The sequence below is a fragment of the Conger conger genome, chromosome 7 (genome assembly GCF_963514075.1).
Source record: "Conger conger chromosome 7, fConCon1.1, whole genome shotgun sequence".
NCBI classification, from domain to species: Eukaryota; Metazoa; Chordata; class Actinopteri; order Anguilliformes; family Congridae; genus Conger; species Conger conger.
In genome coordinates, this window is record NC_083766.1 from 44,240,987 (window position 1) to 44,529,344 (window position 288,358).

Consider the following 288,358-nt stretch of genomic DNA (forward strand, 5'->3'; position numbering starts at 1 on the left):
CGCTCCCTTGGCCCTGTGATCACTGCACATGGGCTATCCTACCACTGCTACGCGGACGATACCCAACTCTTCGTCTCGTTCCCGCCGTCTGATACGCAGGTTTCAGCCCGTATCTCTGCTTGCCTGAGGGACATCCAGAGCTGGATGGACAACCACCATCTAAAGCTCAACCCAGGTAAAACTGAAATGATATTCATCCCTGCTAATACCTCTCCCCATCTGGATCTCTCCATTTCCCTCGGGGATACCACACTCACGCCGTCACCCAGTGCAAGGAACCTCGGCGTGGTGATGGACAGCAGACTGTCCCTTTCCGAGAACATTGCGGCGGTGACCCGGTCTTGCAGGTTCTTCCTATACAACATACGGAGAATCCGCCCCTTTCTCACCCCCTACTCGACCCAGCTCCTGGTCCAAGCGATGGTTCTGTCCCGCCTGGACTACTGCAATTCCCTCTTGGCTGGCCTCCCAGCGTCCGCCATTAGACCCCTCCAACTCATCCAGAATGCAGCAGCTCGTCTGGTCTTCAACCTTCCCAAATACTCACACGTCACCCCCCTGCTTACTTCCCTCCACTGGCTGCCTGTCATGGCTCGCATCAAATTCAAAACATTGGTGCTAGCCTTCCAAGCAGTTAAAGGGTCTTCCCCAGCTTATCTGCAAAAAATCATCAGACCCTACACCCCTCCCAGACCGCTTCGTTCAGCCTCCACAGGCCGCTTGGCACCTCCCCCTCTCAGAACCTCCACCTCACGCTCACGACTACTGTCTGTTCTGGCTCCACGGTGGTGGAACGAACTCCCCGTTGAGGTCAGAACTATAGAATCTCTCCCCACCTTCAAGCGCAAGCTGAAGACACACCTCTTCAAGCAGCACCTCTCCCCATCCCTCCCTACCTCCCTGTGAACCTTAATTGTTGTCTCTGTGACTTGCTTTGTGTATCGGTATTTTTAGTCGGCCAGGTAAGCAGTGTTTGGATAGTTAACTTTGGTCACTTTTGCTCTGTTTGTTTGTTTGTTTGTTCAAAAAAAAAAAAAAATGACCCTTGTCCTTCTCTTTGTTGTACAGGTAGCAGTTCAAATTGTACTTCCCTCTAGGGTCTTTCAGCGAACTTATCCCTGGTTATGGGTATGCACTTTGTTGTACGTCGCTCTGGATAAGAGCGTCTGCCAAATGAGTACCAGACATTTGTCATCTTTCTTGGACATGTTGTTAGACCAACATGTTAAACCATCCAATTTCTTTGTTTGAAAAATGTAGTTTGCTGTTATGATTTTTTTTTTTTATTGGACTGGCTAATACAATAGATGAAGAACACATGGATATTGAGGTTACATTTATGCATCCATATTACCCAGTAAGATCATATTTTTGGCCCAAGAAAGATGACCTGGAAAAATGTTCTATGCATCAGTTCTTGGAAACAATATTGACAGAATTTCATCTGAATCCGACCCAGTGAACATGGCAAATTCTGATGGTATCAATTAGCCTGATATGCCTTTAAAATAAAGTTCCTGGGATGCTTATCTAACCAGTTTCTACCTATTCCTACCTAAAATGGTAAATGGTTGGCATTTATATTGCGCCTTTACCCAAAGTGCTGTACAATTGATGATTCTCATTCACCCATTCATACACACACTCACACACCAATGGTGATTGGCTGCCATGCAAGGCACCAACCAGCTCGTCAGGAACATTTGGGGGTTAGGTGTCTTGCTCAGGGACACTTCGACACAGCCTGGGTGGGGGATCGAACCGGCAACCCTCCGACTGCCAGACGACTGTTCTTACTGCCTGAGCCATGTCACCCCACACCTGTATTATTACGGTTATAAGGAGGCATATGGTATCATCCTGTTACAAATGGTTAATTTGACTCACCACTGACCTGTAGGGATGGAGATAATTAAGATTTTATTCATTATTTATATGCCATTATTGATTCTGCTTATTGAATCTTTTTTGTATTTTATGGAAAAAAGACACATTTTAGAACAGAATTGCCATAGCTTTTATTTCCCAAAAACGAAAATACATTTTTCTGCAGCAGCAATTGTAAGGACGGGGATGGGCGGAGAGCCAGGAGCGAACTAAGGGTAATACCTAGTAAGTATTAATCTTCTATTAATACCACCAAATCCTGGGAGATAAGGGAACAGGGAAAACACAGAAACGGAAGGGGACTTCTCCCGGAACAGGGGGAGGAACAGAAAAGAACTCGGAGACACTTCTCCGACCAAATAATAAGTAACGCCCAAAACAGCTATCAGAAATAAAAGCGACCCTTTAAAAACAGGGCGAATAACCCAACCAAAAATAGGTGCTGAAAAGCGAGCACCGAAAACCCCAGCCCGGGGAACAGAAATAAAATACAACCAAATCGGGACAATCCTTTCCCTTCCAGGGTCAAAACACAGCCTATTGATGTGATCCCCCCCTTCTGTTCTAATGTGTTTACTGCAGGTATCCCTATTCCTGTTCGTGTGACCAATAGGCCTAGATTGTCTGACCCCTACCGTCGTGATAGTCAGGCTTGCCGTGGTATGCGAGTGCTCTGTCCAGTTGCACATATCTTAAATTCTCTCTCAGTGTCAATTCGGCTGTTACTCAACAGGTAAACCTTCGCATGGCTCTAATAAATGCAAGGTCAATAGCAAATAATTTTTTTTTATTAAATTACTTTTTTTATCTCCCGGGGATTGGATTTTATGTTCATTACGGAAACCTGGCTCCATGCTGAGGAATATGCACCTTTCTCTGAACTCCTTCCCCCTGACTGTTCATTCCTCAGCTCCCCTCGCACCACTGGTAACGGTGGAGGCATAGCCTCAGTGTTTAGATCTAATCTCATGTGCCAACTGTGTCATTCCACACCTAGTTACTCTAGTTTTGAGTTGCAGCTCTTTGAAATGAACCTGTCCTCCCCGGTGCTCTGCGCTGTTGCTTATCATCCGCCAAAATGTAACACGGACTTCATTAATGATTTTACTGGATTCTTTTGCTCCTTTTAGGCTTAGATGCACCAAAGCACTTTCAGAGCCATGGCTTAATGATTCCACTCGTTCTCTCAGACGCGCTTGCAGGCGTGCTGAGAGAAAGTGGAAAAAGGATAAACTCCATGTCTCTCTAGAAATCCTGCGTAGTTGCCTATCAGACTACCAGAGAGCTGTTAAAACTGCCAAAACAGAGTATATATCTACCTTAGTCTCCAAAAACACCCACAAGCCTCGGGTTCTTTTTAGTGTTTTTTAATTCCCTTATTAACCCCCGTGATGTATCCCCCATCATATCTTCACCCACACTCTGTGAAAATTTTCTTAAATTTTTCATTGAGAAGGTCTCTACTCTTAGGCTAGCCCACACGAGTGTTAACACATCGAGTGTTACCATTGACCCAGCTCCATCTCTGTGCTCTGCCATTTTTGACCAGTTTGGGCCTATATCCCTTCGCTCTCAGATATTATTAAGCATCTGTGGCCTACATATTGCCCCTCAGACAGCATCCCCTCTCGTCTTCTCAAAGAAGTTTTTGATTCAGTTGGTGCTAGCGTATTATTGCTAATCAATACCTGTCTCAGTTCAGGATGTGTCCCAGCTGCATTCAAACATGCTGTAGTGCAACCACTGCTCAAAAAGAAAAATCTTGACCCCTCGGTTCTCTCTAACTTTAGGCCTATCTCCAAGTTACCTTTTTTGTCTAAAGTATTGGAGAAAGCAGTTTTTATTCAGTTACAATCATTTTTAGATAAAAATGGCATCTGTGAAAAGTTTCAGTCTGGTTTTAAACCTCGGCACAGTACTGAAACTGCCCTTTTACGAGTTTTTAATGATCTAATAATAACTACAGACTCTGGTGAGCCTGCTATCCTGGTGCTCTTCGACTTGACAGCGGCATTTGACACCGTGAATCATGAGATTCTTTTATCTCGCCTTGAACACTGTGTGGGTATTAAGGGGGCTGCCTTGGAGTGGTTTTGGTCATACCTATTGGACAGGAGTTTCTCTGTCTATATGGGAGATTACTCCTCAGATACAGCCCCATTCACTTGTGGAGTCCCTCAGGGCTCTATTCTAGGTCCTATTTTATTTTCTTTATATATGCTGCCCCTGGGGTCAATTTTCAGGAAGCATAACCTTTCTTTCCATTGCTATGCTGATGATATACAGATTTACTTACCTGTAAAATCTCAATGCAAGAAGTCACTGCAGCTTTTACTTGCATGTCTTAAAGACTTAAAAAACTGGATGGATGGGGATCCAATATGGCGGCAAGCTGAGCACATGTGTTAACTTTTGCTCCCAACACACTCGGCGAACTAATATAATTTCATTGATGTAAATTTCGATAAGTTCGGTTATAAGGTGCATTGAATACTTTTGGGATCAGAAAATGTCGGACAAAAATCAATACTGGTGGTCGTGCGAGGAAGAAAGAAAATCAAACTTCCTCGGCTAACTCGGATTAACTACTGACAAGCTAGTTGAGAAGCACACCGAAGCCGAGGGAGCCGCAAAAATCATGGAAGCTATCAACGGCATGCGGGAGGATTTCAATCAGAAAATTACGGGGGTATTAACTGCTATCCAAGACGTTAAGAAAGATATTAACGAATTCTCGTGCAGACTATCAGGAGCCGAGCAACGCATTGCAGAAGACAGTGTTAACACCCTAAAAACCTTAACGTCCTCTCTCAAGAAGCAAGTGGAGACACTAACCTTGAAATTAGAGGATCAAGAGAACCGGAGTCGTCGCAGTAATCTACGACTTGTTAACATCCCGGAGGGTGCTGAAGGACGCGACGCTGTGGCATTCCTAGAGAAGTGGCTCCCAGAGGCATTGGGCCCTGACAACTTTCCCAAGTCGATCATTGTTGAAAGGGCACACCGCTTGCAGGGCCGAGTGAACGGCAACTTTCCCCGAGTTCTCATTGCACGATTCCTGAACTCAAGCGACAAGGACAGGGTGACTAGAGCAGCTAGAGCTAAAGGGAAGGTGCTGTTCGATGAACAAGAGGTGAAGTTCTTTCAAGACGTTGCCAGAGAGACACACCTAAAGAGGAAGCGCTACGACGGGGTGAAGCAGCAGCTACGGCTCTGAACATTCCATATGGGTCCATTTATCCAGCCAAGCTCAGGGTTACGCATGATGGTCGCTCCCAGACCTTTGACTGCCCAGACGACGTCATAGCCTACATTCATACTGTCCAGGCCGGGGGAGACTAGCCTGGCATTATAACCTACCAAGTGGCGAGGACTGAACTATTTCAGATTGTTTTTTCGGCACCCTTCCTTTTCACATCCTGGATATAACAAGGTAACGTCAAACTGTTTGAGCGGTCATAAAGCCAAAATTATAGGAAGGGTAGCCTAGTTTACTGAATATTATGTTTCATGTTTTATTAGCCGATGTGTGTGGGAGCACGTATAGGTGAATAATATGTGTGTGAGCGCACTGCTCCTCGTATTAGTAGGATCAGTGTTGCGCTATGTTGCATCTTTAGATATGGGGGGGTGGGGGAGTGTTGTTGCGTTCTGGGAGACAACGTGGGGTATTTGCGGGGTAGGGAGGGACCGCTGTCACGTTCGGAGAGGCAGCGGGAGGTTATCTCATCACATATTTTTTTTAGACCAACATATCTTATTTGTACTTGTGCACTTTTTCCGTGTGGTTACATGTCCTGCCGTCATCACACAGAGGTCAAATAGAGTGTTGCAATGCATATAATAGAAATGACTGATGAATGTTAATTCAAGTTTGAAAATAACATCGTTGAATGTCAGAGGTCTGGGGAAATTGACTACAATTAAGCAGGTCATGAAAAGGATAAAACATCTAAAGTCTACAGTAGTATTTTTACAAGAAAGCCACCTGTTATCGGAAGATATTATAAAGATCCGCAGACGATGGCCAGGTCAAGTTTTCTCAGCTTCATTCTCTTCTAATGTCAGGGGAGTCATAACTTTGATTCACAAATCTATTCCTTTTCAACTTTCTAAAGTAATAACTGACTCCGCAGGAAGATACTTGATTGTACAAGGTTTACTGTTAAATTAAAGTATTTCAATGGTAAACCTGTTTGGACCCAATAATGATTCTCCTGCGTTTTTTGAAAACCTTTTTTTAATACTGGCCTCATTACCTGGAAAACTTATTATTGCTGGTGATTTTAATTGTACAGTTTCCCCTCATCTCGACCGTTCGACTGGTGTTGACGCTTCACACACACACACACAGTAGGAAGAAGTTACATTGTCTAATAAAAGAACTGAATCTATGTGACCCCTGGCGAAGGTTGCATCCCGGTGTGTACTCATGTTGCTCATCGGTAAACAAATCTTATTCACATATTGATTACTTTCTGGTCTCAAATGACCTTCTTCATAGAGTGAGCGATTGTACTTATGACGCTATTGTGATTTCAGACCACGCCCCGATCTCCCTTATTTATAATGATTCTAAACTTCAGAAAGGGCCTCGAAAATGGCGGCTGCATCCAAGATGGCTGCATGATCCTGCTTTTTTAGAATTTGTAGGGACACAGATAGACTTTTTCTTTGAGACAAATAAAGATGAGACATCTGCTATTATAAGATGGGAGACATTTAAAGCTTATATCCGGGGAAAAATAATTAGCTATAAAAGTTCGAAAACTAATAAGAATAACTTAGAAATGGAGGAATTGTGTAAAAAATCCACGAATAAGAGAGGGAGGTATATGCAGATCAATCAAGGGATCTCACTCAAGAGCTACTGACCCTGAGAGCTAAATATAATGTTCTCTCTGCCAATAAAGCAGAAAATAGTTTCATAAGGTTGAAACATTTTATGATCAAGGGGAAAAATCTGGAAAATTGCTGGCCTGGCAGATAGAGAAACTAGAGGCAGAAAGAGCAATTAGTTATACAACTGCCCGATGGAAATATGTCTGTTGATCCCTTAGAAATCATCAATACTTTTGCATCTTTCTATCAGTCTCTATACAAATCGGAGGCTTCTGACTCTATAGAGGACCAATCTATCTTCCTGAGTGAACTTCAAATTCCGCTGATATCAGAGGTAGACAAAACTCACTTAGATAGCATACTCAAAGAGAAAGAAATAGTGGAAGCCATTACGTGCATAAATGGTGGCAAATCTGCAGGCCCTGATGGACTTCCCATTGACATTTATAAATTATTTAAAGATAAATTAGTCACTCCTTTAATCAATATGTACAATGAATCTTTTCAGAATGGCTGTTTACCCCCCTCTCTGAAAAGGGCACTAATTACGTTAACCCCCTACAAAATGTGGATCGTTTAGACCTATATCCCTTTTAAATACAGATGCAAAAATAATAGCCAAACTACTGGCATTAAGATTAGAAAGATGTCTCCCATCTATAATAGGAGCTGATCAGAATGGCTTTATAAAAAATCGTCAGGCATATTATAATATCAGAAGATTGTTAAATATAATTCATGCATGTGATGGGGCCCAGGAAACTTGTATTCTGTCACTCGATGCTGAAAAAGCGTTTGATAGAGTAGAATGGTCTTACTTGTTTGAAGTTCTTTAACATTTTGGATTTGGGAGCAACTTTTGTCAGTGGATTAAGATCCTTTACTCTGAACCAGTAGCAGAGGTGATAACCAATAATATTGTCTCTGAACCATTTCATTTGTTTCGCGGAACTCGTCAGGGATGCCCTTTGTCTCCTATGTTATTTGTTTTGGCCTTAGAACCCTTGGCAATTGCTATTAGAAGTCATTCTGCTATTAAGGGGATTAGAACCGGAGACTATGAGCACCGTGTAGCTATGTATGCTGATGACACTCTCCTTTTCCTTTCAAGTCTTAATGTCTCAATCCCAGCTATTACTCACTTGATTAGCAGGTTTGGTAAATTCTCAGGCTATCGGGTGAACGAAACTTCCATACTTTTTCTCAATGAGCAGGAAAGGCTTCATCCAATAGTCAGTCACCCCTTCATTAATGCTTCTAATGGGTTTAAATACCTTGGTATTATTATCACACCTCAATTAGATAGACTAATTTCTGCCAACTATGACCCATGTGTGTCTAGAGTAAGAGAGTCGTTAAATAGATGGACCTCGCTCCACCTTTCATTGATTGGACAAATAAATGTCATTAAAATGAATGTCCTTCCCAAATTTTTATATCTTTTTCAATCCATTCCGATGGCTCCCCCCCAATGTTTTTTTCTACAATGTAGACACTTTTCACGAACTTCATTTGGAGCAATCGAAGACTAAAGCTTCGCCTTACTTTGCTATACCTCCCATATGATAGAGGTGGCCTGAGAATGCCCAACCTGATGTGGTACTATTGGTCGACCCAGCTGAGGGCTGCTCTCTCGTGGTTCTCTTCAGAGTCTACAGTGCCCTGGGTTAAAATGGAATCATTAACTATGAAGGGGCTGGACTTGGTTACATACCAAGTACACTGACTCTTGTAAAAACCTAAAGAAAAATACTCTCAACCCTTTTGTCAGAAACACTTTGATGGTTTGGCATGAGGCACAGCACGTCCTAGGCAAAGTTCCACCGCTGTCCCGTTTTTCCCCTATTTGGGGCAATGCTAGCTTCAGCCCGGGGAAAAATGATGCAGGATTTAGGCAGTGGGCACAGAAGGGTGTCAGTCGGATTATGGATCTGTATAGTAGGGAGACACTTAGGACATTTAATGAGCTCAAGGAGAAATACAATGTGCCACAGACACATTTCTTTAAATTTCTTCAGCTGCGCAGCTTTATCAGCTCAAAACAGAATTATTCCCTGGACTGCCCCCCTTTAACAACTTTGGAACAATTTGCACTCCATCATCAACAGGGTCGGGGCCAGATCTCTTTACTTTATGGAAAATTCTTATCCCCTTCCAATGAATCTTCGGACTCCAAAAGGATAGCATGGAGCGAGGATTTGAATGATGTGATACTGGATCGTGAATGGTACCAGATATGCAAAGAGGCACAATGTTTTACAGTAAATACAAAACTTAAAATGGTTCAATGCAATTGGATAATGAGAACTTACCTGACCCCGGCAAAGCTTAATAAATTCAACTCATAAGGGCACATTATTTCACTGTCTTTGGGAATGTGAGGCGTTGCAAGTATTTTGGAAGGGAGTCCTTAGGTTGCTATCCTCCATCACCTTTAAAAATATCCCTCTCTGCCCTAAATTGTGTTTCTTGGGCCCCGACGGTTTGTCCCTAATGAAATTAAAATGCTTGATTTATGTTTAATTTATGCAAAACGACTCATTGCTCTTCATTGGAAAAGTGTGTCTTGCCCTTCCATTAACCTGTGGCTGAGAGAGCTTTAGTATGGCCTTGCATTAGAAAAAATAACATACTCTATCAAACGCAAGCTTAAGATATTTTTATAAAATTTGGGGGCTTTTCCTACAGTTCCTTGAAAGTGAGGACATACAAGATGCTCTGGATTCAGATCCCTCTGGTTAATAATGGTATTCAATGTCTAGTGTGGTTGTGGGTGTGGACCCAGCTTGAACATATGTAAAGCATTTCTCAAGATTGTTTTTCTATTCTGTATTATATTGACCTGTGACACTGTGTGTTGTAACCACATATTTCCATTCTTTGTTTTTGTAGTTGAGTATCCATATACTATCCTTTTTTTTTTTTTTTTTTTGTTAAAAATATTATAGTTATTATAATTATTATTATTTTTTTTAATCATTGTAAGATTGTAAACTGTGATGAGATGTTGGGGGGGGGGGGTAAAAACGAAAAGGTTCAATAAATAAATGTTTATTAAAAAAAAAACTGGATGGATGCTAACTTCCTGCATTTAAATGAAAATAAGACAGAGGTTATTATGTTTGGACATCCAGCTCAATTGGGGGACATTGTTGGTGCTTTGGGCCCCCTGGCCCCCAAAAATGTTCCTGCTGCGAAGCCTTGGTTTCACCTTTGACAGTGCCTTTAAACTTGAGAAGCAAATTAGTGCTGTTGTCAAAGCTGCCTTTTTTCAGTTCAGACAAATAGCCAAGGTGAAGGCCTATCTTTCTCAAAAGGATTTGGAAAGAGTGGTCCATGCTTTTATAACATCTCGGCTGGACTACTGCAATTCTCTATACATAGGCTTAGACCAGTCCTCTCTCTGCCGTCTGCAGCTAGTGCAGAACACTGCTGCCCGCCTTCTGACTGGCAAAAAGAAACGGGAGCATATTACACCAGCACTGTCATCCCTACATTGGCTTCCTGTCCGTTACAGGATAAATTTAAAAATTTTATTATTTGTTTTTAAGGCAATGAATGGTCTAGCACCTACATACTTGTCTGAACTCCTCAATATGTATACCCCAGCTAGATCACTTAGATCATGCAATCAGCAACTTTTGGATGTCCCTATGTCGAGGAGAGCTAGGAGGGGTGACCGGGCCTTTGAGGTAGCTGGCCCCAAGTTGTGGAACAGCCTACCGCCACATATTAAATCTGCCCAAAACATAGATGTTTTTAAATCCTTGTTAAAAACCCACCTTTTTAGTGAGGCCTTTATGTCAGACATAAATGGGAAATCAAGATAATGTACATGCATTTCATTTTATTTCATTTTATTTCATTTTATTTCATTTTATTTCATTTTATTTCATTTTATTTCATTTTATCTTTAATTTTATTGCCTGGTTTTGTACAGCACTTTGGTCAACCATGGTTGTTTTAAATCTGCTTTATAAATAAAGTTTATTATTATTATTATTATAACCTAGCAAAAAACTAGGCACGAAAATAAAGAACCATGAGCTGCAGCTCAGGAAAAAACTCTAATCAAAATACAATTACCGGGGACAATGTCCCTCACCCAATGGCTCACACGAGCATGAAAATAAAATAGAAACCAAGAACCTTTAGGAAGGCGTCTGCTTGTGCACACTGCACTAATGAGCTGAGCGCCTTCCTTACCTTTTTCTTTAAATAGAAAACCACACCAGCACGATACCTGACTAATTTGGTTACCGAGTCTACCGCATGCTTTACCAGCTTTGAGCCAGAGCAAACAGTGGACACCAAAGCGTCGACCGACTGGCGTCCAGGCCCAGCCTACATGCAGCTGAGAGGAAGTGGAGGAAATCAAAAGACCCATCGGACCTGACTTCCTACCAATCTCTCCTGGCGGAATTCTCCTCCGATATCACCACTGCCAAAATAAATTACTTCCAAACAAAAATCCAGAATTCCACTTCTAACCCCTGTCAACTGTTTTCCATTTTCTCCTCTCTCCTCAGCACACCTCCCCTACCATCTCAGTCCTCGCTCACTGCTGATGACTTTGCGGTATTTGGCATTCTTTTATCGCCTTTTACCAGTATGTGCTCTTGAGACAAGGATGTTTTCACTTTCACTCGCACTCGCAGATGTCATTCTCTTCCAATTCTAAGTCGAATCTTGTTAGCTGACATTAATGTTGAGCTAGCTAGCTCAAGTCTTTCTCTAGACTTCGATTGGTCTTTGAATTTCAAAATGCTCGTAACAATAATGAATAACATTCAATAATAAAAAATCCAAGCTCAACTACTTACAACACAGGCAACGCCTCAACCATTAAAATTAAAACAACTGCTATAGGCAGAGAGTTATAGAGGCAATCTTTCTTTCTGTATTGGATTATGTCATCTATAGACTCGCCTCTTTGACTACTTTAAGTGTGTTAGATGCTATCTTTCATTCGGCACTGAGATTTATAACAGGTGGTGTATATAGAACTCATCACTGCATTTTATATGAAAAAATGGGCTGGCCTTCTCTTTATGTGAGAAGGGAGCAGCACTGGCTCATGTTCGTCTATAAAGCCATTTGCCACAGGCTCCCATCATATCTTCACAAACATATTAATTGGAGAGTTTATCAAATTAAGAGTAATTTTATCAAACTTGTTCACAGGTCTTGTTGCTCCAAGTGCCTGCAGTTCATACTGAATTATGGAAAATGACCTTTAGATACAGTGCTCTATATACTTGGTATCAACTGCAACAGTCCCTCAAACTCAATACTTTGGTACCTATTGCTCATTTTAGGAATATGATAACATATTTAGATTTAATTGAGTGTTTAATTAATGCTGCAATGCTATTTCTATCTTTTAACTAATATCTTAATTATTGGTGGTTTTAATTTCGTGTTTTGGAAATATTGTGTGTCTTATTGTGTTTTTATGTAAACTCTGCACTCTTGAAAAAGAGGGCACTGACCCTCAATGTGTCCCTGAGTATGAAATAAAATGAAAATGGAAAAAAAGGTCCCAGGTCGAAGGCAGGGTTGTGGTTCCTGGATGGATATCCCGGGTTGACCCTTTCACACCAACAGCAAATACTGGATATTCCTGGATCGTTGCTTCTGTGCTCCATAATGTGGAGGTGACAAACCTCCCTCCACAGAGCTCTAAAGTCATATAACACGTCTCATCATGGATTATCCCGTGTATCCCATAGTTGTTCTTAAACTTGTGAAACAATTACAACACATTGGGTCTTCCTAAACTCCATCAGATTGGATGGAAACTGCCATATTTAGATCTCTCCACAGATTTTATATGGGGTTTAAGTCTGGGCTTTGGCTGGGTCCTTCAAGGACAGTCGGAGACTTGTCCCGAAGCCACTCCACTCCAGCGTTGTGCATGATTTCTTTGCGTGACTGCTCCGCCACCTCAGCAAGTATTTTCTGCTACTATATATAATATAACACCTTGCATTAAACCTCATATTTTCCCCTTTAAATTCACCAGAAATTAACATATCCCAGTTGTCCTTTTTAAAATGTTATTCTGGGGGACCAGCCTATTCCCCTGGACCCTCCTACACGCCAGCTGTTCTCCAGCTATATTCCACTTCCCTAATATTCCATCTATGGATGCAGTTGATTTGCATAGGCAGATCACTATATGCACAATACAGAACCGTAGAACGAACACGGCACTCGCCAGACTGTCAACTTCACGCACCACAAAGCTCTCCATAGAAAATGAATAGAAGGCGTATTTAAAAAAAATGTTTTATTAAGTAACATTGAATACAGAGCATATTCAAGCGACATTCATCAATCATTTTCTATTACATTGAATAACACAAGTAAGAAAAATAGAGTGCCAGGGGACAGAATATACATATAAAGCCAGAATATATCAATGATTTATATCAATGATCATACAAATATATCAAAGGAGGTGCACAAATATACAGTTTTGAAAGCGTTCTTGTTATTGGAGGAGAATATCGTTTTCATGTATTGTCTGATTTCAATTTTTAAAAATGTAAATAAGGGATTTGTGGATATGAAATTTAGCTAAGATAATGATTCGGTTAATAACGTAATATTATTTTATTTCCTTTACTTTTATTGAAACCAAACGAAACATTTTAAAGGCATAGTGTGGAATGAGTCAATATTGTCAATAATAAGGTGGTCTGTTGAGTACCCATAGACATATGAGCACCGAGGTGACGCACTGGTTCCTGAAAAAGGTAGACTGACATGAGCTGCCAGATTGTGAAACGATAGCGTATGCTCCTTTACAAGCCATAAATCAGTCCTATTTCAACTTCAACTATTCCTAGATGAGTATTGGTGAAACATTACGACATCCACAATCCTAAAGCGCTGTTATCACGGAGATGTCCACCACTCCGTATTTCGTGGATGAATTAGGAACACTCTCTATCAAAAGTGCGAAGTCACAGTCATCGTTTAGCCGCATGTTTCACTCCACCATGGACCGACACTGCGATATATAAAAGAAAGACTAAATATAAAATGTAGCTAGCCTAAAATGTACGCGATCACTGTCCATTTTAAAAGCGGAAGTGAGTGGCAAGCCATTCGTTCGCAATGCTTTAAGGGATTCGTAGTTCATTTTTTCCATTCAGGACCGTTAAGTACCTTTGCCATTTTCGCTTTTCTAACGTTTTTTTTCATGATTCATTTCATGATTCATTTGCTAGTTTGATGGTTCGGTTCTTGGCGAACGCTTTAGCGAGCAACTTTGTGAAATATCTAGGCAAAAATGAATGGGAAAATGTCTTCCGGAACCACTGGGCGATGACTACACTCAATGTAGTCACTCGGCACTCAATGCGACGAAAACGACACCGGAAATTATTGAATTTTGGCGGATGTTTCGTTATCAGCAGTTTTCCCGCGGTTTGGGAGAAGGGTACATCAATCACAACAAACAGTTCGTTGGGTGTTTTTACTGGGATTGCCGGAGTACGAAACATTGCTGGAGACTGAAAATTAAGTGGATTACTCTTTCCCGACTTTATAGTTTATCTAACTACTGTGGATCTGGAGTTGGACAGGTTCCTGAAGCGTATTAAACAAACAAACAAAAACAAAAAAAACTATCGACATGCCACCTAAAACACGGAGCACTGTGACACCACTCAACAAGGAAATAAACCAGAGCAATGTTGTCGTGTCCTCAGTCAAGGAGAAGATTTCAGATTTATCCATTGATAGGTAAGTTTACGCTGGCTGGTTTTATTTTATTTCCCAATTTCACATTGCTCTCAATGGTAGTAACCTAGTTTTGAGTGTTTGCTAACTTATTACTGTTATTGTGGCTGTGGGACCCAAGTTCGTTATTTGCCGTCTTCCACGAATCATAGCTGTATAATATGTCGTTTGATACACGGCGGCATAAAGAAACGAATTGACCTAACGTTTTGGCCTATCGGTAGTTGACCGTTGGTTGGTTACAGCACTCTAACTTCGCTTAATGTGGTTACACTAAATAAGCGTAATCTCAGTTGTTATTTAAGTTGTTTAATTCCATTAAAAAGGGTCATTAACAGAATAAAAAGGGGATCTAACTTTGTTGGGAAGATCTTGTGTTTGACCCGTTTCTTTCTTTTTGTTCCCGTCCGAAATCGGGCGGCCCACTTGATCTGTTTCTGATGGAACCATAAAGCATAAATTATCACCTAATATTACATTACCAACTTAATTTCCTGTAATTGTCACAGGTTTTTAACTTTTTGGAATAATTGGTTTATAGACCTCAATTACCTAAACTTATACCATTCGTTCTAAGGAAACTAAGCATAATTGATGTTTTTTGACTTCAGTAAAGACCTGTGGAAAACATGGTGAGTGATTATAATAGATTAGTTTGTGCCAAAGTTCTTGCTTTGAAACCACTTTAAATGTATTTAATAGATAATGGAATGTGTTTCTGGAATTTGGAATAATTGAGTCAAATTTGCAACACCCCAGTGATTGTAAGGAGGGTGAATACAAAATTGTCCAGTTGTAGTGTGCACCAGGCATTAGAGTCCCTGTTAAAACTGTTATTGTCAGTGCATGCATGTGTGTATATTTTGGTGGGTGATGATGATTATGATGCTGATGATGATGGTGTGAGAGCTGATGAGCGAGCAAGTTTTGCAACTGTTTTTGGATCTAGTCTCACCCATGAATTTCTAATGGCTGGTCATATTTGACTGAAAACCATAGCTGATAAACTCTTGCATCTTTTGCCATTGAACAACATGTAATTTCTTTTTAAATAACATACAGAACATGAGGAGCATTAGTAAACAGTGCATGTTAACCTATAACACTGAACTGAAATTATTTTCTGGAAAAAAAGAGCTAAACTGCAGCACAACAAGCCGAGCTAAGAGACATGCTTACTTCTACACATTTGTGCAGTTGATTCAATTTGCAGTTGAACATTTCAAAATGTATTCATGTTTTTATAGTGCGATATGACTGCTATCCTTGGATCACTTGGGTTGTTGCCTCTGACACCACCTGCTGAAGACCCAGACTAGGCCATCTTTAAGTAAAGTGCTCAAATCATCCACACGGATTTCAGTTTTACTCGGAGTAAGAAAGTGAGAAAATAGTAACAGTAAGTGTCAGAATGAGTTTGCAGTTGCACAATTTTACACGTCTTGCGGAAAAAAATATTTCTTGGTCCCAGTGCATCTGTGGCGTCAATGTAGTATACAACGTAAGGCTCAAGTATGGCTCAGATGTGACTGGTAAGTATCGAACAGATTTTAGTTCAGCAGCTACTTTCTCACGACACGTTTTGTTCATGTTATGCACTGCAGTTTGGGAAAGTTATTTTTGCAATGGTACAGCGTATCTTTTGTCGAGGGTTTAAACAAGATGTCTCACGGTGTAGGCTAATAGGCTATGCAATGGCACCAGTTAATTCTTTCCATCTTCTTGAATCTTTTGCATACTATGTGGCATTTGTAAATGTTTGTGTTAGCAACAACTGCTTTGTGGAAGCAATTTGGCACCGCTCTTTTATTTATTTATTTATTTTGAGCCATTCACTCTTCATATTCAGAAAGTGATTAAACAAATTGGTGATGTTACCTTTGTTCGCTGAAATAGTTTTTCTGCTGCGTTTACATTTGGCTTCTTTTTGTTCGGTGTCGTCTTCACTGAATCCTTATTGTGTCCAAACGATGGACACAGCATTCTTTTTTGGCGACAGTTCATGAATGTACGCATTGGTGAGAGGTTCTAAATGTCGGTTTTGATACATTTTCTGTTAATTTCCCAACCCTACTTTGAACGTCTGCTATTTCCACTGCAAAGATGGCACATAAGTAAAATCAGAGACGTTATAAGACGTTACAACTGGTTAAGATTTAAGACTGCTTTTGAAACAGGATATCCATATTTACATTGAGAATTGTAGTAGCTGCTGATGTTGCCTTTTGTTTGCCTTGCATAATGCTTGAACGCTGATCACAGTAATGGAATGTAAAACTGGTCAAAGTTTTGCAGAGTTACACAGTAGCCTAATATTGCTACCGGTGTGCATAACGTTAAGTGGCTGGAGCTGTCAACTCAGCAGTGGAAATAGGGCTTTGTAACTTTATTGTAACTGGTGTTATAACAATTCCAACAGTCCAGTCCAATTCCAACAATTATCATGGCTGCATTTATGTGTGGGTTTTAGGTTCATTTCAGTAAAATCACACAATCAACACAAATTTAATTCAGCTCATTCAATGACAAGTCTGAGAATAGTTGCATTGACATTGTTGTTGACAAATGTATATATACATATGCATAACAATAGCAAGCTAGATAACCTAGCATCACAGCTCCTGGATGTTTTCTTTTAAGATGTTCGTGCATGGCCATTGTGGTGATATGATCTGCCCATATTATTGGGTTTTTGCTTAAAGAATTCCCACACTTTGGATGCTCAGGCTCAAGTCTCTCCCTCACTCTCAGCTGGGTTTGTCGGCACACAAGATCCATGTTTATTCATTGAGATGTGAATTCAAACTACCGGCAAACTGAACGCCGCTTTCCACTATGCTGTATCCGCATGACAATAAACACAGCACTTGGACGGATTGAAATGCTGCACGCAATATTACTTTACACTAGCTTTCCATTTCGATAGCTACTGTTAGCTAGCTAGCTAACTGTAATGTTATTAGTTTCAATTAGCAAGCTAGCTAAAGTTACTAGCCTCACATTGGATAACAAACCTGAGGGGAATACTATTAGCGAGCTAGGTTACGAACAAGTTTATATACATCTAGCTAGGGATGAGGAAGGCATATGCGCAAGGACTACAGGAGAATGGTGAGATTAATAAACATGATCGGTGTCTCGTTCGATAGGGCGGCATGTTGTGCAACTGCTCATTTAGGTTACTAGAGTTAAAAGTGAAACTATAGCTGGTCAGACAGGCAAGTGTCACGCCAAGCAACCAGCTCCTGTCCCTAAAGAGATCACCCCCCTTCACATGTTTTGCCCTAGCGTCTAACAAAGAAAACCATTTTTAGCTTGCATACAAACGGAAGCATTTTGGATAATGCAAACATTTATATGGACAAAATAGCCTTCAGGATGATAAAGGGATACAGGAGAGCCTGTAGACTAGCCTCATTAGCTTTAGAAGCATCTTCTGCATGCTCAGAATGAACTTTTGGTGTGTTTGTGTGATGTGTTTTGATAAATTATGTATAGGTGATTAGTCTATAATCCAATCCCATCGGCGGGATTATCACTAGGTAAAGGGTTAAAGCAAACTGGATCCACATAACCACAATTTGGAGTGCCACAGCAAAGGATCTGAATACTTATGTAAATTAGAGATTTTTTTATTTGTAATAAATAGGCAATTCCAGAGTAATATAAACTTGCTTCCCAATTAAACTTCTTTCACTTTACCCTTATGGTGTATATTTTGGAGTGCAGACTTAATTTGGCTATTAAGTTAATGAGACGGCATGTTATTACAATTACAATATTTTTTTTTTTTACAGTTTGTTAGTTACAGTTAAGGACACTTCATAAAATATGAAGACATTAATGTTTATTGCAAAGGTGTGTCCCATTGTTTGAAAATATGGCGACACTTTATACCATTTAATTTCGGCATTTTGAACAAGTTTAACCTCTTCCCGTCGGGGGCAAAATAGGCCTATTTTGCCTATTTTCACTAGTGTCAAATAATTATCTATATCTCAAAAACTGCACAGGATACAAATATGGTTCAGGATTTTTATTAAAGCTCAGACCTGCACCCTTCTGACGAAATGGCCAGAATCCACTTAAATCAATGTCCTGTTTAATTACAGCAAGCTATGTCCAGGAAATGTACATTAAAAAAAAACGAAGACCTTTATTCAAGTTCTAGAATTTTTCCCTGATGACCTACAAAAGCTATGGTGGATTTTTTGCTGAATATGCAGACTCCCTCTTCTAGCAATATCTCAAGCCATTCAAGTTTTACAATGGTTTTCTTCAGGTGAGCCCATTTGGTCACCAAATCGTGCCAAACTGGCCAATTGTGCCAAAAATGCCAGTGTTCCAGAAAAGTGTCAATATGATTTATTTTGAAAGTGTTTACAATACAATAAGATATTTTGTTGTAAACGAAGTGCATTTTTAGAGATGGAACCCAACAAAAACATATTACAACCGGAAAAGACAGTAAATACAATCCAATCTTTACTATGCGCATAGGGTCCAAGTTACATGCAAAAACAAGGACAAAGGTTTTTCTCCTTTGTCTGGATATATGTATGTGCAGAGCGCAACAAATGTACGCCCCTTTGAATATTGGTCATTGGGAATATTAATATTCAAAGACAATCCACCACTCTTCTCCTTACTACTGATTGTTTATTCATATCTCCCCCCTTCAAGGTACTGTCTATGCAGATACATGTTCTCGAAAAACATTCCAGCATGATGTATACGCAGGGGCCTGTGCAATTAACTGCGCGTCTGAGAAATCTATCTTATCTTGTTTTAATTCCCTATTTCCAGGAAGATAATCCCCATGGTAGCTTCCGTCATGAGGTCTTATGTTTTTGGTTCTGCAGGCTCTCAGGCACCAAGACAAGATAATCCAGAACACACTGTTAATGGCCGTGGCCTTGGAGGCCCATGGTACAGACAGGGAGAGACACTCACACAGTTACAGAAAATAATATTCATTAGCACAAAGCAAGTTATGGTACTTTAACAATTATGTATGATCTGGATCACTCGGCATAAGCAACTAATAATAAAATAATCACATGAATATATAATTTCAACAACACTTACCCCTCTGGGTATCATTTTGCCCATCTGTATTGGGGTCACAGATGTGCAGCACCCAGGAGATTGCCTCAGACCTGCTTCTACAGCAGACTGTGTGGGAAAGGCAAGCTGTTACACCTCACATGGCTCCAATAGTCCCGAGTCTCAGGGCACCTCACAAGGCCCATGCTAATCAGCACCACAAAGTAGCGGTACAGCTCAACTGGTTCCAGAGGGATCCAAGGAGTTTTCATTCCCTGGTCTATTCTCTGTTGAGCCTTCTTATTGGTGTTACTGCAAATTATGTGCAATGAGAAGGTCAACTGGAATAGCTTCAAGGGTGAGTATTCCTGGGTAAAGTCCAGCTGAGCCCCAGGCTGGAGAGAACAGGTGAACTAATGGCTGCTGATCCTGTCATCCATCTGCCTCCCCCCTTGCACAGGTGGGCTTGTGTCACCTCTGGGTGGAGGGGATGAGCTGGATGACAAGCTGGAGGGGCTCCTAGCCTCTGCCTGGTATGGCCTGGGACAGCCCCTTCCTCACTGTGCTGCCACCTGAGCACCAGATCACTGTGGGAGAGGCCCCTTACCAGCACCCTGTCTGAATGGCCTCTTCAGAGTAGGACCTTCAGCACTGGGCTGGCATGGAGGAATTCCCTCACTCATGGATGGCAGAGGAGAGGGCGACAGAGCACGAAGGAGAGCCTACAAGCATGGAATCGCTGAGGAAAGAAAAGGGAGAAAGACAATTTATTCACAAATCACTTACTTACCATTTACTCAGGAGAGCAAACAATATTATACTGCACCAACCCTTACCATGGGTGCCAACAAATGCAACAATCAACAACAATAAAGAATCTCTCCCCAAGTTATGCATTAATTACCCATTTGGGTATCTGCAAATCAAATTACTCAGCTGGAACAATGGGCAAATGCTACTGAACAAACTAAACAGAATCTACTAAACGAACACTTTCGCAAACAACTTCATATTTTGTAAAAAAAATATGTTGGGCATATGCTAGCTTTATCACAATAAGTGTCATACATTTCCATGTAACTTTGCTATACTCATAGCTAGGGATGTGTATCCTTAGGATTTTATTGATACCGATACCAATACTGATACTCCTTATCGGTGCCGGTATTTATCGATACTCTTATCGATACCACAGCGTGTAATTTAGTGTATAAAATAAAGACGTTACCAGATGGTAAAAGATTAAATCGTTTTTTATTACCACAAGGGGGGTAACACCAGCAACATCATTAAACGACTTGCAGCACCTGCCTTTTAAGCCCTTAGCAAGTCAACATGTGCAGTGCGAGGTATGTCAAAAAAACGAGCAGGCAGCTCCATACAGCCTTGAAGGTAACTCAATGTGATAATGCTTCAACAGAACAGAAGCTTAACTTAAAATTACAAATGCTTCTCAGAATAGATGAAATTTTAAAAAAAACCTAGGGAGATGACCAAAGCCCTTGCCTACATGTTCAACCCAACAGACACATACATGTCAACAGAACAGTGTAGGGGAGGCGCTTCTCCTGACGCATTTAGCCCTAACAGTTTTTGTTAAGGAAAAGCAACATATTTACTTTCTCTGGCAGCAGCCGAGATCGCTCTGGACAGAGTGACGTCACGCTATACACTCGGATAAAATCGCGCTGCAAAAAGGGTAATTTAATTACTTATTATTTTTAATCCAGCTTTACTGGCAGTCTAAAACCTTTTTGGGAAAGGTTTCTTGTAAATTATGCCAACTTAATCTAGTATTTCACTTCCTTTATTGATTCATACACTCACCGTGACTTGATGAAGAAGCACTGTCGGAGTCTGCCTGCACGGAGGAGGGCACGGTGTTGTTAGCGTCTGCCGGGTTGCTAACTTTAGATGCGTTGTTTAGGCAGTCAAACACGCCGCACTCCTTCAGCTTTATGCTATGGGTAGACTGCAAGTGTTTCATGATGTTGCTGGTTCTACCCCCCTTTGGCGCAACTACTTTCTTGCGTATATTGCATTGAGCCGAGGATTCATTGAGTTTGATGAAGTGAGCCCATACCTTGGAGCGCTCAGCTCTTACGGCCGACATATTGACTACTAGAGTAAACAACGGGGCGCTGCGTCATTACCTGTCGACGGCGGCAGTGTCAATTCCGTAGACTCTTAAAAAAAAATACCGAAAACGGTATCGTTTGTCCAGAATCTTTAGCGGTACTCCGGTACCGACCAATTAGGAACCGGTACCAAAAAATACCGGCTCTCGGTACACATCCCTGCTCATAGCAAGGGTACTTGGGCGTGCTAACTTTGTTTTACAAACACGGTTTGCAGCCTCATGACCGTTTTATAATGAAACAAAACAATTCACCCTGTTTATGTAGCAGTTTGTGTCATACAGTTGCAATAAGCACTTTTATTATTTGCTGAATTTAAAGTGCCAGACAAGATGGCGACGAGCCAATTGCAAAACAGCAATGGGCTTGCTAACTTTCCACTGTAAAAGGGAGATATCTAAGTCGCATAAGTCAACAACAAGCATTTACGAATCGCTGGTAAATATAACATTAGCTGGTTGTGAATCTCAAATTGTTGTTTTCTTGTAAGCTAGCGAGCAAACTAGCTTCAGTGATCTCCCACTGTGAACTGCTCGCAAGCTACCTAGACTAACGTTACTAATATCCACAAACACTTCAGGATATAGTGAACACGGTTTGCAGCATCATGACAGTTTTGTAATGAAACAAAAAAATTAACCGTATGTTTATGTAGCTATAGCACTTTTTTTGATTCACTGAATTTAAAGGGCTAACGTAAACAACATGGCGATGATGCAATTGCAACTCCATCGGACGTAGTTACCACACAGTCTGAGCAGCTCATTCAAAATTAAATGCATTTATAAAATAAGTAATGCAAAATAACAAGCATTGGCATCCTGTTCATTAGAAGAGTCCCCTTCAAGGAAATCCCTCGTCCAAAGACACAAACACCTCAAAAACCTAGACAGTTAGCACCCTGACACCCTTACTTTGTAAAAAAAGACTAAAACTAAGCTGAAACTGTTTATTATTCATAATCCAACTAATCAGAGTGGCTACAGAAGATAAAGGCATAAAGGTGAAGAAGCTACAATGACTGCGCCATGCGTGTCAAAGCGTGTGGAATGCGCAATAACACAGAATGCACCTCGCATCTCTACAGAAGTGTAGTATGGTAGTATAGGTGTGGTATGTCTTGTTTGGAAGAAGAACATCTTGGTTATTGGTCTAAAAAGATCTAAAAAACAATAAAAAATAATAATTATAAACAGCCACAAAGGTGTAACGATTTTCAAATAGACGTTTTGTGAAAAACAATCAATGGGAACGGTCTGCTTGCTGATTGCTTACAGGCTCACAGCAGGGTGCAGCAAGGTGCAATAAAGGAGTTTACAACGTCATTAACACAATTGTAACGTCTGCACTGAAATAAGCCGTTGTTCTTCAGGATATTTCTATTCGGAAAACTAATGTTTCCCTTTTACACTGAAGTCAGACAAATCACGTGAAAATCTAACCTCCAACACTCAATGTCATTGTCCGCCCCAATGACAAATAGAATACAAAAGAACAATGCATTATTTTAGTCCAAATATATGAATACTGTAGGCTACACCAGAAACGGATCTCACGGAAATGTTTCATAACAAATATGAAATTGTGCACTACGGAACAAAATTACTTTTGTCCAAAAATGGAGCTTCATATTCATTGTTTTATTTCAAAGCCAATTTGCTGGATTACTGAGCCGAAAGAACAGATATTGTGCCTCTGTCCAAATACTTACAGACAAGGGATGACACGATAGTCGATCCGATCATGAATCAACGATTGATTAGATCTATCGTCGATTGATATCTAGTTGGCGATTGCCATGGAAATTTTGTTTTCTTGACAGAAAAACAGCACTTTGAATTTTAAGGTTAATTCAGTGCATCAATAGTATTGGTCTTCTACAAAAAGGCTGCATTACTTTTATTGTTACTATAGCCTATTACCATTCAAAAGTTATTTAAGACCTCACATCTTTGGAATACAGCGCAATGGCACAACAGATTCGAACAAGGCTAAAGTTCTGAACTAACGTTAGGCACTGACCATAGCCTCCTGTGCCAACAAGCTATTAAAGTTGGCGATTGCCATGGCAATTTTGTTTTCTTCACAGAAAAACAGCACTTTGAATTTTAAGGTTAATTCAGTGCATCAATAGTATTGGTCTTCTACAAAAAGGCTGCATTACTTTTATTGTTACTATAGCCTATTACCATTCAAAAGTTATTTAAGACCTCACATCTTTGGAATACAGCGCAATGGCACAACAGATTCGAACAAGGCTAAAGTTCTGAACTAACGTTAGGCACTGACCATAGCCTCCTGTGCCAACAAGCTATTAAAGTTGGCGATTGCCATGGCAATTTTGTTTTCTTCACAGAAAAACAGCACTTTGAATTTTAAGGTTAATTCAGTGCATCAATAGTATTGGTCTTCTACAAAAAGGCTGCATTACTTTTATTGTTACTATAGCCTATTACCATTCATAAGTTATTTAAGACCTCACATCTTTGGAATACAGCGCAATGGCACAACAGATTCGAACAACGCTAAAGTTCTGAACTACCGTTAGGCACTGACCATAGCCTCCTGTGCCAACAAGCTATTAACCCTCTGGGGTCGGCATCGTCGCTGGCGACAAGGACAAGTTCAAATCAACTTTCCTTTCTATTTGGATGATTAACTTTGTGAGATTTTACCATACATATGCAACGAACATATTGACAGAAACCTTAGAATCTTGACTTCCTGATGAACCTATTGACACATAATATGAATTGTTTTAATACGTTTGAAAATAGATGAATAAGACCACTGCGATTTCTTGATCTCTACTCATTAATATGCAAGTTTCGTTCGTGCGAATTCCAGCCCATTTCATTCACATTGAAATGAGGTGATAATTACACTCCGGTTGGGGAGGGGCGATGCCATGTGCGAAAACGCCTACTGTAAAACACGATAAAATGACATTCAGAAGCATAGGCTATTTACTTCATTTGAGGTGAACATTTTTCATCACGGAACACGTTTCATTACGGAAAATGGCACGAATGACTGGACTTCAGGTTTGCATGCCTTGTGGGAGAGCGGAGATGAAGAAGATGCGAACAACTCATCTGGTACCGACACTGAGGGGGACACCGACGAAGAGCGGTGCCATTTCGAACTGCGAAAGGATCCAGCTGAGGACACTGCTGAGGATGAACTGCATGAGTAAGTGCATTTCTTGCGTGTGTATTTCAAATTCAATTTTCAGAAATGCGCATTTGTGCAAAATTCCAACACTTATCATCGCATCTCAAAATAATATGTACGCGATGTGTAGTAGAGTAGCAGAATAGCTGAATAAATTAACTTGGCTAAACAGTCAAACTCCAAGAGCACGTGTGTGTGTTTCTTACGATCATATTGGTAAATACGTGTGCTGTATTGCAACTTCTCTGTGTTCGTTTGAATATTCAGTAACGCGCATTTGTAAGTTTCCACTCAAAATAATACCACTGCATTTTTGTCTTAGACGTAGGGAACTCGGTAAGGAGGCCTCTTTGTTTGTAGGCTTCATGATGTAACTGTTACGTTTACTAACAATTTTGTTTTTATTTTATTTTCAGAGATGAAGATGCAGAAGAAACACAAAGTAGTAGTATTACACCACCAGCTGAGGAAGAACTGCATGAGTAAGAGCATTTCTTGCGTGTGTATTTCAAATATGCTGTATTGCAACTTCTCTCTGTGTTTGTCTGAATATTCAGTAATGCGGGTTTGTAAAATCCAACACTCTTACCATTGCATCTCAAAACAGTACATACGTGATGCTAATTCAATTTAGCTAATGTGGTTTCAGCATCATTTATCATGTATTATTAGCATTAGTTTTTCTTAGTAAAAATAGTTTTTTTATTTATGTTTACAGAGATGCTGATCAGGAAACACAGCCGAGTTCACCGCCAGTGAAAAAGCCACGCAGGCGTTGCAGCGGGCCTCCACCAAGCTCACAAGCTCCACCAGTGCTGTCATGGGAAACAGAGAATGTTGCATCCGGCTCCACTGGTGATGCGTTTCCATCCTAGGCGGCCACCTGGAGTGCAACTGCGTCCGGCACACACGCACACTCCACCGGGCTCAAATTATTTTTCTCTACGGATGCTGTCAAGATACTCTGCAAGAACACAAACAAGCATGCTGCCAAGGCAAAAGCAAAAGGGAGCAAGTACAAGTGGACTGACATTGGAGGAGAGGAATTCTACAAGTACATTGGACTACTATTTTACATGGGCATGATAGAGCTGAAACAAATCAGAGATTACTGGCGGCAGGAAAACATTTATTCTATCGCATTCGCGGCAACCATAATGTCAAGGGACAGATACAGGTCCATTTCCTGGAATGTGCACATGAGTGATCCAGACAAGGACCAAGAAAATTACAGGAAGCGGGGAACACCACAGCAGGGCAAGCTCTTCCGGGTCAGACCTCTCATGGAGACAATTTAGCAAGCCTGCCAAGCTTTCTATCATCCTCGCAGGAACCTTTCAGTGGATGACAATTTAGCAAGCCTGCCAAGCTTTCTATCATCCTCGCAGGAACCTTTCAGTGGATGAAAGCATGGTAGCAACTAAAGCAAACGCATATGAAAGGAAAGCCAACAAAGTGGGGTTTCAAGTTGTTTGTGCATTGCGACTCAAGCAATGGATATACTGTGGATTTTGCAGTGTACACAGGAAAGAACATCTTTCAGACAGGACAAGGACTTTCATATAACACTGTAATGTCACTTGTGAATCGTGAATACTTGGGTTCTGGGTATAATGTGTACATGGACAATTTCTATACAAGCCCAAAGCTATTCAGGGACATTTACATTTACATTTTAGTCATTTGGCAGACGCTTTTAATCCAAAGCGACTTACAAGTGCATAGGTTCTACCACAAGTCAAAGCATCACATCCAGAACAAGAAAAATACACCTGGACTGCTGTTCTAAACATATAGTCGTCATCATAAGTGCAATTTTTTTTTTTTTTTTTTTTTGGGGGGGCGGGTTAGACAGGGATAGGGGTATCAGAAGGGGGGGGCGGGGTAAATCAGGAGGGGGGACTAAGGTAGAGTTTGAAGAGGTGTGTTTTGAGTCTGCGTCGAAATAGGGGGAGGGATTCTGCTGTCCTGACAGTGGTAGGCAAGTCATTCCACCACTGCGGAACCAGAACGGAAAACAGGCGTGAACGTGCAGCTCGACCGCCAGGTGCCCGTAGAGAGGGAACCGTAAGGCGACCAGAGCTGGCAGACCGGAGTGGTCTAGCTGGGGAGTAGGGAGTGATCAGGGATTGTATGTAATGTGGGGCAGTCCCCTTAGCAGCCTGAAATGCCAACACTAGGGCCTTGAATCGGATGCGTGCGGCAATAGGAAGCCAGTGGAGGCCAATGAGAAGCGGGGTGACATGAGCCGACCTGGGCTGACTGGTGATCAAGCGGGCTGCAGCATTCTGGACCAGCTGGAGGGGCTTGATGGCGCACGCTGGGAGACCGGCTAGGAGGGAGTTGCAGTAATCCAGGCGGGAAATGACGAGCGCCTGGACTAGGAGCTGGGTGGCTTTCTCCGTCAGGAGATGACGGATGCGGCGTATATTAAACAGAAAGAACCTGCAGGTTCTGGCAGTGGAGGATACTTGTGGAGCCAGGGAGAGGCAGTTATCAAGAGTCACCCCAAGATTCTTTGCCGTACGGGAGGAGGAAACTACAAAGTCCTCCACAGTCAGTGAGAGGTCGATTGACGGAGAGGACTTAACAGGGATGTAGAGAAGCTCAGTTTTAGCAAGGTTGAGCTTCAGGTGATGGGAAGTCATCCATGCAGAGATATCAGCCAAGCAGGCAGAGATCTGTGTGGTGATTTGGGTGTCAGGGGGGAAGGAAATTAAGAGTTTGGTGTCATCAGCGTAGGAGTGATAAGAGAAGCCGTGGGAAGAGATAACAGAGCCAAGAGACATGGTGTATAGCGAGAAGAGGAGAGGCCCAAGAACCGAGCCCTGCGGGACTCCAGTTCGTAGGGGTTGAGGGTCGGAGAGTGCGCCCCTCCAAGTCACCTGGTAAGAGCGACCAGAGAGGTAGGAGGACTTGCACAAACAAAACTTTGGTGCTTGTGGGACATATAGGGACAACTGTCCACGCACTGCCTGTAATGCTCTGACTAAGAAGTCAAGAAGAGGAGCTTTGAGGTGGATAAGGGAGGGTCCTCTGGTGTTTGTGAAGTGGATGGACACACGAGAGGTATCTCTCTGTTCCACAATCCATTCAGCCTTCACTGGGGACACAATTGAACGGAGGGTGAAGCAAGACGGTTTCTGGATTACCAAGAACTTTCCATATCCCTCGCCTATCATTGATTACAATGCACGCATGGGGGATGTCCGATCAACTGATACAGTATTACACAGCACAGCACAAAACCATGAGATGGTATCGGAAATGGTTTTTTCATTTTTTGGACAGTGCTGCAACAAATGCATACATTCTGCGCAGAGAACTGTCATCACTGGGACAACAGGAAGCAATGACACACAAGGCTTTTGTGGAGGAGCTCACTGCAGTCATGCAAAACTTTGATGTCTTTGTGAATGGCATTTTCATTGCACTATTTTGCACTTCTGGTTAGATGCCAAACTGTATTTCATTGTGATAGGACTTGGGCAGTGACAATAAAGTTGACTCTAATCTAATCTAATGTAGTTTGTGTGGTGATTTCAATTCAATTTCCTGAATCAAAAAATGTGTTTGTTTCTGTCTTCTAAATGGCTCACTGAGTATTGCTTTGTCTTAGAGGTAGGGAGGGGTCAGGCCATGTGTGAAAAGCCTACTTATCTGGCAGGACCACATACCTCATAAATATTCATTGAAGAAAGGCCATTAGCCCTCCCATTGTCAACTGCTGCTGAAAAATAGTAGTGACAACACTGAGGTTTTGTAATTTATTTTATATATTTAATTGGATTTCCTACAATATTTTGTCATCTTTTGATACCCAAGACCTAGATGAACACATTTCAGTGATCCAAAAATTCCATTACAATTGTTTACTGTGTGTTTTTACTCAAGTTCTATGTGTTTACTACTGTTTACTACTGTTTACAATTTGTCTGATTCTGGAGCAATTTTCAACCAACATATGACGCTAACCTACTTACTGTTGCCATATTATTGTTGCCGAGTTTGTGCTGAAAACAATGAAATGAAACACTGTGGAATCACTGTATATAAAGTTATATATATAAAATGACACAATTGTCAGAGCATGGCACAGTCACCAGTTTTACTCATTTTGCCATCAGACCCCAGAGGGTTAAGCTTGTGTTTATTAGGCAACAACAATAATGATAAATGCATTTTAGCCTATTTGCAAAGACCTCTTTGTTGTAGAACAATATGGAAAATTATACAATTAGTCTATATACCTTTCACGTTCGTTCATCATGACACACCTGTCAAAGGTTATAACTGGTCAGGTTTATTTTGAAAACAATGAGCCTGAAATATTTATTTTTTTATCATATTAACAAGTTACTCTGGAAATAAACTGACTTCATTATAAAAGGGAAACTTTGTAGTTTTCTGAATAGAAATAGCCTGAAGAACAAAAGCCTATTTGTTCTTGTGCAGACGTGGCCTACACAATTGCAGTACACCGTTACAGGAAACTAACTGTGTCTACAAGACAAGGTGTGCAAAAAATAAAAGGGCTGAATACTTTCTGAAGCCACTGTCTGGGACCAAGATTGACTTTTATCCGTGTGATGGCAAGAGCAAAGTGTGGAGAGTAACTGCCCAAGAACCAACGCACTCCCCTCCCATCTGTAAAAGTTGGGGATGGTGGGGGTGTTATCGTTTGGGCATGTATAGTTGCGAGAGGGTTGGCTCACTTGCCTTCATTCATAATTAACTGCTGTTAGTAGTACAGGGCGTAGTAGCCTGTAGCCTAGTAGTTAAGGTCATTCCTGGGACACGCAAGGTCAGTGGTTCTAAGCCACAATAAGATCTGCACAGCCGTTGGGTCCTTGAGCAAGGCCCTTAACCCTGCATTGCTCCAGGGGAGGATTGTCTCCTGCTTAGTCTAATCAACTCCACGTCGCTCTGGATAAGAGTGCCAAATGCCAATAATGTAGGAGCAGAATGAATCCTGAAATGTACAGACGCGTCTTATCTGCTCAGGTTTAATTAAATGCCTTCAAACTCATTGCGCTGTGCACAGTAAGGCAATGATCCCAACCATACACCAGTGACCTAATGATGTTCCAAACAGTTGATTTTGGTAAGCCTTTCCAGTTTATCACATTTGATTGCTATTGTTGCAGATGAGATTGGTCTGGGAGGTGCTTGTTAAATGGACAAACTGCAACAATGGTGGCACTTCTAAACTCCTATTCTGCATGACTTAAGGCTGGTTTATGCTCCGCCGCTCGTCTGAAATCGAATTTTCATGAATGTTCTAACGTCGCCAGACATTGAATATGGTCGTTATTTAATTTAAAATATATTTAATTTATGAAGTATAAACCGAATGTCACTGTGACCAGTGATGGTCACCCAACGGGGTATTAACCAGCCTTTAGACTGCCAGGACACTGAGTTTCAGGTTTGAGGCAGCATAAGTTGATGAAGAACGAATTCCACAATGACGTTAGGAAGTATTTGATCCACACAGAGTCATTGTGTGGAGTAGCTTGCCAGGTTAAATAGGCTCTGGTCCTTATCTTTGTTGTACAGGTAGCAGTTGAAATTGTACTTCCCTCTAGGGTCTTTCAGCGCACTTATCCCTGGTTATGGGTATGCACTTTGTTGTACGTTGCTCTGGATAAGAGCGTCTGCCAAATGCCATTAATGTAATGTCATGTCATGTTGTGGAAGCAGGGTTTCCAAGATCAGGTTTGTTGTGATACAAGATACTATCTTGTTTTTAGGTAAAGTAAGCATGAAAATGGTGAACATTGTTAGGCCTTATGGCCTGTTTTTTAATCATTATGTTTTGTTAAAATATTTTGTTAATTTGTACTTTGAGCAGCTTTTTCTTGTATGGTTTCTCATTCACTGCCTTTATATATACCCTTTCATGTGCAGGCACAAAGATAAGGATGTCGAGTTTCTGACGCTCTCTGAGAAGTTGAAGATTAATGATCATGTGTGTGACCATGCCTGGAGTATATGGGACTCTGTGCGAGCCTCCAAGGACATCATCCTGGTGAGCAACCACTTTCTGAATCCTATGAAACAAAATTGGCTTAACCAGTGGTGTAGTGGTTTCTGGGCAGGTGAGTATACTGTGACTTTACTTTTACTTTTTTTTTTTTTTACTTCCCAGGGATCTGGTTTAAAAACGACAAATATCAATATCAATCAAAATATACTAATCAAACTATGAAAATTACATTTAAGTATATCTTGTAGATATATGATTTCATAAGTGCACAACAGCTAATTATTTAGTCCCAAAAATCAGAAATTATATCAGTTTTGTCAGTTACACATCGACTTAAATACATCTCCAGAGCTTTCCAAACATCTTTAACTGGGAGCTTCTTGTCTTTGCACTTGTCTTGATTTGATAACTGTGGCCAATGGATGTGGTTGACATATTTGCTAGTACTTATTTTTATGGTTCAAAGATGACGTTGCTTATGTCAGACAGGTAATGTAGCCCTCGATGCAGTGCAAATATTATTCACAAGGCTGAAGCCTCATTCACATTGAGCTGTAGGCTGCTTCACAGGGACATCTGCATGAAAAACAATAGTGGTTTTAAATTGGATGGTTCACTGTTTGGGTTCTCTGAGATCTCATCCCACCGATTGCAGTATCTGTGCATTCACTAAATCTCCTGCTGTCTCCTCACCTGTGCCTCTCCATAGTGAATGCTTGGACAATACGGCCATTTAGTCTTTAGTTTCTGTCAAGTGGAGGCCTTTCACTTCAAGATGGTTAGATATGATATCTGTGGGTTAGATTTCCATAGCAATGTTATGGTTTAATTTACAGTAAGTCCAATGGTACATGAAGTAAAGGGCTTCACACTCACTTGTTTTTGCCTGTAAATGTTTTATTTTATAAACCTTTAGCGATATGCCTCAGTCCCCCAGTCCCTGCCCCAAACAAGTAGTTTATTGAATCAGAATTGAGGCAAGCTCTATGCCCTTTGTTTTACATTGCTCCGTCTCATTTATGTGAAAATGTATGTCTAAAATTAAGTGAAACTGACAGTGCTTAAAAATGCAGTGCGTAAATGCAGTATATGGTTGATTCCTGCTTTTATTTTTTTATTTTTTTTAGTGACAGATATCATATCGTTAATTATTTTCTTGCAATATATGGCTTATCGCAGCATCACCTGCATCATGGTACAACTGTATCATGGGCAAAGTTTTGATAGTATCGTAGTACTTACAAGTTACTACCGGCAAACTGAACGTAGCTTTCCATTATGCTGTATCTAGACAAACGTTGCACACAATATTACTAAATAGACAAGTTCAAAAATCAAAAAGGCTATAATTGCATGTAAGCACTGTTCATAATTTTATTCAATCTTACATTTTTCCAACTTTTGGTTGATTTGGTTAATGTGTTGTGTTCTATCAAATGTTGGCTGGAGCTTCGCCCTTCGACCAGTAGCGTATCATTTAAAAAATAAATAAAAAATAGACCACATTTAGATTCATTTTTTTGTCATGCTGCGGAGAACTTGCCACTCTCAAATACATTGAAATGCCTGACGAGAAGTTATCATATGACGATAATGTTTGTGGAAGTGAAAGTAAAAGCACTCTTTCTCCAGGTGACGATTCCTATTTCCATACTGGATGATGGGAATGCTACAAGAATATTGTCATTCAAATAGGTTACCTTTTGTTTTTACGTTTTGTGTACTAAAATACGAACGTTAAATTAGATTTATTGATTATATATGAATATACCCACTATATTTACCATTATAACTATTGTACTTATAACCAGTTTCCACATGGTACTCTGCTGATGGCTTTTATTTATAGTGCTTGGTTAACCCTCATGCGACCAACTGGGGTTAAATCTGACCCCAGACTCAGTGAGCACTTTATTAGGTATTTATTAGACTTCTTTTTTTACTTCTGTTGTAGCCTATCCACTTAGTTATGATGCGTTGTGTTCAGAGATGCTCTTCTGCATACCACTGTTGTAATGTGTGGTTATTTGCGTTACTGTCACCTTCCTGTCAGCTTTGACCAGTCTGGTCATTCTCCTCTGACATCTCATTAACCAGGCATTTCTGTCTCCAGAATTGCTGCTCACTGGATTGAAATTTTTTTTTTATTATAATTTTTTTTTAATAAAAAAAAAATATATATTTTTTTTGCACCATTCTATGCAAGACTAGTGTCACAACATACAGTGAACATAAATGTGGTCATGAAGAGTAATACAATGTACATGATACATTTCACAATACAGTATTTTTTAGGTTCATATCTAATGTTTACCATCCAAACTATGTCAGGGGTTACCATAAAGGTTGACAAAATGTTTAAACTGGTCAATTTTGGTGTATTAATAGGCTTCTAATAAGGTTTCAGTGTCAGAGAGGGAAGATAATGTAAAGAAATGATGAAGACAAGGCATATTTTTTTAAACTGTCGGCTTTGGTAATGGAAATGCACATTTAATGACGTTCTCACAGTGACATATACAACAAATGAGCCTAACGTTGCCGTGATAATGATAAAGTGATTAATACAAAATATTTAGCAATCCTGTTTAATCCCTTCAGCCGCATGCCAGAGTGTCTTTATTTCCATTCACTGTTAAAAACGATTGAAAGCAATAAAACTAACGGTTCTTTTTGTATACACTATTTTAAGATACCATTGTTTGCAACAGGTTCCTTATTTCATAACTTGCGATGACAAGACATTGCACGTTATAAAATAAGAAAAAAAAAAAACAAACGTCCTGATAATGTGTGGAATTTGTGCGCACACACTTCCTGATATGTGTGCATGCAGTACTTGTATTGTGTTCTGAGGGTAGTTTTAAAAGGTATAACTTTTTTCCCCCCGCACATGTGTTTGAAATATACATGTTACCTTGTCTAAGTCGGGAGAAAAAAGGTATTTCTCACAATATTGGTGTTTTCCTTGGGGTCACAGTTTTCACACTTTAGAAGTGTTGATTTCTTGGTAATCAAATTAAAATGCGAAGGTTTCTTACTTGATTGATTTGTTTTAACCTCCTGCAACACTATGGTCTTCTCTGCTTGCATTTACACACTTAGCTTGCCCACATTTACTGAAAACAAATCGATTAATGTATTGAATTAGTCGTTACCCTTCTGGAGCAAAAACAAAAACTGCACTCCACAGTTTTTCCCTCCAGAATCACTGCAGAAAACAAAAAAAAAGTTCCTGATGAAGCAAATAATTAGCTTGCAAAACATCTGATTGCTTGCTGGCAAAAGAAAATTAGCTCTCAAAAGGTCAAAAACGAAAGGTGGACGATGGAAACCACATGTTTAATATAGAATGGCACACAGAAATGCTCAAACACAAATATTATGTTGTGCTTAACATTTCAGGATTCATTGACTTTCTACTCTTTCCCCCTTGGCCCCCTTAATTGCTGCGTGCCCTTTATTTAATTTATTTTTATTTGGGGTCCATGTGGCAAAGTGAAGCAAAAAAGGTATAAGTGCCTTCTTCAATATCTTCCATATTTATTTTGACTTGCAATCTTCTTTGTTGATGTAGGACACAAACCTCAAGGTCTGGGGTGCCTGTCTGTTCATTGCTGCGACAGATCTGGAGATCATGACCTTCACGTTCACAGAGGTACAGAAGGCTGTGGATCTAAAGTGAGTGATTAAACGGATGTGATAATGTCAAGGGGTAGTACTTTGTTTCTCAGAGCATCCTTCAATCAATGTTGGGAAGGGTGTCAGCTGAGCAAGTAAATCTAATCGACCAAGACAACAAACTTGCAGTTTTGAAGAACCTATTTACATATCCCTGATTGTCTGAATCCATGTTAAAAATAATTCAACAAATTTAACAAGCACCTTTTAAATTGGTGCAACTGAAGTATAAATGAGATAATTCATCTTGGTTTATGATCAATTCTGCTGTTGAGTTATAATTATTGGGGAGGCATTCGTCACATTACTTTCTTTTCTTCACTTACTTGTTTGATCTTAAAGGCATACTATGCAGGATTTTCACTTTAAAAATGGTGGTGGTGCAACAGACTAAGATGCAGCAGACTTGCGGTTGCAGTTTGTTGCAGTTGCACACCGAGGAGGGTTAGATTCCTGGTCCTGCCAAAAGCTGAGGCATAATTGGCTCGCTGCTCCAGGGGAGGGACTTGGCAGGGTTAGTGGGATCGCTGCATACAGCACCTCGGGCGCTTCTGAGTAACGGCCTAATTGAGATGAGACGGATTGGAGAAGGCGTGTTGCTCTCAAGGTCACAAGATCCTACTGGGCCGCTGAGGGACCGGGTCATAAGGCGGTGTATCTCCAGCTAGCCCTAATTGGATTAGATAGGGTATAATTGGCTACCAAATTGTGAGGGAAGAAGAAAAAAATGAATAAAAATTCACTATATGGGAATGAACATGTGCATCAACCATCGAGATTTATTTTTTATTTTATTTTATTTTTTTAAACCTCACATTGGATATCCGGCAATTTTAATTCAGGTCAATATAGCAAAATTTGTCTGAATTGTTAGGCGCAAGCTGGCGAGATACCTGCACTGCCTATTTAGTTTTAGTCAATGTATGTTACAAAAATTATGTATACTCATTGAAGCATATAGTCATGGACACCCATCATGTTTGTAACATATTTTTTATGAGGCTTGTAATCGATCACAATGTTAAAATAACGGTAATACCACACGGTCGCAGCCATATCATTTAATCTGGTCAAACCAAAGATGTTGGCATGACTATAATTACTCGCATGTTTGGATCTCCCTAGACCAACCCCTAAATATGATGGGAAATTAATGTGTAAATCCAAAAGACTCCCAGACTTTCAGAAGACTAGATGTCTGTTAAAAATGCAACAATTAATTCATGCATTTGAGTATGCATGCTTATGTTACAGAATTGTCCCGGCAGACTAATGGTTAGAAAAGACTGAAATCCTCTGGTGTTAGCAGTAGCTAGCGTCACCACTAGTTAATATTAACTAAAATTAACTAACACAAGCTATAAATACAAACACAAGTACAATACAACACAGTGTCAGTTAAATAACTAGCCAAATGGCCTGTGTGGAGAGGTGGGGTTGAGAATCGGGCATTGACATTTTTGTATACAAACAGGGGTGAGAAATCCTACATCGTATGCTTTTAATATGCAAAGTGTCTTGATGTAATGCTATTCTTAATATGACCATGTTCCATCTTTTGAAATCATTGTTATATCTGCACTAATCTGCACTCTCTGCCCGCAGTGTGAAGGATTTCTTTAACCTTCTGAAGAAGCTGGATGTGAACATGGACACGATCAGCACCAAGGTGAATGGTGCCATGGCCCGTTTGGAGAAGAAGTATGAAGTGTCCCATGCTCTCTTCCAACGCTTCCAAAAGTGAGAGAAACCTTGGATCACACAGCTGGGTGGGAGGGGGCTGGTTGTCAGCTACAGTCTCATGTGTCTTATTTTTAATATTTCTTTATTTCAATTGTTTATTGAAATTGTTTAAAGAAACCTATCTATTCCAATTGCTGATGTTATCTGAGGAAACACCGCACTTAGAATGCAATGTATCTTTCTGAAATGATAGCTCTTTCGAGTCCTGTGATGCAATACAACAGATCCCTGAGAATCTTACCTGTTATCTGTAAACATGACATTCATTTCTACATTTCTACATTTCTATGCAGATCATACTCAAGTCTTTTTGAAACTGTCACTTTTGGAAGCCTGCCTCAAAGATGTAAAAACATGGACGGCCCAAAATTTTCTTCTCCTAAATTCAAACAAATTCAAACAAAGTATTGTTCGATGGCCAAAAGTCTATCAGGAACAAACCTACTGATTTACATCTTGATGGTGTCTCTGTGATTTTGGCTACAGTCATCAAAAACCTTGGGGTCACAATTTTGATCCTTCACTATCTTGAACACACAAAGACTGCTTTCTTTCATTTGAGGAATATAGCTGAAGTCAGGAATTATTGTATGTGCGTTGTTGGTGTTCATGGTGACAATCGCAATTTCTCTTCCACCCTGGAAATTACACCATACTTTCCCCATAGGCTATTACAAGATTTAAAAGACAACTTTACAAGATTATATTTTTACATTAATGTGACCAAAAGGAGTATATAGCTGTAAATTATATTTGAAAATGTATTTTTGACTTTGGCAGGCAAATACATTTTTATTTGTTATTTTATCAATAAGCACATGTGTCATTCATACAATTCATCAGCCTGTATCAAAACACTGTCCCACAGATGAAAATAGACACTCTTCAGCCTCAAATTTAAATAACGAATAACTTATTTAATTTCTTTTTTCTTCCAGATTTTTTTTATTATTTTTTTCTCCCAATTTGGTAGCCAATTGTACCCCGTCTGATTCAATTAGAGCTAGTATTAGATACACCGCCCATACCCTGTCCCTTGGCGGCCCGAAGGAGAACGACACTCCTTCTTCAAGCCGTCTCGTCTCATGCCCGTTGCTGTGATTCCGAGGCGCCCGAGCGCCCGAGGTGCTTTATTGTGCGGCGGATCTACTAACCCTGCCAAGTCCCTCCCTCTGGAGCAGCAAGCCAATTATGCTGCTCCACGTGAGCCGGAGTTGGCTTTTGGCAGGACCCAGAATCGAACCCCGGTGCCCGGTGTGCAACTGCAGCAAACTGCAACCGCAAGTCTGCTGCGTCTTAGCCTGTTGCGCCACCGCGGCTAACTTATTTAATTTCTAATAACTCTGTGTACACTGTGGAGATTAGCCTCAGAATTGTCAGTTAATTTCTAATTAGTTCTAATGGCTAACAGAGCTAGATAACATTATACCCAGCTATATCGCGAAGTGACATTCTCTCTCTCCTTGCACTCACCGACACTTGATAGATCCTCCCTCATGCTGGCCCTGTGAGTACATGAACTCACCACGTTCTATGTTCTTGCAGTTGCCCATGAAATATGAAGCAAATTGGGTGATGGGAACAACACAAAATGTAGCCACTCTTGGCTAGCTAGTCTCAAAGTAGCCATATTTAAAGGGGTATTTGATTTGCCACAGTCTATGCAAAGATGCTTTTAACAGAAAGGCATTGCTGCACTGGCTGTGACATGTAACCTTGGGCAACGGCAGATTTTTAGCTAGACTACACCTTGCAATAATTGAATTCTAACTCATGCATAAAGCTTACCAATATTGATGCAAGAGGACAGATTTTTTCAACATTGGACCTCTTGTTGACGCATTGATTTATTTTAGCGGAACCACTGCATACGGGTAGCGAAAGCTAGACTCACCATTTTACACCATATGCACTCAAGGACACTTGCTGTGTGGCTGTGCAGCAACTGCAAGTCGTCCAAATGAATGGAAGCAGATGCGGATGCGGTAAGTTGCTGATGCAGCACGCACAGATAGATCCATTTGAACTTTGAAAATGTACCTTTCCTGTCTTATTCTTGTGGAGGGGCTGGTTGAATTAGAAAATATTAAAAAGAAACCGTAGACACAGAGTAGACACAAAGTGAGTGCATCTGCCCTCTATTCGCCTTATGTTCTTTGTTGAACGTTTGCAAACATAAGCGAACGGTTTGAAAACACGTACATGAACGGCATGAGAATTTTGGAATTGGAAACATTTTGGAATTTTTATTAAAACCGTTCAACTTCCACTATTTAAAGAGAAACCCTTGCCGCAAACATTGTCTGCTGTTTGCTGAATTTGAACACACCTCTGGTCAAATTAGCGAACCTTATCTATTGCCGATGGTCTCATTAGAATGACCCAGACACAATTAAAGGTAATTTAACCTGCGCCTTGTTACAAGAACAGAATGCAGCCGTTCGAACCAAATGATGAAGTATAGCCTACATCTTCACTCAAGTGTAATCCCACAGTCACTCACTAACGGTTAAACATATTTTCTTCCCACAGCATCATTTTTTCTAACACCATGGCATTTTGCAACTCGGTAATCAAGTAGAGGTTACATTTTTTGGTATTTCAGCGGCGATCTAGCTAGCAAACTAGCTTGGATGCCAAGTGGAAGACAATAACTGCTAAGACATTTCATCGTTGATTATCCACTCGGATTAGTAATGACTTTTTCAGCCAAAGGAGTCATATAACCAGTTAGTTAGGATATTTGTATGTATAAGAATTCATGGTGCCACAACATTTATTTGTTGATTTTGTCCTTGTAGCTCAGAGTTATATTATAGCATTAAAAGTAAGTGTACCAGTGACAGTGATCCGAACAAACATCTTGTATATATTCCATTTTTTCTGATAACCCTAGCCCTAACCCTTGCCTACTTATATTGCAAATCCACCTTGCTCTTGTTTCTGTTGACAACCTTAAATTTTCGTATCTCTTCTGTGTAATAATATTTGGCCAACAAATTAGCAACTTTTCTCTTTACCGATTCGCTCGATTTGAGCAACCATAAACTGAGCAGAAATTAACCGTAATGAATCTGTTATCGCTGTATTTATAGGCTTTGTTGTTCAGCTGAGATTTAAAAAACAATATTTTCGGCAGAAAAATACATTGAGTTCTATGGGCATCTTGTCCTCCAACATGGCAGATGAGTCAAGGTCACATGGTTTGTGACGTGTATTAAGAACAATCCATACAACAATTAAACAGTTCCTCAAGTATCGGGTTGCTTGCTAATTAACTAGGCTCGTTAAAATTGGTGAATAGATTCTGCAGTAGAAATAACGTTATTTGTTTGGAATGTTAGTGTAGCATTTATGCTAACATTTTTGCTGGTATTTCAAAATACAATGCATTCATGTATTGATATTATGCATTTAAAATGATGTTTGGGTGTTATGTCAATACAAGTAAATGTTGTGTTTTAAAATAATGCATTTTACAAGCAAGATTATAGAAGCTGGTTAGGGGAGAGGAAGTTTTTGTAACTCAATCAATACATCCCATTTTTAAAACAGTTAACCAGTTAACTGATACTGCTTATGACCGGGTCTTATCTTTTTTCTTTTTTTTTCTGGATAACTAAGGAATTTAATTGCATTTTCAATCTTTATTTTGGGCCATCTCAATAGTTAAATGTCAACATTGTAAGATAATAGTAAGTCAGCCTAATTCTGTAAATATGCTGCTGTTAAGACGGTTACAGACCGTTACAGATGGGGTTGTGCACTCACAATTCTGTGGTCATGCAATATTTGCCTGATGTAATGTAACACCAGGTCTATTTTACCATAGGCGACTGGTCTCATGATTTTACTTTCATGCAGTGCAGGCCTCTGTACAATTTTATGTATGTAACGTTAAGCTTGCATTTTATCTGCCAATGCATTTTATATGGCGCCATTTTTCGCTGAAAGCAGGGAATTTTCACTTTATGATAATGTATTGTGGTATTGACGCCTTTCACTGCCACTTTTTTTGTTGCACATTAAATGACATTTTTCTCTTCAAACTCAAACACTTATTGTATAAACTATTTTTCAAGATTGAACTTCAATTTAAATTACTGAACTAATTTTGTTGCATAACCATTGTTTTTGAAACGGGTACAGGGATTGAGCTGGCCACTCCTTTACCTCAATCCTTTTTGTCTGGAACCAAGATGTTGCTCGCTTACTTGTGTGTTTGGGGTCGTTGTTTTGTTGAAACCCATTTCAGGGGCATTTCCTCTTCGGCATATGGCAACATAATCTCTTCAAGTATTTTGATGTATTCAAACAGATCCATGATCCCTGGTATACGAACCCAACACCGTAGTATGAAAAACATCCCCATACCATGATTTTTGCGCCACCATGCTTCACTTTCTTCACCGTGTACTGTGGCTTGAACTCAGTACCTGGGGGTCATCTGATGTACTGTCGATGACTACTAGACCCGAAAAGAACAGTTTTACTCTCATCGGTCCGCAGAATGTTACGCCATTTCTCTTCGGGCCAATCGATGTGTTTAGCCGATTCTGCAAAATACAATTTTTTCAACAATGGTGCTTTATGGTGACTTCTTGCTGATAGCTTAGCTTCGATCAAACGTCTTCTGACCGTAACAGCACTTACAGGTAATTATAGATCATCTTTGATATTTCTGGAGCTGATGAATGGCTGAATCTTTGCCATTCTAACTATTCTTCGATCCAATTTAACAGTAGTTGTTAGTTTTCTTCCGTGTGTTTGGGTTTTTGTTGCCATTTTAAAGCATTTAAGATCATTTTAGCAGAGCATCCGATCCTTGCTGCACTTCTTTGTTTTCCCCTCTCCAGTCAACTTTTTAATCAAATTACGTTGTTCCTCAAACAATGTTTGGAACGGCGCAGTTTACTTAGCAATTCAGAAGGAAATATATTTTATAACAATGTGTGAAACATTTGCTTCCCTTCTTCCTTAATAAAGGACAATTAATGACACCTGTTTTTTCGCAAAATGAATGAATTCTGCAATTCAACTCTGCCCTGCTATTGTTTTGAACATGCCCCTTTCAATGAATGAGTCAATTACTCAGAACAAGTGGTGTGCATGTCATGAAAGTTGGGTCTGTTGTTTTTCTATTACACTACTACATCTGCAAATAAAGTATTTGCCATGCAGAATTATCACTACTACTAATAACGGTGGTGTATTGCTATTTCTTTTTATAACACAACTGTATTTTTCACTTCTCGCTCTGCGGCACATAGATTGATTGATTATCAATTTAGCTTGTTCTAAAACTATCGTGTAGGCTTATATAATGTAACGAAATGAACTAATTAACCATAATTATGTATTCACTACTCTCCAAATGTTAAGGAATCCTGCATTTTGCGAACAAAGTTTGTGGGATGTATGGGTGGAGGAGGTCCTTAAGATGGGGGGCGGCGAGCCCATTTAAGGCCTTAAATGTGAGGAATACTACTTTGAAATCAATGTGATATTTCATAGGTAGCCGATGGAGAGATGCTAATACTGGGGTGATGTGCTCCAAGCATTTTGTTCTCATTCGAATATGAGTAGCTGCATTTTGAATGAGCTGCTGGGGCATTAATGAGGCATTTGCACATCCTGATGAGGGAATTACAATACTCCCATCTGGATGTGCCGTGGAGTAACTTTTCTGCATCCTGAACTGATTTGAGTTATTCCTCAAGTGAAAGAAAACTATTCTAGAAGTGCTATTTATGTGTGTTTCAAATGACACCAAGGTTTTTGATGACAACTCAAAGCCACAGACACCCTGGAGGTGTAATGAAATGTCATGCATTTTGTTTCTGATGGACTTTGGGCCAACAACCAATATTTCTGAGTTATTTCTGAGAAACGTCTGGGCCATCGATTCTTTTATGTCTTTGAGGCAGGCTTCCATGTTTGATAGTTTCACAATGGAGTCAATTTTGGCTGATATGTACAGCTCGGTATCACCTACATAACAGTGGAAGTTAATGCTATGGTTGCGGATGTGTTATGTTGCCAAAAGGTAACGTTTAAGGAGAAGAGCCTAGGTCCGGGCACGGATCCTTGTGGTATTCCTCATTGGTAGTATAAACAAATTGATGTTCTGATAGGACTTGAACCAGCAGAGGGCCTGTTCACTCAGGCCAACAAGATTTTTGAGTTGGTCTATGAGAATAAGATGATCGGTAGTATCAAAGGCTGCACTTGGGTCTAGAAGGGTCTAGAAGTAAGGAGATACAGCCATTGTCAGAGGAGAGGAGTAGATTGTTTAGAGCAGATGCCTTTTGGACAGCAAGATTCCTTTTGAGTGAGAGAGACCTAATGGTTGTTGCCCGATGGACAAAAATAAATAAAATAATCGTTTTTAAAGAAAATTTCAAGGCAAAAGTGTCATAATTTGACAACATATCTTTTCTCCACAATCGAATATTAGCAGCACACAGATGAAAAAATACGTTTTTGGGCACCAATCACGTCTAGAAGCAAGTTGAATATGACCAATTGATGTCTGTATCCAATGGACTCGCAGTTGCTGGTTTAACTCACCATCAGCATATAAATATAAAAGACCATAGACCTGCTTGTTGAGTGCACGATCTAGCATTCGAATGTTTGGCTGGAGAGATATTAAATGTATTTTAAAGAAATGACTTCGATACACAGCTCCTGGGTGACGTTACCGTTACGTGCAGATCTAGCATCAGATTTCCAAACCCTAATTCAAGCTCAAAATTGTAACCTAAAATATAAAGCGAAGATTATCCTGATCATCATTTGTGAAATGAGTTATCGCACAGAACAATGTTATCAATATTTCTAGTCTACTGTATCTGTAGATAGTTTTAGTGGAGTTTGTGCACTGTACTTGAAACATAGTCCTATATTACAAATACAACACTCTGCTGCCTCTACTGTTGGAATATTGCAAGTATTTCAAACAGCGATGGATTAGTGCTCACAGTTGGCACCTGGTGGTGGTTGTGCAAACAAGTAGTAACTGTGGAAAAACTAAAAGATGTATGCAAATTTGTTGCCAGGCAGATCTCACAGGGGGCACGTGCCAAATGAAACACAAAATCACCGTATTGCCCCAGGGGAGGATTGTCTCCTGCTTAGTCTAATCAACTGTACGTTGCTAATGGATTAATGGATTAATGCCATGGAAATGGAATGGAATGGAATGTAATGTCTTCAATCTGTCACATTATGTTTGTGTAAACTTTAGCTAAACAAACATTGTTACAATTGTAATGTATCTGCAGGACATTTATAACAGGTGTGGTACAAATTGGAACAACGAAAAGTAAATGCATGAATTGTTAATATCTGCATTATTTTCCAAAAACACTTGGTTCAAATGAGCATATTCTGCATTGATGTTTATCCTGCAACCAATTAGGAATGCAGTTTATTTGTAGTTTTGGACTTCTGTATAGGTTTGTTTTGTCCGCATGGTGTTAAAGGGCACTGTTGTCCCTCTACTGTTGGAACCTGCGAGTATTTCAGACTGCTGTGGCTTTGTGCTCACATAGGTTGTGTGAATATAAATATACTTTTTCCCCTACAGTAGCTACTTGTTGTTCACACAACCTATATGTGAGCACAAAGCCACTGGCCAGCAGATTTCCTGAGGGCGAGCACCAATACACAAACCCACTGTATGCTTCTTCATCTAGGATTTTCTTCTTTTGATTTTCATTCCGATTGTCTTGCATTCTCTCTCCTCTTTCAGGATGTGTGGGAAAATTTACGCTGATGCTTCTGACTCCAGGTAAGTTTGTGAAAAAAATACACACTTAAATTGTGTTCCTTTTATTTTATGAAAAATATATGTAAAGGACCACAGAATCAGGAGGGAGGACTAAGGTATAAGGTAATTATATTCTGTGGTCCTTTACATATATTTTTCATACAGAATAACAAAATAATAATAATCCTAGGTTGTCAGCATTATGTCTTCCTTGTTTTTGTCTCCGCCCTTGTGGAAAAGTGTCTATAAGAGTCTCGTACAAGATGTCTGATTAAAATCATAATGCCAGTAAGCTCTCACTTTCAAATTTCTTTGCAAATAAATATCAAAGTTAAACTCAAGTATATTGTTCTTTTACTGTGGATCTGTTTTATCAGACAATGCTCACCTGTGATGTGTAGAAAATTTCCCAAACAATATGTTGCTCTCCAAGCACAGGATTCAGCAATTGAATGACAGAAGCTTTGATGCAAAATGCTTCTGTCACACATACAATCAATCAATACAATGCATGGTTTGATGAAGAAGATAAAGGCTGCAGGTGGGGATGGATAATTGTGGCCGTTAGTTTGAGAAATTATAGGTTTAGTCTATAACTTCACTGAGAATGCCTGTCATATTTTCAGTTTTTCACTGAAACCAAGATGTTGAATACACTCTAAATAGTCTACACACCGGAGATGCATAAAACAATTTTGTGAAAAGTGTGTTCCTGCTCGCACTCTTTTATGGAATTGTTAAATCAGAGGAGAGACGGTGTGTATAATAGCACAAGCACATGCATTACAAGAGTTTGCCGATCGTTATGTTGGCTACCTTGATATATAGTTGGAAATTTTGTATTTGATGACACATTAAGGTAATTAGGCGACATGGTATTATTTCAAGTTGTCTAGCAAAATATTCTGTCAATATTGTGGAGAAACTGATCTACAATCGTTTCATAAATGCAGTACGGGAAAATGAGAATTAAACTTGGGCAGTTAAAATAGACTAATGCTAGTTTACCAGTGCTTTATTGCAGTCGAGCATTAGGCCATCAAACCAAGTTTGCCTGATTTTTATTAATTTTTTGCTCAGTATCCTATTTATGCTTACATCCGTACATAGACTTCATGCACACAGCTCCAAGAAGCCACTCAAATCTGTCATTTACATTACTTAATATAATCCTTATGACTGTCAGATGGAAGCCTAGGCGAGGAACATAACGTAACCCTTGTTTAGGAAGCTAGACTATATGCCGGAGGATGCAACTTTGGATATGTTAGTCACAACAAATGACCTATGCAATAAGATCTGAATCCAAATGGACTAATTTGGACATATACATGGTTTTCCCTGCCCTTACACAACTTTGGTGCTATTTTGCACAGCGCCTGAGCCGAATGAATGGGAAATATATTTTTTTTTAAATAAATACAAATAAAAATCTACCTCATAAACATCCGTTGTAGTGTCTGACAGTCTGTCAATGCACAATCTCCTCAGCGGCTTGCAACGGTGTATCTGTTTCCTCTATCAGGCACACCCAGCCCTGGCAATTTTGTATCCTTGAAGCGGCAACTCTTTATCGCACCCTAGGCTAAAGTGTTAAGTTTGTAAATGAAAACCCGTGGAGCCAGAGTGCCATTATTCTAAAATCAACTAGCCTACTAGTTAATGTAACGTAATAATGACTATCTGGATACCTTTCTAGCTTTCTTCTCTGCGAGCAATCTGCATTTGGACAGTTTTGCTTGGTGACTACTGGGATCCATAAAAAAAGGCGACATCAACGGTTTCTTTTCATAGCACATCCACATACAGTGAGTCTTTAGCTAAGGGATGTATGAATGGATAGTTAACATTTTTCAGACCCATGTTTGCTGAGTTTCTCATCACAAATTATGTCATCAATTGGGGACATGTCAGCCTCAAAGCACTCCTATATTGCACTCCTCACTTGCCATTTGTTTAATTAGCCAAAAACTAGCCAAATAACATTGATTTAAATAACAATCCATAAACCAAATCAAATGAACTTGTCATGTTTATTTTCTTGCATAGATTCATATTCTGTAATGGAAAAAAAAAAAAGGTTCGTTTTAATTGCCTAAACCAATGGAAAAGATACGCTGCTTGGCTGAATGCACTGACGGCAGTACAATTTCTCAGGGTTGCCAATGACAGGTGCACCACCAGTTTACCATTTCCCTCGTTTCACTCTCAGCTGATACATTTTCAGCAAGTTACGCTCCCTTTCTGCCAATGTCCTCTCAATCTCAACTTCAGTTGAAAAATTTATGTCATCTCTGTCACTCAAAATTCTTTAACCACCAGCCAGAAAGTAACAGTACTGAGGTCCAACCTAAATCAGCCCACGCTTAAATCTGCTTATGCAGATGTCAGCACTGTTTACAATTTATCCATTTAGTTAACCCAAAGCTGGTCTGGAGGTTTTACACCAACAGAAACAGGACGGTCAAATGCTCAAAAGAAGACTGACATCTTGCCAATAGGTTCTGTTAATATTATTAGCTACATACAATTGATTTAAAATAAATCTTATTGTCAATCGAATTCACAAATATGGTAATGACATTCATGGACAATAAGCTGGCAATGCTCAAGTTGGCAGTGGCTTCATTGAAGATGTTGAAATTATGATATTGCAACAGTTGGCTTGCTAGCCAATTTCGACAAAAAAGAAAATTGTTCACAGTTATGTTGATTTAGAACTGTGATTAAGCTGCTTTTGATGGCCAAACCAATTTGGGAAAGTAACGCAGCCCTCCCAGCCAATCAGAATTGATAGAGTATTTAACCAAGCAGTTGTATAAAATGGAATAGCAATGGCTGGTTTAACTCACACTCAGCATATAAATAAACACAGCCAACACATAGCAATTGAACAATATTATGTATTATATAGACCTGCTCATTAAGTGCACAATCTTGAATTCTAGGAGAGTTATGAAATGTATATATTTTTTTTAATTACTTTTGGTGTCTCATTGGCCTTCACACACAGTTCCAGGCTGAAGTTGTCCTTCCGTGCAAATCAGATTTCCCAACCCTCATTTTAGCCTACAATAAAATGCTAAGCTGATCCTGAACATCATTATTTGTAAAATGAGTTGCCTCAAATTATCAAATATTTTAGTTAAATGTATTTTTAGATGGTAGGCTAGTTTTAGAGTTCATGGTCTGTTCGTTCTTCAAACCTTAACACTGTGCTGCCCCCTATGGCAGATATTGCTCACCTGGTGGTGGTTGTGCAAGCAACAAGTAGTTGTTGTGGAAAAACAAAACTGAAAAATATGCACTGCCGCCACCTGGCAGAAGCACCAAATGAATTACGAAACCACTGTATTTGCTTTAATAATTTGATTACAGTGAATTCTCTACGTAATTCTAAATTATTGTTATTATTATTAATTTTTTTGGTAAAATGGTTCAGCAGTCATCATGCAAAACATTGACAAGGCTCTGCTCACTTCCAGTTTAAACCACTTCAAATTACGGAGACAGATAATCTAGTTGGTTAAGCGGATACAGATACAGATAATGCTCTCTCACCCATAGTTAAGGCTTTACAAACCAAACAATCGAAAGTACAATTGTTTGGAACTGGTGTCATCTCATATGATGGCTTCTCATTTCTTTAGGCCTCGTTTCCTTCACTGGTAATTTTATGTGTTGTGTAATGGGTCAGATTTACCTGAATAGTTGGTGATGACAGATGGGAATATTTGTTTTTACCGTATGTCCATACTCTTCTTCAGTAGGAAGGACAGTCCAGATGGGAAGCGGATCATTTGCACCTGCTGGACACTCTTTCTCCTAGCTAAAGGTATGTCAGTCTGTCTTCTGTAATCCCCTCCCACCAGTCATCCCTCTTGATGCACCTTGTGGGTTTAACAAAGCCAATGATCATTTGTAAATGAGATTGATTGTAATTCAGAAATATTTAGATTCTTATATAGGGAACAATGTCTATCAAAATTTGAAATGTTCAACTTTTCTTTCAGTCCTTTATTAAGGTGATGTAATGTATACACATGCAGCTTGTACTATACTGCAACCACTAAATGCTGTTTATCATTCTGCACTGATAGTTATTACTCTGGGGACAATTATGGTACTCATGGTACTTATGGTTAAAAAAAACTCCTGGTTAAAAAAAAGTTGCATGGGACTCATGTTCTGTAAGAAGAGATGACCAATTTATTAATCCCTCATTCAGATTTCGCCCTTATCACACACTTTCCCAAAACTCGGAACTTTTGCCAAGTCCAATTTGTGATGGGTAACAATTATTTGAAATTGTATGCCCCACAAACCCTGAACACATTAACTTTGACCTCATCCTTTGTTACAATGGAGTATAATAGTTTTAAAAGTACAATAGGTAATTTCTGACTCTGAACGGTCAAGAGAGGAATTGCAGCAACAAACTCCCTCAAACCACACCACTTTCTTTCCACAATCTATGAACATAATGCGGAATATAAAGCGTTATTATACAGTTCAGTGTTCTCGTGCACTGCTTTGGAAAGCTGACAGTGACAAATGCAACAGAGCCTGCTGTCTTTTCGTCGTGTTCTAGTAAGAAAATGTTTGCTGAACATGTGACTTCTTGCTACACAACTCTATTTATATTTTTTGTCTTTTTGAAGTTTTCTCTTTAGCTAACCAACTATTTTGTGAGCAAGCAAGTTATTTGGCTACGTAACTAGCTGGCTATATAACTAAGGTATGATAGTCTACCACAAACGATGCAACTGTAACTTACAGTTTGAGAGAAATAAAGGTTTAGCTAAACACGGATGATTGAACACATAAAGTTGCCCAAATTGCACTCCTGACCAGCAATCGCTGCAACTCTGCATACTATTGCTTGTCTAGTTAGAAAAACAATACCAGTTCGCTATCAATAACAGCAAGCAAATTAACTATTACTAGTTAGTTTCCTGAATTTACAAATCCACCTGAGCTTAAATTATTTTTTTTGTTTTGATACAGAGTGACGGCCCGATAAATGTACACTTTGAAACCGACTACAAACACAGGTAGAAAGTGAGTCAACATGTCAGTGAGCCTTTTTCCATGATAGGAAGGGTTTTACATTGCTCTTGTAACAATGTTTTAACACAAAAGTCTTACCTATTGTACCATTAAACTGACTGGCCACCGGGCTGCTTTTGAATGCACTGATTGGCTGAGGCAGAACGAAGTGCGTGGGTGATCAGAGCATGGTAGTCTTGTGCAGTTGGCTACCATGGCAGCAGTCTTACTCATTAGAGCCTCTTGAACATGAGACAAGAATCATTTCAGCTTTTATTTCCTGGTATTTAAACAAAGTCAATGAAACACTTGATCGCGTATCCCTTGCTTGTAGCATAGTGGTTAAGGTACGTGACTGGGACCTGCAAGGAACCTGGAATGTCAAACTGTACAAGCAAGCTCTCGCATGGCCCTGATGCCCTGAGGAGAGTGAAGACAGTACGTTGTCCTCCGAGTGACGTGCCTGTCACCAACCTCTTTTCACAACATTGTCGCAAACCTCACACATGAAGGGGACATAGGAAAGTCCTGAGTTTAGTTGAGTTGGAGGTGTTACACAAACAATCTTGGTGGAATTCCAGCCCCCCCCCCCAGGTAAGTGAATCTGCCAAGTCTGAATAGGGCCCTACGTTCACAGAAAGTATGCAAGTGATTAAACCTTGTCAGAGTTGTTCCAAAATCTATAAATGCACCACTGCCAGTTCAACACTGTACAGTTGTCTCCAGGTTTACCTCAATCTCCTTCCAACCCTCAAGACAACTGTCTGTCCTGCCCATGTCTCTGTTGTGTTCAGGAAGGGTGCTGCAGGTGGAGGATGACCTCGTGATCTCCTTCCAGCTGCTCATGTGTGTGCTGGAGTTCTGCATTCGACACAGCCCTTCCTCCATGCTCCTGCAGCCCTACAGTAAGCACCACCCCAATCCTATTGCCTCCATCCCCAACACACACTGCTACAACCAGGGATTGAACACTGAAACTGGGAAAAAAAGGAATGCATTTTTGCAGGAACAAAATGGAAACAAAATCAATATTAGGCCCATTCCATGTCAACTCCATGCAGGATTCCTTTAATTTATAAAATTTTTGCTTTATACACCGCTTGGTTTTTGTGCAAGAGCTTTCATTTGATATTTGATATCTTCAGAGTACTTCATAGAGAGGACTTCAAATCTGCTTTCAGAAACAGGAATCTCTTTTTATTTTTAAGATATTGGGCCTTAACCCTCTCGGGTCTGCAACATGAAATCAACTTTCCTTTCTATTTGGATGATTCATTTTGTGAGATTTTGCCATACAGATGCCATGAACATATTGGCAGAAACCTTAGAATCTTGACTTCGCAATGCCCCTGTTGACACATAATATTAATAGTTTTAACATGTTTTAAATTGGATGAATACGACCACTGCGATTTCTTAATCTTTACTCATTAATATGTTTTGGGCAAACTGAATTCCAGCCCATTTCATTCAAATTGGAACAAGGCGATAATTATTCTCTGGCAGGGCAGCGCCAATACCATGCATGGGAATGCCAAATGTGAAGCATGATACAATGACATACAGAAATATAGGCTATTCACTTTTGAGGTAAACATTTTTCATCACGGAACACGTTTCATGAGTAACTGCATTTCTTCCGTGTTTACTACAACTTTCTCCAGCTTCCTTTCAATATTCTGCAATATGCAATATGTTTGTGAATGGCATCTTCATTGTATGTAGTTTGTGTGGTGATTTAAAAAAAATGTATTTGTTTCTGTCTTCTAAATCGCTCACTGAGTTTTGCTTTGTGGAAAGGCTTTGTCTTAGAGATAGGGAGGACTCCAGGTGTGAAGGCCAGGCCAGGTGTGAAAAGCCTACTTACCTGGCAGGACCGCATACCACAAATATTCATTGAAGAAAGGCCATTAGCCCTCCCATTGTCAACTGGTGCTGAAAAGTAGGAGTGACAACAATAGGCTTTTGTAATTTATTTTATATTTCTAATTGAAATACCCAAGACCTTTTGTTACAATAGATTAGTTTGTGTTTATACAGCATTTGTGCACATATTCAAAACTACTATTTACAATTTGTGTGATTCTAAAGCAATTTACAACCAACATATGATTCTGACTTACTTACTGCTTGCATAATATTGTGGCTGAGTTTGTGCTATAAGATATGAAACACTTTGGAATGACTGTATATAATATTGATTAAAATGACACAAATGTCAGAGCATGGCACAGTCACCTCATTTTGCCCTCAAACCCCAGAGGGTTAAAAGTGATATTTTTTGATGTGGAAGTTGGTCTGCTTGTTCGTGGCTGGAAGAGGGCTGATATTTTGGGCTGGTTTTTATCTTTCCTGACAATGCGAGAGACAGTAGCTCCTTTCAGAAATGTAATTTGCCGCTAGGCTACTGATAAATGTTGAGAAACCAATGTTCAAAAGTCATGAATAGCATGAGAACTATTATCTTTCTAATTAGTGAAATGTGACGCAGGTTATGCTGCATCTCACTTATCAACGCCGACATCAAGATCTTTAGCAAGATATTGAGTGACCGAATGGAATCAGTTATCCCCCACCTTATCCACCCAGACCAAACAGGATTCATTAAAGACAGGAACTCATCCTGCAATATGTGCCGCCTACTCAGTTTAATAATCCACCTACAACAAAATCAAATTGACTCCAGAATGTTATCTCTTGACGCATTAACGAAGACCTTTTCCGCTGGATAGCATTACCATTAGCCCAAATAGGCAGAATCAATACAGTAAAAATGACAATTCTTCCAAAAACGAACTATCTATTCAACATGATCCCCACCCAACCGCCCTCAAACTGGTTTAAAACTTTGCACTCACTCATCACAAAATTTGACTGGAAAAACAAGAAACCAAGAATAAAACTACCTACCCTACAGAAACCAAAATCAACAGGTGGTTTAGATGCTCCAAAATTTCCACCGCTATTACCTTGCAACTCACCTAGAACAAACAGAATGTAAAGAGTTATTAATCAGTGACCTACCCTGTCTTAGCAAATCCATTTCAATACTGCCACTTCAAAAACCCGGCCATTGTCAGCATGGTGGAAATCAAATAATATGATTAATTTCACACTCATTCCATGCACACTAACTCCAATATGGCACAGCCATATTTCTTAATAATCTTCCAATAAAGGCATAAAATGGAGGGATAAAGGCATCACCCACTGTCATCATCTTTTTTTCAACACAGTACTTTCCTTTGAACAGCTGATACTTCAATATAAGCAAAGACCGATAGCTGCAATATATCAAGCTGATAATTACCCTGTGTCCATCTCCTCTAATAGCCAGTATCAGTAAAATAGCAACTCTCTAAAATCTACAAAGTCCTATCTACATCAGAATCCACAATATCATTACCAATAGAAAAATTGAAAAAATACCTACATTTCAACCCTGAAAGCAACTTGTGGACTCAAATCTGCCAATCCACATTCAGCATGTCAAAAAACATAAATCTACAACTTATCCAATTCAAGGTATTACATCGTACACATATCACAGGTCACAAAATTCATGCAGTGGTTTTCTACTAATTCACAGCTCTGTACACAACGTCAACTTCACACCAGACAACTATATCTATGCCCTATGGTCCTGCCTCCAGCCCAGAGTTTCTGGGTTGATATAACCACTAAATTATCACAACTTACGACTTACAATATACCACTTACCCCATCCACATGCCTGTTCCGCCCTCCAAACATTCCAGCCAACAAAGTGCAAACAACTGTTAGCATTCTTCACTGACCCAGCTAACTGTATTACAGTGTATACTCTAAATAAATGTATAGCTAATCTGCAAAAGCCAGAAACTGTAGTAGGCTATATTTCCAAATGTTCAAGTTTTCTGGTATTGTTGAGCCCCCAAAGTCTAGAAAATATATATTTATTTATCTTTTACAATCAAGATAGTATCATGTGGGCATCAGATGCTTATCTTGCTCTCACCAGATGCTTATCTTGTTCCCACAAGATGCTAAAAAATGACTTGTATTTGTTCATTATAGTGATCTATCTTTATAAGATCTACATTGTTTTTCTGAGCTATTCTTCTCCTAGTTAAATTGTCTGAGCGTTGCTATTTCATGCAACGTTAAATTGTTACCATGGTAATGCATGCGCAATGTGGATGCATGCATGTTTGTGTGTCTGTGCAATACCAATAATATACCCTGAATGATTGCATATGCATGTAAAACTTTGTATGTAAGATGTGTTGGACTGAGATCTTAAATGGAGAAACCCCACCCAGCCAAGTTAGTATTTAGATTTTCTTAACTGATCCGACTTCGCTAACTAACGCTATCAATCGGTTGCTTTGGAATCTTAACAAACAACAGCTAACTACTCTAGCTATATAAATAGTCAAACCAATGTCATTCTAAAATAAATTCTCTGCTACAATGCTTTATGAAGACTATGAATAAGTCATGTTGGCTAACATGAGCAGTGAGCTATGTGTTGGTTCAATTCAGCTTGTTTACACGGTCTAATAAAATTTGTCTGCGGCCAGTTAGCCCTCAATAAATGTGTAATTTAAAAATAAATAAATAAATAAATAACGTACCCACTTTGTAAGTCATGACTGCTAAACAAAATACACTAATATTTAAATATGAAAAATAATTCCCATACTTCCCATTCTGTGCTACACCTGGGCTCTCAGTATTGAAAATGGTTCTTGGCTCACTGTTCCAGTTTTTCTTCTATACTACGGTGGAATGAACAAACATTTTTCTCTCCAATTATTACAAACTACTGACATGTTATTGTCTTAAAGTTGTTTTATTTGCTTTCAGCGTATTTATCTGTAAGCAATTCATTGCAGTCTTCCTGTTTAACACAAGGCACAGTCATACTTTGTCACCAATAACAAGTGAACCTCCCTTCCCCACAGAAAAGGCTACAAACATGGGTCAGCCCATGACTCGGACATCACGGCGCAATCACAGCAAAGCCAAACCCTGCTCCCCTGAAGTGAACCTGCATCTTCTGCAAACCCTCTGCGAGGAGAATGAGTGCAGTATGGATGAGGTGAGACTGAACGCTCTTAAGATAGGAATGGGGAACAGCTGACCTCTCTGTGCAAGCTCCGAAGTCCAAATCCGAGTGCCGGGTGTAGGAGTTGAAAAAGGAGGGAGCCATTGTTGTCGCTCAAGTGAATAAAAGTGAATAAAAAATTATTTATGCCGATTGTCACCCTAGATCAGAGGTGTTCAATCTTATCCTAAAAGGGCCGGCATGGGTGCAGGTTTTTGTTTTAACCCAGCAGTAACACACCTGATTATACGAATGAACTTATCGTGGTCTTTAATCAAGACCTTGATGAGTAGAATCAGATGTCTTAGTCCTGTGCTAACACAACAACCTGCACACACACCGGCCCTTTCTGGATAAGATTGGACACCCCTGCCCAAGATGATATTGGGATGTTATATACCGTGCAATGTAAGTATTCTCCTCTTTATAACAACATATGAAACTAACCTAAAAATAAACATTTGTTTCTGGGTCAATTTGACTCAAAATGATGGAGCAGGTCACATGTGTTTGTTCAGTTTATTGTTTATCCATCAACTCTAAACCGAGCACTGGTTGTGTCCATACTGTTGTTGATAGCCGACTAACTGCCGAGCTGTGTCAAACGTAAAATTTCCCAAGATGATTTTGATGGAAAACTGTTTTCACTATTTGGCTACACATCACCAGTGTCCAGTTATCCAAACTGAAAAGCCCTAAAAATAAATGATATTGCCATTAGTATTGTTTGACTTGGAGAACAATGCTTGTCCTAGCTTTTATCCTGTGAAAGTTTATTGCTCCCGCCGTTGCAGTATTGACTGAACCTTAACTTGACATCATGCCGGGGTTGACGTCGCGTAAGTGTCCTGTACCTGGGAAGTGTAGTTCAAAGCCTTGCTGTTCAAATACTTTTGGAGGGGACTGTGTGCCTTATGTGTTTATTTTTATTTGCATTACAAAATTGTGCACATTTTAGCAACGCAACGCAAATTAGACTGGAGTCGAAATAGCTGCATTGTGTAGATTGTTGCCACATCTTGAAGCGCATGTTTTCTTATTGTTGATTATTCTGAAAGCTAACCCAGTATTTATTTGCATTACGAAATTGTGCACATTGCAACAATAGGGTGGTGTATCTTTTGTACTCATGTAGGCTAGGGTACTGAGTGATTCAATTAATGGATAAAATGATTAAATTGAAATCATGATTTAATACGTAAAGACTGTGTTACTTGCCAATTGATTAGTCCTGTTTGCACACTTTTTTTTCCAAGAGAAATTCATTAACACAATTTGAGATCAATGATTAGTTTAAAGAAAAGTTTTCGCCCCCACCAATTTTGAGCTCAGGAGGCACCACGGAGGACTGATGCAATGACTTACAATGTAATTTGTTCTGTAGACTAATCATTTTCCCACTGTTTTGGCGCGTTTGCATTATGATGATTATTATTATTAAATGCGCCCAATATTTACCCTACATCCTTTGTGGACGTGTGTTGCTGTCATTAGCCTATAGGCCTATGTTGTTACTGGTTGGTCAGCCTATGATTTCTTGAAGAACATTAATCATGGGTCATGAACATTGCATTTTTACTTTACTGTAAGGGTAAATGGGGAGTTAGTTGCCTCTGTCAGTAGCTGCAATTTGTTTGTGTTATGAGCCAGAGCAATTGCCGATTCGCAATGCTCATAAACTAGACGTCCTGACAAAATGAACTTTGCATTGTAACATTCCCCCTAATGCATTGAAAACAAGCACATTGTCATTAACATAACCAAGATAACAAAGCTGCCGAACCTATTGTGCTTTTCACACCTCTTCCCCTCCCTACCTCACCACTTTGATTAGCTTGTGTATTCCATAGGGTGTACTAGCACTTATGTATAGTTGTTGTAGTATTCAGGGTGTTCTAGCTGCCAACCGTGGTATGCTAGTTGATAAGTTGACTCTTTAAGGGTTCCAGTTGTATCTATTGCCTCTTTTCGACCGGGAGTTCCTGGGAATTTAACTCCCAGGAACAAGTACGCAATGAACAAAAGGTTCCTTCAGCCTGCATTTCCACCGGGGGCTAAAGACTAAAGGGATAAAGGGAGTTTACGCAAATTAGTCTGAAGAAAAAAAGAACAACGTAAGCGTTGCAAAACGCCGGTCTTTTAGCTATCGTTAAATAGCTATCGCTACATAATCGCTTGCTAGCGGGCAGACCGGCGTAAGCATTATGTGCTCGTACAGTAAATTGATGTGTGGCAACACAGAACGCCGTTAGCTTAGCTCGCTAGCTAATCAATATTTTTGCTGGGTACTTGGTATGTCCAGCCTTATAAGTCCAAAGTCCCTGGTTACTTTTTCATAGTTTCAATGGATTTTGACAATAGACATGTCAGACTTCAATCATGTTAACGCTCTCGAGCGTGCGTCAAAGTTTAGGTAGCAAATAACAGTGCTGTATCCTTCTGACGTAATTTACATGTAGCTACAGAACTGTCCGATCACGCCGAATCACTGATAGAAACAAGATGAATTAATGACGATTCAGAAAATGTCTAACTTTTAAAGATTTAAATAAATCCTATGGTGGGAAAATTCATTTTCCCCATTGAAATTAATTGAAATGCCATTAATCCGTTCAGGCCCAAAAAAACCACCCCAATTTTTTTGTTACGTGTTTTTAAATAAAGAAAAATAGCACTGTATTGTATGAAAACAAAATAAAACATAATGAAAGAGAATGTAATAAATAAACTGGTTTTATAAAGTGTAATTACTGTACGTACCTTAATTGCTCCATTTTTTTTTCCCACTTCAGTTTCGTTTAACTTAATCTTCGCCACTCTTTCCGCACTTTAATTGAAATGCTATTAATCCGTTCCAGCCCCCGAAAAAACACCCCATTTTTTTTGTTACGTGTTTTTAAATAAGAAAAATAGCACTGTATTGTATAAAAACATAATAAAACAGAATGTAAAGAAATAAACTGGTTTTCCTTAATTGCTCCAATTTTTTTTTTTTTTCACTTCACTTTCGCTAAACTTAATCTTCTTCACTGTTTTTTTTTGGCTTTTTCGCCACGCTTTCCCCACTTTCATCTGCAGGGTGTTTCAATAAAAACCTGTCCAAGGAGGTTTGTTTCTTCCTCCCTTTCAGAATGTTTCGGAAATGAGTTAGGCAGGTGTCATTAAATGGCGCCGACGCATGACCAGTTGCAACCTTTTCCGGGTGTTTCCTTTCAATAAACTATGACAGTCTCTCCCACATTCACTTTCGCTCGCTCGTACCTCAAATTTTGGCTCGCAACACAAAGCAAAAAAAACGAGAGACGGCTCGTAACTCGGAAAACTTGTAAGTTGGTGCACTTGTAAGTCAAGGTACCACTGTATTTTGATAGTCGAATAATGAAATATGTGTCTATTCGGATTATGAATTGCTCAAGTACTCAATTACTCTTATATAGCCATCAGCTTTATATTTTGCATGAGGTTGTTTTTTAGGCATGCGCTAACTAACAATTAAGACAATAAAAATGAATACAACATTCAAAAATACGTCTTTTACTAAACTTTCCTGCTGTTACAAAAAATTATTCCAATATCCCTTATTGTGAACTGGTTATTATGGGCTTGGTTAAATACTCGTTTCTGATTGGCTGGAGGTCTTTAATTCCCAGTAAATGCACAGTAACGATGTACGGCTATGTTGAATGAACACTTTTGAAGATTCCATTCGCAACTGATTGTAACGGCATCAATTTGCAATAGCTTACCTGTCAATGAAATAATATTGGCATCTAAAAAGAAAGGATTTTCTGAAACATTTTGTCATTTTAGCAAGTATGGATACGATAATTATTATGACCGATAACCTGCTGGACAGTCCAGTAAAAAGTGGCCTGTCTCTCAAAAAGTGCCTCGACTGGATAATGTTTTCCCTTCCACCAAAACAAGAACAAAAATGTAAACAGCTGCTTGCTCGTATCCCTTGTTTAAGATGCCATTTTCAATTCGTTTTTTTCCATATAGCTATAGAAATGGTTTCAACAAATGAATATGACTTGGTCTAGTCATAGTTTCCACATATGTAGGCTATGTTAAAGACGACAGTGTAGCTAATTAACATTGATGTTAACATTAGGTAAATTAACATGAATTAAGATGGACCACTGCATGATTAGCATTAGCTAAACTAGTTAGTGACAGGGTTACATTGTAGCAGTGTACAAGTGGATGTGTATAGTTACATAGCTATGTTTCTTTCAGGCTAATGGACGACATTTTAAAACCGCATTATTTTAAGGATATATACAAACTCTGTTGATAGATATTCCCGGACTTCAGGCAATAAACCACTTCAGGGTGTTTAACATCAGACCTCATTATAAATCAAGAGTCGTGACAACTAATATATTCGCAGCTAAAAAAGGGCAACGGTTTTTTCCCCAACTGCAAATTTTAGTGCCCCTTGTCAAAAAGCATTTTACTGTTAATATCTAAGTGAAGAGAAGCGAACTGGTACAAAGTTAAAAATGGCCCTGTGAAAACGTTTGGGAACCCTGTTAATTCGTACTTTGTACTCCTCCTCTGGCATCTTTATCTATTGTAAACGCTTCCTGTAGCCAGCAAAGTCAAGGGTCATTCAAGTCTCGCTTTACAATTTTTTTCTTCAGCCTCCTTGCATGTACAGCATGTTTGAGATCAATACAGATTTTCACAGAAACGTTTGTCCGGAATCGTTAAATGCAAACATTCACTCTGGCTGTAAAAATATTCTCAGTTATTGATTAAAACGTCAATATTACAACTCTGTATGCAGTTTAACCACTGTTCAACATGCATACACTTCCTGGTTCTCTTGGGAAATCGCGCAGCTGTACCACTACATAGAAATAGGGGTGTTTTGCGGGATACCGGTGGACTAGACCACACAGATAGGGGTATTTTAATAATAAATGATCTGGCCTCATCTGTTGACTCCACCGCTGGCTGTCCTGTCACAGATGCCAAAACCACAGACTGTTTACCCTTCTTCCATCTGGGAGGCCCTACAGGAGCCTCCGTTCCTGCACCAACAGGCTTAGGAACTTCTTTTAACTTTTTTGCCATCTACCTATCCATCCACTATGACCTTGTGGGTCCCAGTCATGTACCTTAACCACTACCCTACCGGCCGCCCCATACAGATTCAGATTCAGTCTTGCAACACTTTCTACTATTACCAATGGCAGTTTTTTCTTCAAATGAGTAGGGAGCTACAGTCGTGTGTGCGTGCGTGCGTGCGTGCGTGCGTGCGTGCGCCTGAATCTTGGTTGGCGTTTTGTGTCAGAGTAGCCTATTGACATAGTAATTTTATTGACAATAGTATTATTTTATCTTCTATGGTTAAATCCAGCAGGATAAGCCACTCATCAACTATAGAATATATGTATCTAATTTAATGTGTCTCCTTGCTCTGCTGTAAAAGCTCAATGTAGACATGAACTTCTTCTCAGGTGAAGGATGTCTGCATGACCAGCTTCTCTGCCTTCTTGGAGTCGATGGGCCTGTCGGGCACTGAGGAGCTACCTGAGGTATGTGAATTTCTGTCTTAAAGTCATTCACACAAGAGCACACAAGATCACTCTGTACTCTATTCTTCACTCGATACTAGACTTATTTTTTGGAGTTATTGGTCTTCTGCTGCTGTACTTGTTGCTCCTCTGCATACCACTGTTTTAATATGTGGTTATTTGCATTACTGTTAGCTTTGTCCAGTCTGGCCTTTTTCCACTGACCTCTCATTAACAAGGCTTTTTTGCCCGCAGAACAGCTGGTTGCTGAATGTTTTTAGTTTTTTGTCCCATTCTCTGCAAACTCTAGAGACAGTTATGCGTGAAAATCCCAGGAGATCAGCAGTTTCTGAAACCACCGTGCCTGGCACCAACAATCATTCCATGGTCAAAGTCACTTGGATCACATTTCATCCCCATTCTGATATTTGGTCTGAAAACAGCTGATCCCCTTGACCACGTCTGCATGCTTTTGTGCATTTAATTTCTGCCACATGATTGGCCGATTATATCTTTGCATTGACAAGCTGGTGTACAGGTCTACCTAATAAAGTGCACAGTGTGTGTATATATGTATGTATGAATGTACTGTATACAGTGGGAGCAATAATTATTTGATCCCTTGCTGATTCTGTAGGTTTGCCCACTTACAAAGAATGGAACTGTGTAGAATTTTAATCATAGGTACATTCCTTGAGAGACGGAATATCACAGAATAATCCACAAGAACAATACAATAATACATTTATTATCGTATTTTTGCATGAAATAAGTATTTGATCCCGTACCAATCAGCAATAATTCTGGCTCCCACAGACCAGTTCGTTTTCCATTAAGAAGCACTACTAATCTCAACTCATTACCCAAAACTCGTTACATCGTTAGGTAGCTGTATTAAAAGACACCTGTCCACACAATCAATCAGATTCCAACGTTTCGACCATGGGCAAGACAAAGGAGCTGTCTAAGGACATCAGGGACAAAATTGCACAAGGCTGGGATGGGCTACAAGAAAATAAGCAAGCAGGTTGGTGAGAATTTAACAACTGTTGGAGCAATTATTAGAAAATGGAAGAAACACAAAGTCACCGCCAATCTCCCTCGGTCTGGGGCTCCACGCAAGATCTTCGTGGGATATCAATGATCATGAGAAAGGTCAGGGATCAGCCCGTTACTACACAGGAGGAGCTTGTTAATGACCTGAAGGCAGTTGGGACCACAGTCACAAAGAGAACCATCAGTAACACACTACACCATGAAGGATTAAAATCCTGCTGTGCGCACAAGGTTCCTCTGCTGACGAAGGCACATGTACAGGCCCGTCTGAAGTTTGCCAAAGAACACCTGGATGATCCCGAGGAGGCTTCGGAGAGGGTGATGTGGTCAGATGAGACCGAAATAGAGCTATTTGGCATCAACTCGACTCGCCGTGTTTGGAGGAAGTGAAATGCTGAGTACAACCCCAAGAACACCATCCCCACTGTGAAGCATGGAGGTGGAAACCTTATGCTTTGGGGGTGTTTCTCAGCTAAGGGGACAGGACGACTTCACCGTATTGAGACCCGGAAATTTTGGGCGACAACCTCCTTCCCTCAGTGAGAGTACTGAAAATGGGTCGTGGATGGGTCTTCCAACATGACAATGACCCAAAACATACGGCCAAGGCAACAAAGGAGTGGCTCAAAAAGAAGCATATTAAGGTCCTGGAGTGGCCTAGCCAGTCTCCAGACCTAAATCCCATCGAAAATCTGTGGGGGGAGCTGAAGCTTCGAGTTGCCAAGCGACAGCCTCAGAACCTTAAGGATTTGGAGAGGATCTGCAAAGAGGAGTGGACCAAAGTCTCCTCCCAGGATCGCCTTCAAAACAAAATGAAGGAAAAATAACAAACGGTGTCCTGTTGGAAGGATGCAATCCAGCTGTAGAAACTCTAACTTTACAGCAAGCAGAGGGGCAAATCAAAGTAACAGAGTTGAGTACAAGTGAGACACTGGGGCAACCAGATCAAAAAGGGCTGGGCAGGAATCAGTCATAAGGGATGCAAGGGTCAAAATCCAATCGGCAAACAGATTCAAAACGGGCTATGCGAAGACAAACGAGGTAATGGTCATACACGGTATCCAAATGGCAAACAAATAAGAGGGCTAAGTGAGAGTCATAAGTCAAACACCAAGAAGGTCATACACAAGTCGAAGCAATCACTAATCCACAGTCTCATGCACAAAGGTTCGCAGAGCTAGTCTACCCCGATCGGTAGAAATGGCGGCCTTTTTCAAAGGAACAAACCATAAAATGTCAATCTGTGGTAAACCGGAAGATGGTCGTGCATCCAGCCAAGATGCATAACTACAAGCACAAAAGCATACGACAGAGGTCGTAACATTGTATATGCAATAGACATGCTTATTTATCTAAACAGGCAAGTGCGCTTTCAGTGCAAAACATTGGACCTCCCATTGAAGTGAATGAGGAATATCCAACATTTGAAGGCAAAATAAAACTTCCACAATGGTATTTTGAAACTTGCTTCACAATTGTTACATTTCGTGTGGCATGTGGGATACAGAGTACGAAAATGTTTTATTTCATAAAATATGCAAGTTTTAATAAATTGTGAAAACATCTGGACCAAAAATTGTTTCACATACTGTTACACGTAATAGAACTTTACAAATTGACAGGCTTGGTGCAATGACAACCGAGCAATAGGCATAGGAGGGACAAACCGCACCAGTGCTGTATGTGAATGATTAACTTTGGGTTATTTTAATCAAATTAAAAATAACCCAAATTACGACAAGCAGCCCAAAGCCATTTTCCCTGCACAATACTATAAAAAGTATCCAATTTTGTCTGATATCAGCCCAACACTGGTGTTGTGCTTTATGTACTTTTACTATGGCACTATCCAAAGAGTCATGGTTCATGAAGGTCAGGAGGTAATCTTGCTCAGCTACAGAATACTGCTAGAAAAATGTAAGTTCTTTTGCTTTTAACAACAGGTGATATTTGAAAACAAATAAATAAGTACTATTTTTCGCTTAAATGGGTACCTCTGAACAAATTTGGTGTTATTAGAGATTATGTTACAGGTCCAATATTAAGTTGGTGTTGAGGTTCCCCCACATCACGTTAGCCAAATCCACTCCTATTCTTTTGAACAATAGAATTATTTCCGGACAAGATCTCTTCAATTACTCACAAATCATTTGAATGTGAATGGGAATGTGAATACTGAAGGGTGATTTTGTTGTGAATTGTTTTTCTGTTTCGATTGAATTTTTCACCTTTGTTTTGGATTTATTCTCGAAAAAACATCCAAAACCATTTGGTATAGTAGGTCATATGTTTGATAGTATGTTTTGCAGAGTACATGCTGTCTTGGTGTGTATGCAATATTGGAAAATACATTTTATACCAAGGTGTATATATTTTTTTCTTTCTAATGATGAACTTCTTGAATGAGCTTTGGGACTGGAAATTTTAATCATGTCTTTCAGACCTTTGAGCTTTCCAATCAATACGAAGAACTTTACCTCAAAAGCAAGGACTTTGATGCCAGGCTCTTTTTGGATCATGACAAAACTCTTCAAATGAGCGAAATAGACTTGTGAGTACTGTTGTAGTGTACTGCTCTGTACTGTGACACATTACGTAATACATCACATTTGCTATTTAGACGTAGTCAGTCAATACTTAAAATCTGAATGTATATGTGCACCCACTCATACAGATGCATACATACTGCCATTTTCTCACTCACACCTCCCTACCCCTCTGTTCAAAAGCAGGGTTCCTGTACTACTGTTTAAGTACAAAGGGGTGTCCCTGAGAATATTCAATTAATTGTATTATGAAGAAAACTGTACCTATTGAAATGAAAGAATTCTGTTAATCTTCGCGAAAATCTGCTGGGATTGTGCCTGGGTCTAAAGGGTAAAGGTATTTTGAATATAGTATTTTCGCCGAGTCTGGAAAAAAAAAAAAAAAAAGCTTTGCGTGTTACTCAATGGCATTGTCTGGTTCATGGTTCATAGTCGCTGGACGGCAGTTTGTATTTGGTTCCTTTGAGTGTGACCGCATTCTTCCCCTTTCCTCAGGATGCAGCTCGAGAGAACCCCCAAGAAAAACCCGACGGAGGAAGAGCTTGTCATCCCCCCCCAAACCCCTGTCAGGTGAGCTCAGCCCTTTCTCACCCAGGTCATGCAACCAGTCCAGGTGTTTTTCCAGTGGCAATTTCGTAACAGTGTCAGGTAGCCAGTTCCTACAGTACATTACTCTGTGTCCAGGGCTCCTTTGTTCCCCCACACATTTCCTTTGTGGGGGACTGCACTTGTCAGTTCAAGTCGTGAGGAAATAATGTTTTTAATTTTTTTATTTCACTTCTGCGTGTGTACCAAAATGATGCAACTGATACCGCAACAAATAGTTCTCTTCTGGGGGCGACATTAGCAGGAGGTAAGAGCAGTCTGGGTTGCCAGTTTGATCCCACCCTGGGTGTGTTGGAAGTGTCCCTGAGCGAGATACCTAGCCCTCAACTGATCCTGATCAGCTAGTTGGTGCCTTACATGGCAGCCAATCGTTGAGTGAGTTGAGTGAGTTGAGTGAGTTGAGTGAGTTGAGTGAGTTGAGTGAGTTGAGTGAGTTGAGTGAGTTGAGTGAGTTCAGTGAGTTCAGTGAGTTCAGTGAGTTCAGTGAGTTCAGTGAGTTCAGTGAGTTCAGTGAGGGCATTTATATGTCTGCATGACAAAAATAATTTCCTAATGCGTTAATAAATTATGAATCAATCAATCAGTTTTTAAACTGAGCAACATCTTGTTTCATTGCCTATTACTGTATATCATAAATTAAAGGTACAATAGGTCATTTCAGACTAACGGTCAAGAGAGGAATTGCAGCAACAAACACCCTCAAACCACAACACTGTTCTTCACCCCCCCCCCCCCTCCCGTGAACATGCTGACGTTGAAATCCCCCCCTGCTCATGCACTGTTTTGGAAAGCTTCATAGTGTTTATTTGTGTATATTTATTGTGCTACTCAACATTATTTATATGTATATATTTTTGTCTTTTTGAAGTTTTGACTTTACCTAACCAACTATTTTATGAGCTATTTATTCACCCTCTGCCTTAAACACAGGCAGAGGGTGAGTCACTGTGCCTTTTTCAATGATAAGGTGAGATTTATGATGGTCTTGTAACAATGTCTTAATGCAAAAATCTTTCCTATTGTATCTGTACGATGTGGAATTGGCTGATTTAATAGCTCTGTTATTAGGTTCTATCTGTAAGCAAAATAAATGTCCTGCTTTAAATGTCCTGCATCTTTCTGTTTTTCTGTTTATTTGTTTACTAAAAGGTATTTTGCTTCTCAACAGAGTGGCCATGAATTCCATTCAGCAGCTCAAGGTTGTCCTTGCCTCTGCCAGTGATGAGCCATCAGACGTCTTGTCTGCGTATTTCAAGGTAGGTCACTCAGTATTTCAAGGTAGGTCCAGTGTTCTGCAATGCCAGTGAATGCGAGATGTTCGGGCAATTTTCCTAGTAATATTTATATTACATTATAGTCATCTAGCAGACACTCTTATCCAGAGCAACGTACAATAAGGTGCAAATCAGAACCAGGGACAAGTGCCCTGAAAACCTTATAGGGAAGTACGGTTCCAAGTAAATTTTGATAACTTGAACCATTGTAGAATAATCAGATAACTTTCAAGTAGCAATACCACAGTTGGCAGATAAAATACCCTGAATACTAAAATAATTAAACACAAGTGCAATTATTATCTAGAGCAAACGCATAATTTGCTATTTAGCTGACACTTTTATTCAAAGCGACTCAGTTAATTTGACTTATCAGGGGCCAGTCCCCCCTAGTTCAAGGGTCTTGCTGAAGGGTCTTCCTCAAGGGCCCAACTACTGTGGATCTTATAATAGATCTTATCTTATCATGGGTCTTGATCCAGTGACCTTCTGGGTCCCAGTCATGTGCCTTAGCCACTTGGCTACAGGCTGCCCCATTAATCATCTCCTGTGGTTTGAGTGTGAACATGCAATGGTCTTGGATAAAGCATGCAAAAGGCTGAACTGAACTCACCCAGAATTGCTTATAGTTCACCTTTAATGAAAAGCCCCAGAAGTTTCCTTTTGGGCCATTCCCTGTCAAATTAGATAAGGTTGTGCAGCACCGTCTGTGATTTTGTTCGAACCATATACCAAACTAGATCATGATTGGGTCCCAAACATTTGGCCTGTGAAATATTTCTGTTCGATTCCTTTTTCATATTTTTTCAGCCGTTGATGGCATTTCATTTCAATAACCTCAAAAATGCCTTCTCTGGGGAATCCATGTTTGGACATTTATACCGTGACAAGTACTGTTCCTAGCCAAACATTGTTGGATGGAAGACAAACATGTCTGTATGCCAAAATCATTAAGAATGCCTGTACTGCATGCCTTTTTTTTTTTGTTATATATAAATAAGGCCTTGGATTTAGATTCAGAAAAAGTGCAACATTTCTAAACGATAGTGATATTGAGGGTATTGGGGTATCAGGAGGTAAGTCAGCCATCTGGCAGTTGGTGGATTGCCGGTTCGATCACAGCCTGGGTGACCAAGACACCTAACTGACGAGCTGGTTGGTGCCTTGCCTGGCTGTGTGAATGAGAAGCATCAATTGTACAGTGCATTGGAAGGCGCTATATAAATGCCAACCATTTACTACAAACCCACATTTGACATGGAATGACTCTTTTAGTATGCTTAAAGAGATTAAGTCGCTCCTCATAACTTTTAACTTTTATACATGGAATCAATCTGGTTGCCCTTCCCTGAATTTTTTCAGTGCTGAACAGCTTGGCATTTTACCAAAATCAACTCTGCATAGAAATTTTTCTTGCTATTAAACCATACTTAGATTGTTAAATGCGTACTATGCTCTAATCCTGTGTTTAGAATTGAATAGTTATAACTATGTTTGCTGCTGGTACTTCAAATTGCGTTCAGGAAAGAAAGAGTCGTTACTTGAAATTTGAGGGTGCAAGACGAGTGGAACAAATGGAAACTATCTGAAAGGAAGTGCTTCATCCTCTGTGACAAAACACTCTTTTAGATATGATAATGTCTATTGACAGGTTTCCTGGTTAGGCCAAAGACAAATGGTTATCGGCACCTAGACCTCAAATCAAGGCATTTCAAAGGAAATTTAAATAGAGTGGGGAAAACAGGGTGACTGTGGAGACATGCATTTGAAGGTGTGGGAATAGGAGCAGAACTTGAGTGTAACACATTTTAAATCAGTTATATCTTGAAAACACCGAAATCTAACAATTTCCCCCTCTGATGATATGATCACATATACATCTATGATCAACCATCATTTAAAGAAAGTACAGAAATAGAAATTAAATATACATCGGTGTGACACAATACGTGATGTATGCTGACCATGAAATTGAATATAATAATAATAAGGTTGACTGAGCACACATGCTCTTTTGCAGCAAAGCCCTGTGAAATGGTCTAAACCTATATGTCTTTAGATTGTGGGAGGAGAGTGCCCGGAGAGAACCCACGCAGACAAACTCCGCACAAAACCTTGTTGTTGTGAGGTGACAGTGTTACCCACTGCGCAACCATGTTGCCCGAAATATAATAACAATAATAATTTGCATGTCTTTGGACTGTGGGTGGAAACCGGAGTACCCACGTGGGCACAAGGAGAACATGCGAACTCCATACTATAAAAATAATGTATAAGGAAATAATAAAATTAAAATAAAACTTGAATCGGTATAGGTGTATGAATACGTCTTGTTTATATTGGTTTGTGTCTGTGATTGTCTCTGTCTCTGGTCCCATTCATGGCAAGAATTTGTTGTTATTTTCAGGGCTCCAAGACTGCAGCAATGTATGTTCCTTTCTTGGAGGCCTTATTGTCTTGCCATAGGGTAGAGACAACTGCTTTATGACATCATAGTGTGGGGGATGTCTGGTCGTCTCGTCTCTGGTCAGAATGGTTATGACTTTGTTACATCACTCAATAAGTTTGCAAAAGCTAGCATGAACCCATCTATTTTTGCCTTGCCGTTTAACTGCTGCGTCAGTTGTGAACAGAACCTGAAATGGCCCATCCCACTTCGCCTCTTATGTAGACGCGTTGTGGTTTGTACACCATTGCCCTGGAATGGAATCAATCTGTTCTGGCAACCCCCATTTCGGAATGATATTTCTTGTCAAGACCTTTGCTGTGTGTAAAGCTGTCCCCCTCTTTGTCAGATAAGTTTCCTCGTTCGACGGAAGCTTATCAACATTGACCAGCACATCGTTGTACTCTTTACACCTAGGCAAGGAATTAGTCAACTTGCAGGTGACAAAACGGCCCCGGGGGTGCTGGTGTCCGTTTAACGGGAACTTTCACATGCCTGTCACTATTGTTATGCTGACGAAGGGCACACCTCTGGATCTTAGATTTTGGGTTCCACCAAACTTGTGCAAATCGATCTGGTATGCTAAGTTTGGTGGCAGATCGTAGCTCTGGTAGCAACGCTTGCATGAACGTTGTTTTGAGGGGGCCATTTACACCGGAGGGGAAGTTGTCACGTTTTATCTCTTTGATTCCTGAATGTCTTAGAAAGGTTTCAGAAAACTGTTCAGCAAAAACAGCAACCACTGTCGCCATCAACTGTGCGCCATCATAAGGATGCAGACAATAAATGATTTTTGAACTAATCAAACAAATTCTAGTCCATGTATCTATGCCGGCAACATGTGGATGTTTTAAATCCTGCGACCACATGTCAATATCTTGGGGCTTGGTTGGTTTATGGGTGAACTGAATTTCACCCTCTACCTGTCTTTGTGTTACTGCCCTTAACTGAGGTGCTATGTCATTGTCTGATTCACTATCACTGCTTGTCCGTTCATCGTTACGAGCTAAAACAACAGGCTTCCTTTCCTGATAAGAAGGTGGGGCAGAAGGTTGAACTCATCTTGCCAACGCTTCACTGTCAGGGGCCAATAATTTTTTCAAATACATTTTTCATTTGTTTTTTTAATGCTATTATTTCTGCATCTTTCTTAGCCCTCTTTGCTTTGACACTCAATTTGTCAGCTAGATTTTTTACTTTTTCTCTTTCAATGTCAAGGAGTCTGTCTCAGCCTTTCCGCCGTTGCATATGACTGACATTTAGCACAGCAAGGGGGAAGGTTACGTTTATCTGGCACACGTTGAAATTTACCATATGCCTTCTTTATATCATTCAAGCTCCAAACCCTATCTTTGTCAATTTGAAAGTATTTATTTTCAATGGTACCTTTCAACGTCTTACAACTTCAAACACGACTGAATAAATCCCTTTGTATCCTTAACGAAATCGCTCTCTACTTCAGGCACGGATTTTCTGCCCTTCTTAGTCGTGGGAAACTGACTCCTACCACGTTTTGCAAACATGATCTCAGTCACAAGGCTGAAGTTCACCAACAACTAAAATTTCTCAAACTATAGAAAGGTGTTTTCTTGTCACTCGCCGGAAGGACACGCAACTGCCATCTTATTTATTTAAACAGACTACCGTTTCTTAAGTTAGGCTGCACAGTTTTTTTCTTTTTTGGCACAACTTAATATTAGCACTCAAAATATCTTACGGTTCTCAACTTTTCTTCAACTGTTCTTAAACTTTTTTTTGGACTCTGAAACTAAACAACACAACTGCCAGTAATACTACTGTGAGTCCACCAAGAAAAAAATGCATAAACTTTTAAATATCGGTACACCAACACAAGATCGTGCAAAGCACTATACTTTAAACATTAACAACTACAGTACTACAATAAACGCTTAAACAGACAACGGATACGTTTCATACATCAAGGCCAAGCAAGCGCGCACCAACGTTAAATCACAAACACCCGATGTGATCAAAAGTCCTCTGAAAGCCCTTGATCCATCAATGGAGTATTTATTTAACTTATTTCTTTAAATTAAAGAAACTTGCTTTGTTTACCTATCATGGGATATTAGTATACGTCGCGGTCGAGCAAGCACGCACCAACGTTAATTTGAGAATGCCACCAGAAGGCTTCCCCCAATTTACTTTAAATCAAAGGAATGTTTGTTTTCATACATTTTGGCTTCACTGTGTAGAAATGACAGCAGTGTTTATACCCAGCACCATAGTGTTTCGGACACAGCAATGTTTTGGAAATGAAAGTAGCCATGTTTGTATTTTCTTGCATGCAATGTCTGCTTGAAGTCTGCATTTCTGGAGATAACCAGTTTCTGGGTGTCTTCTCTGATGATGCTTTGCCAGGCTTTTATTGCAGCCATCTTTTTCGTTTTTTGGTTTGGGGGACAGTCCCCTTAAGTTTTCTATTTGGCATGTGAAAGGCATGCTCATTTGGGCTCAGATCGGGTGATTGACTTGGCCACCATTTTTCTAGCTTTAAAAACAACTTCTTTGTTGGTTGAGCAATATATTTGGAATCATTGTCTTGCTGTAGAATGAACTGCTTGCCAATGAGTTTTTAGGCATTCACTTTGAGGCATTTGCTACCCTTAGATAGGGTATATCTAAGAGTATAGTGGTTTTCTCTGCTCTGCAGCTGTCTGAGAGACAAGATCATGTCTGTTGTTGATCTTCCTGCTCTGAACCCGGCCTGTGACTCTGGGTAAAGCTTCTCTGCGAGGACCTGGAGTCTATTCGGTGCAACCCGAGCAAAGATTTGGCCGGTGACGCTGAATAGAGATGCCGTGGTAGTTGTTACAATCGCTCGTGTCTCCCTTGTTCTTGTACAGAGTGAGATTAGCATCTCATGTCTGGTGGGACAGCACCTTCCCCCCAGCACAGGCAGGGGAGCTTGTGGAGTTTGAGAAGAGGAGCAGGCTTCCCACGCTTTAGGACTTTGGCTGTGATCCCATCGCTGCCTGGTGCTTTTCCGCAGTTTAGGCTGTTGATTGCTTTACTTAGCTCCTCAGTTGTTGGTTCCATGTCAAGCTCTTCCATTACGGGTTGACACTACATTGCTGAGTGCTGCGTCAGAGACAGTATTATCACTGGCATAGAGCTCAGAGTAGTGTTCTACCCAGAGTCTAGTTGTTTGGAGTGGTCAGCAATGTTTTCTCCAAAGGCTGATTTAAGTGGAGCAGTTGGATTTGATAGGCTGTTTGATAGGCTGTTTGACACACGGAATTTTCCTGTTCGAATAATTTATCTTTATTCCCTACTATTGGATCTATCGGCAAGTATTTCTCTCTTGGCGGCAGAATTCTTGCTGAAAACGTCAAATAGTGCAATAGAACACAAAGCCATTAAGAAGACAGTCTAAAAGCCTGCGGTCAGAAGGGGTTGCGGTATGATGGAATGCTCCAGGGTCTTTTGATATTGTTTTTAATATTATTATTATTTATTTATTTTTAATCCCAGGTTTGAGTTCTGCATTGTGTCTGCTGAATCAAAGCTTTGCTGACCCTGTCCCCTGTACTCATCTCTCAGAACTGCACAGTGGACCCGACTCAGGAGATCATCCAGAGGGTGAGGCATCTCGGGGAGCACTTCGGCCAGCGGTTTGCACAGGCCATGGGCCAGCGCTGCATGGAGATTGGCTCTCAGGTACATAGCATGCTGACTTTCCGCCAATTACTGGGGTTTCCCTATAAAACAGTGGGCCGAGTGATAACATTACATTGCAGCCATTTGGCATTACATTACATTACATTATTGGCATTTGGCAGACGCTCTTATCCAGAGCGACGTACAACAAAGTGCATACCCATAACCAGGGATAAGTTCGCTGAAAGACCCTAGAGGTAAGTACAATTTCAACTGCTACCTGTACAACAAAGATAAGGACAAGGGCCATTTTTTTTTTTTTTTGAACAAACAAACAAACAGAGCAAAAGTCACCAAAGTTAACTATCCAAACACTGCTTACCTAGCCAACTAAAATACCGATACACAAGTCACAGAGACAACAATTAAGGTTCACAGGGAGGTAGGGAGGGATGGGGAGAGGTGCTGTTTGAAGAGGTGTGTCTTCAGCTTGCGCTTGAAGGTGGGGAGAGATTCTATAGTTCTGACCTCAACGGGGAGTTCGTTCCACCACCGTGGAGCCAGAACAGACAGTAGTCGTGAGCGTGAGGTGGAGGTTCTGAGAGGGGGAGGTGCCAAGCGGCCTGTGGAGGCTGAACGAAGAGGTCTGGCAGGGGTGTAGGGTCTGATGATTTTTTGCAGATAAGCTGGGGAAGACCCTTTAACTGCTTGGAAGGCTAGCACCAATGTTTTGAATTAGATGCGAGCCATGACAGGCAGCCAGTGGAGGGAAGTAAGCAGGGGGGTGACATGTGAGTATTTGGGAAGGTTGAAGACCAGACGAGCTGCTGCATTCTGGATGAGTTGGAGGGGTCTGATGGCGGACGCTGGGAGGCCAGCCAAGAGGGAATTGCAGTAGTCCAGGCGGGACAGAACCATCGCTTGGACCAGGAGCTGGGTCGAGTAGGGGGTGAGAAAGGGGCGGATTCTCCGTATATTGTATAGGAAGAACCTGCATGACCGGGTCACTGCCGCAATGTTCTCGGAGAGGGACAGTCTGCTGTCTATCACCACGCCGAGGTTCCTTGCACTGGGTGATGGCGTAAGTGTAATATCCCCGAGGGAAATGGAGAGATCCAGATGGGAAGAGGTATTAGCAGTGATGAATATCATTTCAGTCTTGCCTGGGTTGAGCTTTAGATAGTGGTTGTGCATCCAGCTCTGGATGTCACTCAGGCAAGCAGAGATACGGGCTGAAACCTGCGTATCAGACGGCGGGAACGAGACGAAGAGTTGGGTATCGTCCGCATAGCAGTGGTAGGATAGCCCATGTGCAGTGATCACAGGGCCAAGGGAGCGAGTGTAGAGAGAAAAAAGAAGCGGGCCAAGGACTGAGCCCTGGGGAACTCCTGTGGCGAGGGGCCGAGGTGTCGATACCGAACCAGCCCAGGCAACCTGGAAGGAGCGACCAGAGAGGTAGGACTCAATCCAGTCCAGGGCTGTGCCACAGATGCCCGTTGCTGACAGGGCAGACAGGAGGATGGAGTGATCCACAGTGTCGAAGGCAGCGGAGAGATCTAGAAGAATGAGGACAGAGGAGAGGGAGGCTGCTCGTGCGGCATGGAGTGACTCACTGACAGAGAGGAGCGCCGTCTCTGTCGAGTGGCCCGATCTGAAGCCAGACTGATGGGGGTCTAGCAGGTTGTTGTTAGAAAAGAAGGAAGAAAGTTGAGTAGAAGCGGCTCGTTCTATAGTTTTAGAAAGGAAAGGAAGAAGAGATACCGGGCGGTAGTTCTGGATGATGGAGGGATCCAGGGTAGGCTTTTTTAGCAGCGGAGTGATGTGGGCCCTCTTGGAGGATGCCGGAAAACAGCCGGAAGACAGGGAGGAGTTGACAAGGGAGGTGACAAATGGGAGAATGTCAGGTGTGATAGTTTGGAGAAGAGAAGAGGGGATAGGGTCAAGGGCACAGGTTGTAGGGCGGTGGCAGAGCAGGAGTTGAGAAACATCAGAGTCCGTAAGGGGGGAGAAAGTGGAAAAGGAAGGGATGGGCCTAGAGGGGGGGAAGGGCACAGTGAGGGGGGGCGGCGGTTGTAATGGATCTGCGGATGACTGCGACCTTCTCATCGAAGAAATCAGCAAAGTCATCAGCAGCGAAGGAGGACTGAGGAGGAGGAGGCGGTGCGTTGAGGAGAGAGGAGAAAATGGAGAAAAGTTTCCGGGGGTTAGAAGCAGAGTTCTGAATTTGCGTTTGATAGTATTTTGCTTTGGCGGCAGTGACATCGGAAGAGAATGCCGCCAGGAGAGACTGGTAAGTCATGAGGTCGGAAGCGTCTCTGGATTTCCCCCACTTCCTCTCCGCTGCGCGGAGGCTGGCCCTGGAGGTACGGAGGGTGTCAGATATCCAAGGACTGGGGGGGATGTGCGAGGTGGCTTTGAGACAGGGGGACAGAGAGAGTCAAAGGCGGAGGAGAGAGATGAAAGGAGGGTGGCAGATGCAGAGTCAGCGGGGAGTTTGGAGAAGGATTCGAGAGGGGGGAGTGAGGCGGTGACGGTGCTGGCAAAGGAAGAGGGTGAGAGGGAGCGGAGGTTACGGCGGGCTGAGGAAGTGTGGGTGGGAGGAGGGGGAGGAGGATGGGGAGGAAGAGGGAGGGAGAATGAGATGAAGTGGTGATCAGATGTATGCAGAGGGGTAACCGTGAAATCGGAGCATGAGCAGTTCCTTACAAAGACAAGGTCTAGGACATTGCCCGCCTTGTGGGTTGGAGGAGAGTGTTGCAGGGAGAGGCCGAAGGAGTGGATTAGCGGTAGGAAGGCAGCAGACTGGGAGGCTTCTAGGTGGATGTTGAAGTCTCCAAGGAGAATCAGTGGGGTGCCATCCTCAGGGAAGGAGCTGAGAAGGGTGTCTAGCTCATCAAGGAAGTTTCCCAGGGGCCCTGGAGGACGGTAGATAACTGCAATGAAAAGCTTAGTAGGGTAGGATACTGCAACAGAATGGAATTCAAAAGTGGATATGGACAGGTCAGAGAGGGGGAGAACAGAAAATTTCCACGAGGGGGAAATTAAAAGACCAGTACCACCGCCACGGCCGGAAGGCCGGGGAGTGTGCGAGAAGGAGGAGGAGGATGAGAGGGCAGCGGGAGTGGCGGTGTTGTCAGGTGTGATCCAGGTCTCAGTTAGGGCAAGGAATTGTAGGGACTGGAGGGAGGCATACGCAGGGATGAAGTCAGCCTTCCGAGTGGCAGACTGGCAGTTCCACAGTCCCCCTGTGACAGCAAAGTCCTCACAGGGGGTCAGCGGGGGATAGCTGAGGTTTGAGGGGTTCCGACGCCGTGGAGGCCCACGTCGCAGGGGGGGTCTTCGAGGGAGAGAGCAGACTGGGATGGGGTGAAACATAACATCACAAACGGGGACGGAGCGACGCTAGCGTCGCTCTGACATGCCTATTTAAATGGCCTACAATTGCTCACAAGCAGACGTTCTTATCCAGAGCTTCATACAACAAAGCTCATTGTCATAACCAAGGGCATGTGTGCTGAAATACCCTAGAGGGAAGTACAGTTCCAATTGCTAGGAATGTCCACAAAGACAAGAACTTGGGCCATGTAGATTAACATAACATATAGTACAGTATGTACTGTGATGTTTGTTCTTGCCACAAAGTCTGCTGGTTTTTGATTTTACATTAAAAACCGCAACACGTCCAGACCAAGTAAACTAACTTTCATTTATCAATGAAGTTGGGGCGAAATGGCTCAGGCAGTAAGAGCTGTCGTCTGGCAGTCTGAGGGTTGCCGGTTCGATCCCCCACCCGGGCTGTGTCGAAGTGTCCCTGAGCAAGACACCTAACCCCAAAATGCTCCTGACGAGCTTGTCGGGGGCCTTGCATGGCAGCCAATCGCCGTCGGTGTGTGAGTGTGTGTATGAATGGGTGAATGGAGAAGCATCAATTGTACAGCGCTTTGGATAAAGGCGCTGTATAAATGTCTGCCATTTACCATTTACCAAGTATTGATCACGGAACCGTGTAATATAATGACAATACAATTTGATGTGTCTCCTGTTTATAGCTGAATCATGCTCTTTTGGCAGTGGACTAGCGTAGTGGTTAAGGTAAATGACTGGGCCACGCAAGGTCGGTGGTTCTAATCCCTTTGTAGCCACAATAAGATCCGCACAGCCGTTGGGCCCTTGAGCAAGGCCCTTAACCCTGCATTGCTCCAGGGGAGGATCGTCTCCTGCTTAGTCTAATCAACTGTACGTCGCTCTGGATAAGAGCGTCTGCTAAATGCCAATAATGTAATGTAATGGACTACGGTGTACAGAGATTTTGTAGCTAATATTAACGTATTTGACACATTGGTTTAAGTGCTGCCTTAGGTCGGTCATAACCACAGATGTAGAACTGCAGGAAATAAAACAAACAATATATAGAAGTTAAATCAAATCTGTGACTTTACTGCAGAGGTGTAAGCTATGATCAGTATTCCTTGCGTAGATCACTCAGCGAAACAGTTCTGGGGGGAAAAAATGAAGCAGGAATACAAAGAATTGTCGACTACAATAACTGGAGTAACAGACTGACTAATAAATTAATCTAAATGATCTTCACGGTTCTGGACGTGCGTTCCTACAACCTGGTGGAAAAGGGGCTAAAATGTAATAGTGATCCAGGAACAGTGTGGATCAATTTATTTTCCTTGTTGGGACTGAAAGATGCCAGAACTCTTTCCCCATCAATCTCTGTAGCTTGCATTTATATATTTTTAAGAATGGAGGCATTTAAATTGCTCTGCTTGGTTTTCAGCGGTTTACTCTTGGGACCCGGCTGTACTTCAGAGTCATGGAATCCATGCTGAAATCGGTAATCAGTCTTTCAACTCCTTGTTTTGGCTCACACCTTCACTTTCACTCCGGTTTTTGGAAACTTTTATTTAATTAATTTTTTATTTTATTTTCTCGTCTTCCTGCTCTAGGAGGAAAAGAGGCTGTCTGTGCAGAATTTTAGGTAAGTTCTGATAGGCTGCAATCTTTAATTTCTCATTCTGATTTTCTTCTATCCTTCATTCAACAGTTTTCACAAGGCTAATACTTGAGACTGATCAACTGATATCCTACTGGCCTTTGGTTTAATTTCAGTAAACTTCTCAATGACTCTGCCTTCCATACTTCACTGCTTGCCTGCGCCCTGGAAGTTGTTACAGCAACCTATGGTGGTAAGTTCATTATTAGTTTTGATTGTCACAGCTGTAATCGCTAGAAGGGAAAGTTTGAAGACAAATTAAAATTTGCTTGAAAAAGCTAAGCATAAAAGCATGAAACATTTTTTTTCCTTGGGGTGATCCCATGGGTTTTAATAGTTGCCAAATATTTTGCTATGAAGCAGTTGGCCTACCAGAACGCGATCAGTCACATGCACTGTTGTAACGCATGCATTCAATAACATTCACATTCATGGAGCATGAAGTCCATCACGCGGGCAAGGATGGGCTTATGACAGCTGTGTTCCGGAGTACAGTGCTCACATTTGCCACCTGGTGGTGGTTGCCCCAAAAAAAACAAAAAACCCGTAACCACTCTGCATTATGGGTAATCTTGCTACAAATTATTGTTCTGCCTGTTACTGCCCAAATATTCTCTGCTGCCCCTTCCTGTCAGAATATCCCAGGTATTTTTCCCCAGGCAGTAGCATTCTCGCCGCAGAGGCAGACCATCAATGAAACGGGAAACCATTGTACTTTGACTCATGAAACAAACTTTCTCATGTTCAACAGTTCATCATTGATATGGTTTGAAAAATGGATATTATACTTCATCGTTCTTTGTGTTGGCTAGTCGCAGTATAACGTAATACTTTTGTTGTATTATTATAAACTATTCCTGTTTAGGATACGGTTGTTAATTATTTCACAGTTTGAAATGTTGTTTATTTTTTCCTCCTCCAAGGGTAGATGTCTTTGTCCACTGGTCAGCCGCTCAGTGTGAAATGGCACCGTTTTGATTTTGTGCTGGTTCTTGAAACGGTTCTTGGGTACCTTCACACCAAAAACGTGCATTTGCAATAAATTTGTCACTGACACTGACACTGTACTAAAAGATAGACATCCCGTCCCGCATGCATAGGCTACTCAGCTACAGTATGGCATCTACCTCATTCATACAGTTTGAATGACAGTTTCTAAGTTGTCCTGTTTGACAAAATTGGGGTGCATCCCGTTTGCTTTCATTATCCTTGATATGCGTCTAAAACTTGATTCGCACATTTGATTGGTTGGACATGATTGGAAAGGCACACACCTGTGTATATAAGGTCCCACAATTCACACTGCATGTCAGGACAAAACACAAGCCATGAAGTCCAAGGAGCTCTCTATCGACCTCCATAATAAAACTGTGGCGAGGCATGGACCATTTCTGAAGCTTTCAGTGTTCCCCGAAGTTTCACAATAATTGTGAAATGGAAGGAGTTTGGCATCACCAGGACTCTTCCTAGTGTTGGCCGTCCGGCTTTTGTCCTCACTCCTTTATGAAAATGGGGCAGCCTGTAGCGTAGTGGTTAAGGTAAATGACTGGGACACACAAGGTCGGTGGTTCTACTCCCAGTGTTGCCACAATAAGATCCGCACAGCCGTTGGGCCCTTGAGCAAGGCCCTTAACCCTGCATTGCTCCATTGCTGCATTGTTACAAAGAGCCCACACCTGAGACCCCCCTCAGAGCAAGCGCAGGGTGACAGTGGCAAGGAAAAACTCCCTGAGTAACAGGAAGAAACCTTGAGCAGAAGCAAACTCATCTGAGTACATCTGATTTTGGCCCGCAATGGGCAAACAGTGAGTTTAACAGTAGTGTTATATGTAATATATAAATACATGAAATGAATTAAATCATAAATTATGCAAATAATAATTATGCAGATGACAAATTTAGATTATCCGGGAAGGTCCATTCTTGGAACAAGGAGGGCAGAAGTGGGCAGTTCCAGCCCGGAGCAGGGGTAGGAGGGCAGAAACAAAACAATGATTAGTGGAAGGTAAGTGGTAAAATGGAAAAAGTGAAGCAGGACAGCCGAAAAGGGGGGAAAGAGGTGCCTGTGTGCAGTAACGAAGAACCCCGGCAGAATAACACTATGGCAGTTTAACGATGGGACAAGAGGCAGGGGACCGGCACGGACATGAGGGCGATCCTAAGGCTAGATGCACTCAACACAGAGGGTCCATGCATGATATGCATAGCATAGCATGATAGCATAGCCTGGTTCCAGGATTACCTTTCAAATAAAACTCAAGCTATTATGGTTGGGGATGTGAAGTGAAAAAATCCATACATGGACCAATTTTATTTACAGTCTCTATAAATGATATTTCTAGCAAGATAGCAAATTGTAAGGCTCATTTTTATGCTGATGACACTGCTTTACTCCTCAGCACCAATGGGTACCCCCAGGCCCTTACTTACTAACAGTCAGCTTTTAATGTTATACAGCATGCTCTTGCTGGTCTTAAACTTGTTTTGAATACTGAAAAAACTAAGTACATGATCTTTTCTACATGGAATACAACTATGCCAAATACTGCCGTATCTTCATTGACTGGTGCTCAAATTGAGCAAGTGCAGTACTACAAATACTTAGATATCTGGCTGGATTATGATTTCTCTTTTAAATCTCATGTGGCAAAATTAATTAATTTCTTTACAGAAACAGATCCTGTTTTTCATTTGACAACAGGAAGTGGATTGTGCAGGTGACAATCTTACCTGTATTTGACTGCGGAGATGTCGTGTATAGGCATGCCTCTAACAGTACTTTAAGGCTCTTGGACGCAATTTATCATAGCGCATTGTGCTTCATTACAGGAGATGGTTTCCGAACACATCACTGCTTTATATAGTTCAGTAGGATGGTATTATCTTCATTATAGAAGGAAGCAAAATGGCATTCTATTTATTTATAAAGCCTTGCTTGGCGAACTTCCTCTCTATCTGACCAGGCTGCTGTGCATCAAAGTCAGTCATCAGAACAATTCTGGGCAATACCGCTTTTAGCCCATTTTCACCTTATATGTGGAATAAATGTCAGGATATACTGAAGTTAGATTGCCTTACCCCGATCGAGTCCTTCTAGAAATTAGTGATGGATTTGATACTAAAAGAGGCTGAATGTTCCTGCCTTTAGTGATAAATTAGGACAATCAGATCACGATTCCCTGTCTTATGCCCTTTTTATTTTTATTTATTTAATTATTTAATCCATATATTTCACGTGGTGTATGTGAATTCCGTGGATCTAAATGGTAAAGTTTGTTTTTGGAAAACTCACTGTAAATGCTTTATTGTAATCAGAGCTCCTCTGAAAATGAGACCTTGGTCTCAGTGGGAGAGGATAGATAGAGGATCGTGAGCCCATTTAAATGTCTTAAATGTGTGGAGTAGTACTTTGAAATCAATGCGGATGGAGAGATGATAATACTGGGGTAATGTGCTCAAAGCATTTTGTTCTCGTTAGAATACGAACAGCTGCATTTTGAACGAGCTGTAGGGGCTTTAAGGAGGCATTTGCACATCCTGACGAGGGCATTACAATAATCCAATCTGGATGGAACAAAAATTTTCGGCATCATGTAAATGGTAAATGGTTGGCATGTATAGAGTGCCTTTATTCAAATGCTTCTCATTCACCCATTCATACACACACACACACACACCCACCAACGGCGATTGGCTGCCTTGCAAGGCACCTACTGGCTCGTCAGGAGCATTTGTGGACTACAATATTTTTATTCTGTAACAACTATCTGAATATAGTTTAGCAGCATGTATTCACTTCAGAGCCTATTTGCAAAAAGCACAGTCTTGGTCAGAGGTGAGTGCTGCACATTCAGTGTTTCCTGCTTGATGCCCTGAATTGGAAACGGTACTTTAGATTTGGTTGAAAAAGGCATTGCATGGAGTGCAACCTCTTTTGGTTTGAACTGTACTGAATGGTGTGAAATTTCTGCGTGTAAATGAGATTTCCTTTTTTGTTTCCAGGAACCGGAGGGTTTGGGGTCAGGGTCACAATTGAAACTGACCTCTCGTTCCCCTGGGTCCTGGACGTATTCCAGCTGGTTGCCTATGACTTCTATAAGGTGATTGAGAGCTTCATCAAGGCAGAGTCAAGTCTGAGTCGAGACATGATCAAACACTTGGAGCACTGTGAACACTTGGTTTTGGAGAGCATCGCTTGGAGGGGGGTGAGTATCAAGGGGGGCATGATCTGGACCACAGTTGGATGTGTCTTGAGCGGGGGTGCAGTCATGCATACATTTTGTGAGAACCTGTCATTCAACCTTACAGTGCTTGCCATTGTCCTACTACTACGGCTACCTAGTGCTCACAGTTTACAGACAAACTGGATTTAGCACTGTCTCAAGCCTAGTCTTGAAACCCTGTTTCTGCCTCTGTTACATGTCTTGAAAAGCTATTCCATGCTGTGACTACTCTGTGAAGAAATACTTCATAATGTATGTGAAAGTTTACCTTTAGCTCATTTCCATTTATACCCTCTTGTTCCTCTGACTGAACTCAATCTGAAAAATCTCTTGTAGTTCACTTTGAGGCCTGTAAATTTCTTGACTAAGCTTGAGAGATTATGTATCTTATGTTGTCTTTCGTCATTCATAACATTTATCTGTATCAATTTAGTTGCCCTTCTTGAAAGGTTCTACTGAGCCTCTATATATTTCAGGTAGTACAGTCCCCAGAAAGCCACTTGTTCTGTGTTCTGATAAAGGAATTGTGTATAACAGGGTGTGCTTTCAGGGGTTAGTTGCCTATTTTCAGAATATGAAATGCATGTACAATTGGATTCAGAAAAGATTAATAACTTAATCAGTCAGAATTGACAGTGTGTGGTATGGAGGTGGCATCTATTGATTCTTTTTCAGACTTGGTGGTCCAAGATGCAACCAATCTCTACAATTCTTAAACCATGACCTGTGGGTTCTTTATATCTGTGCGGATAACGTTCACTTGCATCCTCTCCCTGACAAGTTTGCAACCATTCCTTGTTTTATATTTCTTCTGTTACAGTCCTAAGTGGTACATTTAACTGTTTTTTTGGGTTCTTTAACTTTTCCCATGGTGATGGATGACGAAAGGATTTTGAGTGATTTGTTTTTTTTGCGAGTTTATTTATTTATTTATTTTTTGCATATCAATTTACTATCAGGCGGCACGGATTGTGCAGTGGGTAGCACTGCCACCTCACAGCAAGGAGGTCCTGGGTTCGAATCCCCGTCGGCCGGGGCCTCTCTGTGTGGAGTTTGCATGTTCTCCCCGTGTTTCCGTGGGTTTCCTCCGGGTACTCCGGTTTCCTCCCACAGTCCAAAGACATGCAGGTTAGGCTGATTGGAGAGTCTAAATTGCCCTTCGGTATGAGTGTGTGAGTGAATGGTGTGTGTGCCCTGCGATGGACTGGCGACCTGTCCAGGGTGTATTCCTGCCTTTCGCCCAATGTATGCTGGGATAGCCTCCAGCCCCCCTGCGACCCTGTTCAGGATAAGCGGGTTAGGGATAATGAATGAATGAATGAATTTACTATCAGTTTGACCATAGTACATTATCTATATTTAATATATGAATATAGATAATGATCATTTTGATCAAGGGTGCCAATAATTCAGGGATGATATTCTTTTTTTTTTTTGGTTACTTTTCAGCTCTCTACTTGCTGAATCCACAAAACGTCCCTTGAATTGGAAAATGTTATTGCCAAAGAATTCCATGCACACAGTGATTTATAAGAAAAGTTTGTTGTGTGTGAAAGGGTGTTGGGTTCCAGACTGATGTAATGAACCTTCTCCCTCTTCATCCTAGGACTCCCCACTGTTTGAGCTCCTGTGTAAAGCCCAGGAGGAAGGGCCAGGGGAGCAAGCAGAGCCCCCTGCAAACCTAAACCAGCCCCTGCAGCATAGCCACACTGCCGCTGACCTGTGAGTATTGCTCCACTGGACAGCTCATGTGAACATTCAGCTATACTGTTAATGCTAGCTTCCCCAAAAAGCACTACCACTGAGTACATTGCACTCTAATGCAAATACCCAACAATTCTGCTGACAAGTCTCAGAAAATCAAATGTCCTGCACTCTGGTGTGCTGTCAGGCAAGCTCAGGTGTGCTGTGTGAAAGTGCCCCACTCAAATTTCCTAAAATGCTGTGGGGGGAACCACTGAATCCCGTTCTCAAAAGCCAAAATACATTGAATTAAAATAGAATATCGCTGAATTCAATTCCCAACAAAATGTTCAGGCCAAAAGAACATTATTTATGTGTCACATCATTCTGTGTCACTTGTTTGTGGTGTGTTGTGAGATTCTGAACTTGGAAAGTGTGCTGCAGAAGTGGAAAGGTTAGGAAACCGTAGCATTTAAAAAATATATTTTTATTTATTTAACATTACTAACAAAATATGATCAATTTGATCACATGATCATGGTTAAAGTACCGCCTCTGCCTTACTTTAGCTTACTTGCTGCTAATGACAGTGACCATTTTCATTCATATTTTGGTAAAATATATATTATATATAACCCGTCCTTTGCTCAACTTTGATTCGCTTGCTTTGCTCTGCTGGATTATGTGCCTGAAAGGCATTTCTGGTTTTGTGGTGAAGAGAGAAGGAGTTTTTTTATTAGAGGATTTTCTCCAAAGGTGAAAACCATTGTTGCTATTAGGGGACACAGGGAATTTCCCATTTTTGTCTTCCATTAAGCAGTCAGCTATCCAGTTAGCTAATTCGGCCATAATTATTGCGGGCAGAGGTTTTTTATTTTTATTTTTATTATTATTATTTTTTCATCCTCTCTGAAGCACTTCCTACCTCGATAGTTTGCATTACATTAAATTACATTAATGGCATTTGGCAGACGCTGTTATCCAGAGCCCTGCCCATACAGTTGATTAGCAGGGTTAAGGGCCTTGCTCTAGGGCCCAACTGCTGTGCAAATCTTAATGTAGCTACACCGGGGATCGAACCACCGATTTTGCATGTCCCAGTTATGTACCTTAACCACTACGCTGTAGGCCACCCATGTTAAGTGTTCAGTCTATTAACTCTTGTCTATTATAGTGGCAGGTAAGTGAATGAAATGGGTAAAGAAATGCCTACTGCCCAGATGGAAGCTGTCAAGGCTACCTATCAGAGATGTTCACAAGTCATTAAATGCAAGTCTCAAGACTTTTTATTTTATTTTATTTTTTACATTACATTATTGGCATTTGGCAGACGCTCTTATCCAGAGCGACGTACAACAAAGTGCATACCCATAACCAGGGATAAGTTCGCTGAAAGACCCTAGAGGGAAGTACAATTTCAACTGCTACCTGTACAACAAAGATAAGGACGAGGGCCCTTTTTTTTTTTTTTTTTTTTGAGAACAAAGAAACAAACAAACAGAGCAAAAGTGACCAAAGTTAACTGTCCAAACACTGCTTACCTAGCCAACTAAAAATTCCGATACACAAAGCAAGTCAGAGACAACAATTAAGGTTCACAGGGAGGTAGGGAGGGATGGGGAGAGGTGCTGCTTGAAGAGGTGTGTCTTCAGCTTGCGCTTGAAGGTGGGGAGAGATTCTACAGTTCTGACCTCAATGGGGAGTTCGTTCCACCACCGTGGAGCCAGAACAGACAGTAGTCGTGAGCGTGATATGGAGGTTCGGAGAGGGGGAGGTGCCAAGCGGCCTGTGGAGGTCTGGCAGGGGTGTAGGGTCTGATGACTTTTTGTAGATAAGCTGGGGAAGACCCTTTAACTGCTTGGAAGGCTAGCACCAATGTTTTGAATTTGATGCGAGCCCTGACAGGCAGCCAGTGGAGGGAAGTAAGCAGGGGGGTGACGTGTGAGTATTTGGGAAGGTTGAAGACCAGACGAGCTGCTGCATTCTGGATGGGTTGGCGGGGTCTGATGGCAGACGCTGGGAGGCCAGCCAAGAGGGAATTGCAGTAGTCCAGGCGGGACAGAACCATCGCTTGGACCAGGAGCTGGGTCGAGTAGGGGGTGAGAAAGGGGCGGATTCTCCGTATGTTGTATAGGAAGAACCTGCATGACCGGGTCACCGCCACAATGTTCTCGGAGAGGGACAGTCTGCTGTCCATCACCACGCCGAGGTTCCTTGCACTGGGTGACGGTGTGAGTGTGGTATCCCCAAGGGAAATGGAGAGATCCAGATGGGGAGAGGTTTTAGCAGGGATGAATATCATTTCAGTCTTGCCTGGGTTGAGCTTTAGATGGTGGTTGTCCATCCAGCTCTGGATGTCCCTCAGGCAAGCAGAGATACGGGCTGAAACCTGCGTATCAGACGGCGGGAACGAGACGAAGAGTTGGGTATCGTCCACGTAGCAGTGGTAGGATAGCCCATGTGCAGTGATCACAGGGCCAAGGGAGCGAGTGTAAAGAGAAAAAAGAAACGGGCCTAGGACTGAGCCCTGGGGAACTCCTGTGGCGAGGGGCCGAGGTGTCGATACCGAACCAGCCCAGGCAACCTGGAAGGAGCGACCAGAGAGGTAGGACTCAATCCAGTCCTGGGCTGTGCCACAGATGCCCGTTGCTGACAGGGCAGACAGGAGGATGGAGTGATCCACAGTGTCGAAGGCAGCAGAGAGATCTAGAAGAATGAGGACAGAGGAGAGGGAGGCTGCTCGTGCGGCATGGAGTGACTCACTGACGGAGAGGAGCGCAGTCTCTGTCGAGTGGCCCGATCTGAAGCCAGACTGATGGGGGTCTAGCAGGTTGTTGTTAGAAAAGAAAGAAGAAAGTTGAGTAGAAGCGGCTCGTTCTATAGTTTTAGAAAGGAAAGGAAGAAGAGATACCGGGCGGTAGTTCTGGATGATGGAGGGATCCAGAGTAGGCTTTTTTAGCAGCGGAGTGATGTGGGCCCTCTTGGAGGATGCCGGAAAACAGCCGGAAGACAGGGAGGAGTTGACAAGGGAGGTGACAAATGGGAGAATGTCAGGTGTGATAGTTTGGAGAAGAGAAGAGGGAATAGGGTCAAGGGCACAAGTTGTAGGGCGGTGGCAGAGCAGAGAAACATCAGAGTCTGTAAGGGGGGAGAAAGTGGAAAAGGAAGGGATGGGCCTAGAGGGGGGGAAGGGCACAGTGAGGGGGGCGGTGGTTGTAAAGGATCTACGGATGACTGTGACCTTCTCATCGAAGAAATCAGCAAAGTCATCAGCAGCAAAGGAGAACTGAGGAGGAGGAGGCGGTGCATTGAGGTGAGAGGAGAAAATGGAGAAAAGTTTCCAGGGGTTAGAACCGGAGTTCTGAATTTGTGTTTGAAAGTATTTCGCTGTGGCGGCAGTGACAGCGGAAGAGAATGCCGCCAGGAGAGACTGGTAAGTCGTGAGGTCTGAAGTGTCTCTGGATTTCCCCCACTTCCTCTCCGCTGCGCGGAGGCTGGCCCTGGAGGTACGGAGGGTGTCAGATATCCAAGGACTGGGAGGGGATGTGCGAGGTGGCTTTGAGACAGGCGGACAGAGAGAGTCAAAGGCGGAGGAGAGAGATGAAAGGAGGGTGGCAGATGCATAGTTAGTGGGGAGTTTGAAGAAGGATTCAAGAGGGGGGAGTGAGGCGATGACGGTGCTGGCGAAGGAAGAGGGTGAGAGGGAGCGGAGGTTTCGGCGGGCTGCGGAAGTGTGGGTGGGAGGAGGGGGAGGAGGATGGGGAGGAAGAGGGAGGGAGAATGAGATGAAGTGGTGATCAGATGTATGCAGAGGGGTAACCGTGAAATCGGAGCATGAGCAGTTCCTCACAAAGACAAGGTCTAGGACATTGCCCGCCTTGTGGGTTGGAGGAGAGTGTTGCAGGGAGAGGCCGAAGGAGTGGATTAGCGGTAGGAAGGCAGCAGCCTGGGAGGCTTCAAGGTGGATGTTGAAGTCTCCAAGGAGAATCAGTGGGGTGCCATCCTCAGGGAAGGAGCTGAGAAGGGTGTCTAGCTCATCAAGGAAGTTTCCCAGGGGCCCTGGAGGGCGGTAGATAACTGCAATGAAAAGGTTAGTAGGGTAGGATACTGCAACAGAATGGAATTCAAAAGTGGATATGGACAGGTCAGAGAGGGGGAAAACAGAGAATTTCCACGAGGGGGAAATTAAAAGACCAGTACCACCGCCACGGTCGGAAGGCCGAGGAGTGTGCGAGAAGGAGAAGGAGGATGAGAGGGCAGCGGGAGTGGCGGTGTTGTCAGGTGTGATCCAGGCAAGGAATTGTAGGGACTGGAGGGAGGCATACACAGGGATGAAGTCAGCCTTCCGAGTGGCAGACTGGCAGTTCCATAGTCCCCCTGTGACAGCAAAGTCCTCAAGGGGTCAGCGGGGGGTAGCTGAGGTTGGAGGGGTTCCGACGCCGTGGAGGCCCACGTCACGTCTTCGAGGGAGAGAGCAGACTGGGATGGGGTGAAACATAACATCACAAACTGGGACGGAGCGTCGCTCTGACACGCCTATTTAAATGGCCTACAATTGCTCACAAGCGATATGAAATCAAAGCTAATCTACTGATTAATTCCATAGCTATTTAAGACAAATGTTCAATCACTCTATAGGTATGCAACCAGTAGAAGTGATTAACAGGTAACAGACAAACAAACTGGCTCAAGCCCTAACCCTTGCTGTTCAAATGAGCAATTTAAAAATCAACGTTACCGCGTCTAGAGGAAAGTCCGCAGCGATACTAAACACCCGGTCAGAATGATGCACTTACTGACTTGCAGACTTGCAGACTGACTTACTTAAGACTTGCAGCCTAATCAACAGTATGGCTATAGAAATGCTAATTGAAGATGTAGAAACCAGAAGTGAAGAAGACATATTTTGTATCTGACATCAAGTGTGTGACAACTTAAGAAGCAGTATTATCAGGGGCACATAAAAAGATTATTATTTCATTTATTTATTTGTATATCAATGAACTACCACACCACCACACCACACCACACAGTCAACATTTTGGCAAAGCCTTTCTCAAGCTGGCTGGAGAAAGGCTTTGCCAAAACCTCAGGGGCCTCATTTATAAACGTTGCGTATGCACAAAAGAATGCGTACGGCACTTTCTAAGCAAACTTTGGCATTTATAAAAAACAAACTTGACGGGAAAATCTGTGGTCCTGCACGGAAACTCTGACCCATGCGTACGCACATTAACTGGAGAAATGAGAAACTGCGACTGATGGCAATGAGATGAAACGCGAGAAATGGTGTGAAATTGATACCACTGTGTAAAATAAATCGAAATGAATAAACAAACAGCTGTTTGATTGATGCTCCCTGGAGTGCCCAAAAAATATGATTTAGGATGATAGATATAAACGGAGATGTTGTTGTAAAATAATCCCTCAAATATGTAGACGAATTGTTAAACAATACTTCATGTTATTAAATGTATTCTCATAAATAATATGGTGAACAGTTTGACTAATTACGCTGCACTGATGCCGTTTACAATGCATCAGTCGGGCAGATACTAGTGCATAGTTTCATATATTGTTATCATATATTATGTTTTATAATGTGTTTATTGTTATGGATTTTTGTTCGTTTTATCTCTTAATTTTGTAACTGTGTTTTCAATGGTGCTAGACAAATAACTTGTAGTATTATTATTATTATTATTATCATCATCATCGTCATCACATTTGTTGTGCAGAACTGTTTGTCATTTACAATCAATCAGGATAATTCCCACACCTGTAGCTTTTCAGAGGCAATCAAATGGCTGAAATCCCTTTTCTTGGCCTTCTTTTCAGTGTTTGCCATTGTCGTCTTTGTGAAATGCATATTCATTAGGGGTGTTTCACTGCCTATTTATAGGCAACTGTGGGCGGGACATGAAGCTGGCAAAGGTGCGCCACATTTAGAGTTGATTATGATTTATAAAGGAAAACTGGCATGGGATGTGCGTGTGCACTGTTTTATCGGAATAATTTTGTGCGTAACAACCTTTTGACGTGAATCCTACGCACAGTTTTATAAATGAGGCCCCAGGTCTGGTGTGGTAGCTCATTGATTTTTCAATAAATAAGATAAAATAAAATGGAACCATTTGACATAATGTCAGCCTGACCATGGATGGGCCTATAATATAAGATGAGGGTCAATTACAAAAATAGGGGCTGGTTTGACACAGATTCTGGATTGAATTTAGCTTTGTATGGATAATCTCCAATTAAATTTAGTCAAGGACTAGGCTTAATCTGCATCTGCGACTTAATAATTTAACTATTTCTAAACAAAGTTAAAGTGAATCACGTTGCAGACTTGATGTATTAATATACTGTTACTTCTTTATTTTTAAATGAAAGATAACTGTTCATTTTAGTCTACACACTTTGCTCTTGTCATCACTCTGATTCACTCCAAGAAATGATTAAAAGACCAAAGGATCTGAAGGATCTTTAAAGATTCTGCTTGGAGGATGGTCAAATATCCCCTCAATATGTTCACCAATGTTATAAAATACATTAATCAATATTTGGAGAGTAAAGTCAGTGTCATACATGCAAATTGAACAAAAGTGAACAGAAAATAACACAAAAAAAGAAAAGAAAAAATACAACAACAATGTAACAATGATATCATTAAAAATAATAGCTTTATCATATTCTAACAATATTTAGAGTTTTAGTGCAATTCATTCATTCTGACTAAAGGATTTCCTTTTCCTTTTTTCCTACTCCTTTTTTATTTCTTTCTTCCCTTTGACTTTTTTTGTCCCTAATGTGGCCTAACACCATGCTATATAAAATTCTGTGCAAATGGGAACAGCTTTTTGATTAACCCCTCCCATGGAATGTGATATGAATCTATATATAAAATAACTATTGATTCCTTTATGCGAGCCTTCCAGTTGAAACTATTGTTTAGAAATGCTACATAGATGGGGTATAGAATATTCTCCAGTATGTAGATTAGGCCAAGATGAAACCAAAGTGATTCAATATATTTTTTGGTACTGTCCCATAGTGAGCCTTTTGAGACTCAAATTCTAATGTGGCTAAGAAAGTGCAATATCAAGGCTGAATTGGACGTACAGACTGTTCTGCTTGGGGATTTAAAAAATATTAATCAAACGGTTGTAAATGCTATTATACTTCTGGGCAAAGTATTTATTTTCAAGTCTACCTCAGATCAGGATCTACAGCAAGAAGACACGAGGTACTTGTACTGCATCAGCAAGGTCTGTCCCAGGCTGAAATTTCAAGGCAGACAGTGGTTTCCAGATGTGCTGTCCAAGCTCTGTTGAAGAAGCACAAAGAAACGGGCAACGTTGAGGACCGTAGACATAGTGGTTGGCCAAGGAAACTTAGTGCAGCAGACACATCAAGCTTACTTCCCTTCGCAATCAGAAGATGTCCAGCAGTGCCATCAGCTCAGGATTGGCAGAAAACAGGGACCCAGGTACACCCATCTACTGTGCAGAGAAGTCTGGTCAGGAGTGGTCTTCATGGAAGAATTGTGGCCAAAAAGCCATACCTCCGATGTGGAAACAAGGCCAAGCGGCTCAACTATGCACTAAAAACACAGGAACTGGGGTGCAGAAAAATGGCAGCAGGTTCTCTGAACTGATAAGTCAAAATGTGAAATATTTGGCTGTAGCAGAAAGCAGTTTGTTTGCCGAAGGGCTGGAGAGCGGTACATTATTATATTATTATTATGGTACAAGGTACAAGAGTGAGTGTCTGCAGGCAACAGTGAAGCATGGTGGAGGTTCCTTGCAAGTTTGGGGCTGCATTTCGGCAAATGGAGTTGGGGATTTGGTCAGAATTAATGTATGCCTCAATGCTGAGAAATACAGGCAGATACTTATCCATCATGCAGTACTATCAGGGATGCATCTGAAGGACAAGGAGTCCTGGAAGTGATGGTATGGCCCCCACAGAGCCCTGATCTCAACATCAAGTCTGTCTGGGATTACATGAAGAGACAGAAGCCTTTGAGGCTGCCTAAATCCACAGAAGAACTGTGGCTAGTTCTAGAACAACCTACCTGCTGAGTTCCTTCAAAAACTGTGTGCAAGTATACCTAGAAGAATTGATGCTGTTTTGAAGGCAAAGGGTGTTCACACCAAATTGATTTGATTTAGATTTTTCTTCTGTTCATTCACTTCTTCTGTTCATGCATTTTGTTAATTGATTTCCATTTCTATTTTTGAAAGCATTCCTCTTTTACAGTATTTTCACACCTGCCTAAAACTTTTGCACAGTACTGTAGGTGTATTTCCTATTACTCTACTTGAATTGAACCATATAATCTGTTGAGCTATTTGGTCACCTTTTTCTGGTGGGTGATATTGCAACTGTAACCAGCTTTGTATGGATTCACTGAGAAATTTAGACAAATTGAAATGCATTTGTTGATGCTGGACATCCTATTGCAAACCTTGGGAAGACTGACTGACATAGTATAGCTTGCTCCATGACGTCTGAGAAGGTGTCCTCTGGCATAGGCCTAACATCATTATTGATTCAAGTTATTGGGGGCTACACACCAACCTAATGGGAGCAAACACAGCGGCCTGTAGCGTAGTGGTTAAGGTACATGACTGGGACACGCAAGGTCGGTGGTTTGATCCCAGGTATCTGCCAAATGCCATCAATGTAATGTAAACACACCTCAAAGGCTGTTGTAAAAGGTTACACACGATTGGGAGAAAACATTCAAAGCAGAAACCGTAGCAAAACATAGCAAAACATTCAGATGCCCCAGGCTCCAGATCAAAATTTCATTAGGCTAACTGAAAATGCAGCTGCTTGTGTGAACTACGGTGACAATGAAAATGTAAGGAGCTTTTCAAACCAACCTGAAGAAGTTTGTTTTACCATTACTATTCCTTACACTCGTGTTTCTTTAGCTTGCATAGCTTTTCAAGATCAACCATTTGAAATGCAAGCCAACATCGCTACAACTTGGCAGTCAACAAAATAAAATAATGTGCGCTTCCTTGATGCTGACACAAACATTATACTGAGTCTGAGAAACATGTAATTTGTCCAACACAACAGTTTAGCCAAGTTACCTTAACTAGGCAATAGTGAACAGCGGTGGGATCAACTCCACTGCTGGTAAACTCTTTCATCTCTGTTGAAACTAGATGTGGTTGCTCCTTCATCTTTTATTTTGGTGCTGGACTTTTTCCTAGTGGCAGTCATTTTGTTTGAATGAACGTTAGCGCGCTATGCTGCAAGAAATATATTGTTGGGTGTTGCTATGTTTGCAACTGAAAGGTGCGTAAAACAACGTTGAGTGTGTTTTAACTAAGGAATATTTTTAATATAAATGATTGAAAAATAATCATTGGTTGGGGGACATTGTTCGCTTCGTCATTTTTACGATGGCATTTGGCGGACTCTTATTGTTAACGAGTCCTTATTGACGAGTCGAGTCTCAATGAGTCCGCAATGAAAAAGTGATGCTACATGCTATTAATGCAAAAGAAAAAAATTAAAACGCACACTTCTGCAAGGTGCAGCCATCGGAATCTTAAAGGTTGCACACTCTTAATTCCAATTTAAGTAGTTTTTTAATGGCCAGCATTTTGGCAGCCAGGCTGCCTTCATCATGGCTTTGACAGAACAGTCAATGGGCACACGCATTCAGGGGCTTCAGAAAGTATTCAGACCCCTTCACTTTGTGCACACTTTATTGTGCTGTAGAATTTATTTTAAATGGATAAGATTGCCATTTTTGCCCATCAATCTACACTCAATAACCCGAAGTGAAATGTTTTTCAAAATTTCTGCACATTTGTTACAAATGAAAAAAATGTAAATCTCTGATTTATATAATATTCAGATCTTTCATTTAGTAGAACCCCTTTGGCTTGAAGTCTTTTTGGGTAAGTCTCTACAAGCTTTGTGCACCTGGATTTGGGCAGTTCTTTCCATTCTTCCTGGCAGATCCTCTCAAGCTCCTTCAGGTTGGATGGGAAGAGTCTATAAACAAACATCTTCAGGTCTCTCCACAAATATTTTATGGCATTTAATTCTGGGCTTTGGCTGGTCCACTCAAGGACAGTCAGAGACTGGTCCCCAAGCCACTCCAGCATTGTCTTGGCTGTATATTTTGGGTCATTGTTGTGCTGAAAGGTGAACCATCACCCCAGTCTGAGGTTGTGTGTACTCATCTGGAGCAGGTTTTCTTCTCCTCTCTGTATTTGGCTGCATTTATCCTGTCCTCAATTCTCACCATTCCCTGCCATGGCTTTGTTTCATTAAAACCAGATAATCTTTTTCCTCATGCTCCAGATGAGTCCTTTAAATGCCATTTGGCCAACTCCAAGCAGGCTGTCATGTCTTTTACTCAAGAGTGGCTTCCATCTATCCATTCCACCATAAAGGCCTGATTGATGGAGTGCCCCTGAGATGATTGTCCTTCTGGCAGGTTCTCCCATCTCTGCTGTGGGCTTCCAAAGCTCTGTTAAAGCGACCGTTGGCTTCTTGGTCACCTCCCCTCCTGCCCAGTTACTCAGTTTGGCCAGTGGCCACCTCTTGGACGAGGTGGTTTCAAACTTTCATTTCACAATTACTTGAATACTTTCTGAAGCCACTGTATCTGAACATAAATTGAACTCGCCTGCGAGCAGTGGTGTTTTTATCTCATGCTTGTGACCGTGATTCCGAGGCGCCTGAGGTGCTTCTTGTGCGCCGATCTGCAACTGCAAGTCCGCTGCATCTTAGCCTGTTGTGCCACCGCGGCTCCTGCTTGACCATATTTAAAAGCACATTTTTTAGACCAGACCAGACCAATGGCATGTTTATTCCATATTTAATAGAAATCAGACATTGCTTTTGATTTTTTTATTCAACATAATATTGTAAATAATAAAACAAATGAAAATGACTTGGACAAAAGTGAATGGGACCTTTAACCTAATATTTTGTTGCACAACCTTTAGAAGCAATCACTGCAATCAAACTTGTTTTGTAGCTCTTTTGGAGCCGTTTGGTATTCCGGTGTCATACAAACTCACTCTATTTTCGAGAGAGCTTGTTTGTAATTGACGTTAACATTAATGTTTACAGTAGAACCTGAGTTACTCTAGTTGAATGCAAGATTTATTTTATTATGCAATATTACAATAGCATTCCTTCGGATGCAAGGTTTTCCTATAGCATAATGTAGATGTAGTCCCAAAATCATAGCTCCCAATATCTAGCCTCATTTGATTTTTTTGAATGATTAAGTAAATGCTTAACAGTCACCTTTCATATCATAATTAAAACGTAAGAGTTTATTACAATACTGCAACGTGATTCAAATTTCCACACTTTGTAAGTTCGTTTACAAATAAAGTTAGAATTATCATCATTGAGTCGCAGATGCAGATTAAGCCTAGTCCTCGACTAAATTTAATTGGAGATTATCCATACAAAACTGCATTTAATCCAGGATTAAGATTAATCTGTGTTCATGTAACCGGCCCCTATTTTGTTATTGACCATCATCTTGTAATATAGCCCATGGTAATGCTTACATTGTCACATTAGTCACACAGAGTTCTTAAAAATAGAATGGTTATTTATTTTATCTTATTCATTGATATATCAATTACCTACCACACACGACCTGAGGTTTTGGCAAGCCTTTCTCCGGCCATCTTGAGAATGGCTTTGCCAAAACGTTGGCTCAGGCGTGGTAGTTTACATTACATTATTGCCATTTGGCAGACACTCTTATCATTGATATATGAATAAATAAATGAAATCACCACTATCTTTTTGTGTGCCCCTGATAATACTGCTTCTTTAGTTTTCACACACTTGACGTCATCTGTAAAATACGTCTTCTACACTTCTAGTTTCTATATCTTTTAAATTACATTAATGGCATTTGGCAGACGCTCTTATCCAGAGCAACGTACAGTTGCAGGTCACAGTCATGTACCTTAACCACCATGCTACAGGCTGCCTATATCTTTAATTAGCATTGGAATTGTGATCAATTTCTATCGCCATACTGTTGTTTAGGCTGTACCCTTCTGGAGACTGGAGACTGGAGACTTGACTTGGACTCTAGCTCAGAGACTTGAGACTTGACTCGTACTTGCATTTGATGGCTTGTGAACATCTCTGAGGTATGGTGTTATTTTCTTTGAAAGCTTCATTTTTTTCCACCTGTGAACATAGAGCTGATGTGACTTGCCAAAAAGTTCCAGTTGAGTCATCTGTCCAAAGGACATTCTCCCGGAAGGACTGGAGACTTGACTTGGACTCTAGCTCAGAGACTTGAGACTTGACTCGTACTTGCATTTGATGGCTTGTGAACATCTCTGAGGTATGGTGTTATTTTCTTTGAAAGCTTCATTTTTTTCCACCTGTGAACATAGAGCTGATGTGACTTGCCAAAAAGTTCCAGTTGAGTCATCTGTCCAAAGGACATTCTCCTGGAAGGATTGTGGCTTAGCAATATGCATTTTAGCAAATTCCAGTCTGGCTTTTTAATGTTTTTCTTTCCAAAGTGGAGTCCTCCTGGGTCTTCTTCCATGGAACTTTTGCCTAAAAAGCAATGGATGGTGCGATCAGAAACTGATGTACCTTCACCTTGGAGTTCAGCTTATATGTCTTTGGAAGTTATCCTTTGTTATTTTTCTATCATTCACACTATCCTTCTGTTCGTGGCCAATGCCCTGGGAGGTTGGCTACAGTTCCTTAAACTTAAACTTCTTAATATTTGCAACTGTTTTCACAGGAGCATCAATCTTGCAGTCTTTACCTTTACCATGCTTGTCTATTATTTTCTTTCTGATCTCCTCAGACAACTCTCTCTTTTGCTTTCTCCTGTCCGTGTTCAGTGTTGTGCACACAATTATACAAAACAGAACAGTGACTTTTTTCCCGTTTAAATGAATGTGACTGATTACCAGATTGGAAATGTGATACTAAGTAAATAAACAAATTAGTTTGAAATAAATCATTATAATTCTATTCTTTATTAAGGGGTACCAACAAATCTGTCCAGGCCATTTTAGAATATCTTTGTCGAATAAGCAGTACTTCATCTCTTTTCACAGCTTCTTTGACATACCAAAGGTATGCGCGTATACATGACACATTAGCTTTTAATTTAATCACTTTTCCGGAGGAATAAAGCATTATTTCAATGAACTGTTAGGGTACCAACAGTTCTGGATTAATGTTAACTCTTCCATTTTACAATTGCCTAACTTCACCTTTCTATGCTATACAGCACTAACGTTATCTCAAATAACAAATTCTTTAGAATTAATGAATTGATCTGGGATATCTATATCTTACAGTTAACGTTAGGCAAGTGACCAATAACTGTTTTCTTACAAAGCTCGTTATTGTCTGCTATCTGAATTCTGGATCTACCTTTCTTTTAGGAGGCATGTAGCTGTCCACTGTAAGCCTGTGTAAAATTGTGAAATTGACGTTTTGTTGCCAATGGTTGGCTACATTCTTATTAATATCAATGTTAATCGCTGATATTGATGTTGATCATGTTGCTCGAAGTCCGCTAACTCTTCAAGAATGTGTCAGAGTAGCCAATTGTTAAGTTAGCTAGCCATTAGGCTATGAAATGAATCCTGGTATAGGATAGTACTAGCTAACCTTCGGGATTGTGTCACCTATAATATTGGTTGACTTTATTCTTCTAACGTTGCAACTATTTCACTGTTGAGGGTAGTTTGGTAATCGGGTAAACGCTGATAGAACTTAATGTGTTGACTAGCTAGCTAGTATGTAAAATAGCCTCGAGGAAATACAACAAAATCCCCGCTGATTGTGACTGCGTTACATCGCGTTTGCAGTGAAAATGACGAGCTGTCAGCGCAGAGCGGCAGTAGGCAGTTTCCTCTCTCGCAAGAGTACATAATTAACGTTGCATTCATACATGAAACTAGCATTTGGCAGTGGACAATATTATTAGGCTACTGATGTTATAATTACCGATACCTGTTTAACCATTGTAGCCTATAATAAAACGTGAAACTGATCATGAACATTATTTTTTTATAAGATGACCATTATCGCACAGAGCAAAGTTATTCATATTTCGGGCCCAAGCACCGTAGGGTGCGAAGGACCCTATTGTTATTCGAAGGATTATTATTATTATTATTATTATTATTATTTAGGGCCCAAGCACCGTAGGGTGCGAAGGACCCTATTGTTATTGGAAGGATTATTATTATTAGGGCCCAAGCACCGTAGGGTGCGAAGGACCCTATTGTTATTGGAAGGATTATTATTAGGGCCCAAGCACCATAGGGTGCGAAGGACCCTATTGTTATTGGAAGGATTATTATTATTATTGTTATTAGGGCCCATCACCGTAGGGTGTGAAGGACCCTATTGTTATTGGAAGGATTATTATTATTATTATTATTATTATTATTATTACGGCCCAAGCACCGTAAGGTGCGAAGGACCCTATTGTTATTGGAAGGATTATTATTAGGGCCCAAGCACCGTAGGGTGCGAAGGACCCTATTGTTATTGGAAGGATTATTATTATTATTGTTATTAGGGCCCATCACCGTAGGGTGTGAAGGACCCTATTGTTATTGGAAGGATTATTATTATTATTAGTATTATTATTAGGGCCCAAGCACCGTAGGGTGTGAAGGACCCTATTGTTACTGGAAGGATTATTATTATTATTATTATTATTATTATTATTATTAGGGCCCAAGCACCGTAGGGTGCAAAGGACCCTATTGTTATTGGAAGGATTATTATTATTATTATTATTAGGGCCCAAGCACCGTAGGGTGCGAAGGACCCTATTGTTATTGGAAGGATTATTATTATTATTATTATTATTACGGCCCAAGCACCGTAGGGTGCGAAGGACCCTATTGTTATTGGAAGGATTATTATTAGGGCCCAAGCACCGTAGGGTGCGAAGGGACCCTATTGTTATTGGAAGGATTATTATTATTATTATTATTATTATTAGGGCCCAAGCACCGTAAGGTGCGAAGGACCCTATTGTTATTGGAAGGATTATTATTATTAGGGCCCAAGCACCGTAGGGTGCGAAGGAGCCTATTGTTATTGGAAGGATTATTATTATTATTATTATTATTATTATTAGGGCCCAAGCACCGTAGGGTGCGAAGGACCCTATTGTTATTGGAAGGATTATTATTATTATTATTATTATTATTAGGGCCCAGGCACCGTAGGGTGCGAAGGACCCTATTGTTATTGTAAAGATTATTATTATTATTATTATTAGGGCCCAAGCACCGTAGGGTGCGAAGGACCCTATTGTTATTGGAAGGATTATTATTATTATTATTATTAATTATTATTATTATTATTATTATTATTATTATTCTTTCTCTTCCGTCAAATGGGCATTTTTGAGGGCCTTGCCTTGGCTAAAAAGTCTTGAAATTTTGCAGACACATCAGAAGTGGTGGCCGTCAGGATCTATCAGATGCTCAGACCTGGCTGTGGCCGAGGGACTCCACAGCGCCCCCTATTGCGCTGCCCCCCCCCCCCCCCCCCCCATTGCATTGTTGTCTATTGTGGGCAGGCACTTTGAGCTACATGAACCTAATTTGGTATGCATGTGTGGCTCCTCAATTGAAAAACATTTTTCATTCGCATTGATGCAAATATGCGAACAGGAAGTCAGCCATTTTGAATTTTGTGCGTTTTCACATTTACTAAGTACTCCTCCTAGGCGGTTCATCGCAATCACACTAAATGCGGTAAGAATGGTGTCAAGATAGTCATGATTCTAAATTGCCAGGATATTTTTGATATCTCAAATGGTATGGTTATGGCGAGGCGTACAATTTTTATGTCACGCCGCGCCAAAAGGAAGTGGCCATAATTTTGTGGTTTACATCATCTGATCTGGCTGATATTTTACAAATATGTTCATTGTGTGAGTATACTCACATCCATGTCCCAAGAAGAAGTCAATGTTATAGCGCCACCATCTGGCAACAGGAAGTGAGGTTTTTATCATATTTGTATGCGTTCCTACTAGGGTATTCATCACATTCACACCAAATGTAGTCAGCATGATCTTAGGATAGTCCTGACCCTAAAAGCCAAAGGGATTTTTGATATCTCAAACAGTTTGGCAATAGCGAGGCGTACAATACACACGTTACGAGCGAAAACAGGAAGTGGGCTTAATTCCGTTCTACATCGTCTGATTGGGCTGATATTTTACAGATATATTCACTGTTGGAGTGCAATCACATCCATATCCACATACATCTGGGCGTGGCTACGCAGCGCCCCCTATGGTTCTTTTCTAATACTGTGGACATATACTTTCACGTAAATTCACCGAATATGGTATGCATATAGGTCTCCTCAAGACACACACATTTCTCATTTGCATCCCTTAACTTTTCCAAACAGGAAGTGAGCTATTCTGGATTTTGTGTGTTTTTAAGTGTTTTTACACGTACCAAACTCTGAAATACTCCTCCTAGGGGGTTCATCACATTCACACCAAATGTGGTGAGAATGGTCTCAGGATAATCCTGATGCTAAATTGAAAGGATATTTCTGATATGTCAAACGGTACGGCTATGGCGAGGCGTACAATTTGAGGTCTCGCCGCGGCAACAGGAAGTGGTCGTAATTTCATTCTAGATGGTCTGATCTGGTTGATATTAGAGATATGTTCTTTGTGGGAGTGTAATCACATCCATATCCCAAAAATGACTCAATGTTATAGCGCCACCATCTGGCAACAGGAAGTGGCCTTAATTTTACTCGACATCTTCCGATGTGGCCGAAAATTTAGAAATATGTATATTGTTGGAGTGTAATTAAATCCATATTCCAAAAACGACTCAATGTTATAACGCCACCATCTGGAAACTAGAACATTGAATTGACCTTAATTTCACTCAACATCTTCCGATGTGGCTGAAAATTTTGAAATAGGTTTATTATTGGAGTGTAATCAAATTCAAAAACCATACACGGCTCAATATTATAGCGCCACCATCTGGCAACAGGAAGTGAGTGTTATATCATTGATGCATTCCAATAGCAACACCAACATCTTCATTGATCAAAGGGGAATTCCTGTGCACACTATACGTTGCCAAGGAAGGTGATTATTTCCAAAGTGTGTACATATTGTTAAACATGTCATTGGCACAACTATGCCACCAAGGCGGTTGCGCCCATGGTGCTTGGGCCCGTTCATTGCTGCTTGCAGCTATATTTATTATTATTATTCTTTTTCTTCAGGCAAATGGGCTTTTTTGAGGGCCTTGCCATGCGTAAAAAGTCTTGACATTTTGCACACACATCAGAAGTGGTTGCTGTCAGGATCTCTCAGATGCTCAGACCTGGGCGTGGCCGAGGGACTCCACAGCGCCCCCTATTGCATTGTCTTCTATTGTGGGCAGGCACTTTGAGCTACCTGCACCTAATTTGGTGGCCATATAGGGCTCCTCGGTCCAAACACATTTCTCATTCGGATCTAATCAAATATCCAAACAGGAAGTCAGCCATTTTGGATTTTGTGAGTTTGACACGTTACGCCCAAAAACAGGAAGTGGGCTTAATTCCGTTCTACATCATCTGATCGGGATGATATTTTACAAATATATTCACTTTTGGAGTGCAATCACATCCATATCCACATTCATCTGGGCGTGGCTACACAGCGCCCCCTATGGCTCTTTTCTAATATTGTGGACATATACTTTCACGTAAATGCACCACATCTGGTAGGCATATGGGTCTCCTCAAGACACACATATTTCTCATTTGCATCCCTTAACTTTTCCCAACAGGAAGTGAGCTATTTTGGATTTTGTGTGTTTTTAAGTGTTTTTTCACGTACCAAAGTTTGAAATACTCTTCCTAGGGGGTTCATCACATTCACACAAAATGTGGTCAGCATGATATTATATCCCTGACACACAACTATGAACTGATTTTAAATAACTTGGAATGGTATGGCTATGGTCAGCCTTAAAATTAACTTGTAATGCTGCCAAAACAGGAAAATTATGTATTAAATCATTTCAAAAAGGTATTAAATTCTACATTGCCTGATTTTGAGGCTACAACTTTTCACATATGTTCATTGTTGGAGTGTCATCACATCCATTAAGCAAATATAGTTCACTATTTTCGCTGGACACTCATTATATCCAGTCTTAAAACTTCAACGCAAGTCGCAACTGACTCCCATTTCTAATACGCGACTGCCATCTACTGGCAAAGGTTAGTATTCTTTCTAATTTTCTTGGATAAAGTGATTTCTCAATGACAAGTTTTGTTTCTTTTTGCGAGCCAGTAACCATAACGATGTATGAGTAACAGCGGCAGCCTACGTGACAAAATGTACTGACAACACCCAGCCCATAGCAACGTTTTTTTCATCTACCTTAATTATATGGATTGAATAACTAAAATAAAAGACAGGCTTTTACTGGCAGGAAAGTATCATATATTTAAAAGATTAACACATATAATGCAGATCTTGCATTGACGTTCAATGTTATTTGGTTTAAAAAAAAACGTAGTGTAGCATTTTAAGGACTCAACACAAAACAGCTGTTCGGAAAGTTGGGTTGAAAACCAAGAAGCCTTATTAAGGAATTCGAGCCGTTTCTATTTGACTTCATTCGATTGAAGTGAATGCCGTAACCCAATTAAATGTAATTCGCGTCGGAATACACACAATCGCCTACACTGTCAACGTGAAATAAAAATATATAGAGGTTTAAATCGATCCTATATTGGGACATTTGTTATGATGGCTGGTGCAACGGGCATTTTCGGTACCGTTGACCATAATCGAATGCTAGCAATTATATCATTACACTGACCAAGTCCTGTTAAAAAGCACATTTTTGGTTCCTTTGTGGAAACAGTGAAGTTGTCTACATAATCTATTCTACTCACAGACTAACTGCGTCGCTGTAACTTCCCCCCATTTCTGATACGGGGATTCCATTTATTGGCAGAAATTGGTACTTTTATTTTTTTCTTCCTTCAAGTGATTTTTCAACGATAGGCTTTTGTTTTTTTCTAGCGAGCCAGTAGGCATAACGATGTATGATTTACAGCTGCAGCCTACGTGACAAAATGTATTGACAACACCCAGCCCGACGTTTCTTTGCATCTATTTTCATTATATGAATTGAATATCTAAAATAAATATTAAAGACATTTAAAGACTTAAAGACAGGCTTTAACTGGCAGGAAAGTATCATATATTTAAAAGATTAACACATATAATGCAGATCTTGCATTGACGTTAAATGGTATTTTGTTAAAAAAAAACGTATTGTAGCATTTTCAGGACTCAATACAAAACTGCTGTTCGGAAAGTTAGCTTGAAAACCAAGAAGCCTTATTTAGGAATTTGCGCCGTTTCTATTTGACTTAATTCGATTGAAGTGAATGCCGTAACCCAATTAAATGGAATTCGTGTCGGAATACACTTAATAGCCTACATTGTCAACGTGAAATAAAAATATATAGAGGTTTAAATCGATCCTATATTGGGACTTTTGTTATCATGGCTGGTGCAACGGGCATTTTCGGTACCATTGACCATAATCGAATGCTAGCATTTATATCATTAAACTGACCAAGTCCTGTTAAAAAGCACATTTTAGACTCCTTTGTGGAAACAGTGAATTTGTCTACACAATATATTCTACTCACAGACTAACTGCGTCGCTGTAACTTCCCCCCATTTCTGAAACGGGGATTCCATTTATTGGCAAAAAGTGGTACTTTTATATTTTTCTTCCTTCTAGTGATTTTTCAACGATAGGTTTTCGTTTTTTATATCGAGCCAGTAGGCATAACGATGTATGATTTACAGCTGCAGCCTACGTGACAAAATGTATTGACAACACCCAGCCCGACGTTTCTTTGCATCTATTTTCATTATTTGAATTGAATATCTAAAATAAATATTAAAGACATTTAATGACTGTCTTTAACTGGGAGGAGAGTGTCATATATTTAAAAAAGTAACACATGAAGTCAAAAAGAAACGGTAGCGTTTGAGGTGGCTCTGCTCGAACGCTGTGTTAACAAGAGACCGTTATGTTCAACAAAGGTATCGCATGCACGTCGTTGCGTAGCCTGTCCACTGTCTGTGTGAGTCAAAAAACAGGTCAGCTACGTTGGTTTACATGAATAGAAAACTTTCAGTTAAATCGCCAGCTATGTTTGTTTATTTTGCTTGTCATTAAACACGAATTAAGAGAACATACAATTTCGCTAGGAATTTTTGACTTAATATGAAAATACCGGATTGAGGGCAGAGACTTGGCATCTCCTTTAGATTTGGCTGAACAAATGCGTTTCAGGCAGCATAATTACCGGTGAAATGAAAAAGAATGATGCTGGCTAACTAGACGTTTAATGCAATATTATCCGACACTTGGGCGAGAAATTATTTAACCAAGATGAAAGGAAACATACAACATTTGGCCAATAGATGGAGCCCGTGTATAAGAGGGCAGTATACCTTAATGGTTTCGGCAGTGGATTAAGACATGCAAGGTCGGCGGTTCTATCCCCAGTGCGGTCACAATGAAGTTGAATAGTTTGTTTAAGCCAATGGTTTTATTTTGAGTGCATATTTATAACCGAATGACTTTTCAAGCATGAAATGTGCCTCTCGCTGTAAAATCTATGGAAATTAATTCATCTCTGCTCTCCATACAGGACTGTAGCACGTTATCACAATGTGTTTGTTGTTTTTGTTTCATTCTACATTGTCTGATGTGGCAGAAACTTCACACATGTTCATTTTTGGAGTGTAATCTCATCCATATACCAATAAAGGCTCAATGGCATAGCGCCACCATCTGGCAACAGGAAGTGGCCTTAATTTCACTTGACATCTTCCGATGTGGCTGAAAATGTAGAAATATTTTTATTATTGGAGTGTAATTAAATCCATATACCAAAAATGGCTCAATGTTATAGCGCCACCAGCTGGCAAAAGGAAGTGGCTTTAATTTTACTCGACATCTTCCAATTTGGCTGAAAATGTACAAATATGTTAATTATTGGAGTGTAATCAAATCCATAAACCATACACGGCTCAATATTATAGCGCCACCATCTGGCAACAGGAAGTGAGGCTTATATCATTGATGCATTCCAATAGCAGCAGCAACATCTTCATTGATCAAAGGGGAATTCCTGTGCACACTATACGTTGTCCAGGAAGGTGATTATTTCCAAAGTGTGTACATATCGTGAAACATGTCATTGGCACAACTATGCCACCAAGGCGGTTGTGCCCCTGGTGCTTGGGCCCGTTCATTGCTGCTTGCAGCTATATTTAGGGCCCAAGCACCGTAGGGTGCGAAGGACCCTATTGTTATTGGAAGGATTATTATTATTATTATTATTATTATTAGGGCCCAAGCACCATAGGGTGCGAAGGACCCTATTGTTATTGTAAAGATTATTATTATTATTATTATTATTATTAGGGCCCAAGCACCGTAGGGTGCGAAGGACCCTATTGTTATTGTAAAGATTATTATTATTATTATTATTATTATTATTATTATTATTATTAGGGCCCAAGCACGGTAGGGTGCGAAGGACCCTATTGTTATTGGAAGGATTATTATTATTAGGGCCCAAGCACCGTAGGGTGCGAAGGACCCTATTGTTATTGGAAGGATTATTATTATTATTATTAGGGCCCAAGCACCGTAGGGTGCGAAGGACCCTATTGTTATTGTAAAGATTATTATTATTATTATTAGGGCCCAAGCACCGTAGGGTGCGAAGGACCCTATTGTTATTGTAAAGATTATTATTATTATTATTATTATTATTATTATTCTTTTTTCTATATGCAAATGGGCCTTTTTGAGGTGCTTGCCATGCATAAAAAGTCTGGGAATTTTGCACACACATCAGAAAGGAGGACCTTCAGGATCGATTAGATGCTCAGACCTGGGCGTGGCCGAGGGACTCCACAGCGCCCCCTATCGCATTGTCATCTATTGTGGGCAGGCACTTTGAGCTACCTTCACCAAATTTAGTACGCATATAGCACTCCTCGGACCAAACACATTTCTAATTTGCATCTAATCAAATATACAAACAGGAAGTCAGCCATTTTGGATTTTGTGCGTTTTACACGTACTGCACTTTTAAGTACTCCTCCTAGGGGGTTCATCACATTCACACCACCTGTGGTCAGAATGGTCTCCGGATATTCATGATGCTAAATTGCCAGGATATTTTTGATAGATCAAACGGGACAGCCATGGGGAGGAGTACAATTTTTATGTCACGCCGCGCCAACAGGAAGTGGCCGTAATTTCATGGTCTACATTGTCTGATCTGGCTGATATTTTAGAAATACGTTTATTGTTGGAGTATAATCACATCCATATCCCAAGAACGAGTCAATGTTATAGCGCCACCATTTGGCAACAGGAAGTGAGGTCTTTATCATATTTGTATGCCTTCCTGCTAGGGCATTCATCACATTCACACGAAATGTGGTCCGCATGATCTTAGGATAGTTATGACCATAAGCTGTGAAGGGATTTTTGATATCTCAAACGGTATGGAAATGGCGAGTCGTACAGTACACATATTGCGTGCAAAAAAATGACTTTTTTTTCGACATCGTCCGATCTGGCTGATATTTTATAAATATGTTCACTGTTCGAGTAAAATATGAAATATATACATATCAATCGGGGCGTGGCTAGACAGCGCCCCCTATAATTATTATTCTCTTTTTTTTCAATGTATTTTGCATTTTTGAGGTGCTTGCCATGGATGAAAACTCACGGAATTTTGCACACACATGAGAAGTTTTGGCTCTCAGGATGTATCAGATGCTCAGACCTGGGCGTGGCCGAGGGACTCCACAGCGCCCCCTAATGCTTTGTCTTCTATTGTGGACAGGCACTTTGAGCTACCTTCACCTAATTTGGTATGCATGTGGGCCTCCTCTGGAAAAACACATTTGTCATTCGCATCGAATCAAATATGTAAACAGGAAGTCAGCCATTTTGAATTTTGTGCATTTTACATGTACTACACTTTTAAGTACTCCTCCTAGGGGGTTCATTACATTCACACGAAATGTGGTGAAAGCGGTCTCAGGATAGTCATGATACTAATTCCAAAGGATATTTTTGATATCTCAAACGGTATGGTCATGGCGAGGCGTACAATTTTCATGTCACGCCGCGCCAACAGGAAGTAGCCATAAATTCATGGTCTACATTGTCTGATCTGGCTGATATTTTACAAATATGTTCACTGTTAGAGTGTAATCACAACGCTATACCAAGAAGAAGTCAATGTTATAGCGCCACCATCTGGCAACGGAAGTGAGGTTTTTATCATGTTTGTATGCGTTCCTGCTAGGGTATTCATCACATTCACACCAAATGTAGTCATCATTTTCTTAGAATAGTCCTGACCCTAAATGACGAAAGGATTTTTGATATCTCAAACGGTTTGGCAATGGCGAGGCGTATAATACACACGTTACGCCCAAAAACAGGAAGTGGGCTTAATTCCGTTCTACATCATCTGATCGGGCTGATATTTTACAAATATATTCACTTTTGGAGTGCAATCACATCCATATCCACATTCATCTGGGCGTGGCTACACAGCGCCCCCTATGGCTTTTTTCTAATATTGTGGACATATACTTTCTCGTAAATGCACCACGTCTGGTAGGCATAAGGGTCTCCTCAAGACACACACATTTTTCATTTGCATTCCTTAACTTTTCCCAACAGGAAGTGAGCTATTTTGGATTTTGTGTGTTTTTAAGTGTTTTTTCACGTACCAAACTTTGAAATATTCTTCCTAGGGGGTTCATCACATTCACACAAAATGTGGTCAGCATGATATTATAGCCCTGACACACAACTATGAACTGATTTTTAATATCTTGGAATGGTATGGCTATGGTCAGCCTTAAAATTAACTTGTAATGCTGCCCAAACAGTTCATGTTTTAATACAATTATGTATTAAATAATTTCAAAAAGGTATTAAATTCTACATTGCCTGATTTTGAGGCTACAACTTTTCACATATGTTCATTGTTGGAGTGTCATCACATCCATTAAGCAATAATAGTTCACTATTTTCGCTGGAGACTCATTATATCCGGTCTTAAAACTTCAACGCAAGTCGCAAATGACTCTCCCATTTCTAATACGCGACTGCCATCTACTGGCAAAAGTTGGTATTGCATATATCTTGCAATGACGTTCAATGTTATTTGGTTTAAAAAAAACCGTGTTGTAGCATTTTAAGGACTCAATACAAAACAGCTGTTCGGAAAGTTAGCTTGAAAACCAAGAAGCCTTATTAAGGAATTCGAGCCGTTTCTATTTGACTTCATTCGATTGAAGTGAATGCCGTAACCCAATTAAATGTAATTCGCGTCGGAATACACACAATCGCCTACACTGTCAACGTGAAATAAAAATATATAGATGTTTAAATCGATCCTATATTGGGACATTTGTTATGATGGCTGGTGCAACGGGCATTTTCGGTACCGTTGACCATAATCGAATGCTACCATTTATATCATTAGACTGACCAAGTCCTGTTAAAAAGCACATTTTTGGTTCCTTTGTGGAAACAGTGAAGTTGTCTACATAATCTATTCTACTCACAGACTAACTGCGTCGCTGTAACTTCCCCCCATTTCTGATACGGGGATAGGTTTTTGTTTTTTTCTAGCGAGCCAGTAGGCATAACGATGTATGATTTACAGCTGCAGCCTACGTGACAAAATGTATTGACAACACCCAGCCCGACGTTTCTTTGCATCTATTTTCATTATATGAATTGAATATCTAAAATAAATATTTAAAAAATTTAATGACTTTAAAATGTCTTTAAATGGCAGGAGAGTATCATATATTTAAAAGAGTAACACATGAAGTCAAAAAAAAAACGTTAGCATTCGAGGTGGTGCTCGAACACTGTGTTAAGATATAACCGTTATGTTCAACAAAGGTATGGCTTGCAGGTCGTTGCGAGATGACAGATATTGGCTAACAGGAGCCAGCCTGTCCACTTGTCTGTGTGAGTCAAAAAACAGGTCCGCTACGTTGGTTTACATGAATAGAAAACTTTCAGTTAAATCGCCAGCTATGTTAGTTTATTTTGCTTGTCATTAAACACGAATTAAGAGAACATACAATTTCGCGAGGAATTTTTGACTTAATATGAAAATACCGGATTGAGGGCAGAGACTTGGCATCTCCTTTAGATTTGGCTGAACAAATGCGTTTCAGGCAGCATAATTACCGGTGAAATGGAAAAGAATGATGCTGGCTAACTCGACGTTTAATGCAATATTATCTGACACTTCGGAGAGAAATTATTTAACCAGGATAAAAGGAAACATACAACTTTTGGCCAATAGATGGCGTACGTGTATAAGAGGGCAGTATAGCTTAATGGTTCAGACAGTGGATTAAGACATGCAAGGTCCGCGGTTCCATCCCCGGTGCGGCCACAATAAAGTTGAATAGTTTCTTTACGCCAATGGTTTTATTTTGAGTGCATATTTATAACCGAATGACTTCTCAAGCGTAAATTGTGCCTCCCGCTGTAAAATCTATTGAAATGAATTCATCTCTGCTCTCCATACAGGACTGGAGCATATTATTACAATGTGCAAGCAAGAAGTAATTTTTGTTTCATTCTACATTGTCTGATGTGGCAGAAACTTCACACATGTTCATTTTTGGAGTGTAATCTCATCCATATACCAAGAAAGGCTCAATGGCATAGCGCCACCATCTGGCAACAGGAAGTGGCTTTAATTTTACTTGACATCTTCCAATTTGGCTGAAAATGTACAAATATGTTAATTATTGGAGTGTCATCAAATCCATAAACCACACACGGCTCAATATTATAGCGCCATCATCTGGCAACAGGAAGTGGCTTAAATTTTACTTGACATCTTCCAATTTGGCTGAAAATGTACAAATATGTTCATTTTAGGAGTGAAATCAAATCCATAAACCATACACAGCTCAATATTATAGCGCCACCATCTGGCAATAGGAAGTGAGGCTTATATCATTAATGCATTTCAATAGCAGCAGCAACATCTTCATTGATCAAAGGGGAATTCCTGTGCACACTATACGTTGTCCAGGAAGGTGATTATTTCCAAAGTGTGTACATATTGTGAAAAATGTCATTGGCACAACTATGCCACCAAGCCGGTTGCGCCCATGGTGCTTGGGCCCGTTCATTGCTGCTTGCAGCTATATTTAGGGCCCAAGCACCGTAGGGTGCGAAGGACCCTATTGTTATTGGAAGGATTATTATTATTATTAGGGCCCAAGCACCGTAGGGTGCGAAGGACCCTATTGTTATTGTAAAGATTATTATTATTATTATTATTAGGGCCCAAGCACCGTAGGGTGCGAAGGACCCTATTGTTATTGGAAGGATTATTATTAGGGCCCAAGCACCGTAGGGTGCGAAGGACCCTATTGTTATTGTAAAGATTATTATTATTATTATTATTATTATTATTCTTTTTTCTATATGCAAATGGGCCTTTTTGAGGTGCTTGCCATGCATAAAAAGTCTGCGAATTTTGCACACACATCAGAAATGAGGACCTTCAGGATCTATTAGATGCTCAGACCTGGGCGTCGCCGAGGGACTCCACAGCGCCCCCTATCGCATTGTCATCTATTGTGGGCAGGCACTTTGAGCTACCTTCACCAAATTTTATATGCATATAGCACTCCTCGGACCAAACACATTTCTCATTCGCATCTAATCAAATATACAAACAGGAAGTCAGCTATTTTGGATTTTGTGCGTTTTACACGTACTGCACTTTTAAGTACTCCTCCTAGGGGGTTCATCACATTCACACCACCTGTGGTCAGAATGGTCTCAGGATATTCATGATGCTAAATTGACAGGATATTTTTGATAGCTCAAACGGGACGGTCCTAGGGAGGCGTAGAATTTTTATGTCACGCCGCGCCAACAGGAAGTGGCCGTAATTTCATGGTCTGCATTGTCTGATCTGGCAGATATTTTAGAAATACGTTTATTGTTGGAGTATAATCACATCCATATCCCAAGAACGGGTCAATGTTATAGCGCCACCATCTGGCAACAGGAAGTGAGGTCTTTATCATATTTGTATGCCTTCCTGCTAGGGCATTCATCACATTCACACGAAATGTAGTCAGCATGATCTTAGGATACTCATGACCATAAGCTGTGAAGGGATTTTTGATATCTCAAACGGTATGGAAATGGCGAGTCGTACAGTACACATATTGCGTGCAAAAAAATGACTTTTTTTTCGACATCGTCCGATCTGGCTGATATTTTCCAAATATGTTCACTGTTGGAGTACAATATGAAATATATACATATCAATCGGGGCGTGGCTAGACAGCGCCCCCTATAATTATTATTCTCTTTTTTTTCAATGTATTTTGCATTTTTGAGGTGCTTGCCATGGATGGAAACTCATGGAATTTTGCACACACATGAGAAGTGTTGGCTGTCAGGATGTGTCAGATGCGCAGAACTGGGCGTGGCCGAGGGACTCCACAGCGCCCCCTAATGCTTTGTCTTCTATTGTGGACAGGCACTTTGAGCTACCTTCACCTAATTTGGTATGCATGTGGGGCTCCTCTGGATAAACACATTTCTCATTCGCATCGAATCAAATATGTAAACAGGAAGTCAGCCATTTTGAATTTTGTGCATTTTACACGTACTACACTTTTAAGTACTCCTCCTAGGGGCTTCATTGCATTCACACGAAATGGGGTCAAACTGGTCTCAGGATAGTCATGATACTAATTCCAAAGGATATTTTTGATATCTCAAACGGTATGGTCATGGCGAGGCATACAATTTTCATGTCACGCCGCGCCAACAGGAAGTAGCCATAAATTCATGGTCTACATTGTCTGATCTTGCTGATATTTTAGAAATATGTTCACTGTTAGAGTGTAATCACATCCAAATACCAAGAAGAAATCAATGTTATAGCGCCACCATCTGGCAACGGACGTGAGGTTTTTATCATGTTTGTATGCGTTCCTGCTAAGGTATTCATCACATTCACACCAAATGTAGTCATCATGATCTTAGAATAGTCCTGACCCTAAATGACGAAAGGATTTTTGATATCTCAAACGGTTTGGCAATGGCGAGGCGTATAATACACACGTTACGCCCAAAAACAGGAAGTGGGCTTAATTCCGTTCTACATCATCTGATCCGGCTGATATTTTACAAATATATTCACTTTTGGAGTGCAATCACATCCATATCCACATTCATCTGGGCGTGGCTACACAGCGCCCCCTATGGCTTTTTTCTAATATTGTGGACATATACTTTCACGTAAATGCACCACGTCTGGTAGGCATAAGGGTCTCCTCAAGACACACACATTTCTCATTTGCATCCCTTAACTTTTCCCAACAGGAAGTGAGCTATTTTGGATTTTGTGTGTTTTTAAGTGTTTTTTCACGTACCAAACTTTGAAATACTCTTCCTAGGGGGTTCATCACATTCACACAAAATGTGGTCAGCATGATATTATAGCCCTGACACACAACTATGAACTGATTTTTAATATCTTGGAATGGTATGGCTATGGTCAGCCTTAAAATTAACTTGTAATGCTGCCCAAATAGGAAAATTATATATTAAATAATTTCAAAAAGGTATTAAATTCTACATTGCCTGATTTTGAGGCTACATCTTTTCACATATGTTCATTGTTGGAGTGTCATCACATCCATTAAGCAATAATAGTTTACTATTTTCGCTGGAGACTCATTATCTCCAGTCTTAAAACTTCAACTCAAGTCGCAACTGACTCTCCCATTTCTAATACGCGACTGCCATCTAGTGGCAAAGGTTAGTATTCTTTCTAATTTTCGGTATTGTTTCTCTTTTTCTTGGATAAAGTGATTTCTCAACGACAAGTTTTGTTTCTTTTTGCGAGCCAGTAACCATAACGATGTATGAGTAAAAGCGGCAGCCTACGTGACAAAATGTACTGAAAACACCCAGCCCACAGCAACGTTTTTTCTCATCGACCTTAATTATATGGATTGAATAACTAAAATAAAAGACAGGCTTTTACTGGCAGGAAAGTATCATATATTTGAAAGATTAACACATATAATGCATATCTTGCAATGACGTTCAATGTTATTTGGTTTAAAAAAAACCGTGTTGTAGCATTTTAAGGACTCAATACAAAACAGCTGTTCGGAAAGTTGGCTTGAAAACCAAGAAGCCTTATTAAGGAATTCGAGCCGTTTCTATTTGACTTCATTCGATTGAAGTGAATGCCGTAACCCAATTAAATGTAATTCGCGTCGGAATACACATAATAGCCTACACTGTCAACGTGAAATAAAAATATATAGAGGTTTAAATCGATCCTGTATTGGGACATTTGTTATGATGGCTGGTGCAACGGGCATTTTCGGTACCGTTGACCATAATCGAATGCTAGCATTTATATCATTACACTGACCAAGTCCTGTTAAAAAGCACATTTTTGGTTCCTTTGTGGAAACAGTGAAGTTGTCTACACAATCTGTTCTACTCACAGACTAACTGCGTCGCTGTAACTTCCCCCCATTTCTGATACGGCGATTCAATTTATTGGCAGAAAGTGGTACTTTCATTTTTTTCTTCATTCAAGTGATTTTTCAACGATAGGTTTTTGTTTTTTTCTAGCGAGCCAGTAGGCATAACGATGTATGATTTACAGCTGCAGCCTACGTGACAAAATGTATTGACAACACCCAGCCCGACGTTTCCTTGCATCTATTTTCATTACATGAATTGAATAACTAAAATAAATATTAAAGACATTTAAAGACTTAAAGACAGGCTTTAACTGGCAGGAGAGTATCATATTTTTAAAAGATTAACACATGAAGTCAAAAAGAAACTTTAGCGTCTGAGGTGGCTCTGCTCGAACGCTGTGTTAACATGAGACCGTTTTGTTCAACAAAGGTATCACATGCAGGTCGTTGCGAGATGACACGCACGGGCTAACAGCAGCCAGCCAGTCCACTGTCTGTGTGAGTCAAAAAACAGGTCAGCTACGTTGGTTTACATGAATAGAAAACTTTCAGTTAAATCGCCAGCTATGTTAGTTTATTAGGCTTGTCATTAAACACGAATTAAGAGAACATACAATTTCGCTAGGAATGGTAAATTAATATGAAAATACTGTATTGAGGGCAGAGAGTTGGCATCTCTTTTAGATTTGGCTGAACAAATGCGTTTCAGGCAGCATAATTACCAGTGAAATGGAAAAGAATGATGCAGGTTAACTAGACGTTTCGTGCAATATTATCCGACACTTCGTAGAGAAATTATTAAACCAAGATAAAAGGAGACATTTGGCCAATAGATGGCACCCGTGTATAAGCGGGCAGTATAGCGTAATGGTTAGGGCGGTGGATTAAGGCACGCAAATTCAGCCGTTCTATCCCCGCTGCAGCCACAATGAATTTGAATAGTTTCTTGAAGCCAATTGTTTTCATTTTGAGTGCATGTTTATGGCCTAATGACTTTTCAAGCATAAATTGTGCCTCCCCGTGTAAAAACTATGGAAATTAATTAATCTCTGCTCTCCATACAGGACTGTAGCATGTTATCACAATGTGCAAGCAAGACGTTATTTTTATTTCATTCTACATTGTCTGATGTGGCTGAAACTTCACACGTTCATTTTTGGAGTGTAATCTCATCCATTTTCCAATAAAGGCTAAATGGCAAAGCGCCACCCGCTGGCAACAGGAAGTGAGCCTTATATTGCATTCTTAAGCATTATTTTTCAATGGGTTCATGACATTCACGGTAAATGTGGTCAGCATGATGCTAGGATGGTCCTGACAAAACAGATTTTTGATTTACTGGGATGATATAGCTATGGTCAGGCACATAAAAAACACATCATGCCAGACAAACAGGAAGTGGTCATACTTAAATTCTCCAATGTCTGATGTGACTGCAACTTTACACAGATGCTCAGTGTTGGAGTGTAATCAAATCCATATTCCAAAAACGACTCAATGTTATAGCAGCATCATCTGGAAACAGGAATTGACCTTAATTTCGCTGAACATCTTCCGATGTGGCTGAAAATGTACAAATATGTTTATTTCTGGAGTGTAATCAAATTCAAAAAACATACACGGATCAATAATATAGCGCCACCATCTGGCAACAGGAAGTGAGGCTTATATCATTGATGCATTCCAATAGCAGCGCCAACATCTTCATTGATCAAAGGGAAATTCCTGTGCACACTATACGTTGTCCAGGAAGGTGATTATTTCCAAAGTGTGTACATGTTGTGAAACATGTCATTGGCAGAACTATGCCACCAAGGCGGTTGCCCCCATGGGGCTTGGGCCCGTTCATTGCTGCTTGCAGCTATATTTATTATTATTATTCTTTTTTTTTCAATGTTTTGTGCATTTTTGAGGTGCTTGCCATGAATGAAAACTCACGGAATTTTGCACACACATCAGAATTGGTGGCTGTCAGGATCTCTCAGATGCTCAGACCTGGGCGTCGCTGAGGGACTCCACAGCGCCCCCTATCGCATTGTCTTCTATTGTGGGCAGGCACTTTGAGCTACCTGCACCATATTTAGTGTGCATATAGCACTCCTCAGGCCAAACACATTTCAAATTTGCATCTAATCAAATATGCAAACAGGAAGTCAGCCATTTTGGATTTTATGCGTTTTACACGTTCTACACTTTTAAGTACTCCTCCTAGGGGGTTCATCGCATTCACACCAACTGTGGTCAGAATGGTCTCAGGATAGTCATGATACTAAATTGCCAGGATATTTTTTATAGCTCAAACAGGACAGTCACGGGGAGGATTACAATTTTTATGTCACGCCACGCCAACAGGAAGTGGCCGTAATTTCATGGTCGACATCGTCTGATCTGGCTGATATTTTAGAAATACGTTTATTGTTGGAGTATAATCACATCCATATCCCAAGAACGGGTCAATGTTATAGCGCCACCATCTGGCAACAGGAAGTGTGGTCTTTAACATATTTGTATGCCTTCCTGCTAGGGCATTCATCACATTCACACGAAATGTGGTCAGCATGATTTTAGGATAGTCATGACCATAAGCTGTGAAGGGATTTTTGATATCTCAAACGGTATGGAAATGGCGAGTCGTACAGTACACATATTGCGTGCAAAAAAATGACTTTTTTTTCGATATCGTCCGATCTGGCTGATATTTTACAAATATGTTCACTGTTGGAATACAATATGAAATATATACATATCAATCGGGGCGTGGCTAGACAGCGCCCCCTATAATTATTATTCTCTTTTTTTTCAATGTATTTTGCATTTTTGAGGTGCTTGCCATGGATGAAAACTCACGGAATTTTGCACACACATGAGAAGTGTTGGCTTTCAGGATGTTTCAGATGCTCAGACCTGGGCGTGGCCTAGGGACTCCACAGCGCCCCCTAATGTTTTGTCTTCTATTGTGGACAGGCACTTTTAGCTACCTTCACCTTATTTGGTATGCATGTGGGCCTCCTCTGGACAAACACATTTCTCATTCGCATCGAATCAAATATGTGAACAGGAAGTCAGCCATTTTGAATTTTGTGCATTTTACACGTACTACACTTTTAAGTACTCCTCCTAGGGGGTTCATTGCATTCACACAAAATGTGGTCAAAGCGGTCTCAGGATAGTCATGATACTAATTCCAAAGGATATTTTTGATATCTCAAACGGTATGGTCATGGCGAGGCGTACAATTTTCATGTCACGCCGCGCCAACAGGAAGTAGCCATAAATTCATGCTCTACATTGTCTGATCTGGCTAATATTTTACAAATATGTTCACTGTTAGAGTGTAATCACATCCAAATACCAAGAAGAAATCAATGTTATAGCGCCACCTTCTGGCAACGGATGTGACGTTTTTATCATGTTTGTATGCGTTCCTGCTAGGGTATTCATCACATTCACACCAAATGTAGTCATCATGATCTTAGAATAGTCCTGACCCTAAATCACGAAAGGATTTTTGATATCTCAAACGGTTTGGCAATGGCGAGGCGTATAATACACACGTTACGCCCAAAAACAGGAAGTGGGCTTAATTCCGTTCTACATCATCTGATCAGGCTGATATTTTACAAATATATTCACTTTTGGAGTGCAATCACATCCATATCCACATTCATCTGGGCGTGGCTACACAGCGCCCCCTATGGCTTTTTTCTAATATTGTGGACATATACTTTCACGTAAATGCACCACGTCTGGTAGGCATAAGGGTCTCCTCAAGACACACACATTTCTCATTTGCATCCCTTAACTTTTCCCAACAGGAAGTGAGCTATTTTGGATTTTGTGTGTTTTTAAGTGTTTTTTCACGTACCAAAGTTTGAAATACTCTTCCTAGGGGGTTCATCACATTCACACAAAATGTGGTCAGCATGATATTATAGCCCTGACACACAACTATGAACTGATTTTTAATATCTTGGAATGGTATGGCTATGGTCAGCCTTAAAATTAACTTGTAATGCTGCCCAAACAGGAAAATTATTTATTAAATCATTTCAAAAAGGTATTAAATTCTACATTGCCTGATTTTGAGGCTACAACTTTTCACATATGTTCATTGTTGGAGTGTCATCACATCCATTAAGCAATAATAGTTCACGATTTTCGCTGGAGACTCATTATATCCAGTCTTAAAACTTCAACGCAAGTCGCAACTGACTCTCCCATTTCTAATACGCGACTGCCATCTATTGGCAAAAAAAAGGTATTGTTTCTCGTATTCTGGGATAAAGTGATTTCTCAACGACAGGTTTTATTAATTTTTGCGAGCCAGTAACCATAACGATGTATGAGTAACAGCGGCAGCCTACGTGACTAAATGTACTGACAACACCCAGCCCACAGCAACGTTTTTTCTCATCTACCTTAATTAACTCGATTGAATAACTAAAATAAAAAACAGGCTTTTACTGGCAGGAAAGTATCATATATGTAAAAGATTAACACATGTAATGCATATCTTGCATTGACGTTAAATGGTGTTAAAAAATCGTATTGTAGCATTTTAAGGACTCAATACAAAACGGCTGTTCGGAAAGTTAGTTTGAAAACCAAGAAGCCTTATTAAGGAATTCGAGCCGTTTCTTTTTGACTTCATTCGATTGAAGTGAATGCCGTAACCCAATTAGTAATTCGCGTCGGAATACACATAATAGCATACACTGTCAACGTGAAATAAAAATATATAGAGGTTTAAATCGATCCTATATTGGGACTTTGTTATGATGGCTGGTGCAACGGGCATTTTCGGTAATGTTGACCATAATCGAATGCTAGCATTTATATCATTACACTGACCAAGTACCGTTAAAAAGCATATTTTAAGCTCCCTTCTGGAAACAGTGAAGTTGTCTACACGGTCTACTCTAATCACAGACTAACTGCGTCGCTGTAACTTCCCCCATTTCTGATACGGGGATTCCATTCATTGGCAAAAAATGGTACTTTCATTTTTTTCTTCCTTCAAGTGATTTTTCAACGATAGGTTTTTTTTATTTTTATAGCGTGCCAGTATGCATAACGATGTATGATTTACAGCTGCAGCCTACGTGACAAAATGTAATGACAACACCCAGCCCGACGTTTCTTTGCATCTATTTTCATTATATGAATTGAATAACTAAAATAAATATTAAACACATTTAAAGACTTAAAGACAGGCTTTAACTGGCACGAGAGTATCATATATTTAAAACATGAACACATGAAGTCAAAAAGAAACGTCAGCGTTTGAGGTGTCTGCTCGAACGCTGTGTTAACATGAGACCGTTATGTTCAACAAAGGTATCGCATGCAGGTCGTTGCCAGATGACACGCACGGGGTAACAGCAGCCAACCTGTCCACTGTTTGTGTGAGTCAAAAAACAGGTCAACTACGTTGGTTTACATGAATATAAAACTTTCAGTTAAATCGCCAGCTATGTTTGTTTATTAGGCTTGTCATTAAACACGAATTAAGAGAACATACAATTTCGCTAGGAATGGTAACTTAATATGAAAATACTGTATTGAGGGCAGAGAGTTGGCATCTCTTTTAGATTTGGCTGAACAAATGCGTTTCAGGCAGCATAATTACCGGTGAAATGGAAAAGAATGATGCTGGCTAACTAGACGTTTCATGCAATATTATCCGACACTTCGGAGAGAAATTATTTAACCAAGATAAAAAGAAACATACAACTTTTGGCCAATAGATGGCACCCGTGTATCAGCGTGCAGTGCAGCGTAATGGTTCGGGCGGTGGATTAAGGCACGCAAATTCAGCGGTTCCATCCCCGGTGCAGCCACAATAAAATTGAACAGTTTCTTGAAGGTAATGGTTTTATTTTGAGTGCATATCTATAGCCTAATGACTTTTCAAGCATATATTGTGCCTCCCCGTGTAAAAACTATGGAAATTAATTAATCTCTGCTCTCCATACAGGACTGTAGCATGTTATCACAATGTTCAAGCTAGAAGTTATTTTTGTTTCATTCTACATTGTCTCATGTGGCTGAAACTTCACTCATGTTCATTTTTGGAATGTAATCTCATCCATATCCCAATAAAGGCTCAATGGCATAGCACCACCTCCTGGGAACAGGAAGTGTGGCTTCATTTCATTTCACATCGTCTGATTTTGCTGACGCTTTAGAGCAGGGGTCACCAACCTTTTTGAAACTGAGAGCTACTTCATGGGTACTGAGTCATACTAAGCGCTACCAGTTTGTTTTGTCATGTGCACAATACTGACCTTTGAACTAGAGTAGGTCAGAGTTCACCTAAACTTTTCAACTTCATGGATAGTAAACATATTTTTAAGATATTGTCATTTTTAAATCTATATAAATGCAAGTGTGATTAAAAAAAAATAGCAACAGAATAAAATTAAATTTTAGATGCAGCTCACTAGTGAGTTGTGCTATTTTTAGAACAGGCCTGCGGGCGACTCATGTGGTCCTTGGGGGCGACCTGGTGCCCGCGGGCACCGTGTTGGTGACCCCTGCTTTAGAGATATGTTCCATGTTGGATTATAATCACATCCATGTTCCAATAAATGCTCAATGTCACATCGCCACCTGCTGGCAACAGGAAGCAGCCTTAATTTCACTCAACATCTTCTGATGTGGCTTAGAATTTAGAAATAGGTTTATTATTGGAGTGTAATCACATTCAAAAACCATACATGGTTCAATATTATAGCGCCAGCATCTGGCAACAGGAAGTGAGGCTTATATCATTGATGCATTCCAATAGCAGCACCAACATCTTCATTGATCAAAGGGGAATTCCTGTGCACACTATACGTTGTCCAGGAAGGTGATTATTTCCAAAGTGTGTACATGTTGTGAAACATGTCATTGGCACAACTATGCCACCAAGGCGGATGCGCCCATGGTGCTTGGGCCCGTTCATTGCTGCTTGCAGCTATATTTATTATTATTATTCTTTCTCTTCCGTCAAATGGGCATTTTTGAGGGCCTTGCCATGGCTAAAAAGTCTTGAAATTTTGCAGACACATCAGAAGTGGTGGCCGTCAGGATCTTTCAGATGCTCAGACCTGGGTGTGGCCGAGGGACTCCACAGCGCCCCCTATTGCGCTGCCCCCCCCCCACCCCCCGCATTGTTGTCTATTGTGGGCAGGCACTTTGAGCTACATGAACCTAATTTGGTATGCATGTGTGGCTCCTCAATTGAAACACATTTCTAATTCGCATTGATGCAAATATGCGAACAGGAAGTCAGCCATTTTGAATTTTGTGCGTTTTCACATGTACTACACTTTTAAGTACTCCTCCTAGGCGGTTCATCGCATTCACACCAAATGGGGTAAGAATGGTCTCAAGATAGTCATGATTCTAAATTGCCAGGATATTTTTAATATCTCAAACGGTATGGTCATGGCGAGGCGTACAATTTTTATGTCACGCCGCGCCAAAAGGAAGTGGCCATAATTTTGTGGTTTACATCGTCTGATCTGGCTGATATTTTACAAATATGTTCATTATGTGAGTATACTCACATCCATGTCCCAAGAAGAAGTCAATGTTATAGCGCCACCATCTGGCAACAGGAAGTGAGGTTTTTATCATATTTGTATGCGTTCCTGCTAGGGTATTCATCACATTCACACCAAATGTAGTCAGCATGATCTTAGGATAGTCCTAACTCTAAAAGCCAAAGGGATTTTTGATATCTCAAACGGTTTGGCAATGGCGAGGCGTACAATACACACGTTACGAGCGAAAACAGGAAGTGGGCTTAATTCCGTTCTACATCGTCTGATTGGGCTGATATTTTACAGATATATTCACTGTTGGAGTGCAATCACATCCATATCCACATACATCTGGGCGTGGCTACGCAGCGCCCCCTATGGTTCTTTTCTAATATTGTGGACATATACTTTCACGTAAATTCACCGAATATTTTATGCATATGGGTCTCCTCAAGACACACACATTTCTCATTTGCATCCCTTAACTTTTCCAAACAGGAAGTGAGCTATTCTGGATTTTGTGTGTTTTTAAGTGTTTTTACACGTACCAAACTCTGAAATACTCCTCCTAGGGGGTTCATCACATTCACACCAAATGTGGTGAGAATGGTCTCAGGATAATCCTGATGCTGAATTGAAAGGATATTTCTGATATGTCAAACGGTACGGCTATAGCGAGGCGTACAATTTGAGGTCTCGCTGCGGGAACAGGAAGTGGTCGTAATTTCATTCCAGATGGTCTGATCTGGTTGATATTACACAGATATGTTCGTTGTGGGAGTGTAATCACATCCATATCCCAAAAATGACTCAATGTTGTAGCGCCACCATCTGGCAACAGGAAGTGGCCTTAATTTTACTCGACATCTTCCGATGTGGCCGAAAATGTAGAAATATGTATATTGTTGGAGTGTAATTAAATCCATATTCCAAAAACGACTCAATGTTATAGTGCCACGATCTGGAAACTAGAACATTGAATTGACCTTAATTTCACTCAACATCTTCCGATGTGGCTGAAAATTTAGAAATAGGTTTATTATTGGAGTGTAATCAAATTCAAAAACCATACACGGCTCAATAATATAGCGCCACCATCTGGCAACAGGAAGTGAGTCTCATATCATTGATGCATTCCAATAGCAACACCAACATCTTCATTGATCAAAGGGGAATTCCTGTGCACACTATACGTTGCCAAGGAAGGTGATTATTTCCAAAGTGTGTACATATTGTTAAACATGTCATTGGCACAACTATGCCACCAAGGCGGTTGCGCCCATGGTGCTTGGGCCCGTTCATTGCTGCTTGCAGCTATATTTATTATTATTATTCTTTTTCTTCAGGCAAATGGGCTTTTTTGAGGGCCTTGCCATGCGTAAAAAGTCTTGACATTTTGCACACACATCAGAAGTGGTTGCTGTCAGGATCTCTCAGATGCTCAGACCTGGGCGTGGCCGAGGGACTCCACAGCGCCCCCTATTGCATTGTCTTCTATTGTGGGCAGGCACTTTGAGCTACCTGCACCTAATTTGGTGGCCATATAGGGCTCCTCGGTCCAAACACATTTCTCATTCGGATCTAATCAAATATCCAAACAGGAAGTCAGCCATTTTGGATTTTGTGAGTTTGACACGTTACGCCCAAAAACAGGAAGTGGGCTTAATTCCGTTCTACATCATCTGATCGGGATGATATTTTACAAATATATTCACTTTTGGAGTGCAATCACATCCATATCCACATTCATCTGGGCGTGGCTACACAGCGCCCCCTATGGCTCTTTTCTAATATTGTGGACATATACTTTCACGTAAATGCACCACATCTGGTAGGCATATGGGTCTCCTCAAGACACACACATTTCTCATTTGCATCCCTTAACTTTTCCCAACAGGAAGTGAGCTATTTTGGATTTTGTGTGTTTTTAAGTGTTTTTTCACGTACCAAAGTTTGAAATACTCTTCCTAGGGGGTTCATCACATTCACACAAAATGTGGTCAGCATGATATTATATCCCTGACACACAACTCTGAACTGATTTTAAATAACTTGGAATGGTATGGCTATGGTCAGCCTTAAAATTAACTTGTAATGCTGCCAAAACAGGAAAATTATGTATTAAATCATTTCAAAAAGGTATTAAATTCTACATTGCCTGATTTTGAGGCTACAACTTTTCACATATGTTCATTGTTGGAGTGTCATCACATCCATTAAGCAATAATAGTTCACTATTTTCACTGGAGACTCATTATATCCAGTCTTAAAACTTCAACGCAAGTCGCAAATGACTCTCCCATTTCTAATACGCGACTGCCATCTACTGGCAAAAGTTGGTATTGTATATATCTTGCAATGACGTTCAATGTTATTTGGTTTATAAAAAACCGTGTTGTAGCATTTTAAGGACGATAGGTTTTTGTTTTTTTCTAGCAGCAGTAGGCATAACGATGTATGATTTACAGCTGCAGCCTACGTGACAAAATGTATTGACAACACCCAGCCCGACGTTTCTTTGCATCTATTTTCATTATATGAATTGAATATCTGAAATAAATATTAAAGACATTTAATGACTGTCTTTAACTGGCAGGAGAGTATCATATATTTAAAAGAGTAACACATGAAGTCAAAAAGAAACGTGAGCGTTTGAGGTGGCTCTGGTCGAACTCTGTGTTAACATGAGACCGTTATGTTCAACAAAGGTATCGCATGCAGGTCCTTGCGAGATGACAGGCATGGGCTAACAGCAGCCAGCCTGTCCACTGTCTGTGTGAGTCAAAAAACAGGTCAGCTACGTTGGTTTACAAGAATAGAAAACTTTCAGTTAAATCGCCAGCTATGTTAGTTTATTTTGCTTGTCATTAAACACGAATTAAGAGAACATACAATTTCGCGAGGAATTTTTTACTTAATATGAAAATACCGGATTGAGGGCAGAGACTTGGCATCTCCTTTAGATTTGGCTGAACAAATGCGTTTCAGGCAGCATAATTACCGGTGAAATGGAAAAGAATGATGCTGGCTAACGAGACGTTTAATGCAATATTATCAGACACTTCATAGAGAAATTATTTAACCAAGATAAAATGAAACATACAACTTTTGGCGAATAGATGGCACCCGTATATAAGAGGGCAGTATAGCTTAATGGTTAAGCCTGTGGACTAAGATACGCAAATTCAGCGGTGTGATCCCCGGTGCAGCCACAAAAAAAATGAATAGTTTCATTGAGCCAATTGTTTTCATTTTGAGTGCATATTTATAGCCGAATGACTTTTCAAGTATAAATTGTGCCTCCCCGTGTAAAAACGATGGAAATGAATGAATCTCTACTCTCCATTCAGGACTGTAGCATGTTATCACAATGTACAAGCCAGAAGTAATTTTTGTTTCATTCTACATTGTCTGATGTGGCTGAAACTTCACACACGTTCATTTTTGGAGTGTAATCTCATCCGTATACAAATAAAGGCTCAATGGCATAGCGCCACCTGCTGGCAACAGGAAGTGTGGCTTAATTTCATTGCACATCGGCTGATTTTGCTGACGCTTTAGAGATATGTTCCATGTTGGATTATAATGACATCCATGTTCCAATAAATGCTCAGTGTCATAGCGCCACCTACTGGCAAGTGGGCTTGGAAGTGCCCTTAATTTCACTCGACATATTCCAATGTGGCTTAGAATTTAGAAATAGGTTTATTATTGGAGTGTAATCAAATTCAAAACCATACACGGCTCAATATTATAGCGCCACCATCTGGCAACAGGAAGTGAGGCTTATATCATTGATGCGTTCCAATAGCAGCACCAACATCTTCATTGATCAAAGGGGAATTCCTGTGCACACTATACGTTGTCCAGAAAGGTGATTATTTCCAAAGTGTGTACATATTGTTAAACATGTCATTGGCACAACTATGCCACCAAGGCGGTTGCGCCCATAGTGCTTGGGCCCGTTCATTGCTGCTTGCAGCTATATTTCTAGTTGTTTTTTTAGATGGCAGTTTTGGAGGAGTTAAACCAGCTGTCTTTGTTTGCTTAAGCAAATAATCACCACAGTTATTATTGGAAGTTTTACAGTGTGTGCAGTCTATTGCGCCTATTATGTCAGGAAAACCAGTAATGGCATAGAGGTAAATGGTAAAAGAAGTATATTTTTACTATTGCCTGTTGTGCTGCATTGTGTGGGAATTTAATATAATCTCATCTCCAATATTTCAGTTAAATTTTTTTATCCTCTGTCATGTGTGAAACTTCACAATGTCTTCTGAGAACCTGCACAATGTTATTTCAAAACATTAACAAATTAACAAAAACATTAACAAAACTTAACAGTCAATATTTTCTCAGACTCTACCCAGGCTGCAAATTGGGGGACGGCCACATTGTGTGGCTCCTGACCAAAATGAGTCAGTACGGCAAAAAGTATCTCTGCTCAAAGGGCCTTAGAAATCATTTTAGGAGAGAGAAGCTAGTGTCAAAGGAACCTCTTCCACTGTAGAATTTTCAGAATATGAGGATCATGTCTCTTACAATTTAGAGCCTGATGGTGAGTTTGAAGACGAGGATGAGATGGAACATCAGCCAGCCTTGTATTAATACATATGGTGTAGCAGTGGTAAATGACAAATATTAAACTGTATATGCTGTCTATATTGCTTGTAATTGAGATAAGGTCAACACCTGTTAAGTATTTTTACGAAAATTGATATGGCTGTTTTGTTTTAAAAACCCAATCATGTTCTGGGTCCACCAGACCCATGAACACACACAACAATGGTTAATAATCAAACTCCTACAAGGAAATGGACCAGTGTGTTTTCCTCCTTGGAGTAAAAAAGGGTTTGAGTGAGGTCAATAGTTTATAAACTATCTCACGGCAGTCTTCCTTCTCACCTGCCCATAGGTACCTCTCTCCCATACGCCCCAGCAACCGGATACCCACTAGAGCAGAGGCACTGGACACACCCACTCTATTATATCACCCCACGCAGGCCCCCCGGCATCCTAGATCGACTTCTCTCTCTCTCTTCTACAAAAAAGGTATGTCACAATCCATGGCTTCACGTGTTTATGTGCGTTTCATATTCTGCTGGGAAGTCTAAAATATACACCCACTGCAGAACACTTTGAGCAGTTCCAGACTGGTAAATTCCAAGTTTTGCATTCAGCTACTTGTGCTGCCTAACGTACTGGGGCCGAGTGTATCAAATGTCTTCAGAATTACACTTAAACTCTTAAGAGCTAACTTAGGAGTGTAAATCGCTCTCTGCTTAAAGTGGTTGATAAAGCATATTTTTCAAGCAGCTCACACTTTCTCTTAGATAAGACTTGAAATATATAAGAGTGAAACCAGAGAAAACCAAATTGGACTGGAGAAAAGTGTGATGTTGTGGTGAAGGTTGAAACTAAAATTAAATAAAGGAAAGTTGAGCGCCACATTCAGGAGTCGAGATAAAAATGTAAACACCAGCTTCACCTTTGCTTATTTATTCATGACTTACACATTTGACTCATTAAATATTGCTAATAAACATTGGTTATACTTTATAAGATATTTAATATTCAGATGGAGGTCCTGTGCCGACACCAAGGCAGTGCACCATATCCTGGGAGAAAACAATGCCACAGTCTGTGGATTTTTTCTGGACACTGGATGATCGTATTAAAGTCTGTATTCAATTATAAAATAATTTGTCCAAATAAGTTCAGAATTCACTTGAAATTGTTGAGTATTTACTGTAATACTGCTGCATACTCACAAACAAACACACTTAAACATTAAGTTTAATTTAATTTAGTTATATTGTCCCTTCATGTCGACCTGCCTGTAGATGAATTCCCAAAATTACTGCTTCCAGTAATTCCGGCCCATTTCAGGCAGGGGAGGGGTGATGCCATGTGTGAGAACACCAACTGTAAAGCATGATACAATTACATACAGAAACATAAGATATTCACTTCTTTTAAGGTAAACTTTTTTCACTATGGAACACATTTCATTACGGAAAATGGCACGGATGACTGGACATCATGAGTACGTGCATTTCGTTCATGTTTACTGCAACTTCTCCTACTTCATTTCATTTCACTTTATATTCAGCAATATGCCTGTTTGTAAATTCCCACACTCTAACCATTGCATCTCATAATAATACATACATAATGTGTAGTGGTGTAGCCAGGATTCTAAAACTGGGTGTCCTTGCACAATCCATATTAGCATACTGTATCTACATCAAGGAAAAAGCAGAAATAACTTTGGTAAACAGACCAACTCCATGAGGAAGTGTATTTCATATTGGTAAATACATGTGGTGTATTGCAAGTGTTGTGTTCATTTGAATATTCAATAATGCGTGTTTGTAAGTTCATAAAACCGTTCTGAATTTATGAACGATTACATCTCAAAATAATACCGCTGCATCTTTGCAAGCCGTGCATGCTCTGTATTATGCACATTGGGAAAAAACTGAACACTGTGGAAGTGCAGCTAAACAGGAACTGTTTTGAAAAATGGCACGCAAAACTTTGAGGTGTTTGTGAATGGCATCTTCATTGCATGTAGTTTGTGTGCTGATTTCATTAAATTCCTGAACCAAAAACATTATTTGTTTCTGTCTTCCAAATGGCTCTCTGAGTATTTCTTTGTGGAAAGGCTTTGTCTCAGAGGTAGGGAGGGGTCAGGCCAGGTGTGAAAAGCCTACTTACCTGACAGGACCCAATACCACATAAATATTCATTGAAGATAGGCCTCACATTTTCAGCTGGTGCTGGAAAATAGTAGTGACAACACTAGGTTTTTGTAGTTTCTTCTATATTTTTAATTTGATTTGCTACAATATTTTGTCATCTTTTGATACCAAAGGCCTGGATGATCAAATTTTGGTGATCCACCGGCATTCTTGTACGTGTTCAAAGCTACTATTTACAATTTGTGTGATTCTAGAGCAATTTACAACCAACATATGATTCTGACCTACTTACTGTTGCCACATTATTGTAGCCGAATTTGTGCTGAAAGCAAAGGCATGAAAGACTTTGGAATCACTGTATATACACCAATTTTCCTCATTTTTCCCTGAGACCCCAGAGGGTTAAGGGCTGCTGAAAGGTCTGCTTCCTCTGTTCCTCAGTGCTTTAAAGTTGTTTATTACAGTTGAATCACCTTGCCTATTTTCTTGTATCTGAATTCATGACAGGAAAAAGTTACTTCTGGTGACATCTCGAATGTTAGGGCAGCCTAAAAGAACAGTGCCCTGACTTTTTGTCTGAAATAAAAATCTGTAAAAACTTTACTTAAACATAGGGTTCTTGTGCAGATCTGTAAAGTCTGGTGTGTTGGGTCCACTGCAATTATAGCAGTGATTTAAAAATAAAAGGTATGTAACGGTTTTTCTTTGTGCATTTAAATATGCATTTAAATTTTCATATTTATTTTATTAACCCTTATTTAACCAGGCCAAGACCCTTGAGGTTAAAAAATATTTTGTGAGGGTGGCCTGGCAAGACGGTCAGCAGGACAGTGAACAAAGTGGCTTGTGCAATTACAATTACAACAATACAACATGAAGTCACAATAATTAAAAATCCAAGTTAAAAATAGTTGTTAGCCCCAGCTGTTGGCAACAGCAATACTGTTGGCACCCGTAGCCCAGTGAAATTGAGTAATTGAATTGAAATTGACATTGTGCAAATATGAAAAACATTTTTCAATACGACCTAGCCTAGACAGCTCACTTTTCCTGTCTGTCCTCCATGTTCTTCTGAAAGAAGAAATTTCCGATTGGAATTATATTTCTGTTCCGACGAAGATCACTTTCATGAAGCTGAATAACTGCGCTGGGTGAAACCCTGAAGCAGTTGATTATAGCCAACACGATAAAAGCAGCCACAACCAGGTGCTGTTTCAACCTGGTTGTTATTCAAAGAATGTCTTAACAAGACAGAGTAGTAGAATTGTTCTAGTTCTGGGTGCCTCTAACGTAATCCAATCTTGAGATCTGATATGATGATTTGCAGTTTAAAGGTAAAGGTAAAGGTCAGGTAAAGCTTTATAAATAAATAGAAATATATTTTGCATTTCTATTACATTATTTCATTGTCTGACACAGAAATATTTAACCAAAGATTCAGTAGCGAGAAATACGCCGGGATGGCTTCGAGCACCAAAGCCCGAATAAAGTCTATTTTTGATTTTAATAAAAATAAATTGGAAAAAAAATGAAAAAACATCCTTTGACTGTATGTGGAATTACCTGTGGGACATTTCATTGTGCTTTGATTACACCTGAATTAATTAGATTTTGTTTGTTTTTATTTTGATTGTAAATAAACGCACTTAAACTGAGCACAAGCTTTGGCTGGACTGAACCAAAATTATTCTTAGACTTCTATCAAAGGCTTTGGTTTAGTAAGATCTGTCTTTGCAAATTCTACCTTTCAGTGCATCGGCTGGCGTACCTACGCCTGAACATGATGTGCTCCCTCCTGCTAACCTCTCACCCTGAGCTGGAGCCAGTCATGTGGACCCTGTTCCAGCACACACTCCAACATGAGTATGAACTAATGAGAGACCGCCACCTGGACCAGGTAACACACATTATACCAAAGTTATTATTGTTTTGAATTTTTAATTCATTTGTATTGGGGGTGCACTGATTAACTAATTAATGCTTTAATCGCCATCGACAGTGGTTTTGTGGTTCATTAGGTGGTTCTTGGTAAGCATTTTTCACACAACCACCACCAGGTGGCAAATGTGAAGGTATTGGGTATATCTTCCACCGCAGCATTTAACCTTGTTAGCGCTGACTTCTCGTATGTAACATTGAAAGATTTAAATCGATCCAATAGTGGGACTTTTGCTGTTTATGGATCGTGCAACATACATTTTCAGTGCCTTTGACCGAAATCAAATGCTTTCATTTTTATCTTTCTACTGACCAAGTACTCAAACAAATACAATTTCAATCAATTAAAATCAAGCAAATTCTGCAAAACATGTACAAATGTTCTTTGCTGTGAGCTGATTGTACAGTTGTCTGAACAACATTTTCATGGCTGCTACCGTTAGTTCAGATATACACTGTGTACTTATGTAATTTGGCTGTGATTACCTCTTTTAGTTTATTTTACAGAGCATGAATTTCTAGAAAGACACTCAATTGGTACATTTGTACATAATTGATACACTAAGTGTACATACTTACCTACTAGAAATTAATCAAGCATTCCTCTGAAAATAATCTATTTGGTTGTTTATTCAAAGATAATATTTGATTGAATCCTCAGCCACCTGCCCAGTGGTTAGCAGATATTATATTATTGCGTTGGAAGCCTTATCAGTGCATAGGTTAAGATAATGTTCTTGATGCTTCTGTGAATTTCCTGTCTTTTTCGTCTTTTGCCCATCCTTATCTCTTCTTTAAAACATAGTTTTTGGGTTGAATTTCCTGTCTTTTTCGACTTTACAAAATGTTTTCGGTTTTACAGTATTCCACTTGCTTTCTGAATAAACTCCACAAGTTTTGCCATAATAACTATTAATGACTAATAATTTGTATTTCAGGTGCATTGTTATGTTTTTTCAATATCTTGGTATGTACTGGTGTTCACTGGCCGCTTCTACCATAAGTTAACGTCCGTTCAATTGTAGTTTTTCTTCTGAGTAATGTAGTTTATGATTATGGTTTCGTATTGACTATCCCAGACACTAAAACTCTTTGATGTGAATTGGAGCAATATTTATAGAGTAAACGACAAATAACTGCACACCGTCTCGGTGTTCAGAACACACAGCTCACGATGGTCCGAACACCTGTTCCCCAAGGCCATAAGAGCCTGCCCAGTTCATAGTCTCTCGTTAGCAACCCCAACTTTCACCTTCTACCTACAGTGGATCACCATTACCATGTCACACAAGATATACACTCAGTGAGCACTTCATTACGTATTTATTATTTATTAGACTTTTTAGACTTCTACTGCTGTACCCTATCCACGTAGAGTTATGATGCATTGTGTGTTCAGAGATGCTCTTCTGCATAGCACTGTTGTATTGTGTGGTTATTTGCATTACTGTCACCTTCCTGTCAGCTTCTCCTCTGACGTCTCTCGTAAATAATAATAATAATAATAATAACATTTTATTTATGAAGCATTTTCATGCAATGGAAGCAGCCCAGGGTGCAGGGTAGACAGATTACTGAGAACAAATAATAAAATTAATGATAAAGCAAAAAAACAGTAACATAATACAAATAAAGATGAAAGATGGTTAAAACAAAAGGTATTACTAATTACAGTTAAAAGCCAGGTTTTCAAACGCTGTTTTGCAAGGTCCTCTGAGCCCACCTCTCTGATTTCTTTAAGCAGAAGGCTGATTCTGATATTTTTCTGTGGGGCACTTTAGGGACAATTAAAAGACCTGCTTCAGTGGACCTAAGTGTTCTCGAAGGGATGTAAAACAGCAGAGACTGATATAAAATGGTGCTAAATCATTTAGGGCCTTATACACAAGTACAATCATTTTGGCTCCCTGTCTCTTTTAGAATCAATTTCAATGCAGTGCAGCTAGAACAGGAGTGATATGCACTCTCTTTCGTGTTTTCATTAAAAGTCTGGTTTTGAATCATCTGTAATTTCTCAATTTATTTTTTTGGGCAGACCGGTAAAGAGAGCATTACAATAATCTAATCGACTTGAAATAAAAGCATGAATGAACTTTTCTGCATCATGCTGGGCCACACTTTGGCAGTATTTCTTAGATGAAAAAAATGCCTCTTTAGTCACCTTGTTTGTGCTTTTTAAAACTTAGTTTGGAGTCTAAAATTACCCAAGGCTAGTTACTTCTGGTTTAATCTGATGGGCTAGATTTCCTAGCCTAGTTGAAAAGGCATCCCTTTTTGCTTTAGGGCAAACCAGAAGAATTTCTGTCATCCTCATTTAATAAAGAAAATATATATTATTCAGCCATTGACTGATGGCAGACAGAGACGGGTAGTTTGCGAGCATAGAGCACTTGAATCATTCGGCTCAACACAGATGTAAAATTTTGTGTCGTTGGCATAACTATGAAAATTAATGTTATGTTTTCTTATAATATCACCCAAAGGTAACATATATAGTGACAAAAGAAGAGGCCAACTCAGGCGCATAACAAAAACTGCAGGCTCATGTCTCTAGCACCCCCACAGCCCGACCTACAAGCGAATCATGCGAAGGGGGGCAAAATATGGCAGGGGACTTTTTTTGGCAAAACTCCGGTTTTGAACGAAAGCAGTCCATACCTTTAGGAGGTGATAACCACTAATAAGCTGCCAAACCAAAAGGTCTATCATATCAAAACATAATCTAGGGATGTATAGGACTAAAAAAATCACATCTAGAATTTGCCCACCCAGATGGTACCAAATCGTCCAATTTTGGGGTTTGGCCCAAGGACTATTCCCTGTGCAACACCAAAGGCCATGTTGTAAATCTCTGACACATAGTCTCCTAGACTAACATGAATGAATAAATAAATAAATTAATTAATTTTCTCTTTAAAAAAATATGTTCGAAACTAGAACAGAGCATTTTCAGACAGGCCAACCCAGTTTTCCAAACGGTGAATTAGGATGCAATGGTCAATTGTATCAAAAGCGGCTCTCAAGTCCAGAAGAATAAGAACTGAGATCTTGCCAGCAGCAGCACTCAGTCTGAGATTGTTGGTTACTTTAATTAAAGCGGTCTCCGTACTATGATTAGATCTCAAACCAGATTGGAATTTCTCCAATATGCCATTTTTGTTTAAAAAAAAATATTCAGTTGGTTAAACTACTTTTTCAAGTAACTTGCTCATGAAAGTTAAGTTGGAGATAGGCCTATAATTACGCAGGACGTTATAGTCCGAATTAGTTTTCTTAAGTAGCAGTAGCAGTTTCACAGCAGCAGTTTTTAGACTGAAAAATTCCAGTCTCAAGAGATGTCTAAATTATGTGGAAAGGCAATTAACTTTTTTTTTTTTAAAGGTTGTAGGGACAGATTGCAAGTTGATGGTTTACTCTGTGAGAGTTCTGCCTCAGAGATGCCACTGAAATTCCGCAAAATTTCTGGCCTGTTACAAATCATATGCGTCGTTTGTATTTCTAATAATACCTGCTCTAATACTTGTTATTTTGTTGTTAAAAAATTGTGCACAGGCAGCAAATATCACAGGCTGGTGCAGGATTTAGTAGTCTATCAGTTGTTGTGAAAACAAGTCATTTCTGTCTGCAGAACTGCTGCTCACTGGTTTTTTGTTTTTTACACCATTCTTTGCCAACTCTAGAGACTAGTGTGTGTGAAAATCCCAAGAGAAAGTCCCAACGGTTTCTGAGATACCAACAATCATTCCACGGCCAATTTTCACCATTCTGATGGTTGATATGAACATTAACTGAAGCTCCTGACCTGGATCTACATGATTGTATGCACTGCTCTGCTGCCACGCAATTAGCTGATTAGATAATCACATGAATAAGTAGGTGTAATAAAGTCAAAATGTTCCTAATAAAGTGCTTAGTGAGTGTAAGTTAAGAGATATTTGTGTGCGGATATGCTGCATAAAACTTTTGTGGATCGTGTTACCTGCATTTGTAAATATTGAGACTAATCTCTCTCCATACTGACAGGCTCATCAATTTATTATTATTAACCTTTATTTATACAGGATAAGTTGACTGAGCACAGATGCTCTGAGTTATTATAACCTGGACTTAGTGTGACTGTATTCATTGTATTAAAGTGTTAGTGTTCTTATCACGCTCCTTACCCTCCCCTGGCTTTCCTTGCACAGGAATGTACAGAAATGCATCTGAAAGTGTTCAAAGAAAAAGACTGATACCATACAGTTATTGTAGATGAGTTACTCATGCAAAGTTCTTTTAAGACTAACTTTATAGTTATATACAATGTGTTTCTGATACATTGAGGCTTTGTGCAAACCTGCTGTGCTCAGATAAGTTTCTACTTGGGAGGGGTAGACATCTGTGACTTTTCCCTTGTCAGAACGGGAATCTGAATTTTGAGCTTCGAAATACAATTGGGGAGTGGTATTGCTGACTGAAAAATAAAGATATTGAAATAATCATGTCAATCATGACATCAAATAATGTCAATGAGCTGCAAAATGTATGCATGATCTTTAGGTGGGAGGTGGAATTTGCGGGGGTGCTGCGGGTTATTTGTATAAGCATAATGTAAATGCACCGTGTTTTGAACAGAACACAGGGAAGCGACCGCTTCCACCTTCCAATCCATACAATGGTAGTTTTTCTCCTTAGGAATGTGGTTTATGATTATAGTTGCTTATTGACTATCCCAGATACTAAAACACTGCAGTCCTGTGAAAGCATCCCATCATTTAAAAATAAAAGAAGCAATTCTACCTAGGCCGTGGGAAGTAGGGGTGCGGAGGGTGCTGCAGCACCCCCTGGAGTATGGTGGAGGACCTGCACGTTCACAAATAAATAAATAAAAATAAACAATAAAAAAAAGTTTAATTTCATTTGTATTGGTTATGTTCATATTCTAATGATATTTTGATTTCAGTAAGTGGCTGACAGTGGATTTTAGGTTCCAAATTTCCAATCTGTTTGGAAATAAATTTTACGACTACGTTAGGCCACACACTTCCGTTCGCATATAAGCGCGCAAATTCAGTACAAGAAAAACAAATGGGGGGAGGGGGAGGGGGAGGGGAGTGAGTGAGGGGTGACCGAATGAGTCTTCATAGGAGCCCCATGTTCTCGTGAGCCAGGTCTGGTGACCCCATGCAACAACTCCATCTGCTTCCTTTTCTCCTTGGCACGGTTAATGGTCATCTCGAACAGCTTGCAGTAGAGCTCCACAGAGGAGAGCGTGTCGTCGTTGCCGGGGACGGGGTAAGTAACCAGGCTGGGGTTGCAGTCCGAGTCCAGCACACCCACCGTGGGGATGTTCATCTTTGCAGCATCTCGGATGGCCACGTGCTGCTGGAATACATGATTGAGGGTGTTGAGGAAGATCATGAGGTCAGGGAGACGGACGCCTGGGCCGTACTGAACATGCGTGTTGGTAAGCAGGCCACCTTGCCAGAAGCGCTTATGGGCGTACTCCCCACATTCCTGGGCAGTATTCTCTATCAGGTGGCTGAACTGCCTGCGCCAGCTGACAAATAGGATCACCCCGCCTCGGTACGCCACGTGGGCAGTGAAGTTGAGTGCTTGCTGCAGGTGCTTCATTGTTTTATCTCGGTCAATAATGTCCTGCTCCAGCCGACAACCGAACAGGTAAGGCTCCATTAACCTAGATCTGCAGCCTCTTTTGTGGCCAAGGTAAACCTTAGCTTGAAATAGGTCCTTTAGGGAGAAAAGTTCTGACAAGTGGAAGTAGATGCGCTTGTTTCTTTGCCTGTGAATACAGTGGTTGATGTTCTTCTCATCAAGATATTTTGTAAATCTGGCTTCCATAACAGTGCAGTGCATTGCTGCTGTTGTATTATGTTTGTGTATACTATGCTTGCTATCCGTTCATCGCCTGCTTTGCGAGTGTCAGTGGTTGCTGTATCATCAACGTTTATTGCGTAAATCTGGCTTTCCTATGAGCCAGTGCCGTGATACTGCTGCTACTGTTGTGTGTGTGTGTGGCCTATATTTTGCTTTGCAAGTAAATAACCATGTCAGTGGTCGCTGTATTATCATCAATGTCATACAACGTTCACCCACCCAAAAAGAGGGGGGAAAAAACTTTTAAATATAGCATCATAACCACAGCACCCCTCCACTTAAGACATGTTCCAACGGATATGCATTCTACCTAGTTAGCCTATTAATTCACACAAGTCACATCTGGGGAAGTTGTTTGTTTATTTGTTGTTTTCTCTCTTTAGGTATTTAAGACTGTAGGTATTGTAGCCTAAATATTTTTGTCATGTAAGCTGGAGCCTAACTTAGACCCATTGTGGGGAAAGACTAAAGAGATACGTTTTTAGCCTAGCTTTAAATAAGGTGATAGTGTCTGCACCCCGAACATGGGCAGGAAATTTGTTCCACAGGAACAAATGGGAAAATTGGAAAAGGCTCTGCCATCTGTGGAACTTTTATTTAAAAAAAAAAAAAAAAAAAAAGGCCTGCACCCTGTGAACGGAGTATTCGTGAGGGAGTATAAGGATGAAGTAAATTGTTTAAATACAGAGGGGCAAGCCCATGTAAGGCTTTAAAAGTCAGAAGTAGTATTTTGTAATCTATTCGGAATTTTAACAGGCAGCCAGTGAAGTGAAGCTAACACTGGGCTGATGTGCTCAAATCTCCTTGTTCTAGTAATAATACGAGCTGCTGAATTTTGAATTAGCTGGAGCCCTTTCAGAGAGGAATTTGCACATCCAGACAAAAGAGCATTGCAGTAATCTAATCTTGAGGTGACAAAAGCATGCACTAGCTTTTCTGCATTATTTAGGGACAGTATCTTCCGAATTTTGTAGATATTCCTTAAGTGATAAAAAGCAACCTGAGAGATGTTTTTAATATGTGCATCAAACGCAAGATCTGGATCAAAAGTAACTCCAAGGTCTTTGATGACAGCACTTGAGGTGATGCAAATTCCATCAATGTTTGGCATATCATCAGATAATTTACATCTCAAGGACTTGGGCCCCGCTACCATTATCTCAGTCTTATCTGAGTTTAGCAATAGAAAGTTATGATTCATCAATTTCTTTATGTATTTAAGACAAGCTTCCATTTTGGATAGCTGGACAACTTCCATAGGTTTGACTGATAGGTACAACTGTGTGTCGTCAGCATAGCAGTGGAAGTTAATGCCATGTTTGCGAATAACTTCCCAGGGGAAGCATATATAGAGAGAAAAGCAAGGGCGCGCGCGCGTGTCGCTTGAACAAAGGAAAGGTGGGAGTAGCTAGCTTGAGTAAACTAGTTCTGGGTGTGGAAATGAGTTAGAGTTAGCTGTGAGAAGGGACTACTTGCGTAGTTTTACTCTATATATGCGCAAAAGACGGCAAATCAATTCACGTACATATATATGTAGCTAACCAAACACATTACAATGGTAGGATGGTAAATATTGAAACACAGATTCACAAAAACAGTTAAGACTAAACTAAACACTGGCTATGTCTGAATGTTTGTTTTCTTACTGAGTCCATACGCATTGGATCCAAAAGACGTGCTGTCCTTATAGGAGCCGCGATGGTGCTGTGAATGCGTGTCCTGGAGAGATGCGCATGCTGGTGCGCTGATGCGTCATCTGGTCCACTCGGTTGCTGGAAGGATGTTCGTTGCAGTTGTTCTTTGGTGAGCTTTGCAGGGGTAAACTGATGTAGCGTTCCGCGTACACCAGTTTCCACTCGCTATAGGCCACCAAGTTACCGCGAGGTAACTGCGTGTGTCCATAGGCCTGGTAGTGCGCTGTGCAGCATTCAGCCTCTGTCCGAGTCTCGGAGCAGATGAGCTGAAGCGAATGGCCAAAAAGGGTGCGTCGAAGAGAAGAAGCAGAAGAGCAATCCCAAGAACGTGTCTTGCTCTTATACGGGAAAGTTTATTGCTCCCGCCATTACGGGATTGGCTGAACCAAGTTAGACGTCATTCGTGATGGACGTCGCGGAATTTTCCTGTGGGAATGTGGAAGTTGTAGTCCCTACAATTTCACCTGACTTTTCACCACAAAAAATGTTTAGCGGCTAATGTTAGCTGTAGGTAGGTGTACCATAATGTTAAGTTACTTGGTTTACTTTGTATTTCTTCCAAGTTATTATTTTTATTCATGAATGAAATATATGTTGACATTATCAAAGCATTTTGTAACTAGACGCCTAAACGAGGAGTTCAACAACATAATGTAGGCTGTTGGCTTGAAGAAATCGTATCTGATCTCCAACAACAACCTATTATTTTTTGCAGTGGCTGGCTTCATGATAACGTAAACTCAACAAGTTAGCTCACTATGTTCTAAACAGTGCAACTTTCATGACAAATAAAAAAAAAAAAAAAAAAAAAAAAAACTTCCAGATCAGCTTTGGTTTTTGTGTGTGTCTAAGTCTAATCCCTTCCGTTTTCTTAAACTCTTGGTATGAATCACATAGCCAATCCATTTCAACATACAGTGACATGGTAATGCTGATCCACTGTGACATTGTGGTGGTGAAGCTGTTGCTAACCGGAGACTACGAACTGGGCAGGTGAATAGGTGTTCGGACCTTTGGTCTTGTGCAGTTATTTGTCATTATCTCTATAAATACTGGTCCAATTCACATAAATCAACTATAATCATAGACCACATTTCCCGGGAGAAAAACTACCGTGGACTGGAAGTTAACTTCTGGTGGAAGCGGTCACTTCCTTGTGTTATGTTTGGAACACGGTAAGTTTAAGTTATGGGTAGCGCCATCTTGAAGGAATGTTTAGACCGTGGTCGCGAGAGTAGGTAGAGCGGAGGAACGGCCAATTACCATATACGTCATTTTCTTCACCACTTCATTTGCAAAGCTACAGCTGATGCACCAGCAAAGAAGAATGTGAATGACCAATAGGAAATGTGGACTCTAAGGATAAAAAAAATAATATATATATATATATATATATATATATATATTTTTTTTTTTTTTTTTTTTTCTGATTTTCTCATTGTTATGCAGAATGGATTTATATAATAGACGAGTATTTGAAGATTCCAAATCTACCTCATTTTTGACCAAAATTGAATCTGATGCAGTTAAGTATTCTGTAAAAGTGAGAGCTGCGCGATGTTACCCCCTTTCTCATGATGAGACAGATGTGCATTAGGAAGGCTACTGGCATGAATTTCTTGCTGTCCTCCAGGCATGGTATTCAGCAGCTGAATGGCCAACGCTTTGATGCAAATTGCTCAATCGAGCTGTGAAGTATTTTTGTTGTCAAACAATAGGCTTTTAATTCATTACAGTCACTTGATGAGGATGAGCCGGTAACTCCGGCGATATGCCTCAGATCTGATTTCAGTTTTCCACAGAAACTAAGATGTCGAATAATCTCTCAATGGATTGTTCTTAATCGCGTGACAATTTCCTTAACGTGTTTGAGGACAAGTGCACATAGCAACCCATTCATTTTTGTGGTAAAACAGGGGTTCAACTAGGCCTAGATGACATGGCATCCATTAAAAAAATATTTTGATGGTGCCCAGTCTTTCTGTTTTCATATAAAAGTTGGATGGTTGACTTGGAACAGAAGAAAACAAAGATCTAAGGGCGGGGGGGGGGGGGGGGTTGCTGCTGCAACCCTCTGCATGCTCTCTGTACAACTGGGTTCCACCAGCTGTAGTTCAGTTCAAACATTGCCTAGTTAGCTATAACTTTAAATCCTACTAATACTCTTGATTTTTGCATTGCTAACAGTCCTATGGCCTACCCCTACACTCAGCAGGTGTGATCACATTTTCTGCACACAGCATCATTTTTCAACACCGTGGCATTTTGCATATTTGGTAATAGAGATTTCATTCATGGATATGATTTTTCAATAGTTTTAACGTAACGTCAGTGTTAAAACAGTGTGCGAAGTAAAGTGTGCGCTCACCACATAGTGGCAGCATTTCAAGAGGTGTTTGTGTCAAACGGCTCCAGCCCTTGTAGGAATTGGACCTGGCCTAATGTCCCTGAGATTGGGAGGATTGCTGAGCCTCAGGGCACCCAGATGGCCACATCCTCCAGGAAAAGGGAGTTGGTGATACTCGGGGAGTTGATTGTTATATGTGTTTAGGTTTTTGTAGGAGAGGGGGGTCCAGGTTTATGGGGTGTTGGGACTCCTTGTGGGACAGGGGTGAGCTTAGGGTAGCACAGGATTATTTCAACTAGGGACCTGGGGGGGCAGGGAGGATAGAGAGTGAAATAGGCAAGGAGGCCCAGACAGAAATGGTTAAGGCTAAATATAATAGTGAGAGCACTAATAACATCTTTTTAAAGCATAATTTTAGCAATGGTGTCTTGGAACAGCAGGGACTGAGGGAAAAGGTGAGGATATGGAGAAGCAACAATCTGAATGGCTTTTGTCTTTTTTATACTTTCTAGCATTTAAACATTTTTTGCATTGTAAGAAATACAGAGACATGGCTTGGGGATAATGATAGGGAGACATATAATATAGAGAGGTATAAACTTGTGAGGAAGGGCAGATCCTATAGGAGAGGTGTTGGTGTGGCTATTCATGTAACAGAAAATCTTAATGAGATTCCAGAAATTGACCCACACATGCCAAGTGAGGATATTTGGATTTAATTTATTGGGGATCAAGAAGAGTCTTAACATAGGAATGTGTGACTGACCACCAGGCTCAGATAGTAGTGTGAATACAATTCTCTAAAAATATAAAACAAGCTTGTCAGGGAAGTGAGACTATTATCATGGAACTAAAATGACCCCAATATTAACTGGAATTGTGTGACTGGACAGGTGACAAAGGTGAGGAGAAATGCAGATGCTATAAATTACCTCTTTTTCACAGTATGTCAGTCAACCTACAGGAGGGCAATCGATTCTAGATCTGGTGTTCTGTAATGATTCTGCCAGAATTTGCAGTATAGTGGTGGTGGAGCCACTTGGGACAAGTGATCATTCCACAACAAGTTTTGATGTATTTTGGCAAATTAATTTAAGTCCAGGATTTTCTATTTTAGGCGTGCCAACTCTCAAAAGATGTGATCAAATAGGGGAGTAGCCACTGAGTCCACTGATTTTCTGCTTTCACACTCTGCATTTTCTTTTTTATTGTGATTGCAAAGCAACAATAGTATTATCTGAAAATATTATTTTGTATTATTCCATTTTTTTTGTCCGCATACTCCTCCCTCAGTTCTTGAGATATCCACACCAAACCAACTGGAAAACATCCTGCATGATCCTGAATTGTGTACCTTTTCATTATTCCCATTAATTTCTGAGATATTTAAGGTTTTCCAGGGAAAAAAGTCCCATAGGAATGAATGGCGCAATGTTCAGTTTCTACAGGGATGACAATTGGAATTCTTACATAAATGGTAAATGGTTTGCATTTATATAGCGCCTTTATCCAAAGTGCTGTACAATTGATGCTTCTCATTCACCCATTCATACACACACCGATGGCGATTGGCTGCCATGCAAGGCACCGACCGGCTCGTCAGGAGATTTTTGGGGGTTAGGTGTCTTGCTCAGGGATACTTCGACACATCCCAGGCGGGGGATCGAACCGGCAACCCTCCGACTGCCAGACGACTGCTCTTACTGCCTGAGCCATGTTTTTTAATGTGTCATTACTCTAAATTTTTTAAGTGCTCGGTGGGTGTATGTGGGTGTATATAGCATGCAATACCACTTTTGTTCAGTAACAAAATGGTATCGATTGTTGCAACCACCGAAAGAAACTTTTTACTTTTTACTCGACACCACTAAGAAACGTTGTCATGAGGACAGGCACTTCAAGCCATATTTCATTCGGTTAAGGAAGATAATGAAGTGAAAGTAGAGTCATAATTTCTGAAGATGAGGATTTATATTTCCTTGTACTGGAGGAAATTTCAGGAAGACATGAATGTGACTAGATTATCACGGTTCAAATTGGTTACTAATCTTACATTTTGTTTGGAGTTAGCTTGCTATGTAATTCACCTTATGCACAATCTGATTTAAACCCGTGGGCTGATATTTGTCCTAGTTTTTTTTTGTTTTATATTTTGAAAATGCATTTGTTTCACTTGACAAAAGTTCACTATTTAAATTTTTAGAAAGCTGCTATTGTTTTCCTTGATTATTGCTGAAACCTCACCAATACACAGTGAGTGAATATCACTGATATAGACTGAATACAGCTGATGGGACAATATCTTCTTTAGCTTTTTTCTTTGGTTCACTTCTTAATCATTCCAACAGTTGATGATGTCAGCCATGTACGCCATCTGCAAGGTGAAGAACATTGATTTGAGATTCAAGACCATCGTCACGGCCTACAAGAACCTTCCCAACACCAAGCAGGAGGTGAGCACTTGCAGCAGGGGCAACATCTGTCTAAAGCAGGGATCATTGAATCTGGCCCTCAAATTCAATTCCAGCCCTGGTTTCCTTTTCATGTAATTAACTGGACAATTACTGCTGCTAGCCAGACTGCCTTCACACCTGACTCGCAGGTAAAGGTTAGGTGGAAAACCAGCAGTTCTTGGCCCTCAAGTCCTGGTCTAAAGGGTTTAAATATTGCAAACAATTTAAACTAGGTGTGTTATAAACCGCATAGGCAAGGGATGTAGTTGGAAGCGTGTGCCTATACTCATCTGAAAATGAACATGGAATGACCCATGTCATCTCTCCTGCCACAGACCTTCAAAAGGGTGCTGATTCGTGAGGGTCAGTACGACTCCATCATAGTCTTCTACAATCTGGTGTTCATGCAGAGGCTAAAGACCAACATCCTGCAGTACGCTTCTCCAAGGGTGAGATGCTGCCCTCTCCTGGACTTCCTGCCTATTTGATCATTAACTTTTTTGTGTTCAGTAGTGGCCGAGGGAAGATACATGGCCACCATATTCCTTGCTTTTGAAATTAAATTATGAAATGTTTTATTGCATCAAAATATTTTAAAAGGCTTACATTTGCAGATTACTGGCCTTTCAAATGACTGAAACAATTGCAGTTGAGAGTGACTATGATGTCTAAAATATTAGAGGTATTGCATAAGTGAAATCGCTTAACTGTCCAAAATGTTTCTATTTTGTCAAGAGGTATTTCAAATGTATTTGCTTCCTCTTTACCTCCCTCCCAGCCACCCACCTTGTCACCAATCCCCCACATCCCCTGCAGTCCCTATAAGTATCCCAACTCCCCCCGGAGGGTCCCAGGGAGCAATAATGTGTACATATCCCCCATGAAGAGCAGCCGGATGTCCCCCAGTGTCATGACCCCCCGCACCAGGTCTGTGGGATATGTCAGGATCTCCATTCTGTTTCAGGAGTGTTATTGGTGCATGTATTACATTAACTAGAATGTAAAATCTAGTGAGCTATAGTTTATTAAATCTAACTGTGTAACCTTATGTCAACCTATTTGGATTGTGTAGACTATCAAATAGTGTGCCTTTTGTTTTTCTTTTCTTTTTTTTCCTTTAAACCCCTTTCAAATATCCAGAGAAAAGCACTGAAATTAAGTGTTGACTTTCACAGTCATTTGTGTATGGAAAAGGCAGGCCACTGAAAATGGAACTTTAACCTGCTGAAATACAGCTCAAGCTTTTTTTTCAATCAGCTGTTAGCTATTTGACCTGTTCAGACCAGCCCCCAGCTTGACATGGTTTGACCAGCTCAAGCAATGTTTTGAAGCAGCTGGTAGCTGGTTGACCAATCAATGCAATGAGTATTCTTTTTTAATTGACATCACCATTATCACCATATTCCAATTCTGCACTTGCTGTAAATATAAGACGGAATATGTCTTTTCACAGTTATTTGGATCTTGTCGCACAATGCATCAACAATGAAAGATGGGATATTACCATGGCTACATCGGACAGTATGACATTTTGGCCAACAAACATTGGTGTTCACAGAACATTCTACTGCTGATGGAACAATCACTACTGGTGATGAAAAGCAATGCAGTTCTAGAACATTTAAGAGTTGTTGAAAATAAATAAAATAAATACAGTCCAAGTAACCTTCTCTTCAAATGGTTCTTACTTTGGAACTGACAATGTTTATACTTATTTCCTGGTGTAGACTAAATACATTCAAAATTATACATGACTAACATTAACCACAAGAAGGAGCCAGCTGCCTGCAAAGTATGTTGATATGAATATAAAATGGATATACATCTATACATATGTGTATTTTAAAAAAAATGTATCCAGTGAATATGTTACTTGCAACATGTTAGATATAGCATTGTGACTTGGGCTTTTATTACTTTTGGAAATAAGTAAGTCATATGGATTCCAATGAATGACACTGCTGACTGACTTCACAAATGGATACTGCAAGCTAAATGCACTTTTCATGCAACATTATACAAATTATGAATCGAAAAATCATGTTTCATAAATGTATGATGCCTGTTTGATGTCATTATTGATAAATTACCCATATTCAGTGGCAGAACCAATTAGTTTTATTCTTGGTCCTATTTGTGCTATTGGGAATATTTAAATATTTGGAATTGCAGAATTGCTGGAAACAGAATAATTATAATAAGTATGCTGAGTAATCACACTAATAATAATAATACATTTGCAAGAGAACTGAAGCAACCACGCTAATTATTCATGTTTAATTGTACCCAATACCTGTCTACTTGCATTTGCACCCTGCGAACAGAGCATTTGTGAGGGAGTATAACCAATAAGTAAATCATTTAAATACAGAGGGGCAAGCCTATGTAAGGCTTTAAAGGTCAGAAGTAGAATCTTTAATTTAACAGGCAACCAGTAAAGTGAAGCTAACACTGGGCTGATGTCCTCAAATCTTCTTGTTCTAGTAGGAATACGAGCTGCTACATTTTGAATTAGCGGGAGACCTTTCAGAGAGGAATTTGCACTCCCAGATAAAACAGCATTCATCTTGAGGTAACAAAAGCATGGACTAGCTTTTCTGCATTATGTAAGCACTGTATTTTCTGAATTTTTGAAATATTCGTCAAGTGATAAAAATTAGCCTGAGAGATGTTTTTAAAATGTGCGTCAAATGCAAGATCTGGATCAAAAGTAACACCAAGATCTTTGAAGGCAGCTCTTGAAGTGATGGAAATTCCACCATTATTAGGCATATCTTCAGATGATTTGCGTCTCAGGGACTTGGGCCCCATTACCATTATCTCTGTATTATCGGAGTTTAGCAAAAGAAAGTTGTGGGTCATCCATTGCTTTATATCTTTCAGACAAGCCTCCATCTTTGACAGCTGGACTTCCTCAGGTTTTACTGACAGATCCAACTGGGTGTCGTCTGCATAGCGGTGAAGTTAATGCCATGTTTGCAAATAACTTGTCCCAGGGGGAGAATATATAGAGAGGAGAGCAAGGGCCCAAGGCTGTTTCAGTGCTGTGGAAGGATCTAAAACCAGATTGGAAAAACTTCCAATATGTGATTGGGGTGCAAATGAACAAAGTTGTTTTGAAATAGCCTTTTCTAGTATTTTAGAAAGGAATGGGAGGTTTGAGATAGGCCTGTAGTTAGACAAGTCATTCACATTTAAGTTTGTCTTCTTAAGAAGAGGTTTGATGTAACAGTGGTGTTCCAATCGCTGACTGGTATAAGATTTTGAAGAATTAACTATGGTATTAAACTTAAGGAGATCTATTGGAGCAAAATAGTTCAGATCCTTATGAAAATTCTGCTTCCATGTGTTGAGTGGATGGAAGGGCAGACCCTATATGAGGGGTGGTAGAAGAACTTTGATTCATGTGCCTGATTTTTATAATTTTGTCATCAAAGAAATTCATGAAGTCATTGCTATTCAATTATATTGAGAGACTGTGATCAATATGATTTCTAGTCAGTCTGGCAACAGTGTTAACAGGTGTTACATTACATTACATTACATTACATTACGTGGCATTTAGCAGACGCTCTTATCCAGAGCGACGTACAACAAAGTGCAAATCAATCACAAGAACAAGTGCAAAAGTAGACCTGAGAGGACAGTACAGTTCCGAGTCCTAGTGTAAACATACAGAAATTCAGAACCCTTGAAGAGGTGTCTAGTATTGTTTCTATTTTCATCAATTAAGGTAGAGAAATATGAGGAACGTGCTGTGGAGAGGTTTGTTTATAGGTTAGTTTATGCTGTCTTTCCAGGCATGGAGCAATACCTGCAATTTGGTAGAGCACCATTTGTGCTGAAGTTGGCATGAAGCTTGCTTGAGAGCATGAGTATGGTCATTGTACCAAGATGCTAATTTCTTAAGGCAGACTTTCCTCTTCTTAAGAGGTGTGATAGTATCCAGGGTTCTGCAGAATACACAATTTATGTTGTTGGTCAGCTGATGAATTGAGTTAATGCTTGCTTTTGTGTATGCATTTTGGCTGGACCCAAGGAAATCCCCACAGTACACAAATGAGCCTTGGAGCTCATTAATAAATGCATTTGCAGTCCTGGAGAAAAACTTACAGCTAAAGTAAAAAGTAGGATCTGGTGACACATGACAGACTTGTGAAAGTTGGAAAGTAATTCAATAATGGTCTGACAAAACTTTTGGCATTCTTTGAGGATGTGTTTCGATGATAGCAGGGCTTATGTTATTGTATTCCTACATTTCCAAAAAGCATTCGATAAGGTACCACATGACTCGTTATCAAAATGAGGACGGTAGGAATTGTAGGAGCCATTTCGAAGTGGGTTCGGCATTGGCTATGGGAAAGGACACAAAGAGTAGTAGTTGGAGGGGCCTTATCCGAGCAGGGTATTGTGGGAAGTGGAGTCCCACAGGGATCGGTGCTGTGGCCACTGCTCTTCCTCATTTACATAAATCACCTAGACATGGGCATTAAAAGAAATTTAGTTAAATTTGCAGATGATACAAAACTTGGAGTTTTAGCTAAAAGTTATAGACTATTAAAGTAATCCAGGAAGACTTAAACAGAATCCAGATGTGGGCAGAAACCTGGCAAATGAAATTCAATACAACTAAATGTAAAGTTCTACAAATAAATACAAAAATATAAAGCAGGACTACTTCTTGGGGGGTACAAAATTGGATAGTGCTCAAGTGGAAAAAGACTTGGGGGTCATAGTTGACCAAAGCCAATGTGCGGTAGCAGTAAAGAAGGCCAATAGGATGTTAGGATACATAGCCTGGAGTATTGATTATAAGTCCAAGGAAGTTATGCTCACCTTATACAATACTCTTGTTAGACCACACTTTGAGTACTGTGTGCATTTCTGGGGACCGCACTATAAGAGGCACTAGAAAAGGTTCAGAAAAGGGAAACCAGATTGATTCCAGGTATAAAAGATAAGAGTTACAAGGATAGACTTGGGATGCTTAATCTCTTTAAGCTTAGTAAAAGGAGGCTAAGGGGGGGATTTGATTGAGTCTTTTAAATTCATTAAAGGGATTAACAAAGTGAAGTATAGGGAATTGTTCAGGTTGAGTTCTGTTAGTAGAACGAGAGGACGCAAATGGAAATTGGCTAAGGAGAAATTCCATACAGATATTCAGAAGTATCTTTTCACACAGCGTGTGGTAAATGTGTGGAATAGCTTGCCAGCGCATGTAGTGGAGGCAGAAACACTGGGGGTTTTCAAGACCAGGCTTGATACGGTGTTCGATTTTATTCAGCTTTTAGGCAATTTAGGTAGTGGGTACACAAGCAATCATTGCTGAGCTGAATGGCCTGTTCTCACCATTACCTTATGTTATGTTATTCTATATTCAGCATAATTCCATAATGACAAAGGTAAAAACAAAACATTGCCAATGTTTTAATATCAAAACCCAAAATCTCTCTTTATATTTGTAAGTATTCCGACCCTTTGCTGTGGCAGTCCAAATTGTGGTCAGGTGCATCCCGTTTGCTTTAATTATCCTTGAGGTGCCAAGAACGTGATTGGAGTCCACCTGTGGCACAAATAATTGATTGGACATAGTTTAGAAAGGCACAAACCTGTATATAAGGTCCCTCAATTCACACTAAATGTCAAATGTCAAAAAACAACCCATGACGTCCAAGGGAACTCTCTCCAAATAAATAAATTGTGGCAAGGTATAGATCAGGGCAAGAGTATAAAACCATTTCTAAAGCTTTGAGTGTTCCCAGGGGATTGTCTCCTGCTTAGTCTAATCAACTGTACTTCGCTCTGGATAAGAGTCTCTGCCAAATGCCAATAATGTAATGTAATCATATGTATCAAACTGGCGCTCATCACTAGAACCGCAGTATGTGTGTGATTGAAGATGTGCGTCTGTCCTTAATGCAAATGCATTTAAGGGTGGATCACACAAATAAATGGCGGAGATATTATAAGTGTGGCTGAATTTTCGAAAGTTCATGCAATTAACGAGGGTCGAATTGTGCATGGGAATGTTTTGATTAGTTATCCTCCAAAACAATCGTGGAAAAGAAACTGGGAATTGAAGCTGCCCAAAATGTTAAATGTGACTTCTGTGACAAACACCCAGCCATACAAATAATTATGCCAGCCAAAGCCCAGAGTTAAACCCCATAGAACATTTGTGGAGAGACCTGAAGACTCGTACGCGGGCGCTTTTCAACTAATCTGACCGAGTTTGAGAGGAGGATCTGCCAGGAAGAATGGGATAAACTGCCCAAATTGATTGATGGCCAAAAATGACAATTTCATCAATTTAAAGTAAATGAAGCGTATCAGCCACATGATTGGCCCAGTTCTGTTGTGATAACGGTGTGTTCCCTTGGATGTCTGAGCCACTTTAGCCGGCACAACTGCCAAATCAAACACCTCCTCACAGGTTTGCTGTGGTAACATTTTCTGCAGTCGTGTGCCATCGCATTCTGTGCTGTTTACGCTAAGTTTTAATTTCTTGACAACTTGTAAATCAGGTGATCTTCATTTTGTTCCATGGACAATAAAACTAACTGTTTTTGTGTGCATGTGTGCACGCACGTTTCTTCCTTAGAATCCTGGTTTCCATTGGTGAATCCTTTGGGGTGAGTTTAAGGCCTCAGTGTTGACACTCGCTTTCATGTATCTGATATTCTGGTTTTAGACACACCAACAATTTCTATTTTATTTTTGCTTTACAGATAAGTTCATCAGATAAGTTCTCTAAGATCAATCAGATGGTGAGCAGCAGTGATTGGAACCTGAAGAGGGGTCATGATGGAGGCCCTGCACCCAAGCCGCTGAAGAGGCTGCGGTTTGACACAGATGGACAGGATGAAGCTGATGGAAGGTGGGATATTTTGCCTCGAAGCTGTCTTCAGTGTTCCGATTTGGCGTTTTATGGCACTTTTCTAGTCACAGAAACAAAACGTTCTCTCTAAAAACAGTCCTCAGTACACAGCCTCAGAAATTAAAATGAAAGCAGTCCTGTTGATAGTCATCAAGGGGTTTGTCTCAACAAGGGGAAAATCACAAAATTGTCCTGAAAACACATTTGTGAATAGAAACGCATGAACTCACATTCTTTCCATATGTCGTTTTCTTTTACAGTAAACCCAGTGGAAAGTCTACGTTGATACAGAAACTGGCAGAAATGAGTAAGTTCATCATCTGTATGACCATCCATTCAGTGGCACTGGAAAGGGTGGGGGGCAATGTTTGGCCCCACCTTTGCTGTATCCTGGCTAATTCCCTAAAATTGCAACACAGTAAAAAGACATTGCAAGCAATCCTGCCCCCTCAAAGACATTAGGTAAAATAAAGCGTGCAAATGTTAGTGAAAAGTGAGTGAAGCCCACAAGCGTAATGGTTTGGCTCTTCTGCTGAAATAAGGAAGGTTTCCTCAAGTAACACAGGTTGCACATAGGGGTCACAGTCACAGAGAAAGGCCCCGCCTGGAATTAGCTAAGTTAGTACGTATATGGACAGTGCTAGCTTTTGGCAACTTTTGCCAACTTACACTTCAAAAGAACTGAATGCCCTCATCCATTGAAATGCACGTCCTTAATAAACTGTCTCAATCAAAGAAATGAACTTCATACATATACATTTCGTAATATTAATATGACCTTATTTACAATATTAATATTTACACTTTATCTGTTTAATTGTCCCTACTAGTAACTTGTGATAATAGTTTATACATTTTGTGTGAAACCATTTTACTGTCTTGACCCATTTCCCGCTTTGCTCTCCTTGCTGGGTAGAGCCTATCGATTGAGCTGCTTCACTTCTCATCAATTCTAGCAGACAGATTCTTCTAGTGATCGGAACTGCATACTGTTGTCACTTTTGTCATTTTTATTTTGCTAAGGTTTAGCGCATGGAATTAAATAAATAAATAAATAAATATAGACTTATATTTGGTGGAATCAACATGTATACAAAATTGGGATGCAAACTGTATAAAATCAGTAACCATCTGCCCGCGTTACCTACTCAACTACGGTAACAAATTTAAAGGGAAGTGGGTAAGATTTTTGTGTTAATACGTTGTTACAAGACCATTGTAAATCCCTTCCTATCGTTCATAAAGGCTCACTGATGGCTCACTCATTCATAAAAATATCCACTGTCTCAAGTCGGCAAGCTAACTAATAGCTAATTTGCTTGGTGCTACTGATAACGAACTGGTATCGTTTTATAACTAGATGTGTATTCTTCGCAATAGTATACAGACTTTCAGTGATCAATTTGGGCATGTTCATTTTATCTATTTACGTGTTGAATCTTGCGTGTTGAGCTAAACCTGTATTTGTCTCAAACTGTAAGCTGTAGTTGCATTGTTTATGGTATACTATCATATCCTAGTTATATAGCCAGCTAGTTCCATAGCCAAATAAGTTGCTTGCTCATAATATAGTTGGTTAGCTAAAGTGAAAACTTCAAAAAGACTAAACGTATAAATTGTGTTGTGCAGCACCCTAAAGTCAACATTTCATGAAGTCACCGGTATTTTCTTACTAGAACACTACGAAAAGATGGCAGACTCTCAAGTTTGTCACTGTCAACTTTCCAAAAGAGTGCATGTTGTGGTTTAAAGGTTTTTGGTGCTGCAACTCCTCTCTTGACCGTTAGGAGTCCGAAATTACCTATTGTACCTTTAATGAGGATTTTACTGGCAGCAGTGCCACCAGTGAATTAATGTATTTCTGTCACCGCAGGAATATTGTAATATATTTACAATATTGTATACAGTGGAAAAAAAATTACAATAAAATTTAAACGGTCAAATGCCTGGTAGCAGCTGCCTAACGAAAACTTTACAGAAAAAAGAAAACTACTGTAAAAATATAATTATTTACTGTAAAATAATTTTTTAGTGTAGGTAATTACAGCATTAATACAGTAACTATTCTCTCAGCACAGTAGTATTAGACTATTTACTGGTACTGCTGCCACACAAAACAGTTAAACTAACTTTTAAAATAAGACTAATTAGTGACTCTTTTTTTCCAGCAGTCACCAGCAGTGCGAGGTGGATGGCATACCGGAACTATTACCTTTTTGCCACGTAGTTATCAAACCAAATTTACAGTTAACATTTTTAATTTTATATAGTTTTCCTGCTCAAGGGTCATTTCCCCTCAGTGCTTTTTAATGTATGCTACAGTACATTAGCCTTCTGTATAGAAGTAGCTTACAGTTTGTTACTGTATCTGAATTTAAATAATATTATTACGTTATATGAATGAATATACTTTATAATACATTGTTTAAAGAATGAGGTTGTGTAATTGTTTGCTCATAAGAAGATACAATTTTGTAGATCCTGATCCGAGGTAGACTTGAAAATCAATTGCCCAGAAGTATAATAACATTTACAACCGTTTGATTAATATTTTTAAGCAGATGTCCAATTCAGCCTGTACGTCCAACTCACAGTACCAAAAAATGTGTTGTATCGATTCAGTTTCATCTTCGGCGTAATCTACATTCTGCAGAATGTTCAATACTCCATCAATGCTGCATTTCTTTGCTGGCTAAAATTCTATACAATAATTTCAACTGGAAGGCTTTCATAAAGGAATACGAATCTATTTTATATATAGATTTGTATATCACATTCCATGGGAGGGGTGCATCAAAAAGCTGTTCCCATTTGTACTGAATTTTACATGGTATATCAAAAGCACCGTTACTTTTTAAATAAAATAAATTACTTTATTAATATTACTAGTTTATTCTGGTTTGTATGGATTCAAACCAGAATGAACTTACATAGTCACAACAAAACTATTCACATAAAAAAAACATTTCTAGATAGAATTGAGATGTAAATACTGGGCAAAAGTTTTGGGCAGGTGTGAAAAAATGCTGTAAAATAAGGATGCTTTCCAAAATAGACATGTTAATAGTTTATTTGTATCAATTAACAAAATGCATGAACAGAAGAAGTGAATGAACAGAAGAAAAATCCAAATCAAATCAATATTTGTTGTGACCACCCTTTGCCTTCAAAACAGCATCAATTCTTCTAGCTATACTTACACACAGTTTTTGAAGGAACTCGCCAGGTAAGTTGTTCCAAACATCTTGGAGAACTAGCCACAGTTCTTCTGTGGATTTAGGCAGCCTCAAATACTTCTGTCTCTTCATGTAATCCCAGACAGACTCGATGATGTAGAGATCAGGGCTCTGTGGGGGCCATACCATCACTTCCAGGACTCCTTGTTCTTCTTTACATTGAAGATAGTTCTTAATGACATTGAATGTATGTTTGGGCTCGTGTCCTGCTGCAGAAAATTTTTTGGGCCAAACAGATGCCTCCCTGATGGTATTGCATAATGGATAAATGGTAAATGGTTGGCATTTATATAGCGCCTTTATCCAAAAGCTTCTCATTCACTCTTTCATACACACACTCACACACCAACGGCGATTGGCTGCCATGCAAGGCTCGTCAGCTCGTCAGAAGCATTTGGGGGTCAGGTGTCTTGCTCAGGGACACTTCGAACCGGCAATCCTCCGACTGCCAGATGACAGTTCTTACTGCCTGAGCCATGTCGCCCCATGTCGGATAAGTATCTGCCTGTACTTGTCAGCTGAGGAGACCATTAATTCTGACCAAATGTGTGAAACAGCCAGCTACCTTTCGGTTTACACCAATCAGAGGTAAATATACAAGAATCATGTAATTACGTACACAAATCGAATATAGGTCAGCATGCATTGTCTATAGGGGAAATCAATATACTGTTTACTAGTTACCATAAATCGCCTGGATTGGACCGCCAGGCTTTATTTGGAACTATTTGAAGCCTACGTGAACCACATAGCTGCCTAGTGTTTTTGACTCTCCATTGACTCAACTCTCTCTTTCTATGGCTCTGATTAAACCCCCAAAATTAATACTATCATTGTTTTTTGGTTACCAGGGACGGTGCATAGTCCCTGGTAGCAAGTAACGTTATGGACCCGCGGTGGCGCAACAGGCTAAGATGCAGCAGACTTGCAGTTGCAGTTTGCTGCAGTTGCACACCTGGGACTGGGGTTCGATTCTCGGTCCTGCCAAAAGCCAAGTTTGGCAGGCTCACGTGGAGCAGCATAATTGGCTCGCTGCTCCAGAAGGAGGTACTTGGCAGGGTTAGTAGATCGCCGCCCAATAAAGCACCTCGGGCGCCTTGGAATCACGGCAACGGGCATGAGACGAGATGGCTTGAAGAAGGCGTGTCGTTCTCCTTCGGGACGGGGTATGGGCGGTGTATCTAATACTAGCTCTAATTGAATCAGACGGGGTACATTACATTATTGGCATTTGGCAGACGCTCTTATCCAGAGCGACATACAACAAAGTGCATACCCATAACCAGGGATAAGTTCGCTGAAAGACCCTAGAGGGAAGTACAATTTCAACTGCTACCTGTACAACAAAGATAAGGACGAGGGCCAATTATTATTATTATTTTTATTTAATTATTTGAGGTGGAGGTGCCAAGCGGCCTGTGGAGGCTGAACGAAGAGGTCTGGCAGGGGTGTAGGGTCTGATGATTTTTTGTAGATAAGCTGGGGAGGCCCTTTAACTGCTTGGAAGGCTAGCACCAATTGGCTACCAAATTGGGAGAAAAAAGGGAAAAATCCAAAAAAACCAAGTAACGTTATTGTTGTGTTGAATGTGGAGAGTTCAAATGGTTATACACTTTCCACATTGTTTGCTTTTTGTGTCGTGCACCTGGAATGCTTGGAGGTCGGAATTTGGAATATTCAACTGGGAAATTCAGACCACCAACTGAATGGAACGCAGCTCAGGTTTTGAAATGTTATTTATTTATTTATTTTTTTACCAATTTTGTGACAATTAAACAACCAAAACAAAAGAGCATGGGACCAATAACATGCACTACAAACCACTATGGCTTACGGGTAATCTTGCTCCAAATGACTGCTCCGCCTGTTACAGGCTGAAATGCTGCCCTTGCAAGTATCATTTTCCAACCACCAGCATTTGAGTGTTGCAATTATGTTAAATGTAACTCTTATCCAGAGCAATTTTTTCAAAAATGCAAATGTAAAGGGCGAAAAAGTGCAGTCGTCAGTGTCACAAACTATCATAGTAGGTCCATACATAAACCTACAATATAACATGATACAGTTTCATGATACAGGTTTTCTTTAAGTCAGAAATACACTTGATGGAAGTAAAGGTACTCTTTGTTGTGTTTTTTTCATCAGCCTCCACTCGAACCCGGATACAGGAACAGAAGCTGAAGGAAGATGCAGACTCTTTGAAGAGGGAGGAGCCTTGAATGGTGACTGCTACAGAGGACCCGCCAAAGCTGTAGAGCTTTTGAAACAATAGCTTTTTTTAAACCATTTAAAATGTAGCCATAGTCAAGTTGTATTTTTATGAAAACAGTACTCCGGCTTGTCTCTCAAAGGCAAAACATACCATTCTGCATTCTGTATTAATCAGTCATCTTAATCACTGGTTTTCTGAATTCTCAAGTACTTTCAGTGAAATATTTTTTTAATGTTAATTAGTTATTATGAATATAGCCAATTAAGTGGGGGGCCAAAACAGCCGCACAAAAGATACATTTTCCCCCAATGCTTTTTTAAATGTATAAAGGAATGCAAGAGCACCTAGCTGTCAATATGGTGTGACATGCCATTATAGCACATCTTGAACAATTTTGGAAATGTAACGATGGTGACAGATTCTCCCATTGGAAATTTAACCAGTATCAATAAGTGTGATGCATCTCATATTAATGGCATTTATTGTTTCAGTATTATTATTATTGTATTTTTTCTTAGAATTTTTAAATTTTTCTCTAAATTAAGTTAGGTTGTAATGTAAAATGCCATATAACCCAAAAAACTATGACAGACACAGTCAATGTGTGTCCCCCTAGTGACACCATTCCTGCTGTAAAACTACAGAGCGAAAGAGACCATCGGTTCATTTTTTATAAAATGTTTTCTTGACAACCCAAACCTGTGCATGGTGTTTATTTTTCCTGATCTTTAGTAGAAGGGCTGTTTCTTTTCAAGAACACTGCTGAAATACGTATCTGGTCAAGTTTCCTACAAAATATCAATAAGACATCCATCCATCTTGTCTCACAGGCTGGTACTGAACCGAACCAGTATTATTGCATTTGCTATTGACCTATATTTGTCTGCAAGACTAAGAGATTGGATGAGAAACTACGGAATCGCTCATATCCACAGTCATCTGATATTTGTTTTACTTTAGACTAGAGAATTAATTATATTAGTACCCTTATTGACACTCAACCGTGTTGTCAGTACAAGCTGTGTGATTTGATTCCTTTGTCTTTTTTTTTTTTTTTTTCTAGAGCACATCAGAGGTTGTTCCATTTTTTTCATCGATTGTTTGTGTTCAATGTAGTCTATTTGGACAGTGGTACAATTTCTGTCTCTTGGCTCTGTGCGCCAGTACATTGGATTTCAAATGAAACAATTTAAGGGTTTAGGGTATTTACATCCATATCGGGTGATCCGTGTTGAAATTCCATACCTTTTTATACATAGTCCCTCCATTTTAAGGGACCAATTGGATTCCCAGCTGTTTCTGATTAGTCAGGTGTTTTAAATCATTTCCTTAGTGCAGGTATAAGAGTTTTGGTGCAGCTTCTGTGCCAGCTGATCAAATGTTTCACATTAAATCAATATTATTTTGATATTGATTGTTACACAGAACTGTCACAAAGTCACGAACCATAATGTACCATAATGAAACTGGGCAAAAATCAGGCTTGAACCCCAAAGAGCAAGCAGTGATGTAAGAAACTCCACAGTGGGAAATAAAAAGACTCAAGCAATGGCGAGTAAAACCTCAATGGGAAGAAATCTCAGGAGGAACCCATCTTCCTCTGGCTGGCCCGGTGTAAACTCGAGGTGAAATTGATGTAACAGACATAAGGTCTATCACAGCAAATAAACAAATGGGTTACAGCTATTAACCTAGCAAGTAAAGTATGGAAAGTGAAATTTGATAATATACAGCACTACAATATACAGAGGGGCTCGGTGATCTATCATCAAATCTGAGATTTGTAGACAAATGAATGCTACTATATTTGTAGAATGATTAATATGGCATATTTCAATGAAGACTTTGGCTTATGCCAATATTTTTAAGGTTATTGGCTGGTGGGTGTTGTATACAGTTGGCGCTGCTGTTACTAGGCCAGCTTATTCAAAGTGGCACAGCACCCTGCATTGCTATGAGTTCCCTACTGTAAAAACATCAAACGACTTGCATTCTTTTTCCAGTTAAAACTTAAATCTGATGTGATGTCTTAGGTCCAACATTTTCTAATGAACATGAATGTAGAATATATATACACATATTAGGCATATACATTACATTACATTATTGGCATTTGGCAGACGCTCTTATCCAGAGCGAACAAAGTGCATACCCATGACCAGGGATAAGTTCGCTGAAAGACCCTAGAGGGAAGTACAATTTCAACTGCTACCTGTACAACAAAGAGAAGGACGAGGGCCTTTTTGTTGAGAACAAAGAAACAAACAAACAGAGCAAAAGTGACCAAAGTTAACTATCCAAACACTGCTTACCTAGCCAACTAAAAATACCGATATACAAAGCAAGTCACAGAGACAACAATTAAGGTTCACAGGGAGGTAGGGAGGGATGGGGAGAGGTGCTGCTTGAAGAGGTGTGTCTTGCGCTTGAAGGTGGGGAGAGATTCTACAGTTCTGACCTCGTGAGGTAGAGGTTCGGAGAGGGGGAGGTGCCAAGCGGCCTGTGGAGGCTGAACGAAGAGGTCTGGCAGGGGTGTAGGGTCTGATGATTTTTTGTAGATAAGCTGGGGAAGACCCTTTAACTGCTTGGAAGGCTAGCACCAATGTCACCAACTGCCATGACAGGCAGCCAGTGGAGGGAAGTAAGCAGGGGGGTGACGTGTGAGTATTTGGGAAGGTTGAAGACCAGACGAGCTGCTGCATTCTGGATGAGTTGGAGGGGTCTGATGGCGGACGCTGGGAGGCCAGCCAAGAGGGAATTGCAGTAGTCCAGGTGGGACAGAACCATCGCTTGGACCAGGAGCTGGGGCGAGTAGGGGGTGAGAAAGGGGCGGATTCTCCGTATGTTGTATAGGAAGAACCTGCAAGACCGGGTCACCACGCAATGTTCTCGGAGAGGGACAGTCTGCTATCCATCACCGCGCCGAGGTTCCTTGCACTGGGTGACAGCGTGAGTGTGGTATCCCCGAGGGAAATGGAGAGATCCAGATGGGGAGAGGTTTTAGCAGGGATTAATATTTCAGTCTTGCCTGGGTTGAGCTTTAGATGGTGGTTGTCCATCCAGCTCTGGATGTCCCTCAGGCAAGCAGAGATACGGGCTGAAACCTGCGTATCAGACGGCGGGAACGAGACGAAGAGTTGGGTATCGTCCACGTAGCAGTGGTAGGATAGCCCATGCGCAGTGATCACAGGGCCAAGGGAGCGAGTGTATAGAGAAAAAAAAGAAGCGGGCCTAGGACAGCCCTGGGGAACTCCTGTGGCGAGGGGCCGAGGTGTTGATACCGAACCAGCCCAGGCAACCTGGAAGGAGCGACCAGAGAGGTAGGACTCAATCTAGTCCAGGGCTGTGCCACAGATGCCCATTGCTGACAGGGCAGACAGGAGGATGGAGTGATCCACAGTGTCGAAGGCAGCAGAGAGATCTAGAAGAATGAGGACAGAGGAGAGGGAGGCTGCTCGTGCGGCATGGAGCAGGGAGGGAGGAGTTGACAAGGGAGGTGACAAATGGGAGAATGTCAGGTGTGATAGTTCGGAGAAGTGGGGATAGGGTCAAGGGCACAGGTTGTAGGGTGGTGGCAGAGCAGGAGTTGAGAAACATCAGAGTCTGTAAGGGGGGAGAAAGTGGAAAAGGAAGGGATGGGCCTAGAGGGGGGGAAGGGCACAGTGAGGGGGGCGGTGGTTGTAAAGGATCTACGGATGACTGTGACCTTCTCATCGAAGAAATCAGCAAAGTCATCAGCAGCAAAGGAGAACTGAGGAGGAGGAGGCGGTGCATTGAGGTGAGAGGAGAAAATAGAGAAAATTTTCCAGGGGTTAGAACTGGAGTTCTGAATTTGTGTTTGAAAGTATTTCGCTTTGGCGGCAGTGACAGCGGAAGAGAATGCCGCCAGGAGAGACTGGTAAGTCGTGAGGTCTGAAGCGTCTCTGGATTTCCCCCACTTCCTCTCCGCTGCGCGGAGCCTGGCCCTGGAGGTATGGAGGGTGTCAGATATCCAAGGACTGGGAGGGGATGTGCGAGGTGGCTTTGAGACAGGCGGACAGAGAGAGTCAAAGGCAGAGGAGAGAGATGAAAGGAGGGTGGCAGATGCAGAGTTAGTGGGGAATTTGAAGAAGGATTCAAGAGGGGGGAGTGAGGCGGTGACGGTGCTGGCCAAGGAAGAGGGTGAGAGGGGGTGGAGGTTACGGCGGGCTGAGGAAGTGTGGGTGGGAGGAGGATGGGGAGGAAGAGGGAGGGAGAATGAGATGAAGTGGTGATCAGATGTATGCAGAGGGGTAACCGTGAAATCGGAGCATGAGCAGTTCCTCACAAAGACAAGGTCTAGGACATTGCCCGCCTTGTGGGTTGGAGGAGATTGTTGCAGGGAGAGGCCGAAGGAGTGGATTAGCGGTAGGAAGGCAGCAGACTGGGAGCCTTCTAGGTGGATGTTGAAGTCTCCAAGGAGAATCAGTGGGGTGCCATCCTCAGGGAAGGAGCTGAGAAGGGTGTCTAGCTCATCAAGGAAGTTTCCCAGGGGCCCTGGAGGACGGTAGATAACTGCAATGAAAAGGTTAGTAGGGTAGGATACTGCAACAGAATGGAATTCAAAAGTGGATATGGACAGGTCAGAGAGGGAGAGAACAGAGAATTTCCACGAGGGGGAAATTAAAAGACCAGTACCACCGCCACGGCCGGAAGGCTGGGGAGTGTGCGAGAAGGAGAAGGAGGATGAGAGGGCAGCAGGAGTGGCGGTGTTGTCAGGTGTGATCGAGGTCTCTGTGAGGGCAAGGAATTGTAGGGACTGGAGGGAGGCATACGCAGGGATGAAGTCAGCCTTCCGAGTGGCAGACTGGCAGTTCCATAGTCCCCCTGTGACAGCAAAGTCCTCACAGGGGGTCAGCGGGGGGTAGCTGAGGTTCGAGGGGTTCCGACGCCGTGGAGGCCCACGTCTTCGAGGGAGAGAGCAGACTGGGATGGGGTGAAACATAACATCACAAACTGGGACGGAGCGTCGCTCTGACACGCCTATTTAAATGGCCTACAATTGCTCACAAGCAATATCAAATCAAAGCTAATCTACTGATAAATTCCACAGCTATTTAAGCTATTTAAGACAGATGTTCAATCACTCTACAGGTATGCAACCAGTAGAAGTGATTAACAGGTAATAGACAAACAAACTGGCTCAAGCCCTAACCCTTGCTGTTCAAATGAGCAATTTAAAAATCAACGTTACCGCGTCTAGAGGAAAGTCCCTAGCGATACTAAACACCTGGTCAGAATGATTGATATGATTGATTGATGATGATGATTGATATGAATATTGATATGACCCAAATTAGAATTTCAAGCGGTCCTGCTTTCATGTTCTAAGTTTGTCAAAATGTGTATATCTTGAAGAGAAAAGCTCCTTGCTCCTTCCAACTGAAATATGTTTGGTGGTGAAAGTGTCCCATTCAGCTATACACATATTAGGCATATACACTATCAGGAACATAAGATATGACCTTAATGAGAATTTCAACGGTCCTGTTTTCAGGTTCCAAGTTTGTCAAAATGTGTATATCTTGAAGAGAAAATGCACTTGCTGCTTCCAAATGAAATATGTTTGGTGATGGATGGTTCCATGCCGCTTAAACATATTAGGCCTATACACTATCAGGAACTTAAGATATGACTTTAATGATAATTTCAAGTGGTCCTGTTTTCAGGTTCCAAGTTTGTCAAAATGTGTATATCTTGAAGAGAAAATACACTTGCTGCTTCCAAATGAAATGTGTATGATGGTGGAAGTATTCCATTCATATATACACAGATAAGCCATACACACCATCAGGAACTTAAGATATAACCCTAATGAGAATTTCTAGCGGTCCTGTTTTCATGTTCCAAGTTTGTCAAAATGTGTATATCTTGAAGAGAAAAGCTCCTTGCTGCTTCCAAATGAAGTATGTTTGGTGGTGGAAATGTCCCATTCAGCTGTACACATATTAGGCATATACACTATCAGGAACTTAAGACATGACGTGAATACGAATTTCAAGCGGTCCTGCTTTCAGGTTCCGAGTTTGTCAAAATGTGTATATCTTGAAGAGAAAAATTCCTTGCTGCTTCCAAATGAAATATGTATGACGATATAACCTTAATGAGAATTTCAAGCGGTTCTACTTTCATGTTCCAAGTTTGTCAAAATGGTGTATATCTTGAAGAGAAAAGCTCCTTGCTGATTCCAAATAAAATATGTTTGGTGGTGGATGGTTCCATGCCACATATGGTCAATTTAGCCATGTATATACTTTGGAGCTTGAGATATGACCAGATGAAGACTTGAACTTTTCTAGCCCTCAATAACTAAGTTTTTCAAAATGTGTTTATCTTGAAGAGGAAAGGTCTTCCTGCTTCCAAATGAAATATGTATGATGGTGGAAGTGTCCCATTCATATATACACATATTAGGCATTTACACCATCAGGAACTTAAGATATGTCCTTAATGAGAATTTCTAGCGGTCCTGCTTTCATGTTCCAAGTTTGTCAAAATGGTGTATATCTTGAAGAGAAAAGCTCCCTGCTGCTTCCAAATAAAATATGTTTGGTGGTGTATGATTCCATGCCACATATGGTCAATTTAGCCATGTACATTCTGGTTTGGTCTGGTGTCTGGTCTGGTCTGGTCTGGTCTGGTCTGGTCTGGTCTGGTCTGGTGTCTTGTCTTGTCTGGTGTCTTGTCTGGTCTGGTCTGGTCTGGTCTGGTGTCTGGTCTGGTCTGGTGTCTTGTCTGGTCTGGTCTGGTGTCTTGTCTTGTCTTGTCTTGTCTAGTCTGGTCTGGTCTGGTCTGGTGTCTTGTCTTGTCTGGTCTTGTCTGGTCTGGTCTGGTCTGGTCTGGTCTGGTCTCTTGTCTGGTCTGGTCTGGTCTGGTCTGGTCTGGTCTGGTGTCTTGTCTGGTCTGGTGTCTGGTCTGGTCTGGTGTCTTGTCTGGTCTGGTCTGGTGTCTGGTCTGGTCTGGTGTCTTGTCTGGTCTGGTCTGGTGTCTTGTCTAGTCTGGTCTGGTGTCTTGTCTAGTCTGGTCTGGTGTCTTGTCTGGTCTGGTCTGGTATGGTCTGGTGTCTTGTCTGGTCTGGTCTGGTCTGGTCTGGTCTGGTGTCTTGTCTGGTCTGGTCTGGTGTCTGGTCTGGTCTGGTCTGGTCTGGTGTCTGGTCTGGTGTGGTCTGGTGTCTTGTCTGGTGTGGTCTGGTCTGGTGTCTTGTCTGGTCTAGTGTCTTGTCTGGTCTGGTCTGGTGTCTGGTGTCTGGTCTGGTCTGGTGTCTTGTCTGGTCTGGTCTGGTGTCTGGTCTGGTCTGGTGTCTTGTCTGGTCTGGTCTGGTGTCTTGTCTAGTCTGGTCTGGTGTCTTGTCTGGTCTGGTCTGGTATGGTCTGGTGTCTTGTCTGGTCTGGTCTGGTCTGGTGTCTTGTCTTGTCTTGTCTGGTCTGGTCTGGTCTGGTCTGGTGTCTTGTCTTGTCTGGTCTGGTGTCTTGTCTGGTCTGGTCTGGTCTGGTCTGGTGTCTGGTCTGGTGTGGTCTGGTGTCTTGTCTGGTGTGGTCTGGTCTGGTGTCTTGTCTGGTCTAGTGTCTTGTCTGGTCTGGTCTGGTGTCTGGTGTCTTGTCTTGTCTGGTCTGGTCTGGTGTCTTGTCTGGTCTGGTCTAGTGTCTTGTCTGGTCTGGTCTGGTCTCGTGTCTTGTCTGGTCTGATGTCTTGTCTGGTCTGGTCTGGTGTCTTGTCTGGTCTGGTGTCTTGTCTGGTCTGGTGTCTTGTCTGGTCTGGTCTGGTCTGGTGTCATGTCTTGTCTGGTGTCTTGTCTGGTCTGGTCTGGTGTCTTGTCTGGTGTCTGGTCTGGTGTCTTGTCTGGTGTCTTGTCTGGTCTGGTCTGGTGTCTTGTCTGGTCTGGTCTGGTGTCTTGTCTGGTCTGGTTTGGTGTCTTGTCTAGTCTTGTCTGGTCTGGTGTCTTGTCTGGTCTTGTCTGGTCTGGTGTCTTGTCTGGTCTGGTCTGGTCTGGTTTGGTGTCTTGTCTGGTCTGGTCTGGTGTCTTGTCTTGTCTTGTCTTGTCTGGTCTGGTCTGGTCTGGTGTCTTGTCTTGTCTTGTCTTGTCTTGTCTTGTCTTGTCTTGTCTGGTCTGGTCTGGTCTGGTCTGGTGTCTTGTCTGGTCTGGTCTGGTCTGGTGTCTGGTCTGGTGTCTGGTCTGGTGTCTGGTCTGGTGTCTTTTCTGGTCTGGTCTGGTGTCTTGTCTGGTCTGGTCTGGTGTCTTGTCTGGTCTTGTCTGGTGTCTTGTCTGGTGTCTTGTCTCGTCTGGTCTTGTGTCTTGTCTTGTCTGGTCTGGTGTCTTGTCTAGTCTGGTCTGGTGTCTTGTCTGGTCTGGTCTGGTATGGTCTGGTGTCTTGTCTGGTCTGGTCTGGTCTGGTCTGGTGTCTTGTCTTGTCTGGTCTGGTCTGGTCTGGTGTCTTGTCTTGTCTGGTCTGGTGTCTTGTCTGGTCTGGTCTGGTCTGGTCTGGTCTGGTGTCTTGTCTGGAGTTGAGTAGTGTAGCAGTGGAGTACCTTATGGTGGGTGAGGAGTTGAGTAGTGTAGCAATGGATTACCTGTTGGTGGGTGAGGAGTTGAGTAGTGTAGCAGTGGAGTACCTGTCGGTGAGTGAGGAGTTGAGTAGTGTAGCAGTGGAGTACCGGTCGGTGGGTGAGGAGTTGAGTAGTGTAGCAGTGGAGTACCTGTCGGTGGGTGAGGACTTGAGTAGTGTAGCAGTGATGATGTCTCGATGATGTCTGTCTCGATAATGTCTCGATGATGTCTCGATGTGACGTCTCGATGATGTCTCGATGATGTCTGTCACGGACTAGCGCCGCGACGAGACTAACACTGTTACAGACATGCAACACAAACACCGCAACACAACACGCTTTACATTTTAAACTGAGCGGGAGTAAACAACGCACAGCGGGTGCTTTTAAAAATGTTTCACCACATAAAACAAAGGGTTTACCTGGGTCTGTTCAATCCTGGTCTCACAACCAAACAGGAAGTGAAGGGGACCAGGTGATATTTATGAAGGGTGAATAGTGGGAACTACCACCTGTTTAATTTAGACGAGGGGGGAATTTGAATAGTATATAAATGATTGTTTTAATTTCTGTTTAGTACCCCCTTGTTATTCTTGTGTGTTTAGCTGTTTGTTATTCTTGTTATGGCCATGTGTGTTATGTTCTGTTTGATCATTTTTTGTTTTATTTTGTTAATTGATTATATTAATTTTTTTGTGCATGGAAGGTGCCAGGTGGGAGGGGCTATGCCCATTTATAGCTCCAGGAGAGAGCTGAGGGGGCTCTTTTTTTTGTTTGAGACATGGAGTGGGTGTGCTGTGTAATGGGCCTACTTTTTGAGGCATAGCCAGAGTACACGCCATTTTCATTACCATTTTCTTTTGTTTGTTCTAAAAATCTTCCTTCTTAGTTTATTATTATTATTTTGTTCATCACTGTAAATAAAATACACCTTCAGCACCTCATCATCTCAGTCCCTCGTCCTTCGTGTCTTCCACCCTCGGTGCACCCTAACAATGTCTGTCTCCATGATGTCTCGATGATGTCTGTCTCGATGATGTTTCCATGATGTCTCGATGGCGTCTCGATGGCGTCTCGATGAGGTCTCGATGAGGTCTCGATGATGTTTCTGATGTCGTCTCGATGATGTCTCGATGATGTCTGTCTTGATGTCTTCGACGGTGCCTCGGCGGTGCTTCGACGGTGCCTTGACGGTGTCTCGACGGTGTCTCGACGGTGCCTCGATGATGGAAGGTGCCAGGTGGGAGGGGCTATGCCCATTTATAGCTCCAGGAGAGAGCTGAGGGGGCTCTTTTTTTTGTTTGAGACATGGAGTGGGTGTGCTGTGTAATGGGCCTACTTTTTGAGGCATAGCCAGAGTACATGCCATTTTCATTACCATTTTCTTTTGTTTGTTCTAAAAATCTTCCTTCTTAGTTTATTATTATTATTTTGTTCATCACTGTAAATAAAATACACCTTCAGCACCTCATCATCTCAGTCCCTCGTCCTTCGTGTCTTCCACCCTCGGTGCACCCTAACAATGTCTGTCTCCATGATGTCTCGATGATGTCTGTCTCGATGATGTTTCCATGATGTCTCGATGGCGTCTCGATGGCGTCTCGATGAGGTCTCGATGAGGTCTCGATGATGTTTCTGATGTCGTCTCGATGATGTCTCGATGATGTCTGTCTTGATGTCTTCGACGGTGCCTCGGCGGTGCTTCGACGGTGCCTTGACGGTGTCTCGACGGTGTCTCGACGGTGCCTCGATGATGGAAGGTGCCAGGTGGGAGGGGCTATGCCCATTTATAGCTCCAGGAGAGAGCTGAGGGGGCTCTTTTTTTTGTTTGAGACATGGAGTGGGTGTGCTGTGTAATGGGCCTACTTTTTGAGGCATAGCCAGAGTACACGCCATTTTCATTACCATTTTCTTTCGTTTGTTCTAAAAATCTTCCTTCTTAGTTTATTAGTATTATTTTGTTCATCACTGTAAATAAAATACACCTTCAGCACCTCATCATCTCAGTCCCTCGTCCTTCGTGTCTTCCACCCTCGGTGCACCCTAACAATGTCTGTCTCCATGATGTCTCCATGATGTCTCGATGATGTCTGTCTCGATGTTTCCATGATGTCTCGATGGCGTCTCGATGGCGTCTCGATGAGGTCTCGATGAGGTCTCGATGAGGTCTCGATGAGGTCTCGATGAGGTTTCTGATGTCGTCTCGATGATGTCTCGATGATGTCTCGATGATGTCTCGATGATGTCTCGATGATGTCTCGATGTCTTCGACGGTGCCTCGGCGGTGCTTCGACGGTGCCTTGACGGTGTCTCGACGGTGTCTCGATGATGAAAGGTGCCAGGTGGGAGGGGCTATGCCCATTTATAGCTCCAGGAGAGAGCTGAGGGGGCTCTTTTTTTGTTTGAGACATGGAGTGGGTGTGCTGTGTAATGGGCCTACTGTTTGAGGCAAAGTCAGAGTACACGCCATTTTCATTACCATTTTCTTTTGGTTGTTCTAAAAATCTTCCTTCTTAGTTTATTATTATTATTTTGTTCATCACTATAAATAAAATACACCTTCAGCACCTCATCATCTCAGTCCCTCGTCCTTTGTGTCTTCCACCCTCGGTGCACCCTAACAATGTCTGTCTCCATGATGTCTCGATGTCTGTCTCCATGATGTTTCCATGTCTTGATAGCGTCTTGATAGCGTCTTGATGGCGTCTCAATAGCGTCTCGATGGCGTCTCGATGAGGTCTCGATGATGTCTCGAAGATGTCTCGATTATGTCTCTGATGTCTCTGATGTCGTCTCGATGTCGTCTCGATGTCGTCTCGATGATATCTTGATGATGTCTGTCTCGATGATATCTGTCTCGATGATGTCTTGATGATTTCTCAAAGATGTCTCAAAGACGTCTTGACATCTCGATGACGTCTTCGAGACGTCTGTCTCGATGATGAATGTCTCGATGATGTCTCGATGAGGTCTCAATGATGTCAAGACATCTTTGAGATGTCTTCGAGACGTCTTTGAGACATCATCAAGACATCGAGACATCGAGACATAATCGTGATATCATCGAGACGACATCGAAGACGTCTCGAAGACGTCTCAAAGGGGTCTCGAAGATGGCCAGGTGACGTCTCGATGACGTCTCGATGACTTCATCGAAGACGTCTTCGAGACATCGAAGACGTCTTCGAGACATCGAGACGTCATCGAGACGTCATCGAGACGTCATCGAGACGTCTTCGAGACGTCTTCGAGACAGACATCATCGAAACATCGAGACATCGAGACATCATCGAGACATCGAGACAGACATCATCGAGACAGACATCATCGAGACAGACATCATCGAGACATCGAGACAGACATCGAGACAGACATCATCGGGACATCATCGAGAAAGACATCATCAAGACAGACATCGAGACAGACATCATCGAGACATCGAGACAGACATCATTGAGACAGACATAATCGAGACATCATCGAGACAGACATCATCAAGACATCATCGAGATGGACATCATCGAGACAGAGACATCATCGAGACATCGAGACATCATCAAGACATCATCAAGAGAGACATCGAGACATCGAGACATCATCGAGACGGACATCATCAAGACAGACATCATCGAGACATCATCGAGACAGACATCATCGAGACATCATTGAGAGAGACATCATCGAGACAGACATCATCGAGACATCATCGAGAGAGACATCATCGAGACATCATCGAGACAGACATCATCGAGACAGACATCATCGAGACAGACATCATCGAGACAGACATCATCGAGACAGACATTATCGAGACAGACATCATCGAGACATAATCGAGACAGACATCATCAAGACAACATCGAGACATCATCGAGACAGACATTATCGCGACATCATCGAGACATCATCGAGACAGACTTCATCGAGACTGACATCATCGAGACATTGAGACAGGCATCATCGAGACATCGAGACAGACATCATCGAGACATCGAGACATCATCGAGACATCATCGAGACAGATATCATCGAGACATTGAGACATCGAGACAACAGCGAGACATCATCGAGACAGACATCATCAAGATATCATCGAGACATCATTGAGACAGACATCATCGAAACATCATCAAGACATTATCGAGACAGACTTCATCGAGACTGACATCATCGAGACTGACAACATCGAGACAAACATCATCGAGAGAGACATCATCGAGACATCATCGAGACAAACATCATCGAGACAGACATCATCGAGACATCATTGAGACAGACATCATCGAGACATGTTCAAGACAGACATCATCGAGACATCATTGAGACATCGAGACAAACATCATCGAGACATCATCGAGAAAGACATCATCGAGACATCATCGAGACAGACATCATCGTGACATCGAGACATCATCGAGACAGACATCATCGAGACAACATCGAGACATCGAGATGGGCATCATCGAGACAGACATCATCGAGAGAGACATCATCGAGACATCATCGACACATCGAAACATCATCGAGACAGACATCATCGAGACATCTTCGAGACAGACATCATCGAGACATCATCGACACATCGAAACATCATCGAGACAGACATCATCGAGACATCATCGAGACATCTTCGAGACAGACATCGAGACATCATCGACACATCAAGACATCATCGAAACAGATATCATCGAGACATCATCAAGACATCATCGAGACATCATCGAGACAGACATCATCGAGACAGACATCATCGAGACATCATCGAGACATCACTTCAAGATATACACCATTTTGACAAACTTGGAACATGAGAGCAGGACCGCTTGAAATTCTCATTAAGGTCATATCTTAAGTTCCTGATGGTGTATATGGCATTTCTGTGTAGATATGAATGGGACACTTCCTCCATCATACATATTTCATTTGGAAGCAGCAAGTGCATTTTCTCTTCAAGATATACACATTTTGAAAAACTTGGAACGTGAAAGCAGAACCGCTTGAAATTCTCATTCAGGTCAGATCTTAAGTTCCTGATGGTGTATATGGCATTTCTGTGTAAAGATGAATGGGACATTTCGACCATCATACAAATGAAATTCGGAAACAGCAAGGACTTTTGCTCTTCAAGATATACACATTTTGAAAAACTTAGTTATTCAGGGCTAGAAAAGTTCATGTCTTCATCTGATCATATCTCAAGCTCCAAAGTATATACATGGCTAAATTGACCATATGTGACATGGAATCATACACCACCAAACATATTTCTTTTGGATGCAGCAAGGAGCTTTTTTCTTCGAGATATACACATTTCTAAAAAGTTAGTTATTGAGGGCTAGAAAAGTTCATGTCTTCATCTGGTCATTTCTCAAGCTCCAAAGTATGTACATGGCTCACTTGACCATATGTGACATGGAACCAGCCACCAAAAAAACATATTTTATTTGGAAGCAGCAAGGAGCCTTTCTCTTCAAGATATACACCATTTTGACAAACGTGGAACAAAAAAGCAGTACCGTTAGAAATTCTCATTAAGGTCATATCTTAAGTTCCTGATGGTGTATATGGCTTATCTGTGTAAAGATGAATGGGACACTTTCACCAGGATACATATTTCATTTGGAAGCAGGAAGGACCTTTTCTCTTCAAGATACACACATTTTGAAAAACTTAGTTATTGAGGGCTAGAAAAGTTCATGTCTTCATCTGGTCATATCTCACGCTCCAAAGTACGTACATGGTTAACTTGACGAAATGTGACATGGAACCATCCACCACCAAACATCTTTTATTTGGAAGCAGCAAGGAGCGTTTCTCTTCAAGATATACACCATTTTGACAAACGTGGAACAAAAAAGCAGGACCGCTAGAAATTCTCATTAAGGTCATATCTTACGCTCCTGATGGTGTATATGGCTTATCTGTGTAAAGATGAATGGGACACTTTCACCATGATACATATTTCATTTGGAAGCAGCAAGAACCTTTCCTCTTCAAGATACACACATTTTGAAAAACTTAGTTATTGAGGGCTAGAAAAGTTCAAGTCTTCATCTAGTCATATCTCAAGCTCCAAAGTATATACATGGCTAACTTGACCATATGTGGCATGGAATCATACACCACCAAACATATTTCTTTTGGAAGCAGCAAGGAGTTTTTCTCTTCAAGATATACACATCTTGAAAAACTTAGTTATTGAGGGCTAGAAAAGTTCATGTCTTCATCTGGTCATATCTCAAGCTCCAAAGTATGTACATGGCTAATTTGACCATATGTGACATGGAACCATCCACCACCAAACATATTTTATTTGGAAGCAGCAAGGAGCTTTTCTCTTCAAGATATACACCATTTTTGACAAACTTGGAACATGAAAGCAGGACCGCTAGAAATTCTCATTCAGGTCATATCTTAAGTTCCTGATGGTGTATATAGCTTATCTGTGTAAAGATGACTGGGACACTTTCACCATGAGACATATTTCATTTGGATGGTGAGGATCTTTCCTCTTCAAGACACACACATTTTGAAAAACTTAGTTATTGAGGGCTAGAAAAGTTCAAGTCTTCATCTGGTCATATCTCAAGCTCCAAAGTATATACATGGCTAAATTGACCATATGTGGCATGGAATCATACACCACCAAACATATTTCTTTTGGAAGCAGCAAGGAGCTTTTCTCTTCAAGATATACACATTTCGAAAAACTTAGTTATTGAGGGCTAGAAAAGTTCATGTCTTCATTTCGTCATATCTCATGCTCCAAAGTATGTACATGGCTAAATTGAACATATGTGACATGGAACCGTCCACCACCAAACATATTTTATTTGGAAGCAGCAAGGAGCTTTTCTCTTCAAGATAGACACCATTTTGACAAACACGGAAGATGAAAGCAGGACCGCTAGAAATTCTCATTAAGGTCATATCTTAAGTTCCTGATGGTGTATATGGCTTATCTGTGTAAAGATGAATGGGACACTTTCACCATGATACATATTTCATTTGGAAGCAGGAAGGACCTTTCCTCTTCAAGACAACCACATCTTGAACAACTTAGTTATTGAGGGCTAAAAAAGTTCAAGTCTTCATCTGGTCATATCTCAAGCTCCAAAGTATGTACATGGCTAACTTGACCAAATGTGAAATGGAATCATACACCTCCAAACATTTTATTTGGAAGCAGCAAACATATCCACCAGCAAACATATTTCATTTGGAAGCAGCAAGGAGCTTTTCTCTTTGAGATATACACCATTTTGACAAACTTGGAACAGGAAAGAAGGACCGCTAGAAATTCTCATTAAGGTCATATCTTAAGTTCCTGATGGTGGATATGGCTTTTCTGTGTAAAGATGAATGGGACATTCATATGTATTCATATTGACCATATGTGGCATGGAATCATACACCACAAAACATATTTCTTTTGGAAGCAGCAAGGAGCTTTTCTCTTCAAGATATACACATTTTGAAAAACTTAGTTATTGAGGGCTAGAAAAGTTCAAGTCTTCATCTGGTCACATCTAAAGCTCCAAAGTATGTACATGGCTAACTTGACCAAATGTGACATGGACCAATCCACCACCAAACATATTTTATTTGGAAGGAGCAAGAAGCTTTTCTCTTCAAGACATACACATTTTGAAAAATTTAGTTATTGAGGGCTAGAAAATTTCAAGTCTTCATCTGATCATATCTCAAGCTCCAAAGTCTATACATGGCTAAATTGACCATATGTGGCGTGGAATCATACACCACCAAACATCTGTCTTTTGGAAGCAGCAAAGAGCTTTTCTCTTCAAGATATACACATTTTAAAAAACTTAGTTATTGAGGGCTAGAAAAGTTCATGTCTTCATCTGGTCATATCTCAAGCTCCAAAGTATATACATGGCTAACTTGACGATATGTGACATGCAACCATCCACCACCTGACATATTTTATTTGGATGCAGCAAGGACCTTTCCTCTTTAAGATACACACATTTCATTTGGAAGAAGCTAGTGTATTCTCTCTTCAAGATATGCTCATTTTCAACTTCTATGAAACTTAGAGTGCCAAAGCTTGAAATCGTCATGTATGTATTTCACAAGCTCTGAATGCGGTTTCTGGCAAATGGGCATACCCCTGATAGATTATCGGCCCACCATCAAACCTTTTCCTTTTGGATGAAATTTGAGTGTTGAATTTCAAGAAATGCACAGTTCGAAAAACTTTGTTTCTGAATGCGGGAAAAGGGAAAGGTTTCATGAAGCCTATATCTAAAGCTCCTAAAGGAGCAGATGGCTACCTTTTGAATATATGATATGGAACCACTCATCATCATACATATCTCATTTGGAAGAAGCTAGTGTATTCTCTATTCAAGATATGCTCATTTTCAACTTCTATGAAAGCTAGAGTGCCAAAGCTTGAAATCGTCATGTATGTTTTTCACACGCTCTGAATGCGGTTTCTGGCAAATGGGTATACCCCTGATAGATTATCGGCCCACCATCAAACCTTTTCCTTTTGGATGAAATTTGAGTGTTGACCTTCAAGAAATGCACAGTTCGAAAAACTTTGTTTCTGAATGCGGTTAAAGCTAAAGGTTTTATAAAGCCTATATCTAAAGCTCCTAAAGGAGCAGATGGCTACCTTTTGAATATATGATATGGAACCACTCACCATCATACATATTTCATTTGGAAAAAGCTAGTGTATTCTCTCTTCAAGATATGCTCATTTTCAACTTCTACGAAACTTAGAGTGCCAAAGCTTGAAATCGTCATGTATGTATTTCACAAGCTCTGAATGCGGTTTCTGGCAAATGGGCATACCCCTGATAGATTATCGGCCCACCATCAAACCTTTTCCTTTTGGATGAAATTTGAGTGTTGACTTTCAAGAAATGCACAGTTCGAAAAACTTTGTTTCTGAATGCGGGAAAATTAAAGGTTTTATAAAGCCTATATCTAAAGCTCCTAAAGGAGCAGGTGGCTGCCTTTTGAATATATGATATGGAACCACTCACCATCATACATATTTCATTTGGAAGAAGCTAGTGCATTCTCTGTTCAAGATATGCTCATTTTCAACTTCTATGAAACTTAGAGTGCCAAAGCGTGAAATCATCATGTATGTATTTCACAAGCTCTGAATGCCGTTTCTGGCAAATGGGCATACCCCTGATAGATTATCGGCCCACCATCAAACCTTTTCCTTTTGGATGAAATTTGAGTGTTGACTTTCAAGAAATGCACAGTTCGAAAAACTTTGTTTCTGAATGCGGGAAAAGTTAAAGGTTTTATAACGCCTATATCTAAAGCTCCTAAAGGAGCAGATGGCTACCTTTTGAATATATGATATGGAACCACTCACCATCATACATATTTCATTTGGAAGAAGCTAGTGTATTCTCTCTTTAAGATATGCTCATTTTCAACTTCTATGAAAGCTAGAGTGCCAAAGCTTGAAATCGTCATGTATGTATTTCACAATCTCTGAATGCGGTTTCTGGTAAATGGGCATACCCCAGATAGATTATCGGCCCACCATCAAACCTTTTCCTTTTGGATGAAATTTGAGTGTTGACTTTCAAGAAATGCACTGTTCGAAAAACTTTGTTTCTGAATGCGGGAAAAGTTAAAGGTTTTATAAAGCCTATATCTAAAGCTCCTAAAGGAGCAGATGGCTACCTTTTGAATATATGATATGGAACCACTCACCATCATACATATTTCATTTGGAAGAAGCTAGTGCATTCTCTCTTCAAGATATGCTCATTTTCAACTTCTATGAAACTTAGAGTGCCAAATCGTGAAACCGTCATGTATGTATTTCACAAGCTCTGAATGCGGTTTCTGGCAAATGGGTATACCCCTGATAGATTATCGGCCCACCATCAAACCTTTTCCTTTTGGATGAAATTTGAGTGTTGACTTTCAAGAATTTCATAGTTCGAAAAACTTTGTTTCTGAATGCGGTTAAAGTTAAAGGTTTTATAAAGCCTATATCTAAAGCTCGTAAAGGAGCAGATGGCTACCTTTTGAATATATGATATGGAACCACTCACCATCATACATATTTCATTTGGAAAAAGCTAGTGTATTCTCTCTTCAAGATATGCTCATTTTAAACTTCTACGAAACTTAGAGTGCCAAAGCTTGAAATCGTCATGTATGTATTTCACAAGCTCTGAATCAGGTTTCTGGCAAATGGGCATACCCCTGATAGATTATCGGCCCATCATCAAACCTTTTCCTTTTGGATGAAATTTGAGTGTTGACTTTCAAGAAATGCACAGTTCTAAAAAAAAAATTTCTGAATACGGGAAAAGTTAAAGGTTTTATAAAGCCTATATCTAAAGCTCCTGAAGAAGCAGATGGCTACCTTTTGAATATATGATATGGAACCACTCACCATCATACATATCTCATTTGGAAGCAGCTAGTGTATTCTCTCTTCAAGATATGCTCATTTTCAACTTCTACGAAACTTAGAGTCCCAAAGCTTGAAATCGTCATGTATGTATTTCACAAGCTCTGAATGCGGTTTCTGGCAAATGGGCATACCCCTGATAGATTATCGGCCCACCATCAAACCTTTTCCTTTTGGATGAAATTTGAGTGTTGACTTTCAAGAAATGCACAGTTCCAAAAAAATTGTTTCTGAATACGGGAAAAGTTAAAGGTTTTATAAAGCCTATATCTAAAGCTCCAAAAGAAGCAGATGGCTACCTTTTGAATATATGATATGGAACCACTCACCATCATACATATCTCATTTGGAAGCAGCTAGTGTATTCTCTCTTCAAGATATGCTCATTTTCTACTTCTATGAAACAGAGTGCCAAAGCTTGAAATCGTCATGTATGTATTTCACAAGCTCTGAATGCGGTTTTTGGCAAATGGGCATACCCCTGATCGATGATCGGCCCACCATCAAACCTTTTCCTTTTGGATGAAATTTGAGTGTTGACTTTCAAGAAATGCACAGTTCGAAAAACTTTGTTTCTGAATGCGGGAAAAGTTAAAGGTTTTATAAAGCCTATATCTAAAGCTCCTAAAGGAGCAGATGGCTACCTTTTGAATATATGATATGGAACCACTCACCATCATACATATCTCATTTGGAAGAAGCTAGTGTATTCTCTCTTCAAGATATGCTTATTTTCAACTTCTATGAAAGGTAGAGTGGCAAAGCTTGAAATCGTCATGTATGTTTTTCACAAGCTCTGAATGCGGTTTCTGGCAAATGGGTATACCCCTGATAGATTATCGGCCCACCATCAAACCTTTTCCTTTTGGATGTAATTTGTATGTTGACTTTCAAGAAATGCACAGTTCGAAAAACTTTGTTTCTGAATGCGGTTAAAGTTAAAGGTTTTATAAAGCCTATATCTAAAGCTCCTAAAGGAGCAGATGGCTACCTTTTGAATATATGATATGGAACCACTCACCATCATACATATTTCATTTGGAAAAAGTTAGTGTATTCTCTCTTCAAGATATGCTCATTTTCAACTTCTATGAAAGCTAGAGTGCCAAAGCTTGAAATCGTCATGTATGTATTTCACAATCTCTGAATACGGTTTCTGGTAAATGGGCATACCCCAGATAGATTATCGGCCCACCATCAAACCTTTTCCTTTTGGATGAAATTTGAGTGTTGACTTTCAAGAAATGCACTGTTCGAAAAACTTTGTTTCTGAATGCGGGAAAAGTTAAAGGTTTTATAAAGCCTATATCTACAGCTCCTAAAGGAGCAGATGGCTACCTTTTGAATATATGATATGGAACCACTCACCATCATACATATCTCATTTGGAAGCAGCTAGTGTATTCTCTCTTTAAGATATGCTCATTTTCAACTTCTATGAAAGGTAGAGTGGCAAAGCTTGAAAACGTCATGTATGTTTTTCACAAGCTCTGAATGCGGTTTCTGGCAAATGGGTATACCCCTGATAGATTATCGGCCCACCATCAAACCTTTTCCTTTTGGATGAAATTTGAGTGTTGACTTTCAAGAAATGCACAGTTCGAAAAACTTTGTTTCTGAATGCGGGAAAAGTTAAAGGTTTTATAAAGCCTATATCTAAAGCTCCTAAAGGAGCAGATGGCTACCTTTTGAATATAGGATATGGAACCACTCACCATCATACATATTTCATTTGGAAGAAGCTAGTGCATTCTCTCTTCAAGATATGCTCATTTTCAACTTCTATGAAACTTAGAGTGCCAAAGCTTGAAATCGTCATGTATGTATTTCACAAGCTCTGAATCAGGTTTCTGGCAAATGGGCATACCCCTGATAGATTATCGGCCCATCATCAAACCTTTTCCTTTTGGATGAAATTTGAGTGTTGACTTTCAAGAAATGCACAGTTCTAAAAAAAAAATTTCTGAATACGGGAAAAGTTAAAGGTTTTATAACGCCTATATCTAAAGCTCCTGAAGAAGCAGATGGCTACCTTTTGATTATATAATATGGAACCACTCACCATCATACATATTTCATTTGGAAGAAGCTAGTGTATTCTCTATTCAAGATATGCTTATTTTCAACTTCTATGAAAGGTAGAGTGGCAAAGCTTGAAATCGTCATGTATGTTTTTCACAAGCTCTGAATGCGGTTTCTGGCAAATGGGTATACCCCTGATAGATTATCGGCCCACCATCAAACCTTTTCCTTTTGGATGAAATTTGAGTGTTGACTTTCAAGAAATGCACTGTTCGAAAAACTTTGTTTCTGAATGCGGGAAAAGTTAAAGGTTTTATAAAGCCTATATCTACAGTTCCTAAAGGAGCAGATGGCTACCTTTTGAATATATGATATGGAACCACTCACCATCATACATATCTCATTTGGAAGCAGCTAGTGTATTCTCTCTTTAAGATATGCTCATTTTCAACTTCTATGAAAGCTAGAGTGCCAAAGCTTGAAATCGTCATGTATGTTTTTCACAAGCTCTGAATGCGGTTTCTGGCAAATGGGTATACCCCTGATAGATTATCGGCCCACCATCAAACCTTTTCCTTTTGGATGAAATTTGAGTGTTGACTTTCAAGAAATGCACAGTTCGAAAAACTTTGTTTCTGAATGCGGGAAAAGTTAAAGGTTTTATAAAGCCTATATCTAAAGCTCCTAAAGGAGCAGATGGCGACCTTTTGAATATATGATATGGAACCACTCACCATCGTACATATTTCATTTGGAAAAAGCTAGTGTATTCTCTCTTCAAGATATGCTCATTTTCAACTTCTATGAAACTTAGAGTGCCAAAGCTTGAAATCGTCATGTATGTATTTCACAAGCTCTGAATCAGGTTTCTGGCAAATGGGCATACCCCTGATAGATTATCGGCCCACCATCAAACCTTTTCCTTTTGGATGAAATTTGAGTGTTGACTTTCAAGAAATGCACAGTTCGAAAAACTTTGTTTCTGAATACGGGAAATGTTAAAGCTTTTATGAAGCCTATATCTAAAGCTCCTAAAGGAGCAGATGGCTACCTTTTGAATATATGATATGGAACCACTCACCATCATACATATTTCATTTGGAAGAAGCTAGTGTATTCTCTATTCAAGATATGCTCATTTTCAACTTCTATGAAAGCTAGAGTGCCAAAGCTTGAAATCGTCATGTATGTATTTCACAAGCTCTGAATGCGGTTTCTGGCAAATGGGCATACCCCTGATAGATTATCGGCCCACCATCAAACCTTTTCCTTTTGGATGAAATTTGAGTGTTGACTTTCAAGAAATGCACAGTTCCAAAAAAATTGTTTCTGAATACGGGAAAAGTTAAAGGTTTTATAAAGCCTATATCTAAAGCTCCTAAAGGAGCAGATGGCTACCTTTTGAATATATGATATGGAACCACTCACCATCATACATATCTCATTTGGAAGCAGCTAGTGTATTCTCTCTTCAAGATATGCTCATTTTCTACTTCTATGAAACAGAGTGCCAAAGCTTGAAATCGTCATGTATGTTTTTCACAAGCTCTGAATGCGGTTTCTGGCAAATGGGTATACCCCTGATAGATTATCAACCCACCATCAAACCTTTTCCTTTTGGATGTAATTTGTATGTTGACTTTCAAGAAATGCACAGTTCGAAAAACTTTGTTTCTGAATGCGGTTAAAATTAAAGGTTTTATAAAGCCTATATCTAAAGCTCCTAAAGGAGCAGATGGCTACCTTTTGAATATATGATATGGAACCACTCACCATCATACATATTTCATTTGGAAAAAGCTAGTGTATTCTCTCTTCAAGATATGCTCATTTTCAACTTCTATGAAACTTAGAGTGCCAAAGCTTGAAATCGTCATGTATGTATTTCACAAGCTCTGAATCAGGTTTCTGGCAAATGGGCATACCCCTGATAGATTATCGGCCCATCATCAAACCTTTTCCTTTTGGATGTAATTTGTATGTTGACTTTCAAGAAATGCACAGTTCGAAAAACTTTGTTTCTGAATGCGGTTAAAGTTAAAGGTTTTATAAAGCCTATATCTAAAGCTCCTAAAGGAGCAGATGGCTACCTTTTGAATATATCATATGGAACCACTCACCATCATACATATTTCATTTGGAAGCAGCTAGTGTATTCTCTCTTCAAGATATGCTCATTTTCAACTTCTACGAAACTTAGAGTGCCAAAGCTTGAAATCGTCATGTATGTATTTCACAAGCTCTGAATGCGGTTTCTGGCAAATGGGCATACCCCTGATAGATTATCGGCCCACCATCAAACCTTTTCCTTTTGGATGAAATTTGAGTGTTGACTTTCAAGAAATGCACAGTTCGAAAAACTTTGTTTCTGAATACGGGAAATGTTAAAGGTTTTATGAAGCCTATATCTAAAGCTCCTAAAGGATCAGATGGCTACCTTTTGAATATATGATATGGAACCACTCACCATCATACATATTTCATTTGGAAGAAGCTAGTGTATTCTCTATTCAAGATATGCTCATTTTCGACTTCTATGAAAGCTAGAGTGCCAAAGCTTGAAATCGTCATGTATGTATTTCACAAGCTCTGAATGCGGTTTCTGGCAAATGGGCATACCCCTGATAGATTATCGGCCCACCATCAAACCTTTTCCTTTTGGATGAAATTTGAGTGTTGACTTTCAAGAAATGCACAGTTCCAAAAAAATTGTTTCTGAATACGGGAAAAGTTAAAGGTTTTATAAAGCCTATATCTAAAGCTCCTAAAGGAGCAGATGGCTACCTTTTGAATATATGATATGGAACCACTCACCATCATACATATCTCATTTGGAAGCAGCTAGTGTATTCTCTCTTCAAGATATGCTCATTTTCTACTTCTATGAAACAGAGTGCCAAAGCTTGAAATCGTCATGTATGTATTTCACAAGCTCTGAATGCGGTTTTTGGCAAATGGTCATCCCCCTGATCGATGATCGGCCCACCATCAAACCTTTTCCTTTTGGATGAAATTTGAGTGTTGACTTTCAAGAAATGCACAGTTCGAAAAACTTTGTTTCTGAATGCGGGAAAAGTTAAAGGTTTTATAAAGCCTATATCTAAAGCTCCTAAAGGAGCAGATGGCTACCTTTTGAATATATGATTGGGAACCACTCACCATCATACATATCTCATTTGGAAGAAGCTAGTGTATTCTCTCTTCAAGATATGCTCATTTTCAACTTCTATGAAAGGTAGAGTGGCAAAGCTTGAAATCGTCATGTATGTTTTTCACAAGCTCTGAATGCGGTTTCTGGCAAATGGGTATACCCCTGATAGATTATCGGCCCATCATCAAACCTTTTCCTTTTGGATGAAATTTGAGTGTTGACTTTCAAGAAATGCACAGTTCGAAAAAAAAATTTTCTGAATACGGGAAAAGTTAAAGGTTTTATAAAGCCTATATCTACAGCTCCTAAAGGATCAGATGGCTACCTTTTGAATATATGATATGGAACCACTCACCATCATACATATTTCATTTGGAAGAAGCTAGTGTATTCTCTATTCAAGATATGCTCATTTTCAACTTCTATGAAAGCTAGAGTGCCAAAGCTTGAAATCGTCATGTATGTATTTCACAAGCTCTGAATGCGGTTTCTGGCAAATGGGCATACCCCTGATAGATTATCGGCCCACCATCAAACCTTTTCCTTTTGGATGAAATTTGAGTGTTGACTTTCAAGAAATGCACAGTTCCAAAAAAATTGTTTCTGAATACGGGAAAAGTTAAAGGTTTTATAAAGCCTATATCTAAAGCTCCTAAAGGAGCAGATGGCTACCTTTTGAATATATGATATGGAACCACTCACCATCATACATATCTCATTTGGAAGAAGCTAGTGTATTCTCTCTTCAAGATATGCTCATTTTCAACTTCTATGAAAGGTAGAGTGGCAAAGCTTGAAATCGTCATGTATGTTTTTCACAAGCTCTGAATGCGGTTTCTGGCAAATGGGTATACCCCTGATAGATTATCGGCCCACCATCAAACCTTTTCCTTTTGGATGTAATTTGTATGTTGACTTTCAAGAAATGCACAGTTCGAAAAACTTTGTTTCTGAATGCGGTTAAAGTTAAAGGTTTTATAAAGCCTATTTCTAAAGCTCCTAAAGGAGCAGATGGCTACCTTTTGAATATATGATATGGAACCACTCACCATCATACATATTTCATTTGGAAAAAGCTAGTGTATCTCTCTTCAAGATATGCTCATTTTCAACTTCTATGAAACTTAGAGTGCCAAAGCTTGAAATCGTCATGTATGTATTTCACAAGCTCTGAATCAGGTTTCTGGCAAATGGGCATACCCTTGATAGATTATCGGCCCATCATCAAACCTTTTCCTTTTGGATGAAATTTGAGTGTTGACTTTCAAGAAATGCACAGTTCGAAAAAAAAATTTTCTGAATACGGGAAAAGTTAAAGGTTTTATAAAGCCTATATCTACAGCTCCTAAAGGATCAGATGGCTACCTTTTGAATATATGATATGGAACCACTCACCATCATACATATTTCATTTGGAAGAAGCTAGTGTATTCTCTATTCAAGATATGCTCATTTTCAACTTCTATGAAAGCTAGAGTGCCAAAGCTTGAAATCGTCATGTATGTATTTCACAAGCTCTGAATGCGGTTTCTGGCAAATGGGCATACCCCTGATAGATTATCGGCCCACCATCAAACCTTTTCCTTTTGGATGAAATTTGAGTGTTGACTTTCAAGAAATGCACAGTTCCAAAAAAATTGTTTCTGAATACGGGAAAAGTTAAAGGTTTTATAAAGCCTATATCTAAAGCTCCTAAAGGAGCAGATGGCTACCTTTTGAATATATGATATGGAACCACTCACCATCATACATATCTCATTTGGAAGCAGCTAGTGTATTCTCTCTTCAAGATATGCTCATTTTCTACTTCTATGAAACAGAGTGCCAAAGCTTGAAATCGTCATGTATGTATTTCACAAGCTCTGAATGCGGTTTTTGGCAAATGGGCATCCCCCTGATCGATGATCGGCCCACCATCAAACCTTTTCCTTTTGGATGAAATTTGAGTGTTGACTTTCAAGAAATGCACAGTTCGAAAAACTTTGTTTCTGAATGCGGGAAAAGTTAAAGGTTTTATAAAGCCTATATCTAAAGCTCCTAAAGGAGCAGATGGCTACCTTTTGAATATATCATATGGAACCACTCACCATCATACATATCTCATTTGGAAGAAGCTAGTGTATTCTCTATTCAAGATATGCTCATTTTCAACTTCTACGAAACTTAGAGTGCCAAAGCTTGAAATCGTCATGTATGTATTTCACAAGCTCTGAATGCGGTTTTTGGCAAATGGTCATCCCCCTGATCGATGATCGGCCCACCATCAAACCTTTTCCTTTTGGATGAAATTTGAGTGTTGACTTTCAAGAAATGCACAGTTCGAAAAACTTTGTTTCTGAATGCGGGAAAAGTTAAAGGTTTTATAAAGCCTATATCTAAAGCTCCTAAAGGAGCAGATGGCTACCTTTTGAATATATGATATGGAACCACTCACCATCATACATATCTCATTTGGAAGAAGCTAGTGTATTCTCTCTTCAAGATATGCTCATTTTCAACTTCTATGAAAGGTAGAGTGGCAAAGCTTGAAATCGTCATGTATGTTTTTCACAAGCTCTGAATGCGGTTTCTGGCAAATGGGTATACCCCTGATAGATTATCGGCCCACCATCAAACCTTTTCCTTTTGGATGTAATTTGTATGTTGACTTTCAAGAAATGCACAGTTCGAAAAACTTTGTTTCTGAATGCGGTTAAAGTTAAAGGTTTTATAAAGCCTATTTCTAAAGCTCCTAAAGGAGCAGATGGCTACCTTTTGAATATATGATATGGAACCACTCACCATCATACATATTTCATTTGGAAAAAGCTAGTGTATCTCTCTTCAAGATATGCTCATTTTCAACTTCTATGAAACTTAGAGTGCCAAAGCTTGAAATCGTCATGTATGTATTTCACAAGCTCTGAATCAGGTTTCTGGCAAATGGGCATACCCTTGATAGATTATCGGCCCCTCATCAAACCTTTTCCTTTTGGATGAAATTTGAGTGTTGACTTTCAAGAAATGCACAGTTCGAAAAAAAAATTTTCTTAATACGGGAAAAGTTAAAGGTTTTATAAAGCCTATATCTACAGCTCCTAAAGGATCAGATGGCTACCTTTTGAATATATGATATGGAACCACTCACCATCATACATATTTCATTTGGAAGAAGCTAGTGTATTCTCTATTCAAGATATGCTCATTTTCAACTTCTATGAAAGCTAGAGTGCCAAAGCTTGAAATCGTCATGTATGTATTTCACAAGCTCTGAATGCGGTTTCTGGCAAATGGGCATACCCCTGATAGATTATCGGCCCACCATCAAACCTTTTCCTTTTGGATGAAATTTGAGTGTTGACTTTCAAGAAATGCACAGTTCCAAAAAAATTGTTTCTGAATACGGGAAAAGTTAAAGGTTTTATAAAGCCTATATCTAAAGCTCCTAAAGGAGCAGATGGCTACCTTTTGAATATATGATATGGAACCACTCACCATCATACATATTTCATTTGGAAAAAGCTAGTGTATTCTCTCTTCAAGCTATGCTCATTTTCAACTTCTATGAAACTTAGAGTGCCAAAGCTTGAAATCGTCATGTATGTATTTCACAAGCTCTGAATCAGGTTTCTGGCAAATGGGCATACCCTTGATAGATTATCGGCCCATCATCAAACCTTTTCCTTTTGGATGAAATTTGAGTGTTGACTTTCAAGAAATGCACAGTTCCAAAAAAAAAATTTCTGAATACGGGAAAAGTTAAAGGTTTTATAAAGCCTATATCTAAAGCTCCTAAAGAAGCAGATGGCTACCTTTTGAATATATAATATGGAACCACTCACCATCATACATATCTCATTTGGAAGCAGCTAGTGTATTCTCTCTTCAAGATATGCTCATTTTCAACTTCTATGAAAGGTAGAGTGCCAAAGCTTGAAATCGTCATGTATGTATTTCACAAGCTCTGAATCAGGTTTCTGGCAAATGGGCATACCCTTGATAGATTATCGGCCCATCATCAAACCTTTTCCTTTTGGATGTAATTTGTATGTTGACTTTCAAGAAATGCACAGTTCGAAAAACTTTGTTTCTGAATGCGGTTAAAGTTAAAGGTTTTATAAAGCCTATATCTAAAGCTCCTAAAGGAGCAGATGGCTACCTTTTGAATATATCATATGGAACCACTCACCATCATACATATTTCATTTGGAAGCAGCTAGTGTATTCTCTCTTCAAGATATGCTCATTTTCAACTTCTACGAAACTTAGAGTGCCAAAGCTTGAAATCGTCATGTATGTATTTCACAAGCTCTGAATGCGGTTTCTGGCAAATGGGCATACCCCTGATAGATTATCGGCCCACCATCAAACCTTTTCCTTTTGGATGAAATTTGAGTGTTGACTTTCAAGAAATGCACAGTTCGAAAAACTTTGTTTCTGAATACTGGAAATGTTAAAGGTTTTATGAAGCCTATATCTAAAGCTCCTAAAGGAGCAGATGGCTACCTTTTGAATATATGATATGGAACCACTCACCATCATACATATCTCATTTGGAAGCAGCTAGTGTATTCTCTCTTCAAGATATGCTCATTTTCTACTTCTATAAAACAGAGTGCCAAAGCTTGAAATCGTCATGTATGTATTTCACAAGCTCTGAATGCGGTTTTTGGCAAATGGGCATCCCCCTGATCGATGATCGGCCCACCATCAAACCTTTTCCTTTTGGATGAAATTTGAGTGTTGACTTTCAAGAAATGCACAGTTCGAAAAACTTTGTTTCTGAATGCGGGAAAAGTTAAAGGTTTTATAAAGCCTATATCTAAAGCTCCTAAAGGAGCAGATGGCTACCTTTTGAATATATGATATGGAACCACTCACCATCATACATATCTCATTTGGAAGAAGCTAGTGTATTCTCTCTTCAAGATATGCTCATTTTCAACTTCTATGAAAGGTAGAGTGGCAAAGCTTGAAATCGTCATGTATGTTTTTCACAAGCTCTGAATGCGGTTTCTGGCAAATGGGTATACCCCTGATAGATTATCGGCCCACCATCAAACCTTTTCCTTTTGGATGTAATTTGTATGTTGACTTTCAAGAAATGCACAGTTCGAAAAACTTTGTTTCTGAATGCGGTTAAAGTTAAAGGTTTTATAAAGCCTATATCTAAAGCTCCTAAAGGAGCAGATGGCTACCTTTTGAATATATGATATGGAACCACTCACCATCATACATATTTCATTTGGAAAAAGCTAGTGTATCTCTCTTCAAGATATGCTCATTTTCAACTTCTATGAAACTTAGAGTGCCAAAGCTTGAAATCGTCATGTATGTATTTCACAAGCTCTGAATCAGGTTTCTGGCAAATGGGCATACCCTTGATAGATTATCGGCCCATCATCAAACCTTTTCCTTTTGGATGAAATTTGAGTGTTGACTTTCAAGAAATGCACAGTTCGAAAAAAAATTTTTCTGAATACGGGAAAAGTTAAAGGTTTTATAAAGCCTATATCTACAGCTCCTAAAGGATCAGATGGCTACCTTTTGAATATATGATATGGAACCACTCACCATCATACATATTTCATTTGGAAGAAGCTAGTGTATTCTCTATTCAAGATATGCTCATTTTCAACTTCTATGAAAGCTAGAGTGCCAAAGCTTGAAATCGTCATGTATGTATTTCACAAGCTCTGAATGCGGTTTCTGGCAAATGGGCATACCCCTGATAGATTATCGGCCCACCATCAAACCTTTTCCTTTTGGATGAAATTTGAGTGTTGACTTTCAAGAAATGCACAGTTCGAAAAACTTTGTTTCTGAATGCGGGAAAAGTTAAAGGTTTTATAAAGCCTATATCTAAAGCTCCTAAAGGAGCAGATGGCTACCTTTTGAATATATGATATGGAACCACTCACCATCATACATATTTCATTTGGAAAAAGCTAGTGTATTCTCTCTTCAAGCTATGCTCATTTTCAACTTCTATGAAACTTAGAGTGCCAAAGCTTGAAATCGTCATGTATGTATTTCACAAGCTCTGAATGCCGTTTTTGGCAAATGGGCATCCCCCTGATCGATGATCGGCCCACCATCAAACCTTTTCCTTTTGGATGAAATTTGAGTGTTGACTTTCAAGAAATGCACAGTTCGAAAAACTTTGTTTCTGAATGCGGGAAAAGTTAAAGGTTTTATAAAGCCTATATCTAAAGCTCCTAAAGGAGCAGATGGCTACCTTTTGAATATATGATATGGAACCACTCACCATCATACATATCTCATTTGGAAGAAGTTAGTGTATTCTCTCTTCAAGATATGCTCATTTTCAACTTCTATGAAAGGTAGAGTGGCAAAGCTTGAAATCGTCATGTATGTTTTTCACAAGCTCTGAATGCGGTTTCTGGCAAATGGGTATACCCCTGATAGATTATCGGCCCACCATCAAACCTTTTCCTTTTGGATGTAATTTGTATGTTGACTTTCAAGAAATGCACAGTTCGAAAAACTTTGTTTCTGAATGCGGGAAAAGTTAAAGGTTTTATAAAGCCTATATCTAAAGCTCCTAAAGGAGCAGATGGCTACCTTTTGAATATATGATATGGAACCACTCACCATCATACATATTTCATTTGGAAAAAGCTAGTGTATTCTCTCTTCAAGCTATGCTCATTTTCAACTTCTATGAAACTTAGAGTGCCAAAGCTTGAAATCGTCATGTATGTATTTCACAAGCTCTGAATCAGGTTTCTGGCAAATGGGCATACCCTTGATAGATTATCGGCCCATCATCAAACCTTTTCCTTTTGGATGAAATTTGAGTGTTGACTTTCACGAAATGCACAGTTCGAAAAAAAAAATTTCTGAATACGGGAAAAGTTAAAGGTTTTATAAAGCCTATATCTAAAGCTCCTAAAGAAGCAGATGGCTACCTTTTGAATATATAATATGGAACCACTCACCATCATACATATCTCATTTGGAAGCAGCTAGTGTATTCTCTCTTCAAGATATGCTCATTTTCAACTTCTATGAAAGGTAGAGTGGCAAAGCTTGAAATCGTCATGTATGTTTTTCACAAGCTCTGAATGCGGTTTCTGGCAAATGGGTATACCCCTGATAGATTATCGGCGCACCATCAAACCTTTTCCTTTTGGATGTAATTTGTATGTTGACTTTCAAGAAATGCACAGTTCGAAAAACTTTGTTTCTGAATGCGGTTAAAGTTAAAGGTTTTATAAAGCCTATATCTAAAGCTCCTAAAAAAGCAGATGGCTACCTTTTGAATATATCATATGGAACCACTCACCATCATACATATTTCATTTGGAAAAAGCTAGTGTATTCTCTCTTCAAGATATGCTCATTTTCAACTTCTATGAAAGGTAGAGTGGCAAAGCTTGAAATCGTCATGTATGTTTTTCACAAGCTCTGAATGCGGTTGCTGGCAAATGGGTATACCCCTGATAGATTATCGGCCCACCATCAAACCTTTTCCTTTTGGATGTAATTTGTATGTTGACTTTCAAGAAATGCACAGTTCGAAAAACTTTGTTTCTGAATACGGGAAATGTTAAAGGTTTATGAAGCCTATATCTAAAGCTCCTAAAGGAGCAGATGGCTACCTTTTTAATATATGATATGGAACCACTCACCATCATACATATCTCATTTGGAAGAAGCTAGTGTATTCTCTCTTCAAGATATGCTCATTTTCAACTTCTATGAAAGGTAGAGTGGCAAAGCTTGAAATCGTCATGTATGTATTTCACAAGCTCTGAATCAGGTTTCTGGCAAATGGGCATACCCTTGATAGATTATCGGCCCATCATCAAACCTTTTCCTTTTGGATGAAATTTGAGTGTTGACTTTCACGAAATGCACAGTTCGAAAAAAAAAATTTCTGAATACGGGAAAAGTTAAAGGTTTTATAAAGCCTATATCTAAAGCTCCTAAAGAAGCAGATGGCTACCTTTTGAATATATAATATGGAACCACTCACCATCATACATATCTCATTTGGAAGCAGCTAGTGTATTCTCTCTTCAAGATATGCTCATTTTCAACTTCTATGAAAGGTAGAGTGGCAAAGCTTGAAATCGTCATGTATGTTTTTCACAAGCTCTGAATGCGGTTTCTGGCAAATGGGTATACCCCTGATAGATTATCGGCGCACCATCAAACCTTTTCCTTTTGGATATAATTTGTATGTTGACTTTCAAGAAATGCACAGTTCGAAAAACTTTGTTTCTGAATGCGGTTAAAGTTAAAGGTTTTATAAAGCCTATATCTAAAGCTCCTAAAAAAGCAGATGGCTACCTTTTGAATATATCATATGGAACCACTCACCATCATACATATTTCATTTGGAAAAAGCTAGTGTATTCTCTCTTCAAGATATGCTCATTTTCAACTTCTATGAAAGGTAGAGTGGCAAAGCTTGAAATCGTCATGTATGTTTTTCACAAGCTCTGAATGCGGTTGCTGGCAAATGGGTATACCCCTGATAGATTATCGGCCCACCATCAAACCTTTTCCTTTTGGATGTAATTTGTATGTTGACTTTCAAGAAATGCACAGTTCGAAAAACTTTGTTTCTGAATACGGGAAATGTTAAAGGTTTATGAAGCCTATATCTAAAGCTCCTAAAGGAGCAGATGGCTACCTTTTTAATATATGATATGGAACCACTCACCATCATACATATCTCATTTGGAAGAAGCTAGTGTATTCTCTCTTCAAGATATGCTCATTTTCAACTTCTATGAAAGGTAGAGTGGCAAAGCTTGAAATCGTCATGTATGTATTTCACAAGCTCTGAATCAGGTTTCTGGCAAATGGGCATACCCTTGATAGATTATCGGCCCATCATCAAACCTTTTCCTTTTGGATGAAATTTGAGTGTTGACTTTCACGAAATGCACAGTTCGAAAAAAAAAATTTCTGAATACGGGAAAAGTTAAAGGTTTTATAAAGCCTATATCTAAAGCTCCTAAAGAAGCAGATGGCTACCTTTTGAATATATAATATGGAACCACTCACCATCATACATATCTCATTTGGAAGCAGCTAGTGTATTCTCTCTTCAAGATATGCTCATTTTCAACTTCTATGAAAGGTAGAGTGGCAAAGCTTGAAATCGTCATGTATGTTTTTCACAAGCTCTGAATGCGGTTTCTGGCAAATGGGTATACCCCTGATAGATTATCGGCGCACCATCAAACCTTTTCCTTTTGGATGTAATTTGTATGTTGACTTTCAAGAAATGCACAGTTCGAAAAACTTTGTTTCTGAATGCGGTTAAAGTTAAAGGTTTTATAAAGCCTATATCTAAAGCTCCTAAAAAAGCAGATGGCTACCTTTTGAATATATCATATGGAACCACTCACCATCCTACATATTTCATTTGGAAAAAGCTAGTGTATTCTCTCTTCAAGATATGCTCATTTTCAACTTCTATGAAAGGTAGAGTGGCAAAGCTTGAAATCGTCATGTATGTTTTTCACAAGCTCTGAATGCGGTTGCTGGCAAATGGGTATACCCCTGATAGATTATCGGCCCACCATCAAACCTTTTCCTTTTGGATGTAATTTGTATGTTGACTTTCAAGAAATGCACAGTTCGAAAAACTTTGTTTCTGAATACGGGAAATGTTAAAGGTTTATGAAGCCTATATCTAAAGCTCCTAAAGGAGCAGATGGCTACCTTTTTAATATATGATATGGAACCACTCACCATCATACATATCTCATTTGGAAGAAGCTAGTGTATTCTCTCTTCAAGATATGCTCATTTTCAACTTCTATGAAAGGTAGAGTGGCAAAGCTTGAAATCGTCATGTATGTATTTCACAAGCTCTGAATCAGGTTTCTGGCAAATGGGCATACCCTTGATAGATTATCGGCCCATCATCAAACCTTTTCCTTTTGGATGAAATTTGAGTGTTGACTTTCAAGAAATGCACAGTTCGAAAAACTTTGTTTCTGAATGCGGGAAAAGTTAAAAGTTTTATAAAGCCTATATATAAAGCTCCTAAAGGAGCAGATGGCTACCTTTTGAATATATGATATGGAACCACTCACCATCATACATATCTCATTTGGAAGCAGCTAGTTTATTCTCTCTTCAAGATATGCTCATTTTCTACTTCTATGAAACAGAGTGCCAAAGCTTGAAATCGTCATGTATGTATTTCACAAGCTCTGAATGCGGTTTTTGGCAAATGGGCATCCCCCTGATCGATGATCGGCCCACCATCAAACCTTTTCCTTTTGGATGAAATTTGAGTGTTGACTTTCAAGAAATGCACAGTTCGAAAAACTTTGTTTCTGAATGCGGGAAAAGTTAAAAGTTTTATAAAGCCTATATCTAAAGCTCCTAAAGGAGCAGATGGCTACCTTTTGAATATATGATATGGAACCACTCACCATCATACATATCTCATTTGGAAGAAGCTAGTGTATTCTCTCTTCAAGATATGCTCATTTTCTACTTCTATGAAACAGAGTGCCAAAGCTTGAAATCGTCATGTATGTTTTTCACAAGCTCTGAATGCGGTTTCTGGCAAATGGGTATACCCCTGATAGATTATCAACCCACCATCAAACCTTTTCCTTTTGGATGTAATTTGTATGTTGACTTTCAAGAAATGCACAGTTCGAAAAACTTTGTTTCTGAATGCGGTTAAAATTAAAGGTTTTATAAAGCCTATATCTAAAGCTCCTAAAGGAGCAGATGGCTACCTTTTGAATATATGATATGGAACCACTCACCATCATACATATTTCATTTGGAAAAAGCTAGTGTATTCTCTCTTCAAGATATGCTCATTTTCTACTTCTATGAAACAGAGTGCCAAAGCTTGAAATCGTCATGTATGTATTTCACAAGCTCTGAATGCGGTTTTTGGCAAATGGGCATCCCCCTGATCGATGATCGGCCCACCATCAAACCTTTTCCTTTTGGATGAAATTTGAGTGTTGACTTTCAAGAAATGCACAGTTCGAAAAACTTTGTTTCTGAATGAGGGAAAAGTTAAAGGTTTTATAAAGCCTATATCTACAGCTCCTAAAGGAGCAGATGGCTACCTTTTGAATATATGATATGGAACCACTCACCATCATACATATCTCATTTGGAAGCAGCTAGTGTATTCTCTCTTTAAGATATGCTCATTTTCAACTTCTATGAAAGCTAGAGTGCCAAAGCTTGAAATCGTCATGTATGTTTTTCACAAGCTCTGAATGCGGTTTCTGGCAAATGGGTATACCCCTGATAGATTATCGGCCCACCATCAAACCTTTTCCTTTTGGATGAAATTTGAGTGTTGACTTTCAAGAAATGCACAGTTCGAAAAACTTTTTTTCTGAATGCGGGAAAAGTTAAAGGTTTTATAAAGCCTATATCTAAAGCTCCTAAAGGAGCAGATGGCTACCTTTTGAATATATGATATGGAACCACTCACCATCATACATATTTCATTTGGAAGAAGCTAGTGCATTCTCTCTTCAAGATATGCTCATTTTCAACTTCTATGAAACTTAGAGTGCCAAAGCTTGAAATCGTCATGTATGTATTTCACAAGCTCTGAATCAGGTTTCTGGCAAATGGGCATACCCTTGATAGATTATCGGCCCCTCATCAAACCTTTTCCTTTTGGATGAAATTTGAGTGTTGACTTTCAAGAAATGCACAGTTCGAAAAAAAAATTTTCTTAATACGGGAAAAGTTAAAGGTTTTATAAAGCCTATATCTACAGCTCCTAAAGGATCAGATGGCTACCTTTTGAATATATGATATGGAACCACTCACCATCATACATATTTCATTTGGAAGAAGCTAGTGTATTCTCTATTCAAGATATGCTCATTTTCAACTTCTATGAAAGGTAGAGTGGCAAAGCTTGAAATCGTCATGTATGTTTTTCACAAGCTCTGAATGCGGTTTCTGGCAAATGGGTATACCCCTGATAGATTATCGGCCCACCATCAAACCTTTTCCTTTTGGATGTAATTTGTATGTTGACTTTCAAGAAATGCACAGTTCGAAAAACTTTGTTTCTGAATGCGGGAAAAGTTAAAGGTTTTATAAAGCCTATATCTAAAGCTCCTAAAGGAGCAGATGGCGACCTTTTGAATATATGATATGGAACCACTCACCATCGTACATATTTCATTTGGAAAAAGCTAGTGTATTCTCTCTTCAAGATATGCTCATTTTCAACTTCTATGAAACTTAGAGTGCCAAAGCTTGAAATCGTCATGTATGTATTTCACAAGCTCTGAATCAGGTTTCTGGCAAATGGGCATACCCCTGATAGATTATCGGCCCACCATCAAACCTTTTCCTTTTGGATGAAATTTGAGTGTTGACTTTCAAGAAATGCACAGTTCGAAAAACTTTGTTTCTGAATACGGGAAATGTTAAAGCTTTTATGAAGCCTATATCTAAAGCTCCTAAAGGAGCAGATGGCTACCTTTTGAATATATGATATGGAACCACTCACCATCATACATATTTCATTTGGAAGAAGCTAGTGTATTCTCTATTCAAGATATGCTCATTTTCAACTTCTATGAAAGCTAGAGTGCCAAAGCTTGAAATCGTCATGTATGTATTTCACAAGCTCTGAATGCGGTTTCTGGCAAATGGGCATACCCCTGATAGATTATCGGCCCACCATCAAACCTTTTCCTTTTGGATGAAATTTGAGTGTTGACTTTCAAGAAATGCACAGTTCCAAAAAAATTGTTTCTGAATACGGGAAAAGTTAAAGGTTTTATAAAGCCTATATCTAAAGCTCCTAAAGGAGCAGATGGCTACCTTTTGAATATATGATATGGAACCACTCACCATCATACATATCTCATTTGGAAGCAGCTAGTGTATTCTCTCTTCAAGATATGCTCATTTTCTACTTCTATGAAACAGAGTGCCAAAGCTTGAAATCGTCATGTATGTTTTTCACAAGCTCTGAATGCGGTTTCTGGCAAATAGGTATACCCCTGATAGATTATCAACCCACCATCAAACCTTTTCCTTTTGGATGTAATTTGTATGTTGACTTTCAAGAAATGCACAGTTCGAAAAACTTTGTTTCTGAATGCGGTTAAAATTAATGGTTTTATAAAGCCTATATCTAAAGCTCCTAAAGGAGCAGATGGCTACCTTTTGAATATATGATATGGAACCACTCACCATCATACATATTTCATTTGGAAAAAGCTAGTGTATTCTCTCTTCAAGATATGCTCATTTTCAACTTCTATGAAACTTAGAGTGCCAAAGCTTGAAATCGTCATGTATGTATTTCACAAGCTCTGAATCAGGTTTCTGGCAAATGGGCATACCCCTGATAGATTATCGGCCCATCATCAAACCTTTTCCTTTTGGATGTAATTTGTATGTTGACTTTCAAGAAATGCACAGTTCGAAAAACTTTGTTTCTGAATGTGGTTAAAGTTAAAGGTTTTATAAAGCCTATATCTAAAGCTCCTAAAGGAGCAGATGGCTACCTTTTGAATATATCATATGGAACCACTCACCATCATACATATTTCATTTGGAAGCAGCTAGTGTATTCTCTCTTCAAGATATGCTCATTTTCAACTTCTACGAAACTTAGAGTGCCAAAGCTTGAAATCGTCATGTATGTATTTCACAAGCTCTGAATGCGGTTTCTGGCAAATGGGCATACCCCTGATAGATTATCGGCCCACCATCAAACCTTTTCCTTTTGGATGAAATTTGAGTGTTGACTTTCAAGAAATGCACAGTTCGAAAAACTTTGTTTCTGAATACGGGAAATGTTAAAGGTTTTATGAAGCCTATATCTAAAGCTCCTAAAGGATCAGATGGCTACCTTTTGAATATATGATATGGAACCACTCACCATCATACATATTTCATTTGGAAGAAGCTAGTGTATTCTCTATTCAAGATATGCTCATTTTCAACTTCTATGAAAGCTAGAGTGCCAAAGCTTGAAATCGTCATGTATGTATTTCACAAGCTCTGAATGCGGTTTCTGGCAAATGGGCATACCCCTGATAGATTATCGGCCCACCATCAAACCTTTTCCTTTTGGATGAAATTTGAGTGTTGACTTTCAAGAAATGCACAGTTCCAAAAAAATTGTTTCTGAATACGGGAAAAGTTAAAGGTTTTATAAAGCCTATATCTAAAGCTCCTAAAGGAGCAGATGGCTACCTTTTGAATATATGATATGGAACCACTCACCATCATACATATCTCATTTGGAAGCAGCTAGTGTATTCTCTCTTCAAGATATGCTCATTTTCTACTTCTATGAAACAGAGTGCCAAAGCTTGAAATCGTCATGTATGTATTTCACAAGCTCTGAATGCGGTTTTTGGCAAATGGTCATCCCCCTGATCGATGATCGGCCCACCATCAAACCTTTTCCTTTTGGATGAAATTTGAGTGTTGACTTTCAAGAAATGCACAGTTCGAAAAACTTTGTTTCTGAATGCGGGAAAAGTTAAAGGTTTTATAAAGCCTATATCTAAAGCTCCTAAAGGAGCAGATGGCTACCTTTTGAATATATGATATGGAACCACTCACCATCATACATATCTCATTTGGAAGAAGCTAGTGTATTCTCTCTTCAAGATATGCTCATTTTCAACTTCTATGAAAGGTAGAGTGGCAAAGCTTGAAATCGTCATGTATGTTTTTCACAAGCTCTGAATGCGGTTTCTGGCAAATGGGTATACCCCTGATAGATTATCGGCCCACCATCAAACCTTTTCCTTTTGGATGTAATTTGTATGTTGACTTTCAAGAAATGCACAGTTCGAAAAACTTTGTTTCTGAATGCGGTTAAAGTTAAAGGTTTTATAAAGCCTATTTCTAAAGCTCCTAAAGGAGCAGATGGCTACCTTTTGAATATATGATATGGAACCACTCACCATCATACATATTTCATTTGGAAAAAGCTAGTGTATCTCTCTTCAAGATATGCTCATTTTCAACTTCTATGAAACTTAGAGTGCCAAAGCTTGAAATCGTCATGTATGTATTTCACAAGCTCTGAATCAGGTTTCTGGCAAATGGGCATACCCTTGATAGATTATCGGCCCATCATCAAACCTTTTCCTTTTGGATGAAATTTGAGTGTTGACTTTCAAGAAATGCACAGTTCGAAAAAAAATTTTTCTCAATACGGGAAAAGTTAAAGGTTTTATAAAGCCTATATCTACAGCTCCTATAGGATCAGATGGCTACCTTTTGAATATATGATATGGAACCACTCACCATCATACATATTTCATTTGGAAGAAGCTAGTGTATTCTCTATTCAAGATATGCTCATTTTCAACTTCTATGAAAGCTAGAGTGCCAAAGCTTGAAATCGTCATGTATGTATTTCACAAGCTCTGAATGCGGTTTCTGGCAAATGGGCATACCCCTGATAGATTATCGGCCCACCATCAAACCTTTTCCTTTTGGATGAAATTTGAGTGTTGACTTTCAAGAAATGCACAGTTCCAAAAAAATTGTTTCTGAATACGGGAAAAGTTAAAGGTTTTATAAAGCCTATATCTAAAGCTCCTAAAGGAGCAGATGGCTACCTTTTGAATATATGATATGGAACCACTCACCATCATACATATCTCATTTGGAAGCAGCTAGTGTATTCTCTCTTCAAGATATGCTCATTTTCTACTTCTATGAAACAGAGTGCCAAAGCTTGAAATCGTCATGTATGTATTTCACAAGCTCTGAATGCGGTTTTTGGCAAATGGGCATCCCCCTGATCGATGATCGGCCCACCATCAAACCTTTTCCTTTTGGATGAAATTTGAGTGTTGACTTTCAAGAAATGCACAGTTCGAAAAACTTTGTTTCTGAATGCGGGAAAAGTTAAAGGTTTTATAAAGCCTATATCTAAAGCTCCTAAAGGAGCAGATGGCTACCTTTTGAATATATCATATGGAACCACTCACCATCATACATATCTCATTTGGAAGAAGCTAGTGTATTCTCTATTCAAGATATGCTCATTTTCAACTTCTACGAAACTTAGAGTGCCAAAGCTTGAAATCGTCATGTATGTATTTCACAAGCTCTGAATGCGGTTTTTGGCAAATGGTCATCCCCCTGATCGATGATCGGCCCACCATCAAACCTTTTCCTTTTGGATGAAATTTGAGTGTTGACTTTCAAGAAATGCACAGTTCGAAAAACTTTGTTTCTGAATGCGGGAAAAGTTAAAGGTTTTATAAAGCCTATATCTAAAGCTCCTAAAGGAGCAGATGGCTACCTTTTGAATATATGATATGGAACCACTCACCATCATACATATCTCATTTGGAAGAAGCTAGTGTATTCTCTCTTCAAGATATGCTCATTTTCAACTTCTATGAAAGGTAGAGTGGCAAAGCTTGAAATCGTCATGTATGTTTTTCACAAGCTCTGAATGCGGTTTCTGGCAAATGGGTATACCCCTGATAGATTATCGGCCCACCATCAAACCTTTTCCTTTTGGATGTAATTTGTATGTTGACTTTCAAGAAATGCACAGTTCGAAAAACTTTGTTTCTGAATGCGGTTAAAGTTAAAGGTTTTATAAAGCCTATTTCTAAAGCTCCTAAAGGAGCAGATGGCTACCTTTTGAATATATGATATGGAACCACTCACCATCATACATATTTCATTTGGAAAAAGCTAGTGTATCTCTCTTCAAGATATGCTCATTTTCAACTTCTATGAAACTTAGAGTGCCAAAGCTTGAAATCGTCATGTATGTATTTCACAAGCTCTGAATCAGGTTTCTGGCAAATGGGCATACCCTTGATAGATTATCGGCCCCTCATCAAACCTTTTCCTTTTGGATGAAATTTGAGTGTTGACTTTCAAGAAATGCACAGTTCGAAAAAAAAAATTTCTTAATACGGGAAAAGTTAAAGGTTTTATAAAGCCTATATCTACAGCTCCTAAAGGATCAGATGGCTACCTTTTGAATATATGATATGGAACCACTCACCATCATACATATTTCATTTGGAAGAAGCTAGTGTATTCTCTATTCAAGATATGCTCATTTTCAACTTCTATGAAAGCTAGAGTGCCAAAGCTTGAAATCGTCATGTATGTATTTCACAAGCTCTGAATGCGGTTTCTGGCAAATGGGCATACCCCTGATAGATTATCGGCCCACCATCAAACCTTTTCCTTTTGGATGAAATTTGAGTGTTGACTTTCAAGAAATGCACAGTTCCAAAAAAATTGTTTCTGAATACGGGAAAAGTTAAAGGTTTTATAAAGCCTATATCTAAAGCTCCTAAAGGAGCAGATGGCTACCTTTTGAATATATGATATGGAACCACTCACCATCATACATATCTCATTTGGAAGCAGCTAGTGTATTCTCTCTTCAAGATATGCTCATTTTCTACTTCTATGAAACAGAGTGCCAAAGCTTGAAATCGTCATGTATGTATTTCACAAGCTCTGAATGCGGTTTTTGGCAAATGGGCATCCCCCTGATCGATGATCGGCCCACCATCAAACCTTTTCCTTTTGGATGAAATTTGAGTGTTGACTTTCAAGAAATGCACAGTTCGAAAAACTTTGTTTCTGAATGCGGGAAAAGTTAAAGGTTTTATAAAGCCTATATCTAAAGCTCCTAAAGGAGCAGATGGCTACCTTTTGAATATATGATATGGAACCACTCACCATCATACATATCTCATTTGGAAGAAGCTAGTGTATTCTCTCTTCAAGATATGCTCATTTTCATCTTCTATGAAAGGTAGAGTGGCAAAGCTTGAAATCGTCATGTATGTTTTTCACAAGCTCTGAATGCGGTTTCTGGCAAATGGGTATACCCCTGATAGATTATCGGCCCACCATCAAACCTTTTCCTTTTGGATGTAATTTGTATGTTGACTTTCAAGAAATGCACAGTTCGAAAAACTTTGTTTCTGAATGCGGTTAAAGTTAAAGGTTTTATAAAGCCTATATCTAAAGCTCCTAAAGGAGCAGATGGCTACCTTTTGAATATATGATATGGAACCACTCACCATCATACATATTTCATTTGGAAAAAGCTAGTGTATTCTCTCTTCAAGCTATGCTCATTTTCAACTTCTATGAAACTTAGAGTGCCAAAGCTTGAAATCGTCATGTATGTATTTCACAAGCTCTGAATCAGGTTTCTGGCAAATGGGCATACCCTTGATAGATTATCGGCCCATCATCAAACCTTTTCCTTTTGGATGAAATTTGAGTGTTGACTTTCAAGAAATGCACAGTTCCAAAAAAAAAATTTCTGAATACGGGAAAAGTTAAAGGTTTTATAAAGCCTATATCTAAAGCTCCTAAAGAAGCAGATGGCTACCTTTTGAATATATAATATGGAACCACTCACCATCATACATATCTCATTTGGAAGCAGCTAGTGTATTCTCTCTTCAAGATATGCTCATTTTCAACTTCTATGAAAGGTAGAGTGCCAAAGCTTGAAATCGTCATGTATGTATTTCACAAGCTCTGAATCAGGTTTCTGGCAAATGGGCATACCCTTGATAGATTATCGGCCCATCATCAAACCTTTTCCTTTTGGATGTAATTTGTATGTTGACTTTCAAGAAATGCACAGTTCGAAAAACTTTGTTTCTGAATGCGGTTAAAGTTAAAGGTTTTATAAAGCCTATATCTAAAGCTCCTAAAGGAGCAGATGGCTACCTTTTGAATATATCATATGGAACCACTCACCATCATACATATTTCATTTGGAAGCAGCTAGTGTATTCTCTCTTCAAGATATGCTCATTTTCAACTTCTACGAAACTTAGAGTGCCAAAGCTTGAAATCGTCATGTATGTATTTCACAAGCTCTGAATGCGGTTTCTGGCAAATGGGCATACCCCTGATAGATTTTCGGCCCACCATCAAACCTTTTCCTTTTGGATGAAATTTGAGTGTTGACTTTCAAGAAATGCACAGTTCGAAAAACTTTGTTTCTGAATACGGGAAATGTTAAAGGTTTTATGAAGCCTATATCTAAAGCTCCTAAAGGAGCAGATGGCTACCTTTTGAATATATGATATGGAACCACTCACCATCATACATATTTCATTTGGAAGAAGCTAGTGTATTCTCTATTCAAGATATGCTCATTTTCAACTTCTATGAAAGCTAGAGTGCCAAAGCTTGAAATCGTCATGTATGTATTTCACAAGCTCTGAATGCGGTTTCTGGCAAATGGGCATACCCTTGATAGATTATCGGCCCACCATCAAACCTTTTCCTTTTGGATGAAATTTGAGTGTTGACTTTCAAGAAATGCACAGTTCCAAAAAAATTGTTTCTGAATACGGGAAAAGTTAAAGGTTTTATAAAGCCTATATCTAAAGCTCCTAAAGGAGCAGATGGCTACCTTTTGAATATATGATATGGAACCACTCACCATCATACATATCTCATTTGGAAGCAGCTAGTGTATTCTCTCTTCAAGATATGCTCATTTTCTACTTCTATAAAACAGAGTGCCAAAGCTTGAAATCGTCATGTATGTATTTCACAAGCTCTGAATGCGGTTTTTGGCAAATGGTCATCCCCCTGATCGATGATCGGCCCACCATCAAACCTTTTCCTTTTGGATGAAATTTGAGTGTTGACTTTCAAGAAATGCACAGTTCGAAAAACTTTGTTTCTGAATGCGGGAAAAGTTAAAGGTTTTATAAAGCCTATATCTAAAGCTCCTAAAGGAGCAGATGGCTACCTTTTGAATATATGATATGGAACCACTCACCATCATACATATCTCATTTGGAAGAAGCTAGTGTATTCTCTCTTCAAGATATGCTCATTTTCAACTTCTATGAAAGGTAGAGTGGCAAAGCTTGAAATCGTCATGTATGTTTTTCACAAGCTCTGAATGCGGTTTCTGGCAAATGGGTATACCCCTGATAGATTATCGGCCCACCATCAAACCTTTTCCTTTTGGATGTAATTTGTATGTTGACTTTCAAGAAATGCACAGTTCGAAAAACTTTGTTTCTGAATGCGGTTAAAGTTAAAGGTTTTATAAAGCCTATTTCTAAAGCTCCTAAAGGAGCAGATGGCTACCTTTTGAATATATGATATGGAACCACTCACCATCATACATATTTCATTTGGAAAAAGCTAGTGTATCTCTCTTCAAGATATGCTCATTTTCAACTTCTATGAAACTTAGAGTGCCAAAGCTTGAAATCGTCATGTATGTATTTCACAAGCTCTGAATCAGGTTTCTGGCAAATGGGCATACCCTTGATAGATTATCGGCCCCTCATCAAACCTTTTCCTTTTGGATGAAATTTGAGTGTTGACTTTCAAGAAATGCACAGTTCGAAAAAAAAATTTTCTTAATACGGGAAAAGTTAAAGGTTTTATAAAGCCTATATCTACAGCTCCTAAAGGATCAGATGGCTACCTTTTGAATATATGATATGGAACCACTCACCATCATACATATTTCATTTGGAAGAAGCTAGTGTATTCTCTATTCAAGATATGCTCATTTTCAACTTCTATGAAAGCTAGAGTGCCAAAGCTTGAAATCGTCATGTATGTATTTCACAAGCTCTGAATGCGGTTTCTGGCAAATGGTCATCCCCCTGATAGATTATCGGCCCACCATCAAACCTTTTCCTTTTGGATGAAATTTGAGTGTTGACTTTCAAGAAATGCACAGTTCGAAAAACTTTGTTTCTGAATGCGGGAAAAGTTAAAGGTTTTATAAAGCCTATATCTAAAGCTCCTAAAGGAGCAGATGGCTACCTTTTGAATATATGATATGGAACCACTCACCATCATACATATCTCATTTGGAAGAAGCTAGTGTATTCTCTCTTCAAGATATGCTCATTTTCAACTTCTATGAAAGGTAGAGTGGCAAAGCTTGAAATCGTCATGTATGTTTTTCACAAGCTCTGAATGCGGTTTCTGGCAAATGGGTATACCCCTGATAGATTATCGGCCCACCATCAAACCTTTTCCTTTTGGATGTAATTTGTATGTTGACTTTCAAGAAATGCACAGTTCGAAAAACTTTGTTTCTGAATGCGGTTAAAGTTAAAGGTTTTATAAAGCCTATTTCTAAAGCTCCTAAAGGAGCAGATGGCTACCTTTTGAATATATGATATGGAACCACTCACCATCATACATATTTCATTTGGAAAAAGCTAGTGTATCTCTCTTCAAGATATGCTCATTTTCAACTTCTATGAAACTTAGAGTGCCAAAGCTTGAAATCGTCATGTATGTATTTCACAAGCTCTGAATCAGGTTTCTGGCAAATGGGCATACCCTTGATAGATTATCGGCCCCTCATCAAACCTTTTCCTTTTGGATGAAATTTGAGTGTTGACTTTCAAGAAATGCACAGTTCGAAAAAAAAATTTTCTTAATACGGGAAAAGTTAAAGGTTTTATAAAGCCTATATCTACAGCTCCTAAAGGATCAGATGGCTACCTTTTGAATATATGATATGGAACCACTCACCATCATACATATTTCATTTGGAAGAAGCTAGTGTATTCTCTATTCAAGATATGCTCATTTTCAACTTCTATGAAAGCTAGAGTGCCAAAGCTTGAAATCGTCATGTATGTATTTCACAAGCTCTGAATGCGGTTTCTGGCAAATGGGCATACCCCTGATAGATTATCGGCCCACCATCAAACCTTTTCCTTTTGGATGAAATTTGAGTGTTGACTTTCAAGAAATGCACAGTTCGAAAAACTTTGTTTCTGAATGCGGGAAAAGTTAAAGGTTTTATAAAGCCTATATCTAAAGCTCCTAAAGGAGCAGATGGCTACCTTTTGAATATATGATATGGAACCACTCACCATCATACATATCTCATTTGGAAGAAGCTAGTGTATTCTCTCTTCAAGATATGCTCATTTTCAACTTCTATGAAAGGTAGAGTGGCAAAGCTTGAAATCGTCATGTATGTTTTTCACAAGCTCTGAATGCGGTTTCTGGCAAATGGGTATACCCCTGATAGATTATCGGCCCACCATCAAACCTTTTCCTTTTGGATGTAATTTGTATGTTGACTTTCAAGAAATGCACAGTTCGAAAAACTTTGTTTCTGAATGCGGTTAAAGTTAAAGGTTTTATAAAGCCTATTTCTAAAGCTCCTAAAGGAGCAGATGGCTACCTTTTGAATATATGATATGGAACCACTCACCATCATACATATTTCATTTGGAAAAAGCTAGTGTATCTCTCTTCAAGATATGCTCATTTTCAACTTCTATGAAACTTAGAGTGCCAAAGCTTGAAATCGTCATGTATGTATTTCACAAGCTCTGAATCAGGTTTCTGGCAAATGGGCATACCCTTGATAGATTATCGGCCCCTCATCAAACCTTTTCCTTTTGGATGAAATTTGAGTGATGACTTTCAAGAAATGCACAGTTCGAAAAAAAAATTTTCTTAATACGGGAAAAGTTAAAGGTTTTATAAAGCCTATATCTACAGCTCCTAAAGGATCAGATGGCTACCTTTTGAATATATGATATGGAACCACTCACCATCATACATATTTCATTTGGAAGAAGCTAGTGTATTCTCTATTCAAGATATGCTCATTTTCAACTTCTATGAAAGCTAGAGTGCCAAAGCTTGAAATCGTCATGTATGTATTTCACAAGCTCTGAATGCGGTTTCTGGCAAATGGGCATACCCCTGATAGATTATCGGCCCACCATCAAACCTTTTCCTTTTGGATGAAATTTGAGTGTTGACTTTCAAGAAATGCACAGTTCCAAAAAAATTGTTTCTGAATACGGGAAAAGTTAAAGGTTTTATAAAGCCTATATCTAAAGCTCCTAAAGGAGCAGATGGCTACCTTTTGAATATATGATATGGAACCACTCACCATCATACATATCTCATTTGGAAGCAGCTAGTGTATTCTATCTTCAAGATATGCTCATTTTCTACTTCTATGAAACAGAGTGCCAAAGCTTGAAATCGTCATGTATGTATTTCACAAGCTCTGAATGCGGTTTCTGGCAAATGGGCATACCCCTGATAGATTATCGGCCCACCATCAAACCTTTTCCTTTTGGATGAAATTTGAGTGTTGACTTTCAAGAAATGCACAGTTCCAAAAAAATTGTTTCTGAATACGGGAAAAGTTAAAGGTTTTATAAAGCCTATATCTAAAGCTCCTAAAGGAGCAGATGGCTACCTTTTGAATATATGATATGGAACCACTCACCATCATACATATCTCATTTGGAAGCAGCTAGTGTATTCTATCTTCAAGATATGCTCATTTTCTACTTCTATGAAACAGAGTGCCAAAGCTTGAAATCGTCATGTATGTATTTCACAAGCTCTGAATGCGGTTTTTGGCAAATGGGCATCCCCCTGATCGATGATCGGCCCACCATCAAACCTTTTCCTTTTGGATGAAATTTGAGTGTTGACTTTCAAGAAATGCACAGTTCGAAAAACTTTGTTTCTGAATGCGGGAAAAGTTAAAGGTTTTATAAAGCCTATATCTAAAGCTCCTAAAGGAGCAGATGGCTACCTTTTGAATATATGATATGGAACCACTCACCATCATACATATCTCATTTGGAAGAAGCTAGTGTATTCTCTCTTCAAGATATGCTCATTTTCATCTTCTATGAAAGGTAGAGTGGCAAAGCTTGAAATCGTCATGTATGTTTTTCACAAGCTCTGAATGCGGTTTCTGGCAAATGGGTATACCCCTGATAGATTATCGGCCCACCATCAAACCTTTTCCTTTTGGATGTAATTTGTATGTTGACTTTCAAGAAATGCACAGTTCGAAAAACTTTGTTTCTGAATGCGGTTAAAGTTAAAGGTTTTATAAAGCCTATATCTAAAGCTCCTAAAGGAGCAGATGGCTACCTTTTGAATATATGATATGGAACCACTCACCATCATACATATTTCATTTGGAAAAAGCTAGTGTATTCTCTCTTCAAGCTATGCTCATTTTCAACTTCTATGAAACTTAGAGTGCCAAAGCTTGAAATCGTCATGTATGTATTTCACAAGCTCTGAATCAGGTTTCTGGCAAATGGGCATACCCTTGATAGATTATCGGCCCATCATCAAACCTTTTCCTTTTGGATGAAATTTGAGTGTTGACTTTCAAGAAATGCACAGTTCCAAAAAAAAAATTTCTGAATACGGGAAAAGTTAAAGGTTTTATAAAGCCTATATCTAAAGCTCCTAAAGAAGCAGATGGCTACCTTTTGAATATATAATATGGAACCACTCACCATCATACATATCTCATTTGGAAGCAGCTAGTGTATTCTCTCTTCAAGATATGCTCATTTTCAACTTCTATGAAAGGTAGAGTGCCAAAGCTTGAAATCGTCATGTATGTATTTCACAAGCTCTGAATCAGGTTTCTGGCAAATGGGCATACCCTTGATAGATTATCGGCCCATCATCAAACCATTTCCTTTTGGATGTAATTTGTATGTTGACTTTCAAGAAATGCACAGTTCGAAAAACTTTGTTTCTGAATGCGGTTAAAGTTAAAGGTTTTATAAAGCCTATATCTAAAGCTCCTAAAGGAGCAGATGGCTACCTTTTGAATATATCATATGGAACCACTCACCATCATACATATTTCATTTGGAAGCAGCTAGTGTATTCTCTCTTCAAGATATGCTCATTTTCAACTTCTACGAAACTTAGAGTGCCAAAGCTTGAAATCGTCATGTATGTATTTCACAAGCTCTGAATGCGGTTTCTGGCAAATGGGCATACCCCTGATAGATTTTCGGCCCACCATCAAACCTTTTCCTTTTGGATGAAATTTGAGTGTTGACTTTCAAGAAATGCACAGTTCGAAAAACTTTGTTTCTGAATACGGGAAATGTTAAAGGTTTTATGAAGCCTATATCTAAAGCTCCTAAAGGAGCAGATGGCTACCTTTTGAATATATGATATGGAACCACTCACCATCATACATATTTCATTTGGAAGAAGCTAGTGTATTCTCTATTCAAGATATGCTCATTTTCAACTTCTATGAAAGCTAGAGTGCCAAAGCTTGAAATCGTCATGTATGTATTTCACAAGCTCTGAATGCGGTTTCTGGCAAATGGGCATACCCTTGATAGATTATCGGCCCACCATCAAACCTTTTCCTTTTGGATGAAATTTGAGTGTTGACTTTCAAGAAATGCACAGTTCCAAAAAAATTGTTTCTGAATACGGGAAAAGTTAAAGGTTTTATAAAGCCTATATCTAAAGCTCCTAAAGGAGCAGATGGCTACCTTTTGAATATATGATATGGAACCACTCACCATCATACATATCTCATTTGGAAGCAGCTAGTGTATTCTCTCTTCAAGATATGCTCATTTTCTACTTCTATAAAACAGAGTGCCAAAGCTTGAAATCGTCATGTATGTATTTCACAAGCTCTGAATGCGGTTTTTGGCAAATGGGCATCCCCCTGATCGATGATCGGCCCACCATCAAACCTTTTCCTTTTGGATGAAATTTGAGTGTTGACTTTCAAGAAATGCACAGTTCGAAAAACTTTGTTTCTGAATGCGGGAAAAGTTAAAGGTTTTATAAAGCCTATATCTAAAGCTCCTAAAGGAGCAGATGGCTACCTTTTGAATATATGATATGGAACCACTCACCATCATACATATCTCATTTGGAAGAAGCTAGTGTATTCTCTCTTCAAGATATGCTCATTTTCAACTTCTATGAAAGGTAGAGTGGCAAAGCTTGAAATCGTCATGTATGTTTTTCACAAGCTCTGAATGCGGTTTCTGGCAAATGGGTATACCCCTGATAGATTATCGGCCCATCATCAAACCTTTTCCTTTTGGATGAAATTTGAGTGTTGACTTTCAAGAAATGCACAGTTCGAAAAAAATTTTTTCTGAATACGGGAAAAGTTAAAGGTTTTATAAAGCCTATATCTACAGCTCCTAAAGGATCAGATGGCTACCTTTTGAATATATGATATGGAACCACTCACCATCATACATATTTCATTTGGAAGAAGTTAGTGTATTCTCTATTCAAGATATGCTCATTTTCAACTTCTATGAAAGCTAGAGTGCCAAAGCTTGAAATCGTCATGTATGTATTTCACAAGCTCTGAATGCGGTTTCTGGCAAATGGGCATACCCCTGATAGATTATCGGCCCACCATCAAACCTTTTCCTTTTGGATGAAATTTGAGTGTTGACTTTCAAGAAATGCACAGTTCCAAAAAAATTGTTTCTGAATACGGGAAAAGTTAAAGGTTTTATAAAGCCTATATCTAAAGCTCCTAAAGGAGCAGATGGCTACCTTTTGAATATATGATATGGAACCACTCACCATCATACATATCTCATTTGGAAGCAGCTAGTGTATTCTCTCTTCAAGATATGCTCATTTTCTACTTCTATGAAACAGAGTGCCAAAGCTTGAAATCGTCATGTATGTATTTCACAAGCTCTGAATGCGGTTTTTGGCAAATGGGCATCCCCCTGATCGATGATCGGCCCACCATCAAACCTTTTCCTTTTGGATGAAATTTGAGTGTTGACTTTCAAGAAATGCACAGTTCGAAAAACTTTGTTTCTGAATGCGGGAAAAGTTAAAGGTTTTATAAAGCCTATATCTAAAGCTCCTAAAGGAGCAGATGGCTACCTTTTGAATATATGATATGGAACCACTCACCATCATACATATTTCATTTGGAAAAAGCTAGTGTATTCTCTCTTCAAGCTATGCTCATTTTCAACTTCTATGAAACTTAGAGTGCCAAAGCTTGAAATCGTCATGTATGTATTTCACAAGCTCTGAATGCGGTTTTTGGCAAATGGGCATCCCCCTGATCGATGATCGGCCCACCATCAAACCTTTTCCTTTTGGATGAAATTTGAGTGTTGACTTTCAAGAAATGCACAGTTCGAAAAACTTTGTTTCTGAATGCGGGAAAAGTTAAAGGTTTTATAAAGCCTATATCTAAAGCTCCTAAAGGAGCAGATGGCTACCTTTTGAATATATGATATGGAACCACTCACCATCATACATATCTCATTTGGAAGAAGTTTGTGTATTCTCTCTTCAAGATATGCTCATTTTCAACTTCTATGAAAGGTAGAGTGGCAAAGCTTGAAATCGTCATGTATGTTTTTCACAAGCTCTGAATGCGGTTTCTGGCAAATGGGTATACCCCTGATAGATTATCGGCCCACCATCAAACCTTTTCCTTTTGGATGTAATTTGTATGTTGACTTTCAAGAAATGCACAGTTCGAAAAACTTTGTTTCTGAATGCGGGAAAAGTTAAAGGTTTTATAAAGCCTATATCTAAAGCTCCTAAAGGAGCAGATGGCTACCTTTTGAATATATGATATGGAACCACTCACCATCATACATATTTCATTTGGAAAAAGCTAGTGTATTCTCTCTTCAAGCTATGCTCATTTTCAACTTCTATGAAACTTAGAGTGCCAAAGCTTGAAATCGTCATGTATGTATTTCACAAGCTCTGAATCAGGTTTCTGGCAAATGGGCATACCCTTGATAGATTATCGGCCCATCATCAAACCTTTTCCTTTTGGATGAAATTTGAGTGTTGACTTTCAAGAAATGCACAGTTCGAAAAAAAAAATTTCTGAATACGGGAAAAGTTAAAGGTTTTATAAAGCCTATATCTAAAGCTCCTAAAGAAGCAGATGGCTACCTTTTGAATATATAATATGGAACCACTCACCATCATACATATCTCATTTGGAAGCAGCTAGTGTATTCTCTCTTCAAGATATGCTCATTTTCAACTTCTATGAAAGGTAGAGTGGCAAAGCTTGAAATCGTCATGTATGTTTTTCACAAGCTCTGAATGCGGTTTCTGGCAAATGGGTATACCCCTGATAGATTATCGGCGCACCATCAAACCTTTTCCTTTTGGATGTAATTTGTATGTTGACTTTCAAGAAATGCACAGTTCGAAAAACTTTGTTTCTGAATACGGGAAATGTTAAAGGTTTATGAAGCCTATATCTAAAGCTCCTAAAGGAGCAGATGGCTACCTTTTTAATATATGATATGGAACCACTCACCATCATACATATCTCATTTGGAAGAAGCTAGTGTATTCTCTCTTCAAGATATGCTCATTTTCAACTTCTATGAAAGGTAGAGTGGCAAAGCTTGAAATCGTCATGTATGTATTTCACAAGCTCTGAACGCGGTTTCTGGCAAATGGGCATACCCCTGATCGATGATCGGCCCACCATCAAACCTTTTCCTTTTGGATGAAATTTGAGTGTTGACTTTCAAGAAATGCACAGTTCGAAAAACTTTGTTTCTGAATGCGGGAAAAGTTAAAAGTTTTATAAAGCCTATATATAAAGCTCCTAAAGGAGCAGATGGCTACCTTTTGAATATATGATATGGAACCACTCACCATCATACATATCTCATTTGGAAGCAGCTAGTTTATTCTCTCTTCAAGATATGCTCATTTTCTACTTCTATGAAACAGAGTGCCAAAGCTTGAAATCGTCATGTATGTATTTCACAAGCTCTGAATGCGGTTTTTGGCAAATGGGCATCCCCCTGATCGATGATCGGCCCACCATCAAACCTTTTCCTTTTGGATGAAATTTGAGTGTTGACTTTCAAGAAATGCACAGTTCGAAAAACTTTGTTTCTGAATGCGGGAAAAGTTAAAAGTTTTATAAAGCCTATATCTAAAGCTCCTAAAGGAGCAGATGGCTACCTTTTGAATATATGATATGGAACCACTCACCATCATACATATCTCATTTGGAAGAAGCTAGTGTATTCTCTCTTCAAGATATGCCCATTTTCAACTTCTATGAAAGGTAGAGTGGCAAAGCTTGAAATCGTCATGTATGTTTTTCACAAGCTCTGAATGCGGTTTCTGGCAAATGGGTATACCCCTGATAGATTATCGGCCCACCATCAAACCTTTTCCTTTTGGATGTAATTTGTATGTTGACTTTCAAGAAATGCACAGTTCGAAAAACTTTGTTTCTGAATGCGGTTAAAGTTAAAGGTTTTATAAAGCCTATATCTAAAGCTCCTAAAGGAGCAGATGGCTACCTTTTGAATATATGATATGGAACCACTCACCATCATACATATTTCATTTGGAAAAAGCTAGTGTATTCTCTCTTCAAGATATGCTCATTTTCAACTTCTATGAAACTTAGAGTGCCAAAGCTTGAAATCGTCATGTATGTATTTCACAAGCTCTGAATGCGGTTTCTGGCAAATGGGCATACCCCTGATAGATTATCGGCCCACCATCAAACCTTTTCCTTTTGGATGAAATTTGAGTGTTGACTTTCAAGAAATGCACAGTTCGAAAAATTTTGTTTCTGAATGCGGGAAGAGTTAAAGGTTTTATAAAGCCTATATCTAAAGCTCCTAAAGGAGCAGATGGCTACCTTTTGAATATATGATATGGAACCACTCACCATCATACATATCTCATTTGGAAGAAGCTTGTGTATTCTCTCTTCAAGATATGCTCATTTTCAACTTCTACGAAACTTAGAGTGCCAAAGCTTGAAATCGTCATGTATGTATTTCACAAGCTCTGAATGCGGTTTCTGGCAAATGGGCATACCCCTGATAGATTATCGGCCCACCATCAAACCTTTTCCTTTTGGATGAAATTTGAGTGTTGACTTTCAAGAAATGCACAGTTCGAAAAACTTTGTTTCTGAATGCGGTTAAAGTTAAAGTTTTTATAAAGCCTATATCTAAAGCTCCTAAAGGAGCAGATGGCTACCTTTTGAATATATGATATGGAACCACTCACCATCATACATATCTCATTTGGAAGAAGCTAGTGTATTCTCTCTTCAAGATATGCTCATTTTCAACTTCTATGAAAGGTAGAGTGGCAAAGCTTGAAATCGTCATGTATGTTTTTCACAAGCTCTGAATGCGGTTTCTGGCAAATGGGTATACCCCTGATAGATTATCGGCCCACCATCAAACCTTTTCCTTTTGGATGTAATTTGTATGTTGACTTTCAAGAAATGCACAGTTCGAAAAACTTTGTTTCTGAATACGGGAAATGTTAAAGGTTTATGAAGCCTATATCTAAAGCTCCTAAAGGAGCAGATGGCTACCTTTTTAATATATGATATGGAACCACTCACCATCATACATATCTCATTTGGAAGAAGCTAGTGTATTCTCTCTTCAAGATATGCTCATTTTCAACTTCTATGAAAGGTAGAGTGGCAAAGCTTGAAATCGTCATGTATGTATTTCACAAGCTCTGAACGCGGTTTCTGGCAAATGGGCATACCCCTGATCGATGATCGGCCCACCATCAAACCTTTTCCTTTTGGATGAAATTTGAGTGTTGACTTTCAAGAAATGCACAGTTCGAAAAACTTTGTTTCTGAATGCGGGAAAAGTTAAAAGTTTTATAAAGCCTATATATAAAGCTCCTAAAGGAGCAGATGGCTACCTTTTGAATATATGATATGGAACCACTCACCATCATACATATCTCATTTGGAAGCAGCTAGTTTATTCTCTCTTCAAGATATGCTCATTTTCTACTTCTATGAAACAGAGTGCCAAAGCTTGAAATCGTCATGTATGTATTTCACAAGCTCTGAATGCGGTTTTTGGCAAATGGGCATCCCCCTGATCGATGATCGGCCCACCATCAAACCTTTTCCTTTTGGATGAAATTTGAGTGTTGACTTTCAAGAAATGCACAGTTCGAAAAACTTTGTTTCTGAATGCGGGAAAAGTTAAAGGTTTTATAAAGCCTATATCTAAAGCTCCTAAAGGAGCAGATGGCTACCTTTTGAATATATGATATGGAACCACTCACCATCATACATATCTCATTTGGAAGAAGCTAGTGTATTCTCTCTTCAAGATATGCCTATTTTCAACTTCTATGAAAGGTAGAGTGGCAAAGCTTGAAATCGTCATGTATGTTTTTCACAAGCTCTGAATGCGGTTTCTGGCAAATGGGTATACCCCTGATAGATTATCGGCCCACCATCAAACCTTTTCCTTTTGGATGTAATTTGTATGTTGACTTTCAAGAAATGCACAGTTCGAAAAACTTTGTTTCTGAATGCGGTTAAAGTTAAAGGTTTTATAAAGCCTATATCTAAAGCTCCTAAAGGAGCAGATGGCTACCTTTTGAATATATGATATGGAACCACTCACCATCATACATATCTCATTTGGAAGAAGCTAGTGTATTCTCTCTTCAAGATATGCTCATTTTCAACTTCTATGAAAGGTAGAGTGGCAAAGCTTGAAATCGTCATGTATGTATTTCACAAGCTCTGAATGCGGTTTCTGGCAAATGGGCATACCCCTGATCGATGATCGGCCCACCATCAAACCTTTTCCTTTTGGATGAAATTTGAGTGTTGACTTTCAAGAAATGCACAGTTCGAAAAACTTTGTTTCTGAATGCGGTTAAAGTTAAAGGTTTTATAAAGCCTATATCTAAAGCTCCTAAAGGAGCAGATGGCTACCTTTTGAATATATGATATGGAACCACTCACCATCATACATATTTCATTTGGAAAAAGCTAGTCTATTCTCTCTTCAAGATATGCTCATTTTCAACTTCTATGAAACTTAGAGTGCCAAAGCTTGAAATCGTCATGTATGTATTTCACAAGCTCTGAATGCGGTTTCTGGCAAATGGGCATACCCCTGATAGATTATCGGCCCACCATCAAACCTTTTCCTTTTGGATGAAATTTGAGTGTTGACTTTCAAGAAATGCACAGTTCCAAAAAAAATTTTTCTGAATGCGGGAAAAGTTAAAGGTTTTATAAAGCCTATATCTAAAGCTCCTAAAGGAGCAGATGGCTACCTTTTGAATATATGATATGGAACCACTCACCATCATACATATCTCATTTGGAAGAAGCTAGTGTATTCTCTCTTCAAGATATGCTCATTTTCTACTTCTATGAAACAGAGTGCCAAAGCTTGAAATCGTCATGTATGTATTTCACAAGCTCTGAATCAGGTTTCTGGCAAATGGGCATACCCCTGATAGATTATCGGCCCATCATCAAACCTTTTCCGTTTGGATGAAATTTGAGTGTTGACTTTCAAGAAATGCACAGTTCGAAAAAAATTTTTTCTGAATACTGGAAAAGTTAAAGGTTTTATAAAGCCTATATCTAAAGCTCCTAAAGGAGCAGATAGCTACCTTTTGAATATATGATATGGAACCACTCACCATCATACATATTTCATTTGGAAGAAGCTAGTGTATTCTCTATTCAAGATATGCTCATTTTCAACTTCTATGAAAGCTAGAGTGCCAAAGCTTGAAATCGTCATGTATGTATTTCACAAGCTCTGAATGCGGTTTTTGGCAAATGGGCATCCCCCTGATCGATGATCGGCCCACCATCAAACCTTTTCCTTTTGGATGAAATTTGAGTGTTGACTTTCAAGAAATGCACAGTTCGAAAAACTTTGTTTCTGAATGCGGGAAAAGTTAAAGGTTTTATAAAGCCTATATCTAAAGCTCCTAAAGGAGCAGATGGCTACCTTTTGAATATATGATATGGAACCACTCACCATCATACATATCTCATTTGGAAGAAGCTAGTGTATTCTCTCTTCAAGATATGCTCATTTTCAACTTCTATGAAAGGTAGAGTGGCAAAGCTTGAAATCGTCATGTATGTTTTTCACAAGCTCTGAATGCGGTTTCTGGCAAATGGGTATACCCCTGATAGATTATCGGCCCACCATCAAACCTTTTCCTTTTGGATGTAATTTGTATGTTGACTTTCAAGAAATGCACAGTTCGAAAAACTTTGTTTCTGAATGCGGTTAAAGTTAAAGGTTTTATAAAGCCTATATCTAAAGCTCCTAAAGGAGCAGATGGCTGCCTTTTGAATATATGATATGGAACCACTCACCATCATACATATCTCATTTGGAAGCAGCTAGTGTATTCTCTCTTCAAGATATGCTCATTTTCTACTTCTATGAAACAGAGTGCCAAAGCTTGAAATCGTCATGTATGTATTTCACAAGCTCTGAATGCGGTTTTTGGCAAATGGGCATCCCCCTGATCGATGATCGGCCCACCATCAAACCTTTTCCTTTTGGATGAAATTTGAGTGTTGACTTTCAAGAAATGCACAGTTCGAAAAACTTTGTTTCTGAATGCGGGAAAAGTTAAAGGTTTTATAAAGCCTATATCTAAAGCTCCTAAAGGAGCAGATGGCTACCTTTTGAATATATGATATGGAACCACTCACCATCATACATATCTCATTTGGAAGAAGCTAGTGTATTCTCTCTTCAAGATATGCTCATTTTCAACTTCTATGAAAGGTAGAGTGGCAAAGCTTGAAATCGTCATGTATGTTTTTCACAAGCTCTGAATGCGGTTTCTGGCAAATGGGTATACCCCTGATAGATTATCGGCCCACCATCAAACCTTTTCCTTTTGGATGTAATTTGTATGTTGACTTTCAAGAAATGCACAGTTCGAAAAACTTTGTTTCTGAATGCGGTTAAAGTTAAAGGTTTTATAAAGCCTATATCTAAAGCTCCTAAAGGAGCAGATGGCTACCTTTTGAATATATGATATGGAACCACTCACCATCATACATATTTCATTTGGAAAAAGCTAGTGTATTCTCTCTTCAAGATATGCTCATTTTCAACTTCTATGAAACTTAGAGTGCCAAAGCTTGATATCGTCATGTATGTATTTCACAAGCTCTGAATGCGGTTTCTGGCAAATGGGCATACCCCTGATAGATTATCGGCCCACCATCAAACCTTTTCCTTTTGGATGAAATTTGAGTGTTGACTTTCAAGAAATGCACAGTTCGAAAAACTTTGTTTCTGAATGCGGGAAAAGTTAAAAGTTTTATAAAGCCTATATATAAAGCTCCTAAAGGAGCAGATGGCTACCTTTTGAATATATGATATGGAACCACTCACCATCATACATACATCATACATATTTGGAAGCAGCTAGTTTATTCTCTCTTCAAGATATGCTCATTTTCAACTTCTATGAAAGCTAGAGTGCCAAAGCTTGAAATCGTCATGTATGTATTTCACAAGCTCTGAATCAGGTTTCTGGCAAATGGGCATACCCCTGATAGATTATCGGCCCATCATCAAACCTTTTCCTTTTGGATGAAATTTGAGTGTTGACTTTCAAGAAATTCACAGTTCGAAAAAAAAAAATTCTGAATACGGGAAATGTTAAAGGTTTTATAAAGCCTATATCTAAAGCTCCTAAAGGAGCAGATAGCTACCTTTTGAATATATAATATGGAACCACTCACCATCATACATATCTCATAAGGATGCAGCTAGTGTATTCTCTCTTCAAGATATGCTCATTTTCAACTTCTATGAAAGCTAGAGTGCCAAAGCTTGAAATCGTCATGTATGTATTTCACAATCTCTGAATGCGGTTTCTGGCAAATGGGCATACCCCTGATAGATTATCGGCCCACCATCAAACCTTTTCCTTTTGGATGAAATTTGAGTGTTGACTTTCAAGAAATGCACAGTTCGAAAAACTTTGTTTCTGAATGCGGGAAAAGTTAAAGGTTTTATAAAGCCTATATCTAAAGGTCCTAAAGGAGCAGATGGCTACCTTTTAAATATATGATATGGAACCACTCACCATCATACATATTTCATTTGGAAAAAGCTAGTGTATTCTCTCTTCAAGATATGCTCATTTTTAACTTCTATGAAAGTTAGAGTGCCAAAGCTTGAAATCGTCATGTATGTATTTCACAAGCTCTGAATGCGGTTTCTGGCAAATGGGCATACCCCTGAAGGATTATCGGCCTACCATCAAACCTTTTCCTTTTGGATGAAATTTGTGTGTTGACTTTCAAGAAATGCACAGTTCGTAAAACTTTGTTTCTGAATGCGGGAAAAGTTAAAGGTTTTATAAAGCCTATATCTAAAGCTCCTAAAGGAGCAGATGGCTACCTTTTGAATATATGATATGAAACCACTCACCATCATACATATTTCATTTGGAAGAAGCTAGTGTATTCTCTCTTTAAGATATGCTCATTTTCAACTTCTATGAAAGCTAGAGTGCCAAAGCTTGAAATCGTCATGTATGTATTTCACAATCTCTGAATGCGGTTTCTGGCAAATGGGCATACCCCTGATAGATTATCGGCCCACCATCAAACCTTTTCCTTTTGGATAAAATTTGAGTGTTGAATTTCAAGAAATGCACAGTTCGAAAAACTTTGTTTCTGAATGCGGTTAAAGTTAAAGGTTTTATAAAGCCTATATCTAAAGCTCCTAAAGGAGCAGATGGCTACCTTTGGAATATATCATATGGAACCACTCACCATCATACATATTTCATTTGGAAAAAGCTAGTGTATTCTCTCTTCAAGATATGCTCATTTTCAACTTCTATGAAACTTAGAGTGCCAAAGCTTGAAATCGTCATGTATGTATTTCACAAGCTCTGAATCAGGTTTCTGGCAAATGGGCATACCCTTGATAGATTATCGGCCCATCATCAAACCTTTTCCTTTTGGATGAAATTTGAGTGTTGACTTTCAAGAAATGCACAGTTCGAAAAAAAAATTTTCTGAATACGGGAAAAGTTAAAGGTTTTATAAAGCCTATATCTAAAGCTCCTAAAGAAGCAGATGGCTACCTTTTGAATATATAATATGGAACCACTCACCATCATACATATCTCATTTGGAAGCAGCTAGTGTATTCTCTCTTCAAGATATGCTCATTTTCAACTTCTATGAAAGGTAGAGTGGCAAAGCTTGAAATCGTCATGTATGTTTTTCACAAGCTCTGAATGCGGTTTCTGGCAAATGGGTATACCCCTGATAGATTATCGGCGCACCATCAAACCTTTTCCTTTTGGATGTAATTTGTATGTTGACTTTCAAGAAATGCACAGTTCGAAAAACTTTGTTTCTGAATGCGGTTAAAGTTAAAGGTTTTATAAAGCCTATATCTAAAGCTCCTAAAGGAGCAGATGGCTACCTTTTGAATATATGATATGGAACCACTCACCATCATACATATCTCATTTGGAAGAAGCTTGTGTATTCTCTCTTCAAGATATGCTCATTTTCAACTTCTACGAAACTTAGAGTGCCAAAGCTTGAAATCGTCATGTATGTATTTCACAAGCTCTGAATGCGGTTTCTGGCAAATGGGCATACCCCTGATAGATTATCGGCCCACCATCAAACCTTTTCCTTTTGGATGAAATTTGAGTGTTGACTTTCAAGAAATGCACAGTTCGAAAAACTTTGTTTCTGAATGCGGTTAAAGTTAAAGTTTTTATAAAGCCTATATCTAAAGCTCCTAAAGGAGCAGATGGCTACCTTTTGAATATATGATATGGAACCACTCACCATCATACATATCTCATTTGGAAGAAGCTAGTGTATTCTCTCTTCAAGATATGCTCATTTTCAACTTCTATGAAAGGTAGAGTGGCAAAGCTTGAAATCGTCATGTATGTTTTTCACAAGCTCTGAATGCGGTTTCTGGCAAATGGGTATACCCCTGATAGATTATCGGCCCACCATCAAACCTTTTCCTTTTGGATGTAATTTGTATGTTGACTTTCAAGAAATGCACAGTTCTAAAAACTTTGTTTCTGAATACGGGAAATGTTAAAGGTTTATGAAGCCTATATCTAAAGCTCCTAAAGGAGCAGATGGCTACCTTTTTAATATATGATATGGAACCACTCACCATCATACATATCTCATTTGGAAGAAGCTAGTGTATTCTCTCTTCAAGATATGCTCATTTTCAACTTCTATGAAAGGTAGAGTGGCAAAGCTTGAAATCGTCATGTATGTTTTTCACAAGCTCTGAATGCGGTTTCTGGCAAATGGGTATACCCCTGATAGATTATCGGCCCACCATCAAACCTTTTCCTTTTGGATGTAATTGGTATGTTGACTTTCAAGAAATGCACAGTTCGAAAAACTTTGTTTCTGAATGCGGTTAAAGTTAAAGGTTTTATAAAGCCTATATCTAAAGCTCCTAAAGGAGCAGATGGCTACCTTTTGAATATATGATATGGAACCACTCACCATCATACATATTTCATTTGGAAAAAGCTAGTGTATTCTCTCTTCAAGATATGCTCATTTTCAACTTCTATGAAACTTAGAGTGCCAAAGCTTGAAATCGTCATGTATGTATTTCACAAGCTCTGAATCAGGTTTCTGGCAAATGGGCATACCCTTGATAGATTATCGGCCCATCATCAAACCTTTTCCTTTTGGATGAAATTTGAGTGTTGACTTTCAAGAAATGCACAGTTCGAAAAACTTTGTTTCTGAATGCGGTTAAAGTTAAAGGTTTTATAAAGCCTATATTTAAAGCTCCTAAAGGAGCAGATGGCTACCTTTTGAATATATGATATGGAACCACTCACCATCATACATATTTCATTTGGAAAAAGCTAGTGTATTCTCTCTTCAAGATATGCTCATTTTCAACTTCTATGAAACTTAGAGTGCCAAAGCTTGAAATCGTCATGTATGTATTTCACAAGCTCTGAATGCGGTTTCTGGCAAATGGGCATACCCCTGATAGATTATCAGCCCACCCTCAAACCTTTTCCTTTTGGATGAAATTTGAGTGTTGACTTTCAAGAAATGCACAGTTCGAAAAACTTTGTTTCTGAATGCGGGAAGAGTTAAAGGTTTTATAAAGCCTATATCTAAAGCTCCTAAAGGAGCAGATGGCTACCTTTTGAATATATGATATGGAACCACTCACCATCATACATATCTCATTTGGAAGAAGCTTGTGTATTCTCTCTTCAAGATATGCTCATTTTCAACTTCTACGAAACTTAGAGTGCCAAAGCTTGAAATCGTCATGTATGTATTTCACAAGCTCTGAATCAGGTTTCTGGCAAATGGGCATACCCTTGATAGATTATCGGCCCATCATCAAACCTTTTCCTTTTGGATGAAATTTGAGTGTTGACTTTCAAGAAATGCACAGTTCGAAAAACTTTGTTTCTGAATGCGGTTAAAGTTAAAGGTTTTATAAAGCCTATATCTAAAGCTCCTAAAGGAGCAGATGGCTACCTTTTGAATATATGATATGGAACCACTCACCATCATACATATTTCATTTGGAAAAAGCTAGTGTATTCTCTCTTCAAGATATGCTCATTTTCAACTTCTATGAAACTTAGAGTGCCAAAGCTTGAAATCGTCATGTATGTATTTCACAAGCTCTGAATGCGGTTTCTGGCAAATGGGCATACCCCTGATAGATTATCAGCCCACCCTCAAACCTTTTCCTTTTGGATGAAATTTGAGTGTTGACTTTCAAGAAATGCACAGTTCGAAAAACTTTGTTTCTGAATGCGGGAAGAGTTAAAGGTTTTATAAAGCCTATATCTAAAGCTCCTAAAGGAGCAGATGGCTACCTTTTGAATATATGATATGGAACCACTCACCATCATACATATCTCATTTGGAAGAAGCTTGTGTATTCTCTCTTCAAGATATGCTCATTTTCAACTTCTACGAAACTTAGAGTGCCAAAGCTTGAAATCGTCATGTATGTATTTCACAAGCTCTGAATGCGGTTTCTGGCAAATGGGCATACCCCTGATAGATTATCGGCCCACCATCAAACCTTTTCCTTTTGGATGAAATTTGAGTGTTGACTTTCAAGAAATGCACAGTTCGAAAAACTTTGTTTCTGAATGTGGTTAAAGTTAAAGTTTTTATAAAGCCTATATCTAAAGCTCCTAAAGGAGCAGATGGCTACCTTTTGAATATATGATATGGAACCACTCACCATCATACATATCTCATTTGGAAGAAGCTAGTGTATTCTCTCTTCAAGATATGCTCATTTTCAACTTCTATGAAAGGTAGAGTGGCAAAGCTTGAAATCGTCATGTATGTTTTTCACAAGCTCTGAATGCGGTTTCTGGCAAATGGGTATACCCCTGATCGATGATCGGCCCACCATCAAACCTTTTCCTTTTGGATGAAATTTGAGTGTTGACTTTCAAGAAATGCACAGTTCGAAAAACTTTGTTTCTGAATGCGGGAAAAGTTAAAAGTTTTATAAAGCCTATATATAAAGCTCTTAAAGGAGCAGATGGCTACCTTTTGAATATATGATATGGAACCACTCACCATCATACATATCTCATTTGGAAGCAGCTAGTTTATTCTCTCTTCAAGATATGCTCATTTTCAACTTCTATGAAAGGTAGAGTGCCAAAGCTTGAAATCGTCATGTATGTATTTCACAAGCTCTGAATGCGGTTTCTGGCAAATGGGCATACCCCTGATAGATTATCGGCCCACCATCAAACCTTTTCCTTTTGGATGAAATTTGAGTGTTGAATTTCAAGAAATGCACAGTTCGAAAAACTTTGTTTCTGAATACGGGAAATGTTAAAGGTTTTATGAAGCCTATATCTAAAGCTCCTAAAGGAGCAGATGGCTACCTTTTGAATATATGATATGGAACCACTCACCATCATACATATCTCATTTGGAAGAAGCTTGTGTATTCTCTCTTCAAGATATGCTCATTTTCAACTTCTACGAAACTTAGAGTGCCAAAGCTTGAAATCGTCATGTATGTATTTCACAAGCTCTGAATCAGGTTTCTGGCAAATGGGCATACCCTTGATAGATTATCGGCCCATCATCAAACCTTTTCCTTTTGGATGAAATTTGAGTGTTGACTTTCAAGAAATGCACAGTTCGAAAAACTTTGTTTCTGAATGCGGTTAAAGTTAAAGGTTTTATAAAGCCTATATCTAAAGCTCCTAAAGGAGCAGATGGCTACCTTTTGAATATATGATATGGAACCACTCACCATCATACATATTTCATTTGGAAAAAGCTAGTGTATTCTCTCTTCAAGATATGCTCATTTTCAACTTCTATGAAACTTAGAGTGCCAAAGCTTGAAATCGTCATGTATGTATTTCACAAGCTCTGAATGCGGTTTCTGGCAAATGGGCATACCCCTGATAGATTATCAGCCCACCCTCAAACCTTTTCCTTTTGGATGAAATTTGAGTGTTGACTTTCAAGAAATGCACAGTTCGAAAAACTTTGTTTCTGAATGCGGGAAGAGTTAAAGGTTTTATAAAGCCTATATCTAAAGCTCCTAAAGGAGCAGATGGCTACCTTTTGAATATATGATATGGAACCACTCACCATCATACATATCTCATTTGGAAGAAGCTTGTGTATTCTCTCTTCAAGATATGCTCATTTTCAACTTCTACGAAACTTAGAGTGCCAAAGCTTGAAATCGTCATGTATGTATTTCACAAGCTCTGAATGCGGTTTCTGGCAAATGGGCATACCCCTGATAGATTATCGGCCCACCATCAAACCTTTTCCTTTTGGATGAAATTTGAGTGTTGACTTTCAAGAAATGCACAGTTCGAAAAACTTTGTTTCTGAATGTGGTTAAAGTTAAAGTTTTTATAAAGCCTATATCTAAAGCTCCTAAAGGAGCAGATGGCTACCTTTTGAATATATGATATGGAACCACTCACCATCATACATATCTCATTTGGAAGAAGCTAGTGTATTCTCTCTTCAAGATATGCTCATTTTCAACTTCTATGAAAGGTAGAGTGGCAAAGCTTGAAATCGTCATGTATGTTTTTCACAAGCTCTGAATGCGGTTTCTGGCAAATGGGTATACCCCTGATCGATGATCGGCCCACCATCAAACCTTTTCCTTTTGGATGAAATTTGAGTGTTGACTTTCAAGAAATGCACAGTTCGAAAAACTTTGTTTCTGAATGCGGGAAAAGTTAAAAGTTTTATAAAGCCTATATATAAAGCTCTTAAAGGAGCAGATGGCTACCTTTTGAATATATGATATGGAACCACTCACCATCATACATATCTCATTTGGAAGCAGCTAGTTTATTCTCTCTTCAAGATATGCTCATTTTCAACTTCTATGAAAGGTAGAGTGCCAAAGCTTGAAATCGTCATGTATGTATTTCACAAGCTCTGAATGCGGTTTCTGGCAAATGGGCATACCCCTGATAGATTATCGGCCCACCATCAAACCTTTTCCTTTTAGATGAAATTTGAGTGTTGAATTTCAAGAAATGCACAGTTCGAAAAACTTTGTTTCTGAATACGGGAAATGTTAAAGGTTTTATGAAGCCTATATCTAAAGCTCCTAAAGGAGCAGATGGCTACCTTTTGAATATATCATATGGAACCACTCACCATCATACATATCTCATTTGGAAGAAGCTAGTGTATTCTCTCTTCAAGATATGCTCATTTTCAACTTCTATGAAAGGTAGAGTGCCAAAGCTTGAAATCGTCATGTATGTATTTCACAAGCTCTGAATGCGGTTTCTGGCAAATGGGCATACCCCTGATAGATTATCGGCCCACCATCAAACCTTTTCCTTTTGGATGAAATTTGAGTGTTGAATTTCAAGAAATGCACAGTTCGAAAAACTTTGTTTCTGAATACGGGAAATGTTAAAGGTTTTATGAAGCCTATATCTAAAGCTCCTAAAGGAGCAGATGGCTACCTTTTGAATATATCATATGGAACCACTCACCATCATACATATCTCATTTGGAAGAAGCTAGTGTATTCTCTCTTCAAGATATGCTCATTTTCAACTTCTATGAAAGGTAGAGTGCCAAAGCTTGAAATCGTCATGTATGTATTTCACAAGCTCTGAATGCGGTTTCTGGCAAATGGGCATACCCCTCATAGATTATCGGCCCACCATCAAACCTTTTCCTTTTGGATGAAATTTGAGTGTTGACTTTCAAGAAATGCACAGTTCGAAATACTTTGTTTCTGAATGCGGGAAAAGTTAAAGATTTTATAAAGCCTATATCTAAAGCTCCTAAAGGAGCAGATGGCTACCTTTTGAATATATGATATGGAACCACTCACCATCATACATATCTCATTTGGAAGCAGCTAGTGTATTCTCTCTTTAAGATATGCTCATTTTCAACTTCTATGAAAATTAGAGTACCAAAGCTTGAAATCGTCATGTATGTATTTCACAAGCTCTTAATGCGGTTTCTGGCAAATGGGCATACCCCTGATAGATGATCGGCCCACCATCAAACCTCTTCCTTTTGGATGAAATTTGAGTGTTATCTTTCAAGTAATGCACAGTTCGAAAAACTTTGTTTCTGAATGCGGGAAAGGTTAAAGGTTTTATAAAGCCTATATCTAAAGCTCCTAAAGGAGCAGATGGCTACCTTTTGAATATATGATATGAAACCACTCACCATCATACATATTTCATTTGGAAGAAGCTAGTGTATTCTCTCTTTAAGATATGCTCATTTTCAACTTCTATGAAAGCTAGAGTGCCAAAGCTTGAAATCGTCATGTATGTATTTCACAATCTCTGAATGCGGTTTCTGGCAAATGGGCATACCCCTGATAGATTATCGGCCCACCATCAAACCTTTTCCTTTTGGATAAAATTTGAGTGTTGAATTTCAAGAAATGCACAGTTCGAAAAACTTTGTTTCTGAATGCGGTTAAAGTTAAAGGTTTTATAAAGCCTATATCTAAAGCTCCTAAAGGAGCAGATGGCTACCTTTGGAATATATCATATGGAACCACTCACCATCATACATATTTCATTTGGAAAAAGCTAGTGTATTCTCTCTTCAAGATATGCTCATTTTCAACTTCTATGAAACTTAGAGTGCCAAAGCTTGAAATCGTCATGTATGTATTTCACAAGCTCTGAATCAGGTTTCTGGCAAATGGGCATACCCTTGATAGATTATCGGCCCATCATCAAACCTTTTCCTTTTGGATGAAATTTGAGTGTTGACTTTCAAGAAATGCACAGTTCGAAAAAATTTTTTTCTGAATACGGGAAAAGTTAAAGGTTTTATAAAGCCTATATCTAAAGCTCCTAAAGAAGCAGATGGCTACCTTTTGAATATATAATATGGAACCACTCACCATCATACATATCTCATTTGGAAGCAGCTAGTGTATTCTCTCTTCAAGATATGCTCATTTTCAACTTCTATGAAAGGTAGAGTGGCAAAGCTTGAAATCGTCATGTATGTTTTTCACAAGCTCTGAATGCGGTTTCTGGCAAATGGGTATACCCCTGATAGATTATCGGCGCACCATCAAACCTTTTCCTTTTGGATGTAATTTGTATGTTGACTTTCAAGAAATGCACAGTTCGAAAAACTTTGTTTCTGAATGCGGTTAAAGTTAAAGGTTTTATAAAGCCTATATCTAAAGCTCCTAAAGGAGCAGATGGCTACCTTTTGAATATATGATATGGAACCACTCACCATCATACATATCTCATTTGGAAGAAGCTTGTGTATTCTCTCTTCAAGATATGCTCATTTTCAACTTCTACGAAACTTAGAGTGCCAAAGCTTGAAATCGTCATGTATGTATTTCACAAGCTCTGAATGCGGTTTCTGGCAAATGGGCATACCCCTGATAGATTATCGGCCCACCATCAAACCTTTTCCTTTTGGATGAAATTTGAGTGTTGACTTTCAAGAAATGCACAGTTCGAAAAACTTTGTTTCTGAATGCGGTTAAAGTTAAAGTTTTTATAAAGCCTATATCTAAAGCTCCTAAAGGAGCAGATGGCTACCTTTTGAATATATGATATGGAACCACTCACCATCATACATATCTCATTTGGAAGAAGCTAGTGTATTCTCTCTTCAAGATATGCTCATTTTCAACTTCTATGAAAGGTAGAGTGGCAAAGCTTGAAATCGTCATGTATGTTTTTCACAAGCTCTGAATGCGGTTTCTGGCAAATGGGTATACCCCTGATAGATTATCGGCCCACCATCAAACCTTTTCCTTTTGGATGTAATTTGTATGTTGACTTTCAAGAAATGCACAGTTCTAAAAACTTTGTTTCTGAATACGGGAAATGTTAAAGGTTTATGAAGCCTATATCTAAAGCTCCTAAAGGAGCAGATGGCTACCTTTTTAATATATGATATGGAACCACTCACCATCATACATATCTCATTTGGAAGAAGCTAGTGTATTCTCTCTTCAAGATATGCTCATTTTCAACTTCTATGAAAGGTAGAGTGGCAAAGCTTGACATCGTCATGTATGTTTTTCACAAGCTCTGAATGCGGTTTCTGGCAAATGGGTATACCCCTGATAGATTATCGGCCCACCATCAAACCTTTTCCTTTTGGATGTAATTTGTATGTTGACTTTCAAGAAATGCACAGTTCGAAAAACTTTGTTTCTGAATGCGATTAAAGTTAAAGGTTTTATAAAGCCTATATCTAAAGCTCCTAAAGGAGCAGATGGCTACCTTTTGAATATATGATATGGAACCACTCACCATCATACATATTTCATTTGGAAAAAGCTAGTGTATTCTCTCTTCAAGATATGCTCATTTTCAACTTCTATGAAACTTAGAGTGCCAAAGCTTGAAATCGTCATGTATGTATTTCACAAGCTCTGAATCAGGTTTCTGGCAAATGGGCATACCCTTGATAGATTATCGGCCCATCATCAAACCTTTTCCTTTTGGATGAAATTTGAGTGTTGACTTTCAAGAAATGCACAGTTCGAAAAACTTTGTTTCTGAATGCGGTTAAAGTTAAAGGTTTTATAAAGCCTATATTTAAAGCTCCTAAAGGAGCAGATGGCTACCTTTTGAATATATGATATGGAACCACTCACCATCATACATATTTCATTTGGAAAAAGCTAGTGTATTCTCTCTTCAAGATATGCTCATTTTCAACTTCTATGAAACTTAGAGTGCCAAAGCTTGAAATCGTCATGTATGTATTTCACAAGCTCTGAATGCGGTTTCTGGCAAATGGGCATACCCCTGATAGATTATCAGCCCACCCTCAAACCTTTTCCTTTTGGATGAAATTTGAGTGTTGACTTTCAAGAAATGCACAGTTCGAAAAACTTTGTTTCTGAATGCGGGAAGAGTTAAAGGTTTTATAAAGCCTATATCTAAAGCTCCTAAAGGAGCAGATGGCTACCTTTTGAATATATGATATGGAACCACTCACCATCATACATATCTCATTTGGAAGAAGCTTGTGTATTCTCTCTTCAAGATATGCTCATTTTCAACTTCTACGAAACTTAGAGTGCCAAAGCTTGAAATCGTCATGTATGTATTTCACAAGCTCTGAATCAGGTTTCTGGCAAATGGGCATACCCTTGATAGATTATCGGCCCATCATCAAACCTTTTCCTTTTGGATGAAATTTGAGTGTTGACTTTCAAGAAATGCACAGTTCGAAAAACTTTGTTTCTGAATGCGGTTAAAGTTAAAGTTTTTATAAAGCCTATATCTAAAGCTCCTAAAGGAGCAGATGGCTACCTTTTGAATATATGATATGGAACCACTCACCATCATACATATCTCATTTGGAAGAAGCTAGTGTATTCTCTCTTCAAGATATGCTCATTTTCAACTTCTATGAAAGGTAGAGTGGCAAAGCTTGAAATCGTCATGTATGTTTTTCACAAGCTCTGAATGCGGTTTCTGGCAAATGGGTATACCCCTGATCGATGATCGGCCCACCATCAAACCTTTTCCTTTTGTATGAAATTTGAGTGTTGACTTTCAAGAAATGCACAGTTCGAAAAACTTTGTTTCTGAATGCGGGAAAAGTTAAAAGTTTTATAAAGCCTATATATAAAGCTCTTAAAGGAGCAGATGGCTACCTTTTGAATATATGATATGGAACCACTCACCATCATACATATCTCATTTGGAAGCAGCTAGTTTATTCTCTCTTCAAGATATGCTCATTTTCAACTTCTATGAAAGGTAGAGTGCCAAAGCTTGAAATCGTCATGTATGTATTTCACAAGCTCTGAATGCGGTTTCTGGCAAATGGGCATACCCCTGATAGATTATCGGCCCACCATCAAACCTTTTCCTTTTGGATGAAATTTGAGTGTTGAATTTCAAGAAATGCACAGTTCGAAAAACTTTGTTTCTGAATACGGGAAATGTTAAAGGTTTTATGAAGCCTATATCTAAAGCTCCTAAAGGAGCAGATGGCTACCTTTTGAATATATCATATGGAACCACTCACCATCATACATATCTCATTTGGAAGAAGCTAGTGTATTCTCTCTTCAAGATATGCTCATTTTCAACTTCTATGAAAGGTAGAGTGCCAAAGCTTGAAATCGTCATGTATGTATTTCACAAGCTCTGAATGCGGTTTCTGGCAAATGGGCATACCCCTCCTAGATTATCGGCCCACCATCAAACCTTTTCCTTTTGGATGAAATTTGAGTGTTGACTTTCAAGAAATGCACAGTTCGAAAAACTTTGTTTCTGAATGCGGGAAAAGTTAAAAGTTTTATAAAGCCTATATATAAAGCTCTTAAAGGAGCAGATGGCTACCTTTTGAATATATGATATGGAACCACTCACCATCATACATATCTCATTTGGAAGCAGCTAGTTTATTCTCTCTTCAAGATATGCTAATTTTCAACTTCTATGAAAGGTAGAGTGCCAAAGCTTGAAATCGTCATGTATGTATTTCACAAGCTCTGATTGCGGTTTCTGGCAAATGGGCATACCCCTGATAGATTATCGGCCCACCATCAAACCTTTTCCTTTTGGATGAAATTTGAGTGTTGAATTTCAAGAAATGCACAGTTCGAAAAACTTTGTTTCTGAATACGGGAAAAGTTAAAGGTTTTATGAAGCCTATATCTAAAGCTCCTAAAGGAGCAGATGGCTACCTTTTGAATATATCATATGGAACCACTCACCATCATACATATCTCATTTGGAAGAAGCTAGTGTATTCTCTCTTCAAGATATGCTCATTTTCAACTTCTATGAAAGGTAGAGTGCCAAAGCTTGAAATCGTCATGTATGTATTTCACAAGCTCTGAATGCGGTTTCTGGCAAATGGGCATACCCCTCATAGATTATCGGCCCACCATCAAACCTTTTCCTTTTGGATGAAATTTGAGTGTTGACTTTCAAGAAATGCACAGTTCGAAATACTTTGTTTCTGAATGCGGGAAAAGTTAAAGATTTTATAAAGCCTATATCTAAAGCTCCTAAAGGAGCAGATGGCTACCTTTTGAATATATGATATGGAACCACTCACCATCATACATATCTCATTTGGAAGCAGCTAGTGTATTCTCTCTTTAAGATATGCTCATTTTCAACTTCTATGAACGCTAGAGTGCCAAAGCTTGAAAACGTCATGTATGTATTTCACAAGCTCTGAATGCGGTTTCTGGCAAATGGGTATACCCCTGATCGATGATCGGCCCACCATCAAACCTTTTCCTTTTGGATGAAATTTGAGTGTTGACTTTCAAGAAATGCACAGTTCGAAAAACTTTGTTTCTGAATGCGGGAAAAGTTAAAAGTTTTATAAAGCCTATATATAAAGCTCTTAAAGGAGCAGATGGCTACCTTTTGAATATATGATATGGAACCACTCACCATCATACATATCTCATTTGGAAGCAGCTAGTTTATTCTCTCTTCAAGATATGCTCATTTTCAACTTCTATGAAAGGTAGAGTGCCAAAGCTTGAAATCGTCATGTATGTATTTCACAAGCTCTGAATGCGGTTTCTGGCAAATGGGCATACCCCTGATAGATTATCGGCCCACCATCAAACCTTTTCCTTTTGGATGAAATTTGAGTGTTGAATTTCAAGAAATGCACAGTTCGAAAAACTTTGTTTCTGAATACGGGAAATGTTAAAGGTTTTATGAAGCCTATATCTAAAGCTCCTAAAGGAGCAGATGGCTACCTTTTGAATATATCATATGGAACCACTCACCATCATACATATCTCATTTGGAAGAAGCTAGTGTATTCTCTCTTCAAGATATGCTCATTTTCAACTTCTATGAAAGGTAGAGTGCCAAAGCTTGAAATCGTCATGTATGTATTTCACAAGCTCTGAATGCGGTTTCTGGCAAATGGGCATACCCCTCATAGATTATCGGCCCACCATCAAACTTTTTCCTTTTGGATGAAATTTGAGTGTTGACTTTCAAGAAATGCACAGTTCGAAAAACTTTGTTTCTGAATGCGGGAAAAGTTAAAAGTTTTATAAAGCCTATATATAAAGCTCTTAAAGGAGCAGATGGCTACCTTTTGAATATATGATATGGAACCACTCACCATCATACATATCTCATTTGGAAGCAGCTAGTTTATTCTCTCTTCAAGATATGCTCATTTTCAACTTCTATGAAAGGTAGAGTGCCAAAGCTTGAAATCGTCATGTATGTATTTCACAAGCTCTGAATGCGGTTTCTGGCAAATGGGCATACCCCTGATAGATTATCGGCCCACCATCAAACCTTTTCCTTTTGGATGAAATTTGAGTGTTGAATTTCAAGAAATGCACAGTTCGAAAAACTTTGTTTCTGAATACGGGAAATGTTAAAGGTTTTATGAAGCCTATATCTAAAGCTCCTAAAGGAGCAGATGGCTACCTTTTGAATATATCATATGGAACCACTCACCATCATACATATCTCATTTGGAAGAAGCTAGTGTATTCTCTCTTCAAGATATGCTCATTTTCAACTTCTATGAAAGGTAGAGTGCCAAAGCTTGAAATCGTCATGTATGTATTTCACAAGCTCTGAATGCGGTTTCTGGCAAATGGGCATACCCCTCATAGATTATCGGCCCACCATCAAACCTTTTCCTTTTGGATGAAATTTGAGTGTTGACTTTCAAGAAATGCACAGTTCGAAATACTTTGTTTCTGAATGCGGGAAAAGTTAAAGATTTTATAAAGCCTATATCTAAAGCTCCTAAAGGAGCAGATGGCTACCTTTTGAATATATGATATGGAACCACTCACCATCATACATATCTCATTTGGAAGCAGCTAGTGTATTCTCTCTTTAAGATATGCTCATTTTCAACTTCTATGAACGCTAGAGTGCCAAAGCTTGAAAACGTCATGTATGTATTTCACAAGCTCTGAATGCGGTTTCTGGTGAATGGGCATACCCCTGAAGGATTATCGGCCTACCATCAAACCTTTTCCTTTTGGATGAAATTTGAGTGTTGACTTTCAAGAAATGCACAGTTCGAAAAACTTTGTTTCTGAATGCGGGAAAAGTTAAAGGTTTTATAAAGCCTATATCTAAAGCTCCTAAAGGCGCAGATGGCTACCTTTTGAATATATCATATGGAACCACTCACCATCATACATATTTCATTTGGAAGAAGCTAGTGTATTCTTTCTTCAAGATATGCTCATTTTCAACTTCTATGAAAATTAGAGTACCAAAGCTTGAAATCGTCATGTATGTATTTCACAAGCTCTTAATGCGGTTTCTGGCAAATGGGCATACCCCTGATAGATGATCGGCCCACCATCAAACCTCTTCCTTTTGGATGAAATTTGAGTGTTATCTTTCAAGTAATGCACAGTTCGAAAAACTTTGTTTCTGAATGCGGGAAAGGTTAAAGGTTTTATAAAGCCTATATCTAAAGCTCCTAAAGGAGCAGATGGCTACCTTTTGAATATATGATATGAAACCACTCACCATCATACATATTTCATTTGGAAGAAGCTAGTGTATTCTCTCTTTAAGATATGCTCATTTTCAACTTCTATGAAAGCTAGAGTGCCAAAGCTTGAAATCGTCATGTATGTATTTCACAATCTCTGAATGCGGTTTCTGGCAAATGGGCATACCCCTGATAGATTATCGGCCCACCATCAAACCTTTTCCTTTTGGATAAAATTTGAGTGTTGAATTTCAAGAAATGCACAGTTCGAAAAACTTTGTTTCTGAATGCGGTTAAAGTTAAAGGTTTTATAAAGCCTATATCTAAAGCTCCTAAAGGAGCAGATGGCTACCTTTGGAATATATCATATGGAACCACTCACCATCATACATATTTCATTTGGAAAAAGCTAGTGTATTCTCTCTTCAAGATATGCTCATTTTCAACTTCTATGAAACTTAGAGTGCCAAAGCTTGAAATCGTCATGTATGTATTTCACAAGCTCTGAATCAGGTTTCTGGCAAATGGGCATACCCTTGATAGATTATCGGCCCATCATCAAACCTTTTCCTTTTGGATGAAATTTGAGTGTTGACTTTCAAGAAATGCACAGTTCGAAAAAAAAATTTTCTGAATACGGGAAAAGTTAAAGGTTTTATGAAGCCTATATCTAAAGCTCCTAAAGAAGCAGATGGCTACCTTTTGAATATATAATATGGAACCACTCACCATCATACATATCTCATTTGGAAGCAGCTAGTGTATTCTCTCTTCAAGATATGCTCATTTTCAACTTCTATGAAAGGTAGAGTGGCAAAGCTTGAAATCGTCATGTATGTTTTTCACAAGCTCTGAATGCGGTTTCTGGCAAATGGGTATACCCCTGATAGATTATCGGCGCACCATCAAACCTTTTCCTTTTGGATGTAATTTGTATGTTGACTTTCAAGAAATGCACAGTTCGAAAAACTTTGTTTCTGAATGCGGTTAAAGTTAAAGGTTTTATAAAGCCTATATCTAAAGCTCCTAAAGGAGCAGATGGCTACCTTTTGAATATATGATATGGAACCACTCACCATCATACATATCTCATTTGGAAGAAGCTTGTGTATTCTCTCTTCAAGATATGCTCATTTTCAACTTCTACGAAACTTAGAGTGCCAAAGCTTGAAATCGTCATGTATGTATTTCACAAGCTCTGAATGCGGTTTCTGGCAAATGGGCATACCCCTGATAGATTATCGGCCCACCATCAAACCTTTTCCTTTTGGATGAAATTTGAGTGTTGACTTTCAAGAAATGCACAGTTCGAAAAACTTTGTTTCTGAATGCGGTTAAAGTTAAAGTTTTTATAAAGCCTATATCTAAAGCTCCTAAAGGAGCAGATGGCTACCTTTTGAATATATGATATGGAACCACTCACCATCATACATATCTCATTTGGAAGAAGCTAGTGTATTCTCTCTTCAAGATATGCTCATTTTCAACTTCTATGAAAGGTAGAGTGGCAAAGCTTGAAATCGTCATGTATGTTTTTCACAAGCTCTGAATGCGGTTTCTGGCAAATGGGTATACCCCTGATAGATTATCGGCCCACCATCAAACCTTTTCCTTTTGGATGTAATTTGTATGTTGACTTTCAAGAAATGCACAGTTCTAAAAACTTTGTTTCTGAATACGGGAAATGTTAAAGGTTTATGAAGCCTATATCTAAAGCTCCTAAAGGAGCAGATGGCTACCTTTTGAATATATGATATGGAACCACTCACCATCATACATATCTCATTTGGAAGAAGCTAGTGTATTCTCTCTTCAAGATATGCTCATTTTCAACTTCTATGAAAGGTAGAGTGGCAAAGCTTGAAATCGTCATGTATGTTTTTCACAAGCTCTGAATGCGGTTTCTGGCAAATGGGTATACCCCTGATAGATTATCGGCCCACCATCAAACCTTTTCCTTTTGGATGTAATTTGTATGTTGACTTTCAAGAAATGCACAGTTCGAAAAACTTTGTTTCTGAATGCGATTAAAGTTAAAGGTTTTATAAAGCCTATATCTAAAGCTCCTAAAGGAGCAGATGGCTACCTTTTGAATATATGATATGGAACCACTCACCATCATACATATTTCATTTGGAAAAAGCTAGTGTATTCTCTCTTCAAGATATGCTCATTTTCAACTTCTATGAAACTTAGAGTGCCAAAGCTTGAAATCGTCATGTATGTATTTCACAAGCTCTGAATCAGGTTTCTGGCAAATGGGCATACCCTTGATAGATTATCGGCCCATCATCAAACCTTTTCCTTTTGGATGAAATTTGAGTGTTGACTTTCAAGAAATGCACAGTTCGAAAAACTTTGTTTCTGAATGCGGTTAAAGTTAAAGGTTTTATAAAGCCTATATTTAAAGCTCCTAAAGGAGCAGATGGCTACCTTTTGAATATATGATATGGAACCACTCACCATCATACATATTTCATTTGGAAAAAGCTAGTGTATTCTCTCTTCAAGATATGCTCATTTTCAACTTCTATGAAACTTAGAGTGCCAAAGCTTGAAATCGTCATGTATGTATTTCACAAGCTCTGAATGCGGTTTCTGGCAAATGGGCATACCCCTGATAGATTATCAGCCCACCCTCAAACCTTTTCCTTTTGGATGAAATTTGAGTGTTGACTTTCAAGAAATGCACAGTTCGAAAAACTTTGTTTCTGAATGCGGGAAGAGTTAAAGGTTTTATAAAGCCTATATCTAAAGCTCCTAAAGGAGCAGATGGCTACCTTTTGAATATATGATATGGAACCACTCACCATCATACATATCTCATTTGGAAGAAGCTTGTGTATTCTCTCTTCAAGATATGCTCATTTTCAACTTCTACGAAACTTAGAGTGCCAAAGCTTGAAATCGTCATGTATGTATTTCACAAGCTCTGAATCAGGTTTCTGGCAAATGGGCATACCCTTGATAGATTATCGGCCCATCATCAAACCTTTTCCTTTTGGATGAAATTTGAGTGTTGACTTTCAAGAAATGCACAGTTCGAAAAACTTTGTTTCTGAATGCGGTTAAAGTTAAAGTTTTTATAAAGCCTATATCTAAAGCTCCTAAAGGAGCAGATGGCTACCTTTTGAATATATGATATGGAACCACTCACCATCATACATATCTCATTTGGAAGAAGCTAGTGTATTCTCTCTTCAAGATATGCTCATTTTCAACTTCTATGAAAGGTAGAGTGGCAAAGCTTGAAATCGTCATGTATGTTTTTCACAAGCTCTGAATGCGGTTTCTGGCAAATGGGTATACCCCTGATCGATGATCGGCCCACCATCAAACCTTTTCCTTTTGTATGAAATTTGAGTGTTGACTTTCAAGAAATGCACAGTTCGAAAAACTTTGTTTCTGAATGCGGGAAAAGTTAAAAGTTTTATAAAGCCTATATATAAAGCTCTTAAAGGAGCAGATGGCTACCTTTTGAATATATGATATGGAACCACTCACCATCATACATATCTCATTTGGAAGCAGCTAGTTTATTCTCTCTTCAAGATATGCTCATTTTCAACTTCTATGAAAGGTAGAGTGCCAAAGCTTGAAATCGTCATGTATGTATTTCACAAGCTCTGAATGCGGTTTCTGGCAAATGGGCATACCCCTGATAGATTATCGGCCCACCATCAAACCTTTTCCTTTTGGATGAAATTTGAGTGTTGAATTTCAAGAAATGCACAGTTCGAAAAACTTTGTTTCTGAATACGGGAAATGTTAAAGGTTTTATGAAGCCTATATCTAAAGCTCCTAAAGGAGCAGATGGCTACCTTTTGAATATATCATATGGAACCACTCACCATCATACATATCTCATTTGGAAGAAGCTAGTGTATTCTCTCTTCAAGATATGCTCATTTTCAACTTCTATGAAAGGTAGAGTGCCAAAGCTTGAAATCGTCATGTATGTATTTCACAAGCTCTGAATGCGGTTTCTGGCAAATGGGCATACCCCTCCTAGATTATCGGCCCACCATCAAACCTTTTCCTTTTGGATGAAATTTGAGTGTTGACTTTCAAGAAATGCACAGTTCGAAAAACTTTGTTTCTGAATGCGGGAAAAGTTAAAAGTTTTATAAAGCCTATATATAAAGCTCTTAAAGGAGCAGATGGCTACCTTTTGAATATATGATATGGAACCACTCACCATCATACATATCTCATTTGGAAGCAGCTAGTTTATTCTCTCTTCAAGATATGCTCATTTTCAACTTCTATGAAAGGTAGAGTGCCAAAGCTTGAAATCGTCATGTATGTATTTCACAAGCTCTGAATGCGGTTTCTGGCAAATGGGCATACCCCTGATAGATTATCGGCCCACCATCAAACCTTTTCCTTTTGGATGAAATTTGAGTGTTGAATTTCAAGAAATGCACAGTTCGAAAAACTTTGTTTCTGAATACGGGAAAAGTTAAAGGTTTTATGAAGCCTATATCTAAAGCTCCTAAAGGAGCAGATGGCTACCTTTTGAATATATCATATGGAACCACTCACCATCATACATATCTCATTTGGAAGAAGCTAGTGTATTCTCTCTTCAAGATATGCTCATTTTCAACTTCTATGAAAGGTAGAGTGCCAAAGCTTGAAATCGTCATGTATGTATTTCACAAGCTCTGAATGCGGTTTCTGGCAAATGGGCATACCCCTCATAGATTATCGGCCCACCATCAAACCTTTTCCTTTTGGATGAAATTTGAGTGTTGACTTTCAAGAAATGCACAGTTCGAAATACTTTGTTTCTGAATGCGGGAAAAGTTAAAGATTTTATAAAGCCTATATCTAAAGCTCCTAAAGGAGCAGATGGCTACCTTTTGAATATATGATATGGAACCACTCACCATCATACATATCTCATTTGGAAGCAGCTAGTGTATTCTCTCTTTAAGATATGCTCATTTTCAACTTCTATGAACGCTAGAGTGCCAAAGCTTGAAAACGTCATGTATGTATTTCACAAGCTCTGAATGCGGTTTCTGGTGAATGGGCATACCCCTGAAGGATTATCGGCCTACCATCAAACCTTTTCCTTTTGGATGAAATTTGAGTGTTGACTTTCAAGAAATGCACAGTTCGAAAAACTTTGTTTCTGAATGCGGGAAAAGTTAAAGGTTTTATAAAGCCTATATCTAAAGCTCCTAAAGGCGCAGATGGCTACCTTTGGAATATATCATATGGAACCACTCACCATCATACATATTTCATTTGGAAGAAGCTAGTGTATTCTCTCTTCAAGATATGCTCATTTTCAACTTCTATGAAAGGTAGAGTGGCAAAGCTTGAAATCGTCATGTATGTTTTTCACAAGCTCTGAATGCGGTTTCTGGCAAATGGGTATACCCCTGATCGATGATCGGCCCACCATCAAACCTTTTCCTTTTGTATGAAATTTGAGTGTTGACTTTCAAGAAATGCACAGTTCGAAAAACTTTGTTTCTGAATGCGGGAAAAGTTAAAAGTTTTATAAAGCCTATATATAAAGCTCTTAAAGGAGCAGATGGCTACCTTTTGAATATATGATATGGAACCACTCACCATCATACATATCTCATTTGGAAGCAGCTAGTTTATTCTCTCTTCAAGATATGCTCATTTTCAACTTCTATGAAAGGTAGAGTGCCAAAGCTTGAAATCGTCATGTATGTATTTCACAAGCTCTGAATGCGGTTTCTGGCAAATGGGCATACCCCTGATAGATTATCGGCCCACCATCAAACCTTTTCCTTTTGGATGAAATTTGAGTGTTGAATTTCAAGAAATGCACAGTTCGAAAAACTTTGTTTCTGAATACGGGAAATGTTAAAGGTTTTATGAAGCCTATATCTAAAGCTCCTAAAGGAGCAGATGGCTACCTTTTGAATATATCATATGGAACCACTCACCATCATACATATCTCATTTGGAAGAAGCTAGTGTATTCTCTCTTCAAGATATGCTCATTTTCAACTTCTATGAAAGGTAGAGTGCCAAAGCTTGAAATCGTCATGTATGTATTTCACAAGCTCTGAATGCGGTTTCTGGCAAATGGGCATACCCCTCCTAGATTATCGGCCCACCATCAAACCTTTTCCTTTTGGATGAAATTTGAGTGTTGACTTTCAAGAAATGCACAGTTCGAAAAACTTTGTTTCTGAATGCGGGAAAAGTTAAAAGTTTTATAAAGCCTATATATAAAGCTCTTAAAGGAGCAGATGGCTACCTTTTGAATATATGATATGGAACCACTCACCATCATACATATCTCATTTGGAAGCAGCTAGTTTATTCTCTCTTCAAGATATGCTCATTTTCAACTTCTATGAAAGGTAGAGTGCCAAAGCTTGAAATCGTCATGTATGTATTTCACAAGCTCTGAATGCGGTTTCTGGCAAATGGGCATACCCCTGATAGATTATCGGCCCACCATCAAACCTTTTCCTTTTGGATGAAATTTGAGTGTTGAATTTCAAGAAATGCACAGTTCGAAAAACTTTGTTTCTGAATACGGGAAAAGTTAAAGGTTTTATGAAGCCTATATCTAAAGCTCCTAAAGGAGCAGATGGCTACCTTTTGAATATATCATATGGAACCACTCACCATCATACATATCTCATTTGGAAGAAGCTAGTGTATTCTCTCTTCAAGATATGCTCATTTTCAACTTCTATGAAAGGTAGAGTGCCAAAGCTTGAAATCGTCATGTATGTATTTCACAAGCTCTGAATGCGGTTTCTGGCAAATGGGCATACCCCTCATAGATTATCGGCCCACCATCAAACCTTTTCCTTTTGGATGAAATTTGAGTGTTGACTTTCAAGAAATGCACAGTTCGAAATACTTTGTTTCTGAATGCGGGAAAAGTTAAAGATTTTATAAAGCCTATATCTAAAGCTCCTAAAGGAGCAGATGGCTACCTTTTGAATATATGATATGGAACCACTCACCATCATACATATCTCATTTGGAAGCAGCTAGTGTATTCTCTCTTTAAGATATGCTCATTTTCAACTTCTATGAACGCTAGAGTGCCAAAGCTTGAAAACGTCATGTATGTATTTCACAAGCTCTGAATGCGGTTTCTGGTGAATGGGCATACCCCTGAAGGATTATCGGCCTACCATCAAACCTTTTCCTTTTGGATGAAATTTGAGTGTTGACTTTCAAGAAATGCACAGTTCGAAAAACTTTGTTTCTGAATGCGGGAAAAGTTAAAGGTTTTATAAAGCCTATATCTAAAGCTCCTAAAGGCGCAGATGGCTACCTTTGGAATATATCATATGGAACCACTCACCATCATACATATTTCATTTGGAAGAAGCTAGTGTATTCTTTCTTCAAGATATGCTCATTTTCAACTTCTATGAAAATTAGAGTACCAAAGCTTGAAATCGTCATGTATGTATTTCACAAGCTCTTAATGCGGTTTCTGGCAAATGGGCATACCCCTGATAGATGATCGGCCCACCATCAAACCTCTTCCTTTTGGATGAAATTTGAGTGTTATCTTTCAAGTAATGCACAGTTCGAAAAACTTTGTTTCTGAATGCGGGAAAGGTTAAAGGTTTTATAAAGCCTATATCTAAAGCTCCTAAAGGAGCAGATGGCTACCTTTTGAATATATCATATGGAACCACTCACCATCATATATATTTCATTTGGAAGAAGCTAGTGTATTCTCTCTTCAAGATATGCTCATTTTCAATTTCTATGAAACTTAGAGTACCAAAGCTTGAAATCGTCATGTATGTATTTCACAAGCTCTTAATGCGGTTTCTGGCAAATGGGCATATACCCCTGATAGATTATCGGCCCACCATCAAACCTCTTCCTTTTGGATGAAATTTGAGTGTTGACTTTCAAGAAATGCACAGTTCGAAAAACTTTGTTTCTGAATGCGGGAAAAGTTAAAGGTTTTATAAAGCCTATATCTAAAGCTCCTAAAGGAGCAGATGGCTACCTTTTGAATATATCATATGGAACCACTCACCATCATACATATTTCATTTGGAAGCAGCTAGTGTATTCTTTCTTCAAGATATGCTCATTTTCAACTTCTATGAAACTTAGAGTACCAAAGCTTGAAATCGTCATGTATGTATTTCACAACCTCTTAATGCGGTTCCTGGCAAATGGGCATACCCCTGATAGATGATCGGCCCACCATCAAACCTTTTCCTTTTGGATGAAATTTGAGTGTTGACTTTCAAGAAATGCACACTTCGAAAAACTTTGTTTCTGAATGCGGGAAAGGTTAAAGGTTTTATAAAGCCTATATCTAAAGCTCCTAAAGGAGCAGATGGCTACCTTTTGAATATATCATATGGAACCACTCACCATCATATATATTTCATTTGGAAGAAGCTAGTGTATTCTCTCTTCAAGATATGCTCATTTTCAACTTCTATGAAACTTAGAGTACCAAAGCTTGAAATGGTCATGTATGTATTTCACAAGCTCTTAATGCGGTTTCTGGCAAATGGGCATATACCCCTGATAGATTATCGGCCCACCATCAAACCTCTTCCTTTTGGATGAAATTTGAGTGTTATCTTTCAAGTAATGCACAGTTCGAAAAACTTTGTTTCTGAATTCGGGAAAAGTTAAAGGTTTTATAAAGCCTATATCTAAAGCTCCTAAAGGAGCAGATGGCTACCTTTTGAATATATCATATGGAACCACTCACCATCATACATATTTCATTTGGAAGAAGCTAGTGTATTCTTTCTTCAAGATATGCTCATTTTCAACTTCTATGAAACTTAGAGTACCAAAGCTTGAAATCGTCATGTATGTATTTCACAAGCTCTGAATGCGGTTTCTGGCAAATGGGCATACCCCTGATAGATGATCGGCCCACCATCAAACCTCTTCCTTTTGCTTGAAAATTGAGTGTTGACTTTCAAGAAATGCACAGTTCGAAAAACTTTGTTTCTGAATGCGGGAAAAGTTAAAGGTTTTATAAAGCCTATATCTAAAGCTCCTAAAGGAGCAGATGGCTACCTTTTGAATATATCATATGGAACCACTCACCATCATACATATTTCATTTGGAAGAAGCTAGTGTATTCTTTCTTCAAGATATGCTCATTTTCAACTTCTATGAAAATTAGAGTACCAAAGCTTGAAATCGTCATGTATGTATTTCACAAGCTCTTAATGCGGTTTCTGGCAAATGGGCATACCCCTGATAGATTATCGGCCCACCATCAAACCTTTTCCTTTTGGATGAAATTTGAGTGTTGACTTTCAAGAAATGCACAGTTCGAAAAACTTTGTTTCTGAATGCGGGAAAAGTTAAAGGTTTTATAAAGCCTATATCTAAAGCTCCTAAAGGAGCAGATGGCTACCTTTTGAATATATCATATGGAACCACTCACCATCATACATATTTCATTTGGAAGAAGCTAGTGTATTCTCTCTTCAAGATATGCTCATTTTCAACTTCTATGAAAATTAGAGTACCAAAGCTTGAAATCGTCATGTATGTATTTCACAAGCTCTTAATGCGGTTTCTGGCAAATGGGCATACCCCTGATAGATGATCGGCCCACCATCAAACCTTTTCCTTTTGGATGAAATTTGAGTGTTGACTTTCAAGAAATGCACAGTTCGAAAAACTTTGTTTCTGAATGCGGGAAAAGTTAAAGGTTTTATAAAGCCTATATCTAAAGCTCCTAAAGGAGCAGATGGCTACCTTTTGAATATATCATATGGAACCACTCACCATCATACATATTTCATTTGGAAGAAGCTAGTGTATTCTCTCTTCAAGATATGCTCATTTTCAACTTCTATGAAACTTAGAGTACCAAAGCTTGAAATCGTCATGTATGTATTTCACAAGCTCTGAATGCGGTTTCTGGCAAATGGGCATACCCCTGATAGATGATCGGCCCACCATCAAACCTCTTCCTTTTGGATGAAATTTGAGTGTTGACTTTCAAGAAATGCACAGTTCGAAAAACTTTGTTTCTGAATGCGGGAAAGGTTAAAGGTTTTATAAAGCCTATATCTAAAGCTCCTAAAGGAGCAGATGGCTACCTTTGGAATATATCATATGGAACCACTCACCATCATACATATTTCATTTGGAAGAAGCTAGTGTATTCTTTCTTCAAGATATGCTCATTTTCAACTTCTATGAAACTTAGAGTACCAAAGCTTGAAATCGTCATGTATGTATTTCACAAGCTCTGAATGCGGTTTCTGGCAAATGGGCATACCCCTGATAGATGATCGGCCCACCATCAAACCTCTTCCTTTTGGATGAAATTTGAGTGTTGACTTTCAAGTAATGCACAGTTCGAAAAACTTTGTTTCTGAATGCGGGAAAAGTTAAAGGTTTTATAAAGCCTAAATCTAAAGCTCCTAAAGGAGCAGATGGCTACCTTTTGAATATATCATATGGAACCACTCACCATCATACATATTTCATTTGGAAGAAGCTAGTGTATTCTCTCTTCAAGATATGCTCATTTTCAACTTCTATGAAACTTAGAGTACCAAAGCCTAAATCGTCATGTATGTATTTCACAAGCTCTGAATGCGGTTTCTGGCAAATGGGCATACCCCTGATAGATGATCGGCCCACCATCAAACCTCTTCCTTTTGGATGAAATTTGAGTGTTGACTTTCAAGAAATGCACATGTCGAAAAACTTTGTTTCTGAATGCGGGAAAAGTTAAAGGTTTTATAAAGCCTATATCTAAAGCTCCTAAAGGAGCAGATGGCTACCTTTGGAATATATCATATGGAACCACTCACCATCATACATATTTCATTTGGAAGAAGCTAGTGTATTCTCTCTTCAAGATATGCTCATTTTCAACTTCTATGAAACTTAGAGTACCAAAGCTTGAAATCGTCATGTATGTATTTCACAAGCTCTGAATGCGGTTTCTGGCAAATGGGCATACCCCTGATAGATGATCGGCCCACCATCAAACCTTTTCCTTTTGGATGAAATTTGAGTGTTGACTTTCAAGAAATGCACAGTTCGAAAAACTTTGTTTCTGAATGCGGGAAAGGTTAAAGATTTTATAAAGCCTATATCTAAAGCTCCTAAAGGAGCAGATGGCTACCTTTTGAATATATCATATGGAACCACTCACCATCATATATATTTCATTTGGAAGAAGCTAGTGTATTCTCTCTTCAAGATATGCTCTTTTTCAACTTCTATGAAACTTAGAGTACCAAAGCTTGAAATCGTCAAGTATGTATTTCACAAGCTCTTAATCCGGTTTCTGGCAAATGGGCATACCCCTCATAGATGATCGGCCCACCATCAAACCTTTTCCTTTTGGATGAAATTTGAGTGTTGACTTTCAAGAAATGCACAGTTCGAAAAACTTTGTTTCTGAATGCGGGAAAAGTTAAAGGTTTTATAAAGCCTATATCTAAAGCTCCTAAAGGCGCAGATGGCTACCTTTGGAATATATCATATGGAACCACTCACCATCATACATATTTCATTTGGAAGAAGCTAGTGTATTCTTTCTTCAAGTTATGCTCATTTTCAACTTCTATGAAAATTAGAGTACCAAAGCTTGAAATCGTCATGTATGTATTTCACAAGCTCTTAATGCGGTTTCTGGCAAATGGGCATACCCCTGATAGATGATCGGCCCACCATCAAACCTTTTCCTTTTGGATGAAATTTGAGTGTTGACTTTCAAGAAATGCACAGTTCGAAAAACTTTGTTTCTGAATGCGGGAAAGGTTAAAGGTTTTATAAAGCCTATATCTAAAGCTCCTAAAGGAGCAGATGGCTACCTTTTGAATATATCATATGGAACCACTCACCATCATACATATTTCATTTGGAAGAAGCTAGTGTATTCTTTCTTCAAGATATGCTCATTTTCAACTTCTATGAAACTTAGAGTACCAAAGCTTGAAATCGTCATGTATGTATTTCACAAGCTCTGAATGCGGTTTCTGGCAAATGGGCATACCCCTGATAGATGATCGGCCCACCATCAAACCTCTTCCTTTTGCTTGAAAATTGAGTGTTGACTTTCAAGAAATGCACAGTTCGAAAAACTTTGTTTCTGAATGCGGGAAAAGTTAAAGGTTTTATAAAGCCTATATCTAAAGCTCCTAAAGGAGCAGATGGCTACCTTTTGAATATATCATATGGAACCACTCACCATCATACATATTTCATTTGGAAGAAGCTAGTGTATTCTTTCTTCAAGATATGCTCATTTTCAACTTCTATGAAAATTAGAGTACCAAAGCTTGAAATCGTCATGTATGTATTTCACAAGCTCTTAATGCGGTTTCTGGCAAATGGGCATACCCCTGATAGATTATCGGCCCACCATCAAACCTTTTCCTTTTGGATGAAATTTGAGTGTTGACTTTCAAGAAATGCACAGTTCGAAAAACTTTGTTTCTGAATGCGGGAAAAGTTAAAGGTTTTATAAAGCCTATATCTAAAGCTCCTAAAGGAGCAGATGGCTACCTTTTGAATATATCATATGGAACCACTCACCATCATACATATTTCATTTGGAAGAAGCTAGTGTATTCTCTCTTCAAGATATGCTCATTTTCAACTTCTATGAAAATTAGAGTACCAAAGCTTGAAATCGTCATGTATGTATTTCACAAGCTCTTAATGCGGTTTCTGGCAAATGGGCATACCCCTGATAGATGATCGGCCCACCATCAAACCTTTTCCTTTTGGATGAAATTTGAGTGTTGACTTTCAAGAAATGCACAGTTCGAAAAACTTTGTTTCTGAATGCGGGAAAAGTTAAAGGTTTTATAAAGCCTATATCTAAAGCTCCTAAAGGAGCAGATGGCTACCTTTTGAATATATCATATGGAACCACTCACCATCATACATATTTCATTTGGAAGAAGCTAGTGTATTCTCTCTTCAAGATATGCTCATTTTCAACTTCTATGAAACTTAGAGTACCAAAGCTTGAAATCGTCATGTATGTATTTCACAAGCTCTGAATGCGGTTTCTGGCAAATGGGCATACCCCTGATAGATGATCGGCCCACCATCAAACCTCTTCCTTTTGGATGAAATTTGAGTGTTGACTTTCAAGAAATGCACAGTTCGAAAAACTTTGTTTCTGAATGCGGGAAAAGTTAAAGGTTTTATAAAGCCTATATCTAAAGCTCCTAAAGGAGCAGATGGCTACCTTTGGAATATATCATATGGAACCACTCACCATCATACATATTTCATTTGGAAGAAGCTAGTGTATTCTTTCTTCAAGATATGCTCATTTTCAACTTCTATGAAACTTAGAGTACCAAAGCTTGAAATCGTCATGTATGTATTTCACAAGCTCTGAATGCGGTTTCTGGCAAATGGGCATACCCCTGATAGATGATCGGCCCACCATCAAACCTCTTCCTTTTGGATGAAATTTGAGTGTTGACTTTCAAGAAATGCACAGTTCGAAAAACTTTGTTTCTGAATGCGGGAAAAGTTAAAGGTTTTATAAAGCCTATATCTAAAGCTCCTAAAGGAGCAGATGGCTACCTTTGGAATATATCATATGGAACCACTCACCATCATACATATTTCATTTGGAAGAAGCTAGTGTATTCTTTCTTCAAGATATGCTCATTTTCAACTTCTATGAAAATTAGAGTACCAAAGCTTGAAATCGTCATGTATGTATTTCACAAGCTCTTAATGCGGTTTCTGGCAAATGGGCATACCCCTGATAGATTATCGGCCCACCATCAAACCTCTTCCTTTTGGATGAAATTTGAATGTTGACTTTCAAGTAATGCACAGTTCGAAAAACTTTGTTTCTGAATGCGGGAAAAGTTAAAGGTTTTATAAAGCCTAAATCTAAAGCTCCTAAAGGAGCAGATGGCTACCTTTTGAATATATCATATGGAACCACTCACCATCATACATATTTCATTTGGAAGAAGCTAGTGTATTCTCTCTTCAAGATATGCTCATTTTCAACTTCTATGAAACTTAGAGTACCAAAGCCTAAATCGTCATGTATGTATTTCACAAGCTCTGAATGCGGTTTCTGGCAAATGGGCATACCCCTGATAGATGATCGGCCCACCATCAAACCTCTTCCTTTTGGATGAAATTTGAGTGTTGACTTTCAAGAAATGCACATGTCGAAAAACTTTGTTTCTGAATGCGGGAAAAGTTAAAGGTTTTATAAAGCCTATATCTAAAGCTCCTAAAGGAGCAGATGGCTACCTTTGGAATATATCATATGGAACCACTCACCATCATACATATTTCATTTGGAAGAAGCTAGTGTATTCTCTCTTCAAGATATGCTCATTTTCAACTTCTATGAAACTTAGAGTACCAAAGCTTGAAATCGTCATGTATGTATTTCACAAGCTCTGAATGCGGTTTCTGGCAAATGGGCATACCCCTGATAGATGATCGGCCCACCATCAAACCTCTTCCTTTTGGATGAAATTTGAGTGTTGACTTTCAAGAAATGCACAGTTCGAAAAACTTTGTTTCTGAATGCGGGAAAAGTTAAAGGTTTTATAAAGCCTATATCTAAAGCTCCTAAAGGAGCAGATGGCTACCTTTGGAATATATCATATGGAACCACTCACCATCATACATATTTCATTTGGAAGAAGCTAGTGTATTCTTTCTTCAAGATATGCTCATTTTAAACTTCTATGAAAATTAGAGTACCAAAGCTTGAAATCGTCATGTATGTATTTCACAAGCTCTTAATGCGGTTTCTGGCAAATGGGCATACCCCTGATAGATGATCGGCCCACCATCAAACCTTTTCCTTTTGGATGAAATTTGAGTGTTGACTTTCAAGAAATGCACAGTTCGAAAAACTTTGTTTCTGAATGCGGGAAAGGTTAAAGATTTTATAAAGCCTATATCTAAAGCTCCTAAAGGAGCAGATGGCTACCTTTTGAATATATCATATGGAACCACTCACCATCATATATATTTCATTTGGAAGAAGCTAGTGTATTCTCTCTTCAAGATATGCTCTTTTTCAACTTCTATGAAACTTAGAGTACCAAAGCTTGAAATCGTCAAGTATGTATTTCACAAGCTCTTAATCCGGTTTCTGGCAAATGGGCATACCCCTCATAGATGATCGGCCCACCATCAAACCTTTTCCTTTTGGATGAAATTTGAGTGTTGACTTTCAAGAAATGCACAGTTCGAAAAACTTTGTTTCTGAATGCGGGAAAAGTTAAAGGTTTTATAAAGCCTATATCTAAAGCTCCTAAAGGCGCAGATGGCTACCTTTGGAATATATCATATGGAACCACTCACCATCATACATATTTCATTTGGAAGAAGCTAGTGTATTCTTTCTTCAAGATATGCTCATTTTCAACTTCTATGAAAATTAGAGTACCAAAGCTTGAAATCGTCATGTATGTATTTCACAAGCTCTTAATGCGGTTTCTGGCAAATGGGCATACCCCTGATAGATGATCGGCCCACCATCAAACCTTTTCCTTTTGGATGAAATTTGAGTGTTGACTTTCAAGAAATGCACAGTTCGAAAAACTTTGTTTCTGAATGCGGGAAAGGTTAAAGGTTTTATAAAGCCTATATCTAAAGCTCCTAAAGGAGCAGATGGCTACCTTTTGAATATATCATATGGAACCACTCACCATCATATATATTTCATTTGGAAGAAGCTAGTGTATTCTCTCTTCAAGATATGCTCATTTTCAACTTCTATGAAACTTAGAGTACCAAAGCTTGAATTCGTCATGTATGTATTTCACAAGCTCTTAATGCGGTTTCTGGCAAATGGGCATACCCCTGATAGATTATCGGCCCACCATCAAACCTCTTCCTTTTGGATGAAATTTGAGTGTTGACTTTCAAGTAATGCACAGTTCGAAAAACTTTTTTTCTGAATGCGGGAAAAGTTAAAGGTTTTATAAAGCCTATATCTAAAGCTCCTAAAGGAGCAGATGGCTACCTTTTGAATATATCATATGGAACCACTCACCATCATACACATTTCATTTGGAAGAAGCTAGTGTATTCTTTCTTCAAGATATGCTCATTTTCAACTTCTATGAAACTTAGAGTACCAAAGCTTGAAATCGTCATGTATGTATTTCACAAGCTCTTAATGCGGTTTCTGGCAAATGGGCATACCCCTGATAGATTATCGGCCCACCATCAAACCTTTTCCTTTTGGATGAAATTTGAGTGTTGACTTTCAAGAAATGCACAGTTCGAAAAACTTTGTTTCTGAATGCGGGAAAAGTTAAAGGTTTTATAAAGCCTATATCTAAAGCTCCTAAAGGCGCAGATGGCTACCTTAGGAATATATCATATGGAACCACTCACCATCATACATATTTCATTTGGAAGAAGCTAGTGTATTCTTTCTTCAAGATATGCTCATTTTCAACTTCTATGAAAATTAGAGTACCAAAGCTTGAAATCGTCATGTATGTATTTCACAAGCTCTTAATGCGGTTTCTGGCAAATGGGCATACCCCTGATAGATGATCGGCCCACCATCAAACCTCTTCCTTTTGGATGAAATTTGAGTGTTGACTTTCAAGAAATGCACAGTTCGAAAAACTTTGTTTCTGAATGCGGGAAAAGTTAAAGGTTTTATAAAGCCTATATCTAAAGCTCCTAAAGGAGCAGATGGCTACCTTTGGAATATATCATTTGGAACCACTCACCATCATACATATTTCATTTGGAAGAAGCTAGTGTATTCTTTCTTCAAGATATGCTCATTTTCAACTTCTATGAAAATTAGAGTACCACAGCTTGAAATCGTCATGTATGTATTTCACAAGCTCTTAATGCGGTTTCTGGCAAATGGGCATACCCCTGATAGATGATCGGCCCACCATCAAACCTTTTCCTTTTGGATGAAATTTGAGTGTTGACTTTCAAGAAATGCACAGTTCGAAAAACTTTGTTTCTGAATGCGGGAAAGGTTAAAGGTTTTATAAAGCCTATATCTAAAGCTCCTAAAGGAGCAGATGGCTACCTTTGGAATATATCATATGGAACCACTCACCATCATACATATTTCATTTGGAAGAAGCTAGTGTATTCTTTCTTCAAGATATGCTCATTTTCAACTTCTATGAAAATTAGAGTACCAAAGCTTGAAATCGTCATGTATGTATTTCACAAGCTCTTAATGCGGTTTCTGGCAAATGGGCATACCCCTGATAGATGATCGGCCCACCATCAAACCTCTTCCTTTTGGATGAAATTTGAGTGTTGACTTTCAAGAAATGCACAGTTCAAAAAACTTTGTTTCTGAATGCGGGAAAAGTTAACGGTTTTATAAAGCCTATATCTAAAGCTCCTAAAGGCGCAGATGGCTACCTTTGGAATATATCATATGGAACCACTCACCATCAAACATATTTCATTTGGAAGAAGCTAGTGTATTCTTTCTTCAAGATATGCTCATTTTCAACTTCTATGAAACTTAGAGTACCAAAGCTTGAAATCGTCATGTATGTATTTCACAAGCTCTGAATGCGGTTTCTGGCAAATGGGCATACCCCTGAAAGATGATCGGCCCACCATCAAACCTCTTCCTTTTGGATGAAATTTGAGTGTTGACTTTCAAGAAATGCACAGTTCGAAAAACTTTGTTTCTGAATGCGGGAAAAGTTAAAGGTTTTATAAAGCCTATATCTAAAGCTCCTAAAGGAGCAGATGGCTACCTTTGGAATATATCATATGGAACCACTCACCATCATACATATTTCATTTGGAAGAAGCTAGTGTATTCTTTCTTCAAGATATGCTCATTTTCAACTTCTATGAAAATTAGAGTACCAAAGCTTGAAATCGTCATGTATGTATTTCACAAGCTCTTAATGCGGTTTCTGGCAAATGGGCATACCCCTGATAGATTATCGGCCCACCATCAAACCTCTTCCTTTTGGATGAAATTTGAATGTTGACTTTCAAGTAATGCACAGTTCGAAAAACTTTGTTTCTGAATGCGGGAAAAGTTAAAGGTTTTATAAAGCCTAAATCTAAAGCTCCTAAAGGAGCAGATGGCTACCTTTTGAATATATCATATGGAACCACTCACCATCATACATATTTCATTTGGAAGAAGCTAGTGTATTCTCTCTTCAAGATATGCTCATTTTCAACTTCTATGAAACTTAGAGTACCAAAGCCTAAATCGTCATGTATGTATTTCACAAGCTCTGAATGCGGTTTCTGGCAAATGGGCATACCCCTGATAGATGATCGGCCCACCATCAAACCTCTTCCTTTTGGATGAAATTTGAGTGTTGACTTTCAAGAAATGCACATGTCGAAAAACTTTGTTTCTGAATGCGGGAAAAGTTAAAGGTTTTATAAAGCCTATATCTAAAGCTCCTAAAGGAGCAGATGGCTACCTTTGGAATATATCATAGGGAACCACTCACCATCATACATATTTCATTTGGAAGAAGCTAGTGTATTCTCTCTTCAAGATATGCTCATTTTCAACTTCTATGAAACTTAGAGTACCAAAGCTTGAAATCGTCATGTATGTATTTCACAAGCTCTGAATGCGGTTTCTGGCAAATGGGCATACCCCTGATAGATGATCGGCCCACCATCAAACCTCTTCCTTTTGGATGAAATTTGAGTGTTGACTTTCAAGAAATGCACAGTTCGAAAAACTTTGTTTCTGAATGCGGGAAAAGTTAAAGGTTTTATAAAGCCTATATCTAAAGCTCCTAAAGGAGCAGATGGCTACCTTTGGAATATATCATATGGAACCACTCACCATCATACATATTTCATTTGGAAGAAGCTAGTGTATTCTTTCTTCAAGATATGCTCATTTTAAACTTCTATGAAAATTAGAGTACCAAAGCTTGAAATCGTCATGTATGTATTTCACAAGCTCTTAATGCGGTTTCTGGCAAATGGGCATACCCCTGATAGATGATCGGCCCACCATCAAACCTTTTCCTTTTGGATGAAATTTGAGTGTTGACTTTCAAGAAATGCACAGTTCGAAAAACTTTGTTTCTGAATGCGGGAAAGGTTAAAGATTTTATAAAGCCTATATCTAAAGCTCCTAAAGGAGCAGATGGCTACCTTTTGAATATATCATATGGAACCACTCACCATCATATATATTTCATTTGGAAGAAGCTAGTGTATTCTCTCTTCAAGATATGCTCTTTTTCAACTTCTATGAAACTTAGAGTACCAAAGCTTGAAATCGTCAAGTATGTATTTCACAAGCTCTTAATCCGGTTTCTGGCAAATGGGCATACCCCTCATAGATGATCGGCCCACCATCAAACCTTTTCCTTTTGGATGAAATTTGAGTGTTGACTTTCAAGAAATGCACAGTTCGAAAAACTTTGTTTCTGAATGCGGGAAAAGTTAAAGGTTTTATAAAGCCTATATCTAAAGCTCCTAAAGGCGCAGATGGCTACCTTTGGAATATATCATATGGAACCACTCACCATCATACATATTTCATTTGGAAGAAGCTAGTGTATTCTTTCTTCAAGATATGCTCATTTTCAACTTCTATGAAAATTAGAGTACCAAAGCTTGAAATCGTCATGTATGTATTTCACAAGCTCTTAATGCGGTTTCTGGCAAATGGGCATACCCCTGATAGATGATCGGCCCACCATCAAACCTTTTCCTTTTGGATGAAATTTGAGTGTTGACTTTCAAGAAATGCACAGTTCGAAAAACTTTGTTTCTGAATGCGGGAAAGGTTAAAGGTTTTATAAAGCCTATATCTAAAGCTCCTAAAGGAGCAGATGGCTACCTTTTGAATATATCATATGGAACCACTCACCATCATATATATTTCATTTGGAAGAAGCTAGTGTATTCTCTCTTCAAGATATGCTCATTTTCAACTTCTATGAAACTTAGAGTACCAAAGCTTGAATTCGTCATGTATGTATTTCACAAGCTCTTAATGCGGTTTCTGGCAAATGGGCATACCCCTGATAGATTATCGGCCCACCATCAAACCTCTTCCTTTTGGATGAAATTTGAGTGTTGACTTTCAAGTAATGCACAGTTCGAAAAACTTTTTTTCTGAATGCGGGAAAAGTTAAAGGTTTTATAAAGCCTATATCTAAAGCTCCTAAAGGAGCAGATGGCTACCTTTTGAATATATCATATGGAACCACTCACCATCATACACATTTCATTTGGAAGAAGCTAGTGTATTCTTTCTTCAAGATATGCTCATTTTCAACTTCTATGAAACTTAGAGTACCAAAGCTTGAAATCGTCATGTATGTATTTCACAAGCTCTTAATGCGGTTTCTGGCAAATGGGCATACCCCTGATAGATTATCGGCCCACCATCAAACCTTTTCCTTTTGGATGAAATTTGAGTGTTGACTTTCAAGAAATGCACAGTTCGAAAAACTTTGTTTCTGAATGCGGGAAAAGTTAAAGGTTTTATAAAGCCTATATCTAAAGCTCCTAAAGGCGCAGATGGCTACCTTAGGAATATATCATATGGAACCACTCACCATCATACATATTTCATTTGGAAGAAGCTAGTGTATTCTTTCTTCAAGATATGCTCATTTTCAACTTCTATGAAAATTAGAGTACCAAAGCTTGAAATCGTCATGTATGTATTTCACAAGCTCTTAATGCGGTTTCTGGCAAATGGGCATACCCCTGATAGATGATCGGCCCACCATCAAACCTCTTCCTTTTGGATGAAATTTGAGTGTTGACTTTCAAGAAATGCACAGTTCGAAAAACTTTGTTTCTGAATGCGGGAAAAGTTAAAGGTTTTATAAAGCCTATATCTAAAGCTCCTAAAGGAGCAGATGGCTACCTTTGGAATATATCATTTGGAACCACTCACCATCATACATATTTCATTTGGAAGAAGCTAGTGTATTCTTTCTTCAAGATATGCTCATTTTCAACTTCTATGAAAATTAGAGTACCACAGCTTGAAATCGTCATGTATGTATTTCACAAGCTCTTAATGCGGTTTCTGGCAAATGGGCATACCCCTGATAGATGATCGGCCCACCATCAAACCTTTTCCTTTTGGATGAAATTTGAGTGTTGACTTTCAAGAAATGCACAGTTCGAAAAACTTTGTTTCTGAATGCGGGAAAGGTTAAAGGTTTTATAAAGCCTATATCTAAAGCTCCTAAAGGAGCAGATGGCTACCTTTGGAATATATCATATGGAACCACTCACCATCATACATATTTCATTTGGAAGAAGCTAGTGTATTCTTTCTTCAAGATATGCTCATTTTCAACTTCTATGAAAATTAGAGTACCAAAGCTTGAAATCGTCATGTATGTATTTCACAAGCTCTTAATGCGGTTTCTGGCAAATGGGCATACCCCTGATAGATGATCGGCCCACCATCAAACCTCTTCCTTTTGGATGAAATTTGAGTGTTGACTTTCAAGAAATGCACAGTTCAAAAAACTTTGTTTCTGAATGCGGGAAAAGTTAACGGTTTTATAAAGCCTATATCTAAAGCTCCTAAAGGCGCAGATGGCTACCTTTGGAATATATCATATGGAACCACTCACCATCATACATATTTCATTTGGAAGAAGCTAGTGTATTCTTTCTTCAAGATATGCTCATTTTCAACTTCTATGAAAATTAGAGTACCAAAGCTTGAAATCGTCATGTATGTATTTCACAAGCTCTTAATGCGGTTTCTGGCAAATGGGCATACCCCTGATAGATGATCGGCCCACCATCAAACCTTTTCCTTTTGGATGAAATTTGAGTGTTGACTTTCAAGAAATGCACAGTTCGAAAAACTTTGTTTCTGAATGCGGGAAAGGTTAAAGGTTTTATAAAGCCTATATCTAAAGCTCCTAAAGGAGCAGATGGCTACCTTTTGAATATATCATATGGAACCACTCACCATCATATATATTTCATTTGGAAGAAGCTAGTGTATTCTCTCTTCAAGATATGCTCATTTTCAACTTCTATGAAAATTAGAGTACCAAAGCTTGAAATCGTCATGTATGTATTTCACAAGCTCTTAATGCGGTTTCTGGCAAATGGGCATACCCCTGATAGATGATCGGCCCACCATCAAACCTCTTCCTTTTGGATGAAATTTGAGTGTTGACTTTCAAGAAATGCACAGTTCGAAAAACTTTGTTTCTGAATGCGGGAAAAGTTAAAGGTTTTATAAAGCCTATATCTAAAGCTCCTAAAGGAGCAGATGGCTACCTTTGGAATATATCATATGGAACCACTCACCATCATACATATTTCATTTGGAAGAAGCTAGTGTATTCTTTCTTCAAGATATGCTCATTTTCAACTTCTATGAAAATTAGAGTACCACAGCTTGAAATCGTCATGTATGTATTTCACAAGCTCTTAATGCGGTTTCTGGCAAATGGGCATACCCCTGATAGATGATCGGCCCACCATCAAACCTTTTCCTTTTGGATGAAATTTGAGTGTTGACTTTCAAGAAATGCACAGTTCGAAAAACTTTGTTTCTGAATGCGGGAAAGGTTAAAGGTTTTATAAAGCCTATATCTAAAGCTCCTAAAGGAGCAGATGGCTACCTTTGGAATATATCATATGGAACCACTCACCATCATACATATTTCATTTGGAAGAAGCTAGTGTATTCTTTCTTCAAGATATGCTCATTTTCAACTTCTATGAAAATTAGAGTACCAAAGCTTGAAATCGTCATGTATGTATTTCACAAGCTCTTAATGCGGTTTCTGGCAAATGGGCATACCCCTGATAGATGATCGGCCCACCATCAAACCTCTTCCTTTTGGATGAAATTTGAGTGTTGACTTTCAAGAAATGCACAGTTCAAAAAACTTTGTTTCTGAATGCGGGAAAAGTTAACGGTTTTATAAAGCCTATATCTAAAGCTCCTAAAGGCGCAGATGGCTACCTTTGGAATATATCATATGGAACCACTCACCATCATACATATTTCATTTGGAAGAAGCTAGTGTATTCTTTCTTCAAGATATGCTCATTTTCAACTTCTATGAAAATTAGAGTACCAAAGCTTGAAATCGTCATGTATGTATTTCACAAGCTCTTAATGCGGTTTCTGGCAAATGGGCATACCCCTGATAGATGATCGGCCCACCATCAAACCTTTTCCTTTTGGATGAAATTTGAGTGTTGACTTTCAAGAAATGCACAGTTCGAAAAACTTTGTTTCTGAATGCGGGAAAGGTTAAAGGTTTTATAAAGCCTATATCTAAAGCTCCTAAAGGAGCAGATGGCTACCTTTTGAATATATCATATGGAACCACTCACCATCATATATATTTCATTTGGAAGAAGCTAGTGTATTCTCTCTTCAAGATATGCTCATTTTCAACTTCTATGAAAATTAGAGTACCAAAGCTTGAAATCGTCATGTATGTATTTCACAAGCTCTTAATGCGGTTTCTGGCAAATGGGCATACCCCTGATAGATTATCGGCCCACCATCAAACCTTTTCCTTTTGGATGAAATTTGAGTGTTGACTTTCAAGAAATGCACAGTTCAAAAAACTTTGTTTCTGAATGCGGGAAAAGTTAAAGGTTTTATAAAGCCTATATCTAAAGCTCCTAAAGGCGCAGATGGCTACCTTTGGAATATATCATATGGAACCACTCACCATCATACATATTTCATTTGGAAGAAGCTAGTGTATTCTTTCTTCAAGATATGCTCATTTTCAACTTCTATGAAAATTAGAGTACCAAAGCTTGAAATCGTCATGTATGTATTTCACAAGCTCTTAATGCGGTTTCTGGCAAATGGGCATACCCCTGATAGATGATCGGCCCACCATCAAACCTTTTCCTTTTGGATGAAATTTGAGTGTTGACTTTCAAGAAATGCACAGTTCGAAAAACTTTGTTTCTGAATGCGGGAAAGGTTAAAGGTGTTATAAAGCCTATATCTAAAGCTCCTAAAGGAGCAGATGGCTACCTTTTGAATATATCATATGGAACCACTCACCATCATACATATTTCATTTGGAAGAAGCTAGTGTATTCTTTCTTCAAGATATGCTCATTTTCAACTTCTATGAAAATTAGAGTACCAAAGCTTGAAATCGTCATGTATGTATTTCACAAGCTCTTAATGCGGTTTCTGGCAAATGGGCATACCCCTGATAGATGATCGGCCCACCATCAAACCTCTTCCTTTTGGATGAAATTTGAGTGTTGACTTTCAAGAAATGCACAGTTCGAAAAACTTTGTTTCTGAATGCGGGAAAAGTTAAAGGTTTTATAAAGCCTATATCTAAAGCTCCTAAAGGAGCAGATGGCTACCTTTGGAATATATCATATGGAACCACTCACCATCATACATATTTCATTTGGAAGAAGCTAGTGTATTCTTTCTTCAAGATATGCTCATTTTCAACTTCTATGAAACTTAGAGTACCAAAGCTTGAAATCGTCATGTATGTATTTCACAAGCTCTGAATGCGGTTTCTGGCAAACGGGCATACCCCTGATAGATGATCGGCCCACCATCAAACCTCTTCCTTTTGGATGAAATTTGAGTGTTGACTTTCAAGAAATGCGCAGTTCGAAAAACTTTGTTTCTGAATGCGGGAAAAGTTAAAGGTTTTATAAAGCCTATATTTAAAGCTCCTAAAGGAGCAGATGGCTACCTTTGGAATATATCATATGGAACCACTCACCATCATACATATTTCATTTGGAAGAAGCTAGTGTATTCTTTCTTCAAGATATGCTCATTTTCAACTTCTATGAAAATTAGAGTACCAAAGCTTGAAATCGTCATGTATGTATTTCACAAGCTCTTAATGCGGTTTCTGGCAAATGGGCATACCCCTGATAGATGATCGGCCCACCATCAAACCTTTTCCTTTTGGATGAAATTTGAGTGTTGACTTTCAAGAAATACACAGTTCGAAAAACTTTGTTTCTGAATGCGGGAAAGGTTAAAGGTTTTATAAAGCCTATATCTAAAGCTCCTAAAGGAGCAGATGGCTACCTTAGGAATATATCTTATGGAACCACTCACCATCATACATATTTCATTTGGAAGAAGCTAGTGTATTCTTTCTTCAAGATATGCTCATTTTCAACTTCTATGAAAATTAGAGTACCAAAGCTTGAAATCGTCATGTATGTATTTCACAAGCTCTTAATGCGGTTTCTGGCAAATGGGCATACCCCTGATAGATGATCGGCCCACCATCAAACCTTTTCCTTTTGGATGAAATTTGAGTGTTGACTTTCAAGAAATGCACAGTTCAAAAAACTTTGTTTCTGAATGCGGGAAAAGTTAAAGGTTTTATAAAGCCTATATCTAAAGCTCCTAAAGGCGCAGATGGCTACCTTTGGAATATATCATATGGAACCACTCACCATCATACATATTTCATTTGGAAGAAGCTAGTGTATTCTTTCTTCAAGATATGCTCATTTTCAACTTCTATGAAAATTAGAGTACCAAAGCTTGAAATCGTCATGTATGTATTTCACAAGCTCTTAATGCGGTTTCTGGCAAATGGGCATACCCCTGATAGATGATCGGCCCACCATCAAACCTTTTCCTTTTGGATGAAATTTGAGTGTTGACTTTCAAGAAATGCACAGTTCGAAAAACTTTGTTTCTGAATGCGGGAAAGGTTAAAGGTTTTATAAAGCCTATATCTAAAGCTCCTAAAGGAGCAGATGGCTACCTTTTGAATATATCATATGGAACCACTCACCATCATATATATTTCATTTGGAAGAAGCTAGTGTATTCTCTCTTCAAGATATGCTCATTTTCAACTTCTATGAAAATTAGAGTACCAAAGCTTGAAATCGTCATGTATGTATTTCACAAGCTCTTAATGCGGTTTCTGGCAAATGGGCATACCCCTGATAGATTATCGGCCCACCATCAAACCTTTTCCTTTTGGATGAAATTTGAGTGTTGACTTTCAAGAAATGCACAGTTCAAAAAACTTTGTTTCTGAATGCGGGAAAAGTTAAAGGTTTTATAAAGCCTATATCTAAAGCTCCTAAAGGCGCAGATGGCTACCTTTGGAATATATCATATGGAACCACTCACCATCATACATATTTCATTTGGAAGAAGCTAGTGTATTCTTTCTTCAAGATATGCTCATTTTCAACTTCTATGAAAATTAGAGTACCAAAGCTTGAAATCGTCATGTATGTATTTCACAAGCTCTTAATGCGGTTTCTGGCAAATGGGCATACCCCTGATAGATGATCGGCCCACCATCAAACCTTTTCCTTTTGGATGAAATTTGAGTGTTGACTTTCAAGAAATGCACAGTTCGAAAAACTTTGTTTCTGAATGCGGGAAAGGTTAAAGGTTTTATAAAGCCTATATCTAAAGCTCCTAAAGGAGCAGATGGCTACCTTAGGAATATATCATATGGAACCACTCACCATCATACATATTTCATTTGGAAGAAGCTAGTGTATTCTTTCTTCAAGATATGCTCATTTTCAACTTCTATGAAAATTAGAGTACCAAAGCTTGAAATCGTCATGTATGTATTTCACAAGCTCTTAATGCGGTTTCTGGCAAATGGGCATACCCCTGATAGATGATCGGCCCACCATCAAACCTTTTCCTTTTGGATGAAATTTGAGTGTTGACTTTCAAGAAATGCACAGTTCAAAAAACTTTGTTTCTGAATGCGGGAAAAGTTAAAGGTTTTATAAAGCCTATATCTAAAGCTCCTAAAGGCGCAGATGGCTACCTTTGGAATATATCATATGGAACCACTCACCATCATACATATTTCATTTGGAAGAAGCTAGTGTATTCTTTCTTCAAGATATGCTCATTTTCAACTTCTATGAAAATTAGAGTACCAAAGCTTGAAATCGTCATGTATGTATTTCACAAGCTCTTAATGCGGTTTCTGGCAAATGGGCATACCCCTGATAGATGATCGGCCCACCATCAAACCTTTTCCTTTTGGATGAAATTTGAGTGTTGACTTTCAAGAAATGCACAGTTCGAAAAACTTTGTTTCTGAATGCGGGAAAGGTTAAAGGTTTTATAAAGCCTATATCTAAAGCTCCTAAAGGAGCAGATGGCTACCTTTTGAATATATCATATGGAACCACTCACCATCATATATATTTCATTTGGAAGAAGCTAGTGTATTCTCTCTTCAAGATATGCTCATTTTCAACTTCTATGAAAATTAGAGTACCAAAGCTTGAAATCGTCATGTATGTATTTCACAAGCTCTTAATGCGGTTTCTGGCAAATGGGCATACCCCTGATAGATTATCGGCCCACCATCAAACCTTTTCCTTTTGGATGAAATTTGAGTGTTGACTTTCAAGAAATGCACAGTTCAAAAAACTTTGTTTCTGAATGCGGGAAAAGTTAAAGGTTTTATAAAGCCTATATCTAAAGCTCCTAAAGGCGCAGATGGCTACCTTTGGAATATATCATATGGAACCACTCACCATCATACATATTTCATTTGGAAGAAGCTAGTGTATTCTTTCTTCAAGATATGCTCATTTTCAACTTCTATGAAAATTAGAGTACCAAAGCTTGAAATCGTCATGTATGTATTTCACAAGCTCTTAATGCGGTTTCTGGCAAATGGGCATACCCCTGATAGATGATCGGCCCACCATCAAACATTTTCCTTTTGGATGAAATTTGAGTGTTGACTTTCAAGAAATGCACAGTTCGAAAAACTTTGTTTCTGAATGCGGGAAAGGTTAAAGGTTTTATAAAGCCTATATCTAAAGCTCCTAAAGGAGCAGATGGCTACCTTTTGAATATATCATATGGAACCACTCACCATCATATATATTTCATTTGGAAGAAGCTAGTGTATTCTCTCTTCAAGATATGCTCATTTTCAACTTTTATGAAACTTAGAGTACCAAAGCTTGAAATCGTCATGTATGTATTTCACAAGCTCTTAATGCGGTTTCTGGCAAATGGGCATACCCCTGATAGATGATCGGCCCACCATCAAACCTTTTCCTTTTGGATGAAATTTGAGTGTTGACTTTCAAGAAATGCACAGTTCAAAAAACTTTGTTTCTGAATGCGGGAAAAGTTAAAGGTTTTATAAAGCCTATATCTAAAGCTCCTAAAGGCGCAGATGGCTACCTTTGGAATATATCATATGGAACCACTCACCATCATACATATTTCATTTGGAAGAAGCTAGTGTATTCTTTCTTCAAGATATGCTCATTTTCAACTTCTATGAAAATTAGAGTACCAAAGCTTGAAATCGTCATGTATGTATTTCACAAGCTCTTAATGCGGTTTCTGGCAAATGGGCATACCCCTGATAGATGATCGGCCCACCATCAAACCTTTTCCTTTTGGATGAAATTTGAGTGTTGACTTTCAAGAAATGCACAGTTCGAAAAACTTTGTTTCTGAATGCGGGAAAGGTTAAAGGTTTTATAAAGCCTATATCTAAAGCTCCTAAAGGAGCAGATGGCTACCTTTTGAATATATCATATGGAACCACTCACCATCATATATATTTCATTTGGAAGAAGCTAGTGTATTCTTTCTTCAAGATATGCTCATTTTCAACTTCTATGAAAATTAGAGTACCAAAGCTTGAAATCGTCATGTATGTATTTCACAAGCTCTTAATGCGGTTTCTGGCAAATGGGCATACCCCTGATAGATGATCGGCCCACCATCAAACCTTTTCCTTTTGGATGAAATTTGAGTGTTGACTTTCAAGAAATGCACAGTTCGAAAAACTTTGTTTCTGAATGCGGGAAAGGTTAAAGGTTTTATAAAGCCTATATCTAAAGCTCCTAAAGGAGCAGATGGCTACCTTAGGAATATATCATATGGAACCACTCACCATCATACATATTTCATTTGGAAGAAGCTAGTGTATTCTTTCTTCAAGATATGCTCATTTTCAACTTCTATGAAAATTAGAGTACCAAAGCTTGAAATCGTCATGTATGTATTTCACAAGCTCTTAATGCGGTTTCTGGCAAATGGGCATACCCCTGATAGATGATCGGCCCACCATCAAACCTTTTCCTTTTGGATGAAATTTGAGTGTTGACTTTCAAGAAATGCACAGTTCAAAAAACTTTGTTTCTGAATGCGGGAAAAGTTAAAGGTTTTATAAAGCCTATATCTAAAGCTCCTAAAGGCGCAGATGGCTACCTTTGGAATATATCATATGGAACCACTCACCATCATACATATTTCATTTGGAAGAAGCTAGTGTATTCTTTCTTCAAGATATGCTCATTTTCAACTTCTATGAAAATTAGAGTACCAAAGCTTGAAATCGTCATGTATGTATTTCACAAGCTCTTAATGCGGTTTCTGGCAAATGGGCATACCCCTGATAGATGATCGGCCCACCATCAAACCTTTTCCTTTTGGATGAAATTTGAGTGTTGACTTTCAAGAAATGCACAGTTCGAAAAACTTTGTTTCTGAATGCGGGAAAGGTTAAAGGTTTTATAAAGCCTATATCTAAAGCTCCTAAAGGAGCAGATGGCTACCTTTTGAATATATCATATGGAACCACTCACCATCATATATATTTCATTTGGAAGAAGCTAGTGTATTCTCTCTTCAAGATATGCTCATTTTCAACTTCTATGAAAATTAGAGTACCAAAGCTTGAAATCGTCATGTATGTATTTCACAAGCTCTTAATGCGGTTTCTGGCAAATGGGCATACCCCTGATAGATTATCGGCCCACCATCAAACCTTTTCCTTTTGGATGAAATTTGAGTGTTGACTTTCAAGAAATGCACAGTTCAAAAAACTTTGTTTCTGAATGCGGGAAAAGTTAAAGGTTTTATAAAGCCTATATCTAAAGCTCCTAAAGGCGCAGATGGCTACCTTTGGAATATATCATATGGAACCACTCACCATCATACATATTTCATTTGGAAGAAGCTAGTGTATTCTTTCTTCAAGATATGCTCATTTTCAACTTCTATGAAAATTAGAGTACCAAAGCTTGAAATCGTCATGTATGTATTTCACAAGCTCTTAATGCGGTTTCTGGCAAATGGGCATACCCCTGATAGATGATCGGCCCACCATCAAACATTTTCCTTTTGGATGAAATTTGAGTGTTGACTTTCAAGAAATGCACAGTTCGAAAAACTTTGTTTCTGAATGCGGGAAAGGTTAAAGGTTTTATAAAGCCTATATCTAAAGCTCCTAAAGGAGCAGATGGCTACCTTTTGAATATATCATATGGAACCACTCACCATCATATATATTTCATTTGGAAGAAGCTAGTGTATTCTCTCTTCAAGATATGCTCATTTTCAACTTTTATGAAACTTAGAGTACCAAAGCTTGAAATCGTCATGTATGTATTTCACAAGCTCTTAATGCGGTTTCTGGCAAATGGGCATACCCCTGATAGATGATCGGCCCACCATCAAACCTTTTCCTTTTGGATGAAATTTGAGTGTTGACTTTCAAGAAATGCACAGTTCAAAAAACTTTGTTTCTGAATGCGGGAAAAGTTAAAGGTTTTATAAAGCCTATATCTAAAGCTCCTAAAGGCGCAGATGGCTACCTTTGGAATATATCATATGGAACCACTCACCATCATACATATTTCATTTGGAAGAAGCTAGTGTATTCTTTCTTCAAGATATGCTCATTTTCAACTTCTATGAAAATTAGAGTACCAAAGCTTGAAATCGTCATGTATGTATTTCACAAGCTCTTAATGCGGTTTCTGGCAAATGGGCATACCCCTGATAGATGATCGGCCCACCATCAAACCTTTTCCTTTTGGATGAAATTTGAGTGTTGACTTTCAAGAAATGCACAGTTCGAAAAACTTTGTTTCTGAATGCGGGAAAGGTTAAAGGTTTTATAAAGCCTATATCTAAAGCTCCTAAAGGAGCAGATGGCTACCTTTTGAATATATCATATGGAACCACTCACCATCATATATATTTCATTTGGAAGAAGCTAGTGTATTCTCTCTTCAAGATATGCTCATTTTCAACTTCTATGAAAATTAGAGTACCAAAGCTTGAAATCGTCATGTATGTATTTCACAAGCTCTTAATGCGGTTTCTGGCAAATGGGCATACCCCTGATAGATTATCGGCCCACCATCAAACCTTTTCCTTTTGGATGAAATTTGAGTGTTGACTTTCAAGAAATGCACAGTTCAAAAAACTTTGTTTCTGAATGCGGGAAAAGTTAAAGGTTTTATAAAGCCTATATCTAAAGCTCCTAAAGGCGCAGATGGCTACCTTTGGAATATATCATATGGAACCACTCACCATCATACATATTTCATTTGGAAGAAGCTAGTGTATTCTTTCTTCAAGATATGCTCATTTTCAACTTCTATGAAAATTAGAGTACCAAAGCTTGAAATCGTCATGTATGTATTTCACAAGCTCTTAATGCGGTTTCTGGCAAATGGGCATACCCCTGATAGATGATCGGCCCACCATCAAACCTTTTCCTTTTGGATGAAATTTGAGTGTTGACTTTCAAGAAATGCACAGTTCGAAAAACTTTGTTTCTGAATGCGGGAAAGGTTAAAGGTTTTATAAAGCCTATATCTAAAGCTCCTAAAGGAGCAGATGGCTACCTTAGGAATATATCATATGGAACCACTCACCATCATACATATTTCATTTGGAAGAAGCTAGTGTATTCTTTCTTCAAGATATGCTCATTTTCAACTTCTATGAAAATTAGAGTACCAAAGCTTGAAATCGTCATGTATGTATTTCACAAGCTCTTAATGCGGTTTCTGGCAAATGGGCATACCCCTGATAGATGATCGGCCCACCATCAAACCTTTTCCTTTTGGATGAAATTTGAGTGTTGACTTTCAAGAAATGCACAGTTCAAAAAACTTTGTTTCTGAATGCGGGAAAAGTTAAAGGTTTTATAAAGCCTATATCTAAAGCTCCTAAAGGCGCAGATGGCTACCTTTGGAATATATCATATGGAACCACTCACCATCATACATATTTCATTTGGAAGAAGCTAGTGTATTCTTTCTTCAAGATATGCTCATTTTCAACTTCTATGAAAATTAGAGTACCAAAGCTTGAAATCGTCATGTATGTATTTCACAAGCTCTTAATGCGGTTTCTGGCAAATGGGCATACCCCTGATAGATGATCGGCCCACCATCAAACCTTTTCCTTTTGGATGAAATTTGAGTGTTGACTTTCAAGAAATGCACAGTTCGAAAAACTTTGTTTCTGAATGCGGGAAAGGTTAAAGGTTTTATAAAGCCTATATCTAAAGCTCCTAAAGGAGCAGATGGCTACCTTTTGAATATATCATATGGAACCACTCACCATCATATATATTTCATTTGGAAGAAGCTAGTGTATTCTCTCTTCAAGATATGCTCATTTTCAACTTCTATGAAAATTAGAGTACCAAAGCTTGAAATCGTCATGTATGTATTTCACAAGCTCTTAATGCGGTTTCTGGCAAATGGGCATACCCCTGATAGATTATCGGCCCACCATCAAACCTTTTCCTTTTGGATGAAATTTGAGTGTTGACTTTCAAGAAATGCACAGTTCAAAAAACTTTGTTTCTGAATGCGGGAAAAGTTAAAGGTTTTATAAAGCCTATATCTAAAGCTCCTAAAGGCGCAGATGGCTACCTTTGGAATATATCATATGGAACCACTCACCATCATACATATTTCATTTGGAAGAAGCTAGTCTATTCTTTCTTCAAGATATGCTCATTTTCAACTTCTATGAAAATTAGAGTACCAAAGCTTGAAATCGTCATGTATGTATTTCACAAGCTCTTAATGCGGTTTCTGGCAAATGGGCATACCCCTGATAGATGATCGGCCCACCATCAAACATTTTCCTTTTGGATGAAATTTGAGTGTTGACTTTCAAGAAATGCACAGTTCGAAAAACTTTGTTTCTGAATGCGGGAAAGGTTAAAGGTTTTATAAAGCCTATATCTAAAGCTCCTAAAGGAGCAGATGGCTACCTTTTGAATATATCATATGGAACCACTCACCATCATATATATTTCATTTGGAAGAAGCTAGTGTATTCTCTCTTCAAGATATGCTCATTTTCAACTTTTATGAAACTTAGAGTACCAAAGCTTGAAATCGTCATGTATGTATTTCACAAGCTCTTAATGCGGTTTCTGGCAAATGGGCATACCCCTGATAGATTATCGGCCCACCATCAAACCTTTTCCTTTTGGATGAAATTTGAGTGTTGACTTTCAAGAAATGCACAGTTCGAAAAACTTTGTTTCTGAATGCGGGAAAAGTTAAAGGTTTTATAAAGCCTATATCTAAAGCTCCTAAAGGCGCAGATGGCTACCTTAGGAATATATCATATGGAACCACTCACCATCATACATATTTCATTTGGAAGAAGCTAGTGTATTCTTTCTTCAAGATATGCTCATTTTCAACTTCTATGAAAATTAGAGTACCAAAGCTTGAAATCGTCATGTATGTATTTCACAAGCTCTTAATGCGGTTTCTGGCAAATGGGCATACCCCTGATAGATGATCGGCCCACCATCAAACCTCTTCCTTTTGGATGAAAATTGAGTGTTGACTTTCAAGAAATGCACAGTTCGAAAAACTTTGTTTCTGAATGCGGGAAAAGTTAAAGGTTTTATAAAGCCTATATCTAAAGCTCCTAAAGGAGCAGATGGCGACCTTTGGAATATATTATATGGAACCACTCACCATCATACATATTTCATTTGGAAGAAGCTAGTGTATTCTTTCTTCAAGATATGCTCATTTTCAACTTCTATGAAACTTAGAGTACCAAAGCTTGAAATCGTCATGTATGTATTTCACAAGCTCTGAATGCGGTTTCTGGCAAATGGGCATACCCCTGATAGATGATCGGCCCACCATCAAACCTCTTCCTTTTGGATGAAATTTGAGTGTTGACTTTCAAGAAATGCACAGTTCGAAAAACTTTGTTTCTGAATGCGGGAAAAGTTAAAGGTTTTATAAAGCCTATATCTAAAGCTCCTAAAGGAGCAGATGGCTACCTTTTGAATATATGATATGGAACCACTCACCATCATACATATCTCATTTGGAAGAAGCTAGTGTATTCTCTCTTCAAGATATGCTCATTTTCAACTTCTATGAAAGGTAGAGTGGCAAAGCTTGAAATCGTCATGTATGTTTTTCACAAGCTCTGAATGCGGTTTCTGGCAAATGGGTATACCCCTGATAGATTATCGGCCCACCATCAAACCTTTTCCTTTTGGATGTAATTTGTATGTTGACTTTCAAGAAATGCACAGTTCGAAAAACTTTGTTTCTGAATGCGGTTAAAGTTAAAGGTTTTATAAAGCCTATTTCTAAAGCTCCTAAAGGAGCAGATGGCTACCTTTTGAATATATGATATGGAACCACTCACCATCATACATATTTCATTTGGAAAAAGCTAGTGTATCTCTCTTCAAGATATGCTCATTTTCAACTTCTATGAAACTTAGAGTGCCAAAGCTTGAAATCGTCATGTATGTATTTCACAAGCTCTGAATCAGGTTTCTGGCAAATGGGCATACCCTTGATAGATTATCGGCCCCTCATCAAACCTTTTCCTTTTGGATGAAATTTGAGTGTTGACTTTCAAGAAATGCACAGTTCGAAAAAAATTTTTTCTTAATACGGGAAAAGTTAAAGGTTTTATAAAGCCTATATCTACAGCTCCTAAAGGATCAGATGGCTACCTTTTGAATATATGATATGGAACCACTCACCATCATACATATTTCATTTGGAAGAAGCTAGTGTATTCTCTATTCAAGATATGCTCATTTTCAACTTCTATGAAAGCTAGAGTGCCAAAGCTTGAAATCGTCATGTATGTATTTCACAAGCTCTGAATGCGGTTTCTGGCAAATGGGCATACCCCTGATAGATTATCGGCCCACCATCAAACCTTTTCCTTTTGGATGAAATTTGAGTGTTGACTTTCAAGAAATGCACAGTTCCAAAAAAATTGTTTCTGAATACGGGAAAAGTTAAAGGTTTTATAAAGCCTATATCTAAAGCTCCTAAAGGAGCAGATGGCTACCTTTTGAATATATGATATGGAACCACTCACCATCATACATATCTCATTTGGAAGCAGCTAGTGTATTCTCTCTTCAAGATATGCTCATTTTCTACTTCTATGAAACAGAGTGCCAAAGCTTGAAATCGTCATGTATGTATTTCACAAGCTCTGAATGCGGTTTTTGGCAAATGGGCATCCCCCTGATCGATGATCGGCCCACCATCAAACCTTTTCCTTTTGGATGAAATTTGAGTGTTGACTTTCAAGAAATGCACAGTTCGAAAAACTTTGTTTCTGAATGCGGGAAAAGTTAAAGGTTTTATAAAGCCTATATCTAAAGCTCCTAAAGGAGCAGATGGCTACCTTTTGAATATATGATATGGAACCACTCACCATCATACATATCTCATTTGGAAGAAGCTAGTGTATTCTCTCTTCAAGATATGCTCATTTTCATCTTCTATGAAAGGTAGAGTGGCAAAGCTTGAAATCGTCATGTATGTTTTTCACAAGCTCTGAATGCGGTTTCTGGCAAATGGGTATACCCCTGATAGATTATCGGCCCACCATCAAACCTTTTCCTTTTGGATGTAATTTGTATGTTGACTTTCAAGAAATGCACAGTTCGAAAAACTTTGTTTCTGAATGCGGTTAAAGTTAAAGGTTTTATAAAGCCTATATCTAAAGCTCCTAAAGGAGCAGATGGCTACCTTTTGAATATATGATATGGAACCACTCACCATCATACATATTTCATTTGGAAAAAGCTAGTGTATTCTCTCTTCAAGCTATGCTCATTTTCAACTTCTATGAAACTTAGAGTGCCAAAGCTTGAAATCGTCATGTATGTATTTCACCAGCTCTGAATCAGGTTTCTGGCAAATGGGCATACCCTTGATAGATTATCGGCCCATCATCAAACCTTTTCCTTTTGGATGAAATTTGAGTGTTGACTTTCAAGAAATGCACAGTTCCAAAAAAAAAATTTCTGAATACGGGAAAAGTTAAAGGTTTTATAAAGCCTATATCTAAAGCTCCTAAAGAAGCAGATGGCTACCTTTTGAATATATAATATGGAACCACTCACCATCATACATATCTCATTTGGAAGCAGCTAGTGTATTCTCTCTTCAAGATATGCTCATTTTCAACTTCTATGAAAGGTAGAGTGCCAAAGCTTGAAATCGTCATGTATGTATTTCACAAGCTCTGAATCAGGTTTCTGGCAAATGGGCATACCCTTGATAGATTATCGGCCCATCATCAAACCTTTTCCTTTTGGATGTAATTTGTATGTTGACTTTCAAGAAATGCACAGTTCGAAAAACTTTGTTTCTGAATGGGGTTAAAGTTAAAGGTTTTATAAAGCCTATATCTGAAGCTCCTAAAGGAGCAGATGGCTACCTTTTGAATATATCATATGGAACCACTCACCATCATACATATTTCATTTGGAAGCAGCTAGTGTATTCTCTCTTCAAGATATGCTCATTTTCAACTTCTACGAAACTTAGAGTGCCAAAGCTTGAAATCGTCATGTATGTATTTCACAAGCTCTGAATGCGGTTTCTGGCAAATGGGCATACCCCTGATAGATTATCGGCCCACCATCAAACCTTTTCCTTTTGGATGAAATTTGAGTGTTGACTTTCAAGAAATGCACAGTTCGAAAAACTTTGTTTCTGAATACGGGAAATGTTAAAGGTTTTATGAAGCCTATATCTAAAGCTCCTAAAGGAGCAGATGGCTACCTTTTGAATATATGATATGGAACCACTCACCATCATACATATTTCATTTGGAAGAAGCTAGTGTATTCTCTATTCAAGATATGCTCATTTTCAACTTCTATGAAAGCTAGAGTGCCAAAGCTTGAAATCGTCATGTATGTATTTCACAAGCTCTGAATGCGGTTTCTGGCAAATGGGCATACCCTTGATAGATTATCGGCCCACCATCAAACCTTTTCCTTTTGGATGAAATTTGAGTGTTGACTTTCAAGAAATGCACAGTTCCAAAAAAATTGTTTCTGAATACGGGAAAAGTTAAAGGTTTTATAAAGCCTATATCTAAAGCTCCTAAAGGAGCAGATGGCTACCTTTTGAATATATGATATGGAACCACTCACCATCATACATATCTCATTTGGAAGCAGCTAGTGTATTCTCTCTTCAAGATATGCTCATTTTCTACTTCTATAAAACAGAGTGCCAAAGCTTGAAATCGTCATGTATGTATTTCACAAGCTCTGAATGCGGTTTTTGGCAAATGGGCATCCCCCTGATCGATGATCGGCCCACCATCAAACCTTTTCCTTTTGGATGAAATTTGAGTGTTGACTTTCAAGAAATGCACAGTTCGAAAAACTTTGTTTCTGAATGCGGGAAAAGTTAAAGGTTTTATAAAGCCTATATCTGAAGCTCCTAAAGGAGCAGATGGCTACCTTTTGAATATATCATATGGAACCACTCAGCATCATACATATCTCATTTGGAAGAAGCTAGTGTATTCTCTCTTCAAGATATGCTCATTTTCAACTTCTATGAAAGGTAGAGTGGCAAAGCTTGAAATCGTCATGTATGTTTTTCACAAGCTCTGAATCAGGTTTCTGGCAAATGGGCATACCCTTGATAGATTATCGGCCCATCATCAAACCTTTTCCTTTTGGATGAAATTTGAGTGTTGACTTTCAAGAAATGCACAGTTCGAAAAAAAAAATTTCTGAATACGGGAAAAGCTAAAGGTTTTATAAAGCCTATATCTACAGCTCCTAAAGGATCAGATGGCTACCTTTTGAATATATGATATGGAACCACTCACCATCATACATATTTCATTTGGAAGAAGCTAGTGTATTCTCTATTCAAGATATGCTCATTTTCAACTTCTATGAAAGCTAGAGTGCCAAAGCTTGAAATCGTCATGTATGTATTTCACAAGCTCTGAATGCGGTTTCGGGCAAATGGGCATACCCCTGATAGATTATCGGCCCACCATCAAACCTTTTCCTTTTGGATGAAATTTGAGTGTTGACTTTCAAGAAATGCACAGTTCCAAAAAAATTGTTTCTGAATACGGGAAAAGTTAAAGGTTTTATAAAGCCTATATCTAAAGCTCCTAAAGGAGCAGATGGCTACCTTTTGAATATATGATATGGAACCACTCACCATCATACATATCTCATTTGGAAGCAGCTAGTGTATTCTCTCTTCAAGATATGCTCATTTTCTACTTCTATGAAACAGAGTGCCAAAGCTTGAAATCGTCATGTATGTATTTCACAAGCTCTGAATGCGGTTTTTGGCAAATGGGCATCCCCCTGATCGATGATCGGCCCACCATCAAACCTTTTCCTTTTGGATGAAATTTGAGTGTTGACTTTCAAGAAATGCACAGTTCGAAAAACTTTGTTTCTGAATGCGGGAAAAGTTAAAGGTTTTATAAAGCCTATATCTAAAGCTCCTAAAGGAGCAGATGGCTACCTTTTGAATATATGATATGGAACCACTCACCATCATACATATTTCATTTGGAAAAAGCTAGTGTATTCTCTCTTCAAGCTATGCTCATTTTCAACTTCTATGAAACTTAGAGTGCCAAAGCTTGAAATCGTCATGTATGTATTTCACAAGCTCTGAATGCGGTTTTTGGCAAATGGGCATCCCCCTGATCGATGATCGGCCCACCATCAAACCTTTTCCTTTTGGATGAAATTTGAGTGTTGACTTTCAAGAAATGCACAGTTCGAAAAACTTTGTTTCTGAATGCGGGAAAAGTTAAAGTTTTTATAAAGCCTATATCTAAAGCTCCTAAAGGAGCAGATGGCTACCTTTTGAATATATGATATGGAACCACTCACCATCATACATATCTCATTTGGAAGAAGTTAGTGTATTCTCTCTTCAAGATATGCTCATTTTCAACTTCTATGAAAGGTAGAGTGGCAAAGCTTGAAATCGTCATGTATGTTTTTCACAAGCTCTGAATGCGGTTTCTGGCAAATGGGTATACCCCTGATAGATTATCGGCCCACCATCAAACCTTTTCCTTTTGGATGTAATTTGTATGTTGACTTTCAAGAAATGCACAGTTCGAAAAACTTTGTTTCTGAATGCGGGAAAAGTTAAAGGTTTTATAAAGCCTATATCTAAAGCTCCTAAAGGAGCAGACGGCTACCTTTTGAATATATGATATGGAACCACTCACCATCATACATATTTCATTTGGAAAAAGCTAGTGTATTCTCTCTTCAAGCTATGCTCATTTTCAACTTCTATGAAACTTAGAGTGCCAAAGCTTGAAATCGTCATGTATGTATTTCACAAGCTCTGAATCAGGTTTCTGGCAAATGGGCATACCCTTGATAGATTATCGGCCCATCATCAAACCTTTTCCTTTTGGATGAAATTTGAGTGTTGACTTTCAAGAAATGCACAGTTCGAAAAAAAAAATTTCTGAATACGGGAAAAGTTAAAGGTTTTATAAAGCCTATATCTAAAGCTCCTAAAGAAGCAGATGGCTACCTTTTTAATATATAATATGGAACCACTCACCATCATACATATCTCATTTGGAAGCAGCTAGTGTATTCTCTCTTCAAGATATGCTCATTTTCAACTTCTATGAAAGGTAGAGTGGCAAAGCTTGAAATCGTCATGTATGTTTTTCACAAGCTCTGAATGCGGTTTCTGGCAAATGGGTATACCCCTGATAGATTATCGGCGCACCATCAAACCTTTTCCTTTTGGATGTAATTTGTATGTTGACTTTCAAGAAATGCACAGTTCGAAAAACTTTGTTTCTGAATGCGGTTAAAGTTAAAGGTTTTATAAAGCCTATATCTAAAGCTCCTAAAAAAGCAGATGGCTACCTTTTGAATATATCATATGGAACCACTCACCATCATACATATTTCATTTGGAAAAAGCTAGTGTATTCTCTCTTCAAGATATGCTCATTTTCAACTTCTATGAAAGGTAGAGTGGCAAAGCTTGAAATCGTCATGTATGTTTTTCACAAGCTCTGAATGCGGTTGCTGGCAAATGGGTATACCCCTGATAGATTATCGGCCCACCATCAAACCTTTTCCTTTTGGATGTAATTTGTATGTTGACTTTCAAGAAATGCACAGTTCGAAAAACTTTGTTTCTGAATACGGGAAATGTTAAAGGTTTATGAAGCCTATATCTAAAGCTCCTAAAGGAGCAGATGGCTACCTTTTTAATATATAATATGGAACCACTCACCATCATACATATCTCATTTGGAAGAAGCTAGTGTATTCTCTCTTCAAGATATGCTCATTTTCAACTTCTATGAAAGGTAGAGTGGCAAAGCTTGAAATCGTCATGTATGTATTTCACAAGCTCTGAACGCGGTTTCTGGCAAATGGGCATACCCCTGATCGATGATCGGCCCACCATCAAACCTTTTCCTTTTGGATGAAATTTGAGTGTTGACTTTCAAGAAATGCACAGTTCGAAAAACTTTGTTTCTGAATGCGGGAAAAGTTAAAAGTTTTATAAAGCCTATATATAAAGCTCCTAAAGGAGCAGATGGCTACCTTTTGAATATATGATATGGAACCACTCACCATCATACATATCTCATTTGGAAGCAGCTAGTTTATTCTCTCTTCAAGATATGCTCATTTTCTACTTCTATGAAACAGAGTGCCAAAGCTTGAAATCGTCATGTATGTATTTCACAAGCTCTGAATGCGGTTTTTGGCAAATGGGCATCCCCCTGATCGATGATCGGCCCACCATCAAACCTTTTCCTTTTGGATGAAATTTGAGTGTTGACTTTCAAGAAATGCACAGTTCGAAAAACTTTGTTTCTGAATGCGGGAAAAGTTAAAAGTTTTATAAAGCCTATATCTAAAGCTCCTAAAGGAGCAGATGGCTACCTTTTGAATATATGATATGGAACCACTCACCATCATACATATCTCATTTGGAAGAAGCTAGTGTATTCTCTCTTCAAGATATGCCCATTTTCAACTTCTATGAAAGGTAGAGTGGCAAAGCTTGAAATCGTCATGTATGTTTTTCACAAGCTCTGAATGCGGTTTCTGGCAAATGGGTATACCCCTGATAGATTATCGGCCCACCATCAAACCTTTTCCTTTTGGATGTAATTTGTATGTTGACTTTCAAGAAATGCACAGTTCGAAAAACTTTGTTTCTGAATGCGGTTAAAGTTAAAGGTTTTATAAAGCCTATATCTAAAGCTCCTAAAGGAGCAGATGGCTACCTTTTGAATATATGATATGGAACCACTCACCATCATACATATTTCATTTGGAAAAAGCTAGTGTATTCTCTCTTCAAGATATGCTCATTTTCAACTTCTATGAAAGGTAGAGTGGCAAAGCTTGAAATCGTCATGTATGTTTTTCACAAGCTCTGAATGCGGTTTCTGGCAAATGGGTATACCCCTGATAGATTATCGGCCCACCATCAAACCTTTTCCTTTTGGATGTAATTTGTATGTTGACTTTCAAGAAATGCACAGTTCGAAAAACTTTGTTTCTGAATGCGGGAAAAGTTAAAGGTTTTATAAAGCCTATATCTAAAGCTCCTAAAGGAGCAGACGGCTACCTTTTGAATATATGATATGGAACCACTCACCATCATACATATTTCATTTGGAAAAAGCTAGTGTATTCTCTCTTCAAGCTATGCTCATTTTCAACTTCTATGAAACTTAGAGTGCCAAAGCTTGAAATCGTCATGTATGTATTTCACAAGCTCTGAATCAGGTTTCTGGCAAATGGGCATACCCTTGATAGATTATCGGCCCATCATCAAACCTTTTCCTTTTGGATGAAATTTGAGTGTTGACTTTCAAGAAATGCACAGTTCGAAAAAAAAAATTTCTGAATACGGGAAAAGTTAAAGGTTTTATAAAGCCTATATCTAAAGCTCCTAAAGAAGCAGATGGCTACCTTTTTAATATATAATATGGAACCACTCACCATCATACATATCTCATTTGGAAGCAGCTAGTGTATTCTCTCTTCAAGATATGCTCATTTTCAACTTCTATGAAAGGTAGAGTGGCAAAGCTTGAAATCGTCATGTATGTTTTTCACAAGCTCTGAATGCGGTTTCTGGCAAATGGGTATACCCCTGATAGATTATCGGCGCACCATCAAACCTTTTCCTTTTGGATGTAATTTGTATGTTGACTTTCAAGAAATGCACAGTTCGAAAAACTTTGTTTCTGAATGCGGTTAAAGTTAAAGGTTTTATAAAGCCTATATCTAAAGCTCCTAAAAAAGCAGATGGCTACCTTTTGAATATATCATATGGAACCACTCACCATCATACATATTTCATTTGGAAAAAGCTAGTGTATTCTCTCTTCAAGATATGCTCATTTTCAACTTCTATGAAAGGTAGAGTGGCAAAGCTTGAAATCGTCATGTATGTTTTTCACAAGCTCTGAATGCGGTTGCTGGCAAATGGGTATACCCCTGATAGATTATCGGCCCACCATCAAACCTTTTCCTTTTGGATGTAATTTGTATGTTGACTTTCAAGAAATGCACAGTTCGAAAAACTTTGTTTCTGAATACGGGAAATGTTAAAGGTTTATGAAGCCTATATCTAAAGCTCCTAAAGGAGCAGATGGCTACCTTTTTAATATATAATATGGAACCACTCACCATCATACATATCTCATTTGGAAGAAGCTAGTGTATTCTCTCTTCAAGATATGCTCATTTTCAACTTCTATGAAAGGTAGAGTGGCAAAGCTTGAAATCGTCATGTATGTATTTCACAAGCTCTGAACGCGGTTTCTGGCAAATGGGCATACCCCTGATCGATGATCGGCCCACCATCAAACCTTTTCCTTTTGGATGAAATTTGAGTGTTGACTTTCAAGAAATGCACAGTTCGAAAAACTTTGTTTCTGAATGCGGGAAAAGTTAAAAGTTTTATAAAGCCTATATATAAAGCTCCTAAAGGAGCAGATGGCTACCTTTTGAATATATGATATGGAACCACTCACCATCATACATATCTCATTTGGAAGCAGCTAGTTTATTCTCTCTTCAAGATATGCTCATTTTCTACTTCTATGAAACAGAGTGCCAAAGCTTGAAATCGTCATGTATGTATTTCACAAGCTCTGAATGCGGTTTTTGGCAAATGGGCATCCCCCTGATCGATGATCGGCCCACCATCAAACCTTTTCCTTTTGGATGAAATTTGAGTGTTGACTTTCAAGAAATGCACAGTTCGAAAAACTTTGTTTCTGAATGCGGGAAAAGTTAAAAGTTTTATAAAGCCTATATCTAAAGCTCCTAAAGGAGCAGATGGCTACCTTTTGAATATATGATATGGAACCACTCACCATCATACATATCTCATTTGGAAGAAGCTAGTGTATTCTCTCTTCAAGATATGCCCATTTTCAACTTCTATGAAAGGTAGAGTGGCAAAGCTTGAAATCGTCATGTAAGTTTTTCACAAGCTCTGAATGCGGTTTCTGGCAAATGGGTATACCCCTGATAGATTATCGGCCCACCATCAAACCTTTTCCTTTTGGATGTAATTTGTATGTTGACTTTCAAGAAATGCACAGTTCGAAAAACTTTGTTTCTGAATGCGGTTAAAGTTAAAGGTTTTATAAAGCCTATATCTAAAGCTCCTAAAGGAGCAGATGGCTACCTTTTGAATATATGATATGGAACCACTCACCATCATACATATTTCATTTGGAAAAAGCTAGTGTATTCTCTCTTCAAGATATGCTCATTTTCAACTTCTATGAAACTTAGAGTGCCAAAGCTTGAAATCGTCATGTATGTATTTCACAAGCTCTGAATGCGGTTTCTGGCAAATGGGCATACCCCTGATAGATTATCGGCCCACCATCAAACCTTTTCCTTTTGGATGAAATTTGAGTGTTGACTTTCAAGAAATGCACAGTTCGAAAAATTTTGTTTCTGAATGCGGGAAGAGTTAAAGGTTTTATAAAGCCTATATCTAAAGCTCCTAAAGGAGCAGATGGCTACCTTTTGAATATATGATATGGAACCACTCACCATCATACATATCTCATTTGGAAGAAGCTTGTGTATTCTCTCTTCAAGATATGCTCATTTTCAACTTCTACGAAACTTAGAGTGCCAAAGCTTGAAATCGTCATGTATGTATTTCACAAGCTCTGAATGCGGTTTCTGGCAAATGGGCATACCCCTGATAGATTATCGGCCCACCATCAAACCTTTTCCTTTTGGATGAAATTTGAGTGTTGACTTTCAAGAAATGCACAGTTCGAAAAACTTTGTTTCTGAATGCGGTTAAAGTTAAAGTTTTTATAAAGCCTATATCTAAAGCTCCTAAAGGAGCAGATGGCTACCTTTTGAATATATGATATGGAACCACTCACCATCATACATATCTCATTTGGAAGAAGCTAGTGTATTCTCTCTTCAAGATATGCTCATTTTCAACTTCTATGAAAGGTAGAGTGGCAAAGCTTGAAATCGTCATGTATGTTTTTCACAAGCTCTGAATGCGGTTTCTGGCAAATGGGTATACCCCTGATAGATTATCGGCCCACCATCAAACCTTTTCCTTTTGGATGTAATTTGTATGTTGACTTTCAAGAAATGCACAGTTCGAAAAACTTTGTTTCTGAATACGGGAAATGTTAAAGGTTTATGAAGCCTATATCTAAAGCTCCTAAAGGAGCAGATGGCTACCTTTTTAATATATGATATGGAACCACTCACCATCATACATATCTCATTTGGAAGAAGCTAGTGTATTCTCTCTTCAAGATATGCTCATTTTCAACTTCTATGAAAGGTAGAGTGGCAAAGCTTGAAATCGTCATGTATGTATTTCACAAGCTCTGAACGCGGTTTCTGGCAAATGGGCATACCCCTGATCGATGATCGGCCCACCATCAAACCTTTTCCTTTTGGATGAAATTTGAGTGTTGACTTTCAAGAAATGCACAGTTCGAAAAACTTTGTTTCTGAATGCGGGAAAAGTTAAAGGTTTTATAAAGCCTATATCTAAAGCTCCTAAAGGAGCAGATGGCTACCTTTTTAATATATGATATGGAACCACTCACCATCATACATATCTCATTTGGAAGCAGCTAGTTTATTCTCTCTTCAAGATATGCTCATTTTCTACTTCTATGAAACAGAGTGCCAAAGCTTGAAATCGTCATGTATGTATTTCACAAGCTCTGAATGCGGTTTTTGGCAAATGGGCATCCCCCTGATCGATGATCGGCCCACCATCAAACCTTTTCCTTATGGATGAAATTTGAGTGTTGACTTTCAAGAAATGCACAGTTCGAAAAACTTTGTTTCTGAATGCGGGAAAAGTTAAAGGTTTTATAAAGCCTATATCTAAAGCTCCTAAAGGAGCAGATGGCTACCTTTTGAATATATGATATGGAACCACTCACCATCATACATATCTCATTTGGAAGAAGCTAGTGTATTCTCTCTTCAAGATATGCCCATTTTCAACTTCTATGAAAGGTAGAGTGGCAAAGCTTGAAATCGTCATGTATGTTTTTCACAAGCTCTGAATGCGGTTTCTGGCAAATGGGTATACCCCTGATAGATTATCGGCCCACCATCAAACCTTTTCCTTTTGGATGTAATTTGTATGTTGACTTTCAAGAAATGCACAGTTCGAAAAACTTTGTTTCTGAATGCGGTTAAAGTTAAAGGTTTTATAAAGCCTATATCTAAAGCTCCTAAAGGAGCAGATGGCTACCTTTTGAATATATGATATGGAACCACTCACCATCATACATATTTCATTTGGAAAAAGCTAGTGTGTTCTCTCTTCAAGATATGCTCATTTTCAACTTCTATGAAACTTAGAGTGCCAAAGCTTGAAATCGTCATGTATGTATTTCACAAGCTCTGAATGCGGTTTCTGGCAAATGGGCATACCCCTGATAGATTATCGGCCCACCATCAAACCTTTTCCTTTTGGATGAAATTTGAGTGTTGACTTTCAAGAAATGCACAGTTCCAAAAAATTTTTTTCTGAATGCGGGAAAAGTTAAAGGTTTTATAAAGCCTATATCTAAAGCTCCTAAAGGAGCAGATGGCTACCTTTTGAATATATGATATGGAACCACTCACCATCATACATATCTCATTTGGAAGCAGCTAGTGTATTCTCTCTTCAAGATATGCTCATTTTCTACTTCTATGAAACAGAGTGCCAAAGCTTGAAATCGTCATGTATGTATTTCACAAGCTCTGAATCAGGTTTCTGGCAAATGGGCATACCCCTGATAGATTATCGGCCCATCATCAAACCTTTTCCGTTTGGATGAAATTTGAGTGTTGACTTTCAAGAAATGCACAGTTCGAAAAAAAAAATTTCTGAATACGGGAAAAGTTAAAGGTTTTATAAAGCCTATATCTAAAGCTCCTAAAGGAGCAGATAGCTACCTTTTGAATATATGATATGGAACCACTCACCATCATACATATTTCATTTGGAAGAAGCTAGTGTATTCTCTATTCAAGATATGCTCATTTTCAACTTCTATGAAAGCTAGAGTGCCAAAGCTTGAAATCGTCATGTATGTATTTCACAAGCTCTGAATGCGGTTTCTGGCAAATGGGCATACCCCTGATAGATTATCGGCCCACCATCAAACCATTTCCTTTTGGATGAAATTTGAGTGTTGACTTTCAAGAAATGCACAGTTCCAAAAAAATTGTTTCTGAATACGGGAAAAGTTAAAGGTTTTATAAAGCCTATATCTAAAGCTCCTAAAGGAGCAGATGGCTGCCTTTTGAATATATGATATGGACCCACTCACCATCATACATATCTCATTTGGAAGCAGCTAGTGTATTCTCTCTTCAAGATATGCTCATTTTCTACTTCTATGAAACAGAGTGCCAAAGCTTGAAATCGTCATGTATGTATTTCACAAGCTCTGAATGCGGTTTTTGGCAAATGGGCATCCCCCTGATCGATGATCGGCCCACCATCAAACCTTTTCCTTTTGGATGAAATTTGAGTGTTGACTTTCAAGAAATGCACAGTTCGAAAAACTTTGTTTCTGAATGCGGGAAAAGTTAAAGGTTTTATTAAGCCTATATCTAAAGCTCCTAAAGGAGCAGATGGCTACCTTTTGAATATATGATATGGAACCACTCACCATCATACATATCTCATTTGGAAGAAGCTAGTGTATTCTCTCTTCAAGATATGCTCATTTTCAACTTCTATGAAAGGTAGAGTGGCAAAGCTTGAAATCGTCATGTATGTTTTTCACAAGCTCTGAATGCGGTTTCTGGCAAATGGGTATACCCCTGATAGATTATCGGCCCACCATCAAACCTTTTCCTTTTGGATGTAATTTGTATGTTGACTTTCAAGAAATGCACAGTTCGAAAAACTTTGTTTCTGAATGCGGTTAAAGTTAAAGGTTTTATAAAGCCTATATCTAAAGCTCCTAAAGGAGCAGATGGCTGCCTTTTGAATATATGATATGGAACCACTCACCATCATACATATCTCATTTGGAAGCAGCTAGTGTATTCTCTCTTCAAGATATGCTCATTTTCTACTTCTATGAAACAGAGTGCCAAAGCTTGAAATCGTCATGTATGTTTTTCACAAGCTCTGAATGCGGTTTCTGGCAAATGGGTATACCCCTGATAGATTATCGGCCCACCATCAAACCTTTTCTTTTTGGATGTAATTTGTATGTTGACTTTCAAGAAATGCACAGTTCGAAAAACTTTGTTTCTGAATGCGGTTAAAGTTAAAGGTTTTATAAAGCCTATATCTAAAGCTCCTAAAGGAGCAGATGGCTACCTTTTGAATATATGATATGGAACCACTCACCATCATACATATTTCATTTGGAAAAAGCTAGTCTATTCTCTCTTCAAGATATGCTCATTTTCAACTTCTATGAAACTTAGAGTGCCAAAGCTTGAAATCGTCATGTATGTATTTCACAAGCTCTGAATGCGGTTTCTGGCAAATGGGCATACCCCTGATAGATTATCGGCCCACCATCAAACCTTTTCCTTTTGGATGAAATTTGAGTGTTGACTTTCAAGAAATGCACAGTTCCAAAAAAAATTTTTCTGAATGCGGGAAAAGTTAAAGGTTTTATAAAGCCTATATCTAAAGCTCCTAAAGGAGCAGATGGCTACCTTTTGAATATATGATATGGAACCACTCACCATCATACATATCTCATTTGGAAGCAGCTAGTGTATTCTCTCTTCAAGATATGCTCATTTTCTACTTCTATGAAACAGAGTGCCAAAGCTTGAAATCGTCATGTATGTATTTCACAAGCTCTGAATCAGGTTTCTGGCAAATGGGCATACCCCTGATAGATTATCGGCCCATCATCAAACCTTTTCCGTTTGGATGAAATTTGAGTGTTGACTTTCAAGAAATGCACAGTTCGAAAAAAAATTTTTCTGAATACTGGAAAAGTTAAAGGTTTTATAAAGCCTATATCTAAAGCTCCTAAAGGAGCAGATAGCTACCTTTTGAATATATGATATGGAACCACTCACCATCATACATATTTCATTTGGAAGAAGCTAGTGTATTCTCTATTCAAGATATGCTCATTTTCAACTTCTATGAAAGCTAGAGTGCCAAAGCTTGAAATCGTCATGTATGTATTTCACAAGCTCTGAATGCGGTTTTTGGCAAATGGGCATCCCCCTGATCGATGATCGGCCCACCATCAAACCTTTTCCTTTTGGATGAAATTTGAGTGTTGACTTTCAAGAAATGCACAGTTCGAAAAACTTTGTTTCTGAATGCGGGAAAAGTTAAAGGTTTTATAAAGCCTATATCTAAAGCTCCTAAAGGAGCAGATGGCTACCTTTTGAATATATGATATGGAACCACTCACCATCATACATATCTCATTTGGAAGAAGCTAGTGTATTCTCTCTTCAAGATATGCTCATTTTCAACTTCTATGAAAGGTAGAGTGGCAAAGCTTGAAATCGTCATGTATGTTTTTCACAAGCTCTGAATGCGGTTTCTGGCAAATGGGTATACCCCTGATAGATTATCGGCCCACCATCAAACCTTTTCCTTTTGGATGTAATTTGTATGTTGACTTTCAAGAAATGCACAGTTCGAAAAACTTTGTTTCTGAATGCGGTTAAAGTTAAAGGTTTTATAAAGCCTATATCTAAAGCTCCTAAAGGAGCAGATGGCTGCCTTTTGAATATATGATATGGAACCACTCACCATCATACATATCTCATTTGGAAGCAGCTAGTGTATTCTCTCTTCAAGATATGCTCATTTTCTACTTCTATGAAACAGAGTGCCAAAGCTTGAAATCGTCATGTATGTATTTCACAAGCTCTGAATGCGGTTTTTGGCAAATGGGCATCCCCCTGATCGATGATCGGCCCACCATCAAACCTTTTCCTTTTGGATGAAATTTGAGTGTTGACTTTCAAGAAATGCACAGTTCGAAAAACTTTGTTTCTGAATGCGGGAAAAGTTAAAGGTTTTATAAAGCCTATATCTAAAGCTCCTAAAGGAGCAGATGGCTACCTTTTGAATATATGATATGGAACCACTCACCATCATACATATCTCATTTGGAAGAAGCTTGTGTATTCTCTCTTCAAGATATGCTCATTTTCAACTTCTATGAAAGGTAGAGTGGCAAAGCTTGAAATCGTCATGTATGTTTTTCACAAGCTCTGAATGCGGTTTCTGGCAAATGGGTATACCCCTGATAGATTATCGGCCCACCATCAAACCTTTTCCTTTGGGATGTAATTTGTATGTTGACTTTCAAGAAATGCACAGTTCGAAAAACTTTGTTTCTGAATGCGGTTAAAGTTAAAGGTTTTATAAAGCCTATATCTAAAGCTCCTAAAGGAGCAGATGGCTACCTTTTGAATATATGATATGGAACCACTCACCATCATACATATTTCATTTGGAAAAAGCTAGTGTATTCTCTCTTCAAGATATGCTCATTTTCAACTTCTATGAAACTTAGAGTGCCAAAGCTTGATATCGTCATGTATGTATTTCACAAGCTCTGAATGCGGTTTCTGGCAAATGGGCATACCCCTGATAGATTATCGGCCCACCATCAAACCTTTTCCTTTTGGATGAAATTTGAGTGTTGACTTTCAAGAAATGCACAGTTCCAAAAAAATTGTTTCTGAATACGGGAAAAGTTAAAGGTTTTATAAAGCCTATATCTAAAGCTCCTAAAGGAGCAGATGGCTACCTTTTGAATATATGATATGGAACCACTCACCATCATACATATCTCATTTGGAAGCAGCTAGTGTATTCTCTCTTCAAGATATGCTCATTTTCTACTTCTATGAAACAGAGTGCCAAAGCTTGAAATCGTCATGTATGTATTTCACAAGCTCTGAATGCGGTTTCTGGCAAATGGGTATACCCCTGATAGATTATCGGACCACCATCAAACCTTTTCCTTTTGGATGTAATTTGTATGTTGACTTTCAAGAAATGCACAGTTCGAAAAACTTTGTTTCTGAATGCGGTTAAAGTTAAAGGTTTTATAAAGCCTATATCTAAAGCTCCTAAAGGAGCAGATGGCTACCTTTTGAATATATGATATGGAACCACTCACCATCATACATATCTCATTTGGAAGAAGCTAGTGTATTCTCTCTTCAAGATATGCTCATTTTCAACTTCTATGAAACGTAGAGTGGCAAAGCTTGAAATCGTCATGTATGTATTTCACAAGCTCTGAACGCGGTTTCTGGCAAATGGGCATACCCCTGATCGATGATCGGCCCACCATCAAACCTTTTCCTTTTGGATGAAATTTGAGTGTTGACTTTCAAGAAATGCACAGTTCGAAAAACTTTGTTTTTGAATGCGGGAAAAGTTAAAAGTTTTATAAAGCCTATATATAAAGCTCCTAAAGGAGCAGATGGCTACCTTTTGAATATATGATATGGAACCACTCACCATCATACATACATCATACATATTTGGAAGCAGCTAGTTTATTCTCTCTTCAAGATATGCTCATTTTCAACTTCTATGAAAGCTAGAGTGCCAAAGCTTGAAATCGTCATGTATGTATTTCACAAGCTCTGAATCAGGTTTCTGGCAAATGGGCATACCCCTGATAGATTATCGGCCCATCATCAAACCTTTTCCTTTTGGATGAAATTTGAGTGTTGACTTTCAAGAAATGCACAGTTTGAAAAAAAAAAATTCTGAATACGGGAAATGTTAAAGGTTTTATAAAGCCTATATCTAAAGCTCCTAAAGGAGCAGATAGCTACCTTTTGAATATATAATATGGAACCACTCACCATCATACATATCTCATTTGGAAGCAGCTAGTGTATTCTCTCTTCAAGATATGCTCATTTTCAACTTCTATGAAAGCTAGAGTGCCAAAGCTTGAAATCGTCATGTATGTATTTCACAATCTCTGAATGCGGTTTCTGGCAAATGGGCATACCCCTGATAGATTATCGGCCCACCATCAAACCTTTTCCTTTTGGATGAAATTTGAGTGTTGACTTTCAAGAAATGCACAGTTCGAAAAACTTTGTTTCTGAATGCGGGAAAAGTTAAAGGTTTTATAAAGCCTATATCTAAAGGTCCTAAAGGAGCAGATGGCTTCCTTTTAAATATATGATATGGAACCACTCACCATCATACATATTTCATTTGGAAAAAGCTAGTGTATTCTCTCTTCAAGATATGCTCATTTTTAACTTCTATGAACGTTAGAGTGCCAAAGCTTGAAATCGTCATGTATGTATTTCACAAGCTCTGAATGCGGTTTCTGGCAAATGGGCATACCCCTGAAGGATTATCGGCCTACCATCAAACCTTTTCCTTTTGGATGAAATTTGTGTGTTGACTTTCAAGAAATGCACAGTTCGTAAAACTTTGTTTCTGAATGCGGGAAAAGTTAAAGGTTTTATAAAGCCTATATCTAAAGCTCCTAAAGGAGCAGATGGCTACCTTTTGAATATATGATATGAAACCACTCACCATCATACATATTTCATTTGGAAGAAGCTAGTGTATTCTCTCTTTAAGATATGCTCATTTTCAACTTCTATGAAAGCTAGAGTGCCAAAGCTTGAAATCGTCATGTATGTATTTCACAATCTCTGAATGCGGTTTCTGGCAAATGGGCATACCCCTGATAGATTATCGGCCCACCATCAAACCTTTTCCTTTTGGATAAAATTTGAGTGTTGAATTTCAAGAAATGCACAGTTCGAAAAACTTTGTTTCTGAATGCGGTTAAAGTTAAAGGTTTTATAAAGCCTATATCTAAAGCTCCTAAAGGAGCAGATGGCTACCTTTGGAATATATCATATGGAACCACTCACCATCATACATATTTCATTTGGAAAAAGCTAGTGTATTCTCTCTTCAAGATATGCTCATTTTCAACTTCTATGAAACTTAGAGTGCCAAAGCTTGAAATCGTCATGTATGTATTTCACAAGCTCTGAATCAGGTTTCTGGCAAATGGGCATACCCTTGATAGATTATCGGCCCATCATCAAACCTTTTCCTTTTGGATGAAATTTGAGTGTTGACTTTCAAGAAATGCACAGTTCGAAAAAAAAATTTTCTGAATACGGGAAAAGTTAAAGGTTTTATAAAGCCTATATCTAAAGCTCCTAAAGAAGCAGATGGCTACCTTTTGAATATATAATATGGAACCACTCACCATCATACATATCTCATTTGGAAGCAGCTAGTGTATTCTCTCTTCAAGATATGCTCATTTTCAACTTCTATGAAAGGTAGAGTGGCAAAGCTTGAAATCGTCATGTATGTTTTTCACAAGCTCTGAATGCGGTTTCTGGCAAATGGGTATACCCCTGATAGATTATCGGCGCACCCTCAAACCTTTTCCTTTTGGATGTAATTTGTATGTTGACTTTCAAGAAATGCACAGTTCGAAAAACTTTGTTTCTGAATGCGGTTAAAGTTAAAGGTTTTATAAAGCCTATATCTAAAGCTCCTAAAGGAGCAGATGGCTACCTTTTGAATATATGATATGGAACCACTCACCATCATACATATCTCATTTGGAAGAAGCTTGTGTATTCTCTCTTCAAGATATGCTCATTTTCAACTTCTACGAAACTTAGAGTGCCAAAGCTTGAAATCGTCATGTATGTATTTCACAAGCTCTGAATGCGGTTTCTGGCAAATGGGCATACCCCTGATAGATTATCGGCCCACCATCAAACCTTTTCCTTTTGGATGAAATTTGAGTGTTGACTTTCAAGAAATGCACAGTTCGAAAAACTTTGTTTCTGAATGCGGTTAAAGTTAAAGTTTTTATAAAGCCTATATCTAAAGCTCCTAAAGGAGCAGATGGCTACCTTTTGAATATATGATATGGAACCACTCACCATCATACATATCTCATTTGGAAGAAGCTAGTGTATTCTCTCTTCAAGATATGCTCATTTTCAACTTCTATGAAAGGTAGAGTGGCAAAGCTTGAAATCGTCATGTATGTTTTTCACAAGCTCTGAATGCGGTTTCTGGCAAATGGGTATACCCCTGATAGATTATCGGCCCACCATCAAACCTTTTCCTTTTGGATGTAATTTTGTATGTTGACTTTCAAGAAATGCACAGTTCTAAAAACTTTGTTTCTGAATACGGGAAATGTTAAAGGTTTATGAAGCCTATATCTAAAGCTCCTAAAGGAGCAGATGGCTACCTTTTTAATATATGATATGGAACCACTCACCATCATACATATCTCATTTGGAAGAAGCTAGTGTATTCTCTCTTCAAGATATGCTCATTTTCAACTTCTATGAAAGGTAGAGTGGCAAAGCTTGAAATCGTCATGTATGTTTTTCACAAGCTCTGAATGCGGTTTCTGGCAAATGGGTATACCCCTGATAGATTATCGGCCCACCATCAAACCTTTTCCTTTTGGATGTAATTTGTATGTTGACTTTCAAGAAATGCACAGTTCGAAAAACTTTGTTTCTGAATGCGGTTAAAGTTAAAGGTTTTATAAAGCCTATATCTAAAGCTCCTAAAGGAGCAGATGGCTACCTTTTGAATATATGATATGGAACCACTCACCATCATACATATTTCATTTGGAAAAAGCTAGTGTATTCTCTCTTCAAGATATGCTCATTTTCAACTTCTATGAAACTTAGAGTGCCAAAGCTTGAAATCGTCATGTATGTATTTCACAAGCTCTGAATGCGGTTTCTGGCAAATGGGCATACCCCTGATAGATTATCAGCCCACCCTCAAACCTTTTCCTTTTGGATGAAATTTGAGTGTTGACTTTCAAGAAATGCACAGTTCGAAAAACTTTGTTTCTGAATGCGGGAAGAGTTAAAGGTTTTATAAAGCCTATATCTAAAGCTCCTAAAGGAGCAGATGGCTATCTTTTGAATATATGATATGGAACCACTCACCATCATACATATCTCATTTGGAAGAAGCTTGTGTATTCTCTCTTCAAGATATGCTCATTTTCAACTTCTACGAAACTTAGAGTGCCAAAGCTTGAAATCGTCATGTATGTATTTCACAAGCTCTGAATCAGGTTTCTGGCAAATGGGCATACCCTTGATAGATTATCGGCCCATCATCAAACCTTTTCCTTTTGGATGAAATTTGAGTGTTGACTTTCAAGAAATGCACAGTTCGAAAAACTTTGTTTCTGAATGCGGTTAAAGTTAAAGGTTTTATAAAGCCTATATCTAAAGCTCCTAAAGGAGCAGATGGCTACCTTTTGAATATATGATATGGAACCACTCACCATCATACATATTTCATTTGGAAAAAGCTAGTGTATTCTCTCTTCAAGATATGCTCATTTTCAACTTCTATGAAACTTAGAGTGCCAAAGCTTGAAATCGTCATGTATGTATTTCACAAGCTCTGAATGCGGTTTCTGGCAAATGGGCATACCCCTGATAGATTATCAGCCCACCCTCAAACCTTTTCCTTTTGGATGAAATTTGAGTGTTGACTTTCAAGAAATGCACAGTTCGAAAAACTTTGTTTCTGAATGCGGGAAGAGTTAAAGGTTTTATAAAGCCTATATCTAAAGCTCCTAAAGGAGCAGATGGCTACCTTTTGAATATATGATATGGAACCACTCACCATCATACATATCTCATTTGGAAGAAGCTTGTGTATTCTCTCTTCAAGATATGCTCATTTTCAACTTCTACGAAACTTAGATTGCCAAAGCTTGAAATCGTCATGTATGTATTTCACAAGCTCTGAATGCGGTTTCTGGCAAATGGGCATACCCCTGATAGATTATCGGCCCACCATCAAACCTTTTCCTTTTGGATGAAATTTGAGTGTTGACTTTCAAGAAATGCACAGTTCGAAAAACTTTGTTTCTGAATGCGGTTAAAGTTAAAGTTTTTATAAAGCCTATATCTAAAGCTCCTAAAGGAGCAGATGGCTACCTTTTGAATATATGATATGGAACCACTCACCATCATACATATCTCATTTGGAAGAAGCTAGTGTATTCTCTCTTCAAGATATGCTCATTTTCAACTTCTATGAAAGGTAGAGTGGCAAAGCTTGAAATCGTCATGTATGTTTTTCACAAGCTCTGAATGCGGTTTCTGGCAAATGGGTATACCCCTGATCGATGATCGGCCCACCATCAAACCTTTTCCTTTTGGATGAAATTTGAGTGTTGACTTTCAAGAAATGCACAGTTCGAAAAACTTTGTTTCTGAATGCGGGAAAAGTTAAAAGTTTTATAAAGCCTATATATAAAGCTCTTAAAGGAGCAGATGGCTACCTTTTGAATATATGATATGGAACCACTCACCATCATACATATCTCATTTGGAAGCAGCTAGTTTATTCTCTCTTCAAGATATGCTCATTTTCAACTTCTATGAAAGGTAGAGTGCCAAAGCTTGAAATCGTCATGTATGTATTTCACAAGCTCTGAATGCGGTTTCTGGCAAATGGGCATACCCCTGATAGATTATCGGCCCACCATCAAACCTTTTCCTTTTGGATGAAATTTGAGTGTTGAATTTCAAGAAATGCACAGTTCGAAAAACTTTGTTTCTGAATACGGGAAATGTTAAAGGTTTTATGAAGCCTATATCTAAAGCTCCTAAAGGAGCAGATGGCTACCTTTTGAATATATCATATGGAACCACTCACCATCATACATATCTCATTTGGAAGAAGCTAGTGTATTCTCTCTTCAAGATATGCTCATTTTCAACTTCTATGAAAGGTAGAGTGCCAAAGCTTGAAATCGTCATGTATGTATTTCACAAGCTCTGAATGCGGTTTCTGGCAAATGGGCATACCCCTCATAGATTATCGGCCCACCATCAAACCTTTTCCTTTTGGATGAAATTTGAGTGTTGACTTTCAAGAAATGCACAGTTCGAAAAACTTTGTTTCTGAATGCGGGAAAAGTTAAAAGTTTTATAAAGCCTATATATAAAGCTCTTAAAGGAGCAGATGGCTACCTTTTGAATATATGATATGGAACCACTCACCATCATACATATCTCATTTGGAAGCAGCTAGTTTATTCTCTCTTCAAGATATGCTCATTTTCAACTTCTATGAAAGGTAGAGTGCCAAAGCTTGAAATCGTCATGTATGTATTTCACAAGCTCTGAATGCGGTTTCTGGCAAATGGGCATACCCCTGATAGATTATCGGCCCACCATCAAACCTTTTCCTTTTGGATGAAATTTGAGTGTTGAATTTCAAGAAATGCACAGTTCGAAAAACTTTGTTTCTGAATACGGGAAATGTTAAAGGTTTTATGAAGCCTATATCTAAAGCTCCTAAAGGAGCAGATGGCTACCTTTTGAATATATCATATGGAACCACTCACCATCATACATATCTCATTTGGAAGAAGCTAGTGTATTCTCTCTTCAAGATATGCTCATTTTCAACTTCTATGAAAGGTAGAGTGCCAAAGCTTGAAATCGTCATGTATGTATTTCACAAGCTCTGAATGCGGTTTCTGGCAAATGGGCATACCCCTCATAGATTATCGGCCCACCATCAAACCTTTTCCTTTTGGATGAAATTTGAGTGTTGACTTTCAAGAAATGCACAGTTCGAAATACTTTGTTTCTGAATGCGGGAAAAGTTAAAGAATTTATAAAGCCCTTATCTAAAGCTCCTAAAGGAGCAGATGGCTACCTTTTGAATATATGATATGGAACCACTCACCATCATACATATCTCATTTGGAAGCAGCTAGTGTATTCTCTCTTTAAGATATGCTCATTTTCAACTTCTATGAACGCTAGAGTGCCAAAGCTTGAAAACGTCATGTATGTATTTCACAAGCTCTGAATGCGGTTTCTGGTGAATGGGCATACCCCTGAAGGATTATCGGCCTACCATCAAACCTTTTCCTTTTGGATGAAATTTGAGTGTTGACTTTCAAGAAATGCACAGTTCGAAAAACTTTGTTTCTGAATGCGGGAAAAGTTAAAGGTTTTATAAAGCCTATATCTAAAGCTCCTAAAGGCGCAGATGGCTACCTTTGGAATATATCATATGGAACCACTCACCATCATACATATTTCATTTGGAAGAAGCTAGTGTATTCTTTCTTCAAGATATGCTCATTTTCAACTTCTATGAAAATTAGAGTACCAAAGCTTGAAATCGTCATGTATGTATTTCACAAGCTCTTAATGCGGTTTCTGGCAAATGGGCATACCCCTGATAGATGATCGGCCCACCATCAAACCTCTTCCTTTTGGATGAAATTTGAGTGTTATCTTTCAAGTAATGCACAGTTCGAAAAACTTTGTTTCTGAATGCGGGAAAGGTTAAAGGTTTTATAAAGCCTATATCTAAAGCTCCTAAAGGAGCAGATGGCTACCTTTTGAATATATCATATGGAACCACTCACCATCATATATATTTCATTTGGAAGAAGCTAGTGTATTCTCTCTTCAAGATATGCTCATTTTCAATTTCTATGAAACTTAGAGTACCAAAGCTTGAAATCGTCATGTATGTATTTCACAAGCTCTTAATGCGGTTTCTGGCAAATGGGCATATACCCCTGATAGATTATCGGCCCACCATCAAACCTCTTCCTTTTGGATGAAATTTGAGTGTTGACTTTCAAGAAATGCACAGTTCGAAAAACTTTGTTTCTGAATGCGGGAAAAGTTAAAGGTTTTATAAAGCCTATATCTAAAGCTCCTAAAGGAGCAGATGGCTACCTTTTGAATATATCATATGGAACCACTCACCATCATACATATTTCATTTGGAAGCAGCTAGTGTATTCTTTCTTCAAGATATGCTCATTTTCAACTTCTATGAAACTTAGAGTACCAAAGCTTGAAATCGTCATGTATGTATTTCACAAGCTCTTAATGCGGTTTCTGGCAAATGGGCATACCCCTGATAGATGATCGGCCCACCATCAAACCTTTTCCTTTTGGATGAAATTTGAGTGTTGACTTTCAAGAAATGCACACTTCGAAAAACTTTGTTTCTGAATGCGGGAAAGGTTAAAGGTTTTATAAAGCCTATATCTAAAGCTCCTAAAGGAGCAGATGGCTACCTTTTGAATATATCATATGGAACCACTCACCATCATATATATTTCATTTGGAAGAAGCTAGTGTATTCTCTCTTCAAGATATGCTCATTTTCAACTTCTATGAAACTTAGAGTACCAAAGCTTGAAATGGTCATGTATGTATTTCACAAGCTCTTAATGCGGTTTCTGGCAAATGGGCATATACCCCTGATAGATTATCGGCCCACCATCAAACCTCTTCCTTTTGGATGAAATTTGAGTGTTATCTTTCAAGTAATGCACAGTTCGAAAAACTTTGTTTCTGAATTCGGGAAAAGTTAAAGGTTTTATAAAGCCTATATCTAAAGCTCCTAAAGGAGCAGATGGCTACCTTTTGAATATATCATATGGAACCACTCACCATCATACATATTTCATTTGGAAGAAGCTAGTGTATTCTTTCTTCAAGATATGCTCATTTTCAACTTCTATGAAACTTAGAGTACCAAAGCTTGAAATCGTCATGTATGTATTTCACAAGCTCTGAATGCGGTTTCTGGCAAATGGGCATACCCCTGATAGATGATCGGCCCACCATCAAACCTCTTCCTTTTGCATGAAAATTGAGTGTTGACTTTCAAGAAATGCACAGTTCGAAAAACTTTGTTTCTGAATGCGGGAAAAGTTAAAGGTTTTATAAAGCCTATATCTAAAGCTCCTAAAGGAGCAGATGGCTACCTTTTGAATATATCATATGGAACCACTCACCATCATACATATTTCATTTGGAAGAAGCTAGTGTATTCTTTCTTCAAGATATGCTCATTTTCAACTTCTATCAAAATTAGAGTACCAAAGCTTGAAATCGTCATGTATGTATTTCACAAGCTCTTAATGCGGTTTCTGGCAAATGGGCATACCCCTGATAGATTATCGGCCCACCATCAAACCTCTTCCTTTTGGATGAAATTTGAGTGTTATCTTTCAAGTAATGCACAGTTCGAAAAACTTTGTTTCTGAATTCGGGAAAAGTTAAAGGTTTTATAAAGCCTATATCTAAAGCTCCTAAAGGAGCAGATGGCTACCTTTTGAATATATCATATGGAACCACTCACCATCATACATATTTCATTTGGAAGAAGCTAGTGTATTCTTTCTTCAAGATATGCTCATTTTCAACTTCTATGAAACTTAGAGTACCAAAGCTTGAAATCGTCATGTATGTATTTCACAAGCTCTGAATGCGGTTTCTGGCAAATGGGCATACCCCTGATAGATGATCGGCCCACCATCAAACCTCTTCCTTTTGCATGAAAATTGAGTGTTGACTTTCAAGAAATGCACAGTTCGAAAAACTTTGTTTCTGAATGCGGGAAAAGTTAAAGGTTTTATAAAGCCTATATCTAAAGCTCCTAAAGGAGCAGATGGCTACCTTTTGAATATATCATATGGAACCACTCACCATCATACATATTTCATTTGGAAGAAGCTAGTGTATTCTTTCTTCAAGATATGCTCATTTTCAACTTCTATGAAAATTAGAGTACCAAAGCTTGAAATCGTCATGTATGTATTTCACAAGCTCTTAATGCGGTTTCTGGCAAATGGGCATACCCCTGATAGATTATCGGCCCACCATCAAACCTTTTCCTTTTGGATGAAATTTGAGTGTTGACTTTCAAGAAATGCACAGTTCGAAAAACTTTGTTTCTGAATGCGGGAAAAGTTAAAGGTTTTATAAAGCCTATATCTAAAGCTCCTAAAGGAGCAGATGGCTACCTTTTGAATATATCATATGGAACCACTCACCATCATACATATTTCATTTGGAAGAAGCTAGTGTATTCTCTCTTCAAGATATGCTCATTTTCAACTTCTATGAAAATTAGAGTACCAAAGCTTGAAATCGTCATGTATGTATTTCACAAGCTCTGAATGCGGTTTCTGGCAAATGGGCATACCCCTGATAGATGATCGGCCCACCATCAAACCTTTTCCTTTTGGATGAAATTTGAGTGTTGACTTTCAAGAAATGCACTGTTCGAAAAACTTTGTTTCTGAATGCGGGAAAAGTTAAAGGTTTTATAAAGCCTATATCTAAAGCTCCTAAAGGAGCAGATGGCTACCTTTTGAATATATCATATGGAACCACTCACCATCATACATATTTCATTTGGAAGAAGCTAGTGTATTCTCTCTTCAAGATATGCTCATTTTCAACTTCTATGAAACTTAGAGTACCAAAGCTTGAAATCGTCATGTATGTATTTCACAAGCTCTGAATGCGGTTTCTGGCAAATGGGCATACCCCTGATAGATGATCGGCCCACCATCAAACCTCTTCCTTTTGGATGAAATTTGAGTGTTGACTTTCAAGAAATGCACAGTTCGAAAAACTTTGTTTCTGAATGCGGGAAAAGTTAAAGGTTTTATAAAGCCTATATCTAAAGCTCCTAAAGGAGCAGATGGCTACCTTTGGAATATATCATATGGAACCACTCACCATCATACATATTTCATTTGGAAGAAGCTAGTGTATTCTTTCTTCAAGATATGCTCATTTTCAACTTCTATGAAACTTAGAGTACCAAAGCTTGAAATCGTCATGTATGTATTTCACAAGCTCTGAATGCGGTTTCTGGCAAATGGGCATACCCCTGATAGATGATCGGCCCACCATCAAACCTCTTCCTTTTGGATGAAATTTGAGTGTTGACTTTCAAGAAATGCACAGTTCGAAAAACTTTGTTTCTGAATGCGGGAAAAGTTAAAGGTTTTATAAAGCCTATATCTAAAGCTCCTAAAGGAGCAGATGGCTACCTTTGGAATATATCATATGGAACCACTCACCATCATACATATTTCATTTGGAAGAAGCTAGTGTATTCTTTCTTCAAGATATGCTCATTTTCAACTTCTATGAAAATTAGAGTACCAAAGCTTGAAATCGTCATGTATGTATTTCACAAGCTCTTAATGCGGTTTCTGGCAAATGGGCATACCCCTGATAGATGATTGGCCCACCATCAAACCTCTTCCTTTTGGATGAAATTTGAGTGTTGACTTTCAAGAAATGCACAGTTCGAAAAACTTTGTTTCTGAATTCGGGAAAAGTTAAAGGTTTTATAAAGCCTATATCTAAAGCTCCTAAAGGAGCAGATGGCTACCTTTTGAATATATCATATGGAACCACTCACCATCATACATATTTCATTTGGAAGAAGCTAGTGTATTCTTTCTTCAAGATATGCTCATTTTCAACTTCTATGAAACTTAGAGTACCAAAGCTTGAAATCGTCATGTATGTATTTCACAAGCTCTGAATGCGGTTTCTGGCAAATGGGCATACCCCTGATAGATGATCGGCCCACCATCAAACCTCTTCCT

At 39.1% G+C, this 288,358-nt stretch overlaps 2 protein-coding genes across 5 annotated transcripts; one reads left to right on the forward strand and one right to left on the reverse strand.

Annotated features, from left to right (window-relative positions):
• Positions 1-14,146: 14,146 nt before the first annotated feature.
• Positions 14,147-153,373, forward strand: rb1 (retinoblastoma 1). 4 transcript variants are annotated; one of them, XM_061247871.1, is made up of 27 exons: positions 14,147-14,484; positions 30,750-30,870; positions 34,406-34,509; positions 36,115-36,249; positions 44,009-44,047; positions 47,794-47,861; positions 49,870-49,980; positions 54,022-54,158; positions 59,633-59,710; positions 63,187-63,296; positions 63,787-63,861; positions 65,066-65,153; positions 71,182-71,298; positions 76,025-76,081; positions 76,194-76,225; positions 76,357-76,433; positions 80,243-80,445; positions 82,070-82,185; positions 124,253-124,389; positions 127,793-127,938; positions 140,246-140,350; positions 140,686-140,799; positions 141,129-141,277; positions 146,952-146,982; positions 147,079-147,227; positions 147,488-147,534; positions 152,609-153,373. In XM_061247871.1, the coding sequence occupies exons 1-27, from the start codon at positions 14,375-14,377 to the stop codon at positions 152,680-152,682; spliced, it is 2,730 nt and encodes a 909-aa protein (XP_061103855.1). In that variant the 5' UTR covers positions 14,147-14,374; the 3' UTR covers positions 152,683-153,373. The 4 variants fall into 4 exon arrangements, with proteins under 4 accessions (XP_061103855.1, XP_061103856.1, XP_061103857.1 ...); XM_061247872.1 differs by having other exon boundaries at positions 47,797-47,861; XM_061247874.1 differs by lacking the exons at positions 14,147-14,484; positions 30,750-30,870 and having other exon boundaries at positions 34,406-34,486.
• On the reverse strand, positions 133,029-133,835 carry LOC133132447 (small ribosomal subunit protein uS2m-like). The gene has a single exon (XM_061247893.1). The coding sequence runs from the start codon at positions 133,833-133,835 to the stop codon at positions 133,029-133,031; it is 807 nt and encodes a 268-aa protein (XP_061103877.1).
• Positions 153,374-288,358: the final 134,985 nt, after the last annotated feature.

Coding starts and splice junctions, on each gene's coding strand:
- LOC133132447 (XM_061247893.1), bottom strand. CDS start 133,835: ATGCACTGCACTGTTATGGAAGCCAGATTTACAAAATATCTTGATGAG.
- rb1 (XM_061247871.1), top strand. CDS start 14,375: ATGCCACCTAAAACACGGAGCACTGTGACACCACTCAACAAGGAAATA. Junction 49,981..54,021: donor CATGCTCCTGCAGCCCTACA/GTAAGCACCACC, acceptor CCTTCCCCACAG/AAAAGGCTACAAACATGGGT. Junction 141,278..146,951: donor GTCATGACCCCCCGCACCAG/GTCTGTGGGATA, acceptor TTTCTTCCTTAG/AATCCTGGTTTCCATTGGTG.